The sequence below is a fragment of the Pungitius pungitius genome, chromosome 12 (assembly GCF_949316345.1).
Source record: "Pungitius pungitius chromosome 12, fPunPun2.1, whole genome shotgun sequence".
Classification (NCBI taxonomy): Eukaryota; Metazoa; Chordata; class Actinopteri; order Perciformes; family Gasterosteidae; genus Pungitius; species Pungitius pungitius.
The window spans coordinates 15,546,542-15,834,899 of record NC_084911.1 but is presented as its reverse complement, the minus strand read 5'-3'; the positions used below and the strand labels follow the sequence as shown (position 1 = coordinate 15,834,899).

Below are 288,358 nucleotides of genomic sequence, written 5' to 3'. Positions count from 1 at the left end.
CGGGTAAAGGTAAGTTTACAAAAGAGCCATGCATGTCGTTTGCTTCTTGGCAACACTTAATGAACTTAGTAAGCTCAGCATTCACTGATTTAAGATTTTCACTTGATGCCATTAATACACGCAAATTGCCCATACACTCCTTGGCTTGTTTACATCTTTTACTCCTTTTCCGCTGATACATTTCCATGTGGAAGGCCAAGCCTTTAGGAGTTAATTTACTTTCTCTTTTTGCTGCCATCGTCTCAACGTCGTTTGCCGTTCGTACGTCAGACATCTTGAATGTTTGTTCTTGTTTAGCATGCAGGCAGAGTGCAAGAAAAGCATCAAAACGTGGTTATTTTACAGTCAAGTCCATTTCATCAAACAAACGCACACGTCAGGTTTTAATCAATGAAAGTCGCCGTGGCCGATGCGCGCCGTTGCGCAATACTTATGTGCGCCGTATCGTGGCTTCTGAAACTTCAAACATTTTTGGATCGCTGTGAGTACAGACTTTTGAACTCCACTCGTTCGGCCGTTTTCTTTTACAGCAGTCTTATCACATACCCGTTTTACTCGTCGATGTCTCAGCGCCGTTGTTGATTGGTCAACGTAGTTTTCCAGCTGATGATTACTCCAAAAGAGTGATGAATGGAAACAATCCGTGCAGATCAACCATCCGTTTCCAAAACAATCCAACCCGTCCAATGAAGGGGGATCCGTCTTCCTCGTTCAAGGGTGAAGTTTTTACTTTATGTAGTGGCCATTTGTCCTACGTATCCTTGATCAAAGGCCACTGATGCACCTAGTTTGACGTCTTTAACTCAGAAAAAAGAGTGTTGTCCAGGCGGTGTTTTCTTGTTGCTTGTTGTTTATTTTTAACCAAAATATCACCAAAAAACATAACATAAAGTGAGCTGCTTTCCTATGCACTGCCTAACTGTTAACTGTTTCGCCTGTTTCACTGCTGTACCTGTAACTGGTAACTGGTAACTGCTTAACTGGTAACTGGTAAAAACTTATTTGTCACCCTGGTGCATGCTGGTCCCACCTGGCTATGCCCTTAAGTAACCTCCAGGTGCCCACCGCATTACCCAATTAGTGATCCAATTACTCAATTAGTGATCCCGCTACCCAAACAATCAAGAAAAATATATTTAAAGAATATATAACTAAATAATAGCTCCTACACGTGGGAATGCAACTCTTACAGTTTTTTCTGATTGCTTAAGCACATTTTTTATAACTATTGGCTATTTTTGCAAAACACTACACACAAATAAGAACCTTTCACCAAATTATCAAAACATTGTAGTTTTCTTGAAAAACGGCTACATTAACTCTTCACACCTTCGTAAAAATTGTGTTTTCGTATCAAACAGTAAACACAAGCAATCTTCTACTAAGCACACAATGTGCTAACTACACCCTGATGGTATAAATACAAAACCCTTTTTGTACTCACTTTGCTTACTCTGTGTACAGATGAAGTGCTGGTAACCACAGTCTGCAGCATGCTATTAGGTTTGATCTGTGAAATGTTGATGTATGATAATATATCTTACAAAAATACTTTATAATTAAAATATTTTCCATGTTTAACATGTTAGGAAATAAACATAGTCTTGTTGAATGTTGGATGAGAAGACTGAATATAAACAGCAGCAAAAACGTATTTCCCAAAATACAAAAATTTGATCTTCCTAATATTGAATATAGCACACAAAGTAGCCACGTATACTTCAGCTCAAAGTCGATTCAGTCGTCTTTCTAACATTGTCTTGTTGATTTCAGCCAGCCTCCTAATGCCCAGCATCTCCATGAGTCCTGTTGGTGAGGTCCCATGGGGTCAGGACGCCTTCATCACTTGTTCCATCTCAACTCAGCATTTAGGTGGAACATTCACTCTGCAACAGACCTCAGGCTCATTCAGAAACAGCACAGCATCTAGTACCAACTCTGCTACCTTCAACATTTTGCAAGTGAACTTTGGAGATGAAGGATTGTACCAGTGTCAGTATCAGACAAACGTTTCAGGTCAAGACTTCACCTCCAACTTAAGTCACTTTGTCAGACTCTCTGTTACTGGTATGTATATAAATACATTATTTATACTTCATCTTTACATGTTCAACATGTTTAGAAGTTAATGTACAAACTTTCTGTGTAAATATTGGATGACAAGACTGACATCCCACCCTTGACAAGAAACAAAATATATATAAAAAGTATTACCCAACATGGTTAACTTTTATATTTCATGAAATTTAAATACCAAACTAAAGTAAAAGTAGATAAGTATACTTCAGCTCAAAGTCCATTCATACATCTTTTTAACATTGTGTTCTTCTTTTCAGTGAGCCTCCCAAAGCCCAGCATCTCCATGAGTCCTGTTGGTGAGGTCCCATGGGGTCAGGACGCCTCCATCACTTGTTCCATCTCAACTCAGCATTTAGGTGGAACATTCACTCTGCAACAGACCTCAGGCTCATCCAAAAAGACCAAAGCATCAAGTACCAACTCTGTTACCTTCAACATTTTGCAAGTTAACTTTGGAGATGAAGGATCGTACCAGTGTCAGTATCAGACAGGGGTTTCAGGTCGAGACTTCAGCTCCAACTTAAGTGACTCTGTCAGACTCTCTGTTACTGGTAAGAAACATTGATTAATGAATAGAATAATGTAACAAAACAAATTTAAAAGGTCTACTATATAATTACAGGTTTGGTAAGTTATTAATAACTTGAAAGAAGTTTGGTGCAATAGGGCCGGCGCTAGCCATTTGGGTGCCCTAAGCACAAATGCTTGGTGGTGCCCCCCCCAACCAACGAACCAACCAACCACCACCACCACCAAAGGAATAACAACCATTCAGAATGTCTTAGTTAGGTTCTCTTTATTCCCCAAATAACTTCTAAACATAAATAATTTACATAAACAAACATGAAAAGAAATAAATTATATAAAAGATAAAGTTATAAATTATAAATACCAAATACCACCACAATTACCAAAAACACAGATTTGGAACTGAATATTGTAAACGCAGAAAGTATTCAAGTATATAACCGTGTAAGTAATAATGTGCACATTTCTTCAGTAAGTACAAATAATAATAATAAAGTGCAAACTGCACAGTAGAATTTTACTTTACCATCTCTATAAAAGAGACCATTCTGCTATCCGATAGAACAATATTACAGACATTTTCACTACCATCAGTTGTCAAAGGCCCTACAGAGGCACACGCCTGCATTTCCTAGCTGCAAAATCAGCTATCAGGTCATATGACAGTTTTTGACCCACGTCCCCATTGATGCTGATAACAGCCAGACCACTTAAACGTTCCTGCCCCATTGATGAGCGCAGGTACGTTTTGATTAGTTTGAGCTTTGAAAAGCTTCGCTCAGCAACTGTGACAGGGAGAGTCAGTGCAATACGAAGAGCAAACCACAGATTGGGATATACCTCTTGAAGCCGATTGTTATGCAAAAACGTTAATGATAACATGAAAAACAAATGATAACAGAAACGGTAACAGAAACTTCAGGCGGCCCGCGGACGAGTACCGAATACGGCCCACCGGCGGTCCGTGCGGACATTATGATCGCGAGTACATGTGGGCAGCCGGCCGCCCGGTGACCACTAGCAACGGTCCTCACGAGACAAAGTTTGGGGACCCCTGATTTAAAACATTGTCTTAGCTAAGAGCGACGCGCGAGCGTCATCCCGCTGTCTCTTCTTTTTTCCGCCCCCGACTCTTGATGCCTTTTCGAAGCCGTTTCAAAGCTGTCTGCCACATTTGAGATTTGAGGCATAATGGAACAAACCACTGGGAGGTGGGGGGAGGGGGGGCCGCACAGGAGGTTCCCCTTTTTCTCCACTAATTTGGTCTAGGCCTATTACTTTTTGACTTTGTATTGATTTTGCATATTAGCATGCTTTGGACATATTTTATTTGTTATTTATACTAGTAGCCAACTGTGATGATTTTTCACGTCCCAGATTTTTTGGTGCCGCCCCAGGCACTTGGTGCCCTACGCGCAGCGCCTGATGTGCGTGTGCGGAGCGCCGGCACTGAGTCCACCTTTGGTTTTCTTGTCCATTAGTAACATGTAATGTCATCAGATGGATCACTTTATTCAAACTGAGGATATTGTTGCTTCATTTTCCAATAAACTCTACCGTTTTTACACACTATTGTTGTGCATCAGTATGTCTTCATTAATGAAATCTGTTGTCCTTTTTGTACTCAGTGCCGCTGCAGCAGCCCAACATCTCCCTGACGTCTCCTAACAAAGGGCTGGTTTGGGGCCCTGAAGGTGAAGAGGTCACCAGGGGTTACAGCTTTGTCTTCACCTGCTCCATTTCCTCCCATTATCCCGGAGGTGTTTTCTTTCTCGTGTCCTCCGGCTCCGGCCTCAACAACACCAAACCAGCAGTCGACCACTCAGCCTCCTTTGACTTCCCGTGGGCCGAGTATGAGCACCTGGGGAACTACGTCTGTGTGTACCAAGTCACACTGTCTGCACGGAGATTCACTTCCATCGAGACACCCTCGATTACTGTCACCATCAAAAGTGAGTGAAGGATTTAATGTAAATACTTTTATATTTTAGGAACACTCAGCTGAAGGATGCTGGCCACTACTGTGTGCTTCCTCTATGGCCCCATGGTTAAGATATAAGGAAGGGGTTGGTCATTTATCTTAATTAGATGCTCAGTAGTCGAACTAATTTTTTTAGAGAACCTGGGCATCCAAGGCTCAACGAATTTGTGTGAGGTCTCTGAATAAGAGAGTGCAGCAGGCAGAGAGGGAGGAAGCTGTTTTCTTTTTCAAGAATAGCTGGTGTGACAGTACAGATAAGGGAAGTCGGAGGAGACACATCAGCGAGCAGTGAAGGCCGGACGGCAAGTAGAACAAGGAAATGTGGTTTGAGAAGTAACAAGGAGACATGAGACCATGTAACAATGATAATATGCGGAGCTGTTATGTCATTGTTGCCACTATCATCACCATTTTAATTACTTAAAATGTTGTTATATCAAAAAAAAAAATCTAACCAATATATACATTTTAAACCATATCATTTCCAAATGATGATATACTGTACTGCAGGTTCCCCTAATTTCTTATTGTTGTAAATTGAATCCATATCATGAATCCATATAGGATAAATGAACCAGGTTGAAACATGCTGTCCAACAATAGTTATGAAAAAAATTAAACCCCTGTTGGTAGAAAAAGAAAGTTACACCAAGTTTTAAATTTTTACAAAATAGCTGACATTGCCGACATTGTTTAACACATGTGATCACACCACGTTGATATTCAACTGAATTCCCTATTTGTTTGTGCTGTGCATTGGGCTGAAGTGAGCTCAAGTAAGCTGTTCTCTCTGGTCTCTTACACCATGGCCTCCTTGTCGCACTGTGGGTGTTAGGGGCTCTGGAAGGATGCAGCCGAGACAACTCTGTTCGGGTTAAATCTTTTATTGATTATTTTCATTTATTGCCATTCGGTTCTCACACGTGTGGCTTCCCGCTCGCTCGTCCCGCCCTCACTCGCCGCCTCATTGGGTTTTATGGGGACACAAAACAATCGTTATTTCCCCAGCTGAGGCTCATTGCCTCCACCTGGTCCCGTTCCTAGAGCCACTCCCCCTATCTCCCCCCTGCAGCCGAGCCAAAACCACGCCTGCCACCACACTCCTGCGTCCATGTTTTTCCTGCTTGGATGAAGAACCTATTCCACCTGGAGAATGGAAAAGGGATTCAGGACTAACTGTTCCAGGTTTTTCTCTCCTAGTATCTTTGTCGCCGCTGGTTTCCTCGGTCGCTGTCGTGGGTCCACTGCTGGTCTTGGTGGGGGTCTGTCTGATCTGCATGAGAAAGAGACGAGCCGAGCAGCCTAATGGCCTGGTCCAAACTTAATGTAGGTGCTCACCAGGACACTCGGAACATCAAGTCCTTATTCACATGGACTGGTATTATTAGGGCATGTCATAATAGTCTGTCTTCTTCATATTGGTGCTGAGGAAGCAAAGTCTGTATTTCACCTCATCCCCAAGATATGGTTACTATATTTATATATATTAATACAAATGTTGTATGATGTAGAACTAGGTTTTTTAATTCTTGTTCAGAATCCCTTCTGATATTCATAAGACCTTTTGTCCTGATGTTTGTGGTCCTGCTTGTGTTGCAGTGTCTGTCCGACTCAACGATTATGAAAATAACACGAATGGAGACGATGATGATGTGTACGAGAACGTTGATCCAGCCCACACTGAGAAACTCAGAGAGGAAGCAGGGAGGGTGGAAGAAGAGGAGTATGATGTGTATGGGGAGTCTGAGATTAATGAAGACGATGGTCATGATTCTGATCAAGAAGAAGAAACCAGTGATGATGAAGATGATTATGAAAATGTCACCCAGCAATTGGTTGAAGCAAATGTGGACATTTAGGGAGGCGATGAGGATATTTATCAAAACTTTTGAGGTGTCTCAACTGGTGATTGATGCTTAAATGCCTCAGAAGAATCTAATAAGGCTAGTAAGTAGTGAGCTAGTAGTTTTTTGGTGTGTCGCCGTTCACATGTTAGCACCCCATTTAGATGCTTGGAGATTAAAACCACACATTAGAATATCAGATTCATAGATGTTATTTGTCTTACCATAGAGGGAAAAGCAAGCTGTAGTTAGCCTGCGAGTGAGCCAGTTCCTAAATTGAGCATTGGCATGAAGGCAGTTTTACAGAGCTGACTTTGTAACATAAGCACGCTTGCTTCACGCACTTGCAGACATACTCTGGGAAATAATAGCACTCGGAGATCATCCGAATTTAACCAGTCTTTGCCTTTTTTTCTTTTTACATACGAGAAGCTCAAGTACATCTAACTTTCTAACTATTATAAATACCCAATATAAATGTCATAATAAATATGTAACATTATTCGTATATAAAATCTATTAGAACATGTGTATATTAGGATGTACCTATGAACCCAGTGTGTTGAGGAAAGACCAACTCAAAAAACCTCACAAACTTCACACAATTATTTTGGACAAATAGTCCTTGTTTTCATGCACGTCCTGTTTGTGTGTCCTTACTGCAGTCCTGTGTGCGTTGCAGCTGGGTAGCGATGTTAACTTTAACATGCGCGAATATACGTGCGTTAGCATGTAGCCAACTAGGTCGCTCTTGTTATGTTGTTAAACGGCTCGTGGGGGACGTGCCCATCACTCATGGTGGGGTGGCAGCTGCCACAACAACAATGTTAAAAAAATTAACCGATAGTTACAAGGTAAAAATAATTTTAAATTCTTACATTTTCTCTCTAACCAATGAGTACATCATGTTCATACAGTGAATTCTCTGAGGGGACTGAGATGCATTTGACTTTTCCTAACACACAGTTTTGCATCTCACTTGAATTAAAGTTAACTTGTTTTGGAAACTCTGATTAAGTCCTGCCTGCCTACCTGCACCAGCCACATTTTGACAGGGAACCACTTGTTTAAACTATTAAATTAAAATACAGAAACGTTTTCTCGCATTTTGTTGTAAACCAAAAAGAGAAAAAAATGAGTCTGAAGAATCAATGCGATGGAACGTTTGTATGACAGAAATATGTCTGCGATGTATGCATATACTAGGGGAACTTTGGCGGAAAAGTTTGTTAATGAATGTAAATGAATAATCCTGGTCAGATGGGAGGTGTTTTTTGTAGCAGTAGTACTACACGCAGTATTTTCATTCATCCTTGTACACAGCAATACACATTGGTTTACTGTTTAATGCAATATAGTTAGAATCATAATTTAGGTAATAATATAGCAAAAAATATAGTTTAATCAAAGTGGTTTCACACTTGTTGCTCTTGGCTCTGATATTTATTTTCCACGTATTGTGTTGCTTCAGTGAACGCAGAGCCGAGACAGTTCAAGGAGACGCACAGTAAACATGTTCATCTCACACGAAACAATCTTTTAGCCAGGAGACCGAAAAAGAGACAACTATTTGTCACACGGCATTGATATTTTTCCTAATAAGTAGATTTCCCCGCTTCAACCCCACCAACACCCGGGGTTGACAGCACTAAAGACCCCCTTCCCCGGCTTCAACCCCACTAACACCCGGGGTTGACAGCGCTCCCACAACCCAGGCATGGACCTGCCTCCTCATTCATTACATTACATGTCATTTAGCTGACGCTTTTATCCGAAGCGACTTACAATAAGTGCATTTTCACATAGAAAGACAAACTCAGAAGAGCAAGTGTCAGGATCCGGGTCTCTCCCTCTCTCTTCCCCTCTGCCATATACATTCACTGACACACTCATTTACCCATTAGTCTCACCTTAGCGCACACACCCACTTCTCACATAGTCTTCCCATCCACCTGCCGCTCATTTCAATCAGTGCCCGCCCCGTTTGCTGTTACACCTGTTTCTCGTCATGTCTAATCACCCTGTCTATATCTTGCATGTGTTCCCTTTGTGTCTTGTCGGATTGTTATTGTAAGTCGAGTTCTTGCCTTGTCCAGCAGCCTCAAGACCCCTCTGTCTTTTACGTACAGCCTAGTCCTGCCCGCCCGGTCTCCAGCGTCGCGCCGCGGAGGCTGCATCCCGTGGGCCCCTGTCGAGCTTCCCTCTTCAAGGAGGAGACTTCCCCGCCCGGAGGATTACCTTGTGTTTTGCCTTTTGCTTAGCTGGTCCCTTAGAGGATACATTTTCGTTCTATGTTTTGCCATCGAGCTCGGCTCGTTGTTTCAGTTGATTATTAAAACCCTAATTTCTGTGACTTCCCTCTGCGTGTGGATCCTTTCCGCCCGTAACAAGAACGTACAATTTCGTCAAATAAGCAGTTTCAAAACATGTTATAAACAAGTGCCATTTCGTATGTACAATTTAAGTGCTACGACTTGTTAGTGCTACGGTTTGCTAGTGTTTTTAATCAAGGTAGAGTCTGAAGAGGTGTGTCTTGAGTTTTTGACGGAAGATATAGAGGCTCTCTGCAGTCCTGAAGTCATCAGAGAACTCATTCCACCATCTGGGAGCCAGGACAGCAAAGAGTGAGGGAGGAACAAGCAGCTTGGCAGATGCAGATCGGAGTGTGCGGGTTGGCATGTAGGGTTTCACCATGTCCTGGATGTAGACTGGACCCAATCCATTCACAGCATGGTATGTGGGTACCAATGTTTTGAACTGGATGCGGGCACTGGTAGCCAGTGAAGAGAACGGAGAAGTGGTGTGGTGTGGGAGTATTTCGGAAGGTTGAAGACCAGTCGAGCTGCTGCATTCTGGATAAGCTGCAGTGGTCGAATGGCGGTAGCAGGGAGACTTGCCAGGAGTGAGTTACAGTAGTCAAGGCGGGAGATGACAAGAGCCTGAGTCAGTACCTGTGCCGCCTTCTGAATGAGAAGGGGTCGTATTCTCCTGATGTTGTAGAGCATGTATGTGATGTTGGCAGTCAGGGAGAGTTGGGAGTTGAGTGTTACGCCAAGGTTCCAAGCAGTCAGAGTCCTGAGTGAGTCGCCGAAGTTAACAGTCAGGTCCTGAGTGGGAGAGTTTTTTCCCGGGGAAGATTTTTCGGTCTTGTCGGGGTTGATCTTCAAAGTGATGAGCGGACATCCACTGGGAGATGTCAGTCAGACATGCAGAGATCCGTGCCGCCACCTGAGTGTCCAAGTCGGGGAAGGAGAGAATTGGTTGGGTGTCGTCGGCATAGCTGTGATAGGAAAAACCATGCGAGCGAATGACGGAGCCAAGAGAGTTGGTGTAGATTGAAAAGAGGAGGGGACCCAGGACGGAGCCCTGAGGAACTCCAGTAGTAAGAGGACAACGTTCCGATACCGATCCTCTCCAAGTTACCCGGTAGGTGCGGCTGTCAAAGTAGGATTAGAAAAGAGAGAGCGCGGAACCTGTGACACCAAGTTCCTGAAGGGCGGAGATAAGGATCTGGTAGTTTACTGTGTCGAATGCTGCAGAAAGGTACAGAAGGATGAGGACGGAGGAGAGAGAGGCGGCTCTAGCAGCGTGGAGTTGCTCCGAAACAGTGAGGAGAGCCGTGCCTGTGGAATGGCCCGCCTTGAAGCCTGACTGATGGGGGAGATAAGAGGAGAGTTGGTTATAAATGGCTCGTTCAATAGTTTTGGACAGAAAGGGAAGAAGAGATACCGGTCTGTAGTTGTTTTCTTCAGAAGGGTTGAGAGTGGGTTTCTTCAGGAGTGGTTTAACTCTTGCCTCCTTCACAGAGTTGGGGCAACAGCCAGATAGCAGAGCATTGTTAATGAGACAGGTGAGGAAAGGAAGACGATCGGGGGCGATCGACTGTAGAATGTGGGATGGAATGGGTTCGAGGGGGCAGGTGGTGGGACGGGCAGAGGTTACCAAGGTAAGAACTTTGTTAGGAGACAGGGTGTGAAACAGGGAAGCGAGGGCGATAAGAGGTCTGTGGGATACAGTTGGAAGGAGGTGGGATGGAGAAGGAGGAGCATATGTTTTTGCAGCAGACGTCAGGTTGATTGTTTTTACGCCATTTCCTTTCGGATGCTCGCAGAGTGGCTCTCATAGCACGCACCGGTTCAGACAACCATGGAGCCGGAGGGGATCTGCCAGCCCGTCGAGTATTAAGCGGACACAGCGAGTCGAGAGAGGAGGACAGAGTTGTTAGGAGAGTCTCTGCGGCAACGTTCGGATGCAAGAGTGTGAAAGATTCGGTTGAGGAGAGAGCCGATAGAACAGAGGAGGCCAGGGAGGGGGGAGAGAGTGAGTAAATGTTGCGGCGGACAGGTATAGAGTCGATTGAAGTGGTGGGGTCATTCATTGGGGAGAGCGGAAGAGAGTATGAGAAAAAGTTATGCTTCACGGTGGCTCTGTCGATCGATACCTGACTCAGCGCACCAGCTGGCGGGCTTCCAGCTACTCAGAGCGGACCGCAACACGGAGCTCGCTGGTAAGACAGAGAGTGCTTCTACTCAAACATGTGCCACAACCTAAAAGTGATCCTATCACTAGGATTTTTTTCCGCCCAGATCTTACCTAGTGTATATAGACAGAGGTTTATCTACGGGCAGTATGTAAACCCCAGGGTCTCTTTCCTACACACTCCCATTGTGCGGTCCCCTTTTCCCTGGGATAACTGAAGAAAAAAAAACTGAATAGTACAAACAACGTGATAACAGACACAATAACAAAAATTATTTAACCTTCACCAGTTCAAATGACCAAATACATACGTAAAAAAAACAAATGTCGCTTGAACACAGCTCTGCTCAAAACAATAGTTCCTTCCAAAAGTTATTTTTCACAACAGTCCTTTCGCTCTCTCTCCAACAGCTCTTCCTCTTGTCTCTCCTGACATCCTTTTAAGCGACGCCATCCTGCAGTTGACTGGCTGTGGGTGATTAGTGCCTGCAGGCGGGAGCTGACAGTGGAGATTATTGCATGGTGGGTGTGTCAGAACACCTGTGGGAACACAAATCAAAAAATACACACCCCCTCCCACAAGCAGGCCGAGGCACGTAACAATTAGCAAACCGTTTACTCCCCCGTGAGTTCGCTTCTTCATCCTGGTTGGTGTTTGTTTACATGCCGCCGCCGGGCTATGTGCAGGAGGCACACTGGACACTCACCGACCCGATGCGGCGTGTGGAGCGGCCCAACCCGGACAAACCTCAGCCATGAACTTCCTAAGTAACAGTTTATGAAATGCCCTACATGAGAATAAAAGTGTTTACATTGGACGTTTTTAGGCTAGGGAATTGGCTATTTGGCCGTGGAATTGACCCTACCCTCCCCATATTTATAGATAGATCCATAGACTCGCCACCGAAAACCCAGTCGGAATATGAACGAATTATTTCTGTTTCCTTGACTGAGCTTATGCAAAAGTCCAGATGCAGGGCCACGAGAAAATGAACAAATCGCTCTTTGAGCGGACTCGTCACATCCGAGTCCTTGTATAGATTCGTTCAAAACGAACGAATCGTTTACGAACGACACATCTCTAATTATTATGTTTATTTTCACATTCATCCGGTGGGCCGCACTGGAACCCCCGACGGGCCGGATGTTTGACACCCCTATAGCAAATCTTTTCTCTTTACACTAGTCATTTCCCTTGTTAATGTAAAGCAGCTGTACTGTCAGTGATCGTAAAACCCATGTGGTACCTTCAAATTAGTGATTAGAGATTAGAATGTGTCAAGAGCATGGCACCATCACTATGCTAGCTGGAAGGCTCCTCAAGGCATGACGCAGTTTGGCTAACAAGCGCTAGCTATGTAAAGTTAATCTAAAGCATCCTATGTGTGACATGAAACAACTTGTCTGAGGTACAGACCTCTATGCAGGGCTTTCCTCTCCTCCTCCTCCTCTTCATCGTTGATTTTACGTTAGCTTGATCTTGGGCTTGAGTGTGAACATTGCCTTGCAACGCACGCAAACATAAGCGCGCAACCATAAGTTCTGCTGCGTGGGATCGTCCCCCCCCTTCCCAAACACATATAAAATTGAATTTCAATATATAGCGGAGGCGCCATGTTTATTTGTTTTAATGATGGTTTTACTCACCAGGGTTTTGTTTCATTTATTTTTTGTTAACACCTAGAGTGCGCCCTCCACAAATTTGGCGCCCTGGGCGGCCGGCCTTGGCTACAGCTATGCTATCTCAGGCAGTGAAGTTGTTCTTTAGTGACATCTTTAGGCAAAGATGGAGAAGTGCATCGCACAATGTCTTTTTCCTCGGCTCGAGCCCCAAGGTGGAGGCAAACAAATCAACATCCAGGGCCCAATTTTTCAAAAGTAATCCATTAGGATTTTGGATAACAGATTGGATCAAATCTTGAAAATGGTTTTTTCAAAAGAAAAAACGGACTACATAATCTGATTAGATCACGTAATCCAATCATGGTTTTAATCCGGATCAAACGTTTTTGTAGAATTTGGATCACTTCGATCCAAAAAATCTGGATTAAACTGATCCCATCAGAAGGGTGGATTCAGCGTGGATTTCATGCCCAAAATGTAATGAAAACTTAAATGTATCAAATATTACCGTATTTTCGCGACTATAAGGCGCACTTAAAATCCTTTTTTTTCTAAAAAAACGGCGCGTGCGCCTTGTAATCCGGAGCGCCGTATATATGGCTCAATTGGTTGATCCATACTGGTTAACGAGGATCCATTAGAGGGAAAGTCTGGTGCCAGCAGCCGCGGTAATTCCAGCTCCAACAGCGTATTGTAACAGACTGTGTTTTCATGTTCTGGAGCGGCGTTGCACTTTACAGAGTTTTGGGATGTTCAGTGAAGGGCGCACAATGTGACGTCCCTCATCTTAGTGCCACCTATGGGGACGCGGGAATTGTTGTTGTTTTGGAGAGCGATGGTGTGTTTTTGTTCGGCGTAGGCTACGGCCGACAGTAGCCTGTTTCTCGACAATAAAACCAGAAGATAAGCACATTGTCCAGAGATTCATTAGCGAGAGTCGCTACAGTATATTAAAGCTGGTAGTTGGATGTCGGGATCGCGCTGACGGTCCGCCGCGAGGCGCCACCGTCTGTCCCAGCGCTGCCTCTCGGTGCAAGATGCACCAAAGCATTTGCCAAGAATGTTTTCATTAATCAAGAACAAAAGTTGGAGGTTCAGAGATATTGTTAATATCCACATTAACGTTGAACAACGTTTCCATGGGAGTGAAGAGTTTTCAGAACGCTTAATAACGTTTGATTTAGCACAGCCCGATCTAGTGGATGCATAACGCAGCCCCAGTCAAACGTTTTACTGCAGTTACTTCTATGCGCCTTGTGATCCGGTGCGCTCTATATATGAAAATAGTTCTAAAATTGGCGATTTATTGAAGGTGCGCCTTGTAATTCAGTGCGGCGTATAGTCGCGAAAATACGGTACTTATATTTGGATCATGCAGTATCTTACAAGATATCCTATTTATTCATAAGGTTTTAATTTGATTTGTTAATCTGTCAGGCTACAGTGATTGGGAAGGCTTTAACATATTCAGCCTTTCAGTATAGGCCTTGTTACGTCCTGCACTACGTTGGTCTCTCCTGTTCTGTCTCCCTGTGTCTTCCCGCTCTACTAGGTCTGGTCCTGATTGATGGGAGGTGCCGGCGCGCCCCAGCCTGACGGATAAAAGATGCCTGGTTGTGGACGGGAGGGGGGAAAGGCGACGGAGAAGAGCGGTTTACGTTGGGGTTGATTTATTGTCTGAGTTGTACCCGTTTTGCGTTTTACCATTAAACCCCTTGGACATGATCTACCACCCTCTGTCCGGTTTTCTTTGTTACCCTTTGAGCCGGTAGTAACAAAGTAGGGGCTCGTCTAAAAAAAAAAAAAAAAAGTGTTATGTAATCCGCCAGAGTTTTTACGCAGGCGAGGAAATGTAAACAAAGGTAAAAACTGCGGCGTTGACTTTATATTCTACGCCTGGCCGGTGCGGGTTTCGCACCAACATGAATGTGTGTTAACTTGTTGGAGCCGCGGCAACTGGCCGTCCATTGTAATTGTACGGGAGTGTCGGACATGGAGGGTAAGTTCAGCGATATACGTATTTTCAATTAGCCATAAACCTTTCTTTTTATGCTTACATTGTAGATTGCGTGTTTTTGGGACGTGTGGGTTTTGTTTTGAACAGGTCCGTGGCTAGAGCATTTGTCTCGGGGGCACTACCGAGGCATTGGGGAAATCGCCAGATTACTCTGGTTGTTTGGCCATTCCTACGGGCTTTGTGCTTAATCTATCCCACCGCAAGCCTGTTTGAAGATCTGCGTCTAGTATTGTATGGGTTAGTTTGGTATGCTTAAAGGGAGTGGTTATTTGGCTGAATGAAATATCGCTGACCTTCCCGGCGCATGTTTAATCAATGCAAACTTTAGATTATAATTCCGTAGGTTCATGGGGAGGAAATAGTAGCAATGGTAAGCTATTAATTGTTGGAAGAATGGTCCAAATGGTCGCTTGTCGAAGAGTTCGCGAAGGAACCTTCGAACGTGTTGTTAGATGCATTGACAAAGGAGCAATTGATAGAACTTGCTAGCCATTATGGCATAGAGCTTACGAGTAAGCGACATAAAAAAGAGATAAAAAGTACAATGGAAGCGGCCTTGAGCGCCAGGGGTTTGCTTGTAGCGTCTGCCGAGCTACCTGATGATGATGATGAGGATGATGATGAGGATAAGGAGGATGAAAAAAAAAATCCTTCGGCTCCAAATCTGACTGCAAATTTAACTTTTGCTGAACAAAAGGAACTGTTACTTTTACAGTTAGAGAGTCGTAGGATGAAGCATCAAATGCAAATGGAGAGGTTGCGTCTGAATGAACAAAATGAACGCGCTAAAAGAGAACTAGAACAGCAAAAACTTGAACTCGAAGCTGAACGTTTGGATCTTATTAAACGAGGGAAAATGCCTGGGTTAGGGGATCCAAAGTGGGATATCTCCACTAGTTTACGGCTTATTCCCCCCTTTAATGAGAAGGATGTGGACACATTCTTCGTGCTGTTTGAAAGGATAGCAGACGCACAGGGTTGGCCTGATTTGCATCGCGCTCTGATGCTGCAGTGCACCCTTACGGGGAAAGCACAAAGAGCGTTCTCTGCTCTCAGTGTTGAGGGTGCTAAGGATTATAAGGTTATAAAGGCGTCAGTTTTGAGATCATTTGAGTTAATTCCAGAAGCGTATCGGCAGCGGTTTAGGAGTATGCGAAGACGTCAAGATCAAACCAATGTCGAGTTTGCTAGAGATTTGCGGGTACAATACCAGTGCTGGTGCGTCGCCTGTAACGTGAAAACCGTTGACAACATGACTGACCTGATAGTCTTGGAGCAATTTAAAAACACATTGCCAGAGCGGGTTGCGACGTATGTTGCTGAGAAGCAGGCTGCAAACAAAGCCGCGGCAGCAGAGTTGGTAGATGAATACGAACTAACGCATAAGGCTCATGTTGGCGAGCGACTGCGTTTCGCAACTGGACAAAGAGACTCGTTTTCTTTTCATAATAGGACACCAAGCATTAATCCTCCTCCACTTAGTCAAGACCGGTCAGGTGCTGCAGCCAGTGGAGAGCAAGTTTGCCGTTATTGCCAAGGGAGAGGTCATTGGAAAGGGAACTGTCCAGTGCTGAAGGAAAAAGCCAAAGCTCGTTATTCGGTTGTGAAACCTGCTGCTTTAGCTGTGTCGCCTTGTAACTCAGATGTTGTACTTCCTAACAAACTGAAACCTAACTACACTTATTTCAGATGGATTTGTTTCACTAATTGGCAGTGAGGACAAATTTCCTATAAGAATCTTGCGTGATACAGGAGCCTCAGAGTCTTTTATTTTGGGGTCGGTTTTGCCGTTTTCTCCTGCCTCGAGGTCTGGGAGGTCTCTGTGGGTGAGAGGTATTGATCTTAGTACTTTCGAAGTCCCATTACACAAGGTTGTGCTCTTTTCGGAGTTGGTGGAGGGGGAGGTTGAGTTGGGAGTACGCCCTGCCCTCCCGGTTGATGGGGTGTCTGTTATATTAGGAAATAACCTGGCTGGGGGGCGTGTGTGGCAGAGTAACCCTCCTCCCGTAGCCACTGGTTCTCCTCAGCTGAGGAAGGAAGCTGATGATGGTTTTAAAGAGTTGCCTCAAGTGTTCGCTGCTTGTGCTGTGACCCGTGCTGCTAGTCATGCTGCTGAGGGGGAGGCGACGAAGGTCAAGGCAACTGCAGAAAGGACTAAGTTTGCTCTACCAGATTTTCCCTTGACTCTTACTCATGAAGAACTAGTTAAGGAACAGCATGAGGATCAATCTATCTCTTCGTTGTTGGAGCGAGCTGTTCCTGCTAACAGTTTTGAAAGTGTGGCTCATGGTTATTCTGTTCAAAATGGGTTGCTAGTAAGAAAATGGACACCCTCCACTAACGGTTCACTGGGGGAACCATGGTTCCAGGTCGTGATGCCTACTACCATTCGACAGCTGGTGCTGAAGACTGCTCACGACATGTTAGGGCATCTGGGGGTGAGAAAGACATATGATCACATAATGCGTCATTTCTATTGGCCAAAATTAAAGAAAGACGTGGCGGCCTATATTAAAACCTGCCACATATGCCAGATTACTGGAAAGCCCAATCAGGTCATAAAGCCTGCACCGTTGCAGCCAATACCCGTTGTGGCTGGTCCTTTTGAGCATTTACAGTTGGACTGTGTGGGGCCATTGCCGGTTGCAAAAAGTGGGTCAAGGTATTTGCTGACCATAATGTGTCAGGTAACCCGTTATCCTGCCGCCTACCCACTACGATCTATTACAACCAGGTCCATTGTGAGGGTTCTTTCTCAGTTTTTTTCTATATTTGGTATTCCAAGGGTTGTCCAGACGGACCAAGGCTCCAATTTTATGTCTCGTGTCTTTGATCAGGTTTTACGCCAGCTTCATGTTAAACACAACAGAGCCTCAGCCTACCACCCTCAGAGCCAAGGTGCTCTTGAGCGGTTCCACCAGACACTGAAGTCCCTTCTCCGGGCTTACTGTATGGAGTTGGGACGTGACTGGGAAGAGGGTTTGCCATGGCTGTTGCTTGCCTCTAGGGAGGTGATTCAAGAAAGTACGGGGTTCAGCCCTAATGATTTAGTCTTCGGCCACTTCGTACGTGGGCCTTTGGCCGTCCTAAAGGATGGTTTGAATCTCAAAGAGCCACCAAAAGCCTTGTGTGACTATGTAAATGGTTTTAGAAGACGTCTTTTTGAGGCGGGTAGGTTGGCCCGTGAGAAGTTGACTAGCACTCAGTCTAAGATGAAGGAGCGGTATGATAAGCAGGCTCGGCGTCGTGTTTTTGCAGTGGGTGATAAGATGCTGGCTCTTCTGCCAGTTGGGTCATCTCCTTTCCAGGCAAAGTTTTCTGGACCATACACTGTTGGCAGGAAGGTTTCAGATGTTAATTATGTAATTGCCACTCCAGACAGAAGGAAGAGCACCCAGTTGTGTCACCTAAACCTGCTCAAGCCTTATCATGAACGTCCAGATGCCGTCAAGGGTAAAGCTGCCGCACAACCTGTAGCTCTAAGTGACGCCAGTCTGTCTAATTCTTTTCCGTTGGTTGCTCCGGTGTCCGCACAGGAGCAAGAGATCAAAGCTCCTGATGATGGAGTGTTGCGTGCACGTTTGAAAAATTCTGAGACATTGAAGCGACTTCCACAGTTGCTGCAACACGTGTCTGAGGACCAGAGGGCGGAAATAATCACTTTAATTAAGGACTTTCCAGCTCTCTTCTCAGATACTCCGACTCAGACACATCTGTTGGAACATGACATAGATGTTGGGGTTGTTCTCCCAATCAGGCAGCGTTTTTATCGTGTTTCTCAAGAGAAGGGGAAGCACATGAATGCAGAGGTAAAGTACCTTCTCGACAATGGTCTGGCTGAACCCTCTGCATCAGCTTGTGCATCACCGTGTCTCCTGGTTAACAAACCAGATGGTACCTTTAGGTTTTGCACCGATTTTCGGAAACTTAACGCTGTCACAGTTTTCCGTTGCCCCGAATAGAGGATTGTGTAGACCAAGTGGGTGCCGCCACCTTCGTGAGCAAATTCGACCTCCTCAAGGGCTATTGGCAGGTGCCTTCAACTGACCGTGCAAGGGAGGTGTCCAGTTTCATCACTTCGCAGGGGTTGTTCTCCTATAAAGTAATGAGTTTTGGATTACGTAACGCTCCCGCCACGTTCCAGCGACTGATGAACACCGTAGTCGCTTGTCTAGAGGGTTGTGCAGTGTATTTGGATGATGTGGTGGTCTTTAGTAATACTTGGGAGGGGCACTTGGACTCTGTTCGGCTTTCTGCCGTCTTGCCCAGGCTCAGCTAACTGTCAACCTTGCAAAGTGCGAGTTTGCAAGAGCGACGGTGACCTACCTGGAAAAAGGTCGTGGGCCAAGGACAAGTGTCCCCCATACGAGCTAAGACTTTGGCCATAGACCAGTATCCGTCACCCACCAACAAAAAAGAGCTGATGAGATTTTTGGGTATGGTGGGGTTTTATCGATGTTTCTGCCCAAATTTCTCTTCAGTAGTTGCTCCGCTAACTAATCTGTTGAAGTCCACTGTCAAGTTCAGCTGGACACCTGTTTGCCAGACTTCCTTTGAGACTGTTAAAGCCCTTTTAACTTCCTCTCCGGTCCTGGCAGCGCCACATTTAAACCGGACGTTCAAACTGCAAGTCGATACTAGTCAGGTAGGAGCTGGAGCTGTTTTGCTCCAGGAAGACGAAAAAGGATTTGATCGCCCAGTCTCTTTCTTCTCTCGGAAGTTTGTTTCGTATCAGGCAAATTATTCTGTCATTGAGAAAGAAGCTTTGGCTTTAATTTGGGCCCTTCAGCATTTTGAGGTCTATGTAGCTGATGTTTCTTCGCTGATAGTCTTCTGTGATCATAACCCGTTAACGTTTTTGCATTCCCTGCAGAATCCGAATCAGCGCTTAATGCGTTGGGCTCTTTTTCTGCAGCCGTACCATTTGGATATTCGCCACATTAAAGGCACAGATAATGTGGTTGCAGACGCTTTGTCCCGTGCTCCCTCTGGTTATTAGCTTCTGCTTGCAATCCCATGACCTTCTTCCTGTTGTTTTTTTCTGTCTTCCAGGGTCCGGATTACAGGAGTGGTGACAGTTGTGGAAATGGGTTTGCGAAAAGGGAGTTTAAAAAAAAATTAAAAACATATTTGTGTATATATGGCACCGTTTGCGCCTCATTTCTACATTTGGAGGTAGTTAGATTTCTAAGTAGAATAGCCTCCAGGACCCGTCTTGTAAAAGGGGGGGTGTTACGTCCTGCACTACGTTGGTCTCTCCTGTTCTGTCTCCCTGTGTCTTCCCGCTCTACTAGGTCTGGTCCTGATTGATGGGAGGTGCCGGCGCGCGAGGCGTGTCCCAGCCTGACGGATAAAAGATGCCTGGTTGTGGACGGGAGGGGGGAAAGGCGACGGAGAAGAGCGGTTTACGTTGGGGTTGATTTATTGTCTGAGTTGTACCCGTTTTGCGTTTTACCATTAAACCCCTTGGACATGATCTACCACCCTCTGTCCGGTTTTCTTTGTTACCCTTTGAGCCGGTAGTAACAGGCCTACAGCAAAGTAGAAAGAGTTTGGCCTCATAAAATAATCCCCCAAACAGCTTTCAAAATTGACCAAAAACAATACATTTTATTCTGTCACTAATTGATATACATATTAGGGCCGGTACTTTAGCGCGTTAATTGCGATTAATTAATTACACATAAAAATAACGCATTACACATTTTTTACGCATTTTTGCACTTTTTTTGCACCGCGGAACGTTTCTCACTGGATGAGTTTCGGGGGGACCAATTATACTGGAGCACCAACTAGCGTTCATGACTTCAGACAACAACAAACCACAGTGAACATGAACGAAGAAGCTGACGAGACCGTGTCGGGTGGCCCCGTGAATCGGAAATCTTATTATAATAAACACACGGATGGAAGCGTCGATAAGAGCGTGGTTGTGTGCAAGCTACGCAACAAGGAATTCGCATCGAGCCTCAAGTATCACCTCAACGCAAAACAAATAGCAGCTAGCGTGGACGTTAGCCCCACTCCGGGTACAAGGCAGATATGGGGACTCGAGTTTGAGACTCGGACTCGAGTGCGACTTGAGACTCGTCCTCGAAAGACTTAAGACTCGACTCGGACTCGAGCTTTGGGACTCGTGAACAATGTTTAATTTTAGGATCTGATGAGCATCTGATGAGCTCGCTATACCGCTCCCTCCGTTACCTGCCTACGTAACACGTACATTGACATATATTGCTGGCTGCGCACGCGCGGCCACACACGAGAAAGATGTCGAATGCACCGGCCGCTGCTGGGTAGCGCTGACAGGGAGGCGGGGGTGCCGCTGGCGGTCCGACCGACGGTTCGCTGACGTCGGGACGTATGCACTCCAGTGGCGGACCGTTTACTCTGCGATCTCCTTAAACTGTCTCTGCTCTGCTCACTGAAGCAAAACAATACGTGGACAAGAGCAGCGAGTGTAGTCAACTACTGCTGCTAACACATCCCGTCGGACCAGGATTATTTATTTATATCCGTTAATGAATTTTTCTCCTCTTATTACCCTGGTAACCGCTGTCATTACAGACGGTTGCGTCGATTCTTACTGTGAAAATCTACGTACTTCCGGTTTAGCGGCTATGCTTCGTATTTTCATTTTATGGGGAAAACCACAAAAAAACATTAAGAGTAAAGGAGGAGTAAAAAGTTGTTGGTATGGTTTTTTTTTTACAGTAAAAGGGATGTTGATAAGAGATGGGGACTCGAGTTTGAGACTCGGACTCGAGTGGCACACACGGTGACTTCAGACTCGACTCGGACTCGAGCTTTGGGACTCGTGAGCATCTCTGGTTGAGCCAGTGGTAGTTGCCACAGGATCTCAGAGGAAAGGCTTGAAGCGTCCCTTCATCAAACAAAGATGATGATTACAAGGCATTTCTGCAAAAAGAGACTGAAAGGACAGAAGCACAGCTTCGTCTGGAAGAGGAACAACTGACTCTGACCATACTGCAGCAAGACCAGACTTGAGATCCGCCTCCTCAAGGCTACGCTCAGACAAGCTGGTCTCTCCACATCAGATGAGGAAGAAATTATTGTGGAGTATTTGACATTAAGTCTTTTTTTTATTCAATACATCTATATTTGAAACTTGTTATAAATATCCTCAATGTATAGTTTTTGTGTTGTAGGTCTCAGATGAGCGCTGCTGGAAGAGGATGGGGTGGGGTTTTTCGTGTTTTTAAGTTGTTTTCATTTCAAATAAAAATAAACTTATTTTGACCCCACACTGGCTATTCTACTTGTTGCTCTTTACATATCTATAGTGCTACATTGTGATTTCCTATCCTGTTTGAGCACTGGTTATCCAGATTTGGTGATCCTGAAGGGCCAGTTGTTCAAAACATTTAATCTGGATCAAAATTATCCGCATTTGGAAATCCCCTTTTTTCCTATCCAGGATCAGGTAATCCATCTTACTTTTATGCCGGTTTTTCAAAGCAACATTGGACTGGATCACTCTGATCCAGATACACAGTTTTCAAGATTACCAAATCTGGATTACAGTGCTCTAAATGGGACAACATATCACAATGTGGGCTATGTAAAGAACAGGTAGAAGTAAGAGCCAACATAGGGTCACTGTAAGTGTTTATTTTGAGCCAAAACACAAACATAACATAAACATCCACTTCCATTCATAATTTAACTTTGATTAAATTATATTAAATAATAATTATATTAAATAATTACTTTTATGACCCCTCATCTGAACCACAACAAATAAAAAACAAATATACATTAACAAATACATAGTGGATATTTTGAAAACATCTTTAAAAAATAAAATGGCTAAATATCCAATTGTTAACGAAATAAAGAATGTTCAGGGTTCTTCTTCATCTGAGGAGGAGAGACCAGCATTTCCAAGCCCTGCTTTTAGGAGGCGGATCTGAAGTTTCGCTTTGGTTTGCTGCAGTCCTCTGCCAGGAGTATCTGTGCTTCTGCTCTTTCAGTTTCTCGTTAAAGAAGTGATTCATAGGCATCATCATTATTATTCGGCAAAGGATGCTTCAAGCCTCTTTTCTGAGCTCCTGTGACTGCTGGCTCTACCAGTGAGGATCCAGGTTGTTCTTCAATAATAGGGCTGAGATCCAGAATGAATGTTTCCTCTGCATTAGGAAGAACTGGCTCACTTTCCTCTACAAGTGTAGGCTCACCATCCCCTACAACACCATGAATCCCATGCAGAGCTGGACAGAGTTCTCACCTCCAATAATGTCCAGAACCACATCTGTGTATTCACCTTTCTTAAAGGGTTTGTTGCCTGTTTGGGTGTTTTTTGCCTCAGCAAGGTCCTTCGTTGCTCTGGCCCTCAGATTCTTCCATCTAAATTTCACTTGCTCCAAGGTCCTCTTCTGGCCAGACCCCATTGCATTTACATTCTGGGTGATTTCAACCCAAATGTCTTTCTTCCTTTTGTTAGTCACCATTCCACCTGCAACAGAGCTTCCTACTATTGAGGCATAATGGCACTTAACACCCTCCAGCAGTGCATGGGTTTCTGCAACAGTGAAATTAGGTCCTTTTGAGTCCATGGTTTCACCGCTTCTGTTGTAGTGAACATAGTATTTGTAGGCCTTGGGCATGATTGATTTAATTGAACACAAGCCACAGCACGTCAGCCAATTGGTGTGTGGGTATTTGACAGCCATCTTATATTCAGCCTTTCTCAGAGGACTTAGAGAGAGACACTGACATGGCAGGTATTGTCCATCGCTACCACCGTGTTGGTGGAAGAGGATACCGTCAAAGAGTGTATGTTGAGCGTGCACAACCACTGGAGCAATACACCACTGAAGAACTGTATGCTCGCTTTCGCTTTGGGAATGCTGATATTAAGTACATTGCAGACCTTGTCAGGCCAAAACTTCAACGGAGAACCCGAAGGAGCCACAGTCTGTCTGTGGAAGAACAGGTCCTCATTGCTCTGCGCTTCTATGCATCTGGGACTTTCTACCAAGTTGTTGGTGACAATATAGGAGTGGACAAATCAACTGTGAGTGATGTAGTGAAAGATGTGTCAATTGCATTGGCCAGCCTGGTCAATCAGTTTGTTTCACTTCCAAAGGATGTCCAGATTGCCCAGACCAAGCACAAGTTTTTTCTTTTGGGGAATATGCCCAATACTATTGGGGTTATTGACTGCACTCATGTGCATATCCAAGCACCTCATGAGAGGGATTGGGAGTACATCAACCGAAAGGGGAGGCGCAGCATCAACATCCAACTTGTGGGCGATGCTGACCTCATCATCACAAACTGTGTCGTGAAGTGGCCTGGGTCTGTTCATGATGCACGCATCGTGAGAGAGAGTGCTTTATACAGAGAGCTCCAAACCAACCGACCGGATGGCATAATATTAGGAGACAGTGCCTATCCACTCCTACCATGGCTGATGACTCCTTTTCTTGCAGCAACCACACCTGCGCAGGCACGCTTCAACACTGCTCATTGCAAAACAAGATGTGCAATTGAGCGTTTAAATGGAGTTCTGAAGAGACGCTTTGCATGCCTTAACTACTTGTGAGTGGAACCACAGGGAGCATAATACTTGCGTGTATCGTCCTGTACAACATCGCTACCAGGCGCAATGTCCCTCTCTGTGATGATGTTTGTGGTGCACCTGAGCCTGCTGAAGAACCAGACCAACCTCTGGTGGTCTGTCAGAATCAGGGACTGACTGGACGTATAGTAAGGGATGCAATTGTTAGACATTATTTTTGACAGGCTCATCTCTGATGATTGTTTCTTTGAAATTAATATACGGTGATGAATGACCGAAAAATGAATATATTATTTTTGTTTATTGAAATCTGTTTGGGGGATTATTTCATGGGGACACGATAATTTTTATTTTATTTTAACTTTACTATACCGAATAGCTTAAATGTTAGCCTATGTCTACTTTATCACTGTTACAACGGTTACACAAGTCAAGTGCAAAATATAAATAAAAGTATATACACTAAATGATACAAATGTATTAATTGACCAATTTTAAAGTTTTACTACATTTTCTTCCTGAAATCCACCTTGAAATCCTACCCCCTGTTGGGATCAGGATAATCCTGTTTTTTTGGATCAAAGTTATCCAAATCCCACTGACAAGTTTTGAACAACACAAACTGAAGGTTTGATCCAGATTAAAACTAGGATTGGATTCCCTGTTCTAATCTGATTTCAGATTCCTTCTTTCCCTTTTGAACAACTCATTTTCAAGATTTGATCCAATCCGATAACCAAAGTCCGATCAGTTTACCTTTGAACAACTGGCCCGAAAAGTTCCTTATTAGATTGATCCAATCCGATGTTGCTTTGAAAAACTGGCACAAAAGTAAGATGGATCACAAAAACAAGGATTACTAAATCCGGATCAATTTTATCCAGATTAAAGGGGTGGCGGGGCTTTAACGTTAAGATGTTTTTTTGCCTATTCATTTACATTACCTCGCATCTAGGTCACGTGACTATCAAGTTTCCCCTTAGCGAAAAGAAAAACATGGCGGACTGTCGGCATATATTCTGAGAAAAACACAATATTTTAAGAAAGCATCAGCATTTGTACGCATTTCGATGGCATTTCTAGCGAGAAGTATGCGTTATACTTTCATAATCTTCTATCAGAGAACGTAGAAAACCTTCCGTTTATTTGTTTTTACGAAGATTTGAGGGTCTCTTTAGGAAAGTGTGGGAATGCAACTCTTTTACAGTTTTTTCTGATTGCTTACAGTTTTTCTCGGTTGTTTACACACAAATACTGGTAGTTGACACACAATGACCACAACATGTAACTCATGCACCAACCCCCTGAACCAATTCTGCTAAACTACAAGCACAATTCTTGCTTTACACTAAAATTGCAGTTCCATAACACACTTTTTTCAAAACACTACACACAATTCTCTGCATTCTCTGCACAATTTTCATCAAGAAAAACACTGTCATTCAAAATTCTAAAGTCAATTGCCCTACTATGCACACTTACTCATTACATGGGAAAACACCTGTCACACAGCGTTACAATTAGGAATCAGAGCTTTAGCATAAAAGGGCAACAGGTGAGCTCTTCTGTTTTGGAGCAATGGATGACAACATTCGAAACAGAGCCAGAGGAGTGAGAGTAAGAGGAGGAGGACGGGGGGAGGACAAGGACAAGGAAGGCCAAGGACCGTAAACTCTGATGAGATCTGATGAGAGCCACTTTGGTTGACCAAAGCTATTGAGGAATTCTTTTCTGCCTGGAGATGGAAAGTGTGTGACTGAAATCCACAAACGCATATCCCCCTACTCTAAGCTATAGAAGACGCACGTGGAGATAAAGCAGTTGATGCTTTTCATGGCTAGATTCGACATGCTGAGCGATATTTCCCCCAATGCTTGGCCAGGGAAAACATTGCTTGTGATGTGGATGAGGTTCTGTGGAACAGACCGGAACAGAAGAGGATGCAGCATAGATTTTTACTGTAACTGTATACAGTAAATTCTTCTTTTGTTTTTGTCACGGTTTGGGTCTGCTCTGTCTTATTTTGTAGTTTTCATGTCTCTTGTGTTCCTGGGTAACTTCACTTCCTGCCTTGTCTTGTGATTGCTTGATTGTTTCCACCTGTGTCCAATCACCTGCACCTCCCTTGTGTATTTAACTGTGTGCCAATTGTCCTTTGTCGCGTCATTGTCTACGTCAGTTGTCGTTGGTGCACGTTCTTCGATTTGGTGATTCTTGTTTTTGGAATAAAGAGCACGTCTGGAACTCCTGCGTTTGAGTCCTGCCTCCTTCCGCCTGCACCAGCTCCAACCCTGACAGAATGACGCCACCAATGCAGTACTCAGCGGAGTGGGGTTCCCAGAACCCGTTCTGGCGGCCCTCCCTGGGTGTCGACCCGGATATCGACCGTCTCATGGCTGTAACTGCTCAGCTACGTGCCGCCATCGTCCAGCTGGCAGACCCACGACCCCGAACCCGGCTCCCAGACCCACAACCCCGAACCCGGCCCAAAGACCCACGCCCCCGGCTCAAAGACCCCCAGTCCCGATTGTGACCTCTCCCTCCCGCCCTCTTTGGACCGCCTGGAAATCGGTCCTTGAAGGGGGGGTGGGGTCAGGGGTTGGGCCACAACGCCGCACAGCCCGGCGCCCCCCGCCACGCAGCCGGAGCCGCACAGCCCGGTGCCCCACGCCAGACCCCCCCGAGACCCTGAGGCCGGGTCCCCACCCTCCCGCCCCTTGTCTGATTTCCATGGTTCTGCCCCCCTTTAGGACCGTCTGGAATTCGGTCCTTGAGGGGGGGGTTCTGTCACGGTTTGGGTCTGCTTCTTGTCTTATTTTGTAGTTTTCATGTCTCTTGTGTTCCTGGGTAACTTCACTGTCTGTGGAAGAACAGGACCTCATTGCTCTGCGCTTCTATGCATCTGGGACTTTCTACCAAGTTGTTGGTGACAATATAGGAGTGGACAAATCAACTGTGAGTGATGTAGTGAAAGATGTGTCAATTGCATTGGCCAGCCTGGTCAATCAGTTTGTTTCACTTCCAAAGGATGTCCAGATTGCCCAGACCAAGCACAAGTTTTTTCTTTTGGGGAATATGCCCAATACTATTGGGGTTATTGACTGCACTCATGTGCATATCCAAGCACCTCATGAGAGGGATTGGGAGTACATCAACCGAAAGGGGAGGCGCAGCATCAACATCCAACTTGTGGGCGATGCTGACCTCATCATCACAAACTGTGTCGTGAAGTGGCCTGGGTCTGTTCATGATGCACGCATCGTGAGAGAGAGTGCTTTATACAGAGAGCTCCAAACCAACCGACCGGATGGCATAATATTAGGAGACAGTGCCTATCCACTCCTACCATGGCTGATGACTCCTTTTCTTGCAGCAACCACACCTGCGCAGGCACGCTTCAACACTGCTCATTGCAAAACAAGATGTGCAATTGAGCGTTTAAATGGAGTTCTGAAGAGACGCTTTGCATGCCTTAACTACTTGTGAGTGGAACCACAGGGAGCATAATACTTGCGTGTATCGTCCTGTACAACATCGCTACCAGGCGCAATGTCCCTCTCTGTGATGATGTTTGTGGTGCACCTGAGCCTGCTGAAGAACCAGACCAACCTCTGGTGGTCTGTCAGAATCAGGGACTGACTGGACGTATAGTAAGGGATGCAATTGTTAGACATTATTTTTGACAGGCTCATCTCTGATGATTGTTTCTTTGAAATTAATATACGGTGATGAATGACCGAAAAATGAATATATTATTTTTGTTTATTGAAATCTGTTTGGGGGATTATTTCATGGGGACACGATAATTTTTATTTTATTTTAACTTTACTATACCGAATAGCTTAAATGTTAGCCTATGTCTACTTTATCACTGTTACAACGGTTACACAAGTCAAGTGCAAAATATAAATAAAAGTATATACACTAAATGATACAAATGTATTAATTGACCAATTTTAAAGTTTTACTACATTTTCTTCCTGAAATCCACCTTGAAATCCTACCCCCTGTTGGGATCAGGATAATCCTGTTTTTTTGGATCAAAGTTATCCAAATCCCACTGACAAGTTTTGAACAACACAAACTGAAGGTTTGATCCAGATTAAAACTAGGATTGGATTCCCTGTTCTAATCTGATTTCAGATTCCTTCTTTCCCTTTTGAACAACTCATTTTCAAGATTTGATCCAATCCGATAACCAAAGTCCGATCAGTTTACCTTTGAACAACTGGCCCGAAAAGTTCCTTATTAGATTGATCCAATCCGATGTTGCTTTGAAAAACTGGCACAAAAGTAAGATGGATCACAAAAACAAGGATTACTAAATCCGGATCAATTTTATCCAGATTAAAGGGGTGGCGGGGCTTTAACGTTAAGATGTTTTTTTGCCTATTCATTTACATTACCTCGCATCTAGGTCACGTGACTATCAAGTTTCCCCTTAGCGAAAAGAAAAACATGGCGGACTGTCGGCATATATTCTGAGAAAAACACAATATTTTAAGAAAGCATCAGCATTTGTACGCATTTCGATGGCATTTCTAGCGAGAAGTATGCGTTATACTTTCATAATCTTCTATCAGAGAACGTAGAAAACCTTCCGTTTATTTGTTTTTACGAAGATTTGAGGGTCTCTTTAGGAAAGTGTGGGAATGCAACTCTTTTACAGTTTTTTCTGATTGCTTACAGTTTTTCTCGGTTGTTTACACACAAATACTGGTAGTTGACACACAATGACCACAACATGTAACTCATGCACCAACCCCCTGAACCAATTCTGCTAAACTACAAGCACAATTCTTGCTTTACACTAAAATTGCAGTTCCATAACACACTTTTTTCAAAACACTACACACAATTCTCTGCATTCTCTGCACAATTTTCATCAAGAAAAACACTGTCATTCAAAATTCTAAAGTCAATTGCCCTACTATGCACACTTACTCATTACATGGGAAAACACCTGTCACACAGCGTTACAATTAGGAATCAGAGCTTTAGCATAAAAGGGCAACAGGTGAGCTCTTCTGTTTTGGAGCAATGGATGACAACATTCGAAACAGAGCCAGAGGAGTGAGAGTAAGAGGAGGAGGACGGGGGGAGGACAAGGACAAGGAAGGCCAAGGACCGTAAACTCTGATGAGATCTGATGAGAGCCACTTTGGTTGACCAAAGCTATTGAGGAATTCTTTTCTGCCTGGAGATGGAAAGTGTGTGACTGAAATCCACAAACGCATATCCCCCTACTCTAAGCTATAGAAGACGCACGTGGAGATAAAGCAGTTGATGCTTTTCATGGCTAGATTCGACATGCTGAGCGATATTTCCCCCAATGCTTGGCCAGGGAAAACATTGCTTGTGATGTGGATGAGGTTCTGTGGAACAGACCGGAACAGAAGAGGATGCAGCATAGATTTTTACTGTAACTGTATACAGTAAATTCTTCTTTTGTTTTTGTCACGGTTTGGGTCTGCTCTGTCTTATTTTGTAGTTTTCATGTCTCTTGTGTTCCTGGGTAACTTCACTTCCTGCCTTGTCTTGTGATTGCTTGATTGTTTCCACCTGTGTCCAATCACCTGCACCTCCCTTGTGTATTTAACTGTGTGCCAATTGTCCTTTGTCGCGTCATTGTCTACGTCAGTTGTCGTTGGTGCACGTTCTTCGATTTGGTGATTCTTGTTTTTGGAATAAAGAGCACGTCTGGAACTCCTGCGTTTGAGTCCTGCCTCCTTCCGCCTGCACCAGCTCCAACCCTGACAGAATGACGCCACCAATGCAGTACTCAGCGGAGTGGGGTTCCCAGAACCCGTTCTGGCGGCCCTCCCTGGGTGTCGACCCGGATATCGACCGTCTCATGGCTGTAACTGCTCAGCTACGTGCCGCCATCGTCCAGCTGGCAGACCCACGACCCCGAACCCGGCTCCCAGACCCACAACCCCGAACCCGGCCCAAAGACCCACGCCCCCGGCTCAAAGACCCCCAGTCCCGATTGTGACCTCTCCCTCCCGCCCTCTTTGGACCGCCTGGAAATCGGTCCTTGAAGGGGGGGGTGGGGTCAGGGGTTGGGCCACAACGCCGCACAGCCCGGCGCCCCCCGCCACGCAGCCGGAGCCGCACAGCCCGGTGCCCCACGCCAGACCCCCCCGAGACCCTGAGGCCGGGTCCCCACCCTCCCGCCCCTTGTCTGATTTCCATGGTTCTGCCCCCCTTTAGGACCGTCTGGAATTCGGTCCTTGAGGGGGGGGTTCTGTCACGGTTTGGGTCTGCTTCTTGTCTTATTTTGTAGTTTTCATGTCTCTTGTGTTCCTGGGTAACTTCACTTCCTGTCTTCCCCTGTGATTGTCTGCCGTGCCTGATCGTTTCCACCTGTGTCCAATCACCTGCACCTCCCTTGTGTATTTAAGCCTTGTGAGTCTCTTGTCTTGTGTGGCGTCATTACATGTCGACGTTCTTGTGTCCTGTCAAGTCTGTGTTTTCAAATCCAGGTCCCTGTTTTTTTGTCTGTTTTGTTTTTGCCTTCTTCCTCCCCTATTTGGAGTGATTTTGAGTTTGAGTCCTCCCTCCTTGCCCTCGTACCCTCGGCGTGACAGTTTTGTATGTAGACCACTGTATGTGCAACTTTGTTGGTTGGGATTTACACTGTGTGCATTATTTTCGTGGGGAAAATAAAATATATTTCTTACCATGTATTTGTGTGTTCTGAGTACAAAAAAATATTCTAAAATAGTTTTTTTCTCCTGTCAGGTATTAGATAAGCAATTGGATGCAAAGTATTGCACCAGATAAACCAATAAGTACTGTGATCTTATATGTTGTGTTGTAATTGAAGTGTACTAGTTATAAGATAAAGACAAACAATAAGTGAATATAACATATTATCCATAGAGGCATAAAGCCAACATGTTTCTACATAGAATGCATTGGAATGTGAGGGAGAGATAAGACAGAGAGGGGTTTCAGGTTACAGCAGCAGTTATCTGGATGTGAAAAGAATGAAGAGGAGGAGATACTTTGAAGAAGTAGCCAATGACATTCAAATACATCCAAAAGACAGCCCCCTCGGGGGATTTAAAAAGCTGAGCTGGAGAAAGATCTGGCAGAATCCTCCTGTGAACCAATATTGATGGTCGTATGAGACTTGGACCAAGGGACTCCTTTATTTCGCGAAATATATTACTAATCACATTGTATTTCACTCTGTAAATTGTATTCCTCATCACTTTGTTTAGTAATTAAATACTTATTATATATTATTTTTTAAGTTCGAGCCAGGTGACTCTTTTGATTCATCGTAGTGTGATCTCCCTCGAGGGACTTCAGAACCCAACAATTCACACCCATAAATCATACAACAACAAAAAAGGAAAACCATGGGAACCAACTGCATTTAATTGGCTATGCCCCACACATGAGGATGGAAAAAGAAAGTAGCTTTGCTTTAGTAGCTGGTTTTGTCATCAGGTCAGCTACCATCTGGTCTGTTGGGCAATATTCCAAACATACTTTACAGTTGATCTCACAAAATGGCGTTTTATATCAATGTGCTTACATCGCTGTCTGCTGACTGGATTCTTGGCTAATGCAATTGTACCGTGGTTAATGGTTATCTTCAAAAATCTTAGGTACATCATACAGACAGTCATCAAGATGTTCAAGCAGTTGAGATCGGTAAAGACACTCTTGTGTGGTGGCGGCCAACGCCATATAATCATCATCTGCCCAATCTGCATCACTGTAAGCAAACAACCTCAGCTCATCAGATTTTCTGTAACCCAACATTTTGTCATTTGTGCCCTTCAAATATTTCAACGGATAATGCAGCTTTGGTTCACAAGGTATCGACCTAGGTCTACAATCCTGCATATCAAACCTGTCAAGCAGCTTGTCAACATAGCTTTGCTGTGACATGGTCACATATCTATTACACTGGTCAAAAGTTTTACCAAGAAAATTCTTCAGTCTGCCCAAATCTTTCATCTGGAACTTCACAGTTAGCATCTCTTTTTCTGCTTTTAAAACTCTATCATCACTGGCTGCAATAACCAGGTCATCAACCCAGATCAGTATGATCACCTTGTCATGTTCAGTTTCTCTCTTATAAACACAGTGAACGGCTGGGTTCTGTACAAACATTTTTTAACATAGATAGTCATGCAACATTCTGTTCCAGTTTCGACCTGATTGTTTAAGCCCATATAGTGACTTATCTAGTCTGCACACCATCTTCTCATTTGTCTGAGATTCTACATCATAATCCTCTGGCCGTTCCATGTAAATCTCACAATCAATTGGTGCATGTAGGAAAGCAGTTTTAACATCCATCTGATGTAGGATTAGATCCTCATGGGCAACTTTCTGCATCAACACTCTCACACTAGTCAGGTCGGCAGTAAGAGAAAACGTTTCTCCATAGTCTACACCAGGGGTGCCCATTACGTCGATTGCGATCGACTGGTCGCAAAGGCATTGTGGGTAGATTGCATGGCATTGAAAAAAAAGTTGGCGCCAGCATATCATCAGTCCTCACAATGACATCTGACCTGACCTTTCTCTGACACACGCGTCACTGCGCATGCACATACAACTGCGCTAAGTGCTGCAAAACTCTAGCAAGCTAGCGAGTAAGAAAGGGGATAAAAATGAGTGGAAAAGCTGGACCAAGTAAAAAGCCGAAGACCTACCACTACCATACAGAGTGGGAGGAGGACTTCTTTTTCACAATGTAATTTTCGAGGTGCATTTGCCTCATCTGTCAGTCTACAATTGCTTTACCGAAGAAGGGAAATGTGGAGCGCCACTTTTGGACTGTTCATAAAAACTATGACACCGAGTTCCCTCCGAAAAGCGAGCTGAGAAGGAGAAAGGTGAAGGAACTAAAATCCCAGCTGTCCGGACAGCAGTCATTTTTCACACGGCCAACTTCAAAGGCAAGGGCGGCCACTGAAGCATCGTTCCGGGTGAGTCACTTCATCGTTAAAAACAAGAAATCCTTCCAGGATGGAGAGATGGTAAAAGAAGCATTTGTTGAAGCAGCCGACTCGTTGTTCAGAGACTTTAAAAATAAACCAGAAATACTAGCTTCGATCAAAGCTCTCCAGCTATCAAGAAGTACAGTAACACGGCGCAGTGAAGCCATTGCTGAGGATTTGACCCAGCAACATTGGAAGGACATCGCAGATTGATGAAATTTTTTTTACAGAGTTGTATTGTGCAATATAAGTTGATGCAGTATTATAAAAATAATTCTCAATATATTTATAAATAATGTGTTATGCATTTTTAGTGGTCATTTTGACTCGGTCATGTCATAAGTAGCTCTCAGGTTGAAAAAGTGTGTGCACCCCTGGTCTACACCCATCTGTTGACTGTATCCCTTGGCTACATAGGCCTTGTACTTTTCAGATCCATCGACATTGGTTTTAAGAGTATACACCCATCTACCCCCCACTGCTTTCTTGCCCTCGGGTAAGGTGGTCAGAGTAAATGTGTTGTTATCCCTCAGTGCCTTCATCTCCTCATCCATTGCATCTACCCACTCTCTTGAGTTAGATGAAGTCACAGCATCTATGAATGTCTGGCGTATATTACAAACCATCATGTAGCAAAATCCCATAGAAGTCTGGCCTCCTCCTCTCTCTTGCAGGGCGTCTCTGTGGAGATTGGGGTTCTGGCTTGACCTCACCTGTCTGTAGACCTATCTGGCTTGGACCGGGCTTAGACTCTAGGATGTTATTCTGCTCGGGTTTGTCGAGGACAGGTCTGGTTGTGCAGGACTGCAGACCACTGTCATCAGTTTGCTGTCCCTCAACACAGGCCAGCTTACCAGTCTGTGCTTCATCACTTTCCTGCTATCAGGGTAGTGGACCATAGAGGCTGGACTGTTTTGTCATAACCAACAAAGATTCCTTTGTCAGATCTTGGCTCTAATTACCTCCTGTCCTGCCGGTAGGCGTAACACACAGTACCAAACATTTGCATCCTTGAGACATTAGGTCTTCTTCCTGTCAGCACAAAGTAAGGAGTCTCTCACCGCTGCTGTCTGGACTGCATATGGCCATAGCTCCTTGGCCAACTGGCTCTCCAAGAGCATACATCTAGCCATATCAAAAAGGGTTCTCCAGTTTACTTCTCCAGCTTCAAGACATCATCAAAATTACAGTGCCCAGAATCTTGTGCCACGTTTGAATATCAGGACAGCTCATACATTGATCGTCAGTTATTGTTTACTACAAACAGTCTATTATGCTCATGAATGGGGAAGCGTGTACCGTCTCTGTAGTGCAAGACGTTTTCTCCTTCCTTGAAGATCGCCATTGCCCCACTGGAAGTTGCAGCTCTCATGGAGAAGATGTCTTGGGGATACGAGGGGACGTAAAGCGCCTGCTTCAGTGTGGCACTGAGGCGCCACCCCCTGCTGTCAATCAGACACACCTCGACGTCTCCTCTATGCACCACGACCCCCGTGCAGCTCCACGCAGTGCCTCTTGGACTGGAATTGGTCATCGAAGCTCTTGAACTTCACCAGGTCAGTGATAATATGCGACGTCGCACTGGTGTCCACCATCAGGCCCTTTCTAGTGACACCGCTCCATGGCTCGCTGGTCACAAGCTTGAACACGAAGGTGTTATCATCCGTCTCCTTGGACAATCCATGCACGTTGTCCTGCTGCCGCTGTCGCAACCCCCTCGCCGTGCGGTACTCTCGCCCTGACTGTACCACTGTTGACCACGCTGACAGTCTCTTACCTTGTGACCTCTCCGGCCACAACGGAAACACACAATGTCCACGCTCTCTGTGCTGCGCGCATTTGTGCCTGCTGGGGCAGCCCTCTCTGGATGCGCACGGGCCCCCATGACATTGTCGTCGGCCGCAGCTGTGGGCATATTTTCAGTGCTCTCATAACTGCGCAACTTTCTCTTGAACTCCGCAAAAAGGAGAGTCTCATCACTTTGAATGATAAAAATGGAAAAAGGCTAAAATGATTCTGGCAGCCCCTTCAAAATCATTGCAACCAATAGTACATCGCTTAAAACCCCTCCAGCATTACGCAGCGCTGTGATTGAAGTCTTGGCACGTATAACATAATCAGTCACACTCTCACTATTAATCTTTTGCAAATAAGTCAGTTCTGTATACAGGCATACAACGCGGGGCTTACCTGTTACGTGGAGAACAGAGAACCCAGATCAAACTTATGGTGACTCACAGCTGGCAGGTTAGTGGAGGTCCACAGGCAGCAGGGTAGAGAACACAGGTGAGTCTCCAAAAAACACAAACAACTAGACGTGACAGGACTGGACAGGGCCAAGGAGATCTCGTAGAGACAAGCCCGGGCTGGTAACGCAGAGACGAAGCATTCAACAATAGTCTGACAGGGAGGTAGAGAAAACAGTGGCTAGAAGTAGTCAAACAAATTAACCAGTAAGCAGAAACAGGTGAGTGAAGAATCTGTGTAAGTTGATTGGTATGGGAAGCGGCTGTGGGCGTTTAGCGCGAGTGAAAGCATGAATGGGAATGAGGAGGTGTGTTAATCAATTTCAGCTGGATGTGTGTGTGTGGAAAGGCGGCAAAACAAGAAAGGAGGAGTCCGGATCATGACACTACCCTCGCCTGCATAATAGTCCCGCAAAATCCTGAGCGCTCCACGCCCGCCATCCGCTGCCTCTCGCATGACCAGAGACTAAACTTTTATCATCAAGGAATTGGATCAGTTCCGCGTACGCTTCCGCTTTCTTTGTTGCATCCTCAGTCAGTGCATTTTCTTCCACGCCATTGGCGGGCCGATTCAAAATTGTGTCCTTCAGTGGCCCAAAAACGTAGTCTCCCACAGTTCATAGTTCTTTTCATCTCCGTCAAACACAATACGCGGCCAACGTGAACTTGTAGGCTCATGGTGCTGGCAATCCAATCCGTGAGACATGCATGCACAAACGTCAAACGCATCTGGCCCCATAATCTGTTAAACAGAGCTTGACTGCTAGATATACCGACCGAATGTATGGAGGACAAATAACAATTAGACTCTGCAGGATCTGAGTAAACACTTAAGCCGACTTTATTTTGTGCAGGTGCATCATCTTGTATAGCGTCACATGACTCACACCTGAAATACATCAGCAATAAAATAAAATCAATGCATAATTCCCGGGGGGTTCGAATGCTAAATGCTTAGTGCATGTGTGTGTCTCTTTCAAAACCTTCCCTTCCATTTTCATGGGAAGGGGGGGCACTTTTGGTCTTCACCCTCAGAGCTGAGCGTCATTTCTCGCTTTCCTCCTTTTACTGGCCAGGGAACTTGGCGCTCTATCCCACGTGGGTCCGGATCGATTCCATTGGCTCTGACGATTCCATAGAGAGGCAGACCTAGAATTTTGCCGGGAAACAGCTGAGATGAAAATTGCATGTCCGCCCTGTGCGTGAAGTGGCCGTGAGGCCTCCACTAAAGTCCCTCTTTATTTGTTCTGCTTTACTCAATCAAAGTAAAACCTTTACATATATATTGTCAACACACTAGGCTAACATAAAAGAGACTTCCAGGCTTTGTCCTTTATGTTTAATGGGGGTAAAGCCCCTGTTAGTAGTTTTTTTCCCAAGCGAAACTGAGGTCTGGCAATTTAACAAGGTACCTGTTAAATTGCCAGGGTACTGTAGTCCAAAAACCCTGACACAACCGACACCACCATTGCAGTGACTACGGACATGTTCACAACGGGCAATTGACCGACAGATGCCAAGTGCATGGTGTTCTGTGTTGACTGTCTAACAACGAAAAGTAAAAGAAGACCAAGAATACAGTGTATAACTATCCTCTTCCTGCTCTATCCTTCTCAATTCTCTACATTAGTATTAGATTCCAGTTTCTGAAAACTATGAGGCCGTTGTTAGCCTGGGAGGGTAATGAGGCGGTGGTTAATCCAGCAGACATCCTATAGCAGCTGGGATGATTTCTAGAAGAGATCAAAAGGGGGAATTGTGAGATGTATGTTCCTGTTTGTGTGATTTTTACATTTATTTTTCTATAGAGCAGATTTTGTGACGATGCAGGAAATGACAATGTAACCATATTAGGCAAATATGGTAACTGGGAGATGAAGGAGTATAGGAAGCATGAAGATAAATCACTATCTGACACAGTGCTCCTAACACAGAATGGTACAGAGGGAGATGTCAGGAACTTAGGCTACAGCGGTGTGGGAACAGCAAACATCCATCTGTTACAGTCTGACTGCTTTTGTGGTCGAAATTTTAAAAGTTTTAAAAATGATTCAGGGGAGGGGAGGGAGGTAGCGACTCTGACAAGGCTCTCGCAGCGTGTCAGATTACGGGGTGGACTTATGCACTCTGCCTGCAGATAGTTTGTGGAATTCTGACTCTTTCTTCGACGCTTTTCTTCATGATGAGCTAGCAGCCCCAGAGCTGCTCCCTGATCCAGACTCTCTCGTGAACCTTTCTATGCGAATAGATAGCTGGTTACGAGATAGAAGCCGGGAGAGAGCATCAGCCCCCCCAATCCTTCGCAAACTGGAAGTGTCCGGCTTTCCAACCAAATAGACACTAGGGGTGCAGCAGAGTCTTTCCGGAATTATCCGAAGCCTCCCGAAGTGGATAGACCGCAGTCCATGGACCTTGGAAGGGCTAGGATAAGCCCTGCTGACCGGGAGAGGCGATTTAGCAGCCGCAGCTTTTTATATTGTGGTACTCCCGGCCATTACATCTGCACCTGCCCACTAAAAGAGCAGGCTCATCAGTAGAGGCAGGAATGCTGGTGGGCCAAACTGAGACTCCCTGGTCTTCTATTACCTCTTCCTATTCCTCAATTCTCCTGTGGGGGGCCCTATCCAACACCATCAGAGTGGTCAGTGATTCCGGGGCGGATGAGAGCTTCATTGACTCCGCTCTAGTCCAGCAACTGGGCATTTCTACCTAACGCCTCTCCACTCCGATAGAGGCTCGAGCCTTGGACGGCCGTGCCCTTGGCAAGGTGACGCTCTGTACCATTCCAGTGGTTCTATGCATCTCTGGCAATCATGACAAACCCATCCGTTTTTTACTTATAAGTTATCCTCACGTACCTGTGGTTCTAGGCCAAAAAGGGCTGGAGCTCCTTCTGCCACGCTCACTGTTTGGGGGCTGCACAACACCCATCGGGTTAACCCTAACCCGGCATCTGGGTACTCCTCTGACTTGTCATCTGTTCCGGCCGAATACAAGGACCTGCGGGAAGTCTTCAGCAAGTCCCGGGCGACGTCTCTTCCCCCGCACCGGCCCTATGATTGCGCTATTGATCTTTTCCCTGGCACTTACCCCCCCCCCCCCCCCCCCCTAGGGGGCGTCTCTATTCCGTGTCTGGTCCAGACCAAGGCCATGGAGGCCTATGTGGAGAGCTCTATAGCGGCAGGAATTATCCAGCCATCTTCGTCCTCTGCCGGAGCGGGGTTCTTCTTTGTGGACAAGAAGGATAAATCCCTACGCCCCTGCATTGATTACAGGGGTCTGAATGACTTCACGGTCAAGAACCGCTTACCCGCTTCCACTCATCTCCTCAGCCTTCGAGCTTCTTCAGGGGGCGACGGCCTTCTCCAAACTGGAACTGCGCGATACCTATCATCTGGTTCAGATCCGGGAAGGGGACGAGTGGAAGACGGCTTTCAACACTGCTTAGGGTCATATCTAGAATATCTAGTGATGCCCTTCGGCCTGACCAACGCCCCTGCAGTGTTCCAGGCACTGGTCAATGACGTATTCCAGGACATGCTGAACCAGTGCATGTTTGTGTACCTGGGCGACATCCTGGTATTCTCCCGTTCTGCCCAGGAGCATGTTGCCCACATCCGCCAGGTGCTCCAGCGCCTCCTAGAGAACCAGCTCTTTGTCAAGACAATTTTTTTTTACCAAGGTCCGCTTTCTCTGGTCTCCTGAAGCGGCTCGTGCTTTTGCAGACCTTAAGCAGTGTTTCACCTCTGCCCCCATCCTGACCCCTCTTACCAGTTTGTGGTGGAAACGGCCGCCTCGGAAGTGGGGGTGGGAGCGGTTCTGTCCCAGCGCTCAGCCCTCGACCAGAAACTGCACCCCTGCGCTTTTCTGTCCCACAGGCTCAGTCCAGCAAAGAGGTTGACGTTGGCAACAGGGAGTTGTTAAGGGAATTTTCCAAGGTTGACAAATGTTCATGTTCGGAAAATGCGGAATTTCGTATATTTTCCTGCAGTCCAGTTGGAGGCGGTAATGCAGTGAAAGCTTTTTAAAATGTTGTTGTTAAACAACAAAATAAAAAGAGTATATACAATCATTACATGTTTCAGAAAGGCTCTGCCTCAAATTGAGCAAGAACGTAATCAAATCAACTAGGATAACGATAGAATTAAACAAAAATAATCATCATGAATATAAGTGATATCTCATTTGAACTTTAAGCATTGAAAATATGTTTATTTCAAATAAATCTAATTCCGAATATTTATGGTTACCATTGCACCATAATTGTTAGTTAAAACTAGGGAGAAGACTTCAACTCCCACACTGCATTGCCTCCCAGACCATCCGGTGACGTGGCGTCCGGCGGCGCTGTTGGCGGGCAGAACCGGGTCGGTGTTGGTTGTTAGCGACGCCGAGGCTATTGTGTTATTCGGTAGCTTAACACATTGGGGGTAAAACTCTACCCGAAGTACGCCACTCGTCCCCGGGGCAGTTGTGTGTCGCAACTTGTGTGTAATCAGGGTGCTTTCGCTCGAGCCTACCACGAGCCCACACAACCGCTCCGAAGCATTCTCTCCAAAGGTAAGGCTCCCGTTAGGTTAGCTAACGTTAGCTAGTAGCGGGGAGAACGCGCCAGCCATGTTGCCCTGTGCGTGTAGGGGAGGTGTGTGCTTGCGGGGGGGGGGGGTTGCCCGCTCCGGCGTTTGGTGAAATGCAAAACATTCCGTGCATATGAAGATCAACAATAATTTCTGGAATGTCCCTCCCCCCTTATGCACTGAGTGTGTAAATGTTGTGCGCGAGGCTAGACTGTATGACATGCATGGTGACAAAATGCTGCTTGGACGCTTCTCTTATGCAATTGCCGCCCGGGGCAGAGGGGCTTTGTGTGCTACTACTGTAACTCGAAAACCCTTTTCTTTCAGGAACAACGTTAATTTGCACACAGTCGTTCAGTTTTTTTTTGCGGGTGCCGCGCTATTTTTTTTCTTCCGTGGCTGCTGTCTGCAAATCACGCGCGTGGTTATTCCGTAGAAATGGAGGAGGGGGAGGGAGATCCTTACCTTCTTCCACAACCACTGAACGTTACGTTAATGGAGAAGGGTCGTCAGCACTTGTTGTCTTGAACCATGGGGAATTTTCATGCACTGATTTGTTCTGTTTTTTTAATCGATTCATAGCGTAAATGCATGTGTGCGCGTTAAGGTAAACACAGCGCTCTCTGATGTATTGCTATTGCTCTTTAGTCTGTTTTTGTGTGGGGAAGTAGCCTCTACACATTTGCACGTGGCACCAAGTTGTCTCTAATGAATACAGACTGAGGTAGATTTCAGCTCGTGTTAACTGGGTCCACGTTTCAGGGAAGTTGAAAAGTCCCATTGTCTCAGTGTTTTTGGGTGACAGTGGCGCAGGGTGCGCCAGGAACCGCAGGGATGGCGGTTCGAATCCCCGCTGCCCCGTGTCGAAGTGTCAGAACATGGCTCCCAGCGTGAGGGATGAGTTTAATGCACAATATATTTTCCCTAAGGAGATCAATAAAGATTTATTTTTTTCTAGTTTATATGTCAAAGCAAAATATTGGATTATACCACATGGTAAAAAAAAACAACCTGCCCCCAGGTGTGCTCAACACTGGGTATCTCATACCCAGTGTTTTTTTGTATTTACACTCTGCAGCCAACATTAGTTCTTAATAGCCAGAGATTCTGTGCCAAGCTGGAGGGGAAAATGTCTTCGGTTAAAGCTGCAGATGCACTGATCCGACCTCTTCAATACGATCCTTAGGCTGTAAGTAGCGGTGCAACAGATCCTAAATCTTTTTGCTTGGATCAGCACAAAAGGCAGCAGATATGACCTCTTGGAGATCCCTGATCACATTGTTTTTTCTGTCGATACGAATTACTTATCAATGATGATCAATCCTAGCAGATCTTCTTTTTTTTGGTCAAAACTGTTCATTTTTTGTCAAAGCCCCACTAAGCCTTTTAACTTCTCCGAGGGGTATTCAGTTAAAATGAAACCAGGGTCGTTCAAAGGGTCGTATCCTCATGCAACAGTCCGGAACACTCAAATAGTCTAACTTGCGCTGTAATTTATTTCCATATATATTTAAGTTGTATTAACAGCATATGTATGTAGTAAACGACTCCCTGTCTAATCAAATCCAAGTGAATACAGACTCAACAATATGTATTCTGTTAAATTTTCAAATACGGGGTAAAACGTTATTCGCAAGGTAGAAACCACTTGTTTTACCTCCATTCCACTGTGTTTACATCATATTTGGACATATGTGGAAATTTTGGGTTGATTTAACAGTATTTTCCATTTCAAATATGACAAACCATACAAATTAGTTTCATTTTTGACTCAATTGTTAGGGAAGACCTTTTTATTTTTTCATTGAACAACAAAAACATGAACGTTGAAAAAGCCCATTCCAGATGACCCCCACTCCCCAAAAACCTGCACTTGTATGTGTTTTAAATTGCATTCTAATTTCTCAGCCTGTTTTTGAAAACCGCGAGTTGGGATCCTTACGGCCCCGAATAATAATCAAGGTCAGTGTCAGAGGGGACTTAAACACCTTCATTTTGCACTCCCGTGGCGTGCAAACAGGTTTTGTGTTAACATTTCTGGCAAACAATGTTCCCAACTTGCTGCATTCAGGGTCTAGCTGAGCTAGGCTTGCATAGTCTTATCAGTTCCCCACTAAATGCTTTTGCAAAAATAAAAGTAAAAATCCCAGGATTCACTTCACATGGAGAGTTTCTGGGTGCGTGTGAGATTTAGTCTGATAAATGTTTTTGCTTTGGTTAGACATTATTTATCATGAGAGCCAGTGGTATCAGAGCCGTTGATGGTTTTCTAGTGGCACATACTTTTTAAGTTCTTAATGTTTTGGATTGACTGACATTGTCTTAAAGTAATGGTCGTTTCTCCTACTTTGCCATTATATGGATTAAAACAGTAGTCGAATAAGCATGTTCACTGTATAGAACGCAACTGATGGTTCCCTATGTCATCATGAAATGTAAAAACAAAGAAATGATTCAAAATAAATATTTGTTAACCAGAATCAGACCCTGACAAAGAAGAGACTCCCCAACAAGTTCTACAATTTAGGGTTCAACAGGATGTTTCTGAATGATTTGTGCAAACCCACAGCTTTTTCCCTGGTCTTCATGTATGAAATGAATCCAGTGCCCCCCCCCCCCCCCCTGTTTTAATGGTAGGGGAAAGACTGCTGTGTGATGAAATGTCTCTAAATGCCATGAACCTTAAACACTTGCTTGCTGTGCACCAGTGAGGGTGCGTCTCCTCACACGGCCGTGATCAGCTTGCTTGGTCTACCTGCCAAAATGTCTGCTGGTGTTCAACCACCCCACAGTGTTTCAGAGCCACTGCATTGCTCCTAGCACCCCCCTCCCCCCGTCACCCCCTGGATTTGGCTTCTTTTATCTCTCCCCAGGCCTGACGTGGCGCCCCTTTGATCTCGCTTAGACAAGAAGCCCAAGAAAACATAGTTTTCCCCGATTGAATAAATTGAAGGAGTTCTAGAGTGGTGCTGAGGTTCATATCTTCTTTAATGCTCAATGTGTTCCATCCTCCTCACTCACTGATGGCAATGAATCCACTTTTGCCACCAATAATGCCCTTAAGCAGATCAGATAGTTTCTTAATGTTAATGGAATGCCAAGATGATATTGAACATGTCTTCATAGATATAGACAGTCGTGTTTTTAACAATATGCAAACAATTTTGCAATAAATCTGTTTCTGTCAACTAATATCTACAATTTGTAACTTCGTACTGAATTCAATTCTAATCCCGTCGCCCAGACCTAACTTGTCCCAGGCAGCCAATCAAATGGAGGAGAAGGCGGGGATCACAGCAACATGGTAGATGTTAGCGTTTTTCCATTACATGGAACTATTTCATTATTCTCGTACGACAGCGGGAGATTGACGTCTACATTGAGTTGTTTACATGTCCGTGTACACCCTCCCGTTCTATTGAGGGGTGGCACATGTTTCAAACGGAAGTAATTTAAGGTTTCCTTTCCTATAGAACCGGTCTATACCTTGTTCTTCTTTTAAACAAAAAGTACACAATGTCATTTGTGTCTCTACGTGGTCCCCCGTTTACTGTTCTCCACTCTGTATCCCACACGGCGGAGTTCTGCCCCGCTGCCCACACACAGGTGAGCATGTCCCCCACCAGCCGACAGAGCGTGTGTCATCTCCTGCTAATCTGTGTGTGGATGATGTTACACAGCAGGTGGTCGGGGTTACTGTTGGCCAAGTATCATTAGACTCATCATGTTTTGTTCCTTGGCTTTTTGCACGACCTTTTATCGGAGTTGGATCTTAGTGAGCTCATCGCTGTCCACTAGGGCGGTCAATAATCTACATTCAATTAGTTGTTAAAAACAGGTATTCGAATGTAAAAAAAAGAAACGTGGCGCGACTACTGTACTGACTTTATATTGCATGAATAAAATAGACAGGCTACAACAGCTTCATGCACTGGTTTGATTTTTTGTCGTTTCATGCCAAGGAAAAGTTGTTTACTTGTTTACCGCACACAGCTTGCTCGGAGCATTCATTGTCGGTTCTATAAACTTCAATCAATGCTAATTATATTTGTTCCAATCACTGAATGAAGCCTGTCATATTTGGGACATGCTTGCACAAAACTCTTGATCAGCCCTGAGGATTTCTTTATTGTTGTCGTTTAGAGAGAGAGAGAGAGAGACCTATACAAGTTATGTCTCGTATGCATTTGTCCTGTTATTGACGTGTGTAAACGCACAGCCTATGGAATTCCTCAATGAGGATAGACGCTGCAGAATCATGCCTGCAGGACTCTCAGGCTGGATGTGACGTATGTCTCCTCTGCTGTGACTGCAGCTGGGTGCATCCTTTCACGTCAGTCTCCAGATAAAACCAGACCAGGTCGCTGGTCGCTTTTGACAAAAAGTTGCCACGGCGTTTTGGAAAGTCAATCTACCAAAACAAAGAAGGAGCCTGCACATGCGCATATCTTAAGTCATAATTTGACTTCCTAACCCTTTTTTTGTGGCGGAAATGGGCTTCAATAGCAACCAGATATTCAAATATGTGTGTGTGTTTCTTTAAGCTAATATTCAAATGTCATTTTTTGAGTTGAATTTTGACAGCTCTACTGTCCACACAGATTGTGGTTCAAACTGTAATTTACCTCTTGCTCTACCGCTATCTAGTAAATCATAATCCCCTTTTCTCTCCGCCTGCTATCTCTTGGATCCACCAGAGTGCCCTCTTAAGACGACAAGCTGGCGACCGTAGCAGGGAAGAAGGGCAAGAAGGCTGAGGAAGAGGAGCAGCCTGCAGCCGCAGATGTAGCACCTCCACCACCAGCAGCAGCAGCAACAACAACAGCTGCAGCACCTGCAGCACCAGCGGCTGCTGCTGCAGGTGCTGCAGCACCACCAGAGGAGGAGGAAGAGGAGGAGTATGTGGTGGAGAAAGTGTTGGACCGCCGAGTGGTGAAGGGCAGAGTGGAGTTTCTGCTGAAATGGAAGGGCTTCTCTGAGTGAGTACAAGTCTACTGATACGTTGGGCTCTTGTCTTGAAGTCCTTGAACTAAATCATCTTTTGTTCCGTTACCGTCTTCAGTGAGGATAACACGTGGGAGCCCCATGATAATTTGGACTGCCCCGACCTCATCGCCGAGTACATGCAGAAACACAAAGAGAAGGAGGAGAAGAAGAAGGAGGGCAAGAGGAAAATCGTCAGTGAGACCTCAGGGGACTCGGAGGAGCGAGGGAGCAAGAGGAAGAAAGAGGAGGTGAGCAAAGGCACCTAAAACACAAACCTATTTGAAACAATGAATTTACACACCTAGCTTTGGTCATGTGTTACCTTGTTGTCTCCAGAGTGAGAAGGCCCGAGGTTTTGGCAGAGGCCTGCAGCCGGAGAGGATAATTGGCGCAACAGACTCCAGTGGGGAGCTGATGTTCCTCATGAAGTGGTGAGCCTTTATTTTTTACTTCTGTCTGACGTTTTGTACTCTAGCAGTGGTGGAATGTAGCCGAGCACCTTCACGGTGCTCAGGTACAGGCGCCGTAAGGCCTCTTGCAATATATTGACTTACAACATAACATATGGAAATGAGCCCTGCAATATATTATGTTGCGTTGATCGTGCTTGTCTGTCATCTTGCCTGCATTCTTTGTCAAGGGCTGAGGCAGCGTCCACACACACACTAACACACACACACACACACACACACACACACACAGTCTACAGCCAGTCTACAGCCAGTTAGGATTAACAAGTCCAAATGCCCTTGGTTTTGAAGCCTGAATCTTCAACTCCAGTGTAGGATCATTTTGGCTTTAAGCCAAACGAGCTGTTCTGTCGACTTGTTTAAAAACAGTCGCAACAAAAAGGGGCAACGCAACTAAATTAAAATCTCTTCTAAAACACAACCATCCTCCCTGTCTTTCAAACTGGGAACAACAACAACTGTGGGTTCCTTCAGACTGCAGGTGCGCGTCTCTGTCCAGGAGGGCCATGCGCAGGGCCCTGTGCAGGCTGATTGTCGGCACACACCTTTACGGTGAACCCATTTTAACCGCATCACACCCGGTCTGTGTACCCTGCACTCATCATGGATCTATTTTATTTATTCAGGATATATTTTATATATATATTTTCTTCTTCTGTGTTGCACCTGCTGCAATCAGGATGTCAATAAATTGAGAAACGGAACATCATTCTAACATTAATGCTTTTCAATATATCTCGCATATCTAGTTCCTGCACAATAAGGATACATCAAACCAATTAACTAATATATACACTTAGAGACACAATATATATACTTTATAATTATACCCATCCCTAGTGGATAATTGTAATTGTTTTGGAATTCTCATTGTTCAAATACTACTAATTTTCTCACTTTCATGTATAGGCCGAGATTTCACAAAATGTTTGGTCATGGAAATTGTCATGGATATAAATTGTTCTAAAAGTGTGTGAACCGTGAAGAGATCCCCCTCACTATGAGTTAAAGGCCTGGCCCGCGTTCGCTCGAAATGGGCAGTATCTGGCCCAAACATGACATGAGTTTGACACCCCTGATCTACAGGACCGTGTTATCGCAGTAATGATTGGAGTCAGAGTTGGCTGTCCACTCACAGTCAGAGTGGGCATTAACACGGAGTTTCCAAAGTTAACCATCAGTCTGTGTCAGTGAAGTCTTAAGTCTTAAGAGAAGTAGTTCAGTGTTTGTTGGGGTTGATCTTCAGGTGGTGAGCGGACATCCACACAGAGATGTCAGTCAGACAGGCAGAGATCCGTGCCGCCACCTGAGCGTCCGAGTGGGAGAAGGAGAGAATTAGTTGGGTGTCATCAGCATAGCTGTGGTAGGAGAAACCATGTGAGTGAATGACGGAGCCGAAAGACTTTGTTAGGCCCCCCCCCCCCCCGCCCATCCATCAGCAGCGCCCCGCAAAGCTGTTGACCAAGGGAAATCACCATTCCACACAGGGAAGAGCCCTGCTTGAACTGCACTAACTTAAAATCCGGCTAAGACTCAACACTGGGGAACTCCTGCAGGGACTGAGATGAAATGTGTAAATATCAGAGAGAGAGAAACTCTTTGTATTTATTGTTGGAGGGTATTATGATGATGATGATGATGATGAGGAATTGCCATTATCTAACACTTCCTTCTTTTGCTTTTCCTCCCTCGACTCTCCCCTCCTTTGCTTTTTTTCTCTCAACTCCGCCTTCTGGTATCTGTCTCTTTTTCTCTTCCCTTGTTTTTGTCTCCTGAATTAAAATGAACAGGAAGAACTCCGACGAGGCTGATCTGGTCCCTGCCAAGGAGGCCAACGTCAAATGTCCCCAGGTGGTCATCTCTTTCTACGAGGAGCGTCTAACCTGGCACTCTTATCCCACGGAGGAGGAGGAGAAAAAAGAGGAGGAGAAAAAGGACTAGCTGAGTGGTGGTGGTGGAGCAGCAGCAGGAGGAGGTGGCGCAAATACGAAAAAGAAAAGGCAGTTTTGAGATGAGGGGCAGGAAACAAACCAATGCTTAGTTTATTCTAGTAACAGAGGTGGAGAAAGTCCCACCTGGTTGGGATGGAACTGCCAACGTAGCTGACCAAGGAGAAGGGGTTTGTTTTGTTGCCCTGAAAGGAGCGCTCTCCTCCTTACCTGTCTCTCGCCGGAAAATGTAAAAAATGGTTTTCTTTGTACCGCCCTGGTTTCTCATTTATTTTCTACGTGATGCCGCTCTCATCAGTACTCACACGGCGTCCGTACATTTCACCCATCTGACGTGGACGGTTTGTTAAGACGGGTCGTACTTCTGGTGAAAAGACGTAAAACAACCCGACGTTCAAATGTCGCTCTGCCTCTTTAATCATTCTTATTGAAACTACCAAACTAAGTCAAACTATTAGTCCGAGGTTTCATGCTCTGTGGAAGCAGCTCTAAGTCCACAGTGTTTGTTTAGTGGGGAGCAGAAGGACGTGTTACACAGGTAGTGAGGTTATTCAAGTGTACAGACTCCCAAATCATTCCATTTCATGGAATCCCTTTTAAATGCAACTAAGGACCCCACCAGGCAGGGAGTCGCTTTCCATTAAGATTATTGCAGACTATTCTCACAGAAAGACTTCCAACAACTAGTGTGGGCACCAAAACACTGCGTAGTGTTATTGACACAGTCTCCTTCTGGTTTCCTTCCTCTAATTAACTGCTTTAACGCATTGGTAATCAAATGGAGGGTTTTATAAAAGCTACGTGGCTTTTTTCAGTTGTTAAAAGCACTTATTTTATAAAGATTGTGTGCTTGACATACTGAGCTGTAGCATATAGCTTATCTTGGCGCCCCCCCCAGTTTGAGTGAAGGGTGTCTCGAGCTGTTGTTTGCCGTAATATGTGCTCTCAGCCCCCTACAGCGACCTGGTAGAAACCTCCTTGTAAAAATAAATATATCGCTGCCTTTTTACTGCTGATAAGAGTTGATCAGGAGCACGTCAAATCCTCATTTCCACTCTTCAGTTTTAAATCCACACACACACACACGGGTGTGTGTTTTGTTTTTTCCTACCGTCTACTTGAGACACGGCCATTCAGCACGCTTCAGCTCACCTCACTGTGTAACACGTTTTCTTTTTATGATATCTGCTTAAATTTCATGTGTTGAGTGTTGCCCAGGCGGTGCCTATTTCTCTGTTTACTGTATTAAAATTAGCATAGTTGCTTTCTCTGTTAGCAGACCCAGGGTCAGCTGGTTCAGATCCCATTTCTGCAGCTGGAGACACTAGAGAACTAGTGGATCAGTTCATTTCCACTGGCTAGAATTTCGAGTGCAGCAGCTTTTCAAAAAATAATTGAATCACTTGAATGAGCCCCTAATCCTCAGACAGGTGGTGGAAGATACCTTCAAACTCAAGTTCCAAAGAAAGTTAAACACGCCACTACAAGCTGTGTAAGCATATCAAAACCACTGAGCGTACGTCACAGGACGACGAGAGCGTGTCCTCGTTCACCTTGTGTTTTAATACAAGACAATTTTGGATGTTATTTCTTCATGTACATCAGTATTAGGAGCATAACGCCCCGCACCCGGACTGCCTTATGTTTGGAAGGGATTGAATCGGCTGCTCCTAGGTCTGCCAGTTAGCTTTTCTATATCGTCCCTGAAGTGTTTCTCTGTATCTAGGGGATGAGCGCGTATCGTCCTGTTGCATGTCTGAGTTTCCCTTTGCGACATCACGGTTATGGCCAATCTAATTTTTACTTGTCTGTTTTTGATCAATAAAGGGTTTTTCGTAGCAGTTTGTTCTGCTGTGCTGTTTTACTCATGCACAATGATTCATTTGTTACTCCTACCATAGATTATTATAAATTCTTTATGAACAATCTGTCTTTTGAACTCTTCATTAGATCCAGAATGCTGCAACGTGTATTAACAAAGATGTAACCCATAAATTACCCTCCATGTTAAACAACAAAATGGTTTTAGAGTATTTCTTGCCTCATGGTATTTTCAATTGTCATGTGTTAACTTACATGAACCAGCACCAGTAATGAATCAACTTTAAGTACATCATCACCTGTATGTATGCCCTCCAAATTAAGGCTGGGTTCATTCCTCAGCTTCAATGACATCTCAGTATAGACGGATGCATTCAAAGAGGCTGCCAAAACGCTACCAAATTGAAATTCAGCTTAAGTGGTAGGAATGGTTAATGCTGACTTAGAAAGATGCATGCTGTTGTGAATGTGAAGACACCAAATAGGGAACTCGATTCAAATAAATATAATTTATTTTAAATTTTACCCAAGACAAGGTCCCACATCCTTGAATACCAGCAGGTACAAAACGTATTCGGACAAGTTCCTCTCTAAAAAGAATTCAACGTTATTACAAATTGAATGCGTTCGTCAGAGCTCCGACTAGACAATGGTAACTTCTAGCATGTTCTAGCTTAGGAAATTCCCGAGAAATTCTAAATGCTTTGCAAACAACATGAATAGTTAAAAGCTATCGTCTAAACTATTTATTTTCACATACAATCTAGAAGAACCGCAAATGTCTTTTTATGTAACCATCAGCATCAAGGACTGCTGCCATGTTTAGTTCCCTGTACTTAGTTTTATCAGAATCCACAAAGTTAAATGGACTATTGTGCATTGTGTATTTTTAATGATGACATCATTCACCTGTTCACACACCGATGACAGGAGCTACCATACACAGAGACACCTGCAGCACATCAGGACAATATGATTTCCACAAATATTTTTCTTTCAGAACGTTAAATAAAATCCTTGCAGGCCGCTCTTAATTTATTTATATGAGAATATCAGAAAAGTGTGGGACCTTCTGAGTTTCAGGGCAGGTGTGAGCATGGGTGCAGCTCCCTTATATAGATAAAAATGTCTGAATTATCTTTGATACCTTCAAAGTCAGTCAAGCAGGAGCGGTACTCCTAAAACCAGGACCAATATCCAATACATTCGGCTAATGGTCGGTCTTTGGTTGAAAACGACACAGGTTTGATCTCCGTGGCCCACTGTGTTAAGCCTATTGAAGTGTCTACGTGAGAGCCAGGCCAGGTGTATCATCACAACTTCCCTTTCTGTGATCCAGCACCCCTTAATGGCCCAGAGGCTATATTGCCGACACCCACAATCCACCTCTCCAATCCTTCAGCTATCTTGTTCAGCTCAGTGTGTTGAAAAAGCATTGTGCATAGGCATTGAACTAACATTTTAAAGTGCTGGTCCCAGGTAATCGGTAGTCTGTTGTTTTCATCCAAATATGTAGTAGCATAGATCACTTTTAACCCAGCCACCCACTATATCATTAAATAAAAAAACACTAACAAATTATCATGGTATCTTTTTAGGCATGATATCTATTTCAGTGTACCTTTCAGCATCCTCCACTGACACAGATAAAGAATTCCTGTAGCTCATCTACCACCGCATCAGTATCTCCTATCAGTACCTTTGTTTGTGGTTAGATCCCACTGATGTTAATGCCCTAAGCTTCTGAAGCCAGAACATGCTGAACATGATTTGTCCAAGTCTCACTTTTTTTTATCCCTCGGTTTCTTGGCGTTTTTTGTCAGTGGTTGCGGTGCACCTTGTTGGTGTGAAATTACCAATACGATATTGTTACACTCAAAATGAAGCAGGTACTCCATGGCGTTCAACGGCATCCCCTCGTCATCCCTTAGCCTGGAAAACACATCCTGGTACAACTCGTCCATTTGGCGCTTCCTTTCCTGCAGGTTCTTCAGGGCTTCCTGTTTCTCTCGGAGAAGCCGCGAACGGTAGCGCCTCAAACCCGACACACTGTCTTCCAGATCGTACAGCACATTCAGTTTCCTCTTCCTGCAGTTCTGTGCTGCAATTTTGTTCTTACCGCGGCGACGTATGTCCCTGACTAGTGTAAGCTGCTCCTCGTTGAGCTGGTAATTGGCCAGTAGGTCATTAAACTCCTCCACTGGCAGATTAACAATCAACTCGTTGGAGAAAGGGATCTTCCGGGTTCTGGCCCGCCTTTCATCCCGGCTCCACATTTTGCTCTCGGAGATGTGCCTGGAAGAGGAGCGGTGGTAAGGCTTGGCATTGTCATCTCGCAAGGAGGGTTTGGTAGACATCTTGTCCTGAGATGGAGAGGAGACAGATGACCAGGCCAGGTTGTACGAGTGATCATGGCTGATATACTCCAGCCAAGGAAAGCCATTATACAGCTTGTTATCCCCATAGTTGACAGAGAAGGGGTTTTTAACATCTTCCGGGTAACCTCCTCCGACTGCCCCCATTTCCTCCTCTTCCAGCTCCTCCTGCTTTATGGTCACCTCCACTTCCATATCTGAAAAAACTAACCCTTCCTCAGTGTCTTCTTCTTTGTCTGAAGAAAAGGGACTTTCCATGGCCGATGTACAAGATGAAGAGGAGGTTGAGGAAGATGAATACGAGGAGGCCTCGGAAGCACATGGAGAAGCAGGGCTGCGGCTAAAGTCCAGAGAAAGACCCGAGTCTGAGTCCCCCTCAACTGCAACATCTAGGAGGAGGAAATAAGCAAAGATCAAGGTAAGGTCAAGAGTTTTATATTGCATACTTGAATTGGACATGAGTAGGCTCTTAATTGTAATTGTAGGTTTTGTCAGAAATTGTTAGTATACAAAAAGGTCTACTGAATCTCCATTTAATTACCCTGTTGTCTTCTTGCTTGACACCTATCTTCTATTCTGAAGCCAGAGTGGTTAACATCTGTACCAGTTTGCTGTTGGGCAATTTTACTCCCAAGGAAGCCCTCCTCTTCCAGCTTGGCTGCCATTACAGGGCTGAATCCTTCATCCAGAGCCAGGTCCAACAATCTCATCTCATCCAGGATGACATCATCTTCTAAGAGGTCACACAGTGGGCTAGGAAAACCATCTTCATTATCAAGATCATCCTCTTCATCAACCAAAAAGAAACCAGAGATTGATGTGAGAGGGTCTTGAGTGATACCATTCGCCTGTGGAGATGGGGTCAGACTGGAAGGTGTCAAGTCACGTGAATCATTTTGGAGCATAGGAGGAGCATACTCTGAATATGCCCTTTCTTCCGTGGTATCCACAAGACCTTGTGTTAGCAGATTCATGTTGAGGGCACTGAAGTTATCTTCTGCATTCAGTGCCAAGTAGAAATCTTTTAAAGGATCTTGATCAAGCAGATGTGTATGGTCTGGAAGACTGTGCAAGGGATTCATGTTGGAGTTTTTCAAAGTGTCCCTTGAGTTTAAGGCTGAACTTTGGTTATCCAACTCTGTACTGGGTGTTAGGGGAAGCAGGGCTGGCTTTTGCACTGACTGCCCTTTAGGCCCCAACAAACCTAGAGACAAGGAATGGGCAATTTGTTAGGAATTGCAGGATATGAAACTGTGCATTTGGTGCAGTCATTAATAGAACATTCAGGAAACCATATTGTTATGGTTTTATTTCTCTAAGACTACATAATCTGCCAAGCGTAGTACCAACAGCCTGTGCTCGAAATCCTGGTCCTGACTCTGTATATAGGTACTTTAGATTCTCAACAAGCGGCACCAACTCCTGTTTTTCCAAATATTTCAGGCACATCAGTAGGTGTAGTTAATCAATTACCATGAAGCTGGTTTAGGAGGCCAAAGACGACTATGACATGGAGGGATGTTAAAGCTTCCTAAACAAGAAACTGAGCCTTTTGTTCAGAATGTAATTGTCCAGTTGCTGTCTCAAAGATTAACAACAAACACTAAGCTCCATGTAGAGGTACTTTCCATGAAACATCCACTTTTGGAATGAATTACCGTGCTGCATGGAAGTCTCCGATAAAAGGACATCCTGCTCAGCCTTTGTTATACTGTTGTCATGGTCATTGCGGTTTTGACGCAGAGCTTCAGACCCAACACTCTGGTGGGTCTCAATCGCTCTGGAATTTTGGCTGAGTTCAAATGAAGTCATCATACCAACATCTGCGTTCTGTAAATGAAGGATACATGAAAATGTATCTTAGTTTATTGTATCACAGCTTACTCATTTAGTCATTTCATTTAATCTATTTTTCTAAAAGTATCCTCCTTAATTTTCCCAGTCACCTCGGGGTCCATGATAGCCAACAGGTCCTGCCAGTGGTTCTCAAGGTCCAGGGAAAGGTTACCAGTTGGGGTGTTATGGGACAACAGGGCGTCTCTACCTGATGGCTGATGCTCCACATCTCTGCTTCTACCACCAACATCACGTAACTGAGAGATAAGTAGAGGCCTTTAAACACGGGGGCATGGTGAAATAGCAATACCAAAATAACATGGTCTATAATGTTTTTATTACTCTGGAGTATTTCCCATCCAAAGCCTTCATAACCACTGTGATGGTAATTTGAGAAAGTTACAGAAAACAAAAATGATGGGGCTTGGGTAAAATGGGTAAAATTCCTGTGCCCTTTTCTGAACCCCAAAAGGAAACAACAGAAATGATTAAAAGAGAAAAGAAAAGGCCTTACCTGTTGTTCTTCTGGCACGTCAAAGGTTCCCTCCAACAACCTCAAACACTCCTGAAGGGAGACAGAAGTCTAAAGAGAGGGATAGAGACAAAGAGATTTTTTATTACATCTTCCTGGTTCGAATAAATGGTTACAGATTTAGTGTCAATGAAAAGCTACAACAAATCCAAATCATGCAAAGAAACAACAGAAATCACAGGTGTACAACCAGACAACCGTTCTCCTTGACTGAATACAGGAGGAACTCCAGACCCAAATGTTCACAAAGAGTTTGGTGTTGTTGGTCAGTTTGTAGTAGCCAAACTCCACCCTGAGCCGAGCGGCCAGCAGCCCTGTCAGCATCAGACTCACGTCCTCCGATCCTCCACGCCAAATAGGGTTCTTACTTGTTTTCTAAATGGCCAGTTTGGACATTTCTGAAAGGAAATTCAATAATGTGTCGACATTTCTCTTGCCAGCAGAGTATTTAGGGCCGTAGAGAACTAGAGGTAGAGAGATATTAAAAAAGGATCTCATCACTCTCTCTTTACAGAATAGTCTTCTGATTTAATTAACATGTTGCATGTTTATCTGACTCAATATAGAAACTCTGCAGGCCTTGTCAAAACCTGGCCTGCAAGCATCCGAATAGCCTCCTCACTCAGGAGCACTCGACAAACAGGTGGTTTCCGGCAGTGGAAAGAAAGGACCTCCGTCCAGGTGTACCAGATATTTGTTAGTGGCTATGGTGCCATACACAACCCTCCACTGGTGGTCTCCTGTCGGTTTGTATACAGGAGGCTTGTACAGGGTCCGCCAACAGCCCACTGGGTAGGACTTCCTGCCAAAATATTCGGCCCACCTCGAAACCCTCACCCCCGCCAGAGAGCGTAAGTTGGAGACCTTCATGCAGACCTGGTACACTGCTTTCCTCCCCAGAGACTCAAAGTGTCCCAACTGTGGGGTCTTCAGGGACAGAAAGACATCCCGACTCACAGTTTCCTTTCCTGCAGCAGCAAAGACATCAAGGGGGGGGAAGACATTCACACTTACCGTCCAATTGGTCAGCAAGTGATCGGTTTTCTACAAATAACCTGAAGGCTTCTGGCAGCGAGGCACAGACCTCCTCCACCCGCCTGAGCAGCAGCCTGTTGGAGCGGACGTGGGTCAGCTCTGCCAGGCGAGGAATGGAGATCTTCACCAGTTGATCCAGCTTCATACAGCCAACCTCTCTCTCTCTCTCTCTCTCTCTCATGGTGACATACACTCACCGGCCACTTTATTAGGTACCCCATGCTAGTAACGGGTTGGACCCCCTTTTGCCTTCAGAACTGCCTCAATTCTTCGTGGCATAGATTCAACAAGGTGCTGGAAGCATTCCTCAGGGAGTTTGGTCCATATTGACATGATGGCATCACACAGTTGCCGCAGATTTGTCGGCTGCACATCCATGATGCGAATCTCCCGTTCCACCACATCCCAAAGATGCTCTATTGGATTGAGATCTGGTGATTGTGGAGGCCATTTGAGTACAGCGAACTCATTGTCATGTTCAAGAAACCAGTCTGAGATGATTCCAGCTTTATGACATGGCGCATTATCCTGCTGAAAGTAGCCATCAGAAGTTGGGTACATTGTGGTCATAAAGGGATGGACATGGTCAGCAACAATACTCAGGTAGGCTGTGGCGTTGCAACGATGCTCAATTGGTACCAAGGGGCCCAAAGAGTGCCAAGAAAATATTCCCCACACCATGACACCACCACCACCAGCCTCAACCGTTGATACAAGGCAGGATGGATCCATGCTTTCATGTTGTAGACGCCAAATTCTGACCCTACCATCCGAATGTCGCAGCAGAAATCGAGACTCATCAGACCAGGCAACGTTTTTCCAATCTTCTATTGCCCAATTTCGATGAGCTTGTGCAAATTGTAGCCTCAGTTTCCTGTTCTTAGCTGAAAGGAGTGGCACCCGGTGTGGTCTTCTGCTGCTGTATCCCATCTGCCTCAAAGTTCGACGTATTGTGCGTTCAGAGATGCTCTTATACCCACCTTGGTTGTAACGGGTGGTTATTTGAGTCACTGTTGCCCTTCTATCAGCTCGAACCAGTCTGGCCATTCTCCTCTGACCTCTGGCATCAACAAGGCATTTCCGCCCACAGAACTGCCGCTCACTGGATGTTTTTTCTTTTTCGGACCATTCTCTGTAAACCCTAGAGATGGTTGTGCGTGAAAATCCCAGTAGATTAGCAGTTTCTGAAATACTCAGACCAGCCCTTCTGGCACCAACAATCATGCCACGTTCAAAGTCACTCAAATCACCTTTCTTTCCCATACTGACGCTCGGTTTGAACTGCAGGAGATTGTCTTGACAATGTCTACATGCCTAAATGCACTGAGTTGCCGCCATGTGATTGGCTGCTTAGAAATTAAGTGTTAACGAGCAGTTGGACAGGTGTACCTAATAAAGTGGCCGGTGAGTGTATGTCAAGACCTGGGATGTGATGAAACTGCCCCCAAACAGCTGCTCCTTGAAGAGCCATATCCCTGGTGTTACAGCACTCCGCTTGAGAACCTGCCATGCCTAGAGGACGGACTGGTGGAATGCCGTAAGACCAGTTGAATCCACTGACCGGGACTCAAGCACGAAAAGATCATACCCCATGCCTCCAGCCCACCTGAGCAGCACACAGGCAGTATCAATGCATGGCAGGCCGAAACTGTAGTGCAGTCTCTGAGCGGTCACTGGTCTAAAAGCTGCTACTCGTTGTCCACCAGGCCTTGACCCACCTCCTGGATCGGTAGTTACAGCACAGCAGGTCTTAACCAGTGAAGGCCCGACCAGAAGAAGTCCACAACGGCCCTCTGGATCTCTGCAATTAGGCACTCCGGTGTCTGTGCCAAAGAGCTGAGGCGTTGACAACAAGATTATAGATTAATACAGCTACTTGGAAGCTGGACGTCCCTCTAATCCTTCACAAAAACACTTACGTCGTCAGCATACGCCAACACCATCAGAGGGAAGCGCTGAGGCAGCCCAGGTAGCATGACTCCTGACAGACGCAATCTTAAACTGTTAAAGAGAGGTTCAATGGCTATGGAGTACAGCTGTCCAGAGATGGAACATCACAGCCTGCTATCTCTCTGGACCTGAACTGGACCACTCAGCGCGGCCCCCACCTTCACCAGACAAGTGGCTTGCCTATCATCATACCCAACAGTGACGTAAACCCTTCACCTAAACCAAAAGCTCTTAGGGTGGCTTATGCTTTTCTTTTTTCCACTTTATCAAAAGCCTTTTCCTGATCCAAGGCAATGACACCAAAATCAATATTACATAGTTTAAGAACATTCAACAGGTCCTTCACAATAATCCATCCATTTCTGTGGATAATACAGTCAAGGCATTTCTTAAGCCAGTTTTGCGAGTACCTTAGAAAAACCTTTATAATCTGTGCATAACAACGCCACCGGTCTCCAGTTCTTTAGCAAGGACACATCTCTCTTTATGGGTAGCGGAAACAGTACCACATTTTGACACGATGTCGGTAATTCGTCGAGTTCTCCTGCAGCCACAGGTCGGCTCACAAACATTCCCAGAAGTGTTTAGTCTGACGATCTGCAGGCAGTGCGTCAAGAGCCAGTAGCCTTACCAGCAGCCATCTGACCCACCACAGCAGTCAGTTACACCAGGGGGATGTTGGTTTTGTCCTCGGGGTCCAGCAGCGGGAGACACCAAAGCAGCTCCCTAATACTATCACAGTAGTCAACCTCTTTCCTGTAGAGGGCGCTGTAGAAGGCGCCGGCATGCTGCCTCATCTCAGCTGGGTCAGTTGTCATCTCCCCCAGATCCCCGAGAAAGTGTCAACCTTTTCACAGAAGTCCTTGTCCTGCAGCAGCTTGACATTAAAGTGCCAGTAAGAGCTGTGTTTGGTGGTTGGCGAGATATGAAAGTCTAGAACAACCAGGTGATGGTCGGTGAATCCCACCGGGTGAATGTGACAGGTTTAGTCGGTTACCATAACTAGAAGACCCAGTCCAGCCTGGCTGCCCTGATGTTCCCTTCCAACATCTTCACCCATGTGTACTGTCTGACGTGGGGTGCTTAACCCTCCACACCTCCACTACGCCTGCCTCAGCAATTACCTGGAACAGAGTGGCAGATCACTGATCGTGAGGCTCCTCCCCTGTCCTGTCTAAAGAGAAATTAACAGTACAATTCCAGTCCCCAACATCACTATGGTTGTCATGGTTGTAATGTCGCTGTGGGTCTCCAATGTCCAACCTCTTTTGTTTAATCATTTTTGCGGTGACCGCTCTCCTCTGGCGGTCCCTCCCACCATTCATATACAGAGAACCCAAAATCACCTTGTGCATTAGAAAAGGAAAAGGAGCAGTGATGTAGACAGAAACAGGAAACTAACACAAAAAGAAGTGCAACACATTCATCACAGAATCAATCACCGGTCCTCAGCCTCTTGGAGCCTTTCCCTCAGTCTCCATCCATTAACTTCCTGAGAACAGTCACATGCTGAAGCGCTTTTTCTTATCCAGAAAGTTAGTATAATAAAACTTTTTGTAACAACACAGCAGTCCTGATAAATTTAACACCGCCCGAGAAATAATCCAAAACTCCGACAGAATGTGTCGTCCAGGAAGCCGTTATCTTCTCCAGCGAGTACACGTCGCCATCGACAGTCATGGAGCCTGAGTCCTTCGCTTGCACTGCTACAATACTCCAACCTGCTGCCACCGCTTCTTATTCTCTTCTCCCTCCCTCCGCACCTTTCCTTGCCTCAGCATTTTTTCCATCACGCTCTCCTGTCCTTTTCTCTGCGCCTTTCTTTTCCCGACCCTCGTTCATTTTCTGAGACTCTACCTTTCCCTCCTCACTGGTCTTGTCCTCTGCTCAAGTCTCATCTCCACTCCTGTCCTGTCATCTCTACTCGTCCTTTTGTCCTCTCAATTTTCAGAGGCCTTCCTTCTGCTCCGTTCTTGTCCTCCTCTCTGCCCTTCACGCTTATTCCCTCTCCCACACCTCTCTCCTCCTCCCGTCCTTTCTACTTCAACATTCAGCTCCTCTGCTCCTGACTTTTTTATCTCTCTTCCCCCTTCAACTCCTCTCACCTCCGCTCCTTGCATCTCCTCCACCCCCTCCCTTTCCTCTGTAGTAAAACCAGGAACTCCGCTCTGATCCCTCTTCCTGAGCGCCTACCTGTCCGCCGTGACTCACCTCCACTCCAGTCTCAGCCGGCGGACTTGTAAAGACAAGCGGCACGCTTGTGCTCCACCCCCCACACAGAATACATCTGATGCTACCCGTATTTGCATAGATCGTGTAATGCCCCTCGCCATGCCTCACTCTGAAGGACACCTCCAGCGTCTGTGAGGGATAGGTGAGGAACATGGACACCTGTCTCCTGAAGGACTGGACATGCTTAAGCTTCTTGCTCTTTGCAGCCCAGTCCCACAGACCGGAAACCACTCGCTCCAAACTCACCAGCTCACCACACACCCAACTGCCACCATGAGAAAGCGAGAGAGACTGAGTGAGCGAGGAAACGGGAGAGTGAGAGACAGTTGAGCTGCATTCACTAAAATGTCCCACAATAATCACTACGGATGTATAAGGTATAAATCCAATAAACCATGGTGGTCACCAAAGCTGAACTTGTGCCACCAACAGGTTGACCTAATTTTCAGAAACATTATATTGTCATCAATTAAAAGACAATGCATTTACATATCAGCTTAATATTTTTCTGTAGAATGTCCTACCTTGAATTAGTAAACTTGATGTTGAACATATCAAAGCTTTGCAGAATAATTTCCCTTCCACATTTTTCTGAAAAAGTAATTTATTCTCGTCATCAGATGCCATTTAAAACAATTTGGGAGACAAAAGTAGCCTGTAGGACTCTTTTATCCATGGCCTTCCTTTAGTCTTTGAAATCCTTTTGAAGTTCATGAAAGGGTTTCCCTGGATCCAGTCAGTCACCTCGGACCTGTGAAAGGTGGGGGTGCTACCTGTGGTGCTAAGAAAGTGGATTCTGTCTTGCAGAACTATTTTTCTAACCAAAAAACGGAGGACAATAACATAATGCCCTCTCCATAAATTATATACTTAAATGCTAGTTGAAATTAAATGAGTTCGTCATTAAATGAACTGAAGTTAGATATTGCCCTCGCTTTCATTTTTATTGGATCTTTCATTGATCGTGCATACATACTGTACACATATCTGTACATGTGATGTATTGGAAAGCTGTGTCTAACAAGCTCCTTATGTGTGTGTCACCAATACTTCAGAAATTCTGCTGAGCTGGCAGCAATCCTGCATTTAACATCTAAGCATCCAGCTCCGATTCCAAGCATGACCAGGCACCGCAAGTTGCAGGAGACAGACCATCAGTAAGCGATCTGCTGTAACTAACAGGTAAGGTGAGACTCAGTGCTGATTCCATTGACCGTTAAATGGAGCCTTGTTCTTCCTACTTTGGATTTAATCTAATAAAAAAAATTATCAAAACTCTCCATGGATGTAATACAGTATCATCAAGCCTTTGGGGGACGCCTTATGTCTTCACTCTCCTACGTTGGATCGAGGACAGACTCTCCAGGTACCGGTGGTATACAAGATAGGATCTTCTCACGTATGCCATCTTTTGAACGATTGGCAATTCGAATCCCCAACACCGCTTGTCGATGTTGATGAGTCCTAATGCAAGACACAAATGTGTATGAATGTTTAGTTAGTCCTGATATACACTGTCATCAATCTGTAGACTATAGGACTCGGCTGTTCCATTACGTTAGCTCCTTTGAATGTGGTCAAAGGATGCAGCCCTTCAGGCGGCAATTTTTAGGACACATCTGATCTATCCTATGCGGCCCAACATATCCTATGATGCATTGCTGGCCAACGAAGATGTTATTTCATTTCATTCAGGATGGAGACAACAGTGGTAGAAGTGGGAGTTCACTTTTAGGTTAACAACCAAGTTAGCACCTCATGCATTTGTATACGATTGTTGACATGCAATTCTCTGATTTTGTCTGCTTATGTATGTGTGTGTGTGTGTGTGTCAGAGATGGGGACTCGAGTTGGAGACTCGGACTCGAGTGCGACTCGAGTCGCACACACGGTGACTTCCGACTCGACTTCCGACTCGTCCTCGAAAGACTTCAGACTCGACTCGGACTCGAGCTTTGGGACTCGTGAACAATGTTTAATTTTAGGAAAAATCTGATGAGCTCGCTATATCGCTCCCTCCGTTACCTGCCTACTTAACACGTACATTGACACATATTGCTGGCTGCGCACGCGCGGCCACACACGTGAAAGATGTCGAATGCCGCTGCTGGGTTGCGCTGACGGGAAGGCGGGGGTGCCGCTGGTGCCGCTGGCGGTCCGACCGACGGTTCGCTGATGTCGGGACGTATGCACTCCAGCGGCGGACCGTTTACTCTCCTTTAACTGTCTCTGTTCTGCTCACTGAAGCAAAACAATACGTGGACAAAAAATATCAGAGCCAAGAGCAGCAAGTGTAGTCAACTACTGCTGCTAACACATCCCGTCAGACCAGGATTATTTATTTATATCCGTCCATGAACTTTTCTCCTTGTTACCCTGGTAACCGCTGTCATTAGAGACGGTTGCGTCGATTCTTACTGCGAAAATCTACGTACTTCCGTTTTAGCGGCTACGCTTCGTATTTTCATTTTATGGGGAAAAAAAAAAAACATTAAGTAAAGAGTAAAGGAGGAGTAAAAAGTTGTTGGTATGTTTTTTTTACGGTAAAAGGGACGTTGATAAGAGATGGGGACCCGAGTTGGAGACTCGGACTCGAGTGCGACTCGAGTCGCACACACGGTGACTTCAGACTCGTCCTCGAAAGACTTCAGACTCGACTCGGACTCGAGCTTTGGGACTCGTGAGCATCTCTGGTGTGTGTGTGTGTGTGTGTGTGTGTGTGTGTGTGTGTGTGTGTGTGTGTGTGTGTGTGTGTGTGTGTGTGTTGAGACAGTAAACAGGACAGATTGCGAAACTGGAGGGAGGTGAATGTGTGTCAGTTCGCTATGGCCAGCGATTAGGTTTCAAAACAAGCCAGTCGGTCACAAGCTAATAAAGTTGCTGTGTGTGTGTTTCTATGTTCAAATGACATTGGATACATAAGGAATATTAGAAAATATAATTACATTATACAACTTTCAGATTAAAGTAGAGATGTGGTGGCGAGGCAAGTTTACGTAGATCTTTAATCTTTATGTCAAGTTTTGATTCAATTCTACAATGCTCAGGATTTTTTCTCAATTGATCTTAAGATAATTATTCTAAATATGAATACAGCGGTTTAACCCCTCCTCTGTGTCACTGCCTGACTGGGAGCTTTAAAAATTTAAAAATTGCTGTTTGGGTGCAAGGGGCTTGAGTGTCTTTATTAGAAAAAAATGAAAAAACTTCAACTAGGCTACGAAGAATATCTTGGTCGTTTCCTTAGGTTAACACAGGGACTCTCAGCATGTGGGAGCAGAGTCAAACCACTTAGCAGATAGTATAACTGAGTAATCTCAATATATCACTCTTGTTCTTCTATTAAACATACCAAATAACTGAATAAAAACAATGTGCAGTAGTTATAAGATGTATTACTATGTATTTTATATGAATAACTTTATGTTGCTTAAGCTTCCACACAGAGGTTTCAGGACCCAATGTTGGTGTTTAATCCATGACAAAGTGCCACAGAATTAAAATTACAGAGGAATACTTAGCACACACAGTTTCTCAGTGAATGTATCCACTGTTAGTGTGACACTGGAACCCTGATCAACGGCTGCACATGACTCTGTATTACTCAGTGTGGGTTGTGGGTTGTGTTGAAGTCAACCTCTGGGCTATTTATACGTGTGTGTGTGTTATGGAGTCTGTGAGTGTTTCTTCACAGTGTACTTTCTAAATAAAGGTGACGAAACCTGGTTGGTGGGGACAAAACAAACATACTACTTTCACCCAGGATGCCAATGTGCATGTCCTGTGTAAAACTTAAGGTCAGCGTTTAATCGCTGTCCCGCCAGTCGTTATTCATGTGTCTTGTCAGCAAATTTGTTGGAGTAAGCTGTTACTTGAGTTGAAGTCAAACACAATATTTTCCTTATGCTTTAAGATGTTTTGTTGCCTAAATCAACAGATGTTTATTTTGTAAAGACACACTATTCGTGTAATGAGCCTCCACAACTGATCTGGGTTCCCTATTAGCGTCATAGTTTGAAGCTCTGGGCCACAGAGTAAGCCTCTAGAGGAGTTGTTGGAGACAGTGTATTGGCCCCTTCATCTATCTTAAATCGCTCTATGTGCCTTAACGATTATTTTCAGTTTTGACATGGTGGTGGCTGAGATGACGGATTAGCCAGGTAATGTATATGCTTTTGGCCGTCTCTGGGCCGAGCTTGACCAGGCATGTCTGAGGTGTTGCCATTAACCAATGGAGCTCAAGGTGTAAGTTTGTGCAGGCCTTAACACAGAGTCCGAGCAACCATCCACATCGGTAGATCGACACCAGAGTCCCTTTCTGACTCAAAGAAAAGCTTCAATTAAATAGGCAAGATGAAATAACAGACGCCACTTTTGTGTCTTTGCGTGACATACAGTACAAACATGGAGCAAAAACCTGGAAAAACCTCGCCCACCCAGGACCTGACCGTTAACTTCGGCGACTCCGTGTAAACGCCCACTCAGAGTGCCAGGAACCTCGGCGTGACACTTGACTCCCAACTCTCCCTGACTGCCAACATCGCAGCGACGACCCAATCCTGTAGATACACGCTCTACAACATCAGGAGAATACGACCCCTTCTCACTCAGAAGGCGGCACAGGTACTGATTCAGGCGCTTGTCATCTCCCGCCTTGACTACTGCAACTCTCTGTCCATCCAGTTCAAAACATTGGTACTGACACACCATGCTGTGAATGGATCGGGACCAGTCTACATCCAGGACATGGTGAAACCCTACATCCCAACTCCCACACTTCGATCTGCATCTGCAAAGCGGCTTGTTCCTCCCTCACTGAGAGAAAAGCACTCGGCCAGATCGCGACTCTTTGCTGTCCTGGCTCCCAGATGGTGGAATGAGCTCTCTGATGACATCAGGACTGCAGAGAGCCTCTACATCTTCCGTCGAAAACTCAAGACACACCTCTTTAGACTCTACCTTGACTAAAACACTAGCAAACCGTAGCACTAACAAATGATAGCACTTAAATTGTACTTATAATGGCACTTTTCTATAACATGTTTTGTAACTGCTTATTTGATGAAAAATGTACTTTCTTGTTACTTGTTTTCTGAGTTTGTATCTATGTGGAAATGCACTTATTGTACGTCGCTTTGGATAAAAGCGTCAGCTAAATGACATGTAATGTAATGTAATGAGATAAGCCTACTTTAGCAGAAAGACTGGAGGAAGAAGGAAAAAAACACCCAGTTTAAAGCTCATGCTTTTGTTTTACAACATAGACAAAATCCGAAATGAACGGATATTTATGGTACCTTTTATAACCGTGTCAATGATTTGTTTTGGGCCTCTTTAGGGCAATAGAAAATCTTTAAAACCAACATGATCTGTGCTTGCTTTGAAGCAGTTGTGGCAAACGTGTAAGCACATAAAGGAGCAGTAGCCTTAATTCTGTTACACATACAGTACCTTGCATAATTACTAACGCCTTTTCTACATTTTTGTCATGGTATAACCACAGTAATGGAATGGCCCAATAGTCCCCCAATAGGGGAAAACGGGCTGGCTCGTTAGTGCGCCTAACGTGGTTCTCGCACCCCTGCCAGGCATCTTTCTCTCCAACGTGCACTCACTGAGCAACAAACTGGACAAACTTCAGCTGCTGGTGACAGAGACTTTTCTTCATCCTCCGTTTTGTGCTTCAAGGAGACCTGGCTCTGTGGATCGATACCGGACTCCGTACTCCAGCTGGCGGGCTTCCAGCTGCTCAGAGCGGACCGCGACACGGAGCTCTCCGGCAAGTGAAGGTTGGAGGAATCTGCTTCTACTTCAACAACAGTTGGTGCAACGACGTAACAGTGATCCTACAACACTGTTCTCCTGTTCTGGAATCTTTTATCATCAACTGCAAACCCTTCTAATCCCCCCGTGCGTTTGCTTCATTCATCCTGGTCGGTGTTTACATTCCGCCTGTGGGCAACTTGCAGGAGACACAGCGGACACTCGCCGACCAGATACGGCGTGTGGAGCGGACCAACCCGGACTACTTGGTTATTGTCCTTGGGGACTTTAACAAAAGGAAACCTCATCCGCGAACTTCCTAAGTTTATTAAATGGCCGACCAGAGAGGAGAATACGCTGGATGAATGGTACACTACAGCAAGCGGGGCTTATCACGCCGTCCCTCGTGCCTGGCTGGGACACTCCGACCACGTCATGGTCCACCTGATTCCTGCATACAGGCAGAAACTAAAGCTCTGCAAACCTGTGGTGGGGGAATCCAAGAAGTGGACCAGCAAGGCGCTAGAGGATCTTCAGGCGTGTTTGGACTGTACAGACTGCAATGTTTTCTGGACTGCTACTGACAATCTGGTTGAGTGCACAGAGGCTCAGGCATTTAGGAGTGGGGACAAAGACTTGTACACGGAGTCAAAATACAGGTTTAGCAAGGCAGTGAAAGAAGCTAAATGACTGTACTCCAACATCAGTTCTCAGCAAGTGACTCTGCTTCGGTTTGGAGAGGCTTTAAACACCTCAAACTACAAGCCGAAAACCCCTCATTCCATGAATGACCTCCGCCTGGCACACGAGCTGAGTTCTACTGCAGATTTAAAAGACAATGTCCTGACTCCATCCCCCACAGCTCCACCCCCTCCCCTGCCGTGCACTCCACATATCTGGCCTTTATGGAAGAGTGGCAAGAAGAAAGCTTCTGTTGAAAGTAGACTATAAGAAATCCTGTTTGGAGTTTGCCACAAGACATGTGGGAGACATAGCAAACATATGGAAACGAGTGCTCTTGTCAGATGAAAGCCAAATGGAACTTTTTGGTCTCATTGCAAAACGCTATGTGGTGGAAACCCAACACTGCCAATCACCCTGAGCACACCATCCCAACTGTAAAACATGGTGGTGGTAGCATCGTGCTGTGGGGATGCCTTTGCTTTCTTCAGCAGGGACAGGGATGATAGTCAGAATTGAGGGAAACATAGATGGAGCCCAAAACAGGGAAATCCTTGAAGAAAATATAATGCAGTCTGCAAAAGACTTCATCTTCTAGCAGGACAACAACCCTAAACATACAGCCAGAGCTACATTAAAATGGTTTAGATCAAAGCATGTTAATGTTTTAAAATGGCCCAGTCCCAGTTCACAGGCCCAAAGGTGTGCAAAGCTGGGGGAGACAAGTCCTATATTGACTGCAACGTAATAATGCATGTTTGATGTCAATGCCAAAGCCACCACAAAAATTGATTTAGCTAGGTGAACATTTCAACACAGTCTGGTGGTTTGGGCAGAAGCATAGTGATGGCTTCAGTTCGCATCAGAAACACAGACCATATAGCTGTCTCACTGCAAGGTAAACTGGCAAAGAAATTCTAAATATAGCGCACAGATAATCTGATTCTGTTTTTTTAAGGGTCAGGGTTAGGGCCTTTTGGATGACTAGAGAATGTTTCTATTGTGACTGCTTCTCCACCGTATCCACTGCTGCTGACTTTTAAATAGTACCTACAACCAGACCTAAAAACACCCAAATTCACCTGTTTGAAGGAAGCATATGCATGTTTTTATTTAACCAGGAAAGTCTCATTGATATTAAAAATCTGATTTTCCAGGGGTACCGTAATACTGCGGTGGAAGCACTAAGACCTACTGTTCAGGGCGGCTACTCTGTGTGCTTATTTAAAAGGTTTATTGTCTCCCGCAGGGTGTTCCTGCTGTATTTCAACTGCACTGTTTGTATTGCTTCATTCTCCTGGTTGTGGTTAGGTAAGGTTTTGGGATGACTCACCTAGTGCTGACTCACTATCTCGCATGACATTACACTGAGTTTTGCTGTTAACCATAACATAAAACTTGTCTTCCCCCAACACTGATTTATATGATTTATAAATGCATATTTAAACTGCTACTTTTCTGGCATGTTGGTAGGTCAGTGGTCTTCTAACAGACTTTGGGAGTGTCTAAACTTTAGCTGTGAAAACCAAATGAAGCTTAGGCGAAAATTCAGTCCAGAAGACTGGACAGGCTGCAATTCAAATATATTTCCTCTTGTGGGAATCAAATCCATATCAGCATCCCTATTTTTAATTAATTTAAAAAGGTATGTATTCTGATTAACCGTAGCTATAACACATTGTTAAGAAGAATAAATTCACCCAACATACCTCTTTATCTTCCTCCTCTTCTTCCTGCAGGGTACCACGGTTAGCTGTGGCTTCCACAGCTGGGGCAGTGCGGTCTCTTTCTGGTGCTCTTTCCAGGTCTGGACATACCATGGGAAGAGGATCAGCCTCCCGTTGGACCAGCCAGGTCTCCAGTTCTGTGTAAGGAACCTGTGTAGAAGGTATCACAAGAGGATCGGTGAGAACCTCGGTTAAATAAAGACTGTATGTGAAACTGCTAGGAACGGTTAGTACTATATAATTTCGATTCCATATCCATGGGCTTTAGATGAAGACTGATATGGACGTCACCTGTAGTCTGTCCAGAGAGTGGACCCAGCCCAGCAGCCTTCGCGTCGTAAAGAAGCCCTCCAGGTCCATGCTCTTGGGGTGCGGTTCGTGGTCGTCCCCCAGGCGGTTGTGAAACTGCATCTGTGTCAGCGCTGAGGTCGGACCCAAGATCATCTCGTGCCAGGAGGGAGGTAGATAGGGCTCCAGTCCGACGTCGACCCTCACGCCGCAGAGGCTGAGCAGGATGGCCACCTGGATGAGGCCGTCTGTGAAGTATTTCTTCAGGTGCAACATGGTCTTCTGTTCCTCAGAGATCGGCTCACGGGTCTAGAGTCAAGCTCGGTCACCACCGCAACGGGGGTCTGTTGTCTTAATGTCAAGTCCCCAGAAGATCTGTCATCCACTGCTAAGCTCCCTAAGGAAGCGAGTCAGAAAAATAAATCCTTGTTACCTGTACCACTTGTTGGGAAGTTTTCTTCTAAAATATAACATCCAACTGCTCTTGTAGAGAAGACTTGAAAGAATCTAGCCCAATGGAATAAAATACTTAGTTTAACCCAACTGATCCGTATAAAAAAGGAACCCTTCTCTCACCAGAGACTGATAGGCAGTTAAACTCGCAAAGTTTCATTTAAAAAAAGAATCCTGTTTTGTCTTTGCGTAAAACTGTTCTTCCTGATTATGAAATAGAGCAACTTCCTTCAGAATCAAGAAGTGGCAGCATAGGATGGATAATACACAAGTTAAAGCAAATGTCCTCTATGTCATCTTCTATGTTCTGGTCTGCTGGGGGGGCGGCATTACTGCGGATGACAAAAACAGGATCAATAAGCTGATCAGAAAGGCTGGTTCAGCGATTGGCCTTCCTCACTAGAGGTCACTATAGAAGGGCAAGTTAATAAAAGATCATTTCTTCCACTGCAGTGTTTTTAATGGACCCAGAAGCTCAGCGAGAGACTCAGTATGTCCTGGTGTTTTACTAAACGACTCAGAAGGTTTTTCCAGCAGCAGTTGGATTTTTGAATGAACACCTTTAGGTCTAGCATCTTTTTGATGCCCGTCATATTTTATAAGACATCTTCTTGTCTTGTTTGTTCCTTGTATGCGTTTCTTGTGTGTTGTGCTCAAGACTGTCTATTGTTGTTTGCATGAGTCTGGCGAGTTTCTCAACTGGGGGATTAATAAAGTTTTCTAATAATATGTTTTATGGATATGCCCACTGCGTAGCAAAGTTACAATGAATTTGTTTTTTGGCAAAAAGTAATTTAGCTTTCAACAGGGCAATATGACAACTTGGGTTCCCAAGTTAATCCATTATGGAAGCGATGGATTTTTATTCACAAAAACATGAATTTCCCCTTGCTGAACACCTGACTGCTCCACCCCTGCATTTATCTGGCTATTTGCAAGGAAGATCGCGTGTGACTAACGTAGGCAAGCAACTGATGTAAGTGAGCATATGTGTCTTAGTCCTAACCTTGCTTTTCCAGCAGTCACTCAATAGTTTGGGTGGCTAGCTGGGCACGTGACATTTTAGGGTTTTGGGCGGTGTGTTTGGCCAACAGCTACACATGCAAACAGCTCCAGAGAGTGTCACTTTATTTATGGCTACATTATATAAGATGTCTCTTCTATCTGATCAACTCTTATTTATGAATTTGAGTGAATTGTCTTCTGCATGCAGAGAGGCAGTGGTTAATATGTGTGACAGTTCTTATGAGTAGATAAGGCAGACAGACCAGCTAGAACCTCCCCTCCCTCTCTCTCTGAATAAACTTGGAATTACTTGAAAACCCCCTGTCCTCCGCCCTTCCTCAGTGCTATGGTGACCTGTTGGCTGAGGCTCCAGTGGAACAGCTGACTGGAACTTTGCAGCACCACCTTTGACGGTAGTGCTGTTTGTTCGAATAGTTCAGTGCAGTGCAATGTGTTCACGTATAATATTGTAATGTATGGTTTGGAGGAAATTAGGATCTGGTGGAACATGTCTTCCAGGTATCGATGTGCTTTTTGTCTGATTTTATTGTGTTTTATTTATTTGTTTTAGTGCTGCTAAGGAGAAGCCAATCACTGAAAACATTTAACAATATATCAAGAGCGACCACAAGCAGTGTACTTCCAAGAAGACCCGACCCGAACTCGGTACGAGAGAAGACCTTAGCCGGAGAAACTATAGGTAAAACAGCTGGACCCAGATCGGCCAGACCTCACAATCAGACAACGGACCGGCGTGAAAGGGAAGCCACACAGAAGCCTTATAGTCCCGCACCGCGCATGACGTCGCCGTGTTAAAGTTAACATCGTTACCCAGTTGCGACGCGCACAGGACTGCGGTGAGGACACACAACCAGCACGTGGATGAAAACAGACGCATTTTATCCAAAATAATTCATTGTGTTAAATTGAAGTTTTGTCGGGCTTTCGAGTTGGTCTTTCCTCAACATACTGATCAGATGTTTACCCAACAATCTAGGTTTATAGGTGCATCTTATATATAACGTTACGCATGTATACATATTCTAAAAGATTTTATATATATTTTCTATATATATATATATATTATATGTATACTGAAACTGATTGGCTGGCTCTACCAAAGTAATAATATCGTGTTGCCTGGTCGTGCCCGCTAGCGAATATAAAGGAGAGCCAGCTGGAGCTGAGCCGGGGCAACAGGTTACACCGTGTTTTTCATCCCTGACACTGATCACCTATTTATGACGAGGACGCAAAAACATATTTCCAAAGAGAGCGCACTGCCGAAAGTGAACATACGTCGTCACTAGGAAGAGAAGTACTTTTATTTATAAATACTGCTTCCACTCGTGGTTACATGTTAGTAAATTACTTTTGAGCGGATATGTACATGGACAATCTTAATAGTTGAGAGTGCGTCTTACCCGTAGTGTTCCGCGCCGTGTTTCCCTGTCCTGCTTTCACTCGCTTCTCCCGTCCAACCGGGAGAGGGGGGGGGGGGCTATTTAAGGAGCAGCGATGACGTAAAGCTCTCCTCCCTGGAAAAACAAAACACTGTGCGCGTGCTTGTGTTTGTGGGAGTGTTTGAATCTGATTTCTTTTTTTATATGTATATAATATATTCATATCCAAAATAGAGTTTCCAAAAAAAAAATTATTAATAATTTAATAATGAATAGATATAGTGACAGAAAGCTTTGTAGAAGAGTGATACAGGGCACAAAGAGACCATTTTTTAAATAAGGCGTCACATTCTACAACAGTCGGCAACTGCTTGTTTGACAATAACAGGGTTGTAAAAATGATGTAAAATTCATCTACTATTTAAATGTTACGGAGTTTACGAAGCTCCATAAAATGTAAGTATAGCCAACCTCCAAATACCGCTTTCTTAAATGTGCAGTACTTACTTCACATGCAAGCACTGGCACACCAACCATGGCACACCATGTGGTTGTCACATATATACAACACAACAATACATACAACGTTAAATAATATCCTTAAACAACACTCATTTCTTTTGGAAACCATCGATTTTTCTTTTACTGCAAAAGCAATCTTTTCCACAGAACTACGGTTTCAAAAACAAGTGTGTAGTAAGAAATACGTTTTTTACTCCGGGAAAAACGATCCTTTGTGATTGACTGACAACCTCTGCAGACAAAGCTCTGTCCCTTTCTCAATAAGTTCTTGTGCGGACTTTTGTTCTCGTGAACGTCATCATTCGCAGCCCGACTACTGTTCCAATTCTAGAACGGTAGTATTACCCGGATGTGACTCGCCCCGCCCTTTTTACCGGGCACGTATCGGAGCAGGCTGTGGGAGTAGGCTCGTCCGTGCTTTTGTGAGAACCAAATATCCCAGAATGCATTTCACCTCAGCAAAGGCAGAAACGACAGAGGGAAAAAAGCACAACTGTAGGTCGAAGTTTAAGAATACTACTATATTTAAGTCACGGAATGTCATTTTAGGAATTTTTAGGCAAGATGGTGTTTGTTTAATCAACATTTGGAGAATACATATTTTCCACATATAAATTATTGTATATTTCTCTGATATATTTAATGTGTGGTCAACTGCTTCTATATGCTTGAACAAGATCAATTTATTTTATTGTTTTGTTCACCTAACTAACTGTAGCATCATTGAACCCTGCATCACATATGTTAATCACTAATGATGTCACCTATCTAACTGTAGCCTCCATGATCACTGTTTCATAGTTAGTAAATACTTTGTTAAGCACTAATGAGGTCTCCTATCTTACGGTATGTAACCTCATTGATCATTATATTATATACATAAAATACAGTGAGGCTAATTACTATTAACACAGAAGCGGTTCAGTGACATCTTCAATTTAATTTATAGTCATGTTTGTGGATTTAACGAGGACCACTACATGGATTATCGGCCTCTAGATGTTTGAGTAACAAGACAAACGGTAAGTGTGTGTGGAATGTGTTACTATCCGGTAAAATATAAACTGTTTCATTGCCATTATTGTATCCAACTTCCTCTTACTTTATGAAACCACTATATCTAATGCCAGTGTGATGTAATACAACAGCCCTGAATTAAATGTTTAATTAACGTTTTGTTTCTTCCATCCAATATAATACAAATTAAGATGTACAGCTGTCAGTGTTCAGCAGCACCACAAACTACATTTGCTCCTCTTCATCTGCTTTAAAGAGATGTTTGACTGTATAACAACTCTAATTGCTATGTCTGATTTACTCTGGTGTTTCATATATATATACACATGAATTCATTAAGCACGACTTGAGGCTCGGCCCAAAAATGTTTGACTGGTCAATCTATTAAATATTGAAATAATTCAAAATATAATCAAAACAGATTACCTATATAATACTTCCACTGTTTCTATCAAGTTAGTCAGGAAAAGGGATTTCAAGACAACAAAAAAACGAGTGAAACTATTTAGAGAAAAGTGCGGTAAACCTAAAAAACAAATAAAGTTCCAATGAATGGGAAAAGCGATTATTGTCGGGTTATAATTTTCTAAGAAGAAACAATATAGATGCTGTAAAATGAGAGAAATTATAATTTTAAAAGAAAAAAGGCAATAATTTAAGATGAAGTCAGAATGTTTAAAGATACAAAGTATTCAAATGTTAATTACTGTGGTAGTAAACAGGCCGGTCGGCCATATCGTGTCAGAATGAGATACATGGATGGCTTCGATCAAAGGTTAAGCCCTTAACTAGAATACTTTTGGAAGGATGATGACATGAATCATGCAAGTCCATAGGCATTAAACCTTCTAGCTTCAATATTTTTCTCGCCTGCCAGTTTCACTGTGATAGGCGTGGAGACGGAGTGCAGATCAACGTTTGGGTAAGAGCTCGTGGGCAACTATCACATACGTTAATGTGAAGATACTTAAAAGATCTGCAACTCCAAGGCTTGTGACCACGACTAACAGGAGGCAGAACCATCCACCATGTTGAAACAATGAACCACCACAATGTGTGCGCCCACTGTAACAATGGGGATGACTCCATAGTTTGTTCAAATGTTTTCTGATGCTTCTCCGGGTGGCCATTATTTAGTTCTGCTATTTCTCCTCTGGTCTTCACCTTGTCCACTCGACTCACATCCATTTCTCTCTTGGGAAGCCCCGCGCCCCCCCCGCCCCCCTTTTTCCTCTTTAGGATCCAGCCTCCTGTTCCTGTCCCAGGGCTTCCAGCAGCAGTCCCATGGGTGTCCTCTTCAGGCCGATGCTCTCCAGCTTGTTCTCCAGCTTGTTCTTGAGGCTTCGCCGCCTCACTGACGCATGGACCAGAACCACTGCAAAGAGGCAGAGGGGGGTTGAGGTTACTCAGGAGCGCACCACGAACACAACAAAAGAATGATAAAGGTCAAACTGGACATAGCGTTGCCCAGGACATAAGAAAATGTCTTTATTTTACAAACAATACATCAGTTGCTCTGATCATCTAATAAGACGATGCAGATGGAGAAATAAACTGCTTTGGTGAGGTGAGTATGTGATGTATTCATGTATGTGTATGTCCCGCCTTACTCAGTATGGGGAAGGCGATCCCAAACAGGAACACTGCCACACCTCCCAGCACCGACACAAACAGGTAGCTGGCCAAAAGAATGGCCAACAAGGAGATCGTAGGGTGGTTTCTGCGAAAACGGCGAATGGAAGCTTGGTTTTCGGCGACCCACACGAAGCTCAGGAACAACAAGGTGACCACCGTAGCCCCGACGACCAGCTGGAGGGGCTGGAAGTACCTGGGAGAAAAGACACGCTCAACCACGCGCAGAAGGGTTGGCGATACCGCGGGGGGATATGAAGGGTTGCTTCCTCGGTGCCGAAGAGCTCCCAAAACCTCTTTTGTTTTTGTTTTCTGACAGCTGGAGGACAGGGCAGACAATGCGGACTTTCATCTAATTCGTTTGCCACTACCAAACCCACTCAAAAGGTCAGGAATTGAGAAAAATAAATCGGTGAGATGCCGTTTTAAAGGATGCTGTATAATTTTGCCTAGTTTTTTTTTTTTTTGGACAGCTCAACCCCCCAAAATCTAATATACCGATTTTTCAGTAGCCCCGCCAGTAGAGACACGAGTCTGAAGCACACTCTGTTCTATGAACATCATGCTGTATTGATGAAGAACATAAACTTATGTTTACTGGGGGAACATAACATAAGGTCCTCCCGCCTTGTATCGCAGGCGGGAGGACCTGCTCCTCGCCAGTTTAGGGCCAATAGAAATCTTTTCTTCTATATTCAACAACAAGTACAAAACCTAATGTTCTTCCTGATGTTACTGCATCCTGCCTTTGATACTTGACCTGTGATCTGACAAATAAATCTCCCAGAACTTCCAGACGTCCCCATCTGGGCTTCCAACTAAGGACATGTATTCACATACTGTAATTCCAATTCAAAGGTGGAACTTAACTTTTGCGGTCATACGCTACTTTATACTCCACTCCACTACACCTCAAAGGCTAATATTCAGATTTTTGTCTGTGCTACATTTATTTGATAATTGCCTAGTTACTAACACAAAAATACAAATAAACAATGAAAAGATGGAAGAATATAGTATACACTGTAACCCCACCAGGGGAAGAAGACAATGCATCATCTACTATAAGAAACAGAAACATATCACACAGTGGCAACAAGCTACTTATACTGAAGTCAAATCTCTGAGTACTTCATCAGCACAGAAAAGGCGAGTTTGATTTTGTTGAACCATCATTAGCATTAGCTACATGCTAGCCTGCCGTAGCGTCAGTCAGTTTTCGACACTGTTGTTGGGAGAGGCACGGAGGGGATAAGAGGGGGGCGGGGGGGCGGGGTGGCGGGGCGACCACGTCAGGGAATCTAACTCACCCCACCAAGAGCAGGAGGCCCAGCGCCGACAGCAGGTAGTTGCTCTGGTAGTACAGCAGGTTGTTGATGATGCGGTTGTTCCAGCGGTCCAGGTCGCGCACATCGGGGGCGGCGAACCGGGCAGAGCTCAGAAGGAAATCATCCAGGCTGCGAAGGGGTGGCGGCTGTACGCCTGCCATCTTTCTGCCAGCAGTGATAAACTCAATGTCCCAGAATTCACGGCGGGAGTAGTGGGCGGGCGCGAGCGGGGCCAATGTTAAGGCGAAATGTTGGCGCGGCTATTACTCAATGAATAATAGTTACTCATTCATGGTTTGTCAGTCTGACGCGTCCATTAAATGCCTACCTAATAAAATGAGCAATTAGAAATTAATAGAAAACTACATGACACGAACACTATTGCTACTACTACTAATCATGTACAAATAAATGAACTGAAATTTTATTTGGGCTAAAGCTTTTAGAAGAAAATTCAAGCCGATGAGAATAAAAATAATTTATCTGTATTTTGTGTCTCTTTGTAAGGTTAGTAATTATAACTGAAGGCAAATTGAACTCTCAATTGAGTTGTGTTGTTGCTGTCATGTGTATTGTACAGTTATGTTCTGTGCTGTATAACCTCACTGAACCATCATCGGCGAGTCCTGCTGTGACGTTACACTGAAGACCTATAAGGCAAACCGTACAGGGCAGCACTTGAACTATGTTGTTGCTATTGTGTGTTTCTGGCTAAATTAACAGCTAACAGATGAGACAAATACATAATATTATTAGCATTACACAGCTAAACTATCTCCAACATTATGGTCTCTCTAGTGTTTGTGGCTCTCAACCCAAAGCCAGTGGCTCCTGAGACACTACATCAAATTCCTCTCACATAGATCCTTTGAAAGCAAACCAAGATAACAAAACCTGGCCCCAACTACCACAAAATATCACATTTTTAGACAATCGTCCTGAGGGGATTTTGGGGGGTCCCCAAAAAATATTTTTAACATTAAAAATGATTGTGTAATTATAGGTCTTTAGTGACGTTTTATATTTATAACAAAAAATTACTTTATTTCCTAGCGCGATTGAGCAGCAATCAGGGCAGCTAATAGCGTCACAGGTTGTTGTCGTGGTCCTCCGGAGTAAACAGTACAGTCTGTGACGCAGACACGTAGGTCATTGAACGCGGCAAAAACGAAGCCTCACAGAGTGAAATCTAAAGAACCCTAATGAAAATCCCGTAAGTTCTTCGATTATGTTTATATCTCCATAATAATTGCTTATTATAGTAAAATATTTGGAGTTGGTGTTCCTATATCAAAAGTTGCATTAACTTAGATGATTAGAAGAGTGCGTTTGTCAACGTTTCTTGCTGTACGTGTATAAGCCAAACAATCTGCCAGCTAACAGCAGACAGTTAGCAGTTAGCTAGACTAGTTATTCAAAGCTAGCAAACCAACCTAATGGTCCAGTTAGCAGAGGTGTGGACTCGAGTCATGTGACTTGGACTCGAGTCAGACTCGAGTCATGAATTTGATGACTTGAGACTCGACTCGACAAAACGTACAACTCGACTTGGACTTGAACACCGATGACTCGTGACTTGACTTGGACTCGAGCCTTTTGACTCGAGAAGACTTGCTACTTCCCATGAAAACTGGGGGAAAACATTTTCACACCACCGCGCCGCTCTGTTTATCTGCATCTGTCAAAAAAATGTGCGCCACCTGTATGCAGAGAGCGCGCGCTGCCTGAACAACATCCAATCACTGCAGTCCATTTGACCGTATCAACGAGACAGCTCGATCATGGTTACAAAAATCGGGATTTTTGAACCCGGATTCAGACTCCGATGGAAATCCTCGCCAACATTATGTCAACGTCCGTTTTAAAGTAGTGTAATGAGTTGAGTTAAAGTTATTAGTTAATCAGTTATGCAGATGTTGCATGTGTTCACGTTATGCTGTTACCAGCTGAAGTTACGCGAGACAACCCGAGTTTTGGGGGGCCGTGTATGCGGAAGTGTTCGTTCGGCGTGGTGACGGCCAACAGTGACCGAAGTTGAGTTGTTTTATATAAATAAATGCAGCGGAGTTGCAAGCCAGTCATCGCCTCCTTATTTACGCTGCAGCATTGGGGTGAGCGTTACAGTACTATAACACAGTCACAGTCGATCCACCATTACCCTTCCCTTCGTAGTTTAGGTCTGTGAGGCAGCGCACCATCACCCAGGGTTCCCCGTCCCCACTATAATAAAATGACTCGAAATGACTCGAAACTAAAATGGTACGACTTGTGACTCGACTTGAGACTTGATGGCTGTGACTTGTGACTCGACTTGAGACTTGATGGCTGTGACTTGTGACTCGACTTGGGACTTGCTACGTCTTTGACTCGACTTGACTCGGGACTCGAGGCCAATGACTTGAGACTTGCTTGTGACTTGCCTAACAGTGACTTGTTCCCACCTCTGCCAGTTAGTGATTACGAAAGATAGCGAGGACTTAATTCAAGTCTGTGAGTTTTGAATGGGAAAATGTCATCCACGTGAATCGTGTAGATCCGAAGTTTTTTTTGGGGGGGGGGTCCGAGACCCGGTGCTAATACGGTACAGGTGTCTTAACGGCCGTTATCTACCAGACCGAATAGTAACTCTGATTTCGGTGCCTTAATTAGATGCCACTTAAATGCCTCCCGCTTCTCCCTGATGCCCCGAAAACGGACGTTAGAGGGAAGTGAAACAGCGCCGCACGGGACGCTAGTAAACACTACACTGGACAGCAGGTAACGTTAGCCTACCGTTAGCTAGCAGCTGAAGTATATACATATTTTAAATATGTCAATGGAGCAACCATAGTTAAAATACTGACAGCTAAACGGTGTAAAGTGTGTCTGTGTTTCACTCAACAGTCTGTAGCTGCCGTTGTCTGAAAAACAAACAGATGTTGCGTTCACGTGAAATTCGCCTCACCAGCCTTGTGATGCATTTTCCCATTGTTTTTGTCGTTTAACAGTATTTTACTGGTGAAATAAGTTTTTGTTATAAGTTATTGTTATTACATTATTAATTCATTTAATGTTGAGCTCACTATTGTTTCCTTTTTTTCACTAACTAAAAAAAAAGAAGCAGGGGTGCCCTGTAGGTCTTCTCTCCAACCCCAGTTAACACTAACTGATGAAGTTGTTAACAAATAAATAAAATATCTGCCTGGTCACTTAACATGTTGATTTTGAATAATGTGGTTACTATTGGATTATTGTCATAAATGGCTTTCGGTCATGTTTGAATATCTTACTTTTTTTTTAAACGTGTCCCTAAAGATTTTAGTTCAGGTTATAGATTGACTACTTTAAAACAAAGTAAACTATCTAATGTAGGTACAGTCTTTATAGACATCATTATTATTCAACCCAGCGGCTAATTGTTTTACAAATTCCATTAACATAAGGGATAAGAAATGCCATTTGTATTTTATCCAACCCTTTGAAGGTGCATGGTGCTGCCATAATGAGGACACCTGCTGGATTTAGGTAACTTAGTTAACTTCTTTGCTCAAGGAAAGAATGACCTGTTATCCACTTTGTCATGTCAGGGATTTATATAAGGTGCTGTAACTTTGTTGGTCCAGAATTAGAGGGTTACCTGTTTGATTATAGCCAATCCACTTCTCCAGACACCACTACAATACTGGGACTAGCCCAAACCATGAAAAACATCCCAAGACCCTCTATCTCACCTTCAAAATATGTCAATATAATTTTGCCTGCAGTATATAGTGTAGCAAGGTAGTCTTCAGTATTTTTTATAGTTACATTTTAGGGGACCCCCCAAGAGTCCTAAGTCATTTCGAACCCTGTGAATAAGCATTGTGGAAGGTATATGTGGGATTGACTCAAACATGTAATCAATGTACTGTGGCTTGCTGAAATATTTTGTAAATCTAAATATCAATCTAAAACACCGAATATCACAGCAACCTGCTCTGATTTTACTGCGTGAACATTACATTTTGTGAGCTATAAACATTCCTTTGGCCTCGGAAAAGAGTGAAACACTTTTATTGTGAAAGACCAGAGATTGAGGAGTGGGAAGGAAAAGGCTCTCGTGAGCGCGCGCTGTGCTGTAGACGTGCTCCTGTGGGTTTATCCGGTTGGCTGCTGGCAGCGCGGGAACGCGCCCGGGCGGCTCCGTAGAAGAAAAAAAAGCAAAGCGGGGATCTCGGTGTGACAGCTCAGACTGTCCACGTCAACACACCGAGCGAGCACGGCGGCGGAGATGGACTACGCGACTCTGGTGAGCGGGTTCTGCTTTAGTCTCGGGCTCCAGGGGGGGGTTCAGTTTTCTGGGAAGCGTGTGAATTATTGGTTAGGTTTGTTCTGCTTTTATTAGCGCCCGTGACCATTTATTGCGTTATGGCAGTTGTGGACGTGGGGGATCCTGGAGAGGGAGAAGGGAAGACGGGGGGAGGGAAGAGGGTGGGTGTAGAGGGAGGCTGCAGATCGTTATTGATGAATCAGAAATAGCTTTGATTCATTCTTTAGACTGAGAGTGCCATCTCGACCATGTCATCTGATCGAGGACGCGCACAGGCCTGACCTGACCACAGTGCTTCGCGTGCAGTCGGCGCTTCTGAAAGACAGGTTTTCTTCTTCTTCTTCTTCTTCTTCTTCTACGCGTGTGAAACTAGACGTCTAGAGGGTTGTCCCTGCTGGTTTTGGTTTTGGGGGGCTCCAACTTGCTGAACGTTAAGTTAAGGTGTAAACTTCGCTTCGCGATAGACCGGCTCAGACAGTCAGCTGTTATCCACTTATCCACGCAGAGTCCCGCGCGCAGCGCAACAGGCGCAAGCACGAGCCGACGGGTCGCTTTCTCCTGCAGAGACACGAGTCAAGTGTCGCACGACGGGGTCGAGTCGCGCGCGCGCGCCCATGTGTGTTTATATATGTGTGGTATCGCGCGTGCGTGCGCGCGTTCGCGTTTTTAAATGTCCGCTTGTACTGAGCGCTGTGTGTGCACGGATCGGTTGACGTGTAGAGCAGAGTAGGTGCCACGTCCACCTCTCTCTCTCTCTCTCTCTCTCACTCTCTCCCTCCCGTCATACTCTATTCGCTCTCTCTCCATCCCCCCCCTCTCTCTCCTCCCCTTGCCTTCCGCACTATTTGTTCAGCCTCTTTTCCACTCCCTCATTCTTCTTCTCTCAAACTTCTCCAGTTCGTTTTCTTTCTGTCAGTGCTGTAAAGTAACTAGGTACCTTTTACACTAATTATTTTCACTGTATTACCTTATTTGTGCTTGTGTGTATTTCCATTTAACTCGTACTAGTACTAAGACAGTACAGTACTTGACTTTACTATATCCATAACATACAACTCCAGTGAAATACAAATGTGTATTTGCATATTTTGCGTATAAAGAACGTGCCATTACCAACAAATGAATTAAAGAAAATAAAAGGAAAGGAGGTTGTCACGTTGCCTTCCTCCGGCTCCTATTCAGGGGGTGCAGTTTCCCCACTTGAAAGGGAACACCAGCTGATGCCTGTTTCCTCCCATCAACCTGCCGTTCTTCTCTTCTCTACACATCCTATGAGAGAGGAAAAAAAAGGACCAAAAAAGTCACTACTATAGAGATATGGTACAAATATGTCAAGTTTGTGAGGCAAGCCATATGAATTAGATTTGGAGTTGATTTGGATGGGAGGGTCTCCAAGACTGAGCAACAACAACCCTGCATTCAAGTGTCGGGGGACACAATCTATGTTATCCAAGTCTTTGCAAGCGTTACATCTATTTGGGCTTATTCTGAGAAAAGTCCACAGGAAATCAAACAAAGAACTGCCGCGGCATCGAATGAATCCCTACATTTCTGTCTTCCTATTTGACACCTATATCCATTGATGGAGCAGTGGGCATCTTTCTTTCTCATCAAATGTATTAGAGTTAAAGAAAATAGGTTATCTCTCTCTCTCTCTCCCCCTTCCTCCCTCCCTCCACCATGGGTTGCTTGCTTGTCCATGATGTGGTAAACATAAAAAAAATGCACTTATGTCAGCTGCCGAGTCCAAATGGCCAGATACTCTGATGTTGTTGTTTTCTCCAGGCCTTCTGGTTTTGTTTACTTACTCCAGAGAAAATCATCATGTTTTAATCAAACAGCCAATTTGTTTTTCATTTGTTACTTCTCCTAGCTTTTTTTTTTAATTATACGTCTACCTCAGAGAATTCCTACCTCCACACAACAAACAAGCAGCTCTGATTCTGAGTCGTTTGCCACCGTGGGATATTCCCGACATGAAGTAGCGCTGCTACGCTAGCCATGGAGCCGTTGGTCCCTCGCCTGCATGGTGAGGTGCAGAGAGCTGCTCCCCTGAGGGCAGATCAGGACCAGGGATCAGCAGCCTGTGGCTAAACTTGGTCTAGTCCTAAAGTACACAAAGGGTTAACTCGTAACACTCAGACCTAGATGCTACGTGTGAGTGTAACTAAAGCCATGAAGAGGGAGGAGTGTAACGTCTCTTATGGAATACGGTCGACCGTTTAATACAGCACTGCCTAACATAATGATCTCGTCTTTAATTTCCATCCCAAGCACGTACACGAGGTGAACTGTTCCTGTGGATTGCAGAGCAACGTTTTGCGGGGGGAATTTGTGTGTCAGATCCAAGGATTTGAAATGTGTCCGTCACTCATGCTCACAGTCCCCTTAATCCTCCCGTAACCATGGTGATGCTAGCCGGGGAGGGGGGAAATGGTGTGGCGGGTGTCGTGTAAGTTCCTGGTCTAAGTTCTGTGATACACTCTGACTGTGAATCTACGCTAGTCAGTGCATAACAGAACTTTGTCTCGGGTCTGGAAACTCTTCCCCCGCGGATGCTGGACCCCGTCTTTGGGCATTGACACATCCGGGAAAGAACATGCTGAAGGAAGCTGGATGACCAAAGGAAAGCAGTTGGTGTGCCCATGGCGTTATTGGTATGACTGAGGTTGATCCAGGCGTGGGCCGGACCGGACCTCACCCAGTCTGAGGAGTCTCCCTCAGCAAGACTGGGCTGTGAAAGACGTTGTCTCCGCTTGTTGTTGCAGGAACCCTCCCTCTACACAGTGAAGGCTGTGTTCATCCTCGACAATGATTGCAACAGACTTCTGTCCAAGGTAAAGGCACACTGCTGACCTTCCTCACAAAGTGCACCAAGCATGCATTCGTCTTTTATTTAATCCTTCGTTTGTAAATGGACTTTTTTGACCACTCAAAGCTCTGTAATATATGATATTTTCCAACCTGGTTTTTGTTTTTTTAAGTATTTGTGTCGCCATTTACAACGTTTAGAGAGGGGGAATGGCCATAATTTTATCATCTTTTGATTTTTTTTAATATAGACTTTAGAAGTTTAGGTCAGAATTATAAATGCTTAAAAAAGGATTATACACTGTGTTATGGTGCCTCATTGCCTCACCTGTTGCATAACCTCGCCCTCCCCCCCTCACAGCCCCATTGTTGAAAAAGAAAGCCCCCCCCCCCCCCCCCCCCCCCAACTCACTCCAACGCTTGTCTGTTTCAGTATTATGACCCCGAGCTTTACCCCTCCATGAAGGAACAGAAGAACTTTGAGAGGAACGTCTTCAACAAGACCCACAAGGCCGACAGTAGGTCCCCCCCCCCCCCCCCTCATGCTCCAATGTCCCGTATCGATGACTGTGCTCCTGTACATGATGACCAGTTAGTCCCTGGGGGGTCTGAGCGTGCCACGCCCTCCTTAGTGGAACTTTTCGTTTGTTGGTTTGTTGAGTTTCTATACTGCAGAATAAGTTCTATTCAGATGATACCTGACTCCCTGCCCGAGGCCTCCTTATCACCCAGCCAGTATATTGCTCCTTTTGTTCCAAACTCCACCTTCATTCCTCCTTTTCTCCTCTTTTTTTCTCCCATGTCATGCTATCCCCCCTCACCTCCCCTCTGTCTCTTTCACCCTTCCTCTCACTTTCCCTTTTTCTTTTCCTCACTCCCAGGTTTATACCTTTTACCCTTTACCTCCCTCTTGTGCCATTCATCCCTCCCTGTCATTTGTTGTTCCATTAAATGTACTTTTGCATGTGATTAACATAAAGTTCTTTGTCTGTTTTTCATCCGTCTCTCTGTAGATGAGATTGCTTTCCTGGAGGGGATGACGGTGGTCTATAAGAGCAGTATAGATCTCTTCTTCTATGTGGTGGGAAGTCCTCAGGAGAACGAGGTATGGGAGCCTTTCTGTTGTTGAAACGTTGCACTTATTGGGAACTATTCTCCGCGGCAGATTAATGCACATTTGCAAGCACATTTTTTTTTAATGGAAATTAAAAAATACATATAGATAAAACAAACCTTTAAATGGACCAAATTCATAGAATCAAAACCAATAAACCTTTAGTTTGAAATCGTCAAACTCTCGAAGAGTGCCTTCTTTGACATGTCACTGCATGTGGCCCTATTCCCTGTAGGTGGGCCCGGGTATTGTGCATGCCACCTTGCTGCAGTGGGAATATCATTCATTTCATGAGTTACAACTGTGTTTGGCATGCTATAACATGTCAAAATGAATGCTGTGAATTGGACCCGAGGCCTTGTTTGTTATCAGTTGATGTACTTTCTGCTTTTACATATTCCAATTTGGAGCTTGTGCTGCTCGCTTTTGTCATAAAAGTAAAGAGGTTAACCTCAATATATTGACATATATATTTCCTTAATTTATTCCACAAAAATTAGGTGTTAAACTATTAAAGACTTGAATACGTGAAATAATTTCCGCCCCCGTAAACTACAGTGCAGTTCCAACCGTAATAACACTTTAACCTCAGGTGAACATCTCACATGTCTGTGTACTTTGTGGGGAAACTCAATCTATTTAATTTGGTAATTACTGTAGGAACCTTTTGAGATGAAAGTGTTTGGGGTCCTCTTTTAAAATGCTTGGCCAGACGCCCCCTTTTAAATAGTCCACGGTATGACCATAACATAATATTTGCTTAATGCATGTCCGAGGGTAGATTAAGGATTAAATGAGGGCATTTTAAGGGATTCTTATGTTACAGTGTGGCGATCTGAAGGTAGAAAATTAATTGGTGGCCTTTATAGAGTCATTGACTATCAAAAGGCTGCTTATGGTTCATGAAGGTTGAGCTATACCGGTAGTATTCTTTTGTGGTTAAATACCACTAAGGAAGAAAATGGTTTGGGTTTCATGCATCTTCTGAACAGCTTGTTTTGAGTAATAAAAGCTGTCTTGAACCTACCGTACGATACTGAACATTTAGCAGCTAAAGTGACAAATCCCTCAGTAGCTGGTGGAGACCAAAACATAGCTTAAACCATTGTATTAGCATAAACACTAAATGTACACACATCTAATATTCATGTTATTTTGTGTATGCAATTAAGATGCCAAACGTGTTTCATTAGGCATGCTATTCTTCCGTTTTGCCCGCAAGCGACCATCAAAAACTGATTGCCATTTGTCTTTTTCTCTCTAGCTGATGCTGGTGTCCGTCCTGAGCTGCCTGTTTGAGTCCCTCAGTCAGATCCTTAGGTATGTACTCTCATTGAGTGTAAAAAAAAGGTCTACTATCGTCATTAATAGTATTCATTTTTACATTAAAAATATTTAAATAAATCAATGGGCGACGTACACTGCAAGCATTTAAATCGGGGACAGTCCCCTTGTTACATTTATAATACACACATTTTAATCTGAATGAGAATATTGATTCACATTGTAAAAATGAAAGCTGAATGGTATTACAATGACACCCAGTCCTCCTTTTATATATTTATTCAACACCGAGGTGTGTGTGTGTGTGTGTACACACAATGAGGCATCATGGTGTGTGTGTGTACACACACACACACACACCATGATGCCTCATTGATGCCTCATTGTTGAATGCCACAGTGGCGGATGTGGTTGCTATGGGAACCTTCACAGCAGAAATGCAGTGTGTGAGCGACAGAGACATTGAGAGACTATAAAATCAAACAGAGTGTAAAATAGGCTATTATACTAATTATGATATATATAGATAGATCTATCTATATAGTAGTCTAGATTTTAGTTTAATGTCAGTGAAGCTGTTGAATAATAAATGTTTCTGTTCGGGCCTGTTTTAATGTTTGCAATTTATTTGGGAATGCAAATGATTGTGTCATGTGGATTTGAGTTTGTCCTGAACTCTGATATTAAAAGGAGCATTGGACATTTTTGGAGAGTGAATGAGTCACACCACCCTCCTGTCTTTGCGTTAAGCATAGGGGGCGGAGACAGAAGATGAAACGCCTAGCTCAGCATTTCTGGTAGCATCTCCTTGTTATATAAGAATGTGGTGTTTTTGCAGTTTTACAGTGAAGCTATGACTTGATCAGTGAATGAATTCCCCAAATGCCCAAATGTGCCCTTACTGACATTATGTGAACTTGCTTGTGAGTGCAGTGTTATAGACTGGATTGTTTGTTTTTCTTGCAGGAAAAATGTGGAGCGACGGTGTTTACTGGACAACATGGAAGGGGTGTTCATGATTGTGGACGAAATCATTGATGGAGGGTAAGAGATAAATGATGTGTACAGGGGATATTCACTTTAAGTCCATCAAGAATGCCTTCACATGACTACTTCACATGTTTTCCTGTTGTCAATTCATCTGTTACTAATGCTATTACAGAAATACTGGAACTACGTGTGCTGTTGTCATTCCTGATGTGTCCTTTACGCCTTTTCCAGGGTGATCCTGGAGAGTGACCCCCAGCAGGTCCTGCAGAAGGTCAACTACAGGGTGAGATGACTGATGACTGTGACAAGCTGCACATTCATTTGAATCGCTGGAAAGTCACATGGAAGGCAATGTTCTGTTAAGAAGCAGCTGTTTGGCCTGTTTGGAGCGAGTGCATTCAGACCCATACCCACAGCGTTTCTTACCAGCTTTACCTTTCCTTCTGTCCTTCTCCCTGTGTCTCTCTCTTCTGATTGGTGTCAGCTAATGTCGGATCCAGCCTATGGCTTTGTCCTGTTTGATTACATCCTGGGTAACGTAGAGGGCCAAACAGACAAGAGCCCGCTGCTGTAGGCAGACGGACAGAGTGGGTGAGAGAGAGCGAGAGAGACATTGTGAGGTGGAGCGAATGAATGAGTGAGATGGAGACAGGGAAGGGACGAAGGAGGGCTGGGAAAGATGGATGAGGTAAATGCATGCTGACAGAGGCTTGCAGAACTTTAACCTGATGGTGGCACTAGAGAAAAAGTAACGGACCCCAAAAATACACATACTGTATCCTCTGGGGACCACAACTGTCCTTGATGAAATGGCATTAGTTGTCCAGGTACTTTAGACCATAGTGGTGACTGACGGGAGGGTCCAGCTGCAGTGCTCCAGGCTGGGGGCACCTCTCTTCTGCTCAGGGCTTACGGCGATCATCAGAACTGGATGGCATCCGTTCATTAGTTACGATAGCACCGGGACAACAAACACAAACGTAATATTTCAATATGATTGGAAATTGTGTAGTAAGGCAGTGGTTCCCGAACTCAGGGTAGCAGCTTCATCACCAACCTTAACACACTGCCACAATAAAAAAACAAAAAACGTAAACAAACAGACATGAGGACTTGACCTGCGTTGTGCTCGAACCACGGCGCTCAGAGGAGTCCAGGGTACAAACAGCAAAAAAACAATGAGCGCACTAAAACCCACTCTGCGGCTGGACGCCATTGGAGGACAGACCAACAGTAGCATGGCTATTAATACTAATGGGAGTTGGGATTGGCTGAGCTTTGATTGTCACATTTTATTGAATGGTTGGATCAGTGTAAATACCAATGCTTCTAGATTTCTGCATTTTTCACTTCCACTGAACTCTGGTCCTTTTGTTTTACAGGTCGATGAAAACCCATTGTCTGAACAAAGCATGGCGCAGGTAACACACACATAGGGACATGACACATACATACATACGTTTTGTAAGTGAACCCATCAGCTAATGCAGACACGCTCACAAGTGGAGCGTGGCTGCTAGTTGAAGAGATCTTTTTTTACTACTTGCCAGAAGCAGGAAAGGAAAAGGAAACTATTTGGAAAATAAATGACTGTCTTTTTTATTTTGATAGTTTGCCATATTGAAAAATGAATGTAGTGTATTCGGCCAAAGAGTTGGATGAGAACATTGATACCATCGTGATGTTTGGGTGGTAAATGTGAAGCAATAACAAGTGGCTAGCAGCCACTTAGCATTCCTTAGCGCTTTAGCTGGAAAACTGCAAACAGATTTCTTTCCAATTGTGCACGTTGACCTCATCTCTCTACTGGTATTAACATGTGGCTCTTGTCACTGATTACCACCAGCTACCAGTAGTAGCAGAGCTCATATGAGAGTTTGACATGCTTCTGCTCATTCTTCATGCTAACATGCTAGCAACGCTTTAGCTCACTTTGCACTTGACTGAAAGGATGTTCTTTACATGGATCAACAACTACCTCTATCGCACAAGACTCTTTTAGTCCTGGACTTGATGTCAAACTATTTGCACACCCCTTTCTAAGGCATGCTCTAAGATGTTCTTTATCTCTTGCTTTTAACCCTGACAGCACATAACAGAAAAACTGGCGCTGACCTCTAATGTAAGTCTCTACTAACCTGCACTGCACTGCACCGCTTATTGTGTGTGTGTGTGTGTGTGTGTGTGTGTGTGTGTGTGTGTGTGTGTGTGTGTGTGTGTGTGTGTGTGTGTGTGTGTGTGTGTGTGTGTGTGTGTGTGTGTGTGTGTCTCCATACTGCAATGCTCCACTGTGTGTCTGGAGGTTAAAGGTCAGGGGTCATATATAAGCTTAGAAAGTACAGTGAAGACCTGTGTTGTGTTACTCGGCCACACATAAAGAACCAGAATGGTTTTAAAATGTAATGTAAAAGTAGTTACACAGTCATAAAGAAAGTTATAAGAGGCCAAATGTATATCTGTATTATGCTAGAACAGGTGTCTGCCTGTTGTACAGTGAGTAGCACTAAACCCATGGAAGCCATCTCCCATGAGCCCCCGCTCCCCCCGACTGTTATCGGAGCTCCATATGCTCCCTGCTGGTAGATTGAGGAATGACCCCCCTCTGTGCTAGAAGTCTGGTTTTCAGCATGACTATGACAACTTATGTTTATGGGAGGAAAAAACTGCCCAAACTACTTTTGCATATAAAAGCATAAAGATGACAATTGCGATCATATTTTATCTGGCGATGTTGTCGATGGATTCATGTTGCACAAGTAGCTGTCATAGCTGTGATTTAGGAGACTCTATTGTGTGTGAGGAGTGATAAACACAAGCCTGACTACAATCTGTCAATGTGGTCCATCACTCAGTTTAATATGTAATTCCTACACATTTATTACATATTTTGAAAAGTCCTGATAGTTTGTGGAACCAGTATTCCACTTGTCCTTGTTTCAACATGGAGGACTGGAACTCCGCTCAGCAGGCTCAGGGTGACATCTAGTGGTTCATCAGTGGTGCTGCAGCACTGTTCTTAGTGTTAAGAAGAAACCCAAACACATTTGTATCATTACAATGTTTATTATTGCAGAATGTCCACAGATTATTATGTCTTTAGGGGTGTTTTTCCTCAAAGATCTTTTTTCCTCTTATGCTGCATAATGCTACATTCAACCTTTTTCATTCTTTCTATATTTCCCAGGTCCTGCAGTCGGCCAAAGAGCAGATCAAATGGTCCATACTGAAATGACTTGGACCAGACATATTTAGGTTTGTCAAGAAAGCTCTAGAGCACATTTTTAGTCATAAAGCTTTTTAATTTATTCTATTAGAAGGCAGAAGGGAAGGACAGGCTGCTTTATGTGGCAGTAATAGGATCATCTTTGTTGTGTTATGGCATTTTGTTACATTGCGTATGCCAGGAATTGGCTTATTTGGATTCGGGAGCAGGGTTAGCTCGTGTTTCTCATGCACGTTTAACGTTTAACAGCCAAATGACATCATATTATTGAGTTATTAATCACCAAACTAATCAATGAAAATACTGGAAACCTGATTAGTGATACTGACCCATCATTTAGATTCTGGTGGAACAGCAACTATCAGACCGTGGGAAATATTTAATCTTTTTCGCATATTGCTGATGTGTGCAATTTACTCTGTTTATAATTGAATAAAATCTCAAGGGTAAACTGGAACACAATAATATATCGGCAAATGCACGTTAAAAAGAGGAATAACATACAATATAGTTTAACTATTATATAGACCATGTCCTTCAACAAGGATGGTCTTACATTCTCATACACACACACCTCTGCTACTCATAACGCGTATTTAAAAAGAATGTAACGACATTAAACAAATGTTTGGGAGGGAATGTGTTACTGTTGCACGTCAGTCAAACACCTTATTTTTCTAAAGTGGAATTCTCTCATGAAGTTAAATTTAATATTTGTACATAATTAAAGGGACCTTAAAGATTATACAGAATAATCTATTTTCTGAGACGTAATGATATGTATTAAATATTTTCTTAAGAAAGAAAATGAAAAGCCAAAGACATTTTGTTACATTTAGACGTTTTTGAAGCATTTGTCTGATATAGTTTTGTCCGTCCACTATTTGTGAGATTGAGAATACATTTAATAAAGAATATTTTTTTCTTTATAATTTGTTTTGTTATTGTCTTTGTATTTATTTGTTCTCAATCCAAAACATTGATAAGGTCAAGAAATACAAATGTATTCCTCGCTTTCATGTGGCCATTATCCAAGCAGGAGCCAGATCAGGCTGTGTGGAATACTAATGAGCTCTGGACATGCAACTCGGCGGGTGGGCGTGGTCACGGATGTTATTGGCAGAAACTGTGCGATCAGGAGACACGTGCCAGGACCCCCCCCCCCCCACCCCCCCACCAGCCAATGGTTCGTTCTGGTTTTCTTCAGCACTATTCTGATTGGTTGGGTACAAATACAAATGATTGAGGATATATTTGATCATAACCCCACCACTGAAGCAAGATTTGAATAATTCTGTTTTGCCTCCATTGTACATTTTATACATTCTAATAGTAAAATGGAACAATTCATGAAATAATTCATCTTATCAGAAGATTCATTCTGTGGATTTTATTCACAGAGGTCAACAAGGGTTTACAGATGCAAAATATTCATTTATTATGCCCTCTGAAGGAAATCTATCATTTTTTTTACTACATCATATATATATTTTTTAAGGCATTTTATCCAAGTTCAGTGTGGATGTGGATACAGTTGGATCTGCATAAAGAAATGTCCAAAATTCCGCAGACCTCGACAGCAATACAAACCACCAATAACATGCTGTCACTTTCAACTTTCTCCAAAACTAGCAGCCACTCACAAAGGCCCGTCTTAGAAATGACGCAATCTTTTATTAACCAATCAGCGTTGACCTTTATCTCCTGCTCAGCCGGACGGAAAACCCTGCCCCCTGGTGGTACACTGAAATACTTGTAGTGTGGTATCTGTACGACAGATACAAACAATGCTCAACACGTTTTTGGTAGAAAGGCAGTACAATTGTATAATAAAATAATGAAAATGTCTAACACTAAAACTGCTTTACTGGTAAGACAAGTGACAATAGTGTGGGTGTGTGTGTGTGTGTGTGTCTGTGTGTGTCACAGCCTCAAATCTTAAACTGTTACACGGATGCCACGAGTATGTCTGGTTCACACAAACGTCCTATACTGGAGACAGAAAGAGACGTACACAGCCATGAGCACCTAGCCCTCATTCTAGTGTGTTTGTGCATTCAATCAGGCTCAGTGCAAATCCAGATGACAGGTGATCCACGGGTGGATTGGCGTCCACAAGCCGATGGGTGGAAAGGCGCTCCACAGAGAAGCTGAATACATTTATGTTGTTTTGGTTGAAGAAGAACAAAAAGAATTACAACATCTGCTTTTTTCTTGTTCTTACTTTTGTTGTTCTTCCTTTTGTTCTTCTTATTTCGTCTTTGTGGGGAGCCAGCTGAGGTCCGAACCAGGACTAGTTATACAATTCAAACATTAAAGCCTTAAATCTGTAATCATTTTAATATTTATAGGAATAACAATCACTTGACGTCATCGCCCGGCTAGCTCAGTCGGTAGAGCATGAGACTCTTAATCTCAGGGTCGTGGGTTCGAGCCCCACGTTGGGCGGCTTCATTTTGAGGATGAAGTGCAAGCCCGTCCAATGATTATGCAGAGGAGAGGTGATAATGACTTCCTTTTAAAGAGTTAACGTATTGCGTAACTCTGCTAACAAGAGCTGCCGGTACATACCACATGTAGTTAAACATCATTAATTTAAGTCTTCAGCTTCTTCTTACCAGGAGAATTTTTATCAACCTCTGTACAGTATTTTGTCCTCCATAATTTCCATGTGTTATTTAACATAGTCCTTCATGCTTTTAGTTGTGTAACACTATGGCATATTGGACGAGTTGACGTTATAATGTATTATTAGTGTTTACAGTAATACGTTTACACCTCCATTTAACACTACACATATTTCTAATTGGTATTTTGAACTTTGTATTTATTCAAACATTACAACACAGTAGTACATCGCCCGGCTAGCTCAGTCGGTAGAGCATGAGACTCTTAATCTCAGGGTCGTGGGTTCGAGCCCCACGTTGGGCGCGTCCTTTTAGACCTGGTTGCGGGCTGCACCAGATTACCATGAGTTTATCGAGTAATAAAGCCAAACTACTATATACTTTTTACCACTCGTTACAATGTGCCAGTGATTATACGTGATCTTTCATTAATTTACTTAGTAAGTGTGATACATTTATATGAAGTGAGGCAGTGTATTGCGGTTGAAGGGAACGACCCACATCAACATTGCTGCCTGAAGACATTGCTTTTCCCCTTGAAAACATCACTTATCATGTGTTTTGTATTTTATAGTTGTAATCCCATTAGATAATGTTCTCACTTTAAGAATAAAGGGTCTGATAGAAAGATCTGATAGACTCTACTTTAGTGTTGTAAAACCAATACACAAAAAGTGAATAGGTTTGTGAAAGTTAAACTCAAAAGGCCCACTGTGAGCCAGCGCTTGATTTGTCTTTTCTGGGCTGAAAAATGGAAAATATATGCTGAGAAAAAAAGTGTGGCAGTGCAGTAGTGAAATGAGTGGCTTTTGAATAGGTTCTGACTCGACAGAAATAAGTGGGTCATCATAATCATCATCTATCAGATGGTCAGATGGTCTGGCTTTCATCACATCCCATGTATAAACACAGAGGAGTATTCTGCGTTCCATGGGTCAGCTTTTTTAAATACTCAATCTGTTTGACTTGGCTGAGTGTGTGTGTGTGTGTGTTAGGGGGTCGTGGGGTTAAGTTCTTCTAAAAAAGTGTACTGTTAATTTCTCCCTTTAAATAAATCTACTTCATCTTCCTCTTGCCCTGCGGACCCCTTTCAATCAAAAGTCAGGGGCGGACATTTAAAAAGTGAACAGCCAAGCTTTGTGTTGGTCTTCATATGTCCTGCTTCACTGCCTGCCTGGTTTATATAACCCACCACGCGCAGCACCATTGGCTGGTGGTGGATTAGCATATAGCAGCTGATTGGCCAAGGCTTTGACAGTGACAAATTGGCCTCCATAGTGATTGGGTAGTAAAGGGGCGATGTCATTGAATGTGGGCTGTGCAAGAAAAAGGGCGAGAGAGGTTCATGGAAGTGAGAGAGACAAAGTAGTGGGAGGGATCAAAATGGTAAAGAGACAAAGCATTTAGGAGAGAGAGAGAGAGAGAGAGAGAGAGAGAGAGAGAGAGAGAGAGAGAGAGAGAGAGAGAGAGAGAGAGAGAGAGAGAGAGAGAGAGAGACGTTATTATATCTTGAAGATAAATTAAATGAGGACCTACTCTGCAGTAAAATGAAACAATTTTGAAACTTTTTCCAAAGACTAAAGAGTCAGAACGGTCTGTGCCTAAAAGGTGGAATGTCACGTGCACTTTTGTAAGCTGTACATTTCTTAAAATAAAATCCTTCGGGAAAACGAAACCTCTGTTCAAGAGGATGTTGTGTATTCGTTATGTATTATAATTATTTTTAAAAAATCTATTTATTTGCACTCGTGTTTTTGTTTACTTATGAAACAAAACATATATATATATATATATATATTTATATACACATAACACATTATTCATGCTCCAGATATGATAATGACTCCAGTCAATCGAGAAACAATTTCTCATTGAACTGAATGAGAACATGTTTTTCTTGGCTGGTACTGTACACAATTAAACTTTTTTAAATGTCTAGATCCCTGCGAAACACCTCGCACAGCTACGTTGATGAAACACTAACCTGAAGGGGTTGGACCCACCCCTCCCCTCCCACACACCCTGAGTCTCTGACTCAGACTGAGTCTCTGACTCTGACTGCTGCTCCTCACGTGGAGGTATTCATTTCCCATATGCTGATCCTCATCCTGAACTTTAATGAAATTGGGATGTTTGGTTACAGGCGACTCCAGCTGGACGCCCGGCTGTGAATATTAATTAGCACCTTGAAAACGGCGAGCCGCCGACACCACGACGCGTCACGTGACAGCAGGAGAGTCTGCCAACAACAGCCGCCGACTGCGGCCTGGGGAACCCTCCAGAGATCCTCGTGGAGGCAGACAGCACATCACACACACACACACACACACACACCAGACCAGATTCTACCTGGCGTTCGTTCGGGCCGGACTCCCTTCATCCCCCATTCAGTAGTGGAAGGAGAAAAACAAAACACATGGCCTTCATACCGCATGCCTCCTTCTCAAATGAATAGAACCGAAGAGAACCTAGGGGCCTCTTATGCCCCCATCTGGCCATCTGCGTTCTACAAGACGAATGGCTCCGTGTTAAAACGCCATGCACACCTCCCCCTTATGCTTCAGACACGCTGATAATAAAACGAATAAATAAATAAATAAAATAAAAACTGTTAGGATCAAGTCTTTGAGAGGTTGATCCTGTGGGATTCTATGGACGAGGCCGTGGACACTCGGCAAGGCCTCTGGATCTGCTGTACTTCAACCCACAAGGTGGGAAAAAGTTGGTCTCACACACAGACGTTATAGACGTTATAAATGATGCCCCGGTGCCTAAAAAAACAAACTGGGTTTGATGTAAGATCTCAGAGCTCTGATTGGAGAAACACAAAACCAGGCGCAGGAAAACATGCGTGGCACAATTATAGCGACAGAAAAGCCATTTATCGCAGCAGGAAGGTAAACACACGGGACAGGTCGGCTCAAACAGAGGCTGGCAAACCCACACAGCTCTACCTCACGTTTGCCCCCCCCCCCGGACCCAGCTCAATTGAAACAGCCTGGCCAGTATTTGGTGGTGATGGAAAGAAAAAAATCAAAGCCTCAGGGTCATGAAGGATGTTCAGAGAGCGAATGTTAAGTGTAACATATTTAGTCAAAATTGATAATATTGAAATGTTGGTGTTCCTGTGGTTAAAATGGTCAAATTTCTTTCTTTACCCTCTGGATTTCTGGTATTCAACAGAAAAGTGCAGCACCGACTGGCACTGAACCGTTTTACATCCACCGCAGAGCAGCTCATCTCGCATCCAACAGCCATGAATGAAACCCACCTCCCAGACCACATGTTCTCCCAACAGAAGCACTTGTAAAATCCTATACATGTGTGCAGCACCCGTGCCATTTATGCACCTTCTCCTTTTCACCACTGGATGGTGCAAAAAGCTAGTTCACAACCTATATATTATATCTTTTCAAATGTGTTAATTGGAATAGTTTCCAGGGCACAAACCTGATCATATATATATATATATATATATATATATATATATGGGGAAAATATATGACTACGCTGTGCTTGGTAGATAACATATTAATGTGGCATTAGTTATTGTTAGTGAGCAATGGGGCCTGACAAATAAACAATACGAATAACAAAAGGTCAGTTTACTATCTGCTCGTAGTGACAGACTCAAGCTGATGATGTCACTGCCTTCTCTGATGCTTCATATTTTCTGTCTGTCATCTGGGGACCAAATGTGCTCCTTCCTCATAAAAACTGTCCAAATGAAAGTCGGTGTGAAGCCAGTGGGATCATCTCTCTTTGTGTGCGTCTGTGTGTATGTGTGTACTTTGAGTCCTTTACATTATCACCCAGATGCTGCTGCGTGGTGTTGAGACAAACCCTGGAGCTTTGGCTAGCTTTGATCCAGTGGTGACCACCGAGTGTGTCTCACACACACACACACACACGGACACACACACACACATACACACACACACACACAGGTCTGAATGGCTGTCTGTTCTGCTTGTCTGAAGTAACCAAAGGCTGTCCGGGACAAAGGGGGGAGTGACAAGCCTCTGTGATTGGTCACGGAGGACTTTGACTGACATGTGAGGGCAGCTGGAAGGAGTGGGCGGAGTCAATGGGAGCCTTCCGCCAGTTGAGTTTGGTGTTTTCACGTGTGCGTGTTTGTGGGTCGCACAAGCAATGAGATGATGTTGGAAAATAGAAATTTCCCTCAATCTTGTCTTTCTGCAGAAATATGTGTCTCTCTCTGACAGCAAGGTTCATGTTGAGATGATAACACAATACTCACCTGGCGGTTTGGACATTTCACAAAAAACATACTTTTTATTTCAAATCCTGTTCATTTCCATGTCGTTACACGCATGCATTTTTTTCAAGATAAACTTCCATCGGCGCAGGAAACCACTCGTTTAGGGTTAAGTGATAGAACGGCTTCATTTCGTTTGGTTTGGCTTCAACCAACTATGGAAGTGACGTTACTTTAGTTTCGCTCCCTTTGGCCTCACGCATTTGACTTATGAATTTGCAAAAAGTACCAAAGTCCTTGTTGCAAGGAAAGAGGAAACATTGGAAAGAAGTGTGGAAACGTCTCTGCCAACGACAGCTACAGCTGGATCCCAGGTGTTTTTTTAACCATTTTTCACTGCAGGACATTTTGAAATCACTCAAACATCAGCCAAAATATAGAAAGTCACTCAAGACGTAAACACTGATATTATTTGTCTTACAATGTTGAACTATTGCTTTAATGTACACAGTAATAAATGAATACCTTATTTTAATGCATATGAATATAAACTAACTTCAAGCAAACAAACAGTAACTTGAGCATCAAATGATGATGATGATGATGATTGTAGGTATGTGAGCCGTTCTTGGCAGTGTGATTGACAAATGTGTGTGTGTCTATGTGAAAGTGTGTGTGTGTGTGAGAGAGATAATTTATGGAGAAAACACGGCTAATTGCAAACACGTTTTAAAGGCTGAGGCCTGCGTCAGTTGTGTCATGTTACACACTGACACTACACACACGCACACACACACACACACACACACACACACACACACACACACGCACACACGCACACACACACACACACACACACACACACACACACACAAACACACACACACACACTAAGTCATTATTCCCTGCATAAATGTAGAGCCCATCATTAACGTACAACTGTTTTAGAGGCATCACTCACACACACACACACACACACACACACACACACACACACACACACACACACACACACACACACACACACACACACACATTCAAGCTAATCATGAGCCAGTGTTCATTTATAATCAATCTCTAAAGCCTGACACTAGCTGTAAATAAATAGACCTGTGTATGTGTGTGTGTGTCATTTCTATATGCCTGATGTGGAATAGGAAGCAGGGAATTAGTACCGGCATCTATCCATCATTTTGACCGTGCCGCAATCCACGTGCCGTGATTTGCCTACTCAATCTGTGTGTGTGTGTGTGTGTGTGTGTCACCCCTGATTGGTTGTAATGTTGAACACATGGCTGCATGGCAAAGTTGACTTTCCCCTCCAACGCACACACACACACACAGACACACATGCTAAAGTGATGCTAAAGTTCTCGGTTTGTACTTTGTAGTTGCAGTGCCTTGCTCAGGAGCATCAGATGGTGGCATCTGGCATGACTCAGTGACAGTCACAATAAGAGCTGTGTAGTGTTTAGACACAAAACCGGCCCTCAAAGTCCTCCATTCCATTCCCATTGTCTGAATTTTGTCTACGTGTCCCACTTTGAAACGTAGAGAGGATCTGGCTTTACGGGGCCGGTATTTAAGCCGGGACCCTTTTCTTCGGCGGTAGACTAAAGAGTCGTGACTTGTATTTAGTGACTGATTGTAAACCTGTCGTTTTCACGCACATGCACACGGAGCAGCAAAGGTCCACTCGCTCCATCTTCTCCTCCAACCATCCATTCCCAGATGGACGGATTGTCTTGGCACTCGCCCTTCGGCCACATTTGACCTGGAAGTGCTGTGATTGGTCCAAAGGTCACACTGCTACTTCTCATTGGTAGAGAGTTCATTCCAATGGCCCCTGTAGCTCCCACACCCATCCATCAATGTCCACATTGGATTCTGTTGACATTATAATAAAAAGACCCAGTGCGCGTGTGAATTCCTGCATGAATGTGCATTTTCACTATTTGTATCTTATTTTCATTGCCAACCATTGCTTCATTGTTGTCTGTATTTTTATTTTGCAAATGCAAAACAACACCGACAGTCTTATTGGATAAGTCGGAATGCCTGAGGACGTCGAAATGACCACAATAGGTCCAAACAGGAAGATATTTTATGAAGAGTAATGTTTAACTGATCAAAGAGGCTTTTTCTGAAGCATGACTTGTGAAAATGAAGCTTGTTGCTTTATTTCCATGCTCGTTTGGAATAAAAGAGGCCAGCATCCTCTGGTCCATTCCCCGGGAAACTTCTAGCAACAGCATACAATGAGATGTAGACAGCAGTTTCCCCCCCCCCCTCTCCTCTCCTGTTTCAGCATGGCCTGCGGATCATTTGGTGCTCACACTGAACCTATTGACAACTCCAATAGATATCCGATGCATGTGGGGAACCTTTACAAACTCCTCTACGTCCACTTCTCAGATGCAGAGTATATTTATCTGGACAAACCACAATATTTTCCTGTTGAGTGATCTTATGGATGTGATGTCTGGGTTCAACCTACGTCTGGCCATGTCGATCTTCTTCATGATAGAACATAGAGAAATGGGTTAGGGTTAGGGTTACCCTGGCCCAAGGGTTACCCTAACCCTAACCCGTTATACTTGGATACTTGTGTTCATCTTACAATTCCGCTGAGCAAACACACCGCTGAGAAAGCCTAGACTGTTTTCTGCATTCTGGGTAATTAGAGGCTGATTAAACTGGCGGCCTTGTGTCTGTGTGTACTGTGAGTGTGTGTTTTGTATATGGGTGTGTCCACATGCATGGATGACTGTACTCCCTCACTTTGTCTCTGTGTGATCACATCCTGTCAGTTTGTGTGTTTGTGTGGGTGAATGTTTTTTACAACATAAACCATGAGGCGCTCAATGCAGGGGTTGGGACCACCCCCCCCCCCCCTTCAAGTCACAAGACAATCAACATGATGACAAAAAAACACAGTAGTCTATTCACAAAATTATGTTTGGTAAAAGTTCTTTTGGAGAAAGAAGAACAAGTTACGAAGTTTACTGCCCCAGTCACGGTTCTCGAAAAGCAGGGGGCTTAACTCATTTATGACAGCAATTTAATATTTTCATACCGTGACAACACAAAGACAAAGTCAACAGAAAGGCCAAAAGCAAGTGGTCTAAATCTCTGAAATGACTGAAACAGAGGAGCCAAGCAAAGTCAATACCGAGTCGGTTGAAACAGCGATCTGGCGACGAATGGATGAAGAACCGGGGCAGATATCCTGCAGGGTGATTGGTGGATTGATGGCAGCTTGGTTGCCTAAATGCAATCAGCGAGTCAAGAGGAGCTAAGTTTGGAGCCGCGCCCCTACCACACACACACACACACACGGAGGCTGGATTCCAATTGTCAAAAAACGACCCAGTAACGTATTGTTCTGACGACTGTTCATTTACCTCTATGGAAACGTCACAGGGTCAAGGAAAGATGGTTAGGGTTTAGGAAAAGAAAACTGCTGAAATCTTTAGTGATGCTGATGTGCGAGATGGACTACAAAGCAACGTGATACGAAGTAGGGTTTGGATGACTTGAGAACAAATATTGCTTGTGTTTCTACACATTATTGTAGTTAACATACAAAAAGCCTAAAGCCAGTATGTGTCTTTGTAACTGGCAAAGTAGCCAAACCTTTGGGGTGAGAAATTATCATTGGTCTTATTAGGTTGTTGGGTCATCAAAGTTAACAGAACTGGTGATGATGACCTCTTTCTGTGGTCGGGACACATTTGTAAGTGGTTCACTAACACTTCCACTCTGGGCAAAGTGACCCAATCCCTATCGTGTTTGAATGAACCATCTTTCTCATTCCTCGCAAGCTGCTACACTAAGTGAAAAAGAAACGCTTCTTTGCCAAAGGCCAATCAGAAGGAAGAACAAGCTCCTTTTATCCAGTGGAATATCACTCACAACATCCAGCCCGAGGCTCGAAGGGATGACAGGGTACTTCTATAGCGCTAGAGAATCAATGGGCCCTTTGAATCTGCTTATCACACACACACACACACACACACCCGCCAAGTCAGTCAGTCCAATGCACACCCACGCCACCCTATCATGGTCAGCATTACATGAACCTAATCCATTAACATGTCACTATCTGGGCCGATAAGTGTGTGTGTTTCGTGGGGAGAGAGGAGTGGGGGGGGGGACCTGATAAGTGTTTTTTTTTGTTTTTTGTATAGCATTAGAGGTTAAAGCAGGGCGAGATTAGCCAGCTAGCTTTGTAAATCCTCCCGGTGACGTTGTACTGCTCCTTCTGTGGTATACAGCATAGCTCACGTATGGAAGGTTATCTGATCCAATGGTGTATTGGCTTCATGCAAGAGACAAATGAATATCTCTTTCTTCTCATTGGTTGACATTTAGTCTGTTCTTTACAATATGTTCGACAATCTTCAGTGAGCTTTCTTCGTATCATTTCAAGTTGCTATCATTTATTTAGGGACGAACGCTCCATGTTTCCCGTTATCTATAATTAAAGCTGACTGTACTTGTTTTAGTGTTTCTCAACCCTTTGAAATCAAAAAAGGGAATTGTATAGATGCTGACAGATACTACCAAACATAATGCACATTTACAATTGCATATGAGAAAAACGCGTTTCATTTGATGACAAAAATCTGCCTTTTGCAGCCATTTTTGCAGCAGAAGACCTTTAATCGCTTCTCCCAGATGGCGTGATGTCACCTGAGAGGCTTTTTTTTCTCCATGGCATCCTTCACAGGGACCATTCACGTCAGTTGTTTCTACTAGTTTTCATTCTCCTTCTTTTCTTTTTCTCTGCCTCCTTTTTCCTGCTCCCTTTCTTCCCTCCTCTTCTCTCGCCCCCACACTCACACCCCCTACGTAGTCAACTTTTCCAAAAGCAGAGCCGGGCAGGGATGCGCAACACCCCCTCTGCATTGCTCCACGCGTCGTGTGACACGTTTATCTGTCTGTGGTTGTGTGTGTGTGTGTGTGTGTCAGGTGGTACATAGCCAGACCAGATCCATGTGCTCAGACACAGAAACACACACAAACCTCTGCCAGCTGCCATCTTCTACTACAGGGAATTGCATACACTTCCACCACCAGCTGAGCTCAGAGAGAGAGAGACAGAGAGAGCATCTGTCCATGAAGAAGATGTGTGTATTTGCAGTCTGTGTGTGTACGTGCGTGTGGTCACCCCTACTTGTGAACTCCCATGTGTGCGTGTGATTGTGTGTGTGTGTGTGTGTGTGTGTGTGTGTTTGGAAGGCGTTCCAGGGGGTTAGTTTGATTAATGCCCACCCCGCCGCCACTCCACCTTCTCTCTAAACAGAAAAAAAGACAAAACACAAAGAGAGAGAAGGAGAGAGAGAGAGAGAGAGAGAGAGAGAGAGGTTAACAGCTGCTGATGCGTCTCCCTCGCTCGCTCGTCTTTTCATCTGGGCCCCACAATCTGTCAAAGCTGATTGATAGCCGAGACAATGATTGGACAGAAAATATATAGAGAGACAGAGAAAGGGAGAGGGGCAGACAGAGCGAGGAAGAGGCAGAGAGAGAGAGAGAGAAAGGGGGCGAAGAGAGAGAGAGCGAGGAAGAGAAAAAAAGGAGAGTTTGTGCCAACCAATCAGTTTGTGGAAAAGGGTTTGGTTAACCAATAGCATGCAGGGACAGCGAGAATGGTGGAGCGAGAGGGCGGAGTCTGATTAGCCCGCCAAAGAGACAGAGGCAGGGTGGAGCGGGGGTTGTGCCAATCCAACGTCAGTAAATCTCTCTCTCTATCTGTATGTGTGTGTGTGTTGTCCAACTTCACACACACACACACTCACACATACACACACTTGTGTTGTGGCTACAATGCGTTGTGTAACTGAAATACCACGCGTTCCACTCCTACCCTGCTCACACACAAATTCACTAAAACACAATTAAAGATGAATGACAATTTCAAATAATAACATATGGTAGAGATTTTGTAACAAATTACTGGATAATTAATTGAATCACAAAAATAAAAATTACTAGACATGAAAATAAAATAATAGTGATTACATGAATATGGAATCAAAAAAGCAATAGTAATTTAAATAAAATGTGAAGTTAACTATAATCACAGAAAAATTAAAAGTGTATATCAAATTATTATTACATTATGGCATAAAAGTGTTGCTTATTAAGGTAATCAATACATATTTTGGAAAATTCTTTATGAACGTATAGAACTGATTGAAAACTGACATTGAAGTTTCTGGGTCAAATAAAGTCCTTTGCACATTATCTTTGTGAGCATCAAATGTAATTCTACCATTTAAAAATGGATAAAAAGGATAATAATAATGATACATTAGTACAGTTACTAACCACATTAGCAAGAGTCCGTCTCGAGTAGAACAGATTAAATATATTAAGTCGACATTTTTTTAGAGTGACAGGAGATGAATAAAACCAGCAGCTTTGTTGGGACCAGTATCCTACCAGTCATAACAACAGAGAGTAAATAATGATTGACTGCAGACCCCAAGGGGTCCTGGCTTGGTAAACAATAAAATAAAAAGGTTGATTTAATTAATTAAACTAAAATAATTTTGAATATAATATTTTACATTTGGTACTCAATTTCCATGATTTTCACATGTTGCCAAAATAATTCACAATAAAATCAAATTTAAAATGAAATTAAAATGGTATCCTTTATATTCATTTTTAACTGTGTTTATTGTGCGCTGTTTTTTTCTTTTTGATTAAAATACATAATATATAGATATATAATGGTTTAAAGGGTGCTCATGAAGTAAATTAAGTAATTATTATTGAAAGTAAATTAAAGTAAAATACCGCAGCAATTGTTCAGCTGTATTTCAACGATGAAAGTTCTTACAAGCATTTTACATTTTTTAATAATTCATTGGGAAAAAAATGCCTGTACCCCATATCAAGGCTGTGACCCCCCCCCCCCCCCCCCACACACACACACACACACATACACACTGACACAATGTGCCGTCCTTATTGAGTTAAAGAACAGGGACACATACGGCGGGGCCTCACTGATTGGGGGGATGTTGTGGATGTGGCGCCATGCTGCCTGTCTCTTTAACCCCTCCTCTCGTCTCTCCATCTCTCTCTCTCTCTGTCACACACACACACACACACACACACACACACACACACACACACACACACACACACACACACACACACACACACACACACAGTGAATTTAAATTTCCATGAGCATATACAAATACAGTATTGACAATATTAACAATATATTATTCTAATAATATATTAAAATATAATAAAATATATAAATCATATATTATAATAATAAAATATATATTATAATAATATATTTAAGGACCTATTACAATTGAATTGAACATTTTTTAATTTAAACCAGGTGACTTTTGGGGATTTGTAAAGTTTTGGTTTGTTGGTGTACCACCAAACTGTAAGTTCTATAATTGATTAAGATTAATTTAAGAAAAAATAACAAATTGTGAATTCTTCTTTTTGCAGTTTAATGCCGCTGAATTGACACACAAACACACACGCACACACACACACACACACACACACACACACACACACACACACACACACACACACACACACACACACACACACAAACACATATACGTATAAAGTCTTACACAAACATGTCACAGTACGTGTAAACGCGCCAAACGACAGTTGCTCTGGTTGCGTGAACATGTCTTTGGGAGCTACGTCTGTATGGAGAGAAAGAGGTGAAGCCCTTGCTGTAAGCAGCTCCTTCACGGCCCGTTACATGTTCCACCATCAATCCCAAGTCCTGCCACACCTCACTGGAAAATCAAAAATGTAAAGTGCAGAGCCTTGAAAATGTGTCTGTCCATCAGGGAAAGATATATGTTTACTTCCTAAATGACATCCTGGAAACTTAATTGCTGTTCAAGTGTCTGAAAATGTTTAAAAAGATTGTACCAGAGTGTGTTTTACAAATATTTGTGTACATTGTTGTTCTTTTTATTATAAATAGCCATTCACAGACTTGGTGTCTATGTATTTCTTTATTTATTTTGTTTTTAGCAATGTTTGAGTCCCGCCCAAGGGATTCCCGAATGCAACCCATTAACCAAAGGCTGTTATCAGACCAGCACTCAGGGCCAGTACTTGGTACCTGGGATCAGCATTGGGAACCAAATAGTCGTACTGGGGCATGCAGTCTGTAATACAGACCTCCGGGAGTTCAGCAGTACAAACTGCTGAGGAGCTCACCGGGGTGCTGAACCTGGGCGCCATTAGACAACAGTGACCGATAGGGACACATGTGGATGATTTAAACAGAAGCCAAAACCAGCCCTTCGCATAAACTTCCCACCAAGACGCTCACTAGAACTGATGTGGAGATGCACAATCGCGGAAGACATGCATTAATTCATTGGAATTTGCGCCACAGAAATGATACTCCAACGACCTGACCAGCTTGATTTGAAATGTTATGACCCTAAATATTGTGTTTCCTTGTCACTACTGCCCTTTATTGGGGAGACACACACACACACACACACACACAGAGTAAGCCTGAGGTGGATTAGCTGCTTAGCTTAGCTAACCTTGCCCCACCACTACAAGTATAATAACATGAAATACTTAATTTTGTTTGAGAAAATACAATGAAACCGGTTGGGTTTGGGATAATACCATGAATACCAACTAGAGAAGTGCAATTACTGAAGCCTGTATGTTGAGGGACAGATAAATGTTTGACTTTGCATTCACATGGCGAGGGTCCACGATCACCATGGGAACGTGTGCTGTTTGTTGGACCCATCCAGTGCCACCCTGTGCGGCAGCCTTTTTAAGTTACTCATTGTTACGTGATCGTTAGAGTGCATCATTTTTAGTAAATACAGCTACTTCTGTTGGATGAGACACGCAATGGTGTGTTATGAGTTGCTGGTCATTTTCACTTATTTTTGTAAGCTGAGACACTTTGGTTGAAGTGTTAACTTTTCCATGCAGTATATTATGTGGTCCAGGCTGTGTGGGTGGCTGTGCATTGCTTTACTGGGAACCTACGAGCTGTACACACTTGGGACCGTTTGGAGGCAAAGCCTTCTGAAAGCAGCATCCATCCTCTAAATGAAGTGTAAAAAATATTTCCAATCCAGAAGAGCTGTTATTTCACTCTCTCTCGAGGTGCCAGGCTGTTTTCTTTACAGTTCTTTGTATAGCCTCAATGTTTTCTTTCCCCTCAGACACAGCAGGGCCTGTGGATGAACATTCCCACTTTACTCATCATTTCTCTCACTTATCCACAGAGACTGCCACAGAGGTCCACACGACGAACAGATCAATCGCACTAATGTAAGAAAACAATCATAGGAGGTCATAGGTCATTGAAGCATGAAGGAAAATAGAAGATATGCTTTTGGGCGTTACAACCCTTATGGCTCTCTTAGGTACTATTTTAAAAAACAAGGAACACACACTTCCCCAAAGCTCAAGTAATACAATTAACAAGGTGATGAATAATTATCCACAAATGAATGACTATCCCGTCTTGTTGAAACACACCCACTCACCGAGCATAACACAAAGACTACTCTTTCTCACACACACACACAAACACAGTGTTTCAGTCTGTTTGACTTATTCTGCCATGTTTAATGACAAATATCCCGTTACCACATGTACTATGAGCCATGGAGGCTGGATGGAATCCAGGCTGGAGAACGTCTGAGAGACTGCACCAACTTTTAGCAGTGTTAGTAGCAGCAGTGCTAACAGCTGTGTTAGCAGCAGCAGTGTTAGCAGTAGCAGTGCTAGCAGCAGGAGTGCTAGCAGCTGTGTTAGCAGCAGTGTTAGCAGCAGCAGTGCTAGCAGCAGCAGTGCTAGCAGCAGCGGTGCTAGGAGCAGCAATGTTAGCAGCAGCAGTGCTAGCAGCAGTGTTGGCAGCAGCAGTGCTAGCAGCAGTGTTAGCAGTGGCAGTGCTAGGAGCAGCAGTGTTAGCAGCAGCAGTGCTAGCAGCAGTGTTGGCAGCAGTGTTAGCAGCAGCAGTGCTAGCAGCAGTGTTAGCAGCAGCTAAATCAAAATGGAGGCCGTACCAGTTTCGAAGTTGTACAAAACAACACCTGCTTTTGTGGAAGCTACTGAATTAGAACAACAAAATGGATGGTTATAATAAATCAAACACCTTCATGTTTAACCAATGAGAGGCGACTGTGTGATGGAAAAGGTATATAACTTGATGTTATTCTTTGTTCGTGGCTCACAAGCTAAAGCATAGAGCAACTTTTGGCAGACCAGCTGCTGAGGCTTGTGTAGTCCTCGTTTCAAAAAATATACTCTATCACAACTATTTTTATTAAATCTGTTTTATTATAACTTTTTGTCTCGAATTCTTATTCAATTCAAGTCAAGAATTTTTTTTCTGGGAGAAAAGCTGTGTTTAATCTATACAGGACATTTTCAACATTTAATGAACAAGTTTGTTTATAGAAGGATCTGGGTATGTCTCTCAAATGGCTAATTTTTCTGATCTGCCGTACTTTGTAGCTGTTTTCAGTCTACTTCCTTGTCTTTATGTGAGAAAGTGTTAAGCATTCTTCCCCTGCCTGTCCCCTGCAGTTTTTAGTGTTCTTTGTGTATAGGAAGGGGACGTAGATTTTGTGACATCACCCATTGGTTTGTGGACTGATTTCTCCATCACCATCTGGGATTATAGCTGTTGCCATGCTGTTCTGTTATTTGCTGAATTTAAGTTTCCATTTCTCTGGAATGATTAGGAGTGACGTAAAGACACCGCATAGGACTCTGTAGCTGCAGCAACCTGACAATCACAGAAAGGCTGCCCTAGAGCAAATTCTGCCTACTTTGACCCAAAACTAAGAAATTGTGCTGAATGCACATCATTGTTGGAGCCACAAAGCAGATTTTGCTCATGTTGAACAGGGTGAATTTGGACATGCAGTTTCTGCATCTGACCACAGCGTGGCACATTGCCATGGAAACGCATTTAAGTGGGTGCCTGCTAATGAGCAGGGAAGCAGACAGTTTTTGACCGTGTCACAGTCAGTCAATGTGTCGAGGTGGCGTATTGATGTTTGGTGCAAAAATGTAATGTAATGCAAGTAAATTGGCATTGGTAATTGTATGTAGAGCATGGATTAAAGAGACTAAAAGACACTTGGCGCACTGGACATTGAATCTGGCAGAACACACGTCCGAACATATTCCCCCCATTTACCCTAGTGGCTTAACGCATACATTGGAAATGTGTTAGGGCCTCTACAATCATGCTTTAGACTTAAAACGTAAAAAACATTTAAAAGTTAATTGAGGTAAGAAATCAAATAAGTATTTTACCACAACACTCAAAGAAAATCCATTTTATTTGATACATTTAGAGTGCTGGCAACACTTTGTTTTTCTGTTAGTTGGACGACAATATGCAACAGATTCAATGTTAGACTTTTGGCAACAAAACAAACCTTGTTAGGTTTAGGAAAACAGCAAAACACCGTTTGTGTCATCGACACTTTGGGACTCGTCTCACTGATCTCGGGGATGTTTGACCCCTCCTACTATTGCTATTTTACAAGCTGCTGTGGGATTGGTTCGGCAGTTGGGACCAAAACAAAGGAGTGATTGAAGAGGGGTGCAGTCCGAGCACGGGCTCCAGATGGACCATAGGACCGTATGAGATGGGCTCCATTGGGCCCCCACGTTGCTGATCGTGTGATCCCGTTGCATTTTTTCAAAATCTTTCTTAGTGTGCCAATCGTGTTCTACGCAAACACAACTTTGAATTCTGAACATTACGCTGCATTACACTTTGTAGCAAATGCACCCTAACGCACTGATCATGCATTTCATATGAATCTTTAGAATGGTCCCCTCTTCACCGGCAGAGAAAACAAACTTTGCTATTCATTGCAAAGAAATTGTTAGGAATAGTACTTACTTATCTACTTACCTTTTATCCTTTCACAGCAGCAGTGGATTGATCTAGAAGTCAATTTATTTGAAATGTTCCCAGGGTGTAGTCAGGGCAACAGATAACAGCTTTTTATTTTATTCACCTTTTATACTCCCTTCTTTGAATACCTTAAGATGTATTTTAACTGTCCTGAAGGAAAACTGTTGGTCATGATCCTTGTTTTCGATGTAATGTGTTAAGGATTCTACTAGTCTACACATGTCTTTCTTCTTTTAATACGTCCCTCTTACTGCCTTTATGTGTCGTAAAATGGTTGCGAAACTGCATGTACTACATGAAGTCCATGGAAGAAGAAATCTTAAATCTCAATGGGAAGTTCTTGACTAAATATTATTGCAGCTCTCAGTGTGGTTTGTAGGCTGGTGGTATGAAGGCAAATGAATGGCAAAATCCGAGAGCTAAATCAAACATTTGCGAGCAAAAGTTGGTCTCGAGCAAGCAAAAGAATCTCTTGCTCCCTCGCAAAAACTTGAATCTCGTCGCTCACGAGGATGTTTTTTGCTCGCTCGCTGTTTTTCTTTTTGACATTAAGGGGGCGGACCCAGTCACCACTCTACATCTAGTTAGTTACATACCCCGTCTACGGATTGGCTGGAGTCATGCATTCCCAGAACTATAGAAGCCCATTTCCGCAAAAAAGAAAAGGGATAGATGGTTGGATGGAAATGAAAAAATGTTCTTTGCTGTCTTTGGACAGTTTCAAGGCAACAACATCAAACAACTAGCTCGGTTTCACACAAGACACGAACAACCGTCTCCTTGGTTCAGATGATGCGTTGTGTTACCCATCTATCCTCCTCTTCAGCTGCTTGCTTGTGCACTTCAGTTGTTGCGATGTCAGATAGTGTCACGGATGGTTTTACATTGGGGTTAAATGAAATAGGGACGCTAAACAGTGAAGTCACGGTAGTAGAGATTGTAACTTGTGGCAGTATCATTAGTAGAATGATTACTAGTAAGAAAAGCAGTAGAATTCAAATAGTTGTTGTATTAGTCGTTTTAATCAGAGATTGGGGTATAACTTTCGGTACCAGGTAGCGAGGGAAATTTCAGGTGGTAATCGGAGGGGTCTGTCAACCCCCTGGGTCCTCGTCCCCTGCACTATTGATATTTGTGAAAAATACATTTTAGGGAGGCTTTTGTCCATCCATCCATCCATCTTCAAACCGCTTATCCTGTACTCAGGGTCGCAGGGGGGCTGGAGTCTATCCCAGAGAGAGATAGGGTACACCCTGGATCGGTCACCAGCCAATCGCAGGGCAACACAGAGACAACCCATTTACACTCACATCCATACACCTATGGGCAATGGACCTTCTTTCTGTGAGGTGACGGTGAAAACCATCCTGTTTTTAGCGCATCGTGTCCAGGTTATATCGTATTGACACAAAACGTTACAAAACACAAAATGTAAAGCACAACAAATCTGAACTTGATTCTGGTGACAGTGTAAGCAAAAGGTTACCACCATTGACACATGCATTAGACACAAAAGGACGGGATAATGAATTTATTTTTTGAACCCTTGGGGAAGATCCCATCTGATGTTAATATGCATTATATGTTCGACCTGAAATGAAAAACCTCATGTTGGAGCAACTAATCTGTTTGCTTAGCATGAACATTGTATTGCCTTTGCAACCTGTAATTATCCTTAACACCCTTCCCTGTGTACTGTGCCCTCCCCTGTATATCCCTCTGCAGTATTATTATTATAATTCCTGAGTCAGCAGCAGCAGTACTAGGAAAAACACTGAGTTCTGGGTTATTGGCTGTCTGTGTATTTGCATATGCATATGTTTGTTGTTTGCTTAACACAGCACACACACACAAACACGCACGCTTGTCCACCCCCTGGTGGTTGCATTGCTTGAGGACCCTTCTGATGCTGAAGTGAGTCCTGAGTGAGACTGATGGGGGGTCACGACCCTCACACACACACACCCATTGACACTGGCAAACCCATGCGCAAAGATCGACATGTTGGTGATACTGTGTTAAGCATTGTAGTGCAGCGACCCTAACGCACACAGACGCAGTACTGGAGTCCTTGTACAGTGTCAGACCCCCCACCAAGGGCTGCACACACACACTCATATACACACACTGAGTCTGTGTGTATCCCATAACTGGTCTGGCAGGAGAAACAGCCTGTCTCATTTCAACCCTCTGTCACGGCTGGGTCAACTTTTTTATTGATAAACAAAAATAAACTCAAAACAACTCCAACTGGGAGTGAGCAAAATCCACAAACCGACAGGCACAGACATTAACGAGATACAGCCGATAGTACACACGTGCACACACATGTAAGCACGCACGCAAGTGGCGAATGATGACAATCTAACAACTGGAGCAGGGAACACAGGGGATTATATATGGGGGGGGGGGGGGGTGTGGAGGCAATTGGGGGCAGCTGGGTGGACGGGCAGGTGAATAGAAAAAGTGCAATCGGGGAAAGACACACATACACAGATACATGAGGCTAACAAGCCTGGGGGTAAATTAGGTGAGGATAGATGGATAGGTAGGTAGATAGATCCATGGATGGATAGTATGTGACTCAGTAGTAGAGTAGTAGTAGTAGGTTGTCCTTCAATCAGATGATTAGGGTTCGATCCCCAGCTCCACTAGCGTCCATGTCAATGTGTCCTTGGGTAACACCGAATATGGATGTTGTATGAATGATCAGTCCATTCACCCTTTCCCATGCCCACCATGTGGGTTGTGGCTCATTATTATTGTTATATTTTATCATTTATTGCCTGCTCTTGCGTACCTTACAAAAAATAAACATGTCTTTTCAGTTTGGGTATATTACTGTAAAGCTCTCCATCTACACATGGTCATCCCTACTCGTCATATGTTGCTAGTTGGCCAGATGCCTTTTAGCTCTTACCTTGACAAAGGTGTTTTACATGTGCTAGGCGTTTGGTCAACATTCTGTTTAAACGACTACTCGCCAATTTTAAGATTGAGGTGTCATCAAAGATTATTACTAGTTTACTGCTGTTAGTCTTAGTTTTAAGGTGGGAGTCCTCCTGGGTTGTAGTGAAAATCTAGGTACACTGGGGTTCCTGTGATGGTCGCCCAACACCATGGGGACAGCCTTTTAAAGCAAAATAGTACGGATTTAGTGGCTGTAACAGTGAAATGGTTGCACATTTTGTTTTTTAACCTGTTTAATGGACGTATGCACAGGGGTTGCCGTGGGCAGTTCTCACAATGAAAGCATTTGTAATTTAAGGTATCGATTTGACTGGATTTACCGAGGCACCTATTTGATATGAGGCTTTTAACTGACTCCTCCCATGAAACCCCACCTGTCACGATTTCGGTTTGTGTCCTGTTTTATTTTGTAGTTTCCTGCCTCTTGTGTCCCTGGGTTAGCTTCACTTCCTGCCCTGCCCTGTCATCCTCTGTGATTGTCTGCTGTGTCCCTGATGGTTTCCACCTGTGTCCAATCACAGTCGCCGATAATTTGACTGGTCCGGCCCGCGTGAAAGGAAAGTGGACAGTATACCGGTATGTGGCTCCATACCTGAAATGAGTTTGACACCCCTGATTTAAGCCATGTGTCTCTTTGTCGAGTCATTAAGTTGAATGTGTTTTGTTCTCTTGTCCTGATCCCCGGTTTGCCACCAGGCATTTTGGTAATTAAAGTATTTATCTGCCCGAAGTCTGCAATTGAGTACTGCTTCCTCCACCCAGCTGTGACCCTACCACTGTCATTATTGGATGGTCCTAACAACTCACAAGACTGGACACTTAGGGCTAGGACTATAAGCCTGACACTAACTCACATACTTGATTAACATCCACCACAGTCTGAATGCTGGAGTTGAAAATAGTCCAAAAATGCCTCTATTGGTTTTATGTTTAAGAAAAATGTCTTAAAATAACTATGTACAATTTAGTCAACAAAGCCATGAATAGTTAGATGTTGGTTACAGCCTCATGATATTGGTCAGTCATGTCTCATACTCAAGTGTCCACATGTTTTTGGACATAATTTACTGTCACACTATAGCTCAGTTATCAGTCCTCTCTCGTCTTCTCCTCCATTTGACCCTCCTCCCTCTCTCTCTCAAACTATGTTACTACATTGATGCCATTTCTTTACCCGACTGCCGATCTCCGGCCCGTTTCTCAGACTGCATGTATAATGTATAATATCGCTAATGATACATTTACTGTATGTCACCAGTTCTTTACCTACATGTCAATTTCTCCTCTCCACACAGGATTTTGGGGTGGAGTTCATTGATTGAGCACAGACGCCAATGCTGATCAATAGTTCACTTCTGGACAGATTTGAGTCCTACCGGGCAGGAACTAGACTGGAAGGCTTTAACAATCTAAGTAGAAGCTGGAAACAAGTTGATCTTTTTTTAATTTGACCAGGTTCAAGTACACAATGAACATCCACCCAACACAGATCAAGTAGGGATTACACACAACGATGCTGTTCTACGCCTTGTAGAATCTGTGTATTCACTTCACTCATCAGCTCAAAAAGCACGTCTTTAAAATGGTCCTATCCCTGCTTTTAAACTTTGTTTTACATTGTGTACTCTCTTTGTGTGTTATTTATTAATCTTTTTTCATGTAGTATTCTTGCCCTCTATAGGATTTTGTGATCCTGGTCTGTGAAAAGCACTCTATCAATACATTTTATTTACTTACTTACTTACACACTTATTTTTCCACATGAGATAACTTTTCTTAAAAAAAAAAGGTAATTACTGAGAACTTAGCAAACACTTCTAGTGCTAACTCAAGCTGCGGAAGGGAAAATTAGTTGGTGTATAAAATATGCCCCGTAGATACAAACATTTATAAGATAAGATCATATTTTAGTTCATTTTTTGGGGAGCTTACTGAAATAAATCTTTTTTTTCATTGACAAAGTGTTTGATTGCCACACAAGGCAACCTTGGTTTCTAACATTTTAAACACTTACACAGCATTTTGTTAATCATCTTTTCCATTGCCAGTGTTTTCTCGAATGTCCACTCATTCTCTCTGTCACTCGCTGTGTCTCGTTTAGTCTCTCTTTGTCTCCCTGTGTCACTACCTCCAGAAAGCAGAGGGTGTGTTAGGTAGCTAATGGCTGGAAGCTTTTCATTCCTCCCAGCCTCTAATGTGGTACACACACATGCAGACACACACACACCGATGGACAACTACACACTCAAATCCCGCTGTGACATCATGATGGAGTGTCAGGTGCTGCTGGCTAATTTCTGCCTCGGCGTCAGTGTGCAGCAGAGGTAGAGTGGATGGGTATGAATACTAAACAGCCAGCTAATGATATCTATTTTGTGCGTGTGTGTGCGTGCGTGTGCTCGTCTGCGCGTGCGTGTGTGTGCAGCAGCCAGCTAATGATATCTATTTTCTTAGTGAATAAGCCCACTGTGTATTTCGATTCTCCAAAGAGGCAACTGCTGTTTTCCACTTCTCCTGCTGACTGCACATATAAACACACACACACACACACACACACACAAAAGGTGGAAGGCATGTATCCCCATAAACATTCATCCTGCTCCCACAATCCCACAATGCATTTAGGTAGTTCGACATAGAAAATGGAAGTGGCTGTATATGAGTGATGGTAAGATTCCAGTTGGCACGAGGTTGTGAGGTAATTTTTCTAAGCTGGAGGGTTGTGCGTTTTTGTATTGTGTTTTGTTTCTCAAGATATTTAAGGAATCTGAACAACTATAGTCTTGCTGCTACAAAAACGTGAAGGCACCCATATTAGCAACATTATTGAAATGGTTCTTTGATAAAGGTGAGGGTTGTTTTCCTTGGACCTTGGAACTCCCTCCTTGTAAAGAGAGTTCATATTTTGTCCATTTTGGACATTTTGGAGGACAACGTGTCCGTTAGGTTAGCTTTAAGAAACAAGGGTGGGTGACGTTTGCTTGACTTACTATTAACCCATGTGACTAGCGAGTGGCCTGTCTGGTGGGACGTACCTGACCAACGAGTCACATGACCAACAAGTGCAGACCAATACAAGTCATGTTGAATTTTAGTTTCTCACTGAGCAGACCCTAACGTCGCGTGATCCTCACGTCGACCAATGCTGTGAGAGGGTTTACTTTGGACTGAGTTATAAGCCTCTACCAATATGTGAGGGGCACTTAGGTCTGCTTTAATTCAGCATTTGTAGCTGTATCTACAAAACATGGATTTGATTCGACAGTTGTACAGCTGGGACGGATCTGGTTCCGTTTTACTGATTATGGCTCTACTTGGGCCACCTTTCCTCTCGTTCTTCGTTCAACACTTCCCTACTTCCCCCCCGTGTCATGACCCTTGACTTTCCCTTGGGAAGTCGTTCCTCTGGCCAGAGGGAAATAGACTCTCTGGAGACATGGATACAGGGACCCTCTGGTTGTCTGTGTGTGTGTTTGTGTGTGTGTGTGTGTGCCTCAGATGGGCATGTGAGGGTTGTGCATGTGTGGGTTTGGTGTGAGTAGAAGTGTGTGGCCATGTGTGTGGCCTCTTTACACACAGGGCCTGCTGCTGTCCCATAATCAGATTGTAATACTCCTAATACAATTATCACAATTCTATTCCAGATGAACACTGATGGGGAGAAAAGTCAGTCTGTTCCTGACACACACACACACACACACACACACACACACACACACACACACACACACACACACACACACACACACTCACAAAGGGATTCTCTATTCAGTGCTCATTATTTTTTTTTTAAGTGTATGTAGCACGCTCATAAAAAGAGGTTCTTTCCTTCACTGAATCACACACAGACGCACGCACGCACGCACACACACACACATAAACTTCGCAGGATGCCGTTCATCACTGTAGCAACAGCAGCAGGCTGGGAGGCTGACCTTTCACCCCTCAAGAGGTCAGGTCCCAGGGGTCGGCATGGCAACGATCCCCGTTGTTTGAAAAGGAAGACACGCAGGCATCTGGCATGAAACTAGGAATGTCTTTGTGCATTGTGCTTTTGCTACCTACAAACATGTTTAATATGTTTACTGTAATGCTGTAAAAGCAATTTGTCCTCTGAATTGTTGATTTAAAACATATTAGCGTTACAGCTAAACATACTATATTATATTTGCATGTTAACATTTCTCATTGATTAGAAAACCATGTTTCCATGTTCTCTGTGATAGTATTCACCGAAGGTGAAAATCATAGCGGCTTTTATCCCTCTAAGTGGCCGTAATGCATTATTTGTATTGCCCCCCCCCCACACTTACAGTGCAACTCCAGTAAACAATAAACAAAACTTCATGTGTGAAATCCCTTTAGTTCCTTTTGAAGTCAAATCCAAATGTCTGAAGTTGGATCTCCCCAAGGTCAACTAGATCATCATCATCACCGTCAATCATCAAACCACCTGGTAATCATAATCTGATCTAAAGTATACATGCAATACAAGTCACAGGGGCTGGTTTCATTTGTCCTTCTGCTTTATATGCAGTGGCTGTCACAAAGAGTAATGATCTTAATTTTTAATTCTTCTTTTAAAAGGGTGTCTAATACTTTTATAGTTCTATCACTGGATCATCTTAACCCCCCTTCCCCCCCATCTCCTGCCCTCTCACTCATTACCTGTGCACCATATATACCGTCGCACTCCCTCTTATTACCCCCAAGATCTTCTCTGTGCTTCCACGTTGACCCCTTACAGTGTGGATTGCCCTGTTGGTCCATCTCGGCCTGTCGCTTATGAAATGGTGAGATGGAGACCTGCCTTGATAGTGACAGTGAAAAGAAAGAGTACACAGTAAGAGTGAAAATGAAAAGAAAACCCAGCAAAGCTCCAAGCTGCAAGAAGCAAACCCTTCAAATTGGTACAATGAAAAAAAAATGCTATCTTGCTTCCACAATAAAAGCCCCAGCCTCATTTAACTATTTGTTTTGGGGGATTGACAGTACCGCTTCACCCCTTACAGCTCCAGCGCCCTATGTGTCCTGCCAGCTGTCCGTCAAATGGGCTCCCACCGATGACCCTTTCCCATAACCCCTTCCTCCCACTCACACACACACACACACACACACACACTAACACGCACAGAGAGAGAGAGAGAGAGAGAGAGAGAGAGAGAGAGAGAGAGAGAGAGAGAGAGAGACTAACTAAAATGGTGTCAGTGTTAGAGGTATCAATCAAATTGACAGAAAGCCAGACAGGAATTACTCAACAAACACACACATACACACACGCCCACACACACAGCCACACACACACACTGTCTCTCTGTCATGCACCCATGCAGACATATAATTACTCCCACCAACACTGAATACACAACCCCCCCCCCCCCTCTCTCTCTCTCTCTCTCTCTCTCTCTCACACATGCACACACACACACGCACGCACAGGAGCAGCCCGTGTGAGTGTGAGTGATGGTTGCAGCTTGTGTCGATCCATTACAGCGGCCCGGCTGCAGACAGGTGAGCAGGCTGATACATGAGCGAGGCTTTATCTGCACTCACCAACTCCCCACACCGTTTCATTCAGCAGCTCGCTGCGTTAACGGCCCCCAAAACCCCCACACACACACACACACACACACACACACACACACACACACACACACACAACCTTCGTCTCTGTGAAGGAGACATCGTAAATAGCGCAGCAACATTTTAAATATAATTTCACTATCAGAACGTCATATTAATGGCAGCTGGGGGCTTTATCTGGGCTCCACACCGGCCCGATTGCTCTCACTTGGCTTTAATTGGTGATCACACACACGCACAGCAGGTGAGGAGCTAGTTCCTCAAGAAATATGTGTATGTCTACGGCTTCAGAAAAAATATTTGAATTAAAAGAATTCCTTCAACTTGATTCAAGTTGAAGTGTAGAGCTCATAAAACACAGTGCTCGTAGGCAAGATGAAAAAGTAGCTCTATTTATTGGGGTGTCAGCTTTTTAAGTGATCTATATGTCACACTATAACCAGACGTCACGTTCAATAAACCAGCTTCAAAAGTAGATATACTATATGTAAATAGGGTAAAAAAAGAGATACTAATGCATATTGCCCTAAACTTTATTCCTTACATTACAGCACTTTTTGTTGTTATTTGCAAATATTCAAATGGGGTATTGAATTATCAAATATAATTTCTAGAAAAGATATCTAAACACCTGATGAGGCCAATCAGATAAACCTTGCTTTGACACCAAAACATGGGGTGTATTTCCACAAAACTAATACGTTTCTGTGATGGTGCAGATACACCAATAAAACACAGATATTTTGTCATTCTTGTATCCCAGCAATACGAGCAATCAGTGCACCCGTGTGTGCTCCTCATGTGTTTAGGAATCAAAACTACTATATTGGGTTCAGGAAGAGGTCGCGGTTTGGGTGCAAGGGTTAGTATGTTTTAATAAACCCTCGATAACTCAACTCCTCCGCTTGCAAAAATAACTCAAAATCTATGTATGTCAAAGAGATAATGTCCCTTGTTCTCACTTCAGTAAACATTGTAAACGCTCTCCGGTTTAAAATTGAGAAAATTATGCTCCATTTAGAGTTAAATAAACCATTAAAGTGAGTATGCTTTAAGGCGGGCTTCCTCTGATTGACAAGTCGCCGGTGCAATAGCCCGTCCAGCACCAATACGTCACTGCTCTCCAATCCAAATACGGTCTATTTGTTTGTTCCAAAAAACCACCACAATCTGCACAACTAAACCAATGGCTGGTGTCACAAGGTTTGGCAAAAAAATAACTAGAAGTTTTTACTTTAGCAAGTGACAAAGTTAATTTGAATACTAGTTTGAAAGCTTTGAACAGTGCTGCTTTGGGTGAACATTTTCCACCCTTAATTCTCTCCTACATTGACTTTGTCGCTCTTCATACTGTATGTGGATTACATACAAATGATAGAACATTACTTACCATGACTCGGGAGAGGGATCCCTCCTCTGACCTTCTCCCTAAGGTTTCTTCCCTTTTTTCCCCATTTTATATTTTGGAGAGTTTTTCCTGTGCCGATGTGAAGGTTTCAGGACAGAGGATGTTGCATGTGTACACACTGTAAAGCCCTCTGAGGCAAATATGTAATTTGTGATTTTGGGCTATACAAAACAAAATGAATTGAATTGAATTGAGTGAGTTTCCCATCAGTCTTGACGACCTCGTGTTTCCAGCTCTTCCAGGTTCACTTCTTTAAATTAGTTGCAAAATGTCGGAGGAGCCAAACTAAAGTGGCACCAACGTATCATTTTCTCCCTAATCTGAGTCAAATGAATTGTACACTACAGGTGTTGGGGTAAAACTAGTTTTTTCAAGTCCTTATGAAAGATTACAGTGCGAAAAAGCGCCTGGGACCAGACTTTTTTCCCACAGGTTTTTTTAATTGCAATTTAGTTGTTTCCCATATACCTGTTTCCAGCCTTCATGCTATGCTAACTGAAGCTAACCAGCTGCTAGCAATGGCTTTGTTTTTATCTCCACAAGTGGGTGTTTTTTCTCCCCTGTCTAGATTAACAATCAATTGTTTCTTGATTTTTCATCAGCTTAATCAAAGAAGAATATGTTTTACAACCACAGAGATAAGGATACAAAAATAAAAAAGGGATAGGAGAGAATCAATTTGTTCCTGGGAACCTTCGGCTCTCTTTCGCAATCTGCCGTCTCTCCAGGACTTGTTCGCTTCCAGGACTTTTGAAGCGAGCCAGAAAGATTGTAGCCGACCCCTCCCACCCTGGACATAAGCTATTTGCGCCCCTTCCATCCGGCAGGAGGCTGAGGTCCATCAGGACTAAGACCTCCCGCCACACTAACAGTTTCTTCCCTTCGGCAGTCGGGCTCCTCAACAGAGCCCGGGGCCCCCCCTGACTGACTCTGACTCCCATGTTCATTCATTCACTTTGTCACTTTCACTTGTCACTCGTCACTTTGTTTAGCTGGTGCACTTTATCTTTATTTCTATTTTCATCTTTATCTCTTCTTACTTACTAACCCATAGCTTTAGCGTACATACATATATATTGCATATATTTTATTATACTTTTATTTTATTTTTATCTTATTGCTGCACTATGTTGTCATCATTGTACTGTTTTCCTTCATGCACCAACATATTATGGCAATAAACGTTTCCTGATTCCTGATTCAGTTGTTCTGAAATAAACTAGGCCGTGTTTTCGGCTGAACGTAAACTCTGTCTGGTGTGGGAGACAAACCATAACAATTTAACAGCAAAGATATGGAGGAGTGTTACATTAGAGAAAGGTGGAATGAAGCAAGTAAAGTGAATCAACAAAAGAATACATACACGTATGATATCACCCCAACACACACACACACACACACACACACACACACACGGGGTCTGTGCAGTGTCAGGTTCTGGCACACACACTGTGTTGTGGTGTAATGGATGGCTGTGTCACACGCTAAGCACTAACTTAAACCACTCTGAGGTGTGTGTGTGTGTGTGTGTGTGTGTGAGTGTTTTTATAAATACACAGGTGTGTGTTTGAAGATTTATGAAAGACCGGTGGAAGTTTATGTTTACGTGTGTTGCATCCATCCATCACACCTGAAAGGTGCTGATTGCTGACAGGAAGTGCCCTCGGCCCTTCTGCATCCTGATCGGCCAATCCCTGTGGGCAGACCGCTCTGGGGATCAATTCAATTCATTTTCTATAGCCCAAAATCACAAATTTGCCTCAGAGGGCTTTACAATCTTTACGGAAACCCTCACATCGGCGCATGAAAAACTCCCCCAAAAAATGAGAAACCCTTCCATGGGGAAAAAAGGGAAGAAACCTTAGGGAGAAGGTCAGAGGAGGGATCCCTCTCCCGGGATGGACAGACTGCAATGGATGTCATTTGTAAAGAATTAACAATGTAAAAGATGTACAATACATTCAATTTCTCTAACAGAAATGATACAAGTAATTGCAAGTAGCAGAACAAGTGTACGGCAGGACCACTGCAGGGACAACCACCATCAGGGAGGGAGAGCAGAAAGATGTTGGTTTATGATGACAGTAATATGAATCATATTTAAAATAATGATGAAGATGATGATGATGATGGCAGCAGCAGGTGTCAGCAGGGCCACGGCAGGAGTCAAGACCAGGGTCCAAACGGAACTACGATCTATGGAGACCTGCTAGGTGAGAAAACACACAAAAAATACTTTTCCAAAAGAAACCAAATCACAAGCAAACAAAGTTGTGTAGTTTTAGTTAGTTAGTGTTCCGAGGTGCATGGGTTTTGTGGGTGATCGAGCCCTAAGAAGTCAAACTGTCCCTACCTGCTGCATCGACAAGACATCAATGTGAGAAGAGACACGCTGGTTTCACAATCTGGGCTCATCCATTAAATGTCTTTAGCTCTCTTACAGCACGTCTGATTCGCACGTCAAGCATCCCTAGTGCGAGAGCGCACAGGCTTGTCTCCAGGAGAAGTCCTCCGTGGGCTCGAGGAGAGGAGAGGAGGGACGTGAGAGCGACCCCATGGAGTCCATCACACAGCACTTCGTCCTGTGGTATTACCAAATATGTCACGTTTTATTTTGTAGCTTCCTGCCTCTTGTGTCCCCGAGTTAACTTCACTTCCTGCCGTTGACTTGTCTGTGGGATAGGAAATTTGTTTCTATTTGTGAATAGAGGTTTGTTGGTGGTTGATTTTGAGTGATGTAATATGAAGCTAAAGCGTAGGTTCAGTCAGTTCAGACAGAATAGAGTCCAATCGCCAAGACTTTGCTCTATTCATAATTTCTGCGTGTATGATGAACTATTATCAAAGATTGATCGAAAGAGTCAGGTTCGGCTGGTGCAGGTTAACAGCACGACTGGAAAGTTGGAAAAAATAGTCTCCTAATTATTACTGATAATCATATTATATTATAATGTTGTATTATATGTTTTAATGGTCGATACTCAATGAGTTCCATGAACAAGTGTGAGGAAGGAAAATGTTTTGGTAGGTATTCAGATATCTAGTATTTCCATATTGAAACTACATGACCGCCACACTATCTCAGTCCTTTAGTATGAGCTCACACAAGACGGAACGTAAGCATTTAGTTCACAAGAAGCAGGACGTGTTGACCATGGCGTCCCAGGGAAGGATATGATGTAGGTGGCACTGGACAAGGGGGGTAATACAATCATTTACACTTTTGACCTTCTCACCTGGATTACACACGTGCCAATTTCACTCCCTCCGAGAATCAGCTTCTGGCTTCATATGGACGTTACAGTTGAAAGGTTGGAGTGCCTGACACAAGGAATGATCATAGACAGGGAGGACAGGAGAGACAGACAATGAGGCCTCTCACGTGGAAGCAAAACACAGAAAATGATTACCATGAATTATTATGTTAATGTGGAACGCTTCAGGCTGTATCATACAAAGATACATTGATGTAGTTTGTCCAGGCAAGCATATGGTTCAGGTCAGGGTATGTGTGTGTGTGTGTGGGACTAATGAATGTGATTTTTCATGCTTTCACATTGTGTCGCAAGTGAGTTTGTTGGGGAAAAAGAATTAACCCCGTAGTGCCCAGGGTATCATACATCTTATTTTAAGTTTGATGCATTTCAATTATTAACGACGTCGTCACACACTGACATAATGAAATCTCTTTTTAGTATTACCATAGGTCCCTTCAATTCTATATTTACCTAAAATTTCCAGTAACCACATTGAATGAGCTAATATTTTATCATGACCAAAAAATTACAGTTGATAAAAATCAAATTGAGATTTTGCCCAATATGCATGGCATCGTATAAACATCTATAAAACCTATAGTCAATGACACCCAATGCATTCAATGACATATTGTGAGATGCAGCTCAGGCTGCAGGGTGACTTTGCCAGGCTGAAAATAGAATCATACGTTGCATTTCTATAAAAGTGGCTGCTTTTCCTAATGAGTCCACAAGCTGGTGTGTACTAACTCTGTCACTTGGTGATGGTGCGCTGCCTCACAGACCTAGACTACGAAGGGAAGGGTAATGGTGGATCGACTGTGACTGTGTTATAGTACTGTAACGCTCACCCCAATGCTGCAGCGTAAATAAGGAGGCGATGACTGGCTTGCAACTCCGCTGCATTTATTTATATAAAACAACTCAAATTCGGTCACTGTTGGCCGTCACCACGCCGAACGAACACTTCCGCATACACGGCCCCCCAAAACTCGGGTTGTCTCGCGTAACTACAGCTGGTAACGGAGCATAACGTGAACACATGCAACATCTGCATAACTGATTAACTAATAACATTAACTTAGCTCATTACAGTACTTTAAAACGGACGTTGACATAATGTTGGCGAGGATTTCCATCGGAGTCTGAATCCGGGTTCAAAAATCCCGATTTTTGTAACCATGAACGAGCTGTCTCGTTGATACGGTCAAATGGACTGCAGTGATTGGATGTTGTTCAGGCAGCGCGCGCTCTCTGCATACAAGTGGCGCACATTTATTTGACAGATGCAGATAAACAGAGCGGCGCGGTGGTGTGAAAATGTTATCCCCCAGTTTTCATGGGAAGTAGCAAGTCTTCTCGAGTCAAAAGGCTCGAGTCCAAGTCAAGTCACGAGTCATCGGTGTCCAAGTCCAAGTCGAGTTGCAAGTCTTTGTACGTTTTGTCGAGTCGAGTCTCAAGTCATCAAATTCATGACTCGAGTCTGACTCGAGTCCAAGTCACATGACTCGAGTCCACACCTCTGGTAAAAGGGACGATCAAAAGGTACACGGACCTTCCAGCAGCAGCGCTTGCCTATGATTTTACTGGTCGGCCCCTCTTGAGATCAAAGTTTGACCCTTACGTATGTGGCCCCTTACCTAAACTGACATAGGCGATTTACTGATGCACTTTACCTCATTAAGCTTTCATGCTTGTGGGAATATACAGTGCCTTGCAAAAGTATTGACCCCCCCTTTGGCGTTTTTCCTATTTTGTTGCCTTACAACTCAAATTAAATTAAATTTGAATTAAATAAATAATTTGAATGTTTTGAGTCAGAAAAAGTGGAGATGAGTGGTACCTGGTGGGGTCTTCTGCTGTTGTAGCCCATCCGCCAAATGTGAAGCATTTTTCTTAATTGAAGTACTTTATTTGAACATGCAGACATGTTCACATTTTATTTATATTCATTTTTTTAAGGGCAGCCCTACTTTTATTTGGTTAACTGAGAGAACATTATTCATATTTGTAGTCACACATATACATGTTCAGTTCTTTGTTGCGTAACAAAAAACATTGTCAAACGAGTTTTAGAATCATACTGAATTAATTTCATGTGTTAGTCGTGTATTGATTACATGCTAATGTAAACAACTCTATTCCTCTATTTATTCACACTAAATAGTCATCTCATGATCTTCCGGACCTTTGCTTCTAGAAATTTTCTCTAACTGGACCTCTTCACATTTTAGTTGAAGACCTCTGATCTAGTGGATGCAACACATTGAAAATAACATTGAAATTGCATTTCAAACAACCTTTCTACCTTATGCCAGGATATCAGGATTTTCCATTTTTTCCCCATCGTTTTAGCCCTCACTCGTTTGTACCCAGAGCAAATTACTCTTTTTTTGCATGTCTTGTTGCACTTTACCTCAAATTTGTCACAACGACACGTATTAATACAACAAATGTTATATCCCAGTTGGAAGGGCTTGGATTCCTCTCTTCTCTTACGAGGTCATTTAGTTTGTTTGACCTCAGGCATTCTGATCGACTGTGGGTAAGTGGGGAGGGCGGTTGTCTTCCATTCAGAGGGTTGGCGGTCTGATCCCAGGCCCGGCTAACCCGCCTGTCGATGTGTCCTTGGGCAAGACACTTAACCCCAGCACTGCTCCTCTAGCTGTGACTACAGTGTGTCAATGTTAGTTACTGATGGGCAGGTGCCAATGTGTATGGTAGGTCCTGACAACAGTGTATGAATGGGTGAATGATGTCATGAGTGGTCAGAAGACTAGAAAAGCGCTGTACAAGTCCATTTACCATGATCATCAAGCGAGCTCAGCATCTCTTGGTCTGGTCCAATACAGAGGGGTAAGAAAGGGTTAAGGCGAACAGGCAGTCTTCACTTTAATCTTCATAATGGAAGCTAAAGAGGACTAATGATACCTTCTCTCTCCTCCTCCCATGCCTTCCCCCATTCGCTTTCCTCCTCCCTATTTCCACACCTCCATCCTTAACCCCCTGACCCTTCCCCCTTATTGCTTCTCCGCTCTCTCTATCCTCCATCACTCCACGCTTTCCTTCCATTCCTTTTCTTGGTTCGCTGTTTTTCTCCACCTCTCCATTAGCATCCCCCCATCCCCTCTCTCCTCTAACAAAGCCAGGCGTTTCACACAGTGACAAATGGATTCTTACGGTGTAGTTTGTGTGTGTGTGTGTGTTGTGAAGGGTGTGGATTTTTCTAGCTAAGCATTGTTGGTACATGTGGGGTACCCTTTTGTTTATATAACCATATCTTTCTAGTCATAAATAGTGTGTGTGTGTGTGTGCGTGTGTGTGCGTGTGTGTCTTTGTGTGTGTGTGTGTTTGTGTACGTGTGTGTAAAAGTGGGAGAGGGCTGTAGCTCTGTGACAGTGATAGATAGACGGCCGTGGTAAATGATGCAGAACTTTCTTTGATAGAAGTTACAAGAGGTGGTTAAAGATCCAGACTAATGGAGAAATATGACGGAGAGGTAGGTAGGGAAAAGAGAGAGGGGAGGAAGAGACAAAGACACAATATGGAGAAAGGCATAAGGACAGACGCAGCACGAGAAATGAGCGGTGAGATGAGAAAGAAGACAAAAGAAGAGAAGTGGAGATTGTAAAATCAATGGCAGAGGAGATGTGTCTCTCCAATAACTCTATACCAGGGGTGCCCACACTTTATCGGCTCGCGAGCTTCGAGAGTCATGGCAATCACTAATTAGCACTACCTAGTTTTCCATTAGCCCCCCGCTGTCGATGGCAGACGATCTAACGGCGATCAACCTATTGGGCAACGACGTGTGGGAAGAGGATCAGGGGTAAGTGGTCACAAACACAATAAAACCCTCACAAGGAGGAAGTAATTCCCGGAGCTCTTTTACTAGAGATGAGCTCTTGAACATCAGGGGGACAACCCCAGCGGAGTTACTTCCAATTTTTCCTCTGTCTTCTGTGGAATTACTGGAAATTCTCATCTACGGTGTGCTCACCTTTACTCATGCAGTGACAGTACACGGCTACTGGGCATATTTCTCTCCAACGTTTGCATACTGCGTTACAAACTGGACGAACTCCAATTTATCGTGAGAAGAGACTGAGACTTTTCTGCATCCTCCGTTTTGTGCTTCACAGAGACTTGTGGGTCGATACCATGCTCCAGCTGCTCAGAGCCGGCCGCAAGACAAAGGGAGGAGGAATCTGTACTCGGCTGCTGCAACACATCGTAACAGTGATTCTGCAACACTATTTTCCTCATCTAGAATCCATTATTACAAACTACAAACCCCCCATGAGTTTGCTTCATTAATCTTGGTTGGTGTTTACATGCCACCGCAGGGAAACGTGCAGGAGAAACAGCGGACACTTGCCGACCAGATACAATGTGTGCAGCGGATCAACCCGGATCCCCTAGTTCTTGTCCTTGGGGACTTTAACAAAGGAAGTCTCAGCCGTAGGTCTGAAGACCACGCTGTCAACATGGCCCTCCACTTCATCCTCCAGCATCTGGACTCCTGAGTCCTGGATCCTGTTTGTGGACTTCATCTCTGCATTGAACACAATCATCCCGTCTCTGCTGTGGGACAAACTCCCTCAACTGCCCCGTGCACAACTCAAACTGCAGGTGGAACACAGGCTTGTCTGACAGGAAGCAGCACGTGAGGCTGGGGAAACCCGTCTCAATCCCCAAGGCTGCGTTCTTTCCCTTCTCCTCTTCTCCTTGTACATAAACAGCTGCACCTTGAGTTACCAGTCCGTCAAGCTCCTGAAGTTTGCAGATGACACCACGCTCACAGGTGGGAGTCTGACCACCTGGTGACGTGGTGCAGCCAGAACAACCTGGAGCTTAACGCCCTGAAGACAGTGGAGATGGTTGTGGACTTCAGGAAGTACGCACCCCCACCTTCCTCCCGTCACCCCTGTGTGACTCCCATGTGAACATCATCACCCAGGACCTTAAGTGGGAGCTGAACATCAGCAGAAAGGCTCAGCAGAGGATGTTCTTCCTGAAGAAGCTGAAGAAATTAAACCTGCCAAAGACTATGATGGTGCACTTCTACACGGCCATCATAGAGTCCATCTACTCCATCCTTTGCTCTTCCTTCATCGCATGCTGCAGTCACAGCCAAGGATAAGGGAAGGCTGCAGCTGATCATGAAACCAGCTGAGGAGGGGAAGAAGATTCCTGTGGGTCTCGGTCCTGATGGTCCACAGCCTCCTGCCAGATAGAAGGGGCTCAAAAAGTCTGCAGCCCGGGATGGGAAGGGTCGGCTACAATCTTTCTAGTTCGCTTCAGGGTCCCAGTTTATATATGAATTTGATTCAATTGCAGTGACTAATGAAAATGTTCTGTGGGTTGGGTAGGTGATTATTAAAAGGATGAGTTCTTACATTTGTTAAAATTTACTTTACATTTTGTCAGGAAGCTATTCATCTTCTATAATAATAACTCTGTCCAATCATGTGACTCAGTGAAAATATTGCAGGGCCACCTACCTGTGGGAAATAACCAATAATTACCTTTTCTGTTTACACATCTTGCAAACTGAGAAAAAATGATTGATTAGAAGCCCTATTTATTTGACCCATCATGCAAGTAAGACACATTATCTCTCTTTTGTATGTCTTTAGCTGATAAATGTAACATACACTGGCTGCTTTTTTTCAAGGCCTATACATTTTGTTGAAAGTTTGATCATTCTATTTGGCACGACAAATACAAGAGACCTTTAACATAATCACATGCTCCCTTATGATGTAAAAGTAGGCATGCATGCTCTTACCACTGCATCCATAAAATTCCCTCCAGCAGGTGTTGCAGATGCACTTTACCACATGCACCAGTAGAGGTCAACACATGACCGAGTCATGTGCACCCAGCGCTTTAGTGACCTCAGTTGGTCACATGATGGATGAACCTCACTCTATTTTTATTCCTTTGAAGTAGTCTTTTTTGGAAATCTCTTTCTATATGCTTTTGTGTGTAAGCCCTAGGGAATATTTGAATTTAACTTTACATATTGTGGTTTTTGTAAATTACAGCTCAAATGCAGGTCACCAAACTGTAACTCACACACTGGTAAGTCAGTATGTTACCATTTTGAAAACTAGCCCCTATTAAAAAACACTCCAAATGTTATGAAACCCATTTTTGAGGATCGAGTGTCCCTTTCTGTCTATTGTGTGCATCAGTAAATCCTTTACTGGTATGATTTTAACAGAGGAAATGAAAGACAAGGGAGCAAAGAGCAAGTAACTATATCTCATAAAGATAAAGTCCAATGGCTTCCACAGGGAACTCGGTCAAAGAGCACTTAGTATCACAGCAAGGCACAGTGGTAACAAAAAGAAGGGAGCTTTTCTTTATCCTCGGCTTCACATCCAATGGATGTTTAGTGTGAGTACCTTAATTAAATGCACTTGGTTTAAAGATGCACTGCAGGGATTTAACGCTGGAGTTCATTATATTAGATGACTCGTGAGGGACAAATGAATATGCTCAGTGTCATCACAGTATATCCTGACTTTTAGTTGAAAATGTAGGTCTTTCTCCACAAAACTGGATCCTAAACCTGCAGGGTTTAAATGCAGGTTCACAACATCCAGGAATTTGATCCCGCTCCCTCAGGGCAAACACATACTACTCACATATCGTTGTAACATGACAGAGTCGCCACATCTCCCACAGAGCCCTCACTGATGAGAGGTTTTGGAGGGATGACGTACACGTCGAACCTCTGCTTGTAGGCACCGCTAAAAAGCAGGATTTCAATCTTGTGTGTGATCTGTCTTTGTGACAACGCTGGGGGGGTTAAGACCTTCAGATGGAGGACTCTGGAAAAGTGAGGACATTTTGGCCGGTACGTGTTTGAGAACATACGTGGGCTTTGGTTAGGATAAGGGGTTAAGTTTGAGATCACTATGTAATGGTTCAAATGAGGGTAATGAGCTAGAGAACACTTTATTTCAAGGATGTTCTCACAAAGACAGAAGCAGAAGCTGTGTGTGTGTAGTTATTATGAGCGGTGTGAAGATTATGAACTGGTTGCTTATTAGCTTCTGTTCTACTTCCCAAAGCAGTCTGAGATACGAATTCTGCACATGTTGTCCAGCAGCCCCATAGTCCATTTACCAACGGGTGATCAATGTAAAACCCCACACAAATATTTTGCCTAATGCCTTTGAAGAATTTGATAAATAAAGTAACATATGAAGATAAGGATCCGATAAGGATCCACGGATTATCTCCATGGTTTCTGTTTATTCCGGTGCAACCATGCAAATGACCTGGGTCAATATATCAATCAGCTACTTTGAAAAGCCTCAAGTAAATGACTGAACTGACTTCATCATTACAAGAAAATACAGCTTTCTTCAGAAGGTTTTGTCATCTTTAAGTGTAAGCATGCTGCTCTGCTATGTGTGTGACTGTAGTGGCTGAACTACCCTTCTGCATTATAACAAGAGGTAAATGTTGCTAAGCTAAGCTAAGCTACAGCAATTAAAGTAGTTTAATAAATATATATATTCATATATTTAGTAATATAATTTAAAACAACATGAACAAAGGAAGTAGTTGCTATTATTTAAAAAAATAAAATATATAAATATAAATAATTGGTAAGAAGATAAAAATGATAATAGATATACAGTATATTATGGTGTGTGTATGTCTCTGTGGGTCAGAGGGAGGGGCCAACCACTGCACCTGTAACTCAGCACCTGGGAGGCGACAGACAGGCGTGAACGTGGATAGGAAACTAGGGCACACTTGGGATCATGCCTTGTGGACTGCCAACGAGGCAAATTAGCTTTCACTTAAAGAGTAACTGCTGAATGCTGCAGCAGCATGACATTACAAAGCAATTTGGCCTTTCTAGTATGGTGCAGTTCTGGCTGATTATGGAAGAAACAGGGATTACAAGGTGACACTCCTTATCACTAACAGGCGTTCTTTTTCGAGGGGCTGAATTCAGAAGTTTACTCCTTTTTGGAGTGAAAAGGGTGGACATTGATCCTAAAACCTACTGAAGCCATCCATAGCTGGGAAGAAACATTTCAAAAAGGTGAGTGTTTGGCATTGCAAAGCCATTGGTGAAAAGTAACAATGTACAGGTCTTAAGTAAAAGTAAACCATTACAAATGAGTACTGCTTTATATACTTCTACTGTGCTCCACTCGTTTTTTTCACTGATTAAGATGTGACACAAACATATCAATACATAGATATGCCTGTGAAGTAGTCATGTTACCATATATTTCATCTAGTAATGTGTATATGAAATACCAAAGTGTAACACGGATGTTCCCATGCAATAGACTTGGCTAATTATTAGTGTGTTGGTTAGGACTGACGCCTCACAGCTTGAATTTGTGTGGCTTTGCTTTGTCGGCTGCTGGTCAGCCGCTCAGAGAGTCCTGCTGCGTTTCCCTGACCAAACGGTTATTTTTGACATATCTTCTGCTGTATATTGGAGGGGACAGCTTGGTATTTTCTCAATATTGGGACACGACCCCCCCCCCCCCCCCAAAGAATGCGTGGTTACGCCCTTGCATAAAGGAAACGGTTAGTGGGAAAAAGCTGTGTCTTGTGGTATTGGTGTACAGTGCTCTGTAGCGCCTACTAGAGGGGGGAGTCTGAACAGGTTGTTCCACTGTTTGAAAGTCTGCAGTGATCTTTCCTGCCCGTTTCCTGACTCTGGAGGTGTACAGGTCCAGGATGGAGGGCAGGCTGCTGCCGGCCTGATGATTGGCTGTGGTCTGATCCTGTTCTGTTTAGTGTCCGATCAAAACCACCTAGTGATGGAAGGACAGAGAACACACTGGATGATGGATGAGTAAAACAAGACCACCAGCTCATGAGGGAAGTTGAACTTCCTCTGAGTATTGTGTGTATTGTGAGTATTGTATTTGTATGCAGACTCATCTGCCCGTGATGTGGCCGATGACCGTTGTGTCCTTTGAGAACTTCCGGAGCTTGACCGTCGTGTCCTGTAGATCAGGGGTGCCTACACGTTTTTGGTTCGCAAGCTACTTTTCATTCGACCAAGTCACGGAGATCTTGTCTTGCCGAGGCCACATCGCCATGGAGATGGAATCGTGTAATGCGTAACATATGAGTGGGCAGATTTTTCAAAAAATTGAATGGATGAAAGGTTCCAGCCAATATGGTCCAGTGATCATCTACCTGGCAGGCATGACAACCTTTGAACCTCTTGGTTGGGAGCCCAGTAACAACACCCAGACAATTGTGTCTGCGGATACAATCATATGTTTGAAATGTGTTATATGATTTAAAACACTACTCAGAGTGTTAGTGTAGTTTTTGTGTAAGGTTCTACTAGATTACATCATTAATACGCAACAGCACAATATTGACTCTTTAGTTTTTCACCATGTTTGCCAGGTGCGTGCATTCCTCTGTCTGTCTACAGTTTATCTACTGGACCCTTCAGCAGGGTGAGCTCCGCCCTGCTTGATGAATTTATGAGATGAATGCATACAACATTTATGAGAGTTATTAGAGGTTGTGTGTGTGTGTGTGTGTTGTTGCTTGCGCTCAGACAGTTGTTGGCGGTGGGGAAAGGTTCTATTCACAGGGTTCGTTCAGGTTTGCCCTTAAATGAAACGATAACCAAATGGTTCCTGTTTCTTGTGTCTCAGGGACAGACAGATGAAAGACAGCACGCAACAAAAGGTGCAGTGTTTAGTAATAACATTTGCTTTGTAAATGAAATAATCAAGAAGACGTAAAACTACAAATGAGGATAAAAAAATATAAAATAAAAATATAAAATGCCAGGAAGGATATTCTAATTGCTGTTTTGTAAGAGTTTGTGGATTTTGTTTCTTGTTTTTGCTGTCATATCTACATTCATAGAGGTTTCACTTAGTATTCCAATCACATGTGTGTAATCCAACATCCCTGAACAATTATAGGCTCACATGCAACACAATTACGTTTTTCTTTTCTTTCATTTAATGATGCTCTCTATCTCACACATAATTAGTTTTTTGTCTGTAATTTTGTAAAATATTTTAATATTATAAAGGTGGGGGCTTCAATAGGGACCCATTGAGATTAATTTATATCCATTATATTTGTTTATTTTGTATTGGTCGAATTGTTCAAATAAATACAAATATAAATATATATATACATATATAAAAATTAAAATTGAAATAAGCTAGTGAGAATTTGCATATAACGTCAAGATACTGGACCACTATCTTGGTTTAGCACATTAGCATGCTAAGATTTGGTCCTTTTAGCAACAACACAGAGTTGAGCCCTGGCTTATGGGACAGTCAGTATAAATGATCCCATGAAGCCAGGTATCGTGCTCAATGAAACGCAAATCAAGAGTTAAAATAATTCACTCATTTGACTTGCTGGTGGCTCTGGATTAAAACTCAAGGGCCTTAATAAAATCAAATGAGGTTAAATGATAAAATGTCGTCATGGTAACTACTCGTGACTACAATGATCATTATATAGCCATCCCGACTAAGCAGCTGAACTAAGCCGACATAACACCACAACAGGAACGCTGAATCTTTTTTATTTTCAGTTACAAATCCATCCCCCCCCAAACACACACACGCGTCCTTACACAGAGCGGCCAAGAAGTCGATACTCGCTGTCACTTCAAAGTTAAATATGTTCATGAAAGGGAACAAAGGCTGCCAAACAAAAACCAACATGCACAGCGTATCACGTCTTCGTGAAAAATAGAAAGAGAGTGGAAGAGAAGCAATAAAACAATGTGGATTGGTTTCTGTTTACTCAGCTGCTTAAAAAGGGGCCAGAAGGCAACCAGGAACTGACCTGCAGCCGGTTTGCATGCCATCTGGGACAGTTTGCTGAATTTGACCTATTTTGAAGTCTGAATAATGGAATAGTTAACCACAAGACGTCACACCTTAGCATTGGTAGATCATCTGTTGTTTATAATAGTATTTATTTATTTCCCTTTCTACACTATTCGGAGGTTCCTGATTTGCTAGTAAACAAACATCCATGTAGTGGACTTCTATAAATCTATTGGCTCAGCTTCATCTCTCTCTATAACACACACACACAAAAACTCTGGATGTGACACACTCACTGTAACTGGAGCATGTGTGCCTCAACAGCATATGGAAGCTATTAAATGACACTGAATTATTGACAGTGTCATGGGAGGATAGGTAAGTGCTCTGAAAAACACACACACGCACATTGCGACAAGCCCAAAGTTGTGTAAAGACAGAGACATGCGCACCAACTGGGTTGCAGATGAGTCTTTTAATCTCTTTTTTAATAGTTTTTCTTTTACCCAGCCTATATCTATTGTGTTTTAATCTTTTTTTTTTAAATTCCTCTTCAGGACCCCCTCCCCCCCTTGTACATCCATCATGGCAGAGCCGTCTCCGAGTTGGTGGAAGCTGACTTTCCTCAGGAGGAAGAATTCCCAGCCCAAAGTCCAGTATGAAATCCCTGCGGCGTTGGTTACCAACAGTGCCACAGCCCATCATGGATCCAGCACAGGGGGAGCTGCCCTCCACCCGGAGGAGGGGGCACTGGACGCCCGACTGGAGAGGATCATGGATAAGACGTTGGCCAGCAAAGGGCGCAATGTCAAGGTGTCTCACTCCGGGAGGTTTAAGGAGAAGAAGAAAGTGCGTGCTGCGCTGGCGGGGAACCCAGAGATGTTGCCTGGGGAGGGCGCAGCGAAGGACGCGGCCCATCCAGAGGGGCAGTGAGAGGACACAAGTGCACATTGGAAAATGACAGCAACGCATTCATAGGGAGATTGTGTAATGGGGAGTTTGAATGTACCGCTCTCTTTCCTTGCCCTCAGTCAATGGAGGCTAAAATTGGGGGAAACTCTAAAACTCAATGTCTTCCAGGGAAGAAACCAATTTCACAATCACCACAAAGACACAAATCAGTCTGAGTGAAATTTAGACTCTCACTTGATAAACATATGCCTGTTTCATATTATCTACCATTTTCAAAACATGAATCATCCATAAATAAAATCATCATTAAATCAAACCTTTTAAAAACATCTTAAACACACTTAGTCTGAGACTACTGCTTAGTGCTTACTGCTTATCAGCTCTACAGCTTCACCCCTCGAGCTTTCACTGGAGCACCAACGAACTACAGTACATGCCTTGAAAACCACGTCACACAGCCCACGTGCACGTGTTTCCTTTGTTGGTGCCAGTGAAGCCCAGCAGGGGGCAGCCTTCCTCCAACCAGAAACCTTGCTGCCAATCCAAGCTCTGTCCTCATAAAATAAGATTTCTACTGTACTTTGTAAAAACAGCTTCATGAATAAATGAGTAAATATCATCTGATTTTATGCGGGGTTTTATTTCCATCTTTAATCTTTAATATTTATATGTAAATTAAATATGACAGGCTGAAAGCACTCTCAGTTCATCTCGTTTTGTACGTCTCCACGATTTCACTGGTTATCCTGTTTAATGCGTCACACTGCAATGACTTGTGGGCAAAGTCAGCATTCTTTGCTGATCTATGGAAAAGGTTCATAAAGTGCTCAAACTGTCTGCCACAAAGCCCTCAAACGGTTGACAGTGCGACGGGCGGAGTGGAGATAAGGATCAGGCTCTTTTCTCTGGTTATTCTGTCACACTTAGTCTCAGAAGCTTGTTCAGAATGTAATCGTTTTTACAGCATCTGTAATAGAATTATCATCCAATCTAACCACACTGCCACTTACCAATACAAGTCCAGATTATGGATGAAATGAAAGAAAACATGTTGAGTCTATATTTCATCTGAGGTTCTCCCACAGTTGGTCTCTCTAGTGCATATATAATTGTACGCTTTTGATAAAAGCGTCAGCTAAATGACATGCAATGTAATGTAATGTAATGTAATATATAAAGTATGCACTATAGCTATGAATAATGAAAACTTTACAATTCATTTGTTTATTCCTAAATGAAGTTAATTTTTTTGTTCTTTATGATTTTTCATTAATACTTGTCCATTCACCTGAGGTATTGTCCATTAAGAATGAAAAATTGCTGCATGTTAAATGACAGTTTCAAACGTGAACATTTGCAAGGTGCTGCTGTGGTCACTGCCGACCACAAGAGGGAGTCCTCTCCTCACCTCAAAGCTCCTGAGGATTCTTTCCTTCTTCTGTAGAGTGCTGCATGATGACGTATGCTTTAGGCCAACAGCCCCGGGTGCCTCAGTCTAATGATGCTGAAGTCTAAACGAGACTCAATCCATCCAAAGGAAACAACTGTACACATTACACTCTGTGCATAAACATGATCAAAGCTCACATCTTAAATCAGAGGTCTTCAAAAGTGGGTTTGCCATCACTAAGGGGTTCGCGGAGGTTCTGCACAGAGTTTGGACCTTTCCGGTTGATTAGACAATTTTTCATGTTTCTTTCATATTTGGATTTTCCTTCCATTTCTTTTCACAAATTTGGATATCTTTAAATTGAATCTAAGATATTTTAACAAATACATAAACGGAGGAAGAAAATGTTATCTTTCCTTTTTCAACAAATATAACAGACCATAAAGTGTCCACATCTATGTTTAAAACTAAAATTGTTATTTGAATATCTTATATGCATGATTATCAAGAAAAAGGCTTGTTAATAAATGCCGTTGTCCCGTTGTCACTCAATAATATAATAATAAGGTGTGTTTATACATAGCACGAGTCCCAGTTTAATATAAAACACGATTTTATACAATGCATCAGGGGTGCCTGCTCCATCTCCATCCGAAAAACTGAAAAGCCCCCTGTCGTAAACAATAAGGTGCAATAGAATCCACACACTCTCTTTGGAACACCTCTCGCTTACCGACACATACATCAACATAGAAATAAATCATATTCACCAAGCTTCCATTTTGAAATGATACAACTGCCTGCTAAAAACATGTGTAAGAGTAGAGTTGAGCCTATATGATGGATCAGACTTAACCCACAAAACAGGTTGGTTCACATAAATGTTTTTTCGGTCCAATCTCTTCTCCGAGGTCTCATTGGACGAGGGCCCCAGACACCCCGCCCATCTTCATGAGACACCACCATAATAACACGTAGACATCACGATAACACAACGTTTTTTTACCCAACGGTTTGAAAAGCGTAGTACACATGTTTTCCTTGAATCCGGGATCAGGAAACGTTTATTGCCATCATATGTCAGACATACATGGAATTAGACTTGGCGGTTGGTGCATGACGGCAGACAGTACAATAATGGACCACAGACAACGTAGTGCAGGAATAAGATAAAAATATAATAAAATATATGCTATGGGTTAGTACGCTAAACCTATGGGTTAGTTAGTTAATGAATAAAATAAAAATAAAGATAAAGTGCACCAGCTAACAGAAAGCGACAAGTGAAAGTGACAAAGTGTATGTACACGGAGTGAGAGTCAGTCAGTGGGGGACTCGGGCTCTGTTTACGGGAAGAAACTGATCGTGTGGCGGGAGGTCTTGATGGACCTCAGCCTCCTGCCGGATGGAAGGGGCACAAACGGGTTGTGTCCAGTGTGGGAGGGGTCGGCTACAATCTTTCTGGCCCGCTTCAAAGTCCTGGAAGCGAACAAGTCCTGGAAATACGGCAGATTGCAGCCAATCACCCTCTCTGCAGAGCGGATGACACGCTGCAGCCTGCCCTGGTCCTTGGCTGTGGCTGCAGCGTACCACATGGTGATGGAGGAGCAGAGGATGGACTCAATGATGGCGGTGTAGAAGTGCACCATCATCGTCTTTGGGAGGTTGAATTTCTTCAGCTGCCTCTGCTGAGCCTTTTTGGTGATGGAGCTGATGTTCAGCTCCCACTTGCGGTCCTGGGTGATGATGGAGCCCAGGAAACGGAAGGAATCCACATTGGTGACAGGGGAGTCACAAAGGGTGAGGGGGGAAGGTGGGGGTGCGTACTTCCTAAAGTCCACGACCATCTCCACTGTCTTCAGGAAATTGAGCTCCAGGTTGTTCTGGCTGCACCACGTCACCAGATGGTTAGACTCCCACCTGTAGGCGCACTCATCCCCACCAGAGATCAATCCAATGAGGGTGGTGTCATCCGCAAACTTCAGGAGCTTGACAGACTGGTGACTGGAGGTGCAGCTGTTGCTGGATTTTGACTCTGTGTACAAGTCTTTGTCCCCACTCCTGAATGACTGATCCTTCAAGCACCAAGATAAGAAATACAATTTATTTTCACACATTATTGACATATTCTGTTACACCTCATTACTCTATTACTCTATTTCTCCATTCAAACATGATTCCATTTGTGATTTGTTTATTTTAATAAAAAGAAAATATTACTACTTTGTGAGATGTTTTTCACAACAACAAGCATGCCGTGACATCTAACCATGATATTGAAACAATGACTAAAACGAGACACTTAGATTCCACCTCCGTATAAACAGGTGCGGCGTTGCAGTGCAGCTGATGGTGTTAGGTGAACAGGATCAGAGCACGAGGACACAACAGTTGAACTTTTCCATCGGAAGAAACGACTCTTGTTTACCACATTCAGAGTACAAGTGGGAGGACCCATCGCGGATTCTGATTCGCTGGCTGCCTCCCCCGAGCTCTCCCATTGGCTTGAGTCTTTCTATTAACGAAGGGTTCCGGGCGTCCTGCTGCAGACTGTCAAGCATCCTCCGTCGCCCCTCAGCTGTCACTCAAGGACTGTTTATCTTCTCTCCAAGAAGTTCTCTGGCCACTTTGAGGATGACGAGTAAAGTTCGGTTCGTCGGCTCTGTGGTGAAGACGGCGGTTCGGGCCAACCTGCCTAATTACATCGACCACTTCTCCAGGTTCTCCCCCTCTCCTGTTTCCATGAAGCAGTTTATGGATTTTGGTGAGTGTTTTTGTGCCTTGATGGTACCCAGCAACAGTTGTGTGGGGACATTGCTGCTGCTCTTGGTCCAGCCATTCTAGTTATTATTATTATTCAGTAATGAACACGAGAAAGTGTGTTAGAATGACAGCAAGGACCAAAATACTGTCCATTTCTGACTTTTCCATTATTGTGAAGGTAGAGCTGTTGTGAGGCTATGGAAAAACATAGGGGGGCTCCTTTCATCTATTTTATACAGTACCAAAGTTTTTTAATCCACTACATCTTCCTCGAGATCAGTTCTATAAATAACTAGTTCACCCTTGACTTCGGTGGACTTTGTAGAGCTTTCGACAACTCAATGCCTTCGGCCCAGATATGAAATATATTGAGCGAAAAGTACTTATAAAATATATAAGTCACTTAAAGAAAACCATGTATGTGTTAGAAGGTTAAGACTACCCTTCCGCTCCAGGTTCCACCAACGCCTGTGAGCGCACGTCGTTCGCGTTCCTGCGCCAGGAGCTCCCCGTGCGCCTGGCCAACATCGTTAAGGAAATCAGCGTGCTGCCGCAGCGGCTTCTGGCCACGCCCTCTGTCCAACTGCTGCACAGCTGGTGAGTCCTGGATCCCCCCCCCCCCTCACTCATGTGTTTACTGACCACGAAGCTATATACCTTTATATATGACATAACATTTGACGGAATGTACTTATGCTAAAGGTAAGGGATTGCCACTGTTTATACAGAATGCAGTGTGCATTCTGTATTCATTATGTAAACAAAAACACATGCAAATAAATGTATATTTTTTATAAATAATAATGATATTTAATGAATACACAACATCCTCTTTAACTAAAAATGATATTCACTGAGGTTTCTTTTCCCCGAAATATATTGTAGTGAATGTACAGCTAACAAGAGTGCACGTGACATTCCACCTTTGGATGACCTTTCCCTCCAGGCACAGACTGTCCTCTGACTCTTCAGACTATCAAAACAGTTTTTTTTCTTGCATGGAATAGGTCCTCGTTTAAGAGCTGTGACGTGGTTAACCCTTTCCCAAACAACAGCGGGCCATGATATGATCATAAGTTGCATTGCAGAGCAGTGAGAGGAGGGGGTGGTGCTGAACTTTGTCCCAGTTCCCCCCCCTCTAGCCCCCGCCTTTCTTCCTCTTCTACTGTACAACTTGTTGTTGCAGAGAGGAACAGCATGTTCCAATCTGTTGGCTCACTTTCAAGTTATAAACAGTGAGTCACACTTTTAAGCGTTTTAATCCATAAGAAAATATTGAGTATGAAAGATGACGAAAGATTGTATTCCAGTTTCTTAAATGAAGCATGGAGACATTTGACCTGATAATATGTATCAGAAATATCTGGTTATATGGTCCGACCTTTGACCTCATTGTTGTTGGCTGGCTATGTTGCCGTTTGAGGGAGTGTGAGAGATATGGCAAACATAACAACGTAAAAACGTCTTAGGAAACCAAAGTCACGTTGGAGTTATTTTCTTTGAATCCCGTCAACAGACACACACACACACGTTTGGGTCAGAGATGGGTGGTGGCGTTTACATCCGCTCTGTCTCTGACTCCTCTCTCTTATTGCGATCACATGTGTGTCTATTGCTGTCTCCTGGGACAGCAGCTGCTGGACAGCCTGTGACGCTCTGCTGGTGTTTGTGTTCCGTCAGGTACATTCAAAGCCTGATGGAGATCTTGGAGTTCCTGGACAAGAGCCCCGATGACCACAAAGTCCTTGAAATGTGAGTGCAGCAGAGCCATCAGCCAAACTGGACAGGATGACATTTCACTCTCAACTTTTTTCCTTGAACCTAAACTCTACCATCTTCTTCTCCCTCTGTCTTGTCCACATCCTCCTCCTCCTCCTCCTCATTCCTTCCCTCCTCTTTCCATTGGCCACAAACCGCAGGTTCGTGGACGTCTTGGAGTCCGTCAGAAACCGGCACAACGATGTAGTCCCCACCATGGCTCAGGGGATCATCGAGTACAAAGACGCTTTCGACCAGCAGGACGCCGTCACCGACCACAACATCCAGTACTTCCTAGACCGTTTCTACACCAGCCGCATCTCCATCCGCATGCTCATCAACCAGCACAGTGAGCTGCCACACACACTAACACACTAAACACACATTTATGTGAAGTTCACTATATGTCAACCTGTTGTTACCAGAGTAATAACTGTCTACTTGAATTATAACTATGTCTTCTTTCTCGACTCCTTTGCAGCTCTTGTCTTCAAAGGCAACACAAACCCCGCCCACCCCAACACCATTGGCTGTATTGACTCCATATGTGACGTGACTGAAGTTGCGCAAGGTAAGAGGAAGAAGGAGATTGTTGACAGCAGGGCACAGGTTGTTTTACAGATTTACATTCCCCCCAGGATGGGAGGAAAACAATCTCCATCGGTTGAACACCTTTGGCCGAACCAGGCTCTAGTCGAGGTGGTCGCCCGTAAGCCCTGGGCGACCACAGAAAGAGAGAGGGGGAGGGAAAGAGATAAATAGCGACAGTAATATTTCAAAGAAATAGGACTGAGTTGTAGTGGGTGTCAAGTGGGCCCCGGCTACAGGCCCAACCGCTGTCCCTATGTCACCCTGACAGACGAAAACCTGAAGGGTGACAAAGCACAAAGTACATACTTGAGCCAGCCATAACTGTAAACCTGAGCCCGCCCCTACTATAGCTGTTATGCAAGAGGAACGCCTTAGCCTACTATAGGGGTCCAACAAAATAGTGATTTAAAAAGAATTCACTAGTATTATATAACGATTCAATTGTATTGTATTCGGGTAAGCAATGCTTTTACAACTGACTTTTAATAACATATTGTGCTTTCAGAAATGTATCCCTAGCCAAGGGTATATGGGCCTTCTGTGTGGAATTAGCATGATCTCCCCTCTCCAGGTTATCTAGCTTTCTACCACACTACAAAGACAGCCTTAGGTTGATTGATCACTCTGAATTTCCCTTAGATGTGAATGGTTGTCTGTCTTTGTATGTTAGCCCTGTAATAGTGTCGCAATCTGACCTGGGTGACCCCTGCCTTTGCTCTGTGTCAGCCGATGGGGGTGCAATGAATGGAGGTAACTTAGTTTTTCTTCCTGTCACTCTCAAGATGCCTATGCGAGTGCTAAGATGCTGTGTGAGCAGTATTACCTGGGATCACCAGAGCTGGAGCTCAGGCAGATGAATGGTGAGACGCGCCAAAACACACACTGAGTTTTTCATCCTCTGCTAATATGTGTGTTTGATGGTTGTTTTCCTCCCATAGCCAACAACAACAAAGAGCCCATTCATATCTCATACGTCCCATCTCACCTGTACCACATGCTCTTTGAACTCTTCAAGGTAACAAATAGTACTGCAGCTGCACAATATACATTATAAAACTGTAGTAAGAGAGTGGATTGTTAGTATTGCAGTAGGTGTAGCAGTCCCTGCTATACCTTTTTGAACTCTAAACTAAGAGTCATTGTCAGTTATTAGAATGTTCAAAAGACACGTTTTTGTTAGTGATCTAAATAATGCACCATGGTTACTTAATTGAGAAGTATTCCAATATTCACTGACCCAAGCAGGTGGCCCAGTTGGGTTTTTGAATGAACTTCCTTTAACACTATAGATTTGCGTGCAAATGAAACGTTTAAACAGCTTGGTCCAATCAGCTGATAAGCTGCACTCTTTCCTCTCTGTAGAATGCCATGAGGGCAACCATTGAGAACCACGAGGCAAGCAGGTCCCTCCCACCCATCAAAGTCATGGTCGCTCTTGGTGGAGAGGACCTGACGATCAAGGTGAGCAAACGAGATACTATAAGTCTTGAATCATTTCCTTTAATCACACTATTGTGCTGTTCTTAAGCCCTACTGAAAATAAGGCAAGCAGATTCCATTCATAAAATCCCAGAAAGCTTACATAGTACATTTACTAAGCTTTCTTGAACATTACAGGTTAAAAGAAAAGGGAAAGTGTTACTTGAATACCCTATGTAGTTTAAACCAAAACTTACCAGCAGTCTCCACTCACTGTGAAGCTCACAGTAAAAAAAAACAACACAGGGAAGTAAAAAAAAAGCAGACGGAGAAGTGTGATCCTATTAACTCCCAAGTTGTTAATAGGAGTTGGAAACGGACGAGCCCAATTGTTAGGTACAGGCAACGTAAACAAACGCGAGGGAAATAAGGAAAGTAGCAGACCACAGCGGATACGGCAAACCATAATCAAGAATTTATTATTCCTAAACCAAATCCCCCAAAACTCGTTGCAAAGCAACAAAGTTCAAACAAACAGGCCTCCAGCAACAGGGCACAATGCATCCTGGTGGTTCCCTCTTGGACGCAATCGGGAGGCCCCATCAATTAAGCCTTCTGCTGGGCTGTCTGCGAAACACGGAAAACAACAATGGTCAGGGACGTAACAATTCATATGGTGATTATGTGATTGTTGAAAGGACAGTGGAAAGAAAGCGCACAATGAATGAAAGCGTTTTTTTAACCTGTGCCCCAATATTCTTGTTACCCTGACTGATCTCTGTTCAGCTGCTTAATTACACACATTAACCCTCATTATCAGCAAGGAATCATCATCCGTTCAGATACCACGTCTATTTATTGACACCATTGGCCCCTGGCACATCATCCATCCATATTTAGACAGGATTAACTGTCACTATTGTTTGATACCTAATTGCCTACCGTTGAAAAACTTAATGGGGTTGTTCAAGGTTGACTTATACACAGACACACCAGGTCATCCTGCTCTGTTTGATGCTTTGAAAACTTTTTCTCTCCAAACTTGGATGCCCACCAGTGTAAAACAAGTATATGAACCATTCATTTTACTGCAGAGGGCGAGGACAGCACAAATGCGTTCATCGACACCACACATGTCCATATCCGTTAAGTGTAGGATATAGTCTGACTGATGGAAAGACCAGTGAAGACCTTCCAGATATAGCATAGACCTACTGTGTGCTGAGAAGGCCCCTCTGTGCTCAGCGTCTCTGTGATCTCTCTGCCTCTCCAGATAAGTGACAGAGGAGGCGGTGTACCCTTCAGGAAGACGGAGCGTCTGTTCAGCTACATGTATTCCACGGCTCCCAGACCTTCCATAGAAGATAAGCACCGCGCCCCACTGGTGAGCAGCTTGCACACACACATACACAGCCACTGCAATACTAATACACATGAAGAGCTAACATGTCCACTTGTGTGTGTGTGTGTATGTGTGTGCAGGCGGGGTTTGGATATGGTCTGCCCATCTCTCGCCTCTACACTCGTTACTTCCAGGGAGACTTGCAGCTTTACTCCATGGAGGGGCACGGCACTGACGCGGTCATCCACCTGAAGGTAACTTATTATTTACACACATATTAAAGCACAGACATGTGGGGGCCCACTCGTTGTGCATCTCTTATTTCATAATGTACTGAAGTCTTTACTGTAACAGACTGGTTTTGGTTTCAGGACTTGTTTCTCTGAGGACATTTCTTGATTCATTTAACAAATAAGGTTGTGGTACCCATCTCTGCATCGACCATCTGCTTTCTGTGTCCGTCTCCAGGCTTTGTCGACCGACTCGGTGGAGAGGTTGCCAGTTTTCAACAAGACTGCACTGCGTCACTACAAGTTGAGTTTGGATGCGGATGATTGGTGCGTTCCCTCCAAGGAGCCACGAGACCTCGCCGTTTCCCGCGCCTCCAAGTGATTTGGTGATGACAGCTTTTGCCGCAGACCACAAGAAAACATCCGTTGACAGAACGGGATTTGTGGGACCAGAGCTGTTACCCCGGCCCGATTAAAAATGGCCGAGGAGATCCAATAGGAGGAAAGAGCATCTGCGCCCTGATGGTCTGGGAACCTTTTGTATTCCAAGTCTTCTTCCTGTCCCTCCCTCCTCGTGTGTTTACGTGTGTGGTTTGGATAGAGAAAGAGCAGAACCATGCTGATATTTAAGGTAGTAGATAGTCAAAGACGGAGTGAGGTGAAGAGGTTAATTGCGAGCTCATGGTAGTATTGAAGAATTTGAAGAAAATAGCCCATTGTGGACATTACCCAACCAATATTGGCATTGTACAAGCATCTCACCCAAACACTAGTGACTTGTTTAGCTGATTCCTCAAACTGACGTTATTTCTATGCTGCTTCCCAGCCAATGAGGTCTTTAGGTTTAAAACAGTTTTGTGCCAGTGCATATTAACTAAGAAGCACATCTCTGTGTTTTTGGTTCGTTCTTGTGTGCCTGATGTTGCGATACCTTGTCAGATATCTAAGCTCGGTCAGTGACGTGTGTTCAATCAGTGAAACTGGTTTTGTTGTACCGTTGCTTGTCTTGTACGATTGGACAAAGGAAGACTTGGGCTGAATCCCTGCACAGTCATTGATTGAGGAACATGGGGTTGGATGCAGGTACTGCAGCAATGTCACGGTGTAAACTGCTCTGCTGTAGACAGTGATGGTTATCAATTAATGGGCTTTGATGATAATGAGTAGCTGTCTATTGATAATAACTTGTATGTTTGTGTCAAACTCACTAAGTGTATATATTCTATTGTATATTTGAAGTGAACAGTTCATAATAAAGACCTTCTATTATTTTTTTAAATAAATGATACTGAAAGTAATTTATCCGCTGTACTCATTGTTCTGTGATTCAGGGTCTGTGGCAGCAGTTTGTGCTGCTCGTATACACTGTCTGTGTGTGTGTGTGTGTGTGTGTGTTTGTGTGTCTCACAGACCATCAACTATTGAACCTGACCTCTGAAGTCTGGGACCTGTCAGAATGTGTGTAGAATGATGTGTGTGCATGTATTTCTTTGTTTGACCTGGCATAGCTTACAACAGGACACGGGTCAGTCCAGGGACTTTGGTCCGCACGTAGGTGTGTTTGTGTGCTTCTGTTGGGTTCACCCCGAGCTGCTACTTCCAACTAACACAACCGCATGTTCATCAAATGGACTCCAAAAGCCACGGGTGCTAAAATTCCAGCAGAAATAGACATTTTCTAGTTCAAGTCTAGTACAGATTTGGTTTTGGTGTCGATAGTGTGATGGTTAATTTCTACCGTGTTAGCATCCTGTTTGTGATGTCATAGTAGTGGGAGAAAAAACCTATAGGTTCAAATTTGGAGTCTCAATCTTCATACGGACTACAAGGAGCAGGGGCACAGGATAACACTAGCTTTACAATATAATGGTCTTCCCCAAGCAGCTACTCCCCTTTCCCCCCGAAGAAGGGTCTTTACACTTTTGGGGGGACCTTTTCCTGTGCCAATGTGAGGGGTTCAGGACAGAGGGTCTTGCCTGTGCATAATCTCTAAAGTCTGATACAGTTCACTCGACACTCACACGTACACACAACATCTGGTTCAGGGCAGGGTAGTCTGAACAGGTTGTGTAATGCATTAACAACCCAATGTTGTCCTATTTACAGCAATGGTCCAGGTTACCCTGGTCTGTATTATTGTTGGTACGTGACATCTGGCACATGCATTATATCTTATACTAACCGTATTGTTGTTCTGGGGTCCTGGAGCCCCTCTGAGACCTATGATCACTGGGCCCAATATCAGAGGCTCGAGCTGCTTCTGTTTTGAAAATTAAGTCAAATATCATTGAATTAAACCCTCAGGGATATCTGGCATGGCTATTCAAAAGATACTGTTTTTGGTAGCTTCGAACTGGGATCCCAATACAGTCTTAGGCTTGATGTATTGTTTGTACAACAGGAACCCCAAAAAATAATCATGTGTGAAAGTGTTAGTCCCCAGAGAAATCATTACTCATTGCGATGACATTTTTAAAAAGCTTATGTGTGTACCGTAAACATTGATCTGATGTGACAATCAGAGTCATGGTTGAGTAAATGTAATATATGATGTGATGCTGTGTTTTAAACAATAAATCCGGTTACAAATATATATTCAATATATATATTGAATATATATGTGGATATGTATGAAATATTATATTTTAATTGTTGAGAAAAATAGGTATTATAATGAGTGGTCTGAAATGAATCCATGAAGAGGTGATGTGTTCAGTCATGGGATTATTGATTAAGCAGCGCCCCCTTGTGGGCGAGTTTACAAACTACCTTTGTTCTGATTCGCAGAGATATTGATATCTATTTGTTTGTAAGAGATGTTTTCAGAATCAGAATCAGAAGCCATTTATTGCCACCTATGTTACACACACAGGAATCTGTCTTGGTGATCGGTGAAATATAATAATATGAGCATAAAATAGAATATTATAGGATGCAAAAAATAAGATAAAAATATACAAGAAAAAAATGTACAATATAAACTTAAGATAAGCATTAAAAACATGTATGTATATGTTTCCATGGTGAGAAGCCACTGCACAATGTCCTTGGAGTTGAGTGTCTGGGTCAGTGGGAGACTCGGACTTGGAAACGGAGGGAATCCACAGCATTACGGGGAGTCACACAGGGTGATGCTAGTGGATATTGAAATAAAAATGGATGGTCTACTGTTAAAGATATTGTTGTATTTATAGATATTTGTTCCACTGACAAAATGGTGGTGGATGGGGGGGCTCAGCTAATAGTTAGAGTAAACTGCAATACATGAGATGGCTTCCAATCAGAGGGCCGTCATTGTGCATATTTATAACACAATACGCAGGATTAGGACCTGAATCCCATAAAGAACCAGAGCGATTAGCTCTGTCTGTCCACTAAAAGGGGAATATAGGTCTCAATTTACTTAAATGGGTAAATGACAATGATGGATCCTACTTACAGTTACTCCGGGACAAATACAATACAATATATAAACAATATATACAATATCTTTAGTCGACCCTTTGAGTTAGTCCTGTGCCTCACAATGGGTTACACTTGATTACTAGCTTTCAAACATAATTTGTTCTTCCTTTTCAGTAATCTGGCAAGGTCACAAAGCCAAAAATCGCCATGTTCAGTTCAAATTTGAGTGGAAAAGCCTGTAGGGCCACATGTTGCCATATTTATCTCTAAAGCTTTAATTTGGCAGGATTTTAACAGGATTTGGGCTCTGGATACATATGTCATATGGACAATAATCGGTGTCTTTGACAGCATGGTGTAGAGGTGATTGTCAGCCTCTTGTGGACAACAAGAGTGTTACAACAACAAAAGATGTCTAAAGATATTTAAAAAATGCTGTGTGACTATAACTTTTGCTTGATTTCATTGAAACTTAAAAGATTATGGGTTTCACAATCATCCAAATCGGAAATCTTTCCAATACCGGGTCTTTAGTACCCGGCATGAGGTTTCTGTTCCCCCAAATAAGTGAAGTTTTTTTTATACCATATTGTTGGTCATTACTGAAGCACTTGAGTTATAATAGAGGAGTTTTATCCAGGTAAGAAAGAAGTCGCTTACTCCAAAGCTTACCTGGTTTTAATATCAAATCTGTAAGTGCAGAGATGGGGGCAGCTCATCATTTCCAAGTGATTCTTCAAAAAAAAATTGTAAAGGGACCAGTAGCATATTCTTATCTTTTGTGAATTTCAATAGGAATGTTGTCGGGCCCTGGGGCTTTTCCTCCTTTCATACTGTCTATGGCCTCTGACAACTCAGCGGGTACAATTGGGGAGTTAAGTTCATGTTTTGCGGCCTCACGGTATTTCTAATTGATTTAGGAAGTTGTGCGTGAGCTCTGGCTGAACTTTCTGATGCGTACAATTTAGAATTAAAATATCTGAAAAGTGTTGTTTATTTCTTGTGGGTTATTAATTTCTTTTCTCAGAGTCAATTTCCATTATTGATCTTACATTCTGCATTGATTTTAAAGAAAGTTTCCCTGCCCTTCTCCTTGGTCGTAGTACGTCTGTTTTCGTTTCATTACGCTCTATAATGCTTTATTTGTGGATAATTCGTTATACTGCGCTGGAGGACCGGCCAGTCTCTGTCTAGTCTCATTTGTCTCATTGAGGTTGATTTCTGTCTCAAGTTCTTTGATATCTTTTTCTAGCTCCAACAGTTTTAGGTGCTGTTTATTGGATATGCTGCTTGTATGATCATTTGGCCCCGAATATAGGCCTTGAATGCCAATCTAGTAGACGCTGATGTTTGGGTAGTATTGGCTTCGAAATAGACATCAATATGGGTTCTGACAAATTTGAAAAACTCTGTCATGTAGCCAACGTGGACTAAGTCGCCATATACTGGGACCCGTATCGGCTGCTTTAACCGTGTAAATGATGAGTAGTAGAGCATGATCTGAGATGACAATACTTTTATACAATGAGTCATTCACATTAGGTATCATCGACTTAGAAATTAGTAAGTAGTCTATGCGGGAGTAGGAGTTATATGTAGCAGAGTGGCATGAGTATTCCTGTCTGCAAGGGTTCTTATGTCTCCAGAAGGTTTAACTCGCACATAAAGTGTTGTATTATCTTCCTCCCATGTGAGGCGTCTACACCTGATCATTTATCTAGTGTCGGATTAAGAGTACAGTTAAAATATCCTGCCATACAAATGCAATGTTGATAAAGGTAGGAACAGGTTATTATAAAACTATGTATCATCATTGTTAGGGCCGTAAATATACATACCAAGTTTAGATCTTGGTTTAATAAAGTACCCTGTACAATAACAAATGTGCCTGCACTCTTACAACACCATACAACACTCTTGTATAGTGTTGAGGACTCGTATTGGAACAGATGGGTGGGAGTGTTGCTACACCTCTTGCTTGGGAGGAGAATGAGGCAGCTATGACCTGACCTAGCCACCTTCTTTTCGGAGGAGTGTATTCATTGGGGCAGTAGCGCCGAGTGAGGAAAGTGGTCGGTGGAAGGTTCCTTTTTCAGAAGGGCAGGTGCCGATGGTCGGTGGTCAGTTCCTCCAGTGGTCGGTGGTCGGATCCTTTTCCAGAACGGCACAAGCCGATCTCAGTTGGGTATTTAGCGACATTTAAAGTCCATGTAACGTTAAATGAGTATCTTCATGACCATGGCTAAATGTTTTTTGTTACTTTCTTGAGGATCGCCATGTTCCCATCATCCGATCGGCATGTTGCAAGATCTGTCGCCACCTTCCTATAATATGAACAGCAGGTCACATGATATATCGCCACCTTCCTTTCCTATGAACGGCAGGTGGCTAAATCTGAAGGCAACCATCATATTATAGGAACATGCTGATGTTCAGAGGCATAGCAAAAAATGTTTTGCTGGACAAAAAAATCCATACATAATCCATACATACTCCATACGGTGTGCCAGATTACCAGTCCAGCCCTGCTCACAAGCACTCAGTGCTTTGGGATTGAAGGATACCAAACATTTAGTGACTCGCTAAGCAGTCCGTGTATGTAAACTTTACAGCTAACACAAAGCAAACTCCAAACCCTTCAAAGCTTCATGTGAACTTGTTTTATGGCAGGAACGTTAGTTATTCATTTGTGGAATGTTCTCCACGTTGACAAGTACTGTCTACATTGCCCTCCATGTGGGATTTGTGTCATTTAGTTTGTCAACTAGCGTGCTGTACCGATCTGCTACTCCCCCGACAGCCTGGAGCCTTGAATCTGGTTTAGAGAAGTCTGTGTGCAGAGCAGGGCCAACAAGTTCTGGGTTGTTCATTCAATCACACAAAATATCAGTGACCGGCCAACACAAAATACTATATATATACTACTATACTATACTATACTATACCACTATATATGTTTTATCCTGTTGGTTTTTCTTTACTGTACACTAAAACGCTCCCTGTTTTGCATATAGCCAGCATTTCTTCAGTTCATCAGTTATCAAAAAGATTTAATGTAGCAAAAAGTACTACATTTCCCTTTTGAATTGTAAAATAGCATTTAATGTAAATGGTGTAGTAAAAGTACGTTCCCTCATAATGTATAAAGTGTAACATTGTGTGGTGAACACAAAAAAGGCACAGGACACAAATGTAAAGTTTTGGCATAAGCTTTTAATGTTTTTATTAAGTTTTCTATGTTTTCTCTTCAAACTGAATTTGTTTGCTTTTTTCCAGTAGTTTTGTGATTTCATTTGTTTTTTATTTATCCTATCAGTAAAGGAGAAGAGTTGCTCAGGTAAATCAGCATTCACAGTCAAACCTTCATACATTTTAACAACAGAACTGTTTTCTATGTCTCTTTTTCACAAATGCTGTTGGATTTTTACAGTTTCACCTTTTTTGTTCTTTACATGTTTCAAAAATAGAAAAGGTAAATAATAAACATTCCGTTGAAATATATTTTATACAGTTCTTTATTATTTTGATTTTATTTTTCTCTCTCCAGCATAGTGACTAAAATGATAACCCCCATCAGTATTTATAGCATAAACCCCACTCGGTAATGGAGGGAAGCCTCTTGTCTCTTTTGTCTCCGTCAACCTTCTTTCTTTCTCTGCTTTTTTCCAGTAGACACACACCGAATGTTTATCCCTGCTATGGGACCATCAACTAATCGATTGATCAACAGTGAATGAACCCAGCGTGTCTGTGTAAGCACTGTCCAAATAGCCCAAAATAGACTGTGTTTTTCTAATTAATAAAAAAAAGGAAAAAATGGCACAGCAAAATGAACACAAGATTTGAACAAAAGATCTGTAATGAGTGCAGATGACTGATTTATCTGATCTGAAAGTGATTTTTTCATGTTCATTAGCTACCAAACAGTTAAAAAAATAAAGATGATCCAAAAATATGCATAGAATATGTTCTGAAACAGCGAGTGAGTGCTTACCCAAACAAAGCACCAACGTCTGGGAAGCTTTGGGAAAACCATGACTGGACTCATGAAACTGAGTCTGCTGGCCTCCCGAAAGTGATCACATGACAGTCTGCTGCAAGAAGAGAATGAGCGTATGTCACTGCATCTTCTAAACTGACAGAGAAAGGAAGAGGGAAACCACAGGAACCTTTACTCTCCCCCCCACCCCCCCCCCCCCCACAGAGGAGAGACTTCCCTTCAAATGGCCTTTCGCAATTAGGTTACGTCATCACTTTAAAGTTTTCCCCAAGTCATGCATTAAGAATTCATCTCCCCAAATAAAAATAGGATATTAAAGCACAAGAACAAGGGATGCAAAAAGAAGCTGCTTCCTCAAAATAGCTGAGGGAAAGAGGAAGAGGAGGGGAAGACAGAGAGAAAGAGAGAGAGAGGAGCATGAGAGGAGAGGTTGCAAGAAACACAGATTGAAGTTTTAGACCCCAACTCTTTCAATAAATTCTGAAAAATATAAATGCTTATTAAAAAAAACGATATCCTATTTTGGAAATGCTAAATCAAAAGAGGAGTGAACCGCTGCTCTGCACGCCTTCACATGTTTTTCTCTAAACACACCCACGTCACTGATGTCACACCAGACACATTCTCGTCTGCTCTCAAAGAGAAAACACCCTTTTTTAATGCAACACCCACCAATCAGCAGTGAATGAAGGTGGCCGGGGGGGGGGGGGGGGGGGGATTGGGGTTAGGGAGACACTCCAATGCATCTGGCCCTGATATGTTTGCTCGTCATTTGGGTTTCAAGTAGCGTTGCACTATTGGTCAGCTCAGATGTCAGTCTTCTCACAGGGATGTGGCTTAGCTCAGTTTGAACAGTGTGTGTCCTTTCTTGCACACGAGTCATTTGTTTGGACAAACACACACATTCTTGGATTCGCACATGGAAGTGAAACCTTAAAAAAAGGACCTTACCCTTTATTGCTCTGTCCCCACCACACTGCAGCAGAATAATCAAGGTTTCTTTTTGACTGTCTAGAACTGCACAGGCATCACTTTTTCTTCTTCTCCTCCTTTCTTCTACTCCTACTGCCATGCAAGTCTCTTTTATGAATAATTTAGGTTGGTTTCTGCCGCAACATGAATTTTGAAACTTAAATGGAACCCTCCATAAATGAAATGTATGGAGGGTGAGGGGAGGATCCAATGTACCCTTTTCCCAAGAACCATTGAAGCATCTTAAACAAAACATTGGAGCACAAAGTGCTATTATACTGGGAAACAAAGGTCTTTTATGCAGTGCATCAGAGGATTGTGGATTTTTCAACCTTTCAATGAGAATAAATCAAAGAAACAAAGACTCAGGAGAGTTTCTAGTTGGAAGATGAGGTTTTCCGGTAGCTCTTAGCCAATCAGACTGAATGGAATTAGTTTCATTACCCTTACATTACACCAGATTGTTGGGGAATGACTGCTGTTACAAACCCATGAGTTCAGCCAGAAGCAAGGCTCTAATAGCACTAATAACATATTATTTTGCTCTATGGGAATGGTATTCCCATTGGCCACGCTCAGGGCTAAGAGTCGCACTACCTTGGCCTCAGCTTCAACTGTCAACGTTTCTCTCTCAATCTGCCTCACGTAACTTCAAACTTTGTGGACAATCAATACATTCATGTAGCATCTTTTTAATACTGCCACTTAGCAACAAAAACATGTATGGGCAATTTTGATGGCAGTGTTGTGTATAGACATTGTTGGTCCAACTAAGGACAGCTTTATTGCTCAGAAACTTCTACATTTGACATGTACAGTGAGGGCCACGAAAGAAGTCCTCTCGTAGGGACTCATTCTGCAGACCAGGTTGAAAGTCTGCCTTCTCTGTGATCCTTACTACAACCCCCAAACCCCATCTGAGACACACAAGCTGGTCTTCTCCAACAGCGTGCAAAGGGTGTCACTATGTTAACTTCGTGCTTAATCTTCAACACCATAGGTCTTCATAAATACAGGTTTTCCAAAACAGACAGGGCAAAATAAATGACATGTAAAACAAATGCTGACGGCAACACTAAAGCATTGCAAGAGACTGAAGGAAGTTTCTTTCACCTTGGTACACCCACACTACGGTGCATGCGAGGTCATTGTTATAATTGACATTTCGGAATGTGTACTATGAACCTTTAAGAGGACAAATGACATGAAACAACTTATTTCGGTCAGATGCAGTACCACACCATAAAAACAAGAACACCCTGGAAGCAATAACACCACGTGCAGTGTGGAAGGACAGTTGGACAAGGTAGAGACCAAAACAACAGAAAGATATACTCCATCCATCCATTAAAAGGATTATAATGTCCATTTGAAACTAATATCTGAAACTTACATACTGCAATATCATGACATCTCAACATCTTACCTCTTGATTTCAGATACTGTGTATTCCTGAGATAGGCCTAGTTTTTTTTAAATGTTGGCCTCATGTAATTTGTCTAGAATCATACATAGATAGTATCTAATGTAAAAGTACTCACAATGGTTTTTTTCTACTGTGGAGTCTGATGACATACAGCGGTTTTTAACAGTATGGGTACCAAACAATACATAAATAAAACCAAATTTGGAACCAGACGGGGATTGAGTTTTTTGTTGTTGTTGCTGTCATCAAGTTATTGGGTTAAGTTTAGATTAGATTGAATTTATAATGTTTATCAATCCTTAAAACACTGAGGTAAAGTAGTCCTTGAGTGCTTAGCACTGTCCAAATCCACAATTCTTCAAGTGCTGAAAGGGAACTTTTCTGTTGTGCTTGGAAGTAGTTTGAACATAATTAAAGATAAAGAATGTTTTTAACACACATCTTGCATGAACTGCCAATTCCAAGAACACATTTCAATCCAAAGAATGAGGCTGTTAAGTTCTGTCTTGCAGAATCCCAGCTGTTTGACGATGATTGATCATGGTACATAAACACATTTTGTGAGCGTGCAAGAGTAGACTATTTGAACTCAATAGCCCTTATTTAAAAGCGTGAAGTAGCAGAACTTCTGTGGCTGATGACTTTTGTGAAAGACAGGAAAGTCATGGTATGTCTGCATGTCAGATATTTGATTCTGTCATTGATAGCATCAGAGATTGAATAGGGGAACAAGTCATAAAGGAAATGAATTTGGTTAAGTGCTTGTTATAACCCTGCTGTATGTCACAATATTCCACACAGTAGCAAATCTACACACATGGATGGACGACAAAGGCCCCTGGTCAGTATCTGTAAAACCACTCAAACAGAGAGATTCTTTGTGTTGTATCCTTTTATCGAAAGAAGAAATGGTTTGTGGCCAGGGGCCCTTTAAGCTTGGGACTCTTCGCCTGTGCCTGCAAGGCCTGATTAGTTTTCCATCCATTGCCTAGGTTTCAAAAATATTTTGTGGTTGGCCCAAGTAGTTTCATAAACCAAATTGCTATTAGCATAGAGCAAATTGCATCAATAATACAGTATGAAAAATAACAATTAATTCTCACACAAGATTCAAAATAAAGACACTAAAAGGGAAAAAAAGAAAACAGTTGTGGGCACAATCTACAGTTTTCTTCTGTTAACACATGGGTCCAGTGCTTAGCTTTAGGGCCATCAAAAGTGCTTCTGTTGCCTTTAAAAGGCATTTTAAATCTCTGCATATTTCCCTCTACCTTTTCTGAAACTGTCAACTGATTTTGAGAAAATGCTTTTCCCTTAGTTCAGCAGAACATCCTTTTAACTGGTTCAACTGATATTTGCCCAACTCTGTTTGAACATATCGAGCCAAGATGGCTGCCGCTCACCGATGGGGAACAACCATGGAGGTGCTCTTCATACATGGTACTGATATTGACCCTTTGTCAATTAAATAAACTACAAGGTAACTCTACAAGAAAGTGAATATTCATTTGAAAAACAAGAGCGTGGCTTTTTTAACAATACGGGAGTTTTACTTGAGCAATGTTGCTCCTACATTCTGAAACTGAAGGATTTTGCTGAACTGATAAATCCCCTTCAATGAACAAGTTAAAGGGTGAAAGGGGAGATTTGGTATATCTACACCATGAAAAAGCTACTGGACAAACATTCCCAAAGACATCAGTTTAAATCTCATGAACTATATATTGTTTCACATTCTGTTCAGTCAGGTACAATGTTATGGCTTCTGTATTTGACGGGACATTTGGAAATAACTTTAAGTATTTCATTTTAAGGTGATTCTGAAGTTAATTTGCTTTGGATTCATTTATTTTTAATTCTAGAGAAAGGTCCTCGCACTTTTGTTCGTGTGTGTAAATTTCCACTGGAATCTTTGTTTTTCTTTTCAATTGTTTTTAGGCAAAGCTATTTTCATACCTGACACTAATGCCAGGTATTAAACCATGACCACATAAAACGTGAATAAATATAAAATGTGAAAGCCAAATCCCAAATTTAAAATCCCTGGACGATGGGCAGCCATCTTGCACCTGTTCAGACATGCCTGTAGCATTTTAACCCACCTCAATTTGACTTTTCCTTACATATCCTTCACCCAAGACCGCCGATGATCCTTCTTACCATGATAGTGTTGCGTGACCTTGGACGTCAAGGTCAACATTTTTTTTTTTTAATAGTCCAGCACAAGCTCAGTCCGATAGTCCTGGGTCCACATTGTTACACGGACACACAAAGCTGCCTTTGGAGAGAGTTTCTGAAAAGAGTTCTGGTCAATGGCTACGAGAGAAAGAAGAAGGAGAAGAAGAAGAAGCAGTAGCAGTTGGGTGAGGAGTTGAAGTAGTGGTCAAACTTGTCGTAGCAGAATAAATACTTGCAGTAGGTGGGAGGAGTCTTCTAGGATTTTGGAGGAGTTAGGGTGGGGTGGGGCTCAAAAGAATTTCTTGTGAATAAAATAAACAGAATAGATTTTGCAACCCTTTTTTCTCAATGATTTGTCTTTTATCATGAAAAGAAAAATGCGGACAATTATGGTTATTATTATTTTTTCTACTTTATCCTCCCTTTTTTCAATTTGTCGCATATAACGTCATTTTTGTTAGGTTTTCACAATTTGTCTAGCCCTGTTATTCATGGGGGGGATCAGAATGGCTTGCAGAAGTCATGCAGAATATTCATGCTGGTAAACAATGTCTTAAAATTGCATTTCTAATTCGCAATCATTGCCATTTGTTTTTGTCCATGTCATAGTTTCTCAAAGATGTTCTCCTGCTCCTGTTCAATTCCTGCTTTCTTTAAACAGCCTTTGTCTTCTCGCCCCACCTCCCCAGAGGTGCAGAGTTCTCCTTCCTTCCTTCTTTCCCTCACAGGGGGAGGGGGCTCCTCTTCGTCCATCCAGCCTTCTGGGAAAGCAGTTCGCTACAGGAGAAGCTGTTTGGCAAATATTAGCAGCCAGTGGAAGGGGGGGGGGGGTGTTAAGTGGGTGACAATGACTTTACATTGCTGCGTAAAAAAAAGTAATCGAAGATGGTCTCTCTGAAACAGTCCGTCCGTTGCCTCCCCCCCATCCCCCAAACCCCCAAGTTTTAATTCATCCATTGTGTTTTCTTCTTCTTCTGATTTCAATTGGTTTTGTTCATGCCATGCAGTTTTGATTAGGAGGAAGAACCGCATTGCTGAGATGCGGGGTGGGGTGGGGGTTGTCAAACTCTCCAGATGACAAAGAGGGTCAGTCACATCTTCCTTTTTTTACTTCCATCCGAGTGTGTCTTTGGGTTAATTCCATCACTGGGTGGACAAAAGCTGTCTCTTTGACGATTGTTGAGACCTCAGCTTCCAAACCGATCTTTGTCAAACACAAAGACGCAAGATGATTGAGGTGAAATCAAATACAGAATCATGTGAAATGTGATGTGGCCAAGTTTCTTTTTCTGATATGTATGAGTAGATTTCAGCCCGCTTGTCAGAGGTCATGTGGCTCAGCAGAGATTAGCGGTGATACCGGATCAAACGCCGCCAGGAGCTGTTGGGACATTACAATGGGCCGTCACCTTGCATAGTGCTTGGAGTGCCAAAAAAATGAGGCATCCAACTGGAAATCAAAAGCTGTAGATGAAGCTTATTGAAATAAAAAGAGTAAAACGCCAACGCAATACAAATAGAGGGTTCCCTCGCGGCATGCTCTCTGTTCCATGTCCGTCATAGGGGAGCATCCATGCCGAGGTTTGCTCTGAAAACCAGTTCAAAAGAGGCAGGGTCGTTTTTTTTTAACTTTTTTGCTCCCATCTTTAAAAATATCTTATATGTGATCATGACCCTTCCCCTTCGCTGGCATTATGGCAGATAGGATAGAATGATGAGAATGTTCGGGCGCGTCAGTGATGATTTCCACCGCTCGACTTCTTTCTTTTCCCTTTCTCTCTCAGTGAATCCCTTCGTCTTTCAACATTTTATCGTTTTCCTTTTCACGTTGAGAAGGGAGGGGGGGGGGGGGTGTTAGAAACTCAGCACTGAAAGGGAAGAAAGAAAATAGAATTTACTGAGGTTTTGCACTGAATAAATCATGACTTGACCCGCAGACACCAGACTATGGCAAAGTGTTTGGTGAAAGCCAATTTAATAATTAAAGATGCTTTTTGTGCAAAGTTAATCAAAACTTAATAATTTACGAGAAACACCATGTCACAGATTAGAAAGGGTTTCTGTATTTCAGATGAAGCCTTTTAAAATGATTTTTGAACAATTGTTTTTTTTCAGATTTGAGTAAGATTATTTTGTGACATCCATGTCTGGTGCTGTTTGAGGTTAAAGCCCATTTCACCTATACTGTAAATCAGTGAATGGATCCAGGTGGGTAAAGTATTGTTTTCTTTGTTTTTGTAATCATTCATACAAGCACCTGCTGTGCCAGTTGCACCAGCTGTTCCTAAAATTCCAATTTAGCAAAGTCCAAACATATTTCAATAAGTGGGAATTAAGCATCACCAAATTAAAACTGGTTTGCTCTCATTAACATACACCAACAACGTACACCAATGCTAACTGCTAGCTGTATCTGTTGTGTAGCTAACTGGATCAACTGACAAAGCTACCGTTATGCTATAATTAGCCAATATACGATCCAGATTAGGAAGATAAATAGGTAACGCAGGTACTGGTCAACATACATTGATAATTCTGACATACAGCTCAAGGATTTTGAAATAGTTTACAAAAAAAGCCCAACATGGTGAGAAAGAAAAGCTACGGTTTAGCTACTGAGATATTTCTCTTACATTGCTGCTGTGAGAGCACTATGAAACACATATTTACCCATATATGCAGGCATTAACAAGTAAATAAAATAATAAAGATATTGTTTTGTGTCTTTTTATCTTATTATAGCCATGCTAGTTTAAAATGCTATGATGACAGCTCGCTAAAGTTTTGACACATATTTCCAACTTCCATGTGCAACCTGATGTAATGATTCATTGTAAAACTAGTTAATTTATAATTTTATAAACTTAAGAAAGACCTTCACATTTACGATATACTACTGTCTATCCTCAGTATGTACCTTAACTTGATGCATTTCTGAAAAACTGGTGCAACTCAACACAGAGCTACCAAATTTGGCCAGATACAGTTTTATAAATGTGCTCATCTGACAATTACTTTGCCCATCATCCAATAAATCTAAATAAATCCTAAAGTTGCAGTGTTGAACCACACTAAATATAGGCCTGTTTCCCAAAACCATCTAGACGGGGAAAGTATTTGTTGGCTTTTTCACTCGTCAGTGATGATGACACATAATAACCTCTGCAGATGAAAATAGTGGCCAAAAGCCACAGAAAAAGCCAACGACTGGACCTTACGTTTTTTGTACATGATTTGAGGGACTGCAGATTTTCATTCTGTCTAATTCGTGTCATATGAGACACAGTGAAATACACAGCTTGTAACTGCAGTCACTGCTCATTGCCCTTTTCAAATGTCATCCCAAAGATGCTGTCAGGAAAGAGGCTGTGTCAGTTTCATTCATCCCAAAGGAGATTTATAGTGTTAGCCATTGTAGAAACTCTTGGTTCTTTATGACTGCTTTCCAAACAAAATCCTCTCAGTTTGTAGAAAGAATGTAGAAATCAGAAGATCTACAATGGCAGACTGATGCGCTCCTAAATCTAGACTCTAGATTTCAGCGGTACAAAACAGTTGGAACAGTAGTACGATACTGCACACCGAAGCCAGGAAATGAAAGGGCCAAAGACACCAAGGAAGCAAAGAAAACACACCACCACAAAGCTGCCCCAGTGTGGCCAACATGCAAGAACACCAAGAACACAGAGAGGGATTATCGCCCTCCATGTCTCTGTAACTCTCTCACACACACAGATATAATCTGCCCAGTCCTCTGATATAACAAATCTTTGGACTAATTTAGAAGCCGGATGAGACTGAATGACATTGAGGTCACAGACTTGGTGAAACCAGAGGACGGCAGCCAGCCAGGACCGGGTATGAAGTCCAGACCAAGAGCTGAGAGTGGAGCTTCTCAGTTGGTGTGTGCTGCACATGTACAGACCAGACCTTGGCCAAGTAACTTTTTTTTATTTCATCCCACTATGACCGGCAGACAGGCATGCCTTTTAGCATCAGGTAGGTTCATAGGTAGGTTTTAAATTGATTTCACTCTGATGCAGATTGAAGTTTGTCTCGGATGACAACTCCTCTGCACCCCGTGGGGGATAAAAGAAGCTGGTGTTTGACCCAGGTGTGGTACACACAAACAAACAAAAAGGTAATGAAACAATAGTGTGGCACACAACGCAGGAAACACAAAAACAAACATTTCACACCAACACTGAATCACGCACAAGTGAGGAAACACAATACAAAGAGAGGAAAACACAGGAACAACGGTGAGGAACACATTCTTACATGGAGAAGCGATGTATGCTTCTTTCTCCTCCTCCTCCTCATCATCCTCACCACCAAACTTTTCTTTCTTCCCCAAACTGTTTCCGCCTCCATGTCCTCCATCTGACGCCTCTCGGCTCACAATTCACTCAGAACACATCGTTTCACAGCAACCCCCCCTGACCACCTACATCGCCATTACCCCCCTCCTCCCAGGCTACATGGAGTCTTAAATGTCCGTTCCTGTCTTCCTCCTCGGTGAAATCCAGTGTTTAAGCCAAACATTTCTCTCTCTTTTTTTGATGCAAAGGTGCTCCAATTGTACTCCTTTTTTGGTTTTTGCTGTGAGAGACTTCAGACTCGGAGGGTGGGTGGGTGGGGGGGGGGGGGAGGGGGGTTAAGGTCTCTCAGAGAGACAAGGAGCAGAACCCATACAAGGAAAAGACAGGAAGCAAAGCTGAACAAGGAAAGCAAAATTGCATTTTTTTTAAAGAGGGGGCAAGAGCCACAAAACAGAGCACATGGAACCCATAGGGAAACACTCCCCTTTTTTTCTTACATACAGTACATCTACAGGAACATGGGGGCACATAGGGGGTTGAGCTTGAGAAAGAGATACCTGAGTTGTGAATGGGTGGAGAGGGGAGGAACATTAGCAACATGAGGAAAAAGCTTCAGGAATTGAAAAAGAAACTAAGTTAGAATTTTGAAGGGTGCCTCTGCAGTGTGGTTTCTCACTTCAGTCAACCCCACGTCTTTAAATAACTCAACCACAACTTTGATTGTGTAAAACCAGTCATCTAGTATCTAGCCGTTCATGGCTAATTCTATGAATACTAAAACTTTGTATGGAAAATACCAACAAACCAAAGGGACAAGCCAAAGCTCTCGATCAAAGCACAGTAAAGATTAGTTGGTGTGACTAACAGGGCTGATGGCCTGCGTGAATGTCTGACATGCTACAGGCCTCCGCTCCCCGGACCTCTGACACCCTCACCTGCTACATCGGACGCGCTGCTTAATGCAATGCTACTGAACGTGCCACTGGTGTACAATTGTCCATCATCAACCTGCTTTTAGACCTAGTGGTTTGAGCAAAACACAAACTGGTAGATTTGACACTGGATTGGCCAGAATATAAAAGAAGATATAAGAATCAATGAGTTCCTCTCTTAGTTGAGGGAGCCAACACGATGCTTACCAAGTCATGCTATTTATATTCTGCTTCCATGGAAGTATTTCAAGATTACAAGAGAAAACGGATGATGGTCTCCTTGGATTAACAGTAAATTATCATATACTGTCAAGAAGACTTCAGGACTAGACTAAAAATAAGACAGAAAGGGTAGTGTTCTATAATAATGTAAGTTCAGTCGCATACTGTATTATGCTTACACGCTACATTACTGAGTATTTATACATACATGAAAGTTAAATAGAGAATGCGTTGGAGTTTGAGTGGGTTCAGCTGGTTCACCTCTGTTGTTGAATTATTTTAGTCTCACATTGCAGAGGAATCCTTTTCTTGAACTCATTGCATTTTAAATGCAAATGTAGACAACAGAACAGGATGGAATGTAATTAATGATGATTTGGGTCGAATTAATAGACAGACAACAAAGAGGCTGTACAATGAGATAACGAGAGTGGGAGAGTGGGGGGGGACGTATCTTGGGGAACAGAGCGGTCTCTCGTTCCTCTCTCTTGCAAAGGAGGAGTCGAGACAACGATGGAAGAAGCTGGATTTGTTTTTCATGTGTTAGCGTTAGTTCACAGTTACTGCTTCTTTTTGCATATATCTGATAAGCGCGGCAGGGCTTTCAGAACAGTTCTCTGTGAAAAGAGAAGCAAAAAAAAGAAGAAAGAAAGAAAATATATATCATAAGCTACGATTGTTAATATGTTTCTCTTATCATAAATCTCTCTAGTTTTTGATAAGAAAGCAGCTATACAAGACTCAACAGAAACGTAACCCCACCCTGTCCTGCAAAAATAAACTTTCCCACCCCCACCCGGCCCGGTTACAGTACCTAACTTGGTCTCTTCAGACCAATAGCATCATAGCATTTTGGCATGCATAATTTCAGCCCGTCCTCCCTCTTCTTGCATTCAAAGAGGTGAACATATTTTTTGTCCAGCATGCTTTGTTAGTGTATACGTATTCACCGTATCTTAAAACACACATCCATACACACTCTTATTAGTCTAAACGATATATACACATTCATTAAGCTTGAGACTAAAATCTTATCAAAGCTCCTCGTATTATTAGTCATATCAGTATTCTTATTGCTTGCAATGGAAACCCATGCAGATTCATATACAACGCAAACTTTACACATGTACAATCACCGAGACAAAAGTGACCAGTCAACAGTGGCCTTTCGAGAAAGCGGCAGTTACAACTCCAAGTCAAAAAATGGGAAGGGAGAGGAGGACGAGGAGAGGATGAAATGTTCACAAACGATAGATTGGAGTGTGTGTTAATATCTGTGTGTGTGTCTAACACGATTGAGGGTTACAATGATTCTCCAACCAACCAAAACTGTATAGTCAAGCATAAGCATTCACAGGAAAAAGGACAGCCTGCGTCTCCCTGAACCATGGTCACATGATGTTGAGGAGATCAAGTCATTTAAAAAAACTATTATTATTTACATCCTTTGAGTTGTGAAATGAGCCAGAAGGCAATTAGGTTAGCTTAGCATTACTACTGGAGGCAGAGGGGGAACAACTCCTCTATAGCTCACTCAATTATTTATTTATTAAAAATCACAAATTGGGAGCATGTGCACATGAGCACCTGCATGTTAAACGAAATGATACAAAGTATACATTTTTTTTAATATTTATTAGCATCAGGCAAGCTATTTCTCCCCTGCTTCTAGCCCTAAATCTAAACTATGCTTATTGCTGCCTTTGGTACAGCTCGTATCGTTCGGCCAAAGAGTTGTTAAAATGAACATTGATAGGCTCCCCAGACATTTCATCTCATTTGGGGCTCCCACTTCCCAAATACTCCAAACTTGAACGCGTCTCTGAAAAGGAGTCTGTGTTCACTCGGTGGTTAGTGACGGTGCTCTGATGGGAATCCAATGCAAATCAAAGGGAATGAGTTCCATCCCACTAAAAGCTCTGGGTGGGGGGGCAGGAGGGTGAGAGCGTGAAATGAGTACAAGGGATTAAAACGCTTAAACATCAGACACAGGTTATCGTCCTCAACAGTGAAGTGGGACATGTTGCTGTTCAATAAATCAACATTTCTGCAAAATCAGAAAATGACCGCTTCAAACAAAAAGGAATTAACACATATATTGAGGAAACAAAACCTTTGATTGATAGAAACAAAAGTACAACCAATGGCAGAAAGATGACATCATCGTGTGGTCACAGAATTTCCTGATTAGAAAAACCCAAAGTGAACTGAAGAATTAATTCTGTCAGACATTTTTTTTCAAGTTGTGCCTCTTAGTAGAGGTAGATGCAGCTCCGGGCACACACACACACACACACACACATGCACACAAGTGCGTTTTTCTGACAGAACATAAATGAACAGAAACAGGAAGGTCCCACGGCCACTGTCTTATATAATCTACATTGCAGATTTCTATGTTTGTATGCTGTCTCTGTTGTTGTGTTCTGTCGCTTCTTTCATCGTGGTGTTGCCGTCGGTCCATCTTCTACCACGGGCTGTCGCTCCAGTACCCGTTCACAGTGCCTCCTACTGAGCAGCCGGAGCCGAAAAACACAGAAGAGGTGGACGGACAGAAGAGGAAGAGGGGGTGGGGATGGGAATAGGGTTAGGGGATTCAGGAGAGGGCAAAAAAGGGAAAGAAAGAGAAGCCAAAAACTAAAAATATTGCCACTGGCTGCGGAGTCACACTGAAGTCAGTGCAGTCGCTGTTGGTGGCGGTGGTGGTGATGGTTGTGGGATGGACTTGGACTTGAGGAAAACCGTGCTTCTCACACTCAGGCTAAGCTGCAAAGTCCAAACACCTTTCAGATTGTAAAATAAAGTCAACTAGCCTGCCACCTTAAAGGAATAGTTAAAAAACAGTTCTGCAAATGCGCTAATTTGCTTCGCTTTCCGAGAATGATGAGAAGAATTTGCTTAATCGGCTTCAAGAACGGAGTCAGGAGAGGTTAGCCTATCTTAGCATGAAGACAAAAAGCAGGGACAAACAGTTATAAAATACACCTAAAAACTAAAAAAGTTTGTTTACTCTTTAGACAGTTTCTTTGCGTGCAAACGTTATCAATATTTCATAGGACGTATGCTCAATTTAACTTATTTACTCTTCCATAATTGGTGATAGATCACAGCCCACCTGCCTAATGGGTCATATGATGGGAATATTTGTAACCCTTGATTTGTGAAAATCTGGGGAGTTTGTTGGGGTCAGACATTAACCTTGAAAACTTGGGGTCAGGCATTCACTTTATATAGTTGGGGTCAGGCATTGACCTTGAATAGTTGAGGTTAGTCTTTGACCTTGAATAGTTGGGGTCAGGCATTGATTTTAAATAGTTGAGGTCAGGCATTGACCTTGAATAGCTGAGGTTAGTCTTTGACCTTTAATAGTTGGGGTCAGGCATTGACCTTAAATAGTTGAGGTTAGTCTTAGACCTTGAATAGTTGGGGTCAGGCATTGACCTTAAATAGTTGAGGTTAGTCTTTGACCGTGAATAGTTGAAGTTAGTCTTTGACCTTGAATAGTTGGGGTCAGGCATTGACCTTAAATAGTAGAGGTTAGTCTTTGACCGTGAATAGTTGGGGTCAGGCATTGACCTTGAATAGTTTAGATTACTGCATCCTGACTCCAGCTCAGTACTATGTACTAATATTGTATAATCCTTTTTGAAAATGATCCTTACCCTTCTGGGGATCTAACCCTATATTGAAAAGAATTTTTGGTTTAAAAAGTAAGGTGTAAAGATGATAAAATGCCATGTCATATTAGAGCTAATTTGCAACCTTTTAAAGAATTATTCACAACTGCTGAGTTTGTTTTTCAACGGCTCAGGGGCTCCAGGTCGGGGACCAGCATCCTGTGACCTGGGAGCCCATCTGGCGGGGACACCTGTTCCCCAGCTGTCCCCGCTAGTAAAAGTATACTTGTGCATAGGTGTTGTGTATCGGGTCCAAGCAGCTTCTGTGGCCAGAGGAGGGAGCCGTGAAAACCAAGAGCGGGGTGTTGTGCAGCTTTCATAAATTGCTCATAGTAATGTTGAATCTAAGGGTACTCCCTCCTTTCCTGTACTAAAGGGATAAAATGAGCACAAAGTTACTACTAATAGGTATACCGTTTTTCTTCTACATATTCTCATGAATAAAACCATGCATGCTGCAGTAATATGTTAGTGGACATCTTTGTGTTTGTGTGTGTGCATTCTGAGGCTGGATACTAGAGTCTGACTAGTGTCAGTCTTAAAGCATTGAAGTGCGAGTGCAGATGCAGACAAAAAGTAGGGGAAAGCTAGCGGAAAACTAACTATTATATCTGTCTAAACTCGCCTCTATCCCTGTCAGTAAGGCAGGTGTTAGTGTGTTTTAAGCGTCTATCTCCTCTTAATGGACAAGGTTAGCATGTGGTCAGAGAAGTCCTAAGTCCTAATGAGTGATGGTCATGAAAGAGCAGTTTGAATGAATCAAGTGTCCATGAGGCAGTCCTTTCATGTTAAAGTTTTCATTGCATGTTCCCAAGGAAAACCAGAGACCCCCCCCCCCCCCCCCCCCAAACATTCCATATAGTATTGTTGCTGTTGTGGTTGCCTGTTGGCTATGCTACAAGATGGAGGGGATGGGGGAGCGGCATCGCCTGAGGCCCGGCTGCTCGAAGGGCTCGAAAGTGGAATTGGTGATGGGGGTGAGGCGCAGAGCGGCGCCCGTCGTCCCGGAGATATTATTGAGGCTGCGCGACTTCTCGTAACCCGTGGCTACACATGAAGATGACAAGGCACAAGTAAGAGGGCAAAGGTCAGAGCGAGAGTTATGAAGGGGTCGTTCACATTAGCAAAGGAAACAATCAGCGTGAATGTTTTTTGTGATAGTGTAAAAAAAAGTGAAATGCATTTTTTTATGACAGAAAGTAATGGTATGATATGTCCATTGATGTCATGGCAGCATTGCACATCAGAAATTGCATATAGAAAACATTTGTTACAGTTACAATCATTTGTAAACGAAACAAAGTTGGAAAAAAAGATAATAAAGTAATAAACTCATAACAAAAACAGCCCAAACCAAGTAAAAGAGTTTAGACCGAAGGAGGAAGTTAGAAAGAAGACAGATAGACGGATAGATGGATGGACGGAGGGACAAACAGATGAACAGACAGGACAGAGACGGGACAAAACAGGAATATTGGTTACGAAAATCAGCTGTCACAATAGCGTCAAACACAAAGAGTTGGCGCTCTGGGGCACTGACGCAAACTGTGCAGGCGGCGCAGGATGCACTCGTCCAGTGGACGGACACAAATACATCCCAACAGATGTTTCATACATCCACTGGACTGCCTGATCCGTGCTAGTTCACTTTGTTCAGGAAAATGAAGCAAGGCAGAAAGTTTTTTTCCGTTTTTTGGGTGAATCCCAGAGACAGTTAGTAGGTAGCAGCTAACAGCTAGCAGTTAGTAGTACACACAGTCAGTCCGAGTTCTACAATTCAACGGGGATATTCTTATGTCAGAGTCCAGGGATTTTAGCCAGTCTACCAGCAGTCTGCTGCTGACAGGTAACAGGCCTTTCCTTGAGGAATATGGACTGTTTCATTGTTTACACAGGGATCAGCTTGAGCAGTCCACCTCAGAGAGGGCCTCTTAGTAAACATAGAAAAGCAGCTTATTTATATATAGCCGCACTCACCGATTCACAACAGACAGTAGCCCGAGAATGTCACGTGTTCATTCTCCCTCGCATTTCTGTGCACGGTGTGGGAACACGGAATGGAGTGACTGTGTCGCTTTGCTGCTTGGATTGGATAACGATGGAGTTATTGTGTAGAATAAAATAAGAGAAGATGTGACATCGTTAAGAAAGGTTGGCTTGATGGACCAAAAAACAAATCATAACTTGATAGCACTTTACCCAAAATATGCACGATTTTACAGCAAAAAACAAGGATAATCCAATTAGCAACTGGTCTGTCCCTGGGATTGGTTTGAATTTGAATAGCTGTAAAAAGAGTCACATTGATTCTGTGTCTAAAAGTAGCCTACTGCTGCCTTCGGTCTTCGGTCATATGATCCTTGCATGTCTTGGCAATTATGAGGTTATTCCAGGTGAATAGAGTTTGTCATGTGAAATCTATGGATTGTAGGGATTTGATTTATTTTATTGTGGTCACACTTTCACAGCACGCCATACTTTAATTAATTGTTTGTCTAAAAAACTAAAGCAAGAAAGTAACTGTAGGGGAGGATCAAAATGTTATGCACTGCTTAAAAAACTCTATTCAAGACTTAACGATTCTCTGCACACTATTCAAAGCATTGAAATAGCAGCAAACAGCTATTTCCCATGTAATACATATTGTGGGGAAATGTCTACCTGCAAGCTGTCACTGTCTTTCTCTCTGCAGCTCTGCACTGCATCCGTAGAGCGGTTACCACTGACAACACCGCCATGACCCATAGCGTACTCACTAAAGCTTAGCACCACCTCCTTCAGGTAAGAACTGCTAGCTCGGCCAGCGCTGTTTGCTGCGAACGGCTGGATCAGCCGTCAGCAAGTTTGGGGTCACGATTTGGTTGGAATGGGAGATGGGCTCCATTCATTTAAAATTCAGAAGAGTAACAGTGCAATTTAGTCATGACAAAGATCTCCTAGCTGCTAAAACGCCCAAAGCTTCTGATCGTATCTATCTGCGAGCATCGTATGATTTGAATCCCGAGAACAGCTGCTCCCCTCCGTTGGAGGAGTCAAGATGGCCGATTAGAAAGCCCTCAGAAAATACTCATTTTCAGGGGAACTTCCAAATGTGTCGCTCTTTTGCTTCCAAAACCTGTTGAGTTCATGCTGGGACACAAAATGTCAGTAGTGAAAATCCTCCTGAAAATGTTTATTGATCAATTTGGCAAAAAGATGAGTTCATTCATTAGCGTGATACAGCACATGCGTGTGTTGTAGAATAAGTGAATAGCCAATGCTTTATGCACAGCATACATTCTGCTTTGTTCAAATAGCCGCATTTGCAACGTCAAGTCCTGTAACCACGGAAATTAATCAGAAGCATTGCGGCTCCTGGCTCATTGGGACACGCACACAGACACTGGTGGAGCAGCAGCGCGGTCAAATTATCAATAACCTACAGCTCCTAACACAGCAGTAGCAAATCGCAGAGAATGGTAATCCCTGATGGGGATCTGTTATGTGTATGGTTCGGATTATGGAGCACAGATCAGCCTGATCAACATCCAGAAACCAAGGCGAAACCCGTCAGGTTGGGAGACAAGGACCCCTTCAACCGTTTCTCTCGCTGTATACCAAGTAGAGTTGAAAAGTGCTTAGCATCTGTAATTAGGGGCTCACTGCAGTTTGCATGCGGCAGCTCCCACTAAGATCGTTGAAGTTACCTTGTCTCATCCCGCTGCATCCATCTATTCTCCTTGCTGCATTCGTTTCTTTAGTCACTTACTGCATGACCGTAGTACAAATTATGGATTTCAGTATGATAATAATACATATTTATAGCGGAGGTATTAAGAATAGTATGTGGACTGTAAAATCTAGCTTTTAACATTCAGGAAGCAGTAATAGCCTCACTGGTTGAGTTAAAGGGGTATTTCATCTGGCAGGTTTTTGTTCGTATACTGTAATTAAACTACCAATCCTAACCTTCTTTAAACCAAGAGGACATTAAACACCTCCAATAGATATTATACTTAGTTAGATTAAGTCAACCAGTGAGATTATTCTGAACAGTTTACTGCTTAAGTCAAGCTTTAATTCCTGAAGCAAGAAGCTAAGCGAGTGAGTCCAGAGTGGCGGCGCGTCAGCGAGCTGTGCGATGGGTTAGCTTGTCGTACGTACCTCCACTCAGTCAGACTTTAGTAACACAACGCAGGGGGAGGGACTGAGGAGGGTAGCCTGAGGATGGGATGGACACACCAGTGTTAGAATGGGATGGGGACGCACAAGGAGGGAGGGTGGGAGAGGGAGAAACAAGGGATGACAGGGGGGGGGAAAGGAAGCGGAGTGAAAGAGAAGGTACAAGCAGAGGAAAGAGTGAATGGTGGGGCTCATTTTATGGTGGGAATATTAAGGGTTTAGGAACAGACGGCATTTGTAATTTGACGTATTGTGCTTTGTAATAAAATACTCGACTGAGTAATTATTTGATATAAAAGGCCTAAAAATAGTTCCTCGATTAATTGTGATGAACCTCTACTATATAGGGTGTGCAAAAATGTAAAATAACTTGCAATATCCATAGTCATGCAATATTTATAGACGGAACTGACTGAGGTATGATCACAGCACGCTTACCTATGGATAGCATTTAGCGAGGAGAGTTTCAGTCATTTCCTAAAACAGCTGACCAGTAGTTTCTGGCAAATGTTACTCAAAAAAGGGGGAAATAGTGCAATTTGTGGGGACTATTTTCAGCAGCCAAACCCACATTAGGACCTGTAGTAAGTGTTTTGGGTATGCAAGTGTAATGGGATTGAATGAGAAGAATCTACAGTGTGTGCATGATAGAGAAGGAGCATGTCACCAACAGTCAGGCTTTTTGATGTCTCATCCTTCTTAAACTTAACTTAAAAATCACTTCTCTACACGTGCTCTATTCATACATTGTGTATCTGTTAGTTACTTTATTTGGGACCCTGGAGGGCTCCTGGCAAAAGCACCCAAAAACATCCCATCATGCATCATTTATGCCATGGTTCCTAAATGGTTGTAGAAATAAGTTCAGGGTATTGAGCAATTACTTTGTCAGTCACTTTGAAGAAGACACAGAATTTTGTGTTGGTTACTCTGTCACGTTAAATAGCAGCATGGAGAATCATTTTAGGTCAAAAAATGCCAAATATTAATAGATATAATGCGTATAAATGTGTCTGTGGTGTTGTAATGGTTGTAATGGCGGAAGGAGTAGTGCCAGGAAATGGGAAAATGGGAAAGGGAGGAGCGGGAGGAAGAAAGGGCGGGGGGGGGGGGGGGGGAGCGTGAGGAAAGGTACAAAGAAGTGAACAACTGGGTCAAATATTGTCCCGATAACGGAGGCAAACTTGTGTGTTTCAGTTAGCTCAAAATGCTAATTACGTCCAGCTATCTGGGGGTATGAACAGATGTTTTTTTCCTTTCACTTATTATTACACACAATACGGTCACACACTAATGCGAACCTCAAGTTGAATTTCATCATACAAAACCACATGTGGATTTAAGATTGTGAACAAATGATATTTGCATCAAATACAGACACAAAAATGTAAAATGACATGAAAAGAACATACATACACGTAACGTGTATGTATGACATGAGCATAGCTCATTCAAAACGGAGGTAAGAAAGCACAGAAGAGAGAAGCACATACACACAAGCGGAGAACCTAGGAAAGAGAAGGATGTTTACAGAGAGTCTCATTGCTACATCATCTAAAGAGAGATCCACATGCAGATCTTCAGTAAAGGATGGAGCAGACACTAGAACTCCAACAGATAACAAGAGCAATCTGTTCACCATTTGACAGAATGACAAACAAAGCAAAGTTTTGCCTTTGCTGAAATGTCTGTGAAGGACAGATACATGAAAGGATTATACAAGTATAATATTAGTATTAAACTGTTTTAAAAAATACCTATATCGAGTCCGCAAAGCACATATTTTAATTCATTTCCACACCCAAAACGCAATTGGGAAAACAAGATGGGAACCGGCATGGCCCAGAGGGGACACTCAGAGGCACGCGTACCCGAAATGGCTCCGTCCAGCTCACTATTTTATTTCGGGTGGGTAACACTCAGAGAACCCAGTTCATCCTCTAAATGAATGTTAGTTGTCACCTGAATGGTTGTGAGTCCTTAGGTTACCCTCTGGTGGCATTTTGAGGCCGCTTCGGGAACTAGGATTTACACACATGGAAACATTTGGACTTAAGTGTAAGATAAGAATGTGGTTTTGGTTCAATAACATGAGCGTTCTTGACTGAGCTCATTGTAGTTCGACAGACATCTGTCGGGAAAATTTCATCCTGTGAGCATGCTTTTTTAAAGGGACGAAAATGCTTCTTGACTTGCTTAGTGTTTTTCTATTACTCTTTGTTTTGATCCTTAAAGTTCCTCAACTATGCAACTCCGATGCAGCCTATCACGGTGTTCCTCTGGACAATTCTGCAGTTACGTCTAAATGTAGATTCTACTTACAGGGTTTTAAAATCACAATTGCCGCCGTACAATCATGATCAATGTAATCACTGAGTTACCACTTTCCCGGGCCAAGAGGATTCTTCTCCCGACCCCACTGTTGCTCGACTGTGCTCAGGAAATAAAATGAAGTGTGCCATCCAAGCAGCCTCAGGGGATTCTGACCACCGATAGTGATTCAATGCTAACCTGAAGGCCATCGATCACCGGTTGGTGGAAAGGAAAGTGAAAGTAAATCAGGTGGGGTGTTATAGAGAGACGAACAAAATGAATATATATATATATATATATATATATATATATATATATATTCATTTTGTATATATATATCATTTTGTATATATATATATATATATATATATATATATATATAAGAGGGCGCTCTACACTCTGATATAATGCAGCATATCGCCTTTCATCGGCGTAACGCAGGGTGCATCTGCTGCCTTTCAAAGCGATGCAGTCGGGATAAGAGTGCTGTGTGCATTGTCAGCCTTTGTGGGGCGCTAGCTAGTTACACTGCACTAACGTTGGCTCCAGAGCAACTTCTCTGCAGGTTTTTCATTTTGGTCCAGAAAGGACGAGGCAGCGTTGTCTTTGTTGCATTCCAGCTGGCAGCCCGTCTCTCTCTCCCATCACTCAGCCTATTTTCACTCAGAGACAGCGAGAAAGAGAGGGCCGTGGTGGGACAGTACGGCTCAAGCCTTCCTCTTTTTATATCCACACTGTAAGGCCAGACAAAGGCGCAGTGTGAACCAAACATATCTAGCAGAAGAATAATGTGTCGAATGGACACGTTGTTTAAGCTACACAAAAAGCATGGACGAAAAGCAGCAAATATATTTTTAAAGATCTCAGACCGTCCTTTTGCCGTTGATACTAATTGGTGATCATTGATGCACATACAGATCTCCTTTGGTGTTTGATTATGTTCTTTTTTTCATTTTCATGGATTATAACAAGTATAACATGGGTATAACGTGGGTTGCTTCTTAAGGATTATAACAAGCAACTCATGTATTATACTTTGTAAACCTTGTAGTGAAGGTTAAATGAATCTCTAATAACTAGTTTTAATTTTGTGATCATATCTCATGTCTTCAATCACTACGTCACTCAAGGCAACATGACCGAACCATCTGCACGCCATAATCCCCCCCACCGGCCTGATCATCGGCTTTGATTTACTGGTGTGCCCCAGTTGAGATCCCAGTTGTGGCCCCTTACCTAAAGTGAGTATCGTATATTTGTATGTCTTTGCCTCTTTGCGGACCTTTTGTTATGGCTATTTTACATTTTGTTTTGATGCATTTGATGTAAAGCACTTTAAATTGCCTGGTTACTAAAGGTATGTACTTTATCAAACAAGTTCTCTACACCGTTTCTATACCAACAGCCAAAAAAGGAGAGAAGGAGAGAGAGAGAGAGAGAGAGAGAGAGAGAGGGAGATGGTAGAGGGATGGTGAGGTAAAGATCAAAGCATCGGAAAGTAAGACGATACATGACAGCAAATTACATTAAATCAACATGGATAGATTGATGGATAGATAGATGGATGGATGGATTGATGGATTGATGGATGGATGGATAGAGAGATAGATCAATGGATGGATGGATGACAGATAGACAGACAGATAGACAGATAAATCAATGGATGGATGGATAGACAGATAGATAGATGGATGGATGGATAGATGGATAGATCGACAGATGGATCAATGGATGGATGGATGGATGGATAGACAGATAGATAGATGAATAGTGGGATAGATAGACAGATAGACAGATAGATGGATGGATAGATAGATAGATAGATAGATGGACGGATGGACGGATAGATAGATAGATAGATAGATAGATAGATGGACGGATGGACGGATAGATAGATAGATAGATAGACAGATAGACAGATAGACAGATAGATAGATAGACAGATAGACAGATAGATTAATCTATCCATAACCAAGCCACAAACCACAGGCCTTTCTCAGGCAAAGCAAAGGTAGGTGTTAAAGGGATTTGCACTGACAAGGATTTTTTAACATCAGTTTTATCCGTCTTATTTGAGTCTTTTTGAAAAAGCTTGCCCGTACAAAGAAACAAGAGCCAAACAAGAGCAAAAGAAGTGAGAACGGAGCATTATGATGCAATGCAACACTTTCCCAAGGCCTACGTCCAAAATGCTTTAGTCTTTTGTTCGTCCCGCCCGTTGCAACAATTTATCTGACCCAAAGTCTGTCAGGCATCCCATCTAAATACAATCTGGGATCACGTCAGCAAGAGGAAGGGAGAAACGAAAGAGGCCTCGGAAGGGGGGCAAGCCGGCAGCCGATGCCAAACGTGTGCGGTTGGAATCTTTGAGCTGCCCTGGATCTATATTAAAACAGCTCTAACTTTAATAAAGATACGTATAGTAATCTGTTTTTTGTTTCCCTGAGGTAGTCAGCTGAAACATTTCCCAGAGCATTGGAGCTTTTAGAGCGCAGAGGGAAAGCCAATAGGCCATCACAGTTGAGCAAAGGGCCCCCGCTATGCTGGTCACCACAGCCCTTCAAAGGTGTGCCAATACTTACCTGAATGTGTTTGTATTTGCATAAGATTGTGATTTGAGTTGTCTGTCCTTCTTTTTTCCAAACAGCCGGATTAGGGAACACCAGCTGTTGGCTAATGTAGACCTTCAACGTGTGTTTCAGCCCAGCCTGCCGGAGAGTCAGACATGCTTCAGCCATGAAACACACGGCTCTCTGCAGGAAAGGGTTTTAAAGCCTTTTTTTCTGGGCTGTGGGGGGGGGTTTGAAGATATGTTTTCTGAAAGATCCAATCAGCCCAAAGCCTGAACGGTGCTCTCTGCAGGCTGAGCTGTGAAAAACTGACCTGAGCTCAGTTCCAGACAGGAGGCTGGAGGACAACCAATCAACCAATCAGCAACCATCTCTCCCGGACACTTTCACTCTGGGACCCATCCCAAAACACGTTGAGTTAACGTCTATCTGTTTTTTTATACAAGGGTAAAATTGTATTTTTTTCCGAACTAAATTATGAAGTGTGAAAACCAAAGAAGATGTATTTTCATAGAAAACATATGGAAAGTCCAGCTCCCCAAAAGCATTATGGGAATGAGACCTTGATTGCCCACATGGAACCAGGCTGACTCTGGAGCCAAGATGCTTTTGGGGAGGGGGGGAGGGGTGTTAGGGTACCCCTTATCTGTAAGTACCAGAGTGAGAAGAGACCGGGTGAGAGGAGGAGAAGGAGGAAGAAGAGGAGGAGCAAGAGGAGGGGAAGACAGCTAAACAATACAGTCACACACACACACACACACACACACAGAAAAAGGAACGTACACACGATCAGAGACAGACAACGACAGACAAAACAAATAGAGAAACACAGACAGACAGATGGACAGTGTAACACGGTCGACAAGAGTCAACATACAAAAGCATGACCTGCCACAACCTGGAGGAGGAGACAGTGACAGTAGCAACAAACAACCAGAACAACAACAACAACAACAGGACTCAAATACACGTGGACCACACACTGTGAACTTTGACCTTCACAACCCGCTCTGACCCTGTGACCCTTTTCCCCCGGCGGTTACGGCATACCGTGGGTGCTGAGAGGGAAGGCATATCTCACACTGCTGTGACCAACGCAACGTGTCTCTGTGTTTATCTGTGTGTCTGCAGTCAAATAAAGACGTTATAGTTATGATATGACGCATCTCAGTTACCATTGGATAACCAAAAATGAAGCAGAATAAAAATATGTTTGAATATGTAACTTATCTAATTTGTGCCTCGGAATGTATTCGTATGTGCTGGTCCTATGATTACCTTTATGCTTTATTCATTTGACAAAACTTAATTAATGAAATCTAGCAATAGAAATTGTATATTTGAAGATTGATAATAATCAGTGAAAAAACCCCTACAGGCCGCATGCATTTTTCTTCACCAAAACACTATCGTTGATTGAAATGAATTCTTTGTAAACCAAATCAAACATAAATACACACACCATGCATATGCCTCCCCCCACACCATGGTTCTTTTGCTAAATGACATTTTAATAACTGCGTGCCCATGAATACATTCCACCTGTATGTCTGCTGTGAGCCGTCACATGGTTTAGCCCAATGTAGTTGATGTTGTGTCTTTGACAGGAACCCTTTTCATCTCCACCATGTGACTTGATAGTTTCGTATTGTTGTTTAACTAGTGAACTTTAATCTACTTCCCTGTACTGTGACGTTTTAGGGAGCTTTTACTCATGTTGTTGGTTCATTTGCTAGCGACCACGGTAAGGTATTTTTCCCGATTACTTTCTTAATCTCATTTGATACTGTCTGATGTAAATCAATTGTAGTTACTCTAGTAGAATGTAAACTTATCTAGTCTAGTTTAACCCATTTCTAATCCAATTGAATGGGATCCACTCATTTTATTTGCACAGACAGTTCAGTGAGGTGAGGTCCGTGAGCTCAATGGTGGAGTCAACTCGCTCCTCCTATGGTTTGATCCAGGTGGAGGTGGAGTTAACACTGAGCTCTTGGTGGAGCAGAGGCCCCTCAGGCATGAACCACACCTCTCCCAGGGAGGACGACTCATTGCTGTACTCTGAGACATCTGTGTGTGTGTAAGTCAGGCCACATAATGTGTCGGAGATAAGGGGTTCAAATTAAAACATGTTTGTATACATATCAGTGGTAGCGGGACAAGACGGCAGGAAAAAGGAGTCCCAAATGAATGGACGATGAGGGAAAACCATTGAGACAGAAGAAGAGGAAGAAGCAGGAGGAGAATGGGACGATTAAGGGGAGAAGAGAGAGAAAGGGACAGTTAATGAATCACAGCATGGCAAAGGAGAAGCTTTGGAGTGACATAGAGACTGACGGACTGACCGGGCAGGACAATGAAGGAGCCTGATGTTATGACACGGTGTTATGACATGACGTTATAACACGTTGGAATGACGCTCATCCGATCTGGCTGTCCTGCCACATCAGACTCAAAGCTCTCCACATAGACACTACAAGAGTTTCATTCCAAAACAAGACATCCACATGATATTGGGTATTTGTACTTCCATGAATAGACCAGCGTTATTGAGTATTTTGACTGCTGCTGGACTGGGTAACACTAGAAAACCAAATATTTGTACACCTACGAGTGAAAATAGTACCCAATTCCCTCCTATTTGAGTATTCTCAGCCTCTCGTAACAAATCATCTACAGCTGTGCAGTGCTTTGAGCTAAATGCTAATACCACTGCTAAAATTCTGCCGTTTACCAATCCCCATGTTCAATCAATCTGCCAGCCCATATAGTGTCCCACAGATAATTCCAATGATCTTTGCTGTGTTCGGCATTACGTAATAATTGTATGCCAGCGATGCAATGATAATATAGTGATTGAATGCACGTACCCTATAAATGATCAGATACATATTTAATTCATTAAAGTAATTGGAACGGCAAAAATGATCAATTATTCTGATACGAAATAATTACCAGGACACATTTAATGTAAGCCATTTAGACTTAGAAACAAAAGGTGGGCTTCTTTTGTCTTTTCATAGGATACTTTGACAGTAAACCATACATTTTGACCTGTGTTGTTATAGCTCTCTGCATCACACAGGTGCCACTGAAGTCTGTTGTGATATGAAACTCTTAAGCTGAATAACGCAGCAAACAGAAGTTCTCCTGCATGTGCCGCTGCTGAGTGACATCAGTAAGAATTCACCTGCATAATCTGCTAGGTTGCATTATTTGACCACAATTCACAAGGAAAAAAAGAGTAGAGTCAGTCACTCCGACATCAGCACACATGGCTGTCCTGCAGCACAGAGGCAGGACCAGTGGGGACTTCCTCTGCGTGTAGTTTGACGGCGTGAATGAAACAAACAAACATTAATGCCATTTGTGCTCGGTGCTCTTCATGCCGACCGGTATGAGGGGAGCTGGAAAGGCTGCTCTCTGTCACACAGAATGGATGACAAATGTGTGTATGTGTGTGTTGGTGTTAGCCCTCTGGGCCCACTTTTACCTTGAAATTCAGCAATTCACTTTTCATATATTGAATGTATGGTGTGAGTCATTTTAAATGGGGGGGTGGACTAAATACATTGAACCTTTATATTGCGGGCTGTTCCTGGATGTGCGCGTGCTTGGAACACTCCTGGAAGACATCTTTGCCCACCACACAGACTGTCGGCACAAATCAGTCAGGACCATGCATCGACCGCCAGCCAATCGCTGTCACTTAAATAGCGGCCTGACCCCGCTCCCTCTCCTCCAATGGTCCGCCTACCCCCTTCCACCCGCCTACCTTTTCGGACGTTCCCGTCCGTCGTGCGCTGGAACTCCCCGGCGCTGAGGAGGAAGCAGGCCCGGTCGTGCGGGTAGCGCTCGCGGCTGGTGGCCGAGCCGAGCCCCCCCGTGGCCGGGCTGCGCTCTTCTCCCAGGACCTGGTCAATGGTGGGGCAGTCCTCGTTGGCCAGGGCAGCGTTGGCTGCAGCGTCACCATTCTGTTTGGAATCTGGGAGAGGGGGGGCAGAGAGGTGGGGGAGGGGGGGTGACAAGAAGAGGAGAAGAAAGTAGGGGGCCGAAGACAAAGAAGGGATGTTTGAACAGGGCAGGGAAAGTTGTGGTGAGAGGGTGAAGATAGAGTGGAGAGGAAACATGAAAGGAGAGGGGAGGGGGGGGGGGGTATGATGGGGTGGACCCATTGAGAGAAACAGGGAAGGTTGAGCACATCAAAGCAATAGAAATGGAAAAGTGAGATAAAGAATGCAGGGGGTTAGGCGGACGAGGAGAATCGATTAGGATCAGAAGCAAGAAAAAACGTGGTGAGGAGGGAAAAAATAAAATAAAAATGGTGACAGTATGGGGAAATGACAGAAGAGAGATGGGGGAAGAGAAGGGAGTAAGGGAGGGAGGAGGGATGTAAAGGAACGTTAGATTTGTCGTGACGTGTGATTTCCTGATCACATGACAAACACACTGCAGCTAGAGCAGACACACACACACACAGCATTTAACAACACTGAACGAGAGAGACTAAACTAAGGAGTGGGACAAAATACACACACACACACTAAAGAGAAGATGGCTACAGGGGAAGCAATGTTTTTAGCCTTCAACACTGTCAGATCCAATCGGATATGATTTACTGCTCAACAGTTACAGATCCCAGCCAGAGGGTTGACACACTCAAGCACACAAACGCATACATACAGGGCACAGGACACAGATGTCTCCACACAACAGACTGATAAGGCAAGCTTGAAGCACGGGTTGTCCAAACTCATCAGTAACCAAAAGTATTTTGTGTAGTTGTGATTTGTGAGCGGACACGGTTGAAAAGCCATCACTCATTAAGACGAGATGAGGAATATGATGCTATTTCCATTAAAGGTTTTTTACTCTGTATGGATTAATCGCTGTTGAGGTCAAAGATCCAATGACCAAGTTCCTAAAAGAGCGACTTTCAATTTCAATGCTGAGAACTTTCTGTTGGTTGTGCAACGAATGTTGTTGCTGGAGACTAAAAGGACAAGTGTGTCGCATTCACTGCGGTGGGGTGGTGGGGTCAGTGTCCCTGAGCAAGACACCTAACCCCTAATTGCTCCCCAGGCAAAATGTAACACGTGGGTTATAAGGCAATGTAAGTGGCTTTGGATAAAAGCTTCAGCTAAATGACATGTAATGTAATGTGATACTTATCAATGTCCCGGGACACATGCCACAAGACAGAGATCTCGCCTTAGAGACGGCTTTCAACAAGACTTGTGGAACGATGTTCATATCTCGCAAAGAGACCTGTAAGGCTAGCTATTTTTTACATAGTTTTGTTAGGTGTCCACGTTTGTAGTGCTAATTTGTAAAGATTTGCTAAACCAAAGGAAGTAAAAAGCGATGTGCCTGATTGGTGTATACTGATTTAGTCCATTAGCTGTGAAACACTGTGGTGGCAAGCCAATCTCAAGGCTATTCCTCGTTACACTATATACCATCAACCTGATAAAGGGACACACTACAACTCCACCACAAGCAGCAACACACGCATGCACACGCACACACTCATGTGTCGTCTCAGATGATGGACATGTCAATTAAAACCGCAGAGCAGAGACAAGATGAGCCAGATCCATGTTTGGACAGGCAGAAAATAACGAGCATCTACATAAACCCATTCCAAGATAATCTGAACATGTAAGCCTCGATTTTGAGAGGGAAGAGATGGATTTCTTCAGCTTTCTCATCTCATCGTAAATTAGAATCTATTTTAGTGTTCTCCTCTCTAGGAATACCAGGGACAGCAGTTATGTACAGCTTCAAAACCTGTTAGATACGCACTTCACCCATCAATTCAGTGCTTGAAATCTGACCTCCGGCCGGTTTGACAAGAAAATTGGAAAGATTTTAATACAGTTTTAATACTTAGGAATTAGGAACTCTGAAGTGAACTAAATATTGAAGTGAGGAGGAAAAGCGATGTGTCAATTGAACAAATCTTTTCTCCACCCAGGCATATCTTGCAAAACAAGAGCCAGGCCACAAACAGGGGAGGAACACGTTATGTTTCATCTACTGCTGCACCAGGCTGTTTCTTGCACCAGCCCGTGTATGCGCACCTTGTGTCGGAGCGAAACAGGCACGCGCAGTGAACAGCGGACAGTAATAGACTACTGACAACGTAAATACAGTTAAATGACCCAACATGTCCAGTTTAGTCTAAAATGGGATTATTTTCTTTCCACATTGTCACAGTTGTACCCTGGAATCCCAATGGAACTGTTACATGCAAACAAGATGTAATTTCTATAGTCACTCACCTGCCCTGTTGATCTCAATGATCTCCTCCTGTGCAAGTGGGCAGTCTCCAGTACCCATCATACTGCCAGATCCCACCATGCCTGGACCAAGCACATTGCCCATCAGTCTGTGTGGCGAGGCGGTTGCCATGGCAAGGGCATCTGGCTTGCAGTAATTGGGGCTGCCAGGCTGTGGCGCCCGGGGGATGTGCTTGTTCCTCTTCTTGGGGAGCTTCTGCTTGGCCATGGCAAGAGAGTAGTACATGCCGAAGTTGTTGACAATGACGGGCACCGGCATGGCGATGGTCAGCACGCCGGCCAAGGCGCAGAGGGCGCCCACTAGCATTCCTGACCAAGTTTCAGGGTACATGTCCCCGTAGCCTAGCGTGGTCATGGTCACCACAGCCCACCAGAATCCGATAGGGATATTCTTGAAGTTGGTGTGTTTCGCAGCTGTTGGATCGTTGGGGTCGGCACCGATGCGTTCGGCATAATAGATCATGGTTGCAAAGATGAGGACGCCCAGCGCCAGGAAGATGATGAGCAGCAGAAACTCATTGGTGCTCGCCCGCAGAGTGTGGCCCAGGACGCGTAAACCGACAAAGTGGCGGGTCAGCTTGAATATACGTAGGATACGGACAAAGCGCACCACGCGCAGGAAGCTCAGCGCGTCTTTGGCTGTTTTCGAGGAGAGGCCGCTCAGCGCCACCTCCAGGTAAAAGGGCACGATGGCCACAAAGTCTATAATGTTGAGGGTGCTGCGGAAGAACTCTGCCTTGTCAGGGCAGAAGACGACACGTGCCATCACCTCTATGGTGAACCATATGACGCAGACGCCTTCCACATATGTCAGCCAGCCATCTGTGACCACCTCGTACACTATCTGTAAGGTGGCAGAAAACAAGAAAAGGATTAGCAGATTCTATGAAAACTCTACTCACTGGTTCATCATTCAGTAGGCGGTAAAAAGCCAAGCAAAACATGTTCCTCAAAACGTTAAAGATCCTGTAGCAATACGTCTTTCCTGTAACTATGCATTTGGCATATAGAAAAATTGACACATACTCGAGTGATCCTAACTAACCTCTAGCCAACCCCCTTCCAGCAGAGATCACCTTTCAATATTTTGTGCAGCTGCAAAGTCCTGAGAAAAAAAGGCAATTTAAACCCAGTTCATGCCCTTCTAACAACGAAGGAATGTGTTGTTAACGGGGCAATCTATCGATTCTAAACATTTATGAGTAGCACTACACTGCTCGACCTTTGAGAAAGCCCCCAGTAACGTTGCCACATGGGTCTGAATGAGGAGATAGTTACATGTATGGGTGTTATCGTAAAGGGAGGACTTTAGTATTGTATACTTTGGGACCTAAAAAGTAAGGAGGATTTTTTTGCAAACCAAGGCAGGGGGCTGCAGCTCGCCACCAAGCTTTGAGAACCATCAGCGCATCAAGCAAAGCCCAAATTTGAGCAATGCGGCCTGTGATGTACGCGGCCATCGGAGCTCAAACCAGGAATTTTGTGTAATTGTATTGTTGTACTGGCAGAAAGAGTAGGGTGAACAAGTTACAATATTACATTAAGAAAATGCGGTGTGTCTTAGGGCGAACCCGGAGTGTCCAAGGTAAGAACAAAAACAATCCAGATATCTCAGCCCCTACTTCATTTATTGGTCACTTATTCTTGAATCTTTTTCTCACTTATCTCCTAAAATGATAGAACATGTAAGATGTGCCCTTATCATGCCACATTAACTTGTTTAATACTGTAGAAGACTTCCATTTAACTTCAATGTACCTCCTCATGTGTCACGTTGCCGACGGTGACATTCTCTGTCTTGTTGTAAATGGTGTTGAAGGCTTCGTGGGTCTCCAGGCAGAAGGTGGAGATGGACAGGAGGATGAAGAAGAGCGAGCCAAACGCCACGTACTGCAGAGAGACAAATAGAAATGGGGGGGGGGGGGGGGGGGGAGGGTTGTTAACATTTTTCACTTTCCACACATCGTCTCTTTTTATTCAAGCTGCAGTACAGGAAGCTATCACATCTGCATGCCAACACTTTTCTGGCCAGTCTATGCCGTTGTTGCAATTTGGTCTTCTTGGAATTGCTTGTGGGGGGGAGTAGGCCAGTGCGGTACGTGGAAAGCAGTGGTAATACCAACAGGCTGCAGACAGGGGGCACCATGAACACACTGAGGAGAGTGGAGGAACATAGTTAATTTACTGCAAATGTCCCGACTGCTGCAATCCCACTGATAACAGCACAGTCCGAGACATAGAGGGAGGATGGATGATGGATGGAGAGTGTAAAAATAATGAGGTACACGGGGCTGCTCTTTGTGTGTGTGTGTGTTTTTTTAAGAGAGAGAAAGTAGATACTCAGTGTATGTTAAGAGGACATAGGTGAGTACATGAACAAAGGGGGAATGAGGAGATGAAAGCACACGTTGTGTATCATGCAGCATATGTAGCTCCGCCGCACGTTGTTTTACTATCGGCGAAGGATCAACGGTTATTTGTTATAGACCACAACACAACAAACACACACACTCCACCAACTGTGCAACTAGCGCATCATGTATTTTATGTAGTGTATTATCTGCCATTTTCTGTACAGTGCTTACGCATGTTTTATGAGATTTCTTTTTCTCTGCAGCATCCCCTGCCCCCTACAATTCCTTCCCCTCCCTTCTCTCTCTCTCTCACTCTGTTTCTCCCCCTCCACCTCCATATCCTCCTCCCTCTCTCTCTCTCTCTCTTTCCCTGTGCTCTATGCAGTGAGCTGCCTGGATGTGTTGTGGGGTTCTCTCAGTGTGTGCGTCGCAGCAGTCGTCTTTCTAAACGCTAGGTTGCTCGTCAAGGTCCATTCTCAAGGGCTTGTAAGATTTTTTGGGCTCATTTTCTAGACCCCTTGCCTTCTTTTGAACCCTGACGTTGGTTATCCCAAATGTCCATCCTCACCTCCTGGATAATGACCACATCTATAATTCACTGTCAGTACATATCGAGCATCTTTTCGAAACTTAGAAGGAAAGGTTGATCAGATGTGAGGACGCACCCACATACAGTGGGTACGGAAAGTATTAAGACCCCTTTACATTTTTCACTGTTTCATTGCAGCCATTTGCTAAAATCAAAAAGTTCATTTTATTTCTCATTAATGTACACTCAGCAGCCCATCTTGACAGAAAAAAAACAGAAATGTCGAAATTTTCACAAATCTATCTGAAAAAGAAAAACTGAAACATCACACTGTCGTAAATAATCAGACCCGTTGCTCGGTATTGAGTGGAAGCACCCTTTTGAGCTGCCATGAGTCTTCCTCGGAATGATGCAGCTTTTCACACCTGGATTTGGGGATCCTCTGCCATTCTTCCTTGCAGATCCTCTCTCGTTCCATCAGGTTGGATGGTGAATGTTGGTGGACAGTCATTTTCAGGTATCTCCAGAGATCCTCAATTGGGTTTAGGTCAGGGCTCTTGCTGGGCCAGTTAAGAATGGTCACAGAGTTGTTCCGAAGCCACTCCTTTGTTATTTTAGTTGTGTGCTTAGGGTCATTGTCTTGTTGGAAGGTGAACCTTCGGCCCAGTCTGAGGTCCTGAGCCTGGATGAGGGTTTCTTCCAGGATATCTCTGTACTTGGCCGAATTCATCTTTCCTTCAAGTGCAACCAGTCGTCCTGTCCCTGCAGCTGAAAAACATCCTCATAGCATGATGCTGCCCCCACCATGTTTCACTGTTGGGATTGTACTGGGCAGGTGATGTGCAGTGCCTGGTTTTCTCCACACATACCGCTTAGAATTAATGGCAAAAAGTTCAATCTTGGTCTCATCAGACCAGACAATCGTATTTCTCATAGTCTGGGAGTCCTTCCTGTGTTTATTGGCTCCATGCTGGCTTTCATATGACTTGCACTGGGGAGAGGCTTCCGTCGGGCCACTCTGCCATGAAGCCCCGCCCGGTCGGAGGGCTGCAGTGATAGTTGACTTAGTGCAGTGGTTCTCAACTGGTCTGGCTCCGGGACCCACCATCACCCCTTAATGACAAGCCGCGATCCAAATCGAGGAACATTCTCAACTTCTCAAATTAATTTAAAATCAAGTTCATAAGATGAATTTTATATTTTTTATTCAGGATGTTTAATTATCCTAAAAACTGAATGTCTCCCCCATATCAGAATGGTTTGACCCAACCTGGCGCTGCTGAAAACATGGACGGACGAGCGAGCAAATAAAACGACACTCCGCTGCATTAAAAAAGTCCCTTCAAAATAAAATCACAGGAGGAATTTTTTTGTGATTTTTTTTTTATTCTAATTTTTATTTTCCCATGCAGAGGCCCGCGACCCATTAAAAACTGGTGGGTCGCTGGTGAATCACTGACTTGGTGGAACTTTCTCCCATCTCCCTACTGCATCTCTGGAGGTCAGCCACAGTGATCTTTGGGTTGTTCTTTACCTCTCTCACCAAGGCTATTCTCCCACCATTGCCCAGTTTGGCTGGACGGCCAGGTCTAGGAAGAGTTCTGGTCGTCCCAAACTTCTTCCATTTAAGGATTATGGAGGCCACTGTGCTCTTGGGAACTTTGAGTGCTGTAGAACTGATTTTTTAACCTTGGCCAGATCTGTGCATTGCCACAATTCTGTCTCTGCACTCCTTGAGCAGTTCCTTCGACCTCATGATTCTCGTTTGCTCTGACATGCGCTGTGAGCTGTAAGGTCTTATATAGACAGGTGTGTGCCTTTCCTAATCAAGTCCAATCAGTTCAATTGAACACAGCAGGACTCCGATAAAGGAGTAGAACCATCTCCATTAATCCAACATAGCGGTTGTTTTAGCGTACTTATGAAGAAACATTCAAGTAGAATCAATCAATCAATGTAATAGGCAGTATGCAACACATACTGAATGGATGGGTAGTATAAAGTCCGTTAATATGCAATATGTTTATCCCCTTGATGAAATTCAATATTAACAATTGTCTTTTTGTCCCATCCAACTCCTAAGGAAAGAATTACATGAAATAAAATTTGGATTGGTTTACACGTTCAATTTCTCCATGAAGCTAAAAATGTTGACTGGCTTTTTTCTACACATGTAAAAGTCAAATTTAAAAATCACTGGTACAAATTACACTAGTAGTAGTAGTAGAAACATCACATTCACAATACTTGTCTGGTTGTGCTTTTATCTAATAGTGATAGAAAAATTAGTTGAAGCTTGGAATGTATTGAATTTTAAAATTAGTCAAAACCATTTCCAATGCATACAAAAGCCATATATGCTTGTCGGCCATATTGTCTGCCCACAGAACTGCTTTGCGTTTGCTGTTCCCTTCAATGAAAATTCCAAAAGGAATCCACTACAGTTTTAGTTTTGTCATGTTTTTCTACTTTCAAATCCATGATACATTATGAAAAAAGCATATCTTGGATCATTAGTCTTTTATGAGAAATGTGTTCATTTTTGTTATGTGAACATACAGTATGACTAAGGTTTGTATGACAAGCATAGAGCGAGGGGCTCCACTATAATCTACTACAAAGTTTGTACCTTTATATTTTCACATTACCCCCATAACACTGGATCTCGTCAACACGCTAGTGATACTGGGGTAACATGAACGTTTATTGATCCTGAGGCAGTAACTGGCCTCTGAGCGGGGCAAAGATCACTTCACTGCTGCCTTGAGAGGGAGGGAGTGAGCGGGGTCATCCAAAGCTAGATACCAAGCTCTGCACGCTGTCATGGTGGCACATGTGATAGTGAAGATTGACATTGAGATGAGAAAGAGACATTCAACCAGGTTGTCACTGATTGATATTTAAGAGGCAGTGTAAAGACGCTCTATATGTTCCCTTTTACTTGTTCGGCTCTTGTGGCTGAATTAAGTGGCAGCTGAATTCTGGTTTCAAGGCAAATCTGGTCTCAGGCAATGTGCTTTACTTATTTCAACCTATGAAATATAAACACATTCAAGCCTTTTAGTTCCAAACAAACCTTTTTTATGGCCCATACCATTAGAGCATTGTTTGTTGAACAATGTGTTACTGTTGGGGCCATTGGGTGTAGCAGATGAATATAAGGACATGTTGTCTGCATAGCTCGGAAATGTCATACTTTTCAGATTTCTTTGATAAGTGGAAGCATTTACAGTGAGATTTTACTTTACAAATTGGATCCATTCATAAAAAACGTAAAGATTCAATGTAACTTATAGAAATAATGATGATTCTGGCCAATCATTGATCATTTTACTGTAGTTACAACCAAACTCAGTAACCCACCTAAGATGATGTAAAACCAGAAAACCAGCATGCCTTAATGTGTGTGTGTGTGTGTGTGTCAGGTCAGTGATGAAGACTGACAGATGAAGTCTTTCTCTAATCTGCAGGGAACTCATCAAGTCCCAGAGCTTATTATCATGGTCTAATTTAACACTGCTATCTTGAGCTGCCCTGGATACACACAAACACACATCACACACACACACACATGCATTCTTGTGCATTTTCTGGGTGCTGAAAAGTTACAGAAGACAGATGCAAGAAAACACAGTGTAAACATGGGCATCGGTTCAATGCATTTTTTGTGAACTTGTGTGGTTCTCACATGTGTGCACATGCGCTGTAATGTTGCTGCTGCTTTGCTGCTAGCCCGCCCTATAAGTTTCTTAATCAACTTTTAATTTAAATTTTTGTCTGATAGAGATTAGAACAATGTGCTCAGGGTAAAAAGGAGACTGCATCAGACATAAATATACTTAACTTAACAACCCTCTCTAGGGTTTTCAATTGTGTACAATAAATTCATGAAGCTATGCAAGTTACTACATTTGCCACAGTTCTTACAAATATTTCACAATATATTTTTTTTTTTATATAAATAATATTATCTAAAGTATTTAAAGTATTTGAAGCTTTTCATTTGAAACAGAAAGTGTTCCAAATATTTAAACTCTTTCATGTCTGTGACATATGTGTATATGACGTGGCCTATATAGATTATATGGCGATCCATTTAATAGTCACTGTCCATCTCAAGGTGGGGATGAACATCAAGTGGACATACTATGTCACTGTGTCCACCTGATCTATTGCTGTTTCTGTATATGTTAGTGGCGTACAAAGTGTTGAACCAATCACTACGTCTAGAGTCATTCCGTTAACGTGAGAAGAAAAACTTTTTTTGTAATATCCTTTAATATTAAATGGTTTTGGTTGGGTTATTCGATTGGGTAAATACCCTAAATCAGAATATCTCCACAGGACAATTGGAGTTGAATCAAGTTGATCATTTACTGCAATTGTTTATTTTGTCTTTAAACCAACGCACGGTACGGTAGATTCCTTTTTTTGTTGTAAGATCAGTCTGCTTTTGAGATCTTTCAGTGGGAAAACACCCGCTACAAGGCGAATAGTGGCGAGACACTCTGCTCTGACACTTTGGCAGGTAATCAGATATAATTTGGTCAAAGTTGACTTGCTTAGCAAAGGGATGGTCTAACTGGTTGACATGAGGGCTGCCATTGGGACCAGTGGTTTAAAGCGATCTGTCTAAGTCGTTTTGCACATGAAGATTGTCGCATTGATTTACACTTTTATCTCAATCAGGTACCTGTATCACAAAGTAAGGCCAATGAGCTACACATTGAGTCATTATTCCTAAGTGACAGAAGTGAATTGGCAAGACCTGCCTGGCAGGTGCTGACGATGATTTTGGATTTTCCTGATATCTTCCAAGCTAATATTACCACTGAATTAGAGAGAAAGCTTGTGAAATGTAAAATATCGTATAACATTTTGAAAAGTTCCATAAAAGAAAAAATCTCCTAATATAGACATTATACGCTTTATTCAACCTACAACACACAAGAGTTCACCCTTTCTCCTTTTGTCTTCTCTGTTCTCTCACATTCCCTTGCTTCTGTTACTAATACTGAATGACCTAAATCTTTTTCCTTACTTCTCCTCTGGACCAACTCCTCTCTTTCTTAAGCTTCCTCTCTTTATGTTCTTCATAAATGACTACTCATGTCTGCTATTTTCTCCTCTATTTCGGTAACTCTTTTTATACCTTACTCCTTCATAATTATTCTTATTTCTCGATCATTTTTTTGCAGTGTTAGATCTGTCATTGCTTAATCCTTCTTTTCAGCACGAAAGCTGTCTACAGCATCAAACATCTGAACAAACATCATTAGAAATTCTCTGAACTCAGTTGAACATTCAGATTAAGGTTATATTAAATCCTCTCTGTCGGGCCTTTTCACGCAGGGATACACACGAGGGTTAGGTGTGAGTGCATGCAACCAATGGGCAGGAAAAGATGGCGACTTAGGTGTGCATACTTGGCCTTGAGGGACTTAAAATGTTGTGGGAAGGGCACAGACTAGTTCTGCTGGGGGACTCCAATGCTTATGTGGCTAACAATGGTAAAACCCGCAATAGGAATGTCTGCCAAAGTGGTGGATTTTCTAATAGTCATCTATTGGCCACAACAAACACCACGTGGTGCAGCAAGTGATTACCTGAGGCCAAAGATCAATGATTGACTATGTGGTTCTATCATCAGCGCTGCACAGTTTTCAAATGATCACAAGACAAGTAATCACCACCTGGTGGAGAGTGGAGGAAGGTACTTGTTAGGTCTGGCAAACCCAAACTTGCAGTGAAGTTACAGCAGAGCCTGTGAGGTGCCCGGGTTGGATCAGATTTGCCTTGAGATCCTGAATACTGTGGACAGTGTTGGGCTATCTTGGCAGAAATTCTTCAGCCTTTTCAGGGCCTCCGGAGTGGCAGACCTGGTTTGTAATTCCCATTTTTAAAAAGGGGGACCTGAAATTATTATTATTCACAATGCTCAGCCTCCCGAGCTGAGCTCTCGAGTTTGTTCCAGGATATTGGAAAGGGCCTCAAACCTCTGGTCCAGGAAGAGCCATGCTTATTCCATATTAGCCCTGGGACAGTGGGCCAGCTCTTTACTTTTGCAGGTCTGTTTGATGGGTTATGGGACTGTAAACTATGCACAAAGTGAAATACTTTACCAATGGGTGTTGGCCTCCCCCTGATTTTGTGATTCGTTGTAGATATGGTTCAGTTGACTCTCTCAGAACATGACGTACAGAATGCACTGGGGTAGATTGCAACCACATTTAAAGGATGCGAGTCACTACCTCCAAGTCTGAGGCCATGGATTTCAGCCATAAAACTGAATTTCACCCTCTGGGGTTGCTTCGGTGTTTTGATAAGGAAGTTAGACACCCTGAGGATCAGGCTGATTACTGGCAATTTGGACGATTGTTCTTTATCTGCACTGTCACTTCTGGTAAAGATCCATTGACCTTTGCGTTATAACTTTCATTTGATCTATTATTAGTCTGCCTTTGTTTAGCAGTCGCTGATGCCAGTCTTTTGACCGTTTTTGACCGTTTTTCCTTTTTTACAGTGTATCGATAGCGAGTGTAGTGGGGCCGGGGGATGAGATGAGACAGGGGGTCGGGCTAAGGCCATGTAAGAGAGACTCTCATTTTATAGTGACGAGAGAAGAATAAGGAAGCTCATTCTTAGTCACTCTAGCATGATGTTTCTGACGTACAAGAAACATAACAAATCGCGGGAGGGTTTTTTTCCCCAAAGTTTTGGGATCGGTAGACATGCCAGATACCCTAATAAACGTGTAGAAGCACTAAAAAAGTGGAATTTTCACAAATGTCATAAAAACTTTTGCCCCGCCTGTCTGATTTGCGCGTGGGCATGGGCCTCATTGGCACTCTCAGATTTGGACATTGATTTTCCTTTACACTTCCAGCTTGTCAAATAGTGCTGCTTGGTCCGTGGATCTATGCTTCAAAGGGAGGCTGTGCCACTTCTACAGGGCAGTAACATCGACTTGTTGAAAGAAATTAAAGGGTTGGACCTGCTGAACACCTGGGAATGTCCCCTGGGAATATAACAAAGCTAAAGTATAGAACAAATGTGACGTATTATTTCAATCCTGACTGTATAACAGCTGAGGAGTGATGAGAAGTGATGAGAAGTGATGCCTGATGAATTACATCACATATTCTCCCCTGTAGTGACGCAGCAATCGTCCTCTCTTTTACTGCAGAAAAGACACACACGCATAAACTTTGTCCCCCTTCTAGAGGTGACTTCACTACAAATAGCCTGGCTTTAGATTTGCATACTGTTTTCTCCCCAGGGGGAGGATACAGCAGTATGTTGGCTGGGCAAACTCTGCACTCTCTCACACACACACACACACACACACACACACACACACACACACTTGAAGTTCCGCCAAGTTAGTGAGAATCTGACAGGACAGACTGTTTGATCCTGTGAGTAAGACATGAGAGACGCTGCGCTAGAGGTTGAGGTGTTACTGACTGTATCCGGTCTGTTTGAGACAGCCCCCGGTACCCAGTGGTGTACCGCATTAGCTCCCGGTGTGCCACAGTCGCCGAGATATCTCAAGTTACCTGCCTCTGAGGACTACCTTTCCTGTCCCACTTCATGTCCCCTTGTTGAACACTCACCATCACTTGCTCTTTATGTAGTTTGTTTGTTTGGCTGCCTTCTCACTGCAGCTAGAGGGTTGTCTGCACCCCCCCTTCCCGGACCTGTTTGCCGTCTAATCCTCTCACGCTGTTGATGGCAGATGGCAACATGTAGAAGGTGTCAAAGATCAGCTTCGACACAAACAACCAACACAGGTCTGACAATGCTGCAATGAAAATGATAACTGCACTGATTCATGATATTCACTTATTATTACAGGAACTATGTAATATGGGGGTACTTCCAAATAACGTGACAATAATGCTTTAGGGATCAGGGGGTTATAAAATGCCCTGAAGACCATAGAGCAACATAATACTATAGTTTGAGCATTGGGTTCTGCAGGAGGAGAGATAGTTCATGTCAGACACAAGTTTCATTGTAAATTGAAAGTTTTCCAAACTGAGCTTTCCATTTTGACCTTCAAAGTTTGTGCTAAATTTGATTTATTATTTATGATTTATATATGTTTCGCAATAAGGAAAAATGCAGCACAAAATCCATACAGTTATGAATTATCTGTCTTGTTTATTGTACATGTGCCTTTAGAAATGTGTCCCTGTAGTATTTCGATACAAAATACCCCTTAGATAAATGTATCTAAATAAAACATTGATGCCAGAAAATGAAATACATTTTTTTGTATTTAAAGTATAGAAATAGTTTTTTCTGGGTTTTCCGTTTTCTCACAATTTGGTATAGCAGAGCATTCAGGTTTGGGTTATATGTACACATTGCTCTGGTGAACCGCAAGGAAAAGAAGAATAGTCACAGAATATCAGTGAAACTAAGCTGTTAAAAGACAACAATTTGTTTATAATATATATATATATATATAAAATGGAACTTAAAATTCAATTAAGTTAAGTCTTTTATCAGCAAGAAAATATTCATCATATATGAATAGCATCACAAATAAGGACTATGTATATTGTAAAAGCAAAACTGCAAGTCATCCAAAGGAGATAATGACTAAGAACGTCTGCAATGGTTGTGGTGTTTCATAGACTTGGTTGATTGAAAGTAGCTCCGCTTTAAACAATGGTTAATCTTTCATTGTTAAAACAGTATTTGTCTCGAAAGGTAATGAGCTAACCTTTACTTTAACAACGGTAAATCACACAGTGTGTGATATGTCTGGTATTCCTTGATTTCCAATTCATGAGAATAGTTTTCTTGGCAATAGTTAAGGCCACAAGGAGTAATCGAAGATTTGTTTTGTTAACGTTTATTGTTTAAACATCTCCTAGTAAACACGAGGGAGATAATGTGACGAGGCATCCCATACCCAGATTTTTGAACTGGTGTGCAATGCCAGGTGGCGTGAATGTAGCTATTCGGAGTGTAATGTGGACAGATTCTGTAAAGTAGTTTATACTTTTATTGTATATTGTGTTTATTGTGCATTTCTGGTTCCAAAAGTCAGCATCAGGAGTGCTAAAACATTAGCTAAACATTAGCTATTTAGAAGCAAGTGCTGTTAACCACTCATCAAAAGTCATTCCACCCAAAATGTACAGTTTACATGAAACATGTTTGGTAACTGTTAAGCTTAAGATTAAAATGAAAGGTAACACCTGTTATTTTGCACTGAGATGCAACGCTCAGGTCAATGTAAACAGGTGTACAGTACTTTATGGCTCTATACAGTACACCCCATGACCCACTCTCAAAAGATAACAATAATGGATTTTCATACAAGGTTTCTTGATTGAAGAGCTGGGTAGAGCCTTGTTGTCTCTGTCTGGTTGTCCTATTAATTACCATAATGTCTTAAGATACCTTATCCAAGACTGGTAATCATCCATTGAGTCCGACAACTTGTGCTATATCACTATGCGAAAAATGCTCAACGGATGGATTGGGCATTGTTTGTCAGGATCGATGCTAACCTAGGCTACCTCCTGACTCCAGCACCAATGTAATTGATTTTCTTTAGACTTTGAATTGTATAATGCTTTATATCTGAATAAGTATATGTGGCATTATATGCCCATTCACACACATCATTTACCCATTCGCACCCATCTATACACTGATGACAGGGGCTGCCATGTGAGGTCCTCGTTTCCAATAAATCTACTGTCACGATCGGCTGGTGCAGGTTGAAGGCAGGCAGGCAGGCAGGACTCAGACGCAGGGTCTTCCGACAAAGTGCTATTTATTCAAACAAAACTCAAGCAGAACGTGCACCAACGAGGACTGACATGGACAATGACGCGACAAAGGACAACTGGCACACAGGGCTTAAATACACAAGGGAGGTGCAGGTGATTGGACACAGGTGGAATCAATCACGCAATCACAAGACAAGGCAGGAAGTGAAGTTAACCCAGGACCACAAGAGACATGAAACTTCAAACTAAAACCGGAAGCGAAGCCAAACCGTGACAGAACCCCCCCCTCAAGGACCGAATTCCAGACGGTCCTAAAGGGGAGCAGAACCGGAAAAAATCAGACAAGGGGAGGGAGGGGACCCGACAGCTAAGGTCCGGCGGCCTGCCGGGGCGGCGGCCAGGCGTGGGGTGCTCAGGGGGTCTGCCGGGTCGGCGACCGGGCCTCGGGGTCTCGGGGGGTCTGCCGGGTCGGCGACCGGGCCTCGGGGTCTCGGGGGTTCTGCCGGGTCGGCGGCCGGGCCTCAGGGTCTCGGGGGGTCTGCCGGGTTGGCGGCCGGGGCTCCGGGTCTCGGGGGGTCTGCCGGGTCGGCGGCCGGGCCTCCGGGTCTCGGGGGGTCTGCCGGGTCGGCGGCCGGGCCTCAGGGTCTCGGGGGGTCTGCCGGGCCGGCGGCCGGGCCTCAGGGTCTCGGGGGGTCTGCCGGGTCGGCGGCCGTGCGTCGTGGCGGGGGGCGCCGAGCAGTGCGGCTCCGGCGTCGTCGTGGCTTGGGGCGCCGAGCTGTGCGGCTCCGGCGTCGTCGTGGCGTGGGGCGCCGAGCTGTGCGGCTCCGGCGTCGTCGTGGCGGGGGGCGCCGAGCAGTGCGGCTCCGGCGTCGTCGTGGCGGGGGGCGCCGAGCTGTGCGGCTCCGGCGTCGTCGTGGCGGGGGGCGCCGAGCAGTGCGGCTCCGGCGTCGTCGTGGCGGGGGGCGCCGAGCTGTGCGGCTGCGGCGTCGTCGTGGAGGGGGGCGCCGAGCAGTGCGGCTCCGGCGTCGTCGTGGCGGGGGGCGCCGAGCAGTGCGGCTCCGGCGTCGTCGTGGCGGGGGGCGCCGAGCAGTGCGGCTGCGGCGTCGTCGTGGCGGGGGGCGCCGAGCTGTGCGGCTGCGGCGTCGTCGTGGAGGGGGGCGCCGAGCAGTGCGGCTCCGGCGTCGTCGTGGCGGGGGGCGCCGAGCAGTGCGGCTCCGGCGTCGTCGTGGCGGGGGGCGCCGAGCAGTGCGGCGGCCCAACCCCTGACCCCACCCCCCCCTCAAGGGCCGGATCCCAGACGGCCCCCAGGGGTGGGGGGGAGAGGACCAAGGGATGGGAGGGAGGGGGCACGATCAGGGGCCGTGGGGACGGGCCAGGAGACTGGACTCTGGGGGCCGGAACGGGCGGAGACTGGACTCTGGGGGCCGGAACGGGCGGAGACTGGACTCTGGGGGCCGGAACGGGCGGAGACTGGACTCTGGGGGCCGGAACGGGCGGAGACTGGACTCTGGGGGCCGGAACGGGCGGAGACTGGACTCTGGGGGCCGGAACGGGCGGAGACTGGACTCTGGGGGCCGGAACGGGCGGAGACTGGACTCTGGGGGCCGGAACGGGCGGAGACTGGACTCTGGGGGCCGGAACGGGCGGAGACTGGACTCTGGGGGCCGGAACGGGCGGAGACTGGACTCTGGGGGCCGGAACGGGCGGAGACTGGACTCTGGGGGCCGGAACGGGCGGAGACTGGACTCTGGGGGCCGGAACGGGCGCTGACGGGCGTCTCGGCGCAGGAACGGGCGCTGACGGGCGTCTCGGCGCCCCCTCGGGCGGAGACGGGCGTCTTGGGGCCCACTCGGGCGGAGACGGGCGTCTTGGGGCCCACTCGGGCGGAGACGGGCGTCTTGGGGCCCACTCGGGCGGAGACGGGCGTCTTGGGGCCCACTCGGGCGGAGACGGGCGTCTTGGGGCACACTCGGGCTGAAACGGGCATCTTGGGGCCCACTCGGGCTGAAACGGGGGTCTTGGAACCAGGACGGGCGGAGACGGACGGTTTGGACGGCGCCGCCGCTGTCGGGTCTCAAGGTCCGGGAACCAGGGCTCGTGAGTGGCTGGGGGGCAAGCGCCCCGCCGAACCACCTTTGGATTCCTGCGGGAACCCGCAAAGGTGACTCGGGCTCCCAATATTGGGTGTACCCAATCGAACCCTGCTGAGTCCTTCCATGGTCGCGTCATTCTGTCACGATCGGCTGGTGCAGGTTGAAGGCAGGCAGGCAGGCAGGACTCAGACGCAGGGTCTTCCGACAAAGTGCTATTTATTCAAACAAAACTCAAGCAGAACGTGCACCAACGAGGACTGACATGGACAATGACGCGACAAAGGACAACTGGCACACAGGGCTTAAATACACAAGGGAGGTGCAGGTGATTGGACACAGGTGGAATCAATCACGCAATCACAAGACAAGGCAGGAAGTGAAGTTAACCCAGGACCACAAGAGACATGAAACTTCAAACTAAAACCGGAAGCGAAGCCAAACCGTGACATCTACGACCTAAAATTGCTCCTGATGGCTTGGGAGCAAGTAAGTGTCTTGCTCAAGGACACATGCGCATGACACTAGAGATCATATAATTGAGCGACAACCCGCTCCATTTCAAAATCCGTTTTATGCTTTGTGTCACTCATCTATTCATAATGCTGGGATCACACTACCAGATTCATCTTTTATAGAGGCTGGTGACACAAAGATGAAAGCTGAACCCCAACTTAATTCCAATGAGATTTCCAATATTTGATTTCAAGAATATTCCTTTAAAATATGAAAATGTTTAAGTTAAATAACCTACAGCAATAGCCCGTGAGAAAAAGTACTTATTTGTAAGACTACAAAGATAAGATAAGGTCGTCCGTAGCCTATGATACATTTTTAAAATCGACCTCGCTTTTCCGGGTACAGTGCTCAGTAACTGGGACAATGCGTAATGAAAAACTCAATTTGAATGAATACATGATCTGGGATTACCATTCCTCATTTGACGGGCTATTTGGGACATTTGGGAGGATTTGTAAATCGATTATGACAACAGGCTGAGATTTAAAGTTTAAAATTACTTGATAATCAAGCATCAAAAAGGGTATTTAGGAGATTACCTTGTTACTTTTTTAGATGGTTATTCAGTTTTGTTCTGTAAATAGGTTCTAAATGAACTGATATGAATTTTCAATTTTGCATTTTCTATATACAGTGGGTACGGAGAGTATTCACTGTCAGTACATCTTTTGGAAACTTAGATGGAAAGGTTGATCAGATGTGAGGCAACCGATCGAAGGCTCACTGTGATATCATAGCACGGATGTTTATAAATGATAATACGTCCAGTACAACGCAAACGTGACACTCCACAGCCTTATTCTTATATAGCCTGAGTTCTGCTAACATGTGACCCGTCGGCTGCCTCTTACAAATCCAGCAGACACAGTCTGTGGTTACAATCTCATACTACCACATACAGTGGGTACGGAAAGTATTAATTTTTCACTTTTTGTTCCATTGCAGCCATTTGCTAAAAATCAAAAAAGTTAATTTTATTTCTCATTAATGTACACTCAGCACTAGGGATGGGTATCCTAAATCGGGGCTTAACCCGTGCGATAACGGTGCCTAAACGGTGACTAAACCGACTTTTTTCTCTTTTTTTTTAAAGGACAAAACAATAATTTCTTCAAATTGAACAATAGATTAACTGTTTAAACAATAACGTAAGTATGAATAAATAAACACTTCAAACTACGGCTTTGAACTTTTTAACTTCAAACTATGAACAATATATTAACATTTTACAGTTTAGTAACTTGGTGTTTCCCTCATTTCATTTGAGATTCATGCTCATTGTGCAGGAACTAAAGGTATGTATGTCAGGTGGGTGCTGGCGCAGGCAGAAGGGAGGCAGGCAGGACTCAAATGCAGGATTCAGATTTCCGGAATGTGCTCTTTATTTTGCACCAAAATGAACACGAGCCAAAAGAACGTGCACCAACAATGACTAACATTAGACAATGAGGCAACAAGGGACAACAGGCACACGGGGCTTAAATACACAAGGGAGGTGCAGGTGATTGGACACAGGGGGAAGCAATCAGGCAATCACAGGACAGGACGTCAAGCTCACCCAGAGACACGAGAGACAAGAAAACTACAAAATAAGACAGGAAGAGGACCCAAACCGTGAAAATGTAACATATTGAAAAGCATTAACTCTCCTTGTTTGTCTCGATGTATTGACGTTATGAATGCAGCAGGTGCAACACAGAAGAGCTGCATTAAGCACGAGAGCATATTTTTTTATCTACAGTGTGATTGAATTTATTAATATTTCTACGTTTAGTTAATGAAGAAATGGAGTCAGATGTCTGCATCTTGATGCGTCTTAATGACGGACAACACCGAAGGAACGCCGCTACACCCAGGGGGGGGGGGCGTCTGACTCGGGGGGGGGGGGGGGGGGGGGGGCGGGAGAAACCAGCGCTCTGTGTCCCCTGGTGAGCACGTGCTCTCCTGTGTAAGCGCACGTGTCTGTGTGTGCCAATTGTCTGCCTGCGTTCGTCGGGGCAATGTGAAAAAACTGCAGACTTTAATAATGGAGGGAAACACTGACTTAAATAAATAGAAATAGAAGCTAGCCGCTGTAGCTACTCAAGCGGAAGGCTAGCGTTAGCTGCTGCGAGGACGGTGTCATCAGAGTGGGTAAAGTGTTTAAATCGGCTCAGCAACCAAAATCAAGCACCGAAATCTGCCTCTGCCATTCTTCCTTGCAGATCCTCTCCAGTTCCGTCAGGTTCGATGGTGAACGTTGGTGGGCCAGTTAAGAATGGTATCTCCAGAGATCCTCAATTGGGTTTAGGTCAGGGCTCTTGCTGGGCCAGTTAAGAATGGCCACAGAATTGTTCCGAAGCCACTCCTTTGTTATTTTAGTTGTGTGCTTAGGGTCATTGTCTTGTTGGAAGGTGAACCTTTGGCCCAGTCTGAGGTCCTGAGCCTGGATGAGGGTTTCTTCCAGGATATCTCTGTACTTGGCCGAATTCATCTTTCCTTCAAGTGCAACCAGTCGTCCTGTCCCTGCAACTGAATAACATCCTCATAGCATGATGCTGCCCCCACCATGTTCACTGTGCATTGCCTGGTTTTCTTCACACATACCGCTTAGAATAAATGGCAAAAAGTTCAATCTTGGTCGCTTCAGACCAGACAATCGTACTTCTCATAGTCTCGGAGTCCTTGATGTGTTTTTTGGCAAACTCTATGCTTGCTTTCATATGTCTTGCACCGAGGAGAGGCTTTCTTCCGGGCCACTCTGCCATGAATCCCCGACTGGTGGAGGGCTGCAGTGATAGTTGACTTAGTGGAACTTTCTCCCATCTCCCTACTGCATCTCTGGAGGTCAGCCACAGTGATCTTTGGGTTGTTGTTTACCTCTCTCACCAAGGCTATTCTCCCACCATTGCCCAGTTTGGCTGGACGGCCAGGTCTAGGAAGAGTTCTGGTCGTCCCGAACTTCTTCCATTTAAGGATTATGGAGGCCACTGTGCTCTTGGTAACTTTGAGTGCTGTAGAAATGATTTTGTAACCTTGGCCAGATCTGTGCATTGCCACAATTCTGTCTCTGCAGTTCCTTCGACCTCATGATTCTCAATTGCTCTGACATGCACTGTGAGCTGAAAGGTCCTATATAGACGGATGTGTGCCTTTCATAATCAAGTCCAATCAGTTTAATTGAACACAGCAGGACTCCAATGAAGGAGTAGAACATGCTCAGTAGGCTTGGGTATCGAGTATCGAGAACTAGCTTTGTGGTTTACCCGGAATCGTTCAAAAGTTTAAAATTTGATTCCTACTTTCGATTCTCAGTCCGCCGGCGCCGACCGGAAAAAGAAACCGCTGAACACCAACAAAGAAGCGTCCACCGGAAGTGTTGGCATGACAGAGCGATCGAACATGGATAGCGTGCGTCGGCGGTCCAAAATGTGGTTAAACTTTTAAAAACAAACTGAAAACTCTGCAAAATGCAACATTTGCAGCAAAATTTTTCATGCATAGGAGGGTGCACGTCAAATATGATGAAGCACCTCCGAGGTCATGGAGTGGAAGTAAATGTGAGCCCCGTCTTTGACGCACTGCGCCGACCGTCCTCCGCTGCCTCTTCCTCTGGCTCCAAGGGTTAGCCCATCAGTGGGAGCAAGGTAACGTTTAAGTACCTGCAGTATCATATAATCATGTGTAAATGTGTTTTTGTGAGGTTTCAACATTAAAGCTCTCTTGAGGAATGTGTACCCCTGTTAAAATATATTCATAATTTAAAATGTTTATACCATATTCAAGTTCGTAGTTCGATATTTATATTGTAGTTGAAAACAGCCCTGTTAGAAATTCATAGTAAAGTTAATAAAAAGTAAAAAGTTCATAGAATTAACATTGAAGGAGAAGGTCAGACTATTTCCTTCAGAAAGACCCTTGGTTAGCTAGCTCATTTAAACTTTTTTGACCCTGCCGCTTAAAAGAATCGGAATCGAGAATCGCTGGGAACCGGAATTCGAAACAAGAGGGTGCACGGAACAAGTAATCAGAATCGTTCAAATTCAAACGATACCCAACCCTTATGCCCAAGGAGGATCAGGGTAAATGGACAGCATGTGAGTTGAATATGAGTGTCACAGAAGTGCACCAGCGAGGCGCTAGAGGATTTTCATGGCGTTCTTGGACTGCACAGACTGGGATGTTTTCAGGGGTGAGTTATAACAACGACAAACCCTGTTTTGCAGCGGAACTCAGAAAAGGATAAGGCATTTAGCAGTGTTGATAAAGACTGAGACACAGAGACAAAATACAGGTTTAGCAAGGCGGTGAGAAATGTACTCTACATAACTTTAACAGGTCTCTGCATATCACTCGGCTTCGGTTTGGAGAGGCTTTAAACACCTTACAAACTACAAGCCAAAACCCCTCCAAACATGGATGAACTCTGCCTGGCAGATGAGCTGAATGAGTTCTATTGCAGATTTGATAGTCTGACTCCTGACAGCTCCACCAACCTGACCCCCATCTCAGCCCATCAGGGGCTCACCCCTCTCTATCACCTTTCCCTCCCCCACCATCCTCACCAGTAACAACCCTCTCTATTCTGGAGAGAGATGTTAACAGGCTCCTTAAAAGACGAAACCCTCGCAAAGCTGCGGACTCTCTCTCCCCACACACCTTGAAGCATTGGGCTGATCAGCTGTCACCGGTGTTCACAGACATCTTCAACACCTCCCTGGAGATATGCCATGTACCAGCCTACTTCAAGACCTCCACCATCATCCTTGTTCCCAAAAAGCACAGGATCACAGGACTTATTGACTACAGCCACGTAGCCCTAACCTCTGTAGTCCTGAAGAACAGCTAGTCCTGTCCCACCTGAAAAATCTCACCAACTTCCTCCTAGAACCCATGCAGTTCGACTACAGAGCCAACAGGTCTGTAGACAATGCTATCAACATGGCCCTCCACTTCGTCCTGCAGCATCTGGACTCCCCTGTAACCTACGCCAGAACCCTGTTTGTGGACTTCAGCTCTGCTTTCAACACATCATCCCATCTCTGCTGCAGGACATACTCTTTCAGCTGCACATGCCCGACTCCACCTGCAAGTATATCACTGATTTCCTGTTTGACAGGAAGCAGCATGTGAAGCTGGGGAAAATGTTTCAGCCTCTTGGTCCATCAGCAACGTTCCCCCCAAGGCTGCATTCTGTCCCCTCTGCTCTTCTCTCTGTACACAAATAGCTGTACCTCGTCACCAGTCTCCAAGCTCCTGAAGTTTGACGCCACCCTCATTAGACTGATCTCTGGTGGGGATGAGTACGCCTACAGGTGGGAATCTGATTATCTGGTGACGTGGTGTAGCCAAAGAAATCTGGAGCTCAACGCTCTGAAGACAGTGAAGATGTTTGTGGATTTCTGGAAGAACGCAGTCCCACCTTACCCCATCACCCTGTGTGACTCCCCCCGTCACCGCTGTGGATTCCTTCCGTTTCCTGGGCTCCATCATCACGCATGACCTCAAGTGGGAGCTGAACATCAGATTTGTCACCAAGATGGCTCAGCAGAGGCTGTTCTTACTGAGGCAGCTGAAGAAATTCAACCTGCCAAAGATGATGATGGTGCACACGGCCGCCATCGAGTCCATCCTCTGCTCCTTCATCCCCGTCTGGTACGCTGCAGGCACAGCCAAGGACAAGGACAAGGGCAGGCTGAAGCGTGTCTTCCGCTCTGCAGAGATGGTGATCGGCTGCAATATGATGTCTCTCCAGGACTTGTTCGCTTCCAGGACCCCGAAAGCGAGCTAAAAAGATTGTTGCCAACCCCTCTCACCTCCAGACAAAAACTTGTTTGTGCCCCTTCCATCTGGCAGGAGGCTGAAGTCCATCATTCGTTTGGATGAAAAAGAAAAGAGCTCAGTGGTTTCATTATACTTCAAAGGATTAAACCTCATACATCGCAACAGATGCCTAAGGTGTGACAACTCGAAGAGACTGCAAAGAATAACTTCCTGTTATATTCTTTTAACCACTTTACTTCCTGGCTATGTTCAGTTTCCTCCCCACAGCTGAGTTTAGTTTACAATCACCCCACTTGTATTTAAGCCCCAATCACCCACTCATCCATGTAAGGATACCTATTGTCCTACCCTGAGTTGTATGGCTCAAGCAAGTGTTTCTATCCTTTTTGGTCTTCTTGTTAGGCATTTTTCTTTCTCCCTCTCTAGTGTGTAGTCTGCTTGTGTCTGTGCTACTTTTTGGTTAATTTTGTAAATTTTTGCCAGCAAAGATCCAGAACCTGGAAAGAAGTATTTTGTTGTTTTATTACTCTGCGCCCGAGTCTCAGTCCTGATCTCTTACAGTATATCCTGACTATGACAGACTCAGCAGACACAGACCCACTCCAAGCTGTTGTCCATAACCAGGCCCAAGGGCTCCACCAGCACAAACACCTACTAAACTACCTCACTGCCTCCATAATCAGGGGAGTTTCCAGCCATCCCTGGAGAACATGATAAGGGACTGCTGACTCAGAGCGGACGGACTCCCTGCGCCCACCTTCACAGGAGGGGTCGGCCGTTGAGTCACGCTTTTCCATGCACAAGCCCAGAGGGATCCATATTGAGAGGAGTCTCAGTCATGATCCCTTACATACGGTAAAACAAAGAGGGGGGGGCAGCAGGAGGACAAGAGGTGCTGTCATAAAGAAACAGGGCTCTGGCAAACCTGAGATTAATTTCAGAATCATCTCCCCATACGCCTTCTACCACTCCGCCCCCCACTTGGCCGTAGCACTGCTGCAGGCCGCAGATTGCTTTAGTGCTTTTCTTAGTCAGAGGTAGCTCCAATACACTAAGTAGGGGGAATGGGGCTCTGCCAAATAGTGCCCCAGGCTGCCAAAGCTCAGATTGAGGGCCAAAAGGAGCTGCTGTCCGAAAGTGAATGCAGCACACACCAGGAGGGTGTGGAATGGGTGGGGTCATTATAGAGACCAACGCCAGACTTCTACCCTTCAAATTTAAACCTTTAAACCTAAGGTTAAACCTTAAACCTAACCTTTTTGAATTTTACACAACAATACATAGGGGACAACAAGGGGAGAAAAAAACAGTGAACTATAAGCCACCAAGGTCAGTGAATGGGTGAATGGTACATGTATATGCATGTAGGTGTATGTGTGTCTTTTTGAGATGAAAACCGTAGAGGAGGTGAATATCTACATATGCGTGTACATAAGCTTAAATGTGGGCAAGAAAACAAATCATTTTTAATACCCATAGGATGTTGTCATGTTTGCAAAAACATAGTAGACCAGATGGAGTTGGGTACTGTAATATTGTTAGTGACGGGGGGCGAACAATTTGAACGTTAAGTTTCTCTAGTGTATGATATCTGTGTTATTGTTTTCAAATTCATGGGAATAGTTTTTTTGCTCACTGTGGACAGATGCGTCTGACGTGAATTTTGCTGTGATTGCAGATTTGGATCTAAAATTCAGGAGTGATGGATAGGTCTAATTCTTATTTTCTTGGCATGGATGATGTTTTGTCAGGCCGTGATATTATTCTACATATTTGTGGAATTAACTTTTAATTTATTCAGAGGTTGAGGGAGGTAACTGATGGTTGATGTTAAGTACAGATTGAGTGGATGATTTAAGTTTCAAATATACCAAAAAGTGATTTCCCAATACCATACACCTGAACCAAGTGGGGGAATGAAAACAGGATATTGTTATTGAAGATGTGTTACAATTGAGTGATGTATCGTCCTAACGTTTAACTTCAGCTTAGGCCAAATATCACAAGCATTTTTGCGTTGATGCGCAATTTCCATGATATCATTGTATCATGCAAGCATGCTAATATTTTCTTTTTAGCCCAAAACAAAGCATAACTGAGGCGGATGGGAGTGTCTATAATTTCGAAATAGTTGGTGGTGATCTAAAGTAATCAACAAATACACATCCCCCCCCCCCCCACACACACACACACACACACACACACACAGACAAACGTGTTTTGCAACAAAGAATTTAGTTTTGAATTAGGTTGGATGAGCCTTTGACATATAATCCTTCGGGAATGATCGAGTTAAACTAAATAAAAAGGAACAGAATGACAGGATGAAGCCCCCCACTGACCACTATAAGCATTGACAGCCTGGCCCTTTTAATCATGACCACAATCTTAGCAGCTAAAGACTCCGCAAAATCTTGCTCAATAATGGAAAATGACATGTCATTTAGCTGATGCTTTTCTCCAAAGCATACATTGGATAGCTTACATTATAGCCCATGCATTATATATTTGCCTAGGGAGCAATTGGTGGTTGAGTGTCTTGCTCCGGGACACTTCGACATGGAGAAATGGGGATTCAAACCGCTAACCTTGTGGTTACTGGCGCACCACACTACAGCATTTGCCACCATCGCAACATTGTTTGCAATTGTTCAGAGCAAAACTAAAAAAATGATGGACTGATGCATCGGCAAGACCAGACAACATAGACCACTTTTACGAGGTTCTATTGAACACAACTCTTCAGCTTTGTAAACTGTGGGCAGGGTTGTTGAGGCATAGTACAGGTTTCCAGTCGGCTCAATGTTTGGTGCAACACTGCGTCGTCATGCAAGGTGCTGTCTAACGTGTAAAGTGCATGCAGTTTAATCACAGTATGATCTAATACAACTATCCTTACAAGGCGACTAATTTAGGGAAACGTGGATATTGTGTGGTTTAGATTCAAGCATGATTATTTTTAGTCGCTTAATAATGTTTGGAACAAAAAACTAAACCTATGGAGGTTTTAATTTGGTTATTTGTTATATGATTTTGGAAGGCATCAAAAAACAATGTCCAATCCTTCCTTGTGTTTTAACAGACACATCAGGGAAAATGTGTGCATCGCTATTCTTCCATTTTTTTCCTTTTCTCGGTTGCTGTAGTGCGAGCCATCCTTTGTCCTTGGTGCAGTCTTTGCTGCAGCTGACTTATAAACTCTTTTTTTAGCAGCAGTGCCAATGTCAGTTGGTCGGTCAGATTCTTTGGTCCGAACTGGAATGTCATGACAACTATTTGATGGATTGCCATGACGTTTTATATAAATATTTACAGTTCCCAATAGACAAATGGCACTGATATAGTTTATCCCTGTGGACCAAAACTGGTGTCTGCGCAAATTTCATTACTTCTCATTTGGAGGTAAGCTGTTCTTCATAACCACACTCAACGGTCGGAGAGATTGATCCTGCAGCCTTAGAGAAGCCTAATACAAACGAATGATCAAATGCAGGCTTACGTCTGTCCTTGAGGTTCATAGTGCTGTTGCCTTTACTTTTGGGGAAACCAAAGTGGTGGAACTGTTCTTTTATTTTTTTCCAGAAAATGCACACAAAAACAAATTCACATGAGGAACAAATGCACACAAGGAATGCATAATGGAGGGAGGGGTAGTGGTGTGGTTTAGCCTCACGGTCAGGAAGTACTCTACAAATGGAGGAATATGTCTTTAATCAAACGGTTAACTGCTCCGAGGTTTCTGGAACACGGAGGTGCTTTGCATCGAAGAGAGAAGAGGAATTGCATGGCTTTTTTCCTCCACAATTTTTCTGGTTCACTTAGCACATTGCAACTGCATCGTACACTAATGTAAAGAAATGCCTCAGGGTGCATTACTAGCTGGATTCCTTTTACTTGATTTCTTCCCTCTTTACTTTTGCCTTCTTTCCTTCCTACTTTATTTCATGTGTTTATTTTCCTATTCCTTAGCTGCATTTAGTTCTTGTTTCCTTCAATCCTTTCATTTTTCTCTTTCTTCTTTTCGAAATCCAAATAGTGAAATATTGAACATAGAAGGGACATAGTAGAATAAAAAAATAGGGTATAGTGTGAGAAGGCGATGTGTGTGTGTGTGTGTGTGTGTGTGTGTGTGTGTGTGTGTGTGTGTGCTATAATTCCCCTGAGTGATGTAAGAAAAGCACAAGACCTCAGGGACGACAGGAATGAGGGCAGGATAATGGAATGTGAGGAAGCATTCACACACTTATGAGAGGTTATGAGCCTGGTAATCATTCTCTAACATTATTATGATCATTCAAAAACACATTTTGTTATCTCCTGTTATGTAATTGCTTAGTCGCTTGAGACTGCACTTTCTCCTTGACATTTTGTCAATCGGGCCTACTTTTCCTGCACTGGTAACCCTTCACCAGCAGAGCCAAAACATAAGGGAGTGCATTTGTTCTGCTTAGTTCTCCTGTTCACCCTGATTGCTGCAATGCAACACTTGTCCGTGCAGAAATGCTCCTCACCATTACCTTAAAATACATTTTTGAATTATTGAAATGCCTCAAACCTCCATTTTCTATATTGGCATTTAAGTGTCGCCTCTACAAATAACCCTGTGAGAAAATTACCCACATTTTTCACTTGATTAGTACCTCAGTAGACATTTTAAATGAGTCTATGGTCTCAAACTTATTATGTTTTAAAGTAGTATCTTTTATATGAGCATGTTGCTCGTCTAGAAAAATATGGCCCCCTTTTTGAGGAAGATCATAAAGCAGAGTATGCTTTAGGGCGGGGCTACCGTGTGATTGACAGGTCACTTCCGCTACCAGAGCCTTTTACAACATCTATGTCACTCCTTCGGCATTCAAAACATGGCAAAAGCCAAAAAAACAAACTGAAGGCTTATAAACGGCCATCCACAAACCACAGGATGACGTCACAATGGCTACGTCCAGTTATAATTTACAGTCCATTGCTTTCAGCCATTTCAAATGCTAATGTTGGAACGCCAATGGGTTCACATTGACTGCTAACATTCAGATATTTGGAAAATACTTTTTGCCATCTTAATAAAGCGATGATAACAGAATTGCAAACTTCAGAAGCTCATGGGCCATATATTACATTTGGCACAGTGCTCCAAATAGAGCTGTCGACGGAACAGAGGAATGGGATACGACACAGTTTCCTCCCATTACAATATTCTAAAGAAACATGAAATTACCTTCCCCACACAATTGAAAAGGAAATAGAAAATCTCCAAACAGCAAACACAATATAGAAGACAACTCTATGGCTGTATCAAATGGTTGAAAGCTTTAAGGCTTCATTCAGAAATGTGACATTCAAGCGTGTTAGCTTGTTGTGGCTGCTAGTGTTGCCACCAGAGGTTTGACAGACTTGGACTTCGTTTTCTGATCGAACGTAACTTAGGTCCGATTTTCCCAAACCAAAAACCCCCTAAACAGACAGAGCTGCTCTCTTGGGCACAAGTTGTGTTGGTGCATACCAGAGGTGTGGACTCGAGTCATGTGACTTGGACTCGAGTCAGACTCGAGTCATGAATATGATGACTTGAGACTCGACTCGACAAAACGTACAAAGACTTGCAACTCGACTTGGACTTTAACATCGATGACTCGTGACTTCACTTGGACTCGAGCCTTTTGACTCGAGAAGACTTGCTACTTCCCATGAAAACTGGGGGAAAACATTTTCACACCACCGCGCCGCTCTGTTTATCTGCATCTGTCAAAAAAATGTGCGCCACCTGTATGCGGAGTGCGCGCTGCCTGAACGACATCCAATCACTGCAGTCCATTTTACCGTATCAACGAGGCAGCTCGTTCATGGTTACAAAAATCGGGATTTTTGAACCTGGATTCAGACTCCGATGGAAATCCTCGCCAACATTATGTCAACGTCCGTTTTAAAGTACTATAACACAGTCACAGTCGATCCACCATTACCCTTCCCTACGTAGTCTAGGTCTGTGAGGCAGCGCACCATCACCCAGGGTTCCCCGTCCCCACTATAATAAGAGGACTTGAAATGACTCTAAACTAAAATGGTAAGACTTTGGACTCGACTTGAGACTTGTTGGCTTTGACTTTTGACTCGACTTGGGACTTGCCTCATCTTTGACTCGACTTGACTCGGGACTCGAGGGCAACGACTTGAGACTTACTTGTGACTTGCATAACAATGACTTTGTCCCACCTCTGGTGCATACCGTTTGAACCGGTACGCCGCGCAGCCCTACTGTTTATTCATTCTGTTTCAGTTGCAGATGTTATTACTGCTTATTATTAGTATTTTATTCTTGTTAAAACGTATTCCAATGGTGGCTGCATGGTACTAATGTGTCAGGGTTTTTATTACACACAACCACCCAACCAGTTATGCAAGCCGATCCGTACCACATTACCTTAAAGCAGCATGCTGCTGCTTTCAAGCACTGGAAGCAATTGGAATGACTGGCGTCTGAGGCAAGGACAGAGACAAGCAGCCTGTCTTTGTGGTCAGCAACCTATTTCACCACCATCATCAAATAACACACACAAGCACACCCACACAAACCTGCAGAGATTACTTTGCGTAATATTTAAAGCAGATGAATTCCGCGGAATGAAGATTTCTGGAGCGAAAGAGACGGGATGACAGAATAAACCAGGGAGCGGGGGAGTAAAGTGTGGAAATGGAAGTGGAGGGTCCTTTATCGCTGTTCCCTTACAGATTCTGAGGTCTTAATTTCCAGTGAAATAATCCCTCTTTAACCCTTCTCTAATCACCTACTTCTCTTTATGTGCATCTACTCCTCGACCTAGCTCCCTCACCACTGGGTCTCGCTTCCAATTTCTGAACGGTGTGTTGCAGCACTGCTGCAGATTGTTTCACTCACATTTTTTCCCGCGGTGTGCAGAACAGGCACAGACACAAATTCAATCACTTGAGACGAGACATTTTGACACATCAAACATACAAGTTAGGTTTTCTTTGAAAATCCCTTGTGTTATAAGTGTAAAGCATGAGGACTAACAGAAAGGTGTGTGAAACGACTCAGGTTTTGTGTGTGTGTGTGTGGGAGCAACCTAGGACTTTTGCTACATGCATCTAACCAAAAATGTATGTCCATTCATTTTCCCTCTAAACATTATTGAGAATGTGATTTAGTCGTTTGTGATCAATACACAGCAGATAAGGAGAGTCACCGCGGCTGTGGCTTGGAGGTGTAGCGCGTCTTCTATCGCCTTATGACAATTTAGTGTAGAGCGTTTCATTGATCAGAAGACTAGTCCCTTTACGATTTACCCTTCAAAGTTAACCCTCACTTTGTGGGCTATGGTTCTGTATCCTCGACTACGTCCTTTTGGCAATCACAACCTTGAAGTTTGTCAGTTTCCATCTTGGTTTTGCAATCAGAAGTGACAAAAAAGGGTGAAGCCAAATGCAGCCAAACTACAGTGTCACAAGTTTATTTGACGGTTGGAAAATGTCCTCACTTTGGCATCCCCAATAAGCGCTGCAAAGACTTGCGTTTGGTCGCACCAGATGAATGTGAGTATCTAAAATTCACTCTCCCTTTAACTTTGGTTTGGTCTTCCATAACTCCTGAGAAATGCATATAACTCTTTAGCTTCTAAATGCTCCTCTATGTTCACCCACGTGTGGCTAACTGTGTCTGTCTGCCGCTTGCTGCTGAGCAGGTTTACACTAAGTTTAACATAGCTTTTCCCCCAAAACAGCTGCCTGCTGCTGCTGAAAACCAGGCTGATGAGACCTCTGAGACGGATCCAAAACAGCAAAGTTGTAAGTCAAAACGAATTGGCTAAAAGAAGTCCACACAGCTCACGTATTAAAAAATTACGCGTATTAAAGCTTGGGTGGTCAAAATTGTAAAAAATAGCTATGGTACCCTAGATTTGAAGAAAGATAACCAACCAAAACCCCAGCCAGGTATTCATAACTCTTTTCCAATGAAATTAACAAGAAGCTCCAAAAGTCTCTAGATCTAGCAAAAAAAAGCCTCTAGTAGATAACAAATAGCACTGAAAACAAAGCAAATCTGAATCAACCAGAAGAAATGTCTTCTTTGAACAATTTCCATGAAAATAGTAGGAAGAGAATGATCATTTAATAGGAATTATTTAAGCCTCCTGATATTCCATTTGGTCCGAATTAGTGGACAAATGTAAGTTTCCCTTCCATGAAATAGAAGATAACATCTTTCTAAAATACATTACCAGAACCAACTTTAAGTACCAAATTAAAAGAATGCATATTCCTCCGATAACACTTAGTGTTGTTCATCAGTTTGAGTTCTCTAAAAAAGTATATTTGATATCTCATGTGCACAAGCCTGCCTGCCCCCTGAAGAGCACCACCATGGAAACTGCTGCATGGTGTTCCGCTGTTTGTGTGTGTGTGTGTTTCTGAGTGTGTGACAATGCACCAGAGGCTTGTCTTTGTAAGCGTGCATCCCTGGCGCTGCAACGTCTATAACCCCCACCAAGGGGACGATGTGTGCGTGGAAACGACGATGAGTGAAAGAAACCTGTGTTTAGAGGGAAAGGAAGGAGTGGAGGAGAAAATTGAGCTTCTAATGGATGTTTGGCTACTGGTGGAGGCAGACGATACATTTTGGTCCTTTTCAGGTTGTAAATTTGTGTGGCCAGTGTGTACATGCTTTTTTTAATGTCGGTTCCCAAGCGATAGTAACCGATCAGTGTTTTTACCCTATCCACCTGTGGATGAATTGTTAGGCAAAGATTACACCAATTAAATGTAGCTTACACAGCTTCTCAGGCAACACAACGACAATATCTGTAACAAAATAATAAGCTTCAGGGTTAAAAATATGTATGAGTGTTTCCATAAGTCAATGCCAATTGGATCTGTGCAATCCATCATTTAACATGAGTGCATTTATCAAGGGGCTTTCAATGGCCCCTACTGGATGACCACAGACTGGAGAGGGAGCCGTCCTCTCCATGGCCAACAGCTTCTTTGTACGGAGTGTCAGAGCAATACTGTTGGTTTGGTCAAACCACTGTGAAAGGCTTCCTCACGTCCATGACTTTCTTGTGAAAGTTCTTCAAATGTTTTGTATCAATAAAGACAAAACTAACTGCAAAATCTCTTTTCTAGTCTTCTCCCCAGTGAAAGGGTTTTAATCGTATTATTTCATAAATCACCCATTCACACTAGGACTGCAACTAACGATTATTTCATAATCAATTATTCGGTTGTCCAAACTTGTAGTATGCACTACACTTACAGACGCACACACTCACAAACTCACACACACACACACTCCCAAGTTGAATTGAAGCTTATTCATTAAATGTTTACCATCATTGTAGTCCAAAAAAGGCTGTAGTCTTTAGTCTCGCTAACTGCTTTACTGCTGTTATTACGCGAGCTTGTCAAGCTGGATAACAAGTAAGAAGAGCTGCAGAAGAGCTGCTGCAGCATCAACACGGACCAACGTGGTGCTCCCGTGCCATGGTGTGTTGATTTTTCAAATTTGCAGTTGACACTTTATCAGTTTATTTAGTGCAATGTGAGATCAGCAGCAACACGCTAGCGCGCTGGGCAGTGTCAGTGGATTATGCCTGCAATCAAAGGTGAAACCGGAGATAATTGAGGCTGGCAGACAGATCAATCCGCAGGAAACCAGCACCTCAGTAGCCCAGGTAATTGACCTTACCTCAGCTACTGAGTCCTTTAATACTGAGTCCCTTAATACAGGAAGACCGTCAGAATTTTACAAAATACCCTGATATGAATTTTTGGCCATACCGCACGGCCCTACTTCCCGTTTCTGTGACTCCTCGTTGCCAGCTACCCACATCAACTATTTCAGCACTGGACAGCACCACAGGGGAGTGAACAGACTTGTATAGCTTTTAATTTCCCTTTGCTGAAATCGACACTCTGCATAGGGCAACGCAGCAGTGCTAAGTACCTCAGCACTGAGGCGTGAGTTACCGGGTTAGCGTCAGAATTTTACAAAATACCCTGATATGAATTTTTGGCCATACCGCACAGCCCTACTTCCTGTTTCTGTGACTCCTCGTTGCCATCTAGCCAAATTAAACAATTTCAGCACTGGACAGCACCCCAGAGAGCGAACAGACTTTTCTTTCCTGAAATTGACACTCTGTACAGGACAACTCAGCAGTCCTAAGTACCTCAGCACTCGGCATGAGTTATGCAATGCAAGCTCTCGATTCATCAGACACCCATAGGAGATCCAGCTGTTCTGCACAGACCAAGCCATACCAAGTGGAAATGTTGAGCAAATTGAATATTTCAACAGCAAAATATTCTCCAATGTGGCAAGGGGTTTCCTTGGATCATGTGTACAGCTATGCACAGGAATTGTCAGTGGTTGATGTGCCAAATATAACACAGATATTCTGTGGTGTCAATATGAACAAAAATGTTTATAATATTTTCTTCTTTTCTGGTTTTCTGACCACTCAAGGTCTTTCAACACTTAATGTCATCATTTACCCATTCATACACTGATGCGAGGAGCTACAATACACAGAGCAACATTCATGCTCAGTGGCGGGTGGTCCATAAAGCGCTATGTGGCGTGGCCCCACCTTACCCCAAAAAATATATTATTTTTCCATGTATATATTGTATATTGTACATGGACCTAGATCAGCCTATCCTCACAATCAGACAACGCACCGGCATAAAAGGGAAGCCGACACTCTCCTAGAGATGTTACACCGGGACATATAGCTAGCTAGCTAGCTACATGCTAACACCTTATTTGGGCATGACTTTGTTTTGCTGGTTGACCAGCTGGTTGACCAGCAAAACAAACAAACCAGCAACAAGCAAAACAAAGTCATGCCCAAATAAGGCGTTAGCATGTAGCTATATATATATATATATATATATATATAGTTACGTAAATATTAATTAATATACTGAATTGTTGCAATAAGATGTCCTTATTATTTTAAATAATAATGTTGGAATAAATATTAAATATTTAACTTATAATGCACGTTTGTTACTTTTTTTTTGTTGCATTGAATCATACTGGGATGTTGACTGAAACTGATTGGCTGGCCCTCCCAACAAAAAAAATCCACCAGCCGCCACTGTTTCATGCTGTAGTCACAGGAGTGTCTTAGGGCACATATTCACATGGACACTATATGAGCCAGGGATCAACCCGTCGATCCCCTGATTGAAGGACAATCCTGCTTTCAATACACAGACCAGTATTTCCCCTACCGTTATATCAGGAGGACAGCATGGCAGTGCATATCCGTGCTCGCTCCAGCAGATAGAGCCCCGGCAGCCAGACTAGTACGCCCCCCACCACCCCGTCCCACCAATATGTCAGTGTAAACGTGCACATGGCGCTCGCACCAGCGGATAAACTACTAACTCCCCGTCAACCGTACTTTTCATTTTTGAATTTAAGGCTTTTGTCCTGCCATGCCTAACAATAATCCAACACTAAACCTACTCTAGATCTTATGCAGGTTAACCAAAAAGAAAGAGTAGAGAACAGAAGGTTTCACTTAGGGCTCCTCTATGCCGGTTTGGCATCTCCATAGTCCATCCCAGGCCATGACCAATGAAAGGGAGTATGAGCTTGTGTGTGCATTTGAAGAATAAAAAGGACTATTTGGGGATGCCGTGCTGAGCATTTGAAAGCTGTTGTCAGAAAGCCTTCTTGTTGCAATCCAACACGTTCCTTGTGGTTTCCTTTAGAATGTTAACACAGGCCTAAAACAGTGAGGACGAAAGTGTGTTCAAATCGAGCCAGTTAGGTAGAAGGAGATCCGCTGCATTTCCTTCCTCCACACACACACACACACACGTCACAGCGGATCATTCTGCGGTAATCTGCTCCATGTGTGAGTGTACTGTATGTGTTGAGCGCTAGAGGCTTACTGCACATGCTATTTTCTACGCTCAATTAGCCACTTTTGTGCAAGTGTTTCAGACAGTTCGGGTGTGTGAGGGTTTTTTCGTGTGTGTATTATTGACCCCCTGTGAGGCAAGAGGACAGTGGAGATCATTCGGAGGTTAAATGCTCTATTTCTTGACATGTCATCAAATATAGTAGTGTCCCTCTCTCTCTGCACCCTCTCCTTTTACATTCATTCTCTCTCCCTCGCTCTCCCTGCGGTGGGCAACACAGAGAAAGAAAGCTCTGTCGCAGCATTACCCTGAAAAGCAAAGAGGGGGAAGGGGGACCCTGGTGGATATATTGCCTATAGCGCAGCAAAACTGCTAGAGAGGGAGAGAGAGACCGACGCTAAAGGTTTAAAAAAAAAAAATCATGGAGGGGGAAAGATAGCAAAAAATGTTCAGAGGGAAGATATATCCTAAAACCTGCAAAAGTGTTTGTCATTTAATATCATCCTGTGGTTGTCATAGTTTTGCTGCAGAAGGATTGAGGTCTTGCAGTTACCGTCTAGTGCCACGCTTCCGCACTGCTGATGCGGTTAATAAGCAAGGGCCAGCTTCCACCCACTGACCATCTGTCTCACCTGTCTCCTCTTAGCTCTTAAAGTAACAAATCCACATATTGGGTATAGAAGTTACCTTGATCCTCCCCCCACGTCAAATACATAGATGTCAAACTCACGTCTGTGTGTTAGCAGACAGCGGGAGTCAGAGAATGGTTAGCCTAGCTCATCATACTGACATTTCCCAACCTACTCTCAAATACTATGTACATTAAGACCCTGTTCAAATACATAACGGTGGATGTAAGTTACTAGCACCTCTGGCACCAGTCATTTACAGACTAGTTTCTAACTGTGTCTTTCTGCTGTTGGGTGCGGATCGGGTTGTGTATGGTGAGTTTAACACTTTATTTAACTAGAAAAGTGATTTGAACGGTTTGTGGTCATCTCAAATCAAACAGAAAATCTACAAAAAGTAAAAGTAATACGGTTCTTTCCTCACACCAATCACATGTACCACTGCCCATATTACAGTGACATCAAAGTGGAGGTCAGAATGTTGCATTTTCTGTATCAGTTTCAAATGATTGATTCCCCATTCAGTGGATTCGACAACAATATGCCAATCAAATGAGGGGAACTTTGACTGATTTCAACCGACTCAAAGTCACTGCAGCAAGAGATCCGAAAACTCATAACCTCAGTCACAGATCAGAACAACACAAAGCAAATATAGCTTTTAGAGATCCCTGATCACGTTGATTTTTACAGTAAATGATGACCTGCTTATGATCAATTTCAATTGTGATATACAGTATGTTTGTGGCATTCATTCCAATGTAAACGTAGGAATATTAGCCATTGTTGCTTTAGCTGCCTGAAGCAATGTTCCCTATCAGCATCCAAAACAGCTGACATCCACATATCTCTTTGATCTTCTGAAAGAAACGTGATGAAGCTGCTTCTATTTTTACAGTTATGTATGTCGGGGTTTTTTTGTGGTAAGGACACCTTACCTGACACTGGCCACATCAGGTATGCGTCAGTGTTATAAGTGCTGACAGGACCTGGCTTAGCTTTCTGCCCGCCTAACGGCAGGATTAAATACTACACCGGGACAGACAGCATAATGACGAGGAACAAAAACATACCAGTCCATGAGAATGAAGTCAACAGGAAATTAGCTTTGCTGCAAATGGCCGTGTGTGGCGGGAGACACAGTGAGAGTGTGGAAGAGCAAGTGGAGGTGTGTGTGTGTTGCTACAGTGTTGGAGTTGTGTTTCCCTCCTTGAGGGGCTGTGAATTGCCATTGCACCCTGCTGTATGAATGGGTGGACTTAGAGAGAGGGAGAGGGAGCGAAAGGGGGGAGATGGGAGGAATGTGTGTATGCTTTTGCTTACAGAGCAGCACCATTCAGCGGAGAATTCCACCTGAATGGGGATGCAGAGACGCACGGGCCGATCAATGAGCGGATACGAGATCGCAGCGTGCCCAGCTCAGCAGAAAAAGGGGAAAAAAAAGAAAATACGGGCAGCGGGAACAAAAACAGTAGAATTGTTGCAGAAAGTGACCCCATCCTAATCTTCTTCTTCACCATCTCCCTTTACGGCTTCCTGCTCTGAATTCCTCTCGACACACACAACCAAAAAACACCTCTCATCCAGTCACCCCCTCCCCTCCCCTCTCTGTCTCTCTCCCTCCTTCTCTGCAGCAGACTAGAGCACAGTCAGCTACTACGGGGACTGCAGTGTTACGCTATAGCACAAGCTGAGAGCAGGACGGAACCAGAGGAGTGGGGTGGGCAGGCAGGGGGGGGGGGGGGGGGGATTGGATGAATAGCGATAATATGCAATCCAGCACTCAGCTCTAAAATCGCGGCAATAAAGCAGCACAAGCTGTCCGTAGTGACGAGGAACGATGTAGGGGGTGGGGGGAAGAGAGCGGGCGGGGGGCTGCAGAAGAGAATAAGACCGGAGGAAAGAAGGAAGAGACGGGAAAACCGCGTTACCTTGGTGAGGATGATGCATATATTCTTGATGAACGGACGCAGGGCATCAAACGTGTGATTGGTTTTCTCTTCCCTCCGACATTCGACAATCTTCCCGAGCGAAGCTCCAACAACCTAATCAACTAAAAACCCAGCCGGCCACCTGACCTCAGCCCACCTGCCCGCTGCGGCCTGCCCCACGTCTTTATGGGCCCGCACTGGCACAGAAAACTATTGACTGCAACACTTTCAAAGTCACCTCAGCCATCGTACTATACCACCCCCCCATGTCACCAGCATTCCATTCTTCTTTTTTTACATTCACCCCCCTGGGTTGTTCGATCGCTTCCTTTGCTGCTATTTCCCTTCTTTGACCCATCAGACGTGAAGAAGGCTTCCTAGAGATACAGCCGCATCGCCCTCTTGTGATGCCGCAGGTCCACACTCCTCTCGCTGAAGCATGTAAACCTGAGGTTCTCAAACCATGTTGAAGACCCGCACCCCTTGGGATGCGCCAACATGCTCCACAGACCTACTGGCAACTACCAACACCACCCTCCCCAAACCTCATTGCTGCATGGACAACACCAGGCACACCAAGTACTGCGATCACTTTGACCAAATGCCTCCACATTCCCAGTCTGAGGCTTTATCGTTGGAGTTGGCTTTTGGCGCTATCCAAAATATGAGAATGAGATATTTGATGATTCTCATCAGAATAAACTTGCGTCTTCACAGGAAACTCAAGCAAACTACTTGGTTAGGTTTAGGAATGGATCATCTCTTGGGTTAACGTAACCATGGAAGAGATGTTACTTAAGTATTGAAGTTAAGTCACAACGAAATCCACGTTGCAACCATAAAGAGAAGCAGCCTCCTGGCTGAAACATTGCTGATGGTGCGACCCTGTGTGTTTGAGCTGCCTTTTACCTGAACAAGGTCACGAACCTTTGAATCAGTCAAGTGTGGCTCTCCCCTGCAACTTTGTCTTCCCCACCATTATTATTCAAATGTCCTTTGGTTTACATCCTTGCCAATCTGCTAATGCTCCTGCGGTACGTACAGATGAGCAGCAGAATTGGTAGTTGCATTTTGTGCGGCACGTGTTTGTCTACAGGAGTCTGCGAGTTTTTCATGAAATTAACAACACAAATACTGGGTATGGTTCATGACATTGCTTCAGGTTTTGACCATCCCCTGCCTAGAATCCAAACATATTATCCATCCATGCACATGCTGACTTTCTGCTTCGGTACCCAAAGAGAAAACTACTTCCTGCACGGAACATTGGGATTGGGCCGAAAGTGCAGAGTCATGAAATTAGGAAGATTTTTTTTCAAGCTGGAACATACTTCACCGTGACCTTAGGTTCCTATACTTGTGCAGTGGAGAAACTGTGTGTGTGTGTGGGTGTGTGTGTACAATGTTTGTGTGCGTGTGTGTGTTTCCAGCTTAGGTCCCAGAGTCAATGTCAGAGCTGTATGCTCCTAGTTGATGAGTTGACTAATCACTTGTTTTAGCCTCAGTCAGGATCTCTTTAGTCATGCTGACTTTTTTTCCGAGAAACTCATGAGGCACACATGAACACAAGATTTAAAGTGGTGTTTTTGTGTGATTCTTTTTTGGAAAATGCAGTCTATTAGCGACCAGTGTTAGTTAACAAATAATGATTTTGTTGGAGGACAGCCATCTGCGTGTATGTCACCGTACATATGTTCACATATATACATATATACACACACACGTTGTATTGGTTTTACAAGGTTAGGAAAGCAAATGATCACTGTCACCTCCACACAGTGACGCACACAGCTTATTAATCAAGCGCTGGCAGCGTATTGGTACTCTGTATCCGTACTGAAACGGGAATTGGTGCATCATCATAAAAGCCTGGATTTGGCCCAAGCCTGAGCGTCTGTGCCCGTATTCCACCCCTGACCCCCTGCGTTGTCCCACACTGCGATTCCACCAACTCTGCACCAACGCTAGGCCTCCACGTCGGACGTTTTAAAGACTCTGGCAGAAGCCAAAGGTGTACATAGCGGTGTGAGCTGCACGCCAAAACACCTCCCTGACCGTACCTTCCACTTTAATACATGAATAGGGCATTATGTCCTGAGTTTCTCCTGGGCCCTTTTTTGTCACTATAAAAGATTCACCATCTGTGCTGTAAACCAGTGCAGTTCATGCCAGATTTAAACCAGCTCTACATATGTTAACTCTAATACGTAGAAGGCGGCAGTGAGAGTTGATGCATTTATGTCGTTCCAGCAGAGAAACTAGGTGATGCATGCTGCAGGACGAGCACTGTTCTGTGGCGTTTGCACCATTATGATTTTGAACACGCACACATCCAGAAACTCAGGCACTGGCAGTCTGCCAGTGAGTAAAGAGTAACACACTCACACAAACAACCCAGCATGCTATTGGATGCAGTGTGAGGCAGAGGCTTAAGTTTTGTTCCATCTAACATGAAAAGGAGCAGACACATGGAGGCAGAACAACCCAACCTTTGGAGTTCCCTCTGGATTTCCGTGTTTAGGTATTATTGTATAACGGATAAACGATCGTGTGGACGGTTGGTGCAGAAAACTGGCCACAAACAGGGTAGAATCTATTTAAGTCAGTAAGTGTTCACGCTGTGGCAGTATTCTAACCCGACAAACCATTGGCCCAAACACATAAAGACACCAGGTGGAGAGAGGGACAGAGAGATGCGCACTGACGCATCAGCAGTGGTCAAACCTTCACGCGATGATGCGATGGAGAGATCAGAGAGAAAGACAGAGCGGAGTGTAGGGGAGAAGAGATGGGGAAACACACGAGAGGAAGGGAGAAAACACTGCAGTGAATTTGACATCCCCCCCCCCCCCCCCCGCCCCCCTCTCCACCCCCTCCCCCCCTCCTCCAAAACACTTTTAGAGGGTAGCCTTACGCGCAACAATGCGCAGTGGACACAAAATGTGCCAAACGACGTATGCGAATGCAGCACAATGAGAAGAAGAAGAAAGAAGTTGAAACGATGAAATGAAGATGGGGGGGGCACGAGAGCTACTTGTCCTGCTACTCACCCGCGCGTATTTGGACGAGTACGGGTCCTCGAACAGCGCCCACATGAAGGGTCGCCAGTTTTCCCACCACGTCGTCCTGCGGCCGTCCTCCTGCATGCAAAGCCGCTTCAGGTCGCCGTCCGCCCCGCCGGTGAGCGCGGGGTCGTCATCCGGCGCGTCCGGCTCGGGTTGCTCGAAGCTGTCCAGGGCTTCCTCGGCGTCGCGGTGCTGCCGGTAGTTCATCCAGCAGCACGCCTCCACGTCCGTCTCGTCGATGCCCCAAAAGGCAAGCTCCTCCTCGAAGAGCGGCCCGCACACATCGTTGGGGCAGTGGAGCTTGCCGGTGCGGTAGTAGTTGAGGATGAAGGCGAAGGTAGCCGGGTGGCGGTCAAAGAAGAACTCGTCGCACTTGGGGTCGTAGTCGAAGTTGCTGTAGGCGTCGGGTTCGGTGAGCCAAGACAAGCGCGTGCCCGGTAGCGTCTTCAGGGTGCTCCGGTAGGTCTCGTGTCGGATACCGCCGCAGTTGATCACGATCTTCTCGCTATCTGACGCCGAGCAAGTCATGACTGCGCTGGGGCATGTTTCAGTCGGTGCGCCCGACTGCTGCTGCTGCTGCTGCGGCTACTGCCCGTCCCCATCCACCGCCTGGTGCCTCGCTCGGTAGGCTACTGTTATACCGTCCCGGCAAGGAGTCACAGGGCCAACTGACAAGAGGAGGAGAGGAGGGGGAAGGAGGAGTGTGTGTGTGTGTGTGTGTGTGTGTGTGTGTGTGTGTGGGGGGGGGGGGGGGGGGGGTGTGTGTGTGTGTGAGAGAGAGAGAGAGAGAGAGAGAGAGAGAGAGAGAGAGAGAGAGAGAGAGAGAGGTGGAGCGAGGAAGAATATGTGGGCTGCGGATTTTATGAATCAATAGTTTCCCGCTGAATCTGACTGATTGAATTCATATCACCGGATCATTTGACGTTATTATCCAACTGCGAAGCAAATATATTCAAATTGTGGATCTTCTGCATACTTGGATTGAACTGAAAAAGTAAGAAAGTAAGTCAATGAACTGGGTGCAGAGAGGAGGACAGAAACTATATTTCATTTTCATTTTGTTTTACAGTAAAGGCCTCAAATACAGGAAACAAAAACGTGTGTTTCCTTTTGAGCATTGCCATGATGTCATGTTGCAATCGGAATAGGCCCAACACAATAATTGGAAGAATAGTGTTTGTCCAATATGTAATTCTATGCTTCAAAAGAAGAATGAGCTGATTTCAATGCGTACTGCTTAGTTGAGCTTTCTTCAACCCTCCTGGTCACACATGCGCCTGAGGCATGTTTGCATTGTTCCTCAGACCTGTGATAAGTTCGCTTTTGGAAATCCCTTTCACTGCTGGTTACTGGGGAAAGTAATAATGTGACAACAGCTTGGTGGACATCCACTGCGGTCTCTCCCATGCTTGTTAAATACAGAGGGTCCTTAAGCATATGGTGTTGATGTACTGCGCTTTCAACTCACCCCCATGTTGGCCCAGCCATGTTGGTCGTGTGAATCGCTGTCAAAAGAATTCTGAGCCACATCTCCGTTGATTGATTACTTCTGTAAACATTATTTCAAATCTTCTTCAATATAACATGTCTGTATAGTATGACTTGTATAGTACCTGCTTTACTTTGGTTAAAAAAACATCCAGGGACAGCACTAGTCGAACAAGGCGGCGGGAAATAGCCCAAAACGTCGGTCCACAAAGCAATGGGTGACGTCACAATGACTATGTCAACTTCTCATGTACAGTCTATGGTCGTTGGTCCTATAAGTTGTATTTTTCCAACGCCAGTGTCGTAAGTTATTAGTGACATGGTAACAACCTACGTCAACAGTGCTGAGAGGGCTAAGTCGTACCCTGGAGGATGCCGCTTTGTCCCGATCCTGTCTTCTGACCCTGGATGCACGGAGCTCAATAAGTGCATGCCACTTAATATTAGATGTATTTTTGCCCAGAAAGGACCAGCCAGAGTTTCCCTGTGACTCAATCGCCTCCTTCCAATACGCTCAGTATGTAAACATTCAGTTTTTGTTCCTTGAATTATTTCTCTTTGTTCATTAAAGCATTACAACATTACCTAGCAATTATTGAGAGGTTATTGTTCGTGTTTAGAGACTTATCAATAAACAAAAACAATAAATAGTCACACACAGAGACTAATTAGTATGTTGCCGCCTCTCTCCGCCTCTTCCCACTTCCACCCTATTCCCAGTGTCAAACTGGAGGTTGTCATCTCCAACAAACTCTGAAGCAATTGACTTAAGGACACTCATCAGACTTAACACAGCTGCATTTACACAACTAGGCTTTCTCTAATAGCAGTGGTGGCTGGTGGATTTTTTTTATTGGTGTTGATGATGATTCAATGCAAAAAAAGGTACCAAACATGGATTAAAAAAATATTAATATTTAATATTTATTCCAACAGTTTAACAGTATAATAAGGACATCTTATTTAAACAATTCAGGCATATACATAAACATATATACATATACATAAAACCATATTCAGAATGTGATATGACTACCATATTGTAACTATTATAAATATCCATTACAAATATAATATAATATAATATATTGAAGAAAAAACATATTAAAAATAAATATATATCTCAGTCTCTGAGGCTCGATCAGTGTTGAGAAAAGACCAATTCAAAGCCCAACAAAACTTCACATAATGAATTATTTGGGATAAAATGTCTGTGTTTTCATTCACGTCCTGGTTGTGTGTCCTTACCGCAGTCCTGTGTGCGTCGCAACTGGGTAGCAATGTTAAGTTTAACACGGTGACATAAGAATATACGGCGTCGCTCTTGTTACGTTGTAAAACTGACTAGAGGACAGCATAGGGCGGCGAAGGGCATCAGAATCCCAATGTAGTTTAGGACGCTCATATTCTAATGTCATTCAATAACTTTATCAGTGAATGGCTAACTGCTTCTTAGACCCTCCGCCTTTGGGACCTGGCCCGAGCCCAGCTGAGACATGCAGACCAGCGGAGAGGACGTGCATGAAAAGCATATAACTTAATTTACAAATATTACTGGGTATGAAATTGTCACGGTTTGGCCTCGCTTCCTGTTTTAGTTTGAAGTTTCATGTCTCTTGTGGTCCTGGGTTAACTTCACTTCCTGCCTTGTCTTGTGATTGCGTGATTGTCTCCACCTGTGTCCAATCACCTGCACCTCCCTTGTGTATTTAAGCCCTGTGTGCCTGTGTGCCTGTTGTCCTTTGTCGCGTCATTGTCTATATGTCCCTTGTCGTTGGAGCACGTCTTTGGTTTGTCTACAATAAAGAGCACTTGGATCGAGAAACTCTGCGCCTGAGTCCTCACTGCATCCTGCCCCAGCCCGAGTGTGACAGAAATCCACGTTTCCAAAACACAAATATCGACTATTATGTTAAAAAAACATTTTACAAATAAACAACAAAAATATATATTTTTCCATTCTCATGGTGGGGCCACGCCCCTTTGCCCTCTATGGACCAGCCGCCAATTTAATAGTTCTTACACAAGAGTTGAAAGAAAACACCTGTCTACGCCAGGATGGGTGGGAAAGATTATTGTTGTTTGTTTTTGGAGGGAAATTTATCCGCGCTGGCGGCCTGAGATCCATTGGGTTGGAAGGAGAAAAAAAAAGGCCTTCACAAAATCCACGGCGATGTGAGACCATCGACTGCAACTGACCAGCCGGGGTTTGATGGGACGCCTTGCTGTGAGCAGAAACTGTACAGGCTGACACAAATGCACGGGTGTCTCGGGTCATGGATGGCAACCTAAACCGTTGGCAAACAAAAGCAAGTGTGCGGTGGAACCCCGGATGACAGGTGAGTTTGGGGGAGTGTCCCCGCTGTAGTACCTGGGATCTGACTGCGTCCGGCACAAACAAACGGTTGGGAGGAACACCACCTTGATCTGGATGGGCCTTCTGAAATAGAGACTCCCTACTCAATGGGGGTTCCTTCTGTGGTGGACTGCAGAGAGAAGCATCAGGCTTGATGTTGCGTTACACGGGCCGGTAGGTGAGGTTAAAATTAAACCTTCCCCAACGAGTCCACGAGCTTGTCGGGAGTTTAGTCTCTTGGCAGAGCGGAGGTATGAACAATTTTTATGTGCTCAGGAGAGAATACTCGTTTTTGATGGTAACATTGTTTACACCACCGTAGTCGATGCCAAAACGAAGGGTGTGGTTCTTGTTGCCTACAAAAAAGAAACCAGCCCCCACCGGAAATGAGAAGGGTCAGATTAACCCAGCTCCCAGGGAGTCGTGGATGTATTTCTCCATGGCATCTCTTTCAAGGCAGGATATCTTGAAAAGCTGGCTGGAGGGTAAGGGGTGCCAGGAAGCAGGTTGACGGTCATAGGGCCTATGTGGGGGCAGGGTCAGGGCTTGCTCCGTGCTAAATACCTCCCCTAAGCTGTGATAAATGGGTGGCACTAATGTGAGGTTAGGGGGCTCAATAGTGGGTATTGCAGTTAGTAAAATGTACTCCATATATACTCCAACTAACTACAGCCCCTGTGGACCAATCAATGTGGGGGCAGGATAGTTGGGAAGTTGATATTTATTTTTGCATGGAAATTAATCCACTCCAGTCTGCAGTGGCAAGGCACTAGTTGAGCGGCGATGTTGCCTCGAGATCCACTGAGTTGGAAGGAAAAAAAAACTCGAACACTGGTTTGGTCCAACGTTAGCGAAGTACCAATGAACTGATTTTCGCACTCAAAGGAGCCAAGATCACTCTAGTGGAGAAATGTTCTGGCGATGAGACCACTGGAACCGTCGGTATTTCATCTAGCATTGATGTCGGGCCTCATGATCCAGAGGCCCAGATGCCAGATGATTGCAGCCACGCCCAAACAATACAAACACACACATGCACACACAGAGAGAACAGGGGAGTAGAGCTGGCGTCACAGTGGAGCCGTGACACTGTCATCACTAACTGCTGAGTTGCTGTTGTAAAGCTTAAACCAACCGAAGGAACTGACGTTACCCTGATAACACTTTGCCTGTTTAATAGGAAGAGCAAAAGAAACATTACAGCATACAAGCCCGGAAATGTTATATATGTTTTGTGATCGAAATGCAAATCTTAGAAAGGACAATTCACAAAAAGACCACCGTCATTAAATTACAAGAAGTGAGGTAAGTCAAATCAGATTTGACCAACATTCTTTACATTTGTGGGAAGTTGTGTCAAGGTGACATATTGGATTGGCAAATCAAATCAAAAAGCAACATGTATACACACATCACTAAAGTTGTTCCTAAGACGTTTGTCAAGAACTTAGTGATGAATTTATGAAGCCCTACAAATGCCATTTTAGCTGGTTATAGATACAGCATTTTACCATACATGTCAAGACGTATTAACAATAAAATATACTTATGCTGCTCATTCTGTAAAACTGTTTCTTTCCGTGTTTGAAGTCATTGACATAATTTTTGTGTCAGCATTTCTTCTCTTTTTTTTGTTGTGTGTGATAAAACCATCCAAGAAACGTCCATGCACAAGTAGAATCTGGAAAAGGAGTGCCAGTACCTCAACACCCATTCAAGATTCGGATTGGTGTCTTGCATGGAAATGAGTCTCCGTCACCGAAGCTCTCATGTGTCCTCTCCATCCCTCCCTGACCTCCTTCCCTCTCCCTCTACCCTCTCTCTATTTCTTACTCTCTGCTGCATCACTACCTTACTCCACACCGTCTTTCAATCTACTAAAACACTCTGCTCAATTAGAGTGGAGCATGAGGGGTATGATAGAGTGTTTCACGCCCACCGCCCATTCCCCCCCCTCTCTCTCGCTCCCTCCACCACCACTAGCGAGAGAGAGAGAGAGAGAGAGAGAGAGAGAGAGAGAGGCCAGAAGCAGAACGGGTATTTGCTGAGCTCCACAAAATGGGGGGAAAAGACTGCAGACCGTCAAATCATTAGTGCTCTCCCAATTCTCTCTCTCTTTCTCTCCGTCTATTTTCTTTTCTCACGCGGTGCATTCTCTCCATTTCATCTCAACCTCCTCTCATCATCTCTTCTGCTTCCCTCTCTTTCTTGCTCTCTCTCTCTCACACAAGCACACACACAGCAGTGCAGAGCTAATGTGCTGTGTTGGTCTGTTCAGAACAGTCCGCAGCAATGTGTAAAGGATCCACTACAACGTCACTGAAGCACTCACATTTTACCAGGGCCACAATGTTCTTGTAGGCTTTCACAGTCTTTTATGTATCGACAAAGATAGATGTATAGATTGAGAGATAGCTGGATAGATGCATAGACAGATAGTGCTTATGTAAGAGGAAAGTCTATATGATGTTATTATGTACAGATCTTTTTTTGCCATATATTCTGAATTGTATTAGTTAAATGGCAAACCATTGATCCCTTTGGCAAGTTTAGTCACTCATGGTCATTCAAAATCAATGTTTATCCTGGACAGTAAGTCAAGGTCAGTTTTTGAAGACTAATATAAAAGTCCTGCAATGGATCTTGAAGGTTATACATTATCAATATTCTTCTTGAACCTGTTTTATAGTGTTTCTTCCGCTCTGTGGTTATATCAACTTGGGACACAGTCTTCCAAAGTTGTATAGTTTTGCCTTCCACTTGGATCATATCGGGACAATGTTTTTACTCTATTCGTACACTCTGTTTAAATCTAGAAGATCTGAGCAATTTAATGTGTTTTGTACAGCCTAAAATGGCTAATTAATCTCAATGGGCTCTAAACGTGGAAACATGCAATCCTCTCCCCGGACAGACAAAAGTAAAATATATGTCAAGTGTACGGAATGAACAACATAACAAAGCTACAGCATAACCAATGCATATGACAAGAACGATTAATATAATGAGAGAGAGAGTATGCAGAATAATGATGGGAAATTACAACTGATGATATCAGCAGTGGATAAAATAAATAGAACGTGCATTTCCTGCAGAAAATGCGATGGAATGCTAAAAGATTAAAGCTGAAAGCTAAAAGCTGAATTTTCTTTTTTTAAATTACTGAAAATACAGAAATGAGAAGCTGAAATACATTTTTTTAAATGTTCAAAATACAGAAATGGCAGAAGCTGAAATGAATTTCAAACAGCATGAATAAGAAAAATGTGGTCCTCTTCAGCACCACGGACAGCAGCCCCGGAAAAACCTGAATAATAATAATAACAAATACCTACTGTCTATTCCTAACCACTATTCCTTCGCCTCGGTATAAAACGGCATGGGGTCAAGGAAAGATGGTTAGGAGGATTCATGTGGAGTTCAGAAAAGACAACCGCGGTGTTTAGGGAATCCGATTCCACTTTCACTAAGCTATGTGGTCCTAATGCAAAGGACATTAGTGACGTCAGTCTGCAGCTGCAAAACTACCATTTCTCCGAAGATGGATTACAAAGAAGCATCTGATTCATGCAGATGACCTAAACAACCAGGTTCAAAGTATTACTTTATTAACAAGTTCAAGATAAATTTGCTGACGGTTACTTAATCTACTACATCTACTAATGTTTCCCGGTCTAGATCGTTATTTTGCGTAAGCAGCCAAATGATATGTCACAATTTAAATATTGCCGCAGCAAGGAGTTGTAGGACAGAATGATCTCCTTTCCTTTTGCAAAGGATGGTCCAGTAGTTTATATGCTAAAGGGGTAGTATGGGTATGAGTATGGGTGCATTGAAGCTCCTTTCTTTATCATTAGATCATTTCAACAGCTTTTATCATAGCGACCCGTTTACACTACTTCTGGGTAATTTTGCGCAATTACGAACCTTCCTAAGAAAATTTGACAACTCCACATCTTTTGGCATAGGACCTTGTCAGCCACGAGGGAGAAGTACCGGCATTAGTCTTTGAAAGGTATGAATAAATAATTATTTGTTGATGCATAATTAATGAGCAATGTCATTTTTATATAATATATAGCAAGTGTTAAAGGGGAAGTCAATGTCGATTTAATTCACATGATTTAAATACATATGCATTTATTGATAAATATATATACGTAAAAATACATAATTCAAATTATTTGTGTTTTCCAATTCCAAATTCCCCTTTACAGTCTGTACTGTATCCTTCCATCGGCATAGGGAAAACTTCACCAAAAAGCCTTCAGTGGGGAGAGAAGAGGAAGAAACCTGGAGTAGAACGCAGAGGAGGATCCCTCTACCAGGATGATAGAAGGTTCATAGATGTACGTAACGTGCACGTCTTCCCATGGAGGACTCAGCGGTAAACCAGCAGATCGCTGGTGTGAAAGTTAGACGACCAACTACTAGTACTTTAATTACTAACAATTAGAGCTAGACTTTAATGTCATTATAAAAATAGGTCATCAAACCCCATCCGCCTAAAGTAAAGCTTAAGAAAGGCTTTACATTTGATGACCTAAGCTTTGAAAACTTTAAAATTATTATAATTCCCAGGTCAGAATATGTAAGATTATATTATTATATATAATATAACATTGGAAGCAATTAAAACTCTTTAGATTCATATAATGAATATATCTCATTTCATATTTAACAATGTCACATTCAACAAAATGTAATCAGTTTTTTCTCTCACTCTTCCCGGTGGACCACACATTCTCTCAGACTTTCTGCTGTTAGGCCTCTTTTTTATTTTGGGATTAAAAATGAATGAGTGACCCATGTACTCTCCTCCACACACACACACACACACAAATACATGCTGCTCACGCACATACACAAACACTTTTTCAAACACAAACCTTTGCAAAAAAACTCACAGTGATGGACAAGCCATTAGCACATGTAAACACCCCCCCCCCATACCCACTCAGTTAATTAAGTTAAGATGCTGACTAAGGAGCTACAAAGCTCTTCCCAATATGAGAGTGAATGAGAATTACACACACGCAAGGCAAAGTCAACCTGGAGACACATACGTCTTTTGACATTGCATCAAGTCACAGAGGCAGCAGATGCCCTCACATGTGACTCAACTTTGCACAGTGATCTCTTTTGAGTCCCTGTGTATTGCAGCAGGCGTTATTTTTCATCTTTATTTTTTTTAAACTAACCAATTGCTTTTGGACTATAAAACTAACCAACCAAACTTGTTCTAGTACTAAAGTACTTTTGTTTCCAAAATAAAACTTAAATAGACAACGCAACGAGTGTTTTCCGATTTGATTGTTGGGGAAACGACAGAGGTCGTAAAAATATAATTATGTTTGGTATTTTACTATGTTCTCATAAATATTTACGTTTGGACTAACATGCTGAACACCGATGTGGTTACCTGTCCAGTCTTTTGTTTAATCCTAGCCTGCTGGTGAGGAGGCCCAGGGCTCGGAATAGATACAATACAACTAGAGGCCTGGATTGCTTGGACCTTAATTAGGAATACAAACCTATATTTTATATTACTTAAATGTAACCTAGCTTGTTGTTTTCGTTGCAGGATCAAAAAGATCAGCAAAATATTTTGTTAACTTATGTGCTCTAATCAAAAAGTTAGTAAACTTGAAGTACAATGGTGGCAAATGTTGCAGCTTGAGATAGATGGAAGTTAAAGAGAATGATATATTGGATGGGTTGCTGACTTTATATAAAATATAACAGGACTGTTAGATGAGTGTTCTGGACAGAAGATTGGAAAACAACAAAAAGCAAACACATTAACTGTTTTTATAACGACAGATCGAGATGTTCTAACAAAGGAGACCAAGTGATTTATTGTCATATCCAACCACAATTGCAGTCGTTGGCAATGCAAATCATAGATTGCTGAGTCCCTTCGTCAACGCCCATTAAATATAAAAAGACAATCACACAAGTAAAGAACAGAAACCAAAGACATAAAGTAGTGCAAGGTCAAAGTGATGGTGTCAGAATAATGAGCCCTGAGCCCGGTGGTGCGGCACCAGACTCTGTGGTACCGTCTGCCCAATGGCAGCAGGTAGAACAGTTGGTGGATGGGTTCTTATATTGTTCTTCTACCTGTACCGCTGGGTGTACAGGCCCCTTGTGAAAATAAAAAAGTGTATTTTGTTGTCTAGTATAAAAGTGTAACAGGTAAATTAAACTAAGATATATACAAGGGTTATTGCCAATGAGGGTTTTCCCACTCAAGATGTACTACTTGCATTCTGAGGAATCAAAGTGATGAAAATCATAGCCTGCTGGGTAAAAAGCCACCCACAGCTGCATATAACGCACAACACAGGTTACAGTAAAGGTTGCAGTTGATTTACAGCCGTATGTAATGTTAACTTCATCGTCTTTCCAAATTGTACAACGGGTACTCAAAATAACCTACCAAATAGATATGAATGAATACAGATTATCTCCATGTGGCAAATGCAACATTAAAGCATTAAAATATGTGAATGTTAACCATTGGATGATGGAGATTGACAGTTTGAAGACGATAACATGTTTTTTGCTGCTGCCAATTTAGGTCAGATGCTCCAAGCATATCAGCATTTATTCCATTCCCCTCATCTCAAGTGCATGTCGCAATTTATTATTATTTTATGTACGGTGCGTAGACCTAAAGCTTGATAGGCAGAGCATCAGCAAGGCTTCATGCTAAGCTAAGCTAGCCATCTCCTGACTCCTAGTCTGAGCATCACACATAAACCCGAGACTTAAACATGTCTTCTGGTCTCACTCCGGGTGAAAGGAAGTGTATTTCCTTTGATGTGGAGCTGTTCCTTTTACAGAATGTCCTATGACATCAGTGATGGAGAAAAGATCAAGGGCACACAACTGCATTGTTGCTACAGAAAGAGAGAGAGAGAGAGTGTGCACCTGGATGTCTCTGATGCCCTCTGCTACACACACACACACACACACACACACACACACACACACACACACACACACACACACACACCCTGCATGCAGCGCAGTTTCTGCATATTTTCTTAGCTCTGTTTTACTGCAGGGTGGTGCACGAGGACATCTAAGGGCCGAAAGAGAGAACTGCAGGACAAAAAAACACTGCAGTGCCCCCCACCCCTTCCCCCCCCCCCCCCCCTCCACCTCCAGCTGTCTGTCCGTGTGCCCCCTCTTACCTCCTCGTTCCCTGCCTGCTGCGCTGCTCCTCATCTCGTTTCCAAAAATTGCATTACAGCAAGAGGATTAAGAATGCGCCTCCGGTTTTTATTTGGCGTGAGTAAGAGAAGAAGAAATGAAACAATAAGATGAGAGGTCATTTGAGTTTTTAGGCAGTGGCAGGCTAAATATTAAGGCGTTGACAAACAATTTTTATTTGTATTACGCTTACTCCTTGTAAGAACAAGTGATACGTTGAAATAACAAGAACTATAAAATGAATTATATAAGCAAATGTTATCACACTGTAAAAGATTATAAGAAGAGAAAACATGAAATGCTTTATGTCCCGACCCTCCGGCTTTAGGCTGCACTTGTGGTGACTTTTTACTTTTCACTAGGTAGGTAAGTTACTGCAGTAACCGCCAAATGGCAGGTGTTACCTTCAGGAATTGTCTGCATTTGGTTTGGTGTGTGAACCCTGCAGGGAAGGAGTGACAACACATGTAGTCATTCCAAGGGAAAGGCCTTATTTGGGAGGACGCATTATCAACTTTTCTAAATGGCTGATTGGCATCTTTAATTGACTTTACTTGATATTCAAAATGTATGTATTCACACAAGGTAAAGGATTCAGGGACAGTTCGGTGCCGATCGGTCCCATGTTAATTCATGCAACTTAATGTGTGTGGTGTTTCATAGCTACAATCATTAACGTATTGGGAAAACACACTATTTGTGTTGTGGCAGTAACACGCTTCTGTGCTCACCGCACATGTGTGTGTGTGGTCCACAGGGGTTTTCTCTAGTGGTTTCTATCAGGTATTGCAATAGTGTTTCTAAATACATAAAAAATATATTAAAAAAATATATATATATATCCCCTTCTTGTTCATTTCATGTCCATCAGGTTGTTCAAAGACAATGGCGTTGGGAGCTGAGGAGTCACTGTTACATCACCAAAGACATGCACCTATCACAGCATGCCCCAACCAGGGGTTTTCTACTGCGCAGCCATAATTAATGAGGTGGGAGTAGATCAGGACACTTTTGGGGGATTCATAATGAATGAACAGAGACAGACAGGAAGAGATTTCACTGAAATCGCTCACTCTCACACACACACACACACACTGTTTCACAGGTTTGAAAAGCTTTGCACATTCCAGCCAATTTCTAAGGAGACACTGAAACGATTCAATGACAGTACGTTTGGATGGACCTTGACCACAAATGGCTTGGCCATATGTTATGTGCCAGCGCACAAAGGGGCTAGCCACAACAGTTAGCATTAGCATCACATTTTGACTTTTTAATGTATTGTGTGGTTAATGATAGCCCATTAGACATTGACAGGAACCTGGCTGGTTGTAGTCACTGAGACCTGCAGAAAGGTTGACATGCTTAAGTGCGCGTGCCGATTTGACATAATTCCTGCACTGCATTTTCAGATCTGCCATGTGAGAAATCATGCTCATCTTCCTTGTTGTGGGTCTTTTGATCTCAGAAGACCTGCTGTGCTCATACCTTCAGAGTGAAAGGGCTCACTACAGTGGTATTTCTGTTGTGAACGGACACAGCTACCTGTTTATATTGAGGACATACATTTAGGTATCACACTATTGTGTGTAGCACTGCCCATTCTGGTGTGTTCTGTATTACCGTACGATCGCCCTTAGCGGCAGTGAAGACGTACAATCTGTATTTCCGTAAGCTCAACATCTCCATCCACCAATCAATCCCTCTTTTACTCATCCCTTGTTCCCTGCTAATTAATAAAACTACCCTTCGCTACTAATTGTCTACCGTTTATAGGTCCAAAAGCGACACCAGGGAGTAAGGCAGAGAGGGAGCGAGAGAGATCGAGATGTCGCGGTGGAGGAGGTATAATTATGTTAATCCAAATCACACATGAACTTGATAGAGATTATTGTCAGTGGTGGAATGCAGGGAAAATGACAGAAAGAAGGAGGTGGAGGTCTCGAGTTTATTTCAAGTCACAGAAGTCAAAGTGCACTTCACAGGGAAAAGGACAATGGAAGTAAGATAGACAGTAAATACAAAGTTATCAGTGTCTGGAGGCCTCTTATGCAGAGGCCTCCAGGTTTCTCCTGTTGCTGGGAGAATCCTCTTCTCAAAATGTGGGCTGTTGCCAGTGTGCTTTTATAGCCAGGCCATTAGTATGGCAATGTTATTCAGACTGAATAAACTCAACGACATTTGGAGGAGAGATGTGCTCCTCGTTCTTCAAAGGACAGCACACAAAGACTTTGCTGACTTTCCTCTACAGCCACCGTGTTGACATTCATGGTTTGGATGGATGCCCATGAAATCGTTTTATTGACTTTTCAGATGAAAATTGTCCAATACTTGGGTTTTGGTTGACCGAATCCCCGCAGATCTAATGACATCATCCTCAGCTGTACGAGTGTCTGTTTAGTGTCTATGTTAGCATGCTACTACACTGAGCTACGGAGCCATGGTGGCAGACCTATTTTCCTACAGAACCTTTGGACCTTATGCTGCTTATCTCGGGTGGAAAGTCGTCTTTAATTAAAAAAGGCTGTCACTAGTGCAGATTAAACCATGTCATCACTGGCGGCCACTACAGGTGGGGCTGGGGGCGGTGACAGAGTGAGTACGTGCCCAATAGAAGATTATAACAGGTAATCAAAGGTGTGTGTGTAACCGCTTGAGCAAGAGGATCGTGATGTGATTCCCATCTTTTGAAGAAAAAAATCACAACTGTAAACAGATTTTATCAGTGAAATGTTTATTATCTCCCTTAAACTCCACATGAAACGAGGTTAACTTCCCCATGATCTGCCAACACCTTCAGAGGGAGGATTCAAGAACTTTAGAGGACGAGGATAACTGCTATGAACCGCCCTCTTCACATTCAAGTCAACATTTCCCAGAGGATACGGGGGATTTATCGCTGCACAGTTTTCCCAACAAGTGAAGCTCCAGATCTTGAATTTAACGTGCGATGTGAAGAATCACAGAGTTATTCTTTGCCGATTTATTGAGATTTTACAGTTTCACACATATTGCAAAAAGCAAGCAAAGCCAAAACAATGCTTTAGGTCTAATAACTTGCAGTCAAGGCGATGTGTAGGTCGTATTTATCCAATCAAACAGTGTGCATTGCAGTTAGGTCACATACGTGTAAAATTGTAGTATCCACCAATCAGTAATAATATTTCATGCCAAGGACAACGCCATAACTCAAACAGATATAAATAGAACAGACATTTCAGTCAGGATTTAAAAACCTTATTATAACCTTAAACCTTATTACCGTCAACCTGTGTTTTTGTTAAATAGCCGTCTTTACTCAAATAAAACACCAACACATTTCCTTTAATTAAAAAATTCCTTTAATATCAATTGAGTGCGAGCAAGATTTATACCAAGTGGATCAATTTAAAAAAGTAAAAGTATACCAGCGCTCTCTTATGGATGAAGTACGTAATGACCTCCAACATATAATTGACATTTCTGTACCAACAATCACTGTTATGGAGAGTTCACATCCTAACATCTACTACCACAAAGTATCACTCAATCAGCAGCGGTGCCTCTACTGAACAGAAACTGAATGTCTGCATGAAAGAAGTGCCACAGGTCAAAATCAGTATGATAAAAGTTCATTAAACACCACAGAGCCCCAATAACCAAGGAAACACTTTATATTTGAAATCCTTCTTCCTCCACCAAGGTTATAGGAACCGCACAAAGTCACACTTAAAAAATCAAATACACTATAACACTAACATTATGTACTTGGAAAGTGAACTACACCGGCAAAATATTATCAAGGAGAAAAATAAATTGGGTAAATAGACCCAAAAAATGATCAATTGTGACCAGAATGGACTTTACAGTCATTAAATGGCCTTTTATATTTTTCTTCATGCAGAATGTGTCATCAGCAGGATCAAGCCTGAACTTTATGAAACTTGGAGGAGTGCATAGTGGGAGAAGTAATAACCCGACAGGCTGTGGATGTGACCCCCAGGCAGACCCACAAGAGTCTCACTACCGTCTAACCGCCCTTCTCCTCACGGACCAATCGGCTGGCCCCAATGGGATCACTAAAGGGAACTTCATTCCAAGTACAGATGTTGTTCTGATAATAATGACCATTGGTTCTATTTCCCTGACATTTATCATTTACATTTTTTTTTTAAGTACAAGGCTACATTGTGTAAGGCACAAACATTTCTATGCACATTTAGGCCATATGGTCAAATATAAATAATTCACCTAGATTTTAAGTGGAAATACAAAACTCCCCAAATAGTTTTCTTTGCATGGTTATTGCTCCACCTGCACATGGAGGTCTATAGACCTCCTGCAGCCTTCTATGCGGAGTTGTTTTAGGCATAAGTCAGGTGGGACTTCAGCAAGTGTCTTTGTCTTTTTTAATTTGAGCGAGCATTAAGGAAATAAGAAAAGTAAAAACTGAAAGTTCATTTCTATTGATTTTTGACCCTAACAATTATTGAACCCACTAAATATTTTCATTAGTTGCTTATTCTTTAATGAAATTGTGAAAACACACCTCCATCGGCGTCACATTTGACGTGACTACTCGTTACCTCTGGTTCTCTGCTGTGAACCCAGACACCTTAACCCGACCAACACTGCATGCTCCGAGGGCAGCAAGGGCATCTCTTTAGGATGATGAGAATAATATCAGACACTCCTTGAAACAACATTTCTTTCAAGTTTCAAGTAGTTTGCATAGATGATGTTAGAGAAGGTGAAATGTGAGTGTGAATGTCTTGGCAACATGTGATCAGCACATGACAGCAGTTTGTGAGCACAGGACAAATCTGATCTTTCAACCGTTCATTCTTAATTAAGCTGTGGTGGGAAAACTACTAGGTAATCTTCAGTAAAACATCATGATTGAGCTTAAAATTTTGACAAATGTTAACCTGTTTTTTCAAAACACTTTCATATAGAATAAAGTAAAAAATAAGAAACAATAGGAATGTCAATGTGTGTGTGAGCCTCAGAGCCGCTTGGTCAGTCTCCAGGTGAGGACGCTCCCCAGAGCCAGGCCGGCGATGAAGATGAGGACGAAGCCGTAGCTGTGGGGGCTCATTGATGATACGCTCTGAACGGACGCCACCGCCAATTCAGAGAAACTGTTAATCTGTGGAGACACATCTGGGATTACGGGGTGTGGAAGACATCCGACTAAATACATTATAACCACATTCAGTGATACCAAATGGGTTAGAAAACAATCAAACACAACAAGCAGTCCCAACAATCATAACGAATATGCATCCATCTTCCTAATGATGGTAATCAATACCGAAAATGGGGGTGACTATTGGCAGCAGCTTAGCTCTTTATACAAAGCAGGTCTGTGCAGGATATGCTGTGTTGTAGTGGTAATGCTTCTCTCTCTCAATCTGTGGGCTGCAGTCTTTTAACTACCAGTACAAGGTTCTAATGGAACAGTGTAATTAAATTACATTTTCAATTTTTGCCTGGTGATATTAGTCAATGAGATCAATTTCAACCAATTGTTTTGGGTCTTTCTGTGAAAGCCTCCAGAGGACATGATGGGCCCTTCACAAGTCCTCCTTTTTTTTGGTGTTTGCACTTCCTGTCCACTTGACTAAATGTTGAGTGTTGCTTGTTAAGATGCCTGGAATAATATCTGTGATTAACTCAAGCTTATCATGGTTTAACGTGTTGTTCTACGAACTGTGGCTCAGCGGAGAGCAGGGTGGTCCTTCAATCAAAGGATTGGCAATTCAATCCCGAACTCCGGTAGTCCGCATGTCCATGTGTCCTTGGACAAGTCTATTATCCCAAAACATATTCCTACAGTATATGAATGGTATTTATTAATAGGCCGATGGCACTCTGTATGATAACATGTAGTTTTAAAGCCCTTTACAGAATCTCAGAATCCAGGATCTCAGAATCCATGTGTCCCTGTAACCGCAGAACCAACACGGTAGAGGAAAGTCCAAGAAGCAGCTGGAAGAAACAAAGGCCCAACATACCCAGCCTCCATGTTCCCGAATCCAGCCCAGAAGATTGTTTCTGAAAAAGTCCACGGTGCACTTGAGGATCTCCCTCACTGATTGAGGGAGGTGAGCCTCCACCATCTGAAGGACAACAAAAACACACAAAAAGGTCCATATACAAGGTGCCGCCCAGCTTTGAGGTTCATTTCCATGACATGGCTAGAGGATGTGTTTCATCAAAGAGAAGCAGAAGAAGATAAATGTTTATGGGCTGGCTGGGAAATATGTTTATAAGAGCTAACAATCACTCTTGTATGTAAAGTCCTTAGGAAAAGCCCCAAACTTAATTATTTTGATGAAAACATTACACTTTTTGAGGTGCTTTGATTTAAGAATTGACATCACAAAATCAAAAGAAATTATTTATATATTACATTCCATTACATATTGGCCTATTTGGAGATATACTGTACCTATATATATCTATTTGGAGATATATCTATATACATATCTCCAAATTGGCCTGTCATGGACAGCTTTAGAACACCTTTATCCAAAGCGACTAAAGCTGTGGTATCTGGGGGAAGAGATCCGAACAGGCACAGGTACAGAGAGCAAACACATTCTTAATGATTAGCAGTCAAAGGCGCCGCACTCCAAAGACTCCCTTGTCTTTGTCCTCTTCGTCTTTGTGCGGCGAGTCTTCGCAAACGCTTACACCCAACCTCTTTTTACTGGGCGATCAGAAGTAGCAGATGTAAAGCTACGCAAAACATTGGAACTCCTACTTCAGGCAGGAAGTTAGAAGGCAATGCAAACGTGCAAAGACAAGTGCATGCCAAGGAACAACAGTCATTAGGCACTGATGGCCTCTACAGACAGGTAAGCTCTGGGAGGAAGAGAAGACCACCCACCCTGACAGCCAGCTTGCCGGCCACATAGAAGAGCACGGCAATCCTCTCCCAGGTGATGCCATGTTCAAACACTTTGTCTGCCACTTGCTTGAAGCGGTCCCCCGTAGAGTTGGAGGAAAAAGCCACTCCGTCGATTGCGCTGAAACAGAGCGAGGGTGCGCCTATAAGAACACGTTGCGGTCTTCGCCACTCACGGCGGTCTGGAGACTCACTCTTGGAACTCCTGGTCATCTCGGACCCTGTCACCGATGATGCGGATCATTTTGCCCAGCTGGGTCACCATCTGCTGCTCCTGCTCCGTCTTTAGCTCCACGGCCAGCGGGGTGAGCGGTGGGACGTCCTCCGAGGAGGCGTCCTTCAGCTCCTCCTCGATGACCCTGCAGGCCAACGGGACGTTAGAGGAGCCATACTGTGGAGAGAGGCTTTTACGGAGTAAAGCTGGAAGGACAACAACACAATTCTCATTGAAAAAAGCCTTTTCCACATCACATGTTTCACTATTTCTTCGTTTTCTGGGGCTGCAGCCCACCAACACCACCAGAGTGAGTCTCCATGCAGACCACCATTACACTGAATATAGTCAGAGGTGGAAAGAGTAACAAAATGTTGTACTCAAGGAAAAGTACTGTTACTTAAGTAAAATTTTACAAGTACAAGTAAAGTTACCACTCTAAAAATTTACTCAAGTAAAAGTAAAAAGTAGCTCATTAAAAATGTACTCAGAGTAAAAACAGCTGGGTGGGGTGCGGGATTCTAGTGTAGTTAAAAAAAGACAAGGGAAAATAAATCTCAATCTAGTTGCGCTGACGGTCCGACCGACGGTTCGCTGACGTCTGGACGTATGCACTCCAGTGGCGGACCGTTTACTCTGTGATCTCCTTAAACCGTCTCTGCTCTGCTCACTGAAGCAAAACAGTACGTGGACAATAAATAGTGTAGTCACCTACTGCTGCTAACACATCCCGTCAGACCAGGAGTATTTATTTATATCCGTTAATGAACTTTTCTCCTCTTGTTACCGTGGTAACCGCTGTCATTACAAACGGTTGCGTCGATTCTTACTGTGAAAATCTACGTACTTCCGGTTTAGGGGCTACGCTTCGTATTTTCATTCGATTTCAGCTGGGTTCTGTCCGTCTCCATCATTCTTGTTTAGCGCTGCTTTTTAAAGTGGAGGTTTACGTTGGTAGGTGAGCGCAGAACGAGTATTTCGGTTGTGACACCACAGAGGCCACAGAGTTGCCACAAACGCCACAGAGTTTTCATTGCATTTTTTTACTCAGTAATGGATAGGATTTAAAATGTAGCGAAGTACAATAGTTCAAACAAAAAATACTTTTTTTACTTTAAAAAAGTATACAAAAAAACTACTCAATTACAGTAACGCGAGTAACCACTTCTGAATATAGTACATTATAGTGTAGGATAATTGTATTGCTTAACAACACGCTGCTACTTATTACACAGCAATATTGCATGGCGTTGCATAATCCATCCATCCATCCATCTTCAAACCGCTTATCCTGTACTCAGGGTCGCAGGGGGGCTGTAGTCTATCCCAGAGAGAGATAGGGTACACCCTCGATCGGTCGCCGGCCAATCGCAGGGCAACACAGAGATAAACAACCATTCACACTCACATCCATACACCTACTTCAATCAATCAGGTTTCAATCAACCTGATCCCCAGCACATGTCTTTGGACTGTGGGAGGAAGCCGGAGTACCTGGAGAGAACCCACGCCAACACGGGGTGAACATGCAGACTCCACACAGAAAGGCCACTGGCTAGAGTTGAACTCAGGCCCTTCTTGCTGTGAGGTGACGGTGCTAACCACCACACCACCGTGCCGGCCCACGTTGCATGATATTTTGTAAAAAAAAAAAAATGTGGGGGGGCTTTTAAAAGAACCGTTTGGATGTGCTTGAACACACGGTGTCTTGCCTTGAGACAGTTCCCTCGGCAGAGAAGTATGATGTGCTGTCAGTAGAGTTTGGTCCCTGATCCGAGCCAACAAGCTATCAAACAGGCAAACAGCTAGCACCATGTACCGCTGGAAGCGACAGTCACCCAGACGCAGTTCCTGTAGAAGTCGATGAAATTCACCGTGCGGTCTGCACCTACGGATGCTGTTTTGTACAAAAACACGTGAGTAGCACTGCCACAACAGGTATAGATAGAGTTGCTATGTCTTCCATGGATGATGCAGAGGGAGAACAATAGTGAAAAAGTTGAACTGTTTTCAGGGTGATAAGCCACGCCCCCTTTATGTGGCGCGAATTACACGGCATATGCAAATTGATCCAGAAATGGCCGCGGTGCGATTATTGATTATTGTATTGTGTTGTGTTTGGTGTGAACGCACCATAATGTATTTGTTTATGTATTTGTTCATGATGAGTACACAATATTCCGGTTCGAAGTTGATAGGTACCTTCGTGTGCAACAGTAGTCAGTACACACCTGTCATCATTTAAAGTGATATTCAGCTGTTGTACAAGGATTCGTCTCACATCTTAGTTGCACCTTACAGCAAAAGCCATCAGAGAAATCTCATTGATGAAAAGTATCAGTCAGGAGAAGGTTACATAGTTATTCCATGAAAGAAAATGAAGACAGCCATAATCAAGTGGAGAAAATATGTGACATAGAACAGTGACATTACCAAGAACTGGAAATCCTTGTAAATCTGGTCCGGTAAGCATTCTACAGCAACATTAACAAGCACTGGACGTGTACTACATGTACAACAAGCTGCCGTATCCTTCATAGGTTTGGGTTATGGGTTGGGGTGGGTAAGACAGAGGTCTTTTCTTACCAAGTGAAGCATGGGGTTTGGGGAGGCATCATACCCACGGTGAACTATGGGGTGGGGGGCAGCATCATGTCCACAGTGGAGCATGATGATTTGGGGTGTTTTTTCTTTAGCTGGAACCAAGGCCTAAGTCAAGGTGGGGGGGTTATAAACAGCTCCAAACACCAGTAGATCTGAAGAGGGGGGGGGGGGCTGTGCACTGGAGATGCCCTCGCAATCTGACACATCAAAGATGGGGAACAATATTACAAAGTCCAGATAAACCATGGTTATAGAATCCTCCCCAAAAAGTGTGATGCAATAAAAAGGTCCGCTGCCGTTGATCGTCGCCCCCCCCCTAACACATATGTCAAATTGAATTCCAACATATGGCGGGGGCACCATGTTCATTTGTTTAAATGATGGTTTTATTTCACCAAGGTTTTATTTCATTTTATTTTGTTAATCAATGTTGTTGTGCCTTGGAACGGACCCCAGGATGAGTCGTCCCCGGCTGGTCGGGAGAATGAATGCAAAATTGCCTTAGATTTTCAGAGCCGGAGGTGGTCGCCTAACATGAACAAGGCACGGACTGAAACCCTGCGCTGAATGGGAAATAATACCAAGAAGACCAGCTACTTTAGGATCTGAATTATTGTCAGAGTAACGACAAACAGTAAGACGCACAAATACAACAATCAAGATTACACAATGACTGTCTAAGCTATGAGCTAGCGAGATAGTTTAGGAAGAGGTTAATGATATGAAATCTTGACCAAGGAGAATATTTCAAAGCTACTGATAAGTATATGCTCAGAGCAAACAAAGACCGGAAGAAGTTCTGATGGTGAACACAAGATTTTTTTTTTTTAAAGCCATTATTTTGTTGGTTTCAGCACATGTTGCCACATTATTGTTGACAGAAAAATTAGTCATGATGATACACTCACTTTATGAGAGGAGTGATTTACTGTAAGAGCCAGACTACAAATCGAAACCAAAAAATGATCTATATAAAGAATTTAGAAGGGCATATTTGGGACAGAAGAAGTTGTACTTTTTCAAATATTTGAATATATTTATTTCGCACAGTGAATCAAATGATTTTCATGATGAGTTCTGAAAACTTTACAGCGCAGAGGACTTACTCTTTGATCAGGGCCTCTCCGATTCTCGCGTCTGTGGATGGATAAAACGAGTTAGTGATGGCTACTTTCACTTTAATTTACACCTTTTAATGACACAGGGCAGCGTTCAACCTCGGGTTAAAAGAAAGGTCACGATACTGTCACTGTGGTTTATACAGCAAGACGACAAATACTTAGCACAAATAGGATTATTAACTTTGAACAGACTGGAACAGAGGTCGTAAAGTACTCTTTGAAGCTCACCCGACATGCCGTTTCCTTCACACTCCATGGTTCAACGTTAAATACAACTCTGAAACACTTCTAAGGTTAGAGAACCTCTTCTTCCCTTCTTTACTGACTGGATCTAGTGATTGAAACGCTTTTATCCGGTTAATAAACAATATATAGAAAGTGAAAAACTTCTCTGTGCTGCCGGGAAAACCAGCTGTCCCTCACTCAATTACTTCCGTGTTGAAACTTCTTCTCAGATCCGCTAACCCGGGCCCTTTCTCAATATGCGTTCTTGTGTGGACTTATGTTCTCATGGACTCGTGAAACGTCATCAGTTACAGCCCGAGTACTGTTCCAATTCTAAAGTCCGCATCTGGCCGGGAACGCTGATAATATCCGGAAGTGACTCGCCCCGCCTATTTTACCGGGCATGCATCGGAGCAGGCTCGTCTGTTCTTGTGAGAGCCCATATCCCAGAATGCATTTCACTTCAACAACAGGCAACAACGACAGAGGAAAATAAGCACATCTGTAAGTCGAAGTTTATAAATACTTCTATATTTAAGTAACGGAATGTAATTTTTGGACTTTTTCAGACGATAAGTTAGTTGTTTAAGTAACATTTCTGCGGGTGGTTTGTCAACATTCAGCCCTCGTAACAATTAGCTCCGTGGATGTGGGAGATGTGAGGTAACGCACCGTCAGACCCTCCAGCATCGGCCGGTCAGCCTTATCTCATCCTCTAGTGACCAGCCTGTTTTTAGCAAGTCTTCTGTTAAAAGCTCCGCTGGTTTTCACGTCTCCGTAGCGGTTAAACATGAGATATATACATAATGTACTATAACGAGTCTTCATAAGTTTTAATGTGGGATCAGAGACTGATGTTGTTCTCCGGTTACGTCTGTTTGAGGACAGAGTTTACATTCTAAGTTGTGTCTGTATCCACAGAGTGCAGCTTGTTTGTTGTGCATTCAAACTAACGATGTTTTAATTAAAGGACATGAGGAGACCGTCATCGAGACTCTAAACCGGCAGCAGGACTTCAGCTTCAAAGACACTCTTATGCTCTGACTTCTAATAATAATAAATAAAAATTCCACTAATGAATGAATCTATATTTCTCTATCTATATCTCTCTCTATGATATTTAATGTCTAGTCAGCTGCTGGTATATGCTTGAAAATGTTTCAATTTATTGCATTGTTTGAAAATGTTAATATAATTGTAGCACCATTGATCCCTGCATCATAGATATTAAGTACTATGTTAATCACTAATGATGTCACCTTACTAACTGTAGCCTCCATGATCACCGTATCATAGATATTAAATACTATGACGTAAATCACTAATGATCATGTCATCTATCTTACGATATGTAGCCTCATTGATTACTATACTTTATACAGACAATACTATGAGGTTAATCACTATTAATATACAGACACAGAAGAGGTTCAGCTACATCACCAATTTAATTATTAGTGATGTTTGTGTATTTAACTGTACAAGGACTACTACACTTGATGTTTGAGTAACAAGAAGACAAACAGTAGGTGTGTGTGGAATGTGTTACTATCCGGTAAAATATTAATTGTTCATCTTTATGAAACCATTATAAAGCCATTGCAGTGTGATGTAATACAAAAGCCCTGAATTAAACGTTCACCTCAGTAATGTTTTTTGTTTCTTCCATCCAATATGGATAAATATTAGATCAGTGTAATCCAGTAAAGTTCACCACAAACTACAGCTGCTCCTCTTCATCTGCTTTAAAAAGATGTTGGACTGTAACAACTCTGATCCGATCCATTGAGATATTTTTCCTAATTATTTAATGATTACATATATTTATTGATCAATATTATATATACAATTTCTCATTTTAAATAAAAATGAAAAAAAGCTTGATAATAGTAAAATAATTAGCAGTCAGAAACATTAAAACGTATTAGCAGGACCAACTGACGTGGTGACGTCATCAAGTCAGCTGCTGTTCCAATTGCGGAAATGACCGTTCTCCGTTCTCCCGGACCCGTTAGGACCATAGACATGTATAGAAAGGCTAGATGGCTTACCGGCGCTGAGAGCCAATGGGACCCGACGACGTCACACGGCGGCCATCTTAGGACAGGACCGCTCGTCCAGTTATAACATTAAAGTCTATTGTGCATGTAGTGCCTTTCCATGTCTATGGTTAGGACTCCCGAGTCTATTCTCGCGGGAACGCAAGTTCTTTTTCGCCGCTTAGGTATTGAAAACTCTCTGCTCTGCTTTGCTGATTCGATTCTTTTTTTCACATTGTACTATATTTAACAGTATCAAAGTGACACAAATCAGAAGCATTAGTTTGCAGTATCATACTGTATTCGTGTTACATATGTACTATATTCGTTTAAAGAAGCTGTCTTGTTATATTGTGTCAAAAAAGCGTGAAAATGTACATAACATAATGGTACGTTTTATTTTACCAACGCGAACGTTGTTTTATGTTGGGTGTTATTTTTTTATGTTTTCATCCAAGTGCTTTCTTTTGCACTATTGCATATAGGGTCGTTCAGTGCAAAAAAATGAATGTTGTCATTATGCTTACAATGAAGGATCGCTCGATTTTATCACCACTTGGCCTGGTAGGCGGTGCCGTAGTGCTCACACTCAATTAAACCTTAGAGATCTCTTGCTGACGGTGCGAATGTGAGGAAAACAAACTTATATTCTTGTCGCTCTATGATTGCGTCATCAGCTTGCGGAAACGGTGCATCGGCGGTTCCGTGCATGCTTGCTGCAGCGACAGTGAAAAGGTTTTGCTTGGATACCAGAGCGGGTTTTAACGTTTTTTCATCACTATGTCGTCTCTCCTGAAGGTCGACCGCGACCTGAAGAACAGGGTGAGTTTTCGATTCACCCGTCCGACTCCTTGGAGACACATCGGGCCTGGACCTCATACATCCACGGCCTGGACACAGAGCTCTACCCGTCCAATCGGGTTTCTGTTACTAGAATACCTGCACGTGGTTAACGTTAAAACCCTACAAGGATCACGTGGGCCACTGAAAACCGACGCATATGTTAGCGGCCTCGTACTTTGAGTTAAGGAGAAATTAAGTTATTAAATCAATGCGTTATTTGTCATCCAGATTACCGAGGGTTCATCGACATTCACAAAACTTGATTGATAATGGTTATTTTCAATAACTATAATTTGCAAAACGGCACGTTTTCTAGCCATATATCGTACAAATAACGTTGTATTACATAAGTACATTGTATCGCCATTTTTTATTTTCAGTTAATTACATTTATTTTATTTTTTTGTTTATCTGAACAATGCATTTAAAATCGTTTGACAATAATAAAATGTACCATGTACATATATCCACCGACTCTAGTTTAGAGTTTTCAGATAAAGACAATAGTTTGTGTTATTCCTTTAAACAGGTACTTATTATCCATTTATACATTGTAATAAAACTCATGATTCAATCTCCATGTATGTATCCATGATTTGAAAGGCAAGAAATGATTATTGATGAAACCAACAGCATTGCTATCCTATAGAATATTATATACACTTTTACTGTAACACATTCGTAGTAGGTTACAATGCATTTAATACAATGGTTTGAATTGGAGTAGAGTTGGGTTGAACCATCTCATCAAAGGATGACTGATGGTGTGAACTAAAGCAGCAAGTTTAATCCCATGGTTACTTTTAAAGAAAAAGGATGGTTGTAGTGTGTCTACGTGTGCCGTTGTACAAATGACCTCACTCCCTCCTGGGGCACACTAAAGCCCTACGTTTGACGTGGTCTCCTTTCTTCCACTAATGGCAATGTTGAGATGGATTCCAAAACATCAGATCTACATGCTGTTTATTGTCACCATTCCAACAGTGGACACCTACACAACGCTACCCACCAAACAGGGACACTGAAGGTGGTTTACATCGAGATATAGTCCAACTAGATTCAGTGTTCCAAAGGTTCTGCTCACCTCCACTCGCCATCAATCCTTCACACAATGCTATATCCCAAAAGGAATATAAACGAGTTCTAACTGTCCGTCAATCTGTTTACAGGTGGAAACATTCCGGGAGCAGATTAGCAGTGAGGTGAGTACATCTTCTCTGGTTCAGTCCATGCCCTCTGTTGGCGTGGTCAGCAGTAGCAGGTGTTCTCTCTCTCTCTCTTTGTGGCTGTAGGCCGAGCACCTGGTCGCCAGCTTTTTTCCTAAAAAGCTCCTGGAGTTGGATCAATTTCTCAAGGTGAGTGACGGAGTCCTTGTTTGACAATTGAAATGGAGTTGTAATTGTACAGATTCTGGTACGCCCAATCATGTAACTGGACTGGGCAGGTTAAAGAAAACACTGCAGCAAATGCTCTCTGGGTTGTTTTCATCTCAATACTGTACTGGGAGGTCAAACACTGTTTTTATCCATGCACTAGAGCCCGATGGGGTGTATTTTACCGTGTGAAACGGGATTACTCGTGTATTAAAAACTCATTTCTATGCACATTTGTATGTAAAAGGGTGCCCCTACACATCTTAGACCACAATGTCTGCAGTTCAAATATTTATCATCTCTCCCCCTCATTTCCTGTCTTGTTTGTACTATCTCAAAGAAAGGTGTAAAAAAAAAAAGGCGCTTAAAATGCATATAATTGTAATCTTTTGTAAAATGTCAACCTCTCCCATGTGGTCTGTATCCAGGAGCCTATTCTCAACGTGAAAGACCTGAAAGAGATTCATTCAGAGATTAAGTTCACAGTCCCAGAGCCGATTCTCTTCACCAACAGCCACGATGCCGTGGACGTGGTGAGTGTGCACTACGTTCAAAGTAGTCATGTAGCTGGGTGACCCACTTGGTAGTGATGGTCAAATGAAAAAAGATGCTACTTGGTTGCATTATGGGGGCGAGGTTTCCAAAACAAGTTGGACAATGTCTTCAGTGAAAACTTTGTCTGAAGCCCAATATTTCTGACAATGAAAGCGCGTCTAAAACTAAACCAAAAGTAGCACGACTAGTTGATTCTCAACACACGGATACTTGCAGGCCAAACAGATTCTGGATCCATATGCTGTAGGTACTAGGATAAGAAACCAAATGTGGGAAAATTTGCGCGACGACAAAAGAGCATAAAACCAGTTTGAAAAGGTGCCACCTGTAGATGTCAATGACTATGATTTTATAAGGTGCTGTCCATCCAAAGTGATGGCAGGTGAGGCATCAACATAAAGAATACTGGGGGGATCCTCGTGGATCCTGACACTGAGTTGGCCACCGTGTTCCTACACTCCCCTGAAAGTACGGACTACCTCTAGAGGCTATTAGTGTTTTTTTTGTGTTGGCCATTATATTTCTCTTACACCGATCACATGGGCTAACTTTCCTCTACCGGAGCACAACAATCACAGCAAAAAGCAGTTTTTCTCTGTTCTGTGATCTTAAAGTTAATCCATTAACACTGATGAAACATTTAGCTTCCACCATGCTGTCATGTTACACAGTTACAAGTCATTTGAAGATGGATTTGGTTCCTGTTTCTATTACTTTTCATTATAGTCATTAACTTTGTATACAGTACCTAGAACATTTTTGGAAGGGAGGCTTGGTTGTTGATTAAATCCTGAAATGCCTCAAATCAGCCAATGGCATTATTCCATTTAATCAAGTCAAAACGACTTACTCTGTTGACGAATGAAAGCTCCCTGACAATCTTTTGTAGTTGTTGATACTTCTCTGTGTGGACAAAAGTGATGCTTCTAGCACACCTAACAATGACATGTCTTCATCTGTAGAATTCCAAGAAGAGAAAACTAGAAGACGGAGTTGCGGATGAGAGCTGGCAAGGTAAAAACTAAACACTGTTTTCTTTGTTCACCGTTGTATTATATACATTTTTTTTAACGTTTATTTTCCATGAATAAGTTGTATTGCCCAACTCTGGCAGTTTAACCACAGCTGCTTGAATTCATTTCAATGAAAACGTCAATTTAGCAGTGGTGCAATAAAAGCCTGTTCAGTCTGGCTTTGGAGGTCCCAGACTGGAACACCGTTGGTGTGCGTATGCACTAAATAGGAGTGAAGAGTATTCCGCTTTTTTGGAGACCCTAGATGAGGTCCTGATCCTGAAGACTCCTGCAGGGGTCTCCAGAGTCCTACTGGGAGATACTGTAGGTGGAGAGATTATATCTCCACCCTGGCCTGGGAACGCCTTGGGATCCACCAGTCAGAGCTGGTAGATGTGGGAAAGGGAAGTTTGGGGTCCCCTGCTGGAGCTGTTGCCCCCCACGGCCCCACGCTGGATAAGCTGATAAGTGAAGCGTGATTTGTAACTGCATGTTGTGTTTGGTTCCAGGTGGAACCAAAACCCTGACGGTGCCAGAGGGAATGTTGAAATGCAACACCAAGCTGGTGGACCTGATTGAACTAGTCAAACCTGAGATAAGGACATTGATTGAGAAGTGTAACACAGTAAGTGTGCCCCCAAACTCCCACATGCAGACGCTCGCTCATCGATTGGGCGGTTTAGAGGATGTCACTCTGCGTCATCAGCGCTACAGCCATTCTGCTTTGAATCGGTTTCTCTTGTCTGGTATCACCAAACAATAAACTATCATCGTACTTTTTCATACGCCACAACTGATCACCTGACCAAATGGCCGTACCTGTTTGGGCAGATGGGTTATGCGTCAGTGGGAAGCTTTTAACATGAAGCAGCAGCATGATCATTTTAAATGTAAAGCAAACAATGATACATTTGATTTTTATAAGGCTTTAAAGGCCCTTAAGCTGCTTAACATGAGAAAAAAATGAAGGACAGACACCGTAGTCGTTGTGGGTGCGTTCTATCTACTGGTCTGTATGCACGCTTGTGTTGGGTCGGAACTGACTTTTATTTCTTTTCGCTCTTTTACTTTGGGGGGGGGGGGGGGGGGAGCAAACACTGCCGTGTGAAATCTTTTAAGGAGATTTCTATCTATGCTACAGTATTAAGCCATTTGGCATCATCTCTGCTCTGTCAGGTGAAGATGTGGGTCCAGCTGCTCATCCCCAGAATAGAAGATGGAAATAACTTTGGAGTCTCCATACAGGTAAGTCCTCCCTAACTGCGTTATCCGTAAAAATATGTTGTACATAATGGAGGTGAAAATGTATCATTGCATGCATTGGTTGGTAAAATAAAGGCCAATTACTGAAGTTTAGTTTCATTCAGCTAAAACCAAATGTCCATAGATATTTCGTGGTGGGTTTAGGTTCTTAACTCGAGATTTCAGTCAACATATTGTTGTATTATAAATATGCATGTAACTTGTGACCTTCTGGGTCAAGAGGCTGGGCTGTTGTCCTGTCCAGAGTGAGCGTTGGTAATTAGTCAAGATTTCTTCAAAATCGAAGCGTTGTCGCGGCCTTTGTGAGTCCTGAACGAAGGTTCCACCTGAGAAGAATCCTGCACATGGAGATGGTCGCTTGTGGTCTCTTCAGTAAGGTGTCCAGGTCTGCAATAGCTGTTGCTCTCTAAATATTGACAATAAGTCGAAGTTATGGTCAGGCAATTTGAAAAAATAAGATTTACAATTGAGGGTATTTATTTTTAGACTCTGATTTGAACGCTCTTTGCTCATAAAATGAGAGGTCATTCTGAATTTTTGGGTCAAAACTGCTTCAACGACAGCCTTTTTTATTTAATGAATAGATGAATAAATATCATCTGATTTCATGTGTTTTTCCCCCTGCTTTAATCCTTGATGTCTTAAATGTTTACATTTTACTATGACAGTCTGAACACACATGTGCATTTCTCTTTGTTGACTTTCTTTTACTGGTTATCCCATTTTTAAAGTCAGATTGCAATGACTTGTGGGTATTTCCCTTGGGCTGAATCAGCATCCAATGCTGTCTGAGAGCCCTCGACCACTCAACGATTGCATGAGACTGCAGGTTGGGATTGGGCCAGGGAGTACATGCTGTTTCTGCAATTCCTATGTTGGCCTCTGGGGAGCAGCACTCACGTGCTCTGTCGGTTCGGTCTCATAACAGAGGAATGTGTCTGCAGTGGTTCCCAAACCTTTAAAGATATCAGAACATTGAAGGCCCCCCGCTTCCCTTTTCAATGAACTCAATTATAATATAAAGTTTATAAAATATTTATTCTTCAAAAAAATATTTTTACCTATTACCTCACTTTTCCTTTTGAGATTTTTTTCATCTGATTATGTTTCTTTTTTAATAGAATTCTTTTAATGGACATGAATCATGTCTAAGAGAAAGTGTGTGTGTGTGTGTGCGCTAGGTAGAACATACGTGGTTATGTGCAATCATGTGTTCCAGTTCAGATCTCTGTCCGAACCACATGGTCCGCCCTTTACATTCCAGGTTTGTCATACACAAATCCCTATGTGATGATGTACACAAACTAGTACAAGTTGATGAATAAAGTACACAGAGAGAAGATGGATATATGCAGGACCGACAGAAATCCAAACATGGTGCTGCAGTGAAATTAGGCAAGCACTCAACCTGTAAACACAGGAGCAGGAGCAGAAGCAGATGTTGAACCAGAGGGCCTCCGGTCACACACAGTGTGTCATTTCTCAACATAGTTGAAATGTATACTTATATTTATTTCTACTTGAGACTAGTCAAGAGATTATAATATTACATGGGAAGTTATCAATCCCAACATGGAGGAGACAAAACAGGAGATGTCATATGACCTGCTATTTCACACATAGCAATGATCTGATTACATGATTTACTTGTGACTTGTTTCTACAGTGTTAAACTATTAAGCATGAACTGCTGAATGACCAACTTTAGCGATCAGTGTCCAAACCCACAGAGACCTGACTCAATTGAATTAAATTCATTTTATTTTGTGTAGCCCAAAATCGCAAATCACAAGTCTGTACACATGCAACATCCTCTGTCCCGAAACCCTCACATCGGCACAGGAAAAACTCCCCAAAATATGAAAAAACCCTTACAAAAAATAAGTTCATAGTATGTATCTAAAAATGGAAATCGGAGGGAGAAGTCTTTATTTTTGTTTTATAAATAAAAAAGTGAGATGAACATGTATTTCCGGTAACTGCTTATGAATGAGTGATTAATGAAACGGGAAAAGTATCATTTTTAAGACGTTTGTGTCAACGTGTCACATTAAATCAGTGTTCATGTTCACCATGTCCCTTTGTCTCCCATGTGTCTGTAGGAAGAGACGGTGGCAGAACTGAGGACGGTGGAGTCCGAGGCCGCATCCTACTTGGACCAGATCTCCAGATATTACATCACGAGAGCCAAGCTCGTCTCCAAAATTGTCAAGTACCCTCACGTGGTGGGTGGACCGCATATCAGCGGCTCTGGTAAAAAAACAGCCTGGTGGTTTGGGTGTTTTAACAGTCAGTGTTTCTACTTGGCAGGAGGACTACAGGAGGACCATAACAGAGATTGATGAAAAGGAGTACATCAGTTTGAAAATCATTGTTTCAGAGCTCAGGAATCAATATGTGAGTTTGTCTAATTGAACCCTGTCAGTGAAACCAGGTCATTATGTCTTCCATTATCAAGTTATCAGTACTCCTATGTTAAATGATATATATTAACCAGAAAGTGTAAGTGTTATCCGTTGGTTGCAGTCAGATCACATTTATTATTAGCGTGCGTGTTTGTTTGGTTTAACGTTTATATATTTCTGCTCTTTGCTTCCAGGTGATTCTCCATGACATGATCCTGAAGAACATTGAGAAGATCAAGAAACCCAGGAACAGCAACGCTGAAGCTCTTTACTGACAACTCCTACAATACACGCACGCACGCACACACACACATAAACGCACACACATATGCATGTGTGTGCAACATCTGAGCTCAGTCAAACAATACTGACCAATGTTTTGAAGTACCTGATGGTTTTGGGGTTTTACAACCTTAAAACGATTCATGACGTGTCAAATACGATGCTGTGTGTAGACTGATGGTGTGCTGATATTCAGTATTGAAAAGTTTAAATAAAACGGTGCTCACTATTTAGTATGTGAAACCGTAGTGAGCTGTAAACATGATCCAATTTAAAGGAGGCCATAAGAATGCATGAGCAGGTCACATACACGTTCACACATCTCCATTTCTCTCTATTTTCGTCCTCAACAGTAATCAACGTGCTTTCCAATAGTCAACCTTTACTTTGGCCCTTCCACTCGCTCTGGAGTCTGGCCAGGGACTATAACCCTGTCACAACTCCCACCGGAGGATCTGTAGGTCCCTTCGTGGGATTCATCATCTGTTTTTTAAATGTTTTTTTAAATCCTTTTGGCTCCATGTCCCAAAGCCTCTACTCTGATAGGATGCAGAGCGCCTCCCTCCAGGCTTCAGATAACAGCTGTAGTTCTGTAGCTTTAGTGTTGTAGTTATTCTGACTTGCAGAAATTTGACTGTACAGTTTATAAAGACATAATGGAGGACTCGCGCTTCTTCATTTCTCCCCCTGTCCACTCGACTTTGTTTGACCCCCAAGCTTCAGGCTGGCAGAGAGCAGTGTGAGGTGGTGTTCTTCAATGGGAGTGAAATGGCTGGACCCAAACTCTATAATGTGCCTCTATGCATCTTTAGCAGGCTTGAATTGGAAACACATGTCTTGTCAAATGGTTTAATATTCCCAACTAGAGTCTCTGGTTTCTTCCCGTTTAATCTAGAGTCTACAGTTTCCACCGGATCTATTGTGATGTAACAATGTTTTGTATTTTGTTCACCTCATGGAAGCCTGGTGCGTTTTAAAGAAACCTTTTGCAACTTGATTGTGCAATGAAGATAACATGGTGAAGTTTAGGGACTGTCTTTAGTGCATGCAAATTGTGATTTGAGTTTTTAAGCGTACAAAGGGATAAAGGAACAGACCAGGTAACGGCTGCTGACATGTCCAAAAGTCTAGTTCAAAGTAATAGCTTTTGAAAGAATTGGAATGCAAAGCACATAGCCATCAGTGAAATGGACAGGCCTCTTGCTTTTAATTAGATTAAACTCTCGACATGTGCAATCTGGAGCGTCTCTGGTGTCCAGTGTCCCTATGCAGTAAACGCTGTCTAAAAAGAAAACAGACAACCCGTATAACACACAAGTGTCTCGTTGCAATTCAATGGCCACAGCGGGACATTTTGAACTGAGCCTGACCACCGAAGCCATCGCAAAATAAGCCATAAAAACACCGTGCGTACAACGCATGTTGTAAAAAAAGTCAATGTGAACAGCAATTGTACATTATCACTGAATAATGCACACCCCGTGACTCACTCTCAACCAATCAGAATGCTGCATTTCATCTAGCCGTGTTAAAATCAGCGATACACAACGTTTGGTGTCTTATACTATTTTGTGCTGAAAGGCAGCTATTTACTATTTATAATTTCGGTAACCGTATTATAAGAGCAATAAGGTACTCGAGGCAGCGCTTTATCTTCAATAATGTTAGTTTGAGCGTTGTGGCCCTTCGTACCTTATTGCTTAAATAAATAGAGCCTCTAGTAAAATAAATAAACCCCTATGTCTAATGTAAACACTGTAGTAGTCCTGCTTTTAGCATCGTACATGCTTACAGTCACATCTGTTTCTGTAAAACTGGACCAGCTACTAGAATTCTATAAAACCCACATAATGCGGTTCGCTCAGAATAATGGACGTGGCTACTTTTGTCCTGTAGTTTCATATGTGATGTTTAGGATGTACCTGTGCCGAGGCATTACTAGGTAATGTAACATAAAATTCATTCTTGGTGTTGGAATCCTAGTGGAGGGTTTAAGAGTGAACTCTCAAGACGTCTCTGTGTCTTTCATCACGCATTCGTATCTTTTTCTGAGACCCATGCATTAAACTTCTCGGGCAATAGCAGCCATTTCACCAGCACCTGCTTCTTGCCGCTGCAGATTTTTGCAGATTCCTTTTACTACTTACTTTTTATCTATTATTATTGTACTTTTATTTACTTATTACTGTTGTTTTTATTACCATGTATCTTTTATCCACTGTTCACTTTTCATGCCGCTGTCGTGAACGCAAAGCAAAGGACCAGACTTGAGACTTTAATCAAAGCAATATGACAATGTTTATTTGTGACAGGAGTATTCAGTCCTGCAGTCATACGTGCACGGACCTGTTTCAATCTGTCTAGTGTCACGACTACCTGGCTCACAGTAGCAGTGACATAGGGGAGACCACACAGTTGTTTAGTTAAATCAAATTATAATTTATTCAAACGTCATTTCCTACGACGAAATCATAACTTTCATTAATAAAGGTGTGTAATCAGTAAATGAGAAACCAAAAAGGTGTAGTGCGAATCTGCAAAGTGTAACCTAGGCGTCGTGAAAGAAAAAGCAAAGAACAGCAAGAAGTGCTGCTGCCATCCTGGACGACCGAGCAGCGACGCACAGCCCAGAGCCGAGTAGAGTCGAGAGGGGACGAGAGCGAGCGAGCCAGTGGTTCTCAACTTGTCTGGCTCCGGGACCCACCTTTACCCCTTAACGACAAGCCGTGACGCGTTCTAATTGCCGCGCTGACGGAAAACATGGACCGACGAGCCGGAAAAAAAACTCTGCTGCATTACAAAAAGTCCCTTCAAAATATTATATATTATTATACAATTAATTTTCCCATGCAAAGGCCCGCGACCCTCTACAAACGGGTCCGCGACCTACCAGTTGAGAAACACTGCCCTAGGCGATACTAAGATTTGCGCCCTCCCACCTACGGCCACTTTGACCCACTTCCATTCCATGTTATCATTCTGCTATACATTATAGGTACACTATGTTGTTTGTATTATATTGTACATTTATATTTGATAAATGTACTACAAGCAAATATGATGGTGAATATTTTAATTTTTAGTAACTTTGGCCAGACAGGGTTGGCCAGTCAGCAGGATCAATCGGTTCTTCCCTGATGGACTCATGGACATCAGAACTTGTTGTGGGGGAGAAAGTGTCTGCAGGCTGTAGTGCAGAATCAGGGCAAGTTATGTCTGTTGCTCCTTCACCTGAAGGCAAATACATACAATTGATGTTCATCTATTAATACAGATACATTATGACAATAGGCAATACAATGACTGATTTTTTCTCTTGGTCATATGTTGAGATTTATTACTGATCTTGTGAGTTATACGACAGGCAGTAATTGCATCTAAAAAAAAAATTCTTCTGTTAACAGGATCAGTAGTGTTTTAGAGTAAACAATTATTCAAAAATTTGAATTAGGTGTAAATAAATTATTGTTTTGTAAGTGTAAAGTCAAATAAAGATTATTAAATAGATTACCTGCTGCATGCTCTGTTTCACCGGCTGCTGTGCTAGGTGTGGTCCTACATGTCTCTTCACCTGCAGCTGTATTTAAGCACAGAGAATAACCACATCAGTGAAGTTCTTTAAAATGATGAAACGATCAAGAATGGGGTAGAAAGTCGTTTACAATGAATGGAAGGGTGAGGTCATATTTTGAGTGAATTCAACTATTACAGATGATTATAGCTTTATTAATACTACCACCAATAACTATAATAAATAAAAACTTAAAAAGGTTCAGAGAGAGGTGAACCTGGGGATCAGCTGAGCTTTGTTCAGGAGGTGAGTGTCTCTGCATTACCATAAATACAATCCAGACAACATATTGTGTGGAATGCATATATATACCAGATTGTACATTAAGAGAATACCATTTGTTAGTAATGATATTAATACATTTTATTGAAATAGCGCTTTACATGGTACTCAAAGACATTTTAAAGTAAAACCAGTACATATATAGCACAGATAAACAATAAAACCAACAAACAAACCAGGCATAATAAATGCAATTAAAAACAGTTACTATCGGGTAAAAAAAACTAATCTGAAGAGAATGCCTCGACATTAATGATTTGAGGCCTTTGTCATTTGGACAAGTAACGTTATCAGCGTTTCACTTGTCTATGAACAAAAGTCCGGGTACAGCTTAATCATTTTCATTTATTTGGGCACCTTTCCCTTTGACAACGCAGATGAGTTGTAATATTGTGCAAATAATATAGGTAACAATTAAGGTGTTTGTAAAAAGAAAGACAATTTCTGATATTTAAGTACCTAGCGTTAAATTAAACCGGTTTAAATTATGCGAATAATGGCTTGCTTGCTAGGAACGAAGCTGTTGACGCTGGCTAACGTTAGCTAACGTCACTTGGTCAGCGGACTTTCTGAACGTTCCTTTTGCACTTTGACTTGAACACGAACTTTAAACCTCTTGTGAAAGCAAACTGCTGAGAACGAAATCTTTGAGTTTTTGACTGCTGGACGGAATCTACTGGATACGAATATTGTTGGAGAAGTGAACGACTACATAACATCTTTTGTGGAGCACAGACGAGGCTGAAACAGGCCCTCAGGAGCGGCGGAGCACCGAGGACGACCACCTGCTGAAGGAAGTTGGCTGTGATTGGAACCTTCCGTGTTCAAGTAAGACAACGTTTTGATTCTTACATCCTTAGAAGGATCCCCAGGTTATACATGACTAAGACACATTGAGTTTAAAGGTGAAAGAAATAAGATTTGATGGACAAAGACACTCAGTCGAGGATTTCTCCGTGTAAAATGATTATTGGAGGGGCGGGATGTGTTACATCTCGCGGGACATCTCTGGGGCGTGTCAACAATTAGTGTAGATGTTTTAAAACACTGTTATTTTGGTTTGAGGGTAACAAATCGTCGAAGATTAACATTGGAATTTGTGAAAAAAGATGGCGCTGAGAACGCCATGGAACGCTGAAATAAATGTTTTTATTTGGAAACCACCGGGTCCATAGAGACGGTTGAGGTGTGACGTCACAACGTGAAGGTGTAGTCACGGTGGTTAAAACTTACTTATGAATGTATTATTATATGCTCCATACACTATTTCTCTTGATATTTAACATCGAAATGCACTCTGCTCGTGGTTGATGCATTTCATAAGAGTGAATAGAGCGATTTGTTAAGTAACCGTATAGGACTGCATGTGCGCGTGCTGCACCTCCCCCTCGCGCTGCGATGTGCAACTCATAGAATAAAGAGGTGATAAATTGAAGAAGGACTGGTATCAGGAAAACGCCCGATACCAGTTCTATATTTTACACTATATTTCACACTAGTCTGAATGTTAGATGTACTCTGTGTAGACTGTAATAAAGCTTCCTGACTGATTCTTAATGTACACACATGTAAATACATGCACATATTCATATATAGAATAAACAACTGACTCTATCTTCTTTCATATTTACACTGCCAAATCTTTCATTTTCTCATGAATGAAAAGAAAATGGTGTTGCAATATCAGACCAGGTCAGGGGTCAATTTAATAATATGACTGTCTGTTTGATTCGGTTTGATACCAGCAGCATGTGTAAGCCCTCCTTCAGTTTTTAACACTGAACCAAATGCAAACCGTTTTATTATCCTGCGTTTTCTTTTGTTAGTGTATTATTTATTGCATGACATCTACTTTGAATCCACTTTTAATGCAATATGTGATGTGAGAAATGACCATGATGTGCATCGGTGATCTGAGGGTTGTGTTGTTGTTTATTTACCCTCAGATGGCCCGACGGTGCAGCTACACCAGCGTCCAGATCCCGGACCCTAACCGGCCCGGGATCCTGCGGACCATCCTCAGGATCAGAGGACCAGCCTCCCTGATCGGCACCTCACCTGGGCCGTCTCCTCCCTCCTCTGGTACCTTCTCCTTTCCCTCTTCTTCAAGCTCCTCCTCTAATTCTTCTGGCTCCTCTTCTAGTTCTTCTAGCTCCTCCTCTAATTCTTCTGGCTCCTCTTCTAGTTCTTCTAGCTCCTCCTCTAATTCTTCTGGCTCCTCTTCTAGTTCTTCTAGCTCCTCCTCTAATTCTTCTGGCTCCTCTTCTAGTTCTCCCAGCTCCTCCTCTAATTCTTCTGGCTCCTCTTCTAGTTCTTCTAGCTCCTCCTCTAATTCTTCTGGCTCCTCTTCTAGTTCTCCTAGCTCCTCCTCTAATTCTTCTGGCTCCTCTTCTAGTTCTTCTAGCTCCTCCTCTAGTTCTTCTTCTAGCTCCTCCTCTAGTTCTTCTTCTCGCTCCTCCTCTAAATCTTTCCGTAGCATCCCCTCACTTTCCACCCATGGACAAGGTAAGTCTTTAAAGGTAAGTCCCCATGAACCATTATCTAAAAGGAGCTGTGCTAGAGTGGAGTGCGTATACCAGTTAAACAGCCGGTGGTTTAAAAGAGCCACTGGTACTCCAGACATTAAACCTTTGCCTAAGCCTCCTCAGGGACCCGGGGAACCATCGCAGGTAAGTCCCCCTAAGCCTCCTCAGGGACCCGGGGAACCATCACAGGTAAGTCCCCCTAAGCCTCCTCAGGGAGGAGGTAAGTCCTGGTGAGTATCGGCCGTTATGGGACCAGCCTGAGCCAGATTGGGTGGTAGATATGAGGGTTTATCTAGAGTGGAGAGACCAGTTTGACAGCTGGTGGTGCAATAGACGCACTGATGCTCCAGGTATTATTAGGAACCATAATCCAAATAAGAATGTTTATTCGTTTGAAAAGAATTTATCTGAGTTTGAAATTACTTACATGAAGTAAAATGATTTACATGTTTACATTCATTTTTAAGTTTCATCATGCTGTATTTTTTGTATTAAGTTGTATTTATTTGTATGTTTTTATTTGATAGTATTTCAGTAATAATACACTTTCAATCCTGGAAGACAGCTCCAGAAACCTGCTCAACCTCCAGCTTGGTCCAGATCCAGGCCTGACACCTCCATCCTTCAGTCTTCAAGAAGTCTGCAGTTCCTGAAACGCCATCTCTGGTCCGTGCCGTTGACCTGAAACTCACCTCCACTTGGCTTAACATCTACAATCTTCCGGTAAGCTGCAGGTGCCTCCTCCATCTGTATTTTACTTGCAGACGGCTTCAGTCTTAAAGTCCACCTCTAGGTTCTGGCAGTGAACTGCAGGAGCCTCCTCTGCCTGCATTTCACTGGCAGACACCTATAGGCCAAACCACCTACTCTTAGTCTCTGGCAGTACACTGCAGGTGCCCCCTCCACCTCGAGTGTGTGGTGGGCAGCTGCATTTTAGACCTCTACATACAGCCTCTTTTAGCAACTAAAATCCTCCATCCGTCAGCCCTCCAAAGCCACCTCCATCCCTGGCCTGCACATATCATCCTGGAAGTCAGCTTGTGAAACCTTCTCAACCCTTCTTCTTGTTCCAGCTCCTGGCCTGAGCCTTCAGCCGACACCTTCATCCTTCAGTCTTCAAGCAGTCTGCAGTCTTCCTAGACCGCCATCTCTGGTCCGTGCCGTTGACCTGAAAGCCACCGCCAAGAGATCGTCCCTTCTATGACCGTCGGTCAACCTGCTGGACTTCGCCTCACCACACTTCGGGCCCCCTGACACGCCTGTATCTCGTGGGTCAAGGATTCTGTGAAGGGCCCACTCCTGGAACCAGAAAGTCGTGGACTACTGGTGTTTTTCCGTTTTGTGGTTTTTGTTATCTGACTCAACAAAATAAACCTTTTTGTTTTACCCCAACTGATCTGGTCTGCGTCTTGGTCCTGTCTGAGGTAACCGTGACAGTTATGTCCCAGGAAGCTGTGGTGAAGGAGCTCAAATTATGTTTTTATTAAGTAGAGCCTTAATGTCTCTCACTGGTGCCTTTGGACCAGATAATATGTCCACCCAGTCAAACAGGTTGTTGAAGGTCAAGAAGCTACAGCTGTGTATTACTGTTCTACCTCTTCCTCGAAAGGCCTATACAGATTAACTCTGGGTTTGTTGTCATACAGTCATCGAATGTTTAGTTTGTTATATCTATAAGATGCTAAATATACTGTACATGTCAATGATTATACTTATAAATATATTCAAAAGTCAGAATTTATTCTTTCTACTGACGGATGTATAGCTAGAATTATCTTGGATTGGGAATCATTTCTTATTTTCTTAGATTCTTTCAATAAAACTGTTGGTAAACAAAACCACATCTCCCTTCTATGGATAAAATCTGTGTGCCTTAAAAATACTCAAAACAGTAACTCGAGTCTCTATTTCCAAGATGGAATTGGGTCAATGTTGATTAAGTTCTTGTACACCTTCATATGGTATATGTGGATGACAAATATTTCATTCATCAAAGATACAAAGATTAGCAGCTGCTTACTGTTTCTTTTTAGTCGAGTGAAAGCAACACCCTGCATGATCACTCAAAAGAGGACCAGTAGTGGAACAAACTGAGAACATTTAAGTAGTAATATTACAGTGAAGAAATACTACATGTAGAAAAAGTGCCTACAAAATTAAGAAAAAGTCATTTGTATTATGACTTGAATAACTATTAAATACAGTGGAGTAAGAAGTACAACATATTCCTTTGGATTGTAGTAGAGGTATAAAGTAGCAGGAACTATAAGTAACACTGTCTTGAAAGGACATATTGTGAATAGAGCGGAGTCTACTTTCACACAAAAAAAGAGAGTAGCCCGGGTGTGATTCATGGGGTTGTCAATAGACAATAGAGTCTTTGGAGGGACTATGGCCAAGGGACACAGAAATTGTGAAGCAACAAAATGCAGAAAACTCCTCATTTTCATTTCAAATGCTGTTTCACTTTATTCAGAACGTCTTGCTTCCTGTCTCTATAAATGGAGGAAAACTGTAAAACACCAAGACGGGAATCAGTGGACACTAGATGACCAGACAGGGAGGACAGTGTCCAACATGACTCAAAGCTTCAGGAAAACTTGCATTTCTATTATGTGACACAGTGTTTTGTAACTGGGTGAAGATTGATATGTGGTTAACCCCTGGGTAGGACAGGAGACAGTGAGTCTCAGGTCGATATGAAGCTGCATTAGGGGAGGACTTGGACGCAGACATGACATGGTATGGATTTGGTTCAATGTGGGCCCAGGTGGTAGGTGGGGGGGTGCAAATTTTAGTATCGCCTAGGGCAGCCAATGGGCTAGAGCCGACCCTGGGTGCAGTTAGCGGGGACCGTCAGACCCCTGCAGCACCGGGCGGTCAGCCTCATCGCACGCTGCAGTGAGCAGCCTGTTCAGTAGAGTGTGCAAGAGTGTCTCAATAGTTAAGTCCTAAACGGCCCCTCATAATATCGTGAACATTTTTAAAAATACTTTTGAAACTGCAAAATGCATTTCCTGCTGAAAATGCATTGGAATGCTAAAAGCTCAAATGAATTTCAGATAATTGCTGAAAATACAAAAATGAAAAACGCTGAAATGAATTTAAGGAAATTGCTAAAAATACAGAATTTGCAGAAGCTGAAGTGAATTAAGAAAAATACAGATATAAGAAATAATGAAATTACTTTCAGAAAATGCAGAAATGGCAAAAGCTGAGATGGTTTAAAAAAATGTGTTGTAATTGTGGTACTGGTAATACTAGCAGTAGAAGAAATAGTGGTAGTTTTAGTTTCAATAGTAGTAGTAGTGTTACTAGTAGTACTAGTATTATTAGTTGTAGTACTAATACCATTAGTCACAGTAGTATTTGTAGTAGTAGTGAAAGTAATAGTATTATCATTTGTAGTAGTAATATTAGTAGTAGTTGAAGTATTAATAAAAGTTGAAATACTAGTAGTACTTTTTATTGTAGTAAGAGTAGTACTGAATATTTCAGATAGAATATTTGTCAGTGGCGGCTGGTGGATTTTTGTTTTGGTAGGGCCAGCCAATCAGTTTGAGTAAACATCCCAATTAGATTCAATGCAAAAAAGGGTATCAAACTGCGCACTGAGGAGTGAACAATTGTAAACGTGATGAGGGCAATTTTGAAGGGGACAAATGGGACCACGAAGCTCTCACCATCCCACAGATGCTCTGTATGGCACTGCACGTTTTATATGACAAACTTGTAAGTAAATGCACTATTAGACTCAGCTTATAGAGATTTGTGCATATTGTAAAACATATTCTTGCATTGTGATTTAGGGTTTAAATGCGTCTTTAGTGTAAATTTCCAGAGGAACATTAATTCCCTCTGCTCACTTTTAAGGCAAAGTATCAAATGTGTTTATTTCAAAAGAAGAGTTCAGCATTTTCTGCTTTCTTCACAAAAATGAGTGGATTCCAATCTCTTTTTGGTAGGTACGGTGCACCTATAGATCTTTTGTGGCTCATGAAACTCTTTTCACTAACAATGGTTTATTTGAAGACTTTGAGTCAGGATTTAGATCATCAGATCACAGAGACAGCATTGGTAAAAATGATGATTTATACCTTTGACACCATGGATTATTGCATTCTCATGCACAGACTAGAATTGATTTGGGCTTAAAGAAACGGCCCTCAGCTGGTTTGAGTTTTTATCAAATCGATTGCAGTTTTGGATTGTAAACAGTGAAACCTTGATGACTACCAACAGTTGTCCTGGAATTCCACAAGATTCTGTGCTTGCACAAATTGTATTTACCTTATATATGACTGCTATTTTGCACCTGTTTAATATATAACAATCAGGCACTTCCTGTTTCAAAGTGATGTAAAAATATTAGTTCATGAATGTGTTATTTCTAAGCTAGATTAATGTCCTTTATTATGAGTCTGCTCTTATAATCTTCTCCAGGTGATTCAAAATGCTGCAGCACTTGAACTAAGAAAATGGATCATATTGTATTGGCTTCTCTCCACTGGCTCTTGTTAAATCAAGAATAGAATTTAAGGTACTTCTCCAAATCTCTAAAGAACTTGGTGGTGAGGCACCGTATTATCTAAAGCAACTTATACCACCACATTGCCCTACCAGAGAGCTGCGTTCCATAAATTGTGAGTTACTTGTGGTTCCAACAGTCTTATAAAGTAGAATAGAAGCCAGAGCCTTCAGTTATTAACCTCCTCTTTTCTGGAACCAGCTTGCACTTTCAGTGTACAGATGTTAAAGTCATCTGAGGCAAATTTGTAATTTGTGATTTTGGGGTAGACTAAATAAAATCATTTGAATTTATTTGCACTTATTTTTAACTTTTAACTCTTATTTCTTTATTTGTAAACTAACCCATAGACTCATATTCTAACCCATAGCATTATATTTTATTCTTCTTCCACACTATGTTGTATTTTTGTCTGTCTTCTAGTCTAGTTAAAATTCCTTATGTGTCTGACATATTTTGGTAATAAATATTTGCTGATTCCCTCCTGAATGTAGGCTGTAAGATATGTTCTGTTTAGTAAACTGGGTCCGGCTGTTCATCATTTTGAAAATGTCTCATCCATGAACCATACGTTTTTACATTTGTGTTTGTGTCCAGAATGAACTCTTGATAAACGTGTTAGACACGTTTCAAAAGTGTTTAAAAAAAGTGTAGTTAACCAACACAGGCACAGGCTTTGTGCTAAGCTAGCTTAACAATGTGCTGTACTTAACACACAACATATGTGCCATTCCAAATGTTCTCTATAAACACGTTAGCATTCACACAAGTTTCTTGATGGTTTTGCTAAATAAACCCAAGCATTTCTCTGACAGGATTAGGGGTAACAACAGCAGTGCACAGCAAATCAGACTGAATCCTTAAACTTCATGACTCCTTCGAAACCGTGGTAGGTGAAGGGTTCAAGGACTGGACTACATGTGTCTTGATTAAGGCAGGCCATCCTATTGTTTTCACAACTGTCCTCGCTGCCTGGGGTGATGTAGACCCCATCAGTAGAGTGAATCGACGGGTCCTCGTCAAAGTAGTTGTGTGGCCGCAGAAGGACCCCGCCACCGTTGCCCACGGTTACCGTGTTGGGGATGTCCTCGGAGTGAGGGATGTGGAGGAAGCCAGTGGTCACCCAGGCAACCAAGTCCTGCAGATCCATTTACACATCATGCAAATTCCTTCAGCTTAATTATCTGAGATTTAAGTTCAATATAAATTAGTATAATCTTATTAATTTCACATAAAGGGTTCTTTGTCAACGCACCTCGTCTTCTATGCTTTCGTTGTCTTCGATGTACTTGCTGAAGTCCACAGATGGCGACCAGATGTTGTTTTGACTGTACAGGCTGCTGCTGGTCTGTTCCAAGTCTTTATGTTTGGTTACTGCAACCTTATATCTGGAAAAAAAAATAGAAGAGACGCAGAGTGAGATGGCTTTGGGTGGCCAGCAAAACCATGCCAAGATCTAAAGCTGAAAAGCTGATGTGTGTTTTCTCACTGTCACGGTTTGGGTTCTTGTCTTGTTTTATTTTGTAGTTTCATTCTGTTTTCCTTTGTAACTTCACTTCCCTCTCAGGGAACTCGAGCTGCGTAAAAACGCTGTGGGAACGCCTCTGCGTGACCGCGTCATGAAGTACGTGTGAAATCTAACCAATGGCAAGCTGGTACGTCATAGGCGGGCGACGCCAGGACCAGGACGCTATAAAGGGACCCGAAAGGCAGGACCTTTCATCTCTGTGCCTTCATCTAGTGCGTGTGAAGTTTGACTAGTAGTAATGGCTGAGCGGTATGTACAGTGTGCACCCCCTTGCACCCGTTTCATTACGGGCAGGGACTCGCACGCCTTATGCGTCGTCTGCTTGGGCGTGGAGCACGCTCAACTACCCCCTCGTCGTGGCTGAGGCCTTTTCAGGCCCTTCACCGCTGGACCCAGGCACTCGTTTCCAGCGTCGGAGGCACGCGCTGCGGGTTCCTCCACCCCGGACGAGACGCCGCTCTCACGATTCCTCCAGCTCTGAGGAGCTGGATGTGGTGAGCGTGGAGGCAGCGGAAGCTGACGTCAAGGCGCCTCATTCCCCCACTGCCGCCCAAGAACGGCTGGAGGTCCTCACCCGAGCAGCTGACAGGCTTCGTATCAGCTTGCCGGCGAATAGGCAGCAGCCTACTACAACCGGTAATCTGCAAGAACGGTTTCTGCCTTCCCGCAAAGTTCCTCCGCGCCGGTGCTTTACGTTCTTCCTGGACTTGGTGTCGGAGGTGTCGGCGTCCTGGGGGAAACCGGTGTCATCTCGCGTGTACAACCCGCGTACGGCTTTGTACTCGTCTCTAGCTGATTCTAGGCAACACGGCTATGTGAGCATGCCGGGCGCGGAGGGGGCCCTGGCGGGCCACGTTTCCCCCGCGGCCGTGTCGCTAAGGACACCGGTGCTGCCCACCAAGCCTTTGAGGACTACCTCGGCTCTGTTGGGCAAGGCTTACTCGGCGGCTGGGCAGGCGGCCTCCTGCCTGCATATGATGGCGCTCGTCCAGGCGTATCAGGCAGAGCTGCTTGCCGACGTGGCCGAGGGGAAGGTGCTAACTCCGGAGGCAGTGCCTGAGCTGCGGCACACAGCTGACCTTGCGTTGAGGGCCACGAAGAAGACGGCGAAGTGGCTACGGAGCGGCACCTGTGGCTGAGTCACTCTGGCCTCAAGGAGAAGGACAAATCCTTTCTCCTTGATGCCCCTCTTTCCCCGGCAACCCTCTTCGGAGGCGCCATTTGGGCCGTCGCGGACAAGCTCCACGCGGAGAGGCGGCGGGCAGACGCCACGTCCGTCGACAAGCCTGCACCACCTGGCGCAGCAGGAGAGCGTCGCACTGCGTGCACCCCCTCATCGAGGCTGGGCCGTAGCGCGGCACGCTCAGTATGGAGAGTGATCCCCACCGGAGGGGTCAGGGTGTTAGCGCACTATTCGGTGCTCCCTTCCCCCCGGTACTCTCCGGGAGTCAGTCCGCTGTCCCCGCCGCCGCTTCGGGGCACGGCCGGTTCCAGCGAGCGCGAGCCCGAGGCCCGTTCGCTCCCTCCGAGGAGGGTTCTGGCTCTGCTAGACCAGCTCTTCCCTGCCAGTGCGCTGTTACAGAGCGCTGTGTCTGTAGACCCAGGTGTTCCAGAGACCAGCCCCGAGGGGCCAGTGCCCTTGAGAGACTTTTTGGGAGAGTGGCGAACCCTCCCCAATGTATCTCAATAGGCCCTAGGTACAATCCACGGAGGCTATGCCACCCAGTTCAGGTGGCGGCCGCCTCGATTTCGCGGGGTGCTACCCACTGTGGTAGACCCCCAGCAGGCTCGGATATCGGAGCGAGAAGTACAGACCCTGCTGTGGAAGGGAGCCTCAGAACGAGTTCTTCCTCCAGAAAGAGAGTCGGGCATTACAGCCACTACCTCATCGTTCCAGAGCACTGGAAGTTCCTGAGGTTCGCTTTCGGGGACAAAGCTTACCACTACAAGGTTCTTCCATTCGGCCTAGCCCTCTCACTCCGTATGTTTACCAAATTCGTGGATGCTGCTCTGGCGCCAGTGCGTCTCCAGGGCATCCGCATTTTGAACTACACAAACGACAGGTTGATTCTAGCGCCTTATTAACATCAAGATGTTGCGCTTGCCCACATCAACCGTCGGGAGACTCAACGCCAGGAAAAGCATGCTGTCCCCAGTGCAGAGGACCACCTTCCTGGTCATTATTTGGGATTCGACCACGACGCGGGCACATTCGTCTCCTGCTCGAGTAGTTTCGACCCTCCCTGCAGTCAAGCAGGCCAAGCTAGGCCAGCCACCCACTGTGAAACAGTTTTAGAGACTGCTAGTTCTCCTGGCAGCGGCATCCTATGTGATCCTTTTCTGCCTGTTACACTTAAGACCGTTGCAGTGGTGGCTCAGGGCCAAGGGGTTCTTCCCGAGGGGCAACCAGCGCCGTCGATCGAGGTCACTCGGCGTTGCCAGGGCAGACACCCTGTCGAGACAGGGGCCGAGGCCCAGGGACTGGAGACTCCATCCTGATGTGGTGGAACTCCTTTGGTGACTCCTCGGCCGTGCCGAGGTGGACCTTTTTACCTCCAGAGACTTCTCTTTGTCCTCTGTGGTTCTTCCTGGTTGCTCTGCTCCCAGGGGTTCTGGAGAGGGTCCGTCAGGACGGCGGCCTACTGCTAGTAGCCCCGCTCTAGCCGGCCCAAGTATGGTTTGCGGACCTTTTGTGGCTCCTCGCAGGTCCTCCGTTGGAGAACCCCATCAGGGTGGACCTGCTGTCTCAGGCGTCGGGGTCCATCGTTCACCCCCGCCTCGAGCTATGGAAACCATGGGCGTGGCCCTCGAGGGGACCCGCCTCTTACAATCCGGTCTCTCGACCGAGGTTGTTGAGACCATCGTCCACTCCAGAGCCCCCGCTACGAGGAAGGCGTATGCCGGTAGATGGAGGCTTTTTGCCACTTGGTGTTAACTGCCCAGTCGGTTAAGTACTGGAGTTCCTGCAGGAACGTTTTCGCCACAGGTTTATCCCCGTCTAGTATCAAGGTATATGTGGCGCCCTGTCGGCAACCCATGCCCCACTAGATGGGCGTTCTCTGGGGAGACACCCACTGGTTCCCTGAGGCTGAGGCCAGCAGCCAGCACTAGAGTTCCGTCCTGGGACCTGGCCATCGTACTATAGAGGGTCTCTCCGGCGCTCCCTTCGAGCACATGGCATGAGGTCGCAGTGAAGTATGTGGCTCTTAAGAACCTCTTCCTGCTTACTATTTCTTCCCTCAAAAGTGTTGGAAATATGCAAGCCCTCTCGGTGGCCCCATCGTGCTTGGAATTTGTACCCGTTATGGTGAAGGCATTCTTACTACCTTCCCCCGGCCACATTCCTAAGGTCCCGTCCACTACGGTCGGGCCTATTGTGCTGCAGGCATTCTGTCCTCCTCCGTTCCTGATGTCGGACCAGGCGAAGCTCAACCTTCTCTGCCCAGTCAGAGCCCTAGAACCCTGTGTAGGCTCTCCGAACAGTTGTTCGTGTGCTTCGGGCCACCCAATACTGGGGGCCCGGTGTCTAAGCAGAGGGTGAGCAAGTGGGTGGTTGAGGCCATCACACTAACTTCACACCACGGTCTGAGAGGGAACGTCTCCGGTTACAAATGTAACCTTAGTTCCCTGAAGGGAACGAGACGCTGCGTAACTTTGCCATACTCCCGGCTTGCCCGTGGCACTTGATTCGGCCTTTCAGAGATGAATAGTCCTGCCTTTCGGGTCCCTTTATAGCGTCCTGGTCCTGGCGTCGCCCGCCTATGACGTACCAGCTCGCCATTGGTTAGATTTCACACGTGCTTCACACTGTTCATTGATTAATCAATAAATCGACTAATTGTTGCTCTATTTGGTAACTATGTGTATGTAATATATTTATAATAACGTGACGATCAAATGACAAACTGTTAATAAGATAATTGAACACAGCATTTGTCAAAGTTGGTATAATTTCTTTATATGCACTACTCAAAATAAATTAAAGGAATACTCTTTTATAAGGGCATAGCATAAATTCAATTGCGCTTCTCTGATAATTAGGTAAGTAAGGTAAGTTGAGGGGGTTGTGGTGGAATTAACCGGTGCACAAAATGGGCAACAATGAGACGCTCCCTAAAAACAGGACTGGTTTTGCGTTTGGAGGCCAATTCAAATTTCTCTCTCTTGACCTCTTTGACTGGTTTTCCATTTCATCACTACTGGGAGCAAGAGGCAATTTTCATTACCCTATAGGAGTTGCACAGAATTGGCCAACTCCTCCAGGATGGCACATCCACACGTGCCGTTGCAAAGAGAATTGTTGTGTCTCCCATCACAATCTCCAGAACTTACTCTAGGAGAGCTCGACAGAGCCATAGAAAGTCCACAACCTTCTGCTGCTTTGTGCAAGGAGGAACACGTTGAGCACTACCCGGGCCCTACAGACCTCCAGCAGGCCACTGGTGTGTGGTCTCTGTCCAAACAATCCAAAACAGACTTTTTTAGGGTGGCCTCAGGGTGCGACGTCCTGTAGTGTTACCTCAGACCTCTACGGGCTAGAAAACGGCAGTCTGACTGCAACCAGGTATCGGAAAGAAATCTTTGAACCCATGCTCAGACCCTAGGCTGGTGCCGTAGCAGCATGCCGTGACGTTTTCAAGAATGCATACAAGCATGTGGGGGCCACACAAAGTATTGAGAAGCATTTTGAGTGAGACATTTTATTTAAACTGGCTAGCCTACCACATCGTCAGGCCTCTGTAGGCTGAATCTTTTCCATCAAAAGATGTGGCATAATTTTGTTACTAACACATTAAACTGTCCATATCAGTATAGAAATCCAACATAATTGAACATAACATCTTTGCTAGTTCGTCTTGTCCATCGTACCAGAGAACACGCCAAGTAGCCATGCCATTGCAAGGTCTTGTGATTCAGAGTGATTTGTTGTTAGTCTAGTGTTTAGTCTCTAGATCTCTTTCTGTTCTCAGGTTTAGTGTAGATTTTTCCCTTTGTTTCCCGTTGTTGCAGAGTTATTACACTTTTTATCAGGGGTATTCAATTTTTTCCATATTCCAGACTCATGGTGCCAAAGGCTTTGGGCAGTGTACGTTAAAATATTTACAAATGTCATTATCTTCAACATCTCAACAAAATCAAATTCAAGTCTATTTCTGAGGTGTTTCCACAGCAAAAGTGTTTTGGCATTGACGAGACAGGCTCTTCAGCTGTTAATGTCACATTTCTAGTAAGTTGGGCTTTAATGGAGATTAACAGGTTTACTACGTAGTATTCTGTGAAGAATGGGCCATTTGCTCTATATTCATGAAGGATGAAAATGATTTGATTTTGATTTAGTTCCCGTAGAAACCACCATCATCACTTTTTAAAATGAAAAGTGAGGATCACATGTCAACCGCAATGATATATTGGTGTTGTCACCAGGTTTTAGTATGAGATAAATTGTTGTCTGCATATAGATGAGATCACTTTGTCATGTTTTCTTATGTGGCCGAGGCACATTGTTTTGAAAGTGATCCAAATATGAATCATTATGAAATTTAGCACATGAAGTTTACAATCAAGCAGCACATATCTTCACTTCCCTATCTTGATAAATGATCTAATACAGCTTTTCAACTTTTTCAAATCGACTTCACTCTTAACAGTATGAGTTTGCCCTTTCTTACCTGGCCCAGGACATTGCCCTCTCCTCAGGCTGGCTCTCTGGGAGGTGATCTCCAGTAAAGCTGAACACCTGCAGCCTGTAGGAGCGCTGGTGACCCCAGCGGTTGGTCTTGTTGCTGGCGATGTGGAGGTAGCGAGGAGTCTTGGTGTCATAGCGCAAAGCGGCCTCCTGTGGGGATGTCATAATAGATCTTAGTCCCTTATTCAAGATTCTAGATGTTACTTGGTACTTGCTGCAACACTGGTGGAAATCTGTAATTTTAATGAACCAAAAATATGAGTAGTAAATAGTACATAGGTTGCCAGAATGATTCATAAAAGGGGAATTTGTGTGTTTAAAAACACAACTGCCTGATATCCAGTGATATCAACAACATAATAATTACAGAACCAGTTGAACCAATTCAGGATTGATTGTGGCATTTCTTGTAGAAAAAGGCTGTAGTCTCTTCAAACACCAGAGTCCTTTTTGTATTTCACTTCATTCTACCATAGCAATGCTGGTGACACATAAATAACCATCTCAATATATTTCCCAATGTGAGACACAAGTGGCAGCATGAATCTCTGCAAGTTATAAAATATGATATGTGAAGATTTAAGGGGTTGGGGAGGTTCAGCCAGTCCTCTCTCGAGGATCACTTTTGAGGGCACTGCATTTGTGTGATGTGTGTATCAGCAAGTTAGGTGTGTTTAATGTGGTGCAGATGAGTTCATTTTGGTATCAATCCTAGGAACTGACAGCCAAACAACTTGTAAACACAGCACTTACATTGCTTTTTGCTTCGTTTTTGGTCTCAACCAAGTCCTGAGAGAAACCTGGTTTCTTTGCAATATGGCACTCCCCTATGTCCTGTGTCTATTTGCTGTTTGGCTCTCGGTAAGTAGTGTACAGTGAATTTTACAGCTTTTCCACTGAGGCTGCTGCTGGAAACAAGATGTCACAGCCTGTTGTCTTATCAATTATTTGTCTCCGTTCCCTGATTGCCTCCCCTGCGTATGTAACCTCTGTTCGTTTGTCGGCTCCCTGCCAGATCGTCTTGTGTCTTCTGCCAAGCCTTCCAGCCTGCTCGTAGTGAATGATCCCCGCCTATCTGACCATGCCTGTCTCCTGCCCGACCCTCGCCTGTCTGACCACGCCTGTCTCCTGCCCGACCCTCGCCTGTTTGACCACAGGCATGGTGTTAATACATGCTTATTGCTAAAACTAGCTAGCTAGCTACTCAAAAAAGTGTCAGCTGATTTTAAAGTTAACTTAGTGTTAACAGTCTGAGGATGGCTCACATACCGTTTGCACGACTGTAACACTTATTCAACCGTCATTTTACGCATTTGATTTTACGCAACGATTCTACCACTGTCGGGGCAAATTGGCATCTGCTGTGGAGGTGTTTAGCTACATCTGAGCTACTTGCAGCGCATTGATTTACTCGACCCATCCTCGCCTGCTCTCTTTTTCCCTCTCACTCTCTACACAATGGCTGTGCGGCGTTCTGTTTATATTTAGGCTCCCATGTTAAACGGTAAGAGCTTACACACTGCCTGCTAGAAATAGAACCAACGACTATTTGTCACGCAACACGCAGGCCTTGCAAGCGATTCCAGGCAAAATTGAATATGAAAAGACATTATATGTCAAAGGGTCGCAGCTGGGGCAGGATGCCTGGAGGACTCACACGCAGGGTTTCCAATGACAAGGTGCTCTTTATTCCAAAAACAAACCAAAAACCAAAACCGACGTGCTCCAACCACGGGAGACATTTGACAATGACGCGACCAGGGACAACAGGCACACGGGGCTTAAATACACGAGGGAGGTGCAGGTGATTGGACACAGGTGGAAACACTCAGGCAATCACGGGACAAGGCAGGAAGTGAAGTTAACCCAGGACCACAAGGAACATAAAACTTCAAACTAAAACAGGGAAAGAGACCAAACCGTGAAAGAACCCCCCCCTCAAGGACCGAATTCCAGACGGTCCTAAAGGGGAGCAGAACCGGAAAAATTCAGACAAGGGGAGGGAGGGTGGGGACCCGATGATCCTGGGCCGCGCGGGGAACTCCGGGTGATGGCGGCCATGTGTCGGGTCCTTCGGGGGGCCTGCCGGGTCGGCGACCGGGCCTCAGGGTCTCGGGGGGCCTGCCGGGTCGGCAACCGGGCCTCAGGGTCTCGGGGGGCCTGCCGGGTCGGCGACCGGGCCTCAGGGTCTGGGGGGGCCTGCCGGGTCGGCGACCGGACCTCAGTGTCTCGGGGGGCCTGCCGGGTCGGCGACTGGGCCTCAGGGTCTCGGGGGGCGTGCCGGGTCGGCGACCGGGCGTCAGGGTCTCGGGGGGTGCCGGGCGGTGCGGCTCCGGCCTCGTCGTGGCGGGGGGCGCCGAGCTGTGCGGCTCCGGCGTCGTGGGCCGAGCTGTGCGGCTCCGGCGTCGTCGTGGCGGGGGGCGCTGAGCTGTGCGGCTGCGGCGTCGTCGTGGCGGGGGGCGCCGAGCTGTGCGGCTGCGGCGTCGTCGTGGCGGGGGGCGCCGAGCTGTGCGGCTGCGGCGTCGTCGTGGCGGGGGGCGCCGAGCTGTGCGGCTCCGGCGTCGTCGAGGCGGGGGGCGCCGAGCTGTGCGGCTCCGGCGTCGTCGTGGCGTGGGGCTCCGGCCCAACCCCTGACCCCACCCCCCCTTTCATGGACTGACTTCCAGGCGGTCCCAAGAGGGTGGGAGGGAGGGGTCATGGTCAGGCGCCGCGGGGTCGGGACCGGGGGCGTGGTTCTCGGGGCAGGAACGGGCGCGGACGGGGTTCTCGGGGCAGGAACGGGCGCTGACGGGGTTCTCGGGACCGGAACGGGCGCTGACTGGCGTCTCGGGGCCGGAACGGGCGCTGACTGGCGTCTCGGCGCAGGAACGGGCGGAGGCGAGGCTCTGGGGGCCGGAACGGGCGCAGGCGAGGCCCTGGGGGCCGGAACGGGCGCAGGCGAGGCTCTGGGGGCCGGAACGGGCGCAGGCGAGGCTCTGGGGGCCGGAACGGGCGCAGGCGAGGCTCTGGGGGCCGGAACGGGCAGAGACCGGCGTCGGGGGGCCCACTTGGGCTGGGACGGGCGTCGTGGGTCCGGGTCAGGAGCCGGGGCTGGAGGGGTTTGTGTCCTCCTCCTCCCCGAGCTCTTTTTCCTCGGGTTGAGGATGTCCCGCAGCTCGAGGCACGCCTTCTGATAACTTCTGGGCCCAAAAATGAAATCAGTTTTGCGAAGAAAAAACGGGCTCCTCACATCCAGGTAGTCCGGGCCCAAGTCACACCAGGAGTCTGCTGAGTCCTTACGTGGTCGCGTCATTCTGTCACGTAGGCGTGGAGGTGCAGGCGGAAGCAGGACTCAAACGCAGGGTTTCCAATGACAAGGTGCTCTTTATTCCAAAAACAAACCAAAAACCAAAACCGACGTGCTCCAACCACGGGAGACATTTGACAATGACGCGACCAGGGACAACAGGCACACGGGGCTTAAATACACGAGGGAGGTGCAGGTGATTGGACACAGGTGGAAACACTCAGGCAATCACGGGACAAGGCAGGAAGTGAAGTTAACCCAGGACCACAAGGAACATGAAACTTCAAACTAAAACAGGGAAAGAGACCAAACCGTGACATTATATTTCATTTTGACACAAATACAAATTAATAAAAGGCATGTTGATGTTTTAAAGTCTCGAGTTTATGACATTAATGCAGATATACAAATGTAATAAAAAAAATAAAAAAAGATTATCGATTTTCAAATATTGCACCTGTACACAATGCAATATTCTGTAATGTATTTACCGTCAATACTGCCGACGTTGTCTTTTCTGTAATCAAGTCTGTATATATTTATGTGTAACATGAAGTATACTGCTTGAGTGCAGTAAATCAATGGGAAACATGCATGTGTCCAGACAAGGCTAGCAGCAGCAGCGCCGCGTCAGACACGTTTCTGGTGTGAAAAGACAGAAAAATCCACGCAGCTGACACGCAACAGAAATGCCACGCCGGCAGTGTGTAACCGTCCTCACACACGCTTGTTTACATGCCGGTTTTCTCTGTAACACAGGTGTTGTTTCGTTTTTTTTACCTTATTGTATTTAACAGTGACATTGTTGTGCTGAGTTGTTGACCTAAACGTTTTCTTGTTTTACAGATTCTTGTGGTGTGAGGATGCTGTGAAGGTACTGTGAGTTTATCTGTGAGAAAAGGGGTTACCTTTTAAAACATTGGTTAAAACACGGAAACTATGGTAGAACTGTCCAATTTCCCAGCTTACACCAACAATGTGTGTGCGCATTCAACTCCATTAATGCACTCAAGGTCCACTTAGCAAACATTTACCAGAAAACCCAGGGTGCAAAAGACTACAGAGCCAACTGCGATCCGGACACAGGTGCTCAGAGGGCTTCCTATCATCCTTGGGGACAACCCCACAGACTTCTTCAAAGCAGGCTTTGTAAGTAAGCTCTTGTTGTCTTATTTTTCACCATGACACTCTTCTATTGATTAAAGTTTTTTTCAAATGAGAAATATAATGTAATGATTGTGCTCTTCTGTTTTTCTTTATTTAGGAATCTGACGATGACTATTCTTTTTGTGACCTTGACATTGGGATACTTCTTATTGAGCGTGAAGGTGCTGTGCTCACATCTTCCCAGCATCTCAGTCCAGCCTCGTAGAAAATCATCATTGAGGGAGAAGTTGTGATGGACAACATTCAAGATCTGCCAAAAGCAATGTGCATTCTGTTTGGACTCATGTATGCACTCCATACTTAACTACCCCAAGACTATGAAGCTCACATTTCAGTTCATACAACAGGTATTGCTCTTGTTAGGCCACACTGACCCAAAGCCAAAGCTACAGACTTTGAAAAATCAGCTCGCAATGTAAAGAGATGTCAATCTACTTTAGGAAACTGACTTTTCTTTTATTCTTACCTCTGGGGTAAACCTTTTTATTTTCTGTAAAACAGGTGGACAAACAGACACATACAACACTGACACACCTATACACACTTAAATTTAGTAGGAAGCGTGCTACAGCATGTGACTTGTGTGAAAATTTAAACTGAGGGGAGTTGTAGCGGAAAGACATAGGACATTGTTATATTATTATATACATATTTCAGTTCTTCATTAGTCTATGTAGATGGAATTAGATATTGTTCTGATATGATAGTCTGTTGGTTCATGCTCTGGCCTCCCTTCATTGAGGCAGATGAAACAGATCCTTTCTGTGTTTTCTTGTACATTTGAGTGGAGGTTTCTTGTCAATTATTTTTTGTTTATGGATTAACCACTTAAATCTCAGGGAACATCCACATTTTTTCCTGTGACATATTCAGCACACATGGACAACACCCACAGACACACACAACACAGACACGGAAAACACCCACACAATTTTTATTTTATTCTAGATTACCTTTTCCAAATTACCCTTTTCAGATTAAGCATTTTAGGTTGGCTGTGTTGATGTTGACCTGATGTGAAGTTTTTCATAATAAGATTAGCTGTGTTTGGCCATTTTTCTTAAAATTAAAATGCATTGGACAATTTACAGGTGTTTGTTTTTTTAAATCAAATTTAATTGAAACAATGTTTAATAACCACTCCAAAGCTAATTAAATTAGAGGAAAATACAATAATTGTGTTAAACACTGTCAGAAAAAGAGGTACAATACAGGTCCATTTTTGTTCCCTAAGGTACAAACTTTGCAAATGTACCGTTAAAAGTACACAAATATTTAAGGTACAATTACGCACCTTCCATTGTACATTGTGGACTTTTCTAGGTCTAAGGTACATATTTGTTCCTTACATATTTGTACCTAAATGTTTAAATGTAAAACGGCAGGAATCAGTGAATACTCATCTCAGCAGAAAATGTCATCTCTCAATATAGAAACACAAGTTTACCTATACTGTCAAACTAATTAACTGTAGCCTAAAGTTTTGAGACATGGGAAAAAGGTTTTTTGGTGGAGTGTCCCATTGAATCATTTTTAATCAGGTTAAGGTGGAGAATGTAATTATTTATATTCACAAACAGTATTGAAGAATTTGATTTTAAAACCTGTTACCCTATTTATATTAGAATGAAACTGACAGATAATTGTTAACGCTTTAAGTTGTGTTCTATTGAAAGGATCTAGCTACAGGCTAACCAGAGCTCGACTCGGTGGAAGCATAAAAATTGCAGCGCGGAAGGATACATGAGTGTTGATCAAAGTCGGGACATTGGGCTTGGACATTTATCCACGGAGGATTTAATCACAGAGTTTTTTTGGAGTAGAGGTCACTGAAGAGGAGAGTAATTTCAAAGGTAAATTATTTGAAATTTTAATCAGTGTTTGTGGTGTTAATATTCAAAGTTGGATGTTAACTTTCACTGTTTCTAAAATATCATTGTGGTGGCGGGCGTGGTTTCAGCTCGGCTGCAGGGGGGAGAGAGGGGGAGTGGCTCGGGGAACGGTGCCAGGTGAAAACAATAACAACCAGCTGGGGATAATTGTGTGTGTGTGCTCTCCCCTATTTGAGCAGTGAGACGGGGGCGAGCGAGGAGGAGAGACCGACCGAGCGAGCGGCGTGTCATCGCGAGCAGGAACAAAATACTTAAAACAATAAAACCTTTGAAGCCCACCACCCTGGTGTCAGTGCCTGTGTCCGGAGCCGTACCAACCCACACCGTACAGTGGCGCCCAACCCGGCAGAATGGCGGACGAGGCACAGCAGGCGATGCCGGCCCAACCAGCACTGGCACTGGGCCAGATGATCGGGGAGCTGGCGGCGATCCAGAGGGACCAGGCCGAGGCTAACCGGCAGTTCCTGGGGGCGCTCCAGGCCCAGGTGGGGAGGCAGGCCCAGGCGCTGGAGCTATTGGTGGCGCGGTCGGGACCCACGCTACCACCACCGGGCCCGACAGCACTGGCGAGCCTAACCCTCCACCGCATGACGGCGGAGGACGACGCCCAGGCCTTCCTGGAGGCCTTCGAGGCGACGGCGGAGGCATGCGGCTGGCCGGAGGAAGAGTGGCCGGTCAGGCTGGTGCCCCTCCTGACCGGTGAGGCGCAGACGGCGGCCATGGGGCTCCCCCCGGCGGCCCGGAGAGTCTATGCGGCCGTGCGGAAGGCCGTGGTCGACCGGCTGGGGCTGCTGCTCGAGGACCACCGGCGGCGATTCCGGTGGGCCAGGCTGGGGCCAGAGGACAGGGCGTTCGCCTACGGGCAGCGGCTCCGGGACGCCGCCGCCAGGTGGCTCCGGCCGACGGGGGTAGAAACGGCGGCGGAGGTCCTTGAAGCGGTGACACTGGAGCAGTTTGTGGGGGGGCTCCCGGCCCGGACGGCGGCGTGGGTCCGATATCACCGGCCACCGACGCTGGAGGCAGCCACCACCCTGGCCGAGGACCACCTGGCGGTGCACCGTAGCGGGCAGGGCGGCCGGGAGGGCGCGCCGCCGGCGACGCAACCAGCAGCAGCGCCAACCGGAAGGAGCCCGCAGCGGACCGCGGGGCGGCCCACACCGGCCCCACGTCAAGCGCCGACAGCCGTGCACCGGGACCCCCCGACCGCAGCAAACCCTGGCACCCTTCCTGACCCACCGAGAGATTCTCATACGCCAGGGCAGGAGTGCTGGAAGTGCGGGCGGCCCGGCCACCTGCGGAGGGAGTGCCCGCTGATGGAGGTGGGGCAGGTGATCCGGGTCGCCGGCGCTCCATCACCCTCCCCCGGCCCGGGAGCGACGTACCGCGTTCCGGTAAGAATCCAGGGTGGTACACGCCAGGCGATGGTGGATTCGGGCTGCTCGCAGTCCATGATACATCAGAGCCTGGTTCGGCCAGGGGCATTGGTAGAAGCGTCGCGGGTGAAAATTAGGTGTGTGCACGGGGACATTCATGAGTATCCCATAGTGTCCGTCGAACTTAGGTTCAAGGGAAAAAAATATAGAATAAAGGTCGCGGTTAGCTCCCACCTGACGCACCCAGTAATTTTGGGAACGGATTGGGAGGGATTTAACACGCTAATGGGAGAGGCTGCGGGGGTGCGTTCACGACCGACAGGGACATGCGGTATCTGTGCTGTGCTCAGCGGTGACGCGAGGTCGTCCGACGCCGCCGGGGGAGAGGGGGAACCGGCGGAGCCTCCCGTGGAGACTCCGGTGGTTCCCGAGTTCCGCTCCATGGAAGATTTTCCACTCGAGCAGTCTCGTGACGACACTCTACGCTCAGCCTACGACCAAGTGATACGAGTTGATGGTCATTTGGTGCGCCCTGACGCAGCACAGTCATACCCGCACTTCTCATTGATTAGGGACAGACTGTATAGAGTGAGTCGTGACACTCGAACGGGGCAGGAAAACACCCAGTTGCTGGTGCAGAAAAGCCGCCGGGAAATGATTTTCCAGGCGGCTCACTATAATCCGATGGCGGGTCACATGGGATACGGGAAAACACTAGACCGGATAATGGCCCGATTTTATTGGCCGGGCATCCGGGCGGACGCGCGCCGCTGGTGTGCGTCCTGCCCGGAGTGTCAGTTAGTCAATGCACCAGCCATCCCGCGTGCCCCGCTGCGGCCTCTACCGTTGGTGGAGGTCCCGTTCGAGCGCATCGGCATGGATATAATCGGGCCATTCCACCGGAGCGCACGCGGATACCGCTTTGTGCTAGTCCTCATGGATTATGCAACCCGGTATCCGGAGGCAGTGCCATTGCGCAATATCTCTGCAAAGAGCGTTGCGCAAGCGCTGTTTCAGGTCATCTCCCGGGTTGGAATCCCGAAAGAGATTCTAACAGACCAGGGCACCTCGTTCATGTCGCGCACACTGGGAGAACTTTACGGGTTACTGGGCATTAAGTCCGTCCGCACCAGCGTTTACCATCCCCAGACTGACGGGTTGGTGGAGCGGATGAATAGGACGCTGAAGTCCATGATTCGTAAATTTATTAGCGACGATGAACGTAATTGGGATAAATGGCTTGACCCTCTGTTGTTTGCAGTCCGCGAGGTTCCCCAGGCCTCCACCGGGTTTTCCCCCTTTGAGCTTCTTTTTGGCAGATCACCAAGAGGGGTGCTGGACCTTATTAAAGAAAGCTGGGAGGAAGGTCCGAGCCCCGGGAAAAACGAGATCCAGTTCGTCCTGGACCTACGAGCAAAGCTCCACACACTGGGTAGGATGTCACGAGAGAATTTGCTCCAGGCCCAGGAACGACAACAGCGGCTGTACAACAGAGGAGCCAAGCTGCGAGAATTCACACCGGGAGAAAAGGTACTTATATTACTTCCTTCTTCCAACTCAAAACTCCTGGCTAAGTGGCAAGGGCCCTTCGAGGTCACACGCCGGGTGGGGGATGTTGACTATGAGGTGGTGCGGTCTGACAGGGGCGGGGCTACACAAATATACCACCTCAACCTCCTGAAACCCTGGAGGGAGGCGGAGTCTGTTTCTCTGATCTCCACAGTATCGGAAAGAGAGGACCTGGGGCCGGAGGTGCCAAAAGCGGTCAATCCCACCCCGCTCCCGTGTGAGGGTCATCTCTCTGAGGACCAGAGAGCAGACATTGCCCAGTTGCAGGAGCGGTTTGCTGATGTGTTCTCCCCCCTGCCAGGCCGCACCGACCTGATAGCACACCGAATCGAGACACCCCCGGGGGTGACGGTGAGGTCACGACCCTACAGACTACCCGAACACAAAAGAAAAGTGGTTCGGGAGGAATTAGCGGCTATGTTGGAGATGGGGGTAATAGAAGAGTCCAACAGCGCCTGGTGCAGCCCCATCGTTCTGGTGGCCAAGAAGGATGGGACTGAGCGGTTCTGCGTGGACTACCGCAAGGTAAACGACGTGTCACGATTCGACGCCTACCCAATGCCCCGGGTCGACGAACTCCTGGACCGGCTGGGCACTGCACGTTTTTTTACGACCCTGGATTTAACTAAGGGCTACTGGCAGATTCCCCTGTCGTCAGAGTCCAAAGAGAAAACAGCTTTCTCCACTCCGTATGGTTTGTACCAATTTACCATGCTTCCCTTCGGCTTGTTCGGTGCCCCGGCCACGTTCCAGCGCCTCATGGACAAGGTGCTGCGTCCGCACGCCGCATATGCAGCCGCATACCTGGATGACGTCATTATCCACAGCACCACCTGGGTGGAGCATGTGCGGCGGGTGGGCGCGGTGCTGGAGTCGCTGAGGCGGGCCGGGCTCACGGCAAACCCGGGGAAGTGTGCAGTTGGACGGAGGGAGGTACGGTATCTGGGGTACCACTTGGGGGGGAGGCAGGTGCGTCCCCAGGTAGACAAGACAGCAGCAATTGCAGCCTGCCCGCGCCCCAAGACGAAAAAGGAGGTGAGGCGGTTTTTGGGGCTGGCAGGTTACTACAGGCGGTTCATCGCCGGGTTTGCGGACCTCACCAGCCCCTTGACCGACCTGACCCGGAAAGGTGCGTCAGATCCGGTCCAGTGGTCGGAGCAGTGCCAGCGGGCGTTTGAGAAGGTAAAACAGACTCTCTGTGGGGAGCCGCTCCTCCACACACCTAATTTTTCTCTCCCGTTTGTGCTGCAGACCGACGCGTCGGACAGGGGGCTGGGGGCCGTTTTGTCCCAGGAGGTCGAGGGGGTCGACCGCCCGGTGGTCTACATCAGCCGGAAACTGTCGGAGAGGGAGGCCAGGAACAGCACGGTGCCTGGCCATCCGGTGGGCGGTGGGCTCCCTGCGCTACTACCTCCTGGGACGCTCATTCACCCTCTGTTCGGACCACGCCCCGCTCCAATGGCTCCACCGCATGAAGGATACTAACGCCCGGATCACTCGGTGGTATCTGGCCATGCAGCCGTTTAACTTCAAGGTGGTCCATAGGCCGGGGACGCAGATGGTCGTGGCGGACTTCCTCTCCCGCCCTCTGGAGGGAGGGGGGGGGGAGTAAGCTAGGCCGGACGGCTCCCCGGCCTAAGTCGGGCGGTGGGGGTATGTGGTGGCGGGCGTGGTTTCAGCTCGGCTGCAGGGGGGAGAGAGGGGGAGTGGCTCGGGGAACGGTGCCAGGTGAAAACAATAACAACCAGCTGGGGATAATTGTGTGTGTGTGCTCTCCCCTATTTGAGCAGTGAGACGGGGGCGAGCGAGGGGGAGAGACCGACCGAGCGAGCGGCGTGTCATCGCGAGCAGGAACAAAATACTTAAAACAATAAAACCTTTGAAGCCCACCACCCTGGTGTCAGTGCCTGTGTCCGGAGCCGTACCAACCCACACCGTACAATCATCTTGAAAAAAATGGCTTCAATGTGGAACCTTGTCTTGACTTTTTTTCAGAGGCATCAAAACATGTTAGGTCTCCGCATATGTTGAAAAACTACTGCACCTGTAGACTATGCAATGAGAGACCCAAGTGGTCGTAAAGTTGGAAGCTACTCTTATGTATCCATTTGTGATGTACTTCCGAAATACTGCTCTCGTGAAGATGTTTGGGATTCTATACAGAGAGAGCGAAACTGTGAAAGAGATGTACATGTTCTAACTCATTATAGAGATTACTGGATGACCTTAAGAAACTGTCATCAGAGGGACCAACTATCATTGTTAATGGTATGGAGAAGCATGTTTTTGGAGCTGTAGCTGCAATATTGGGAGACAATCTGTCATCTCACATGGATTTACCATGTCTTTTGGTGCTGGTCGAATCTGTAGATACTGCATGGCTACTCACTCTGAGATGAGAGAGCAACCCAGTCTCCAAAAAAAGCGTGAAATGGCTACGTTGGTCCACCGTGATAAACGTAGTCATGTCACGTTTTCCCCCAAAATAACGTTACTATGTTACGTTTCTTTTGGCCCATTCATTTACATTGCTTTGCAAATAGGTCACGTGACTATCAAGTTTCCCGGTAGCAAAAAGAAAAACATGGCGGACGGTCAGCATAATCTCCGTCAAAAACACAATATTTTAAGAAAGCATCAGCATTTGTATGCATTTCGATGGCATTTCTAGCGAGAAGTATGCGTTATTCTTTCATAATCTTCTATCAGAGACTGTAGAAGACCTTCCGTTTATTCGTTTCTGCGAAGATTTGAGTGTCTCTTTGGGAAAGCGTCGCTACGCAACGCCTTTAACGGCGCATTATTAAAAAAACACTTCCAGTGGGGGCGTTACCGTAAAGAAGCGTTCAGCCTTAAAGCCACTAATCGCCAAACAAAACAAACTCAAAGCACACGAATCACATTATGACTTTTTAAACATAAATTCCCTTACTTTTATGAGTTTTCAATGAAAGAATGCATAATTTCCGGGTGTAGCCAAGCCCGGGACATCCCGAATTATGGGCAATTTTGATTTGTCCAGCTTTTTGACAGCTCCAGTCCCGACTTCCAATCACAGCCTCCTAAGTCAATGACGCGCCTTAAACTCTCGGTTGTTGTGTGATTGCAACTTCCCCCCCCCCCGAACATTACGTCTTGTTTACATGGAAAAGGGGGGCGGGGCTTCGCCTTCAGAGCGGAGCGTCATTTCTCGCTCCACACGTCTCCTCTTTTTACTGGCCAGGAAAACGGGCGATCTATCCCACGTGGGTCTGGCTCCATTCCATTGGCTCTGACGAATCCACGGAGAGGCGGGACTTATAATTTGCCCGGCAAACGGAGAGATTTGAACTCCATTGCTTGCCCTGTGCGTGAAGTGGCCGTGAGGCCTCCACTAAAGTCTCTCTCTATTTGTTCTGCTTTACTCAATAAAAGTAAAACCTTTACAGATATACTGTACACACACTAGGCTAACATAACGGAGATTCCAGGCTTCGTCCTTTATGTTTTATGGGGATAGGGGGCCCCCGGACTGTACACTGCTGGGCATTTACACACTAAAACTGTCATATTTATGAAAGCAAAAGGTTTATCTTGAAATGTCTTGTTGTCATGATAAAAGGGAACATAAGTGAGTGTGTTTGGATGTGAAAATCAGTATATATATTTTGATATTTGTATGGGACACACAAAAAACAGAAGAAACTCAGATTTGCTTGGGAAAAAACTACTTACAGAGGCTTTATCCCCATAAAACATAAAGGACGAAGCCTGGAATCTTCGTTATGTTAGCCTAGTGTGTGTACAGTATATCTGTAAAGGTTTTACTTTTATTGAGTAAAGCAGAACAAATAGAGAGAGACTTTAGTGGAGGCCTCACGGCCACTTCACGCACAGGGCAAGCAATGGAGTTCAAATCTCTCCGTTTGCCGGGCAAATTATAAGTCCCGCCTCTCCGTGGATTCGTCAGAGCCAATGGAATGGAGCCAGACCCACGTGGGATAGATCGCCCGTTTTCCTGGCCAGTAAAAAGAGGAGACGTGTGGAGCGAGAAATGACGCTCCGCTCTGAAGGCGAAGCCCCGCCCCCCTTTTCCATGTAAACAAGACGTAATGTTCGGGGGGGGGGAAGTTGCAATCACACAACACCCGAGAGTTTAAGGCGCGTCATTGACTTAGGAGGCTGTGATTGGAAGTCGGGACTGGAGCTGTCAAAAAGCTGGACAAATCAAAATTGCCCATAATTCGGGATGTCCCGGGCTTGGCTACACCCGGAAATTATGCATTCTTTCATTGAAAACTCATAAAAGTAAGGGAATTTATGTTTAAAAAGTCATAATGTGATTCGTGTGCTTTGAGTTTGTTTTGTTTGGCGATTAGTGGCTTTAAGGCTGAACGCTTCTTTACGGTAACGCCCCCACTGGAAGTGTTTTTTTAATAATGCGCCGTTAAAGGCGTTGCGTAGCGACGCTTTCCCAAAGAGACACTCAAATCTTCGCAGAAACGAATAAACGGAAGGTCTTCTACAGTCTCTGATAGAAGATTATGAAAGAATAACGCATACTTCTCGCTAGAAATGCCATCGAAATGCATACAAATGCTGATGCTTTCTTAAAATATTGTGTTTTTGACGGAGATTATGCTGACCGTCCGCCATGTTTTTCTTTTTGCTACCGGGAAACTTGATAGTCACGTGACCTATTTGCAAAGCAATGTAAATGAATGGGCCAAAAGAAACGTAACATAGTAACGTTATTTTGGGGGAAAACGTGACATGACTACGTTTATCACGGTGGACCAACGTAGCCATTTCACGCTTTTTTTGGAGACTGGGTTGGAGAGAGAACTTCAGTGAATCAGATTTTGTTTTAAGAAATGTTGATGTACACATATACCATTTAGAATGTGTAAAACAAAATCCAGAAAACAAAGGAATGTATGGAGTTCGTGGTGGATGTGTATTTGACCAGTTAGATTACTTTGACGTCACAACATCTCTTCCTCCAGATGTCATGCATGATTTCTTGGAGGGTGTAGCACCGTTGGTATTGAGGCTTGTTGTATGTAAAGCTCCTCAAGAAAAACATATAACCATACAATAACTAAATGAGGAACTAAGAAAGATGTCTATTGGACAAAATGGTAGGACAAATAAGCCTGTACCTTTCTCAGAAAATATTTTACATGAATCCAGTGTTGTTGGATCTGCTTCACAGAAGTGGTGTTTATTCCGCCTACTTCCCTTCTTGATGGCACACAGGGTACCTGAAGGCTGCAATTACTGGCGAATCTATTTATTGTGTCGTGAAATTGCCGACATTGTACTAGTTGCTAAAAAAGAGTCTCTTCCTCTTCTTGACCAATTAATTTCTCTGAAGGAACTTTGTCAATGTTACATCAACTTTAAGCAGCCGCCATCAGTTTAGACAGTGTTGGGAATTTTCCTTAACTAATATGTTTGAAGAGTATGAGAGGGTTATGGGACCCAGTGTTAACATACTGTTACAGTCTCTTCCTTCAGCTCTTAGGCATTCCATAACTGTTAGTGAGCGGTACAAACCGTAACGTCAATTTTCAGGACATTACACTTAACTGAGTAACAGAGGTTGTGATAAACAGTGTTAAATACTGTAAGGGAGACTTTTGTTGTGGGTCATTTGCACTGTGAAAAAATACCTTTGTTTTTTCAGGTCAAATATATTCTAAACATACACACAGATTCGGCGTTATGTGGAAAACTATTAATTCCTCTTTCTTTCTGTCATTACTATTACGCCTCCTTGGTGAAATATGAACAGGACTGGACTGTACTTCACCCTTTCGAGGTGATGGATTTGCATGCTTTGGATACATATTGTGTCGATGATAAACTGTTTGTTAATATGCGGCATTTATGTTAAGCTGTGTTTTCAGTTGGTTCTTAAAAAAATGTATTCAATTTTTTTAAATGCTTTTTATATTGGACATGACATCCTAAAACATTGTGGCATTTTGTTTTGTGATGTTACATTATCTGGTTGTGAGATGAATTATTATTGAATCTGTGATTTAAATTGTTTCCCATTTTAAGGACTGTCTGTAAAGTAATGTCTAAAATTCAGTTAGTTGTTTGCCTTTTATTTATTTCACTTCTTAAGGAATAAAAAGGAACTTTTTTGCCACCTAAAGGTACAAAATGGCTTTGTCACTGAGGCAGTACCTCAATGGGACAAAATTGTACCTTTTCCAGAGGTACTTTATTGTACATAGGGTACATTATTGATCATCTAGGGTCAGTATTGTTCCTTAGAAGGTACACACAGGTAAGGTACAAATTTGCTCCTTTTCCTCAAGGTACAATAATATCTTTGAGAGTACCATCCCTGTTACAAGCTTTTGTACCTTAAAGGTACTGTTTTGTACTTTTTTTCTGAGAGTGAATGATGAGTAAAAATAACAAGTCATAATAGATAGTTTTATCTATTGATTTTGAGTACACACTACTAATAAATATAAATATTAAACTTAAGGTTCCACGTTAATACAACGCAACATGTTTAGTTTCAGCTTGTGTAAAAACTTACGGTTCCACGTTAATACAACTCAACATTTCTAGTTTTAGCCTGTGTAAAAACTAAAGTGGGATAGGGCAACGGCTCCAGGCGATTTGCGAGTAAAGTCAACTAATTTGGGTTTACAGTGCAATTGTAAAGGTGGAATAAACCCCTTCACCTGTTCTGTTGTGAGTTGCTTCTCCACCAGCTGAGGGACCATAGAGTAGTGATCGGGCATCCATGGCAGCGACACATTGACATACTCCATGTCTTTAGTCTGGAAATAATTATTCACACCTGCAAAAAGGACATGGGGCAAACATGTTTGCAATACTATTCATGTTTTGTTGTATTTTTAAATCATTGATATGTATATCTATAGACAAGTCGATGAAAGCATTTGGCTTTGTTGTTTTCTAATTATGCATTCATTGAGTCCAAATTAAATAAAAATGACATTTACATTTACTTTTAAAAGACTAACCAGCTTTATTGGTTAATAGTATCTAAATGTTCATTCAAATGTAAAAATGAAACGGTATTGCACTTGATTAGAATTATGTTTTAATGCAGTCACTCTTGACTAAATGAAGTTCAAGCAAACTTTGAATCAATCCATCCAAGAAGGAAAGACAACTTAAGCTGGTTCTATTCATTCATCTATTAACTAATTTGTCTGCTTGAGGTGATGAAAGGGATTGTGAGTCGAGTTAAGACAGCTGATTCTAGAAAGCATTCCAGAATACAAATTGTTGTCATCTGGCTACTGTATTTATGACAAATATGTCAGTGACGGACCAGACCAAGTGTTATTATTTGACCTTATAGCCTAGAAGGCTTTATATTGTGTTATGATTGTTGTCAGACATCATGTAAATACAATTATAGAGCGCTACATATGCTTTTTAGCCTTGGCCATCATACAAAGATGTTTCATGTTCCTCTAAATTCCAATACCCCCTCCCCCGCCAAGACAAACAAGGTTCGAATGCACCATAACTCACCCAGCACATCGAGGTCCACCTTAAAGTTAATAAAGTGAGTGTGGATGTTCCCCAGCACGTTCTCCGCCACCTGGTGACCGTGCCTCAGGCTGCCGTCCACCAGATAAGAAGAAGAGATGTAGCCGGTGGCGTGGACCTTGGCCTCCACTGACCCACTCTGATAGAAGATGAAATCCCACATGTAGTCATAGTTCCCGATGGCCGTTATGGTCCTGAAGATCAGGGCGTTGTTCACCATCCCCCCGTAGCTGTTGTGGAAAAAGTCCGAAAAGTGTCTCCGCAGGGGCTGACCCATGTTGTGCTCAAACACGCAGATTGAGTTCCTAAACCTCCACGGGGCCGGGACATCGATATAGCGGTACGTGTCTACGTAGGTGGCCTCGTAGGGACAATCCACGCCGCGCACCAGTTCATGCGCGAAGCGCCCTATTCCGATACTCGTGTCCAGAAACTTGGTGAGGATCATTCCGGGAGTCACCGAACCGTACACGGACATGGCCTCCTGTACACTCAGCTCGTACATGATCCTCTCGCCTTTGAAACGCACATCGAACACTCTCATGCCGGTAAGAGAGCTGAGTCCAAAGGCGAAGCTCCAGTCCAAGTACAATACGTGGTTGTGGCTGATGCTGTAGCGCTTCCCCTCTGGGTAAAAGAGCTGCGGGCCGATCTGCAGAGGCGTGCTCCTGGGTTTCTGTGACCCATAGTCAGGCGACTCCTTGTAAACTATTTTCTTAACGGAACCTGCATCGTATTTCTGTTTAAGTTCCTCCACGGTGTTGAAATATTGGCCGTTGTAAAGCAGCCGCTCCACTTTCCAGTCGGACGCGTTAACGCTCTCGTGGTTAAGCAGCACCTCAAAGCCCACCGGGTGGATGTACATACCTTCCATGTCCCTAAAGAAAGATATCCAGGTCTTTCTGTCCCCGGATTGGACCCCGCGGGGCATCTGCTCGAACGCGTTCAGCGTCTTGTCCGGACCCACGTCGAAGCTCTCTTTCATCAGTTTCTCCAGCTTGGAGAATATCTCCTCAATAAATGTAAATATCATGACGTATTCCCCAATGGTGACCGTGCGCGCATTGATAGGGAGCTCCGTTTTGTACCGCTCCATGGTGACATCTCTGTGGTATGTTGGGTTGGGAAGAGGCCCCACTATGTACTCCTTAATGTAACCTTCTTTGCCGTAAAAGACCACCGCCGTCGCTTCTCGGCTGGGCTTTGCGCCTTTCCCATCCAAGTAAGCCAGTGCGCCAGCCTTCTTGGGCAGCGAGAGCTCTATTAAAAACAAGAAATTTTCTGACGGCTTCGTGATCTGGTTGGTTGATATGTCCAAGTCCTTCTGCCTTAGCAAGTACTGCTGTACCTGCAAGTACTCCTCCCGAGTGAGATCAGCAAACACCAGGCTGCGCTCATCGTGTGTGCGCCTTAGCGGGTGAAGACGCTGCGTGGAGCATTTTGGTGCGCTATTGGTGTGGATCCCTAACAGGACGATGTTGAGGATGATGGAGACAAGGACAAAGACGGCGAGCGCCCATTTCACGAAAGAATTCATACTCCGCTTTACTAACATGCACGGGAAAGGGAAAGGAATGAGCTCTGGGCTTTCGGTAAAGAGAGGAGCGCATATCCACTTTTCCTATTCCCACCCCTTTTCCAATTCCTACCCCTTTCTTCAAAACCACGACTCTAGTTCCCACACCCAATATAGCCATATCATTCAGCCTCTGTTCAGCTACCAGCCAACATGATTAATTCACACAGGCGGTTTAAAACATTATTAATGTGTTAATGGCAGTAAGTTAAGGTGGAATATGCAGGTGATTCCTCAAATTGTAAAAATTTGCAGGGGAAATACATTTGTCAATTAAATGTAGTGGTGTAAAAGTACCAAATGTGCCTCCAGTATTAGTGTCAAATGTAAATAGTACTTCAAACCTGGGCTTGGAGTAAATAATGAGTATTCCGAAATCCTGTGCGATAACACAGTCTCAAAGTTTAGTGCTCCAACAAAGTTGTAAGTGGACAGTTTAAAACATTGATGATTATTGATATATAATTAACAGATATCAGACGTATTTTTTTTTCACCCAGTTGGATGAAATGTGGTCAGGTAGTCAGGGATCAAGGAGACCTTGGTTGTGTCTACCCACTACCGGCAGTTATTCACTGGACACCAGTGTTTGGATGTTGATAAATACACTAGAGCAGTGTTTCTCAACTGGTGGGTCGCGGACCCGTTTGTGGTGGGTCGCGGGCCTTTGCATGGGAAAATAAAAATAAAATAAAATAAAATAAAAAAAATCATCCTGGGATTTTATTTTGAAGGGACTTTCTCTAATGCAGTGTCGTTTTTTTCCGGCTCGTCCGTCCATGTTTTCAGTCAGCGCGGCAATTACAACGCGAAAGCACTACCCCCCAACCCCCCCGTCGACAACGCTAGCGCTACCCCCCCTGTTGACCAATCGATTTGGGTCGCGGGTTGTCATAAATGGGTGATGATGGGTCCCGGAGCCAGACCAGTTGAGAACCACTGCACTAGAGATATCAAAGAAATTCATTCCGTCCAGGTAAAACTGAACAACAAAAAAAAACATCCTGGACCCTCACCAGTTTGCATACAGAGCCAACAGATCCTCAAAAGATATCTAGTACCTCAACCTACTACTACTATTATCCTCCATGTAATTGATTATGTTTTATGTTAGGGTACGTGTCGTTTGGGAGGGAGGCATACAAGTCAATGAGACTGTTGGGCTTGAATGTGTCTTTCAGAACATCACAGTTCTGTAACTCGGCCAACTCAAACTGATAAGAAGGCTCGGCTTCATCAATGTCGGCAAGAAAGGGGTTCTGGAAAAAACATGTAGTTGCCGGAATTGCACACTGAACTCCGCCTTCGGCATTTCCAGTGCTTCCACACACACTTTTCAACTAAGTGAATTACGCCGCCGCGTAACATGTGTCAGTGTGCACAGAGTCTATGCGTGTGGTAGCGCAGTATTTCAGAAGGGGGTGGTTTTTAAACGCTGTCTTTTTGGGCGGCTTCCCACACGCCCGATGCCTATCTGAAGAAAATACTTTTGGTACAGGTACAGGTTTAAAATCCTGGCAGGAAAACTAGATCTGAATTCTCCCACTAACTAAGTGGGAGAGTGGACACATATATTCCATTAAACTGTTCAATTGTTAAAATGTGTTTAGATTTGTTATTTATAATGTGCTGAGACTGTAGAGTGCAAATGTGAAGCAAAATGGAGAAATTCAAGCTTTTCTTCCTGCTAACTATTTCTGAATTGAAGTGCTTTATTTTAAAATGGAGGAATTTCACATTTTTTTACATGCAGCTTTACTTTAACCCTAACCCAAATGCAGAGTTGCAAACTAAAGTGCTTTAATAAATGCTGGCAGGGATCAGGAACTCGCAAACAACTTTCGATGACACGACAAGGGACGAAAGACACAGGCCCTTTCTCAATATGCAACAGGCAACAAAGATAGCGGGAAATAAACACAATTGTATGTCGAAGTTTATCAAATGTAGATAAAACAGTATTGACAATAACATGGCTCACTGTTAGAGCATGGGGCTGCAAAAGATCCACACGCAGAGGGAGGTCAAAAATAAGGGTTTTTAATGTTCAACAAACACAGCGAGCCGAGCTTGATGGCTTAAAAATAGAACAAAAATGCACTCTTGGAGATCAGCTAGGCAATAGGCAGAACAGGGGAATTCCTTCCTTGAGGAGAGAAGCTCGATCAGAGCCTGTATATGTATGGGTATTGAGCGCAGTCTTCCACTCATCCCCCTGTTTGGTACGCATTGCGCAGGTCCAACTTAGTGAAGAATCTTGCGCCCTGTAGGATCTCGAACCCCGACGACATAAGGGGCAAGGGATATCAATTCTTTACAGTTATGTCGTTTAAACCCCGATAATCAATACAAGGACGCAACGACCCGTCCTACTCCACGAAGAAGAACCCTGCACTGGCAGGAGAAGAGGATGGAACAATAATTCCAGCCTCCAGCGACTCGGAGAGATATTTCTCTAACGCTTCTCGTTCGGGTGATGAGAGGGAGTATAGTCTCCCGCGGCGGGGCATTGTGCCAGGGAGGAGGTCAATGCTACAGTCATAAGGGCGGTGAGGCGGTAGGGAGACGTCCCAGGCACGGCCGAAAACCGCCCGCAAATCATGGTACTCCTCCGGTATGCCTGTCAGATCACCGGGCTCCTCCTGAGAAACAGAGACAGAAGACACGGCAGGGATAGCAGACACTAAGCAGTTACCATGACACGAAAGAATCCTGACCCAGTTAATATGGGTATTATGCTGGACAAGCATGTGTCCTAAGACAATGGGGTAATAGGGGGAATGAAAAATGAAAAATAAATCTCTTGGTGGTTTCCGGAGACAGTCAGACTCACCGGACTGGTGACCTGATGAACCTCAGATAGAGTTCCACCATCCAGGGAAAAGATGGTGGTGCGCTTTACTTAATTCACCAGGGGGATGTTGTGTTCCCGGGCCCATCTCTCATCTAGGAAGTTTCCCTCTGCCCCCGAGTCGATCAGCGCCTGACAGAAGACAGATGAGCCAGCCCACCGAAGAACAGGGGGAGAGTAGTGCGAGATCTTGATGAGGATGAAGACACAGTTGCGCTCGCCAGTACTCCTCTGTCTACTGGCGAGCTCTGTCTTTTGCCA

The 288,358-nt window shown here is 43.9% G+C and overlaps 11 protein-coding genes and 2 non-coding genes across 22 annotated transcripts; 8 read left to right on the top strand and 5 right to left on the bottom strand.

Moving 5' to 3' along the window:
- The first annotated feature begins 1,784 nt into the window (after positions 1-1,784).
- Positions 1,785-6,447, top strand: LOC119220567 (uncharacterized). Its single transcript, XM_062566218.1, has 4 exons — positions 1,785-1,812; positions 2,337-2,630; positions 4,236-4,559; positions 6,188-6,447. The coding sequence occupies exons 1-4, from the start codon at positions 1,785-1,787 to the stop codon at positions 6,445-6,447; spliced, it is 906 nt and encodes a 301-aa protein (XP_062422202.1).
- Positions 6,448-39,646: 33,199 nt separating this feature from the next.
- cbx1a (chromobox homolog 1a (HP1 beta homolog Drosophila)) lies at positions 39,647-49,133 on the top strand. Its single transcript, XM_062566078.1, has 5 exons — positions 39,647-39,870; positions 44,585-44,866; positions 44,950-45,121; positions 45,210-45,304; positions 47,134-49,133. The coding sequence occupies exons 3-5, from the start codon at positions 45,011-45,013 to the stop codon at positions 47,282-47,284; spliced, it is 357 nt and encodes a 118-aa protein (XP_062422062.1). The 5' UTR covers positions 39,647-39,870; positions 44,585-44,866; positions 44,950-45,010; the 3' UTR covers positions 47,285-49,133.
- Positions 49,134-49,607: 474 nt separating this feature from the next.
- nfe2l1a (nfe2 like bZIP transcription factor 1a) lies at positions 49,608-70,492 on the bottom strand. The gene is made up of 8 exons (XM_037476107.2): positions 70,415-70,492; positions 67,536-67,929; positions 67,227-67,394; positions 53,839-53,907; positions 53,435-53,581; positions 53,147-53,318; positions 52,030-52,692; positions 49,608-51,877 (listed from the first exon to the last, which is right to left on the bottom strand). Exons 2-8 carry the CDS (start codon positions 67,806-67,808, stop codon positions 50,895-50,897), a joined length of 2,475 nt encoding a protein of 824 aa, XP_037332004.2. The 5' UTR covers positions 67,809-67,929; positions 70,415-70,492; the 3' UTR covers positions 49,608-50,894.
- Positions 70,493-71,417: 925 nt separating this feature from the next.
- praf2 (PRA1 domain family, member 2) lies at positions 71,418-75,130 on the bottom strand. The gene is made up of 3 exons (XM_037476225.2): positions 74,875-75,130; positions 73,543-73,760; positions 71,418-73,307 (listed from the first exon to the last, which is right to left on the bottom strand). Exons 1-3 carry the CDS (start codon positions 75,051-75,053, stop codon positions 73,168-73,170), a joined length of 537 nt encoding a protein of 178 aa, XP_037332122.2. The 5' UTR covers positions 75,054-75,130; the 3' UTR covers positions 71,418-73,167.
- Positions 75,131-79,005: 3,875 nt separating this feature from the next.
- copz2 (COPI coat complex subunit zeta 2) lies at positions 79,006-89,526 on the top strand. Of its 4 annotated transcripts, none has more exons than XM_037476222.2 (10): positions 79,006-79,159; positions 81,949-82,017; positions 82,425-82,509; positions 83,005-83,096; positions 84,370-84,425; positions 85,356-85,433; positions 85,611-85,662; positions 86,762-86,800; positions 87,469-87,501; positions 88,564-89,526. In XM_037476222.2, the coding sequence occupies exons 1-10, from the start codon at positions 79,142-79,144 to the stop codon at positions 88,609-88,611; spliced, it is 570 nt and encodes a 189-aa protein (XP_037332119.2). In that variant the 5' UTR covers positions 79,006-79,141; the 3' UTR covers positions 88,612-89,526. The 4 variants fall into 4 exon arrangements, with proteins under 4 accessions (XP_037332119.2, XP_037332121.2, XP_062422140.1 ...); XM_037476223.2 differs by lacking the exon at positions 79,006-79,159 and adding an exon at positions 81,720-81,837; XM_037476224.2 differs by lacking the exon at positions 87,469-87,501.
- Positions 89,527-90,977: 1,451 nt separating this feature from the next.
- Positions 90,978-91,050, top strand: trnak-cuu (transfer RNA lysine (anticodon CUU)). Its single transcript has one exon. It is a non-coding gene; the product is annotated as a tRNA-Lys (tRNA).
- A 410-nt stretch (positions 91,051-91,460) lies between these two features.
- Positions 91,461-91,533, top strand: trnak-cuu (transfer RNA lysine (anticodon CUU)). Its single transcript has one exon. It is a non-coding gene; the product is annotated as a tRNA-Lys (tRNA).
- A 40,456-nt stretch (positions 91,534-131,989) lies between these two features.
- LOC119220314 (proline-rich protein 15-like protein A) lies at positions 131,990-132,984 on the top strand. Its single transcript, XM_037476230.2, has one exon. The coding sequence runs from the start codon at positions 132,010-132,012 to the stop codon at positions 132,355-132,357; it is 348 nt and encodes a 115-aa protein (XP_037332127.2). The 5' UTR covers positions 131,990-132,009; the 3' UTR covers positions 132,358-132,984.
- A 3,265-nt stretch (positions 132,985-136,249) lies between these two features.
- Positions 136,250-143,101, top strand: LOC119220265 (pyruvate dehydrogenase (acetyl-transferring) kinase isozyme 2, mitochondrial-like). The gene is made up of 11 exons (XM_037476144.2): positions 136,250-136,490; positions 136,945-137,086; positions 138,170-138,241; positions 138,409-138,596; positions 138,729-138,818; positions 139,621-139,698; positions 139,777-139,853; positions 140,201-140,299; positions 141,531-141,641; positions 141,740-141,853; positions 142,068-143,101. Exons 1-11 carry the CDS (start codon positions 136,361-136,363, stop codon positions 142,209-142,211), a joined length of 1,245 nt encoding a protein of 414 aa, XP_037332041.2. The 5' UTR covers positions 136,250-136,360; the 3' UTR covers positions 142,212-143,101.
- Positions 143,102-154,099: 10,998 nt separating this feature from the next.
- On the bottom strand, positions 154,100-217,537 carry LOC119220255 (potassium voltage-gated channel subfamily C member 1-like). 6 transcript variants are annotated; one of them, XM_037476122.2, is made up of 5 exons: positions 216,822-217,536; positions 180,068-180,199; positions 178,292-179,153; positions 175,783-175,992; positions 154,100-155,678 (listed from the first exon to the last, which is right to left on the bottom strand). In XM_037476122.2, exons 1-5 carry the CDS (start codon positions 217,362-217,364, stop codon positions 155,665-155,667), a joined length of 1,761 nt encoding a protein of 586 aa, XP_037332019.1. In that variant the 5' UTR covers positions 217,365-217,536; the 3' UTR covers positions 154,100-155,664. The 6 variants fall into 6 exon arrangements, with proteins under 6 accessions (XP_037332019.1, XP_062422223.1, XP_062422224.1 ...); XM_062566239.1 differs by lacking the exon at positions 154,100-155,678 and adding an exon at positions 159,725-159,903; XM_062566240.1 differs by lacking the exon at positions 154,100-155,678 and adding an exon at positions 159,794-161,797.
- Positions 217,538-230,678: 13,141 nt separating this feature from the next.
- LOC119220309 (apoptosis regulator BAX-like) lies at positions 230,679-239,337 on the bottom strand. Its single transcript, XM_037476221.2, has 6 exons — positions 238,961-239,337; positions 238,718-238,748; positions 234,988-235,152; positions 234,776-234,914; positions 233,898-234,002; positions 230,679-233,029 (listed from the first exon to the last, which is right to left on the bottom strand). Exons 1-6 carry the CDS (start codon positions 238,986-238,988, stop codon positions 232,886-232,888), a joined length of 612 nt encoding a protein of 203 aa, XP_037332118.1. The 5' UTR covers positions 238,989-239,337; the 3' UTR covers positions 230,679-232,885.
- Positions 239,338-241,634: 2,297 nt separating this feature from the next.
- Positions 241,635-250,823, top strand: LOC119220304 (proteasome activator complex subunit 3-like). 2 transcript variants are annotated; one of them, XM_037476209.2, is made up of 10 exons: positions 241,650-241,818; positions 243,009-243,041; positions 243,132-243,194; positions 243,641-243,745; positions 244,730-244,781; positions 245,290-245,405; positions 245,957-246,025; positions 248,146-248,268; positions 248,354-248,440; positions 248,643-250,823. In XM_037476209.2, the coding sequence occupies exons 1-10, from the start codon at positions 241,777-241,779 to the stop codon at positions 248,721-248,723; spliced, it is 771 nt and encodes a 256-aa protein (XP_037332106.1). In that variant the 5' UTR covers positions 241,650-241,776; the 3' UTR covers positions 248,724-250,823. The 2 variants fall into 2 exon arrangements, with proteins under 2 accessions (XP_062422110.1, XP_037332106.1); XM_062566126.1 differs by lacking the exon at positions 248,354-248,440 and having other exon boundaries at positions 241,635-241,818; positions 248,146-248,296.
- A 7,596-nt stretch (positions 250,824-258,419) lies between these two features.
- Positions 258,420-285,277, bottom strand: aoc2 (amine oxidase copper containing 2). The gene is made up of 5 exons (XM_037476108.2): positions 283,653-285,277; positions 282,827-282,945; positions 266,834-267,000; positions 260,892-261,024; positions 258,420-260,774 (listed from the first exon to the last, which is right to left on the bottom strand). The coding sequence occupies exons 1-5, from the start codon at positions 285,223-285,225 to the stop codon at positions 260,484-260,486; spliced, it is 2,283 nt and encodes a 760-aa protein (XP_037332005.2). The 5' UTR covers positions 285,226-285,277; the 3' UTR covers positions 258,420-260,483.
- Between the last annotated feature and the right edge of the window lie 3,081 nt (positions 285,278-288,358).

What these genes read in the sequence shown, in the direction of transcription:
- LOC119220567 (XM_062566218.1), top strand. Translation starts at nt 1,785, where the DNA reads ATGCCCAGCATCTCCATGAGTCCTGTTG. An exon ending in TGTCAGACTCTCTGTTACTG is followed by an intron (nt 2,631 to 4,235) that starts GTAAGAAACATT and finishes TTTTGTACTCAG; the next exon opens with TGCCGCTGCAGCAGCCCAAC. An exon ending in GATTACTGTCACCATCAAAA is followed by an intron (nt 4,560 to 6,187) that starts GTGAGTGAAGGA and finishes CTTGTGTTGCAG; the next exon opens with TGTCTGTCCGACTCAACGAT.
- cbx1a (XM_062566078.1), top strand. Translation starts at nt 45,011, where the DNA reads ATGCAGAAACACAAAGAGAAGGAGGAGAAGAAGAAGGAGGGCAAGAGG. An exon ending in GCAAGAGGAAGAAAGAGGAG is followed by an intron (nt 45,122 to 45,209) that starts GTGAGCAAAGGC and finishes TGTTGTCTCCAG; the next exon opens with AGTGAGAAGGCCCGAGGTTT. An exon ending in CTGATGTTCCTCATGAAGTG is followed by an intron (nt 45,305 to 47,133) that starts GTGAGCCTTTAT and finishes TAAAATGAACAG; the next exon opens with GAAGAACTCCGACGAGGCTG.
- nfe2l1a (XM_037476107.2), bottom strand. Translation starts at nt 67,808, where the DNA reads ATGTTGCACCTGAAGAAATACTTCACAGACGGCCTCATCCAGGTGGCC. An exon ending in ACTCTCTGGACAGACTACAG is followed by an intron (nt 67,395 to 67,535) that starts GTGACGTCCATA and finishes CCTTCTACACAG; the next exon opens with GTTCCTTACACAGAACTGGA. An exon ending in ACGTGCCAGAAGAACAACAG is followed by an intron (nt 53,582 to 53,838) that starts GTAAGGCCTTTT and finishes CTTATCTCTCAG; the next exon opens with TTACGTGATGTTGGTGGTAG.
- praf2 (XM_037476225.2), bottom strand. Translation starts at nt 75,053, where the DNA reads ATGGCAGGCGTACAGCCGCCACCCCTTCGCAGCCTGGATGATTTCCTT. An exon ending in GGCCTCCTGCTCTTGGTGGG is followed by an intron (nt 73,761 to 74,874) that starts GTGAGTTAGATT and finishes CTTTTCTCCCAG; the next exon opens with GTACTTCCAGCCCCTCCAGC. An exon ending in GATCGCCTTCCCCATACTGA is followed by an intron (nt 73,308 to 73,542) that starts GTAAGGCGGGAC and finishes GCCTCTTTGCAG; the next exon opens with TGGTTCTGGTCCATGCGTCA.
- copz2 (XM_037476222.2), top strand. An exon ending in CAAGACCCACAAGGCCGACA is followed by an intron (nt 82,510 to 83,004) that starts GTAGGTCCCCCC and finishes GTCTCTCTGTAG; the next exon opens with ATGAGATTGCTTTCCTGGAG. An exon ending in TCCCTCAGTCAGATCCTTAG is followed by an intron (nt 84,426 to 85,355) that starts GTATGTACTCTC and finishes TTTTTCTTGCAG; the next exon opens with GAAAAATGTGGAGCGACGGT.
- LOC119220314 (XM_037476230.2), top strand. Translation starts at nt 132,010, where the DNA reads ATGGCAGAGCCGTCTCCGAGTTGGTGGAAGCTGACTTTCCTCAGGAGG.
- LOC119220265 (XM_037476144.2), top strand. Translation starts at nt 136,361, where the DNA reads ATGACGAGTAAAGTTCGGTTCGTCGGCTCTGTGGTGAAGACGGCGGTT. An exon ending in TGCTCTTTGAACTCTTCAAG is followed by an intron (nt 139,854 to 140,200) that starts GTAACAAATAGT and finishes TCCTCTCTGTAG; the next exon opens with AATGCCATGAGGGCAACCAT. An exon ending in GAGAGGACCTGACGATCAAG is followed by an intron (nt 140,300 to 141,530) that starts GTGAGCAAACGA and finishes CTGCCTCTCCAG; the next exon opens with ATAAGTGACAGAGGAGGCGG.
- LOC119220255 (XM_062566238.1), bottom strand. Translation starts at nt 217,364, where the DNA reads ATGACTTGCTCGGCGTCAGATAGCGAGAAGATCGTGATCAACTGCGGC. An exon ending in CATTGAGATCAACAGGGCAG is followed by an intron (nt 175,993 to 178,291) that starts GTGAGTGACTAT and finishes CCCCTCTCCCAG; the next exon opens with ATTCCAAACAGAATGGTGAC. An exon ending in GGACGGGAACGTCCGAAAAG is followed by an intron (nt 164,011 to 175,782) that starts GTAGGCGGGTGG and finishes CTTCATGTGTAG; the next exon opens with CCACGGGTTACGAGAAGTCG.
- LOC119220309 (XM_037476221.2), bottom strand. Translation starts at nt 238,988, where the DNA reads ATGGAGTGTGAAGGAAACGGCATGTCGG. An exon ending in TGAAGGAAACGGCATGTCGG is followed by an intron (nt 238,749 to 238,960) that starts GTGAGCTTCAAA and finishes ATCCATCCACAG; the next exon opens with ACGCGAGAATCGGAGAGGCC. An exon ending in GATGACCAGGAGTTCCAAGA is followed by an intron (nt 234,915 to 234,987) that starts GTGAGTCTCCAG and finishes GCTCTGTTTCAG; the next exon opens with CGCAATCGACGGAGTGGCTT.
- LOC119220304 (XM_037476209.2), top strand. Translation starts at nt 241,777, where the DNA reads ATGTCGTCTCTCCTGAAGGTCGACCGCGACCTGAAGAACAGG. An exon ending in TGATTGAGAAGTGTAACACA is followed by an intron (nt 245,406 to 245,956) that starts GTAAGTGTGCCC and finishes CTGCTCTGTCAG; the next exon opens with GTGAAGATGTGGGTCCAGCT. An exon ending in ACTTTGGAGTCTCCATACAG is followed by an intron (nt 246,026 to 248,145) that starts GTAAGTCCTCCC and finishes ATGTGTCTGTAG; the next exon opens with GAAGAGACGGTGGCAGAACT.
- aoc2 (XM_037476108.2), bottom strand. Translation starts at nt 285,225, where the DNA reads ATGTTAGTAAAGCGGAGTATGAATTCTTTCGTGAAATGGGCGCTCGCC. An exon ending in AGCAACTCACAACAGAACAG is followed by an intron (nt 267,001 to 282,826) that starts GTGAAGGGGTTT and finishes ACATCCCCACAG; the next exon opens with GAGGCCGCTTTGCGCTATGA. An exon ending in AGGGCAATGTCCTGGGCCAG is followed by an intron (nt 261,025 to 266,833) that starts GTAAGAAAGGGC and finishes TTTTTTTTCCAG; the next exon opens with ATATAAGGTTGCAGTAACCA.